At 35.3% G+C, this 273874-nt stretch overlaps 37 protein-coding genes, 2 long non-coding RNA genes and 1 pseudogene across 41 annotated transcripts; 27 read left to right on the forward strand and 13 right to left on the reverse strand.

Annotated features, from left to right (window-relative positions):
- Window positions 1-2927: 2927 nt before the first annotated feature.
- LOC149386634 (pleiotropic drug resistance protein 1-like) lies at window positions 2928-11129 on the reverse strand. The gene is made up of 23 exons (XM_089627345.1): window positions 10783-11129; window positions 10152-10272; window positions 9942-10030; window positions 8770-8854; window positions 8507-8666; window positions 8366-8442; window positions 8221-8274; window positions 8019-8109; window positions 7350-7933; window positions 6915-7231; window positions 6625-6785; window positions 6431-6534; window positions 6180-6336; window positions 6014-6091; window positions 5804-5934; window positions 5388-5720; window positions 5019-5309; window positions 4716-4799; window positions 4498-4631; window positions 4164-4391; window positions 3912-4083; window positions 3320-3574; window positions 2928-3229 (listed from the first exon to the last, which is right to left on the reverse strand). Exons 1-23 carry the CDS (start codon window positions 11127-11129, stop codon window positions 2972-2974), a joined length of 4311 nt encoding a protein of 1436 aa, XP_089483471.1. The 3' UTR covers window positions 2928-2971.
- Window positions 11130-14441: 3312 nt separating this feature from the next.
- On the reverse strand, window positions 14442-21445 carry LOC149386635 (pleiotropic drug resistance protein 1-like). Its single transcript, XM_089625874.1, has 22 exons — window positions 21130-21445; window positions 20901-21021; window positions 20729-20817; window positions 20562-20646; window positions 20266-20425; window positions 20101-20177; window positions 19964-20017; window positions 19787-19877; window positions 19115-19698; window positions 18705-19021; window positions 18455-18615; window positions 18238-18341; window positions 17984-18140; window positions 17706-17881; window positions 17286-17618; window positions 16923-17213; window positions 16753-16836; window positions 15999-16132; window positions 15690-15917; window positions 15432-15603; window positions 14882-15136; window positions 14442-14748 (listed from the first exon to the last, which is right to left on the reverse strand). The coding sequence occupies exons 1-22, from the start codon at window positions 21411-21413 to the stop codon at window positions 14485-14487; spliced, it is 4221 nt and encodes a 1406-aa protein (XP_089482000.1). The 5' UTR covers window positions 21414-21445; the 3' UTR covers window positions 14442-14484.
- A 4868-nt stretch (window positions 21446-26313) lies between these two features.
- On the reverse strand, window positions 26314-30023 carry LOC149386636 (PII, uridylyltransferase (DUF2921)). The gene has a single exon (XM_089625875.1). It carries the CDS (start codon window positions 29700-29702, stop codon window positions 26505-26507), a length of 3198 nt encoding a protein of 1065 aa, XP_089482001.1. The 5' UTR covers window positions 29703-30023; the 3' UTR covers window positions 26314-26504.
- A 3080-nt stretch (window positions 30024-33103) lies between these two features.
- LOC149386637 (trichohyalin) lies at window positions 33104-36214 on the forward strand. Its single transcript, XM_089626822.1, has 7 exons — window positions 33104-33370; window positions 33456-33571; window positions 33677-33795; window positions 33893-34055; window positions 34142-34371; window positions 34499-34796; window positions 34903-36214. The coding sequence occupies exons 1-7, from the start codon at window positions 33212-33214 to the stop codon at window positions 36014-36016; spliced, it is 2199 nt and encodes a 732-aa protein (XP_089482948.1). The 5' UTR covers window positions 33104-33211; the 3' UTR covers window positions 36017-36214.
- Window positions 36215-36407: 193 nt separating this feature from the next.
- LOC149386638 (Phototropic-responsive NPH3 family protein) lies at window positions 36408-41281 on the reverse strand. Its single transcript, XM_089626728.1, has 4 exons — window positions 40998-41281; window positions 39005-39495; window positions 37905-38159; window positions 36408-36954 (listed from the first exon to the last, which is right to left on the reverse strand). Exons 1-4 carry the CDS (start codon window positions 41221-41223, stop codon window positions 36622-36624), a joined length of 1305 nt encoding a protein of 434 aa, XP_089482854.1. The 5' UTR covers window positions 41224-41281; the 3' UTR covers window positions 36408-36621.
- Window positions 41282-43539: 2258 nt separating this feature from the next.
- On the reverse strand, window positions 43540-46351 carry LOC149386639 (plastidic ATP/ADP-transporter-like). The gene is made up of 5 exons (XM_089625829.1): window positions 45444-46351; window positions 45091-45345; window positions 44842-44985; window positions 44399-44746; window positions 43540-44136 (listed from the first exon to the last, which is right to left on the reverse strand). Exons 1-5 carry the CDS (start codon window positions 46206-46208, stop codon window positions 43786-43788), a joined length of 1863 nt encoding a protein of 620 aa, XP_089481955.1. The 5' UTR covers window positions 46209-46351; the 3' UTR covers window positions 43540-43785.
- A 13231-nt stretch (window positions 46352-59582) lies between these two features.
- Window positions 59583-60835, reverse strand: LYSOPL2 (lysophospholipase 2). The gene has a single exon (XM_089627022.1). It carries the CDS (start codon window positions 60693-60695, stop codon window positions 59739-59741), a length of 957 nt encoding a protein of 318 aa, XP_089483148.1. The 5' UTR covers window positions 60696-60835; the 3' UTR covers window positions 59583-59738.
- A 20348-nt stretch (window positions 60836-81183) lies between these two features.
- Window positions 81184-85238, forward strand: LOC149386641 (uncharacterized). The gene is made up of 7 exons (XM_089626021.1): window positions 81184-81960; window positions 82575-82882; window positions 83029-83769; window positions 84002-84130; window positions 84206-84409; window positions 84499-84699; window positions 84771-85238. The coding sequence occupies exons 1-7, from the start codon at window positions 81696-81698 to the stop codon at window positions 84891-84893; spliced, it is 1971 nt and encodes a 656-aa protein (XP_089482147.1). The 5' UTR covers window positions 81184-81695; the 3' UTR covers window positions 84894-85238.
- Window positions 84991-87280, forward strand: LOC149386642 (uncharacterized; annotated as a pseudogene).
- A 2225-nt stretch (window positions 87281-89505) lies between these two features.
- On the forward strand, window positions 89506-92826 carry LOC149386643 (nucleic acid binding protein). The gene is made up of 11 exons (XM_089627133.1): window positions 89506-89848; window positions 90316-90484; window positions 90584-90748; window positions 90837-91180; window positions 91346-91372; window positions 91496-91588; window positions 91664-91742; window positions 91837-91927; window positions 92002-92113; window positions 92200-92316; window positions 92537-92826. Exons 1-11 carry the CDS (start codon window positions 89516-89518, stop codon window positions 92594-92596), a joined length of 1590 nt encoding a protein of 529 aa, XP_089483259.1. The 5' UTR covers window positions 89506-89515; the 3' UTR covers window positions 92597-92826.
- Window positions 92827-97123: 4297 nt separating this feature from the next.
- Window positions 97124-100918, forward strand: BOR4 (HCO3- transporter family). Its single transcript, XM_089626006.1, has 13 exons — window positions 97124-97355; window positions 97438-97520; window positions 97603-97795; window positions 97911-98049; window positions 98146-98311; window positions 98412-98578; window positions 98670-98843; window positions 98918-99013; window positions 99101-99226; window positions 99323-99729; window positions 100275-100542; window positions 100621-100749; window positions 100831-100918. The coding sequence occupies exons 1-13, from the start codon at window positions 97252-97254 to the stop codon at window positions 100873-100875; spliced, it is 2097 nt and encodes a 698-aa protein (XP_089482132.1). The 5' UTR covers window positions 97124-97251; the 3' UTR covers window positions 100876-100918.
- Window positions 100919-102989: 2071 nt separating this feature from the next.
- Window positions 102990-103648, forward strand: LOC149386645 (uncharacterized). The gene has a single exon (XM_089625095.1). The coding sequence runs from the start codon at window positions 103061-103063 to the stop codon at window positions 103409-103411; it is 351 nt and encodes a 116-aa protein (XP_089481221.1). The 5' UTR covers window positions 102990-103060; the 3' UTR covers window positions 103412-103648.
- A 3680-nt stretch (window positions 103649-107328) lies between these two features.
- Window positions 107329-111902, forward strand: LOC149386646 (BIIDXI-like protein At5g11420). Its single transcript, XM_089625822.1, has 3 exons — window positions 107329-107550; window positions 108856-109368; window positions 111151-111902. The coding sequence occupies exons 1-3, from the start codon at window positions 107478-107480 to the stop codon at window positions 111672-111674; spliced, it is 1110 nt and encodes a 369-aa protein (XP_089481948.1). The 5' UTR covers window positions 107329-107477; the 3' UTR covers window positions 111675-111902.
- A 558-nt stretch (window positions 111903-112460) lies between these two features.
- LOC149386647 (uncharacterized) lies at window positions 112461-113278 on the forward strand. The gene is made up of 2 exons (XR_016301293.1): window positions 112461-112766; window positions 112923-113278. It is a non-coding gene; the product is annotated as an uncharacterized LOC149386647 (long non-coding RNA).
- Window positions 113279-114962: 1684 nt separating this feature from the next.
- On the forward strand, window positions 114963-115966 carry LOC149386648 (protein BIIDXI-like). The gene has a single exon (XM_089625823.1). The coding sequence runs from the start codon at window positions 115172-115174 to the stop codon at window positions 115709-115711; it is 540 nt and encodes a 179-aa protein (XP_089481949.1). The 5' UTR covers window positions 114963-115171; the 3' UTR covers window positions 115712-115966.
- A 534-nt stretch (window positions 115967-116500) lies between these two features.
- LOC149386649 (uncharacterized) lies at window positions 116501-117320 on the forward strand. Its single transcript, XR_016301375.1, has 2 exons — window positions 116501-116806; window positions 116965-117320. It is a non-coding gene; the product is annotated as an uncharacterized LOC149386649 (long non-coding RNA).
- Window positions 117321-120270: 2950 nt separating this feature from the next.
- On the forward strand, window positions 120271-123683 carry UVR3 (DNA photolyase family protein). Its single transcript, XM_089624935.1, has 14 exons — window positions 120271-120715; window positions 120812-120883; window positions 120984-121064; window positions 121321-121491; window positions 121576-121647; window positions 121733-121819; window positions 121916-122014; window positions 122121-122204; window positions 122464-122550; window positions 122625-122696; window positions 122771-122884; window positions 122988-123075; window positions 123163-123258; window positions 123351-123683. Exons 1-14 carry the CDS (start codon window positions 120422-120424, stop codon window positions 123548-123550), a joined length of 1617 nt encoding a protein of 538 aa, XP_089481061.1. The 5' UTR covers window positions 120271-120421; the 3' UTR covers window positions 123551-123683.
- Window positions 123684-125160: 1477 nt separating this feature from the next.
- Window positions 125161-127922, forward strand: LOC149386651 (Rubredoxin-like superfamily protein). Its single transcript, XM_089626869.1, has 6 exons — window positions 125161-125523; window positions 125600-125685; window positions 125946-125996; window positions 126969-127035; window positions 127127-127206; window positions 127549-127922. Exons 1-6 carry the CDS (start codon window positions 125358-125360, stop codon window positions 127618-127620), a joined length of 522 nt encoding a protein of 173 aa, XP_089482995.1. The 5' UTR covers window positions 125161-125357; the 3' UTR covers window positions 127621-127922.
- Window positions 127923-132957: 5035 nt separating this feature from the next.
- LOC149386652 (alpha/beta-Hydrolases superfamily protein) lies at window positions 132958-136713 on the forward strand. Of its 2 annotated transcripts, none has more exons than XM_089626634.1 (10): window positions 132958-133581; window positions 133774-133881; window positions 134146-134260; window positions 134871-134907; window positions 135001-135070; window positions 135170-135274; window positions 135692-135842; window positions 135954-136036; window positions 136134-136227; window positions 136325-136713. In XM_089626634.1, exons 2-10 carry the CDS (start codon window positions 133851-133853, stop codon window positions 136407-136409), a joined length of 771 nt encoding a protein of 256 aa, XP_089482760.1. In that variant the 5' UTR covers window positions 132958-133581; window positions 133774-133850; the 3' UTR covers window positions 136410-136713. The 2 variants fall into 2 exon arrangements, with proteins under 2 accessions (XP_089482760.1, XP_089482759.1); XM_089626633.1 differs by having other exon boundaries at window positions 132958-133155.
- Window positions 136714-138010: 1297 nt separating this feature from the next.
- PWP2 (periodic tryptophan protein 2) lies at window positions 138011-142047 on the forward strand. The gene is made up of 7 exons (XM_089626719.1): window positions 138011-139342; window positions 139611-139862; window positions 139961-140053; window positions 140135-140506; window positions 140886-141230; window positions 141317-141544; window positions 141644-142047. The coding sequence occupies exons 1-7, from the start codon at window positions 138098-138100 to the stop codon at window positions 141812-141814; spliced, it is 2706 nt and encodes a 901-aa protein (XP_089482845.1). The 5' UTR covers window positions 138011-138097; the 3' UTR covers window positions 141815-142047.
- Window positions 142048-144225: 2178 nt separating this feature from the next.
- On the forward strand, window positions 144226-147827 carry LOC149386654 (WD repeat protein). Its single transcript, XM_089627369.1, has 13 exons — window positions 144226-144335; window positions 144503-144618; window positions 144702-144806; window positions 144914-145029; window positions 145139-145293; window positions 145383-145471; window positions 145557-146037; window positions 146273-146389; window positions 146524-146756; window positions 146847-146929; window positions 147107-147218; window positions 147320-147394; window positions 147493-147827. Exons 2-13 carry the CDS (start codon window positions 144544-144546, stop codon window positions 147679-147681), a joined length of 1830 nt encoding a protein of 609 aa, XP_089483495.1. The 5' UTR covers window positions 144226-144335; window positions 144503-144543; the 3' UTR covers window positions 147682-147827.
- Window positions 147828-149138: 1311 nt separating this feature from the next.
- LOC149386655 (uncharacterized) lies at window positions 149139-150358 on the reverse strand. Its single transcript, XM_089624868.1, has 2 exons — window positions 150208-150358; window positions 149139-149675 (listed from the first exon to the last, which is right to left on the reverse strand). The coding sequence occupies exons 1-2, from the start codon at window positions 150265-150267 to the stop codon at window positions 149355-149357; spliced, it is 381 nt and encodes a 126-aa protein (XP_089480994.1). The 5' UTR covers window positions 150268-150358; the 3' UTR covers window positions 149139-149354.
- A 1727-nt stretch (window positions 150359-152085) lies between these two features.
- On the forward strand, window positions 152086-152764 carry LOC149386656 (late embryogenesis abundant-like protein). Its single transcript, XM_089625208.1, has 3 exons — window positions 152086-152214; window positions 152290-152424; window positions 152525-152764. Exons 1-3 carry the CDS (start codon window positions 152158-152160, stop codon window positions 152594-152596), a joined length of 264 nt encoding a protein of 87 aa, XP_089481334.1. The 5' UTR covers window positions 152086-152157; the 3' UTR covers window positions 152597-152764.
- A 1628-nt stretch (window positions 152765-154392) lies between these two features.
- Window positions 154393-157820, forward strand: LOC149386657 (uncharacterized). Its single transcript, XM_089627001.1, has 10 exons — window positions 154393-154659; window positions 155151-155273; window positions 155531-155618; window positions 155805-155890; window positions 155967-156176; window positions 156287-156468; window positions 156683-156841; window positions 156934-157014; window positions 157118-157172; window positions 157337-157820. Exons 1-10 carry the CDS (start codon window positions 154549-154551, stop codon window positions 157547-157549), a joined length of 1308 nt encoding a protein of 435 aa, XP_089483127.1. The 5' UTR covers window positions 154393-154548; the 3' UTR covers window positions 157550-157820.
- Window positions 157821-160746: 2926 nt separating this feature from the next.
- LOC149386658 (Ran BP2/NZF zinc finger-like superfamily protein) lies at window positions 160747-162922 on the forward strand. Its single transcript, XM_089627498.1, has 4 exons — window positions 160747-160926; window positions 161267-161721; window positions 162338-162455; window positions 162565-162922. Exons 2-3 carry the CDS (start codon window positions 161321-161323, stop codon window positions 162411-162413), a joined length of 477 nt encoding a protein of 158 aa, XP_089483624.1. The 5' UTR covers window positions 160747-160926; window positions 161267-161320; the 3' UTR covers window positions 162414-162455; window positions 162565-162922.
- Window positions 162923-168121: 5199 nt separating this feature from the next.
- LOC149386659 (Single hybrid motif superfamily protein) lies at window positions 168122-170253 on the forward strand. The gene is made up of 9 exons (XM_089624979.1): window positions 168122-168296; window positions 168660-168854; window positions 168945-169009; window positions 169084-169143; window positions 169249-169479; window positions 169576-169638; window positions 169757-169825; window positions 169904-169949; window positions 170051-170253. The coding sequence occupies exons 1-9, from the start codon at window positions 168284-168286 to the stop codon at window positions 170119-170121; spliced, it is 813 nt and encodes a 270-aa protein (XP_089481105.1). The 5' UTR covers window positions 168122-168283; the 3' UTR covers window positions 170122-170253.
- A 1466-nt stretch (window positions 170254-171719) lies between these two features.
- LOC149386660 (uncharacterized) lies at window positions 171720-173119 on the reverse strand. The gene is made up of 3 exons (XM_089627214.1): window positions 172925-173119; window positions 172494-172734; window positions 171720-172306 (listed from the first exon to the last, which is right to left on the reverse strand). The coding sequence occupies exons 1-3, from the start codon at window positions 173014-173016 to the stop codon at window positions 172013-172015; spliced, it is 627 nt and encodes a 208-aa protein (XP_089483340.1). The 5' UTR covers window positions 173017-173119; the 3' UTR covers window positions 171720-172012.
- A 1488-nt stretch (window positions 173120-174607) lies between these two features.
- LOC149386661 (protein UNUSUAL FLORAL ORGANS-like) lies at window positions 174608-176222 on the forward strand. Its single transcript, XM_089624896.1, has one exon. The coding sequence runs from the start codon at window positions 174815-174817 to the stop codon at window positions 175874-175876; it is 1062 nt and encodes a 353-aa protein (XP_089481022.1). The 5' UTR covers window positions 174608-174814; the 3' UTR covers window positions 175877-176222.
- A 1110-nt stretch (window positions 176223-177332) lies between these two features.
- LOC149386662 (uncharacterized) lies at window positions 177333-181434 on the forward strand. Its single transcript, XM_089625884.1, has 3 exons — window positions 177333-177697; window positions 177796-178994; window positions 179238-181434. Exons 2-3 carry the CDS (start codon window positions 177945-177947, stop codon window positions 181317-181319), a joined length of 3132 nt encoding a protein of 1043 aa, XP_089482010.1. The 5' UTR covers window positions 177333-177697; window positions 177796-177944; the 3' UTR covers window positions 181320-181434.
- A 17-nt stretch (window positions 181435-181451) lies between these two features.
- LOC149386663 (uncharacterized) lies at window positions 181452-183441 on the reverse strand. Its single transcript, XM_089625885.1, has 6 exons — window positions 183117-183441; window positions 182813-182880; window positions 182489-182602; window positions 182211-182373; window positions 181935-182087; window positions 181452-181838 (listed from the first exon to the last, which is right to left on the reverse strand). Exons 1-6 carry the CDS (start codon window positions 183189-183191, stop codon window positions 181812-181814), a joined length of 600 nt encoding a protein of 199 aa, XP_089482011.1. The 5' UTR covers window positions 183192-183441; the 3' UTR covers window positions 181452-181811.
- A 2051-nt stretch (window positions 183442-185492) lies between these two features.
- On the forward strand, window positions 185493-187721 carry LOC149386664 (premnaspirodiene oxygenase-like). Its single transcript, XM_089627071.1, has 2 exons — window positions 185493-186398; window positions 186743-187721. The coding sequence occupies exons 1-2, from the start codon at window positions 185493-185495 to the stop codon at window positions 187376-187378; spliced, it is 1542 nt and encodes a 513-aa protein (XP_089483197.1). The 3' UTR covers window positions 187379-187721.
- A 647-nt stretch (window positions 187722-188368) lies between these two features.
- Window positions 188369-191566, reverse strand: CARA (carbamoyl phosphate synthetase A). Its single transcript, XM_089627005.1, has 10 exons — window positions 191325-191566; window positions 191048-191180; window positions 190844-190932; window positions 190697-190757; window positions 190557-190624; window positions 190324-190452; window positions 190112-190215; window positions 189490-189837; window positions 188757-188922; window positions 188369-188659 (listed from the first exon to the last, which is right to left on the reverse strand). The coding sequence occupies exons 1-10, from the start codon at window positions 191458-191460 to the stop codon at window positions 188610-188612; spliced, it is 1284 nt and encodes a 427-aa protein (XP_089483131.1). The 5' UTR covers window positions 191461-191566; the 3' UTR covers window positions 188369-188609.
- Window positions 191567-192397: 831 nt separating this feature from the next.
- Window positions 192398-194276, reverse strand: LOC149386666 (Plastid-lipid associated protein PAP / fibrillin family protein). Its single transcript, XM_089625964.1, has 7 exons — window positions 193791-194276; window positions 193598-193713; window positions 193387-193509; window positions 193195-193293; window positions 193004-193048; window positions 192850-192923; window positions 192398-192721 (listed from the first exon to the last, which is right to left on the reverse strand). Exons 1-7 carry the CDS (start codon window positions 194059-194061, stop codon window positions 192628-192630), a joined length of 822 nt encoding a protein of 273 aa, XP_089482090.1. The 5' UTR covers window positions 194062-194276; the 3' UTR covers window positions 192398-192627.
- Window positions 194277-194484: 208 nt separating this feature from the next.
- Window positions 194485-196528, reverse strand: LOC149386667 (BolA-like family protein). Its single transcript, XM_089625965.1, has 3 exons — window positions 196377-196528; window positions 194902-194924; window positions 194485-194804 (listed from the first exon to the last, which is right to left on the reverse strand). Exons 1-3 carry the CDS (start codon window positions 196437-196439, stop codon window positions 194612-194614), a joined length of 279 nt encoding a protein of 92 aa, XP_089482091.1. The 5' UTR covers window positions 196440-196528; the 3' UTR covers window positions 194485-194611.
- A 7701-nt stretch (window positions 196529-204229) lies between these two features.
- Window positions 204230-205183, forward strand: LOC149386668 (uncharacterized protein At1g15400-like). Its single transcript, XM_089624871.1, has one exon. It carries the CDS (start codon window positions 204393-204395, stop codon window positions 204798-204800), a length of 408 nt encoding a protein of 135 aa, XP_089480997.1. The 5' UTR covers window positions 204230-204392; the 3' UTR covers window positions 204801-205183.
- Window positions 205184-207497: 2314 nt separating this feature from the next.
- Window positions 207498-208642, forward strand: LOC149386669 (uncharacterized). Its single transcript, XM_089626782.1, has 2 exons — window positions 207498-208230; window positions 208347-208642. Exons 1-2 carry the CDS (start codon window positions 207780-207782, stop codon window positions 208400-208402), a joined length of 507 nt encoding a protein of 168 aa, XP_089482908.1. The 5' UTR covers window positions 207498-207779; the 3' UTR covers window positions 208403-208642.
- A 7842-nt stretch (window positions 208643-216484) lies between these two features.
- Window positions 216485-217176, forward strand: LOC149386670 (uncharacterized). Its single transcript, XM_089626540.1, has 2 exons — window positions 216485-216908; window positions 217046-217176. Exons 1-2 carry the CDS (start codon window positions 216485-216487, stop codon window positions 217099-217101), a joined length of 480 nt encoding a protein of 159 aa, XP_089482666.1. The 3' UTR covers window positions 217102-217176.
- A 48616-nt stretch (window positions 217177-265792) lies between these two features.
- Window positions 265793-268338, forward strand: LOC149386671 (Pectin lyase-like superfamily protein). Of its 2 annotated transcripts, none has more exons than XM_089624915.1 (9): window positions 265793-266112; window positions 266181-266312; window positions 266393-266563; window positions 266630-266668; window positions 266755-266962; window positions 267052-267133; window positions 267465-267573; window positions 267636-267752; window positions 267831-268338. In XM_089624915.1, exons 1-9 carry the CDS (start codon window positions 265900-265902, stop codon window positions 268116-268118), a joined length of 1359 nt encoding a protein of 452 aa, XP_089481041.1. In that variant the 5' UTR covers window positions 265793-265899; the 3' UTR covers window positions 268119-268338. The 2 variants fall into 2 exon arrangements, with proteins under 2 accessions (XP_089481041.1, XP_089481042.1); XM_089624916.1 differs by having other exon boundaries at window positions 266648-266668.
- A 562-nt stretch (window positions 268339-268900) lies between these two features.
- PDF1A (peptide deformylase 1A) lies at window positions 268901-270396 on the reverse strand. The gene is made up of 4 exons (XM_089626113.1): window positions 269932-270396; window positions 269590-269679; window positions 269425-269492; window positions 268901-269315 (listed from the first exon to the last, which is right to left on the reverse strand). The coding sequence occupies exons 1-4, from the start codon at window positions 270358-270360 to the stop codon at window positions 269075-269077; spliced, it is 828 nt and encodes a 275-aa protein (XP_089482239.1). The 5' UTR covers window positions 270361-270396; the 3' UTR covers window positions 268901-269074.
- A 2355-nt stretch (window positions 270397-272751) lies between these two features.
- Window positions 272752-273309, forward strand: LOC149386673 (cotton fiber protein). The gene has a single exon (XM_089627129.1). It carries the CDS (start codon window positions 272871-272873, stop codon window positions 273108-273110), a length of 240 nt encoding a protein of 79 aa, XP_089483255.1. The 5' UTR covers window positions 272752-272870; the 3' UTR covers window positions 273111-273309.
- The last annotated feature ends 565 nt before the right edge of the window (window positions 273310-273874 follow it).

Raw genomic sequence — 273874 nt, forward strand, 5'->3', positions numbered from 1 at the left:
CCTATTCGTGCATGTAATTAAGGCTTTTGGATTCTATCACAAAAACAATTGAAACTTGATTAAGTACCATAATAGACTATAAAACATAATGTCATTCACTGAAAACTTCATTTAGGGGGCATATTAAAAAAAACATTGTAAATCTGGACTAAACATATAAAAATAACATAATATACATACATATATAGAATTTCATTAAAAAAAATAACTTCTGAATTGAAAATTTCAGGGGATATATGCTCCCCCTCTGCCAGTGCCTGCCTTGTTTTCATCCTATCAACAAATGTAATTAAGGCTTTTAGATATGAGAAATAAAAGTGGGAAAATGTTATAAAATTAGTGACAAATGAGATAATTTCTCTTTAGATTTTCTAGATGAGAGAGAGAGAGACAGAGGGGATTTTTATAATTATCTTTTATGCATCACAATATTATGTATTAAAAACTATACGCATGTGTTAACAAAAAAAAAAGGAAAAAAAATACCCCATTCTCATCTTTTTTCCATGTCTCCTTATTTCCCTTATAAGAAAGTGAAATTTGTTGTAACTAGCACATCTTAGCTCAAGTTTCATTTAATTAAAGAAATAGCTCATTTTATCTTAGCAAACAATTATACCATTTGCGAATCAATTAATTAATTAACAGACTGAATTGAGTTATGTTAATTAATTAACTGAACGTTTGGATTCGAAATTCACAAAAAATTCACAAAAATCAGAACTTAAGTAAATTCTTATTCAAAGCATTCAATTAATTAACCTAATTCATAATTCAATCAGTTAGTAAATTAACTTTACTCACAAAAAAATCAGAACCTAAGTTAATTCTTAATTCAACCAGTCACTCAATTAATTAACCCAATAGAATTTAATCAGTTAACTAATTAACTGATTTGCGAATTAGCACTGAATCAACAAACAATGGAAAAATCAGACGAATTAGCACCGAATCAAACGAGAAGAAATCGTAGAACGAATCAAAAACACGAACGAGCAGAGGTCGGAGGCGGAGTCGGTGTTCAATATGTGCAAGCAGTTGATCTCGACTCGATGTCGCTGAAGCTAGCTCAGCTGCTGCAATCCTTGCCGCACCCGGAGCTGCGTGCCATGTCCGACATCCTCCTCTGCAAGTAGCTCACTCGCGATGACACGTACCTCTGGCCGCGACTCAGCCCCGCCACTCACGCCTCCCTCAAGTTCGTCGTCCTCGCCTGCATCCACCACGAAGACTCCAAATGCATCTCCAAGAAGCTCTGCGACACCGTCTCCGAGCTCGTCGGTCTTTGAATTCGGAGGCGAAGAGTGGCGTGGCGTCGGTGACGACGAACGCCACGGTGGAGTCAACGCCGGAGAAGAGAACTTTGGCGGAGAGAGCGATAGAGGCACTAGGGTTTGGTGGATTTTCATGTGAGGCAGATCCGAGTGTTTTGGGATTTTAAATATAAGGGTAATTTTGGAACTGAAATATTATTTTGGTTATTTTCTTAATTAATTCAAACTTGAACTATTCTCTTAACAAAGATGAGTTGATTGGGCTAGTAAGCTAACTCTCCCTATAAGAAATATATAACTAAAATTTTCCAAAAAAAAAAAAATCTATAATTAAAAGGATTACGGGTGATGTGGCTATCTATATATCCAAATCAAAGTTGGAGTTTAACAATTTAGCACAACTTGTTAAAGTTGAGACAGATTATCTAATTTTTTTTCGATATTACAAAAATGCTCTTTTAATACCTACCGACTTCACAATGTTAACCTTAAAACACAATAAATTATTCTGAGAACAAAAAAAAATATTAAAAAGCTCTCAATCTCCATCGTTCGAACTTGCCAACACCGTCACCATCGAGATCGTCGCCATCGCCTTCGCCAGCCATCTTCGTCGTCATCTCTGTCGGTCGTCAACACCATTGACATCGCCGTCGATCTCTATCTCCGTCGTCGTTGATCTCCAGTGTTATCGGCGTCCATCTCGTGCAATTTAACTACTTCTTCTTCTTCCTTTGTTTGAAAGTTTTTAGACGGAATTAATATTTTCCAATTATTTATTCTAATTTTATAACGGTTTTCTGTGTATTTTTAATACTAGATTAACAATTTTGTAGGCATGATTAAATTTTATAAGATTCTTATTTGTTTGTTATAGAAAGTGGATTAAATATTTAAAATCAATTTAAATATTTGACACTTCATTATCTTCTCGTAGCATTTCTTTTGCATGGAAGATTCATAACTTGATTTGAAGCTAAGTTTTTTTAATAAAAGTAGAATACATTTTTGAAGACACAATTAAATATTTTGAAAATAATGTACCTTGTCCGGCAAAGGAGTTTTTGTAAATAATATTTTTTTTTATGTTTGTGTTTTTTGAAACTGGATTAACAAAATTGAAAAGCATGATTAACAAAACAAGCTCTAACCAGAGGAAAAAAATAAATAAATAAAGGCACGCCAAAACTTCTCCGCCGTCGTTCAGAGTCGCTGGGTCTTCGTGTGCCAAGTCGCCTTCTTTCCGGCCAATGGTAAGTTTAATTCCTGGTTTCATTCAAAATTCTGATTCGGAATATTTTCCATTATTTGCTCCTGCTATCGAAAACTTAGGGTAAGTTTCTAATTTTTTTTTTTTTGTTTATCTAAATTTCGATACTTTTTATGCCGTTCCGATGTATATTCAGTATCGAAATTTTCTAAGACCACAGCTTCGTTCACGTATTATGTTTATCAAAAGTTTTAGTGTCCTTAAGTTCAAAGTCAGCAGTTTCTTACTAGTCAATTCATCACACATATTACATATGTAATCGGTTGTTTAGTGGCTTCATCCGAGAGGGATGATATTAATCTTTGTCCTGAAATTAAAAAAAAAAAAAGTCTATATTTTAGAAGTTTCAGAATCTCTCTCTCTCTCTCACACACACACACATAAAACTTGTCGTCAAAATGAAAGAAATGTATACATCAACTAATAGCTAACGCTTCTGGAAATTGAATGCTCGAATCGAAAATGCAAAGACAAAGGCAAACAGAACACTGAAAGCGACGTTGACGAGGGCAACGACTCCGAGAAAATCATGTTCGAACCCGAAATATCGTTTCACGAAATCTTTGACAGTCTCGCCGGATTCCATTACCTCCGTCACATCTCCGTACTGAGATGCAACCAGTCCGTACAGAGTCCATGACACCGGACACACATACACGTACCATCTCCACCATATCGGAATCCTCTGCAAATAAAAACCACAAATAAATACACCTACATATTTCACCATTTTATAAAAAAGTAAAAAAAAACAGATAAAAAGTTATAGGCGTACCGTTTGGGGGATGATGAAGCCGGAGAAGAGACTCCAGATTCCATAGAAAGCGGAGGAAATGACAGATGCGATATGGACGTTTGGAGATACAGCCACGGCCATCATGCCGTACAACGTGAAATACGCCAATGAGAAGAATGTGAAAAAGACATACCACGCGAATTTGCCGGCGGTCAATTCAAAGCCGATCATCGTGTAAACCAATAGACAATACACCATTGATTGAGCCAATAAGTAAGGAAGCTCTACTGCTACCTGTAAAGTATTCATACCCAAGCTCTTTTAGTCTTTTTTTTTCCCGCTCAAGTTTGTTAGTGTTGAGTTGTGGAGACTAATTTCTTGTTAGCATTAGTTTTTTATATTCTTTTGAGGCTCGAGTCTTCTTTGTACGGGTGTTTTAGAGGATTCTTCTCAAACTTGATATTCGCGATTTTTTTATCACTATAAATTTGTGTATTGTATTTATTTCTTGCTTCAACAATCGTTTTTTGTTAGATTAGACAAGGGACTCTAATCCTAACCGTTAAAATGAAAAATAGTTTATCGTATATGGTAAGAAGATTTTTGTCTCCCGACGAGTTTCTTAAATTACCTGTGCGAATGAGTAAGGAAAAGCCGAGTACATCCCAGCAGCCTTTTCTCTGTAATAGACTGTTCTTTCAATGTCGACCACTGGTTGCACCGAAGACGCGTTTTGGGCTCCGATAAAGGGAATTCCAACGTACATCGATCCCATTGCATTGAAAACATTTTGTTGCCTTCCCCTGCGAGTTCATGCGTAGTGAGCCAAAAAGTTGAACAAAGAAGCGAGAAAGATCAATTATTGATTGACACGTGGATTTGCCTTTTTGATCCGAGGCCCCAGAACATGGTCCCGAATATGAGGCCAATGACTGAGGTGAAGAAGAATCTGATGGCCGTGTATGAGGGGTTACGCCAATAAGACAAGCGTTGTTTCCACAGACAAGCCTTGCATTGTATGAGAAATGGCTGAGAGTACTTTGTTGGGAAATGAAGGTCCTCTGAACCCTCACCGGGTCTGCTCAGCTGGTTTATGAGCTCTTTGTTTCTCCTGAAACCCATAACATTCGCAATGACCGATCGATCAACCTTCTTTTCTTCTTCTCACTTCATTCAAATAATGGAATCTGATTATAAATTGCTAGACTGAGACTGACCTGTATAGCTCTGAACTCTTGTACAGCTCAGCGAAATCAACACCTAAACCAACTTCTTGTGCTGGGCTTGTAACTTCTAACATCCAAGTTGCCGGATTATATCCTTCTTTTATTTTTCTAACTCCTTCGATTCCCTTCATATATAATATAGCAAAAAAAATGTTTTTTTTTTTATGTTGAATATGTGTAATTGAAATTAAATTATTGATATGTCTTACCTCAAAGTAATTGATTAGATGACAAGATTGTCGGCCTAATGGCCCGACGTATATTTCCTCCCCTCCTCGCTTCAGAAGTAAAAGCTGAAACCATAAAATCGTAAATCATATATATGACGATAAACTCGAAGATCGAGTGTTTTGAACATAAGAATAGAATCTTTGTGTTAGAGTACTCATAAAATCGTCGGGAGGGTAAATTAGTCATTTTTTTTTATTTAACTGCATTGTGATATGAACAGGTCATCCGAGAGGTTTCATGAAAAAAAAAATGTATCTGATGGATCAAATTGTGTTTTCTACCTCGTCGAATGCTTCAAAAATGTCGATGCTTGGTTGATGGATCGTGCAAACGACTGTTCTTCCAGTGTCAACTGTGTTCCTAACCGTTCTCATCACAATCGCGGCGGCTCTAGCGTCAAGCCCCGAAGTTGGCTCGTCCATGAACACAATGGAAGGGTTTGCCACAAGCTCCACTGCAATGGTTAGCCTTTTCCTCTGCTCAGTCGACAGACCATTCACGCCCGGCAAACCCACAATCGCTTCCCTCAAAGGATTAAGCTCCACAAGCTCCATCACCTCCTCAATGAACATCTATAAATATATGTATATATAGTGAAAATTCAAGACTAGGCTCTAAAACATATTTTTCCTTTGACTTGGAAACGGTACCTTTCTGGTTTCAGAATCGACAGACGATGGTAAGCGAAGCCAAGCTGAGTAGACAAGGGACTCGTAGACAGTCACATGCGGAGAGTGGATGTCATTTTGCTCGCAGTAACCAGAAATTCGGGCAAATGTTTCTTGTTTCTTAGGGTAACCGGAGATTCTTATAGATCCATCAATATAGCCACCGGTTTTCCGACCAGCGAGCACGTCCATCAAAGTGGTTTTTCCGGCGCCACTAACTCCCATCAGTGCTGTCAAAACGCCCGGCCTAAAGCTCCCACTCACATCTTTTAGAAGGACCAGCTTGTCTTCAACAACACCTTGGCTCTTCATTTCCTGCCAAAAAAAAAAAAAAAAAGGTCAATGTTTCTCTTTTTATCAACAATTTCATATGTGAAAAATAATTATCCGAGAATCACCGGAGGCATGTCAACAGAGTAACAGATATCATCGAAGGAAATGGAATGTGGTTCGAATGGAAGTATCATCCCCTTTTTGTTGCCCTGTCTGATCTCTTCTGCGGCTCTGCTCTTAATTTCAGCGTTTCTCTCTGGCATATATTTGATAGATTAGTAACAAATATACGACAAAACGTAACGTGGAAAAAAAAGTTATGTGAATGAGATTACTGGTGTGTGATTTGCTAGAGCTTGATTTATCGCATCCGTGATCATCTCCTGGTTTAACTGCTCTTCGTTTCTCCCACGCTGCAACGCCATGTAAGTTAGGGTATAAATACATTCATGCATTGTTTCTTTCGATTGTGACGTTCATGTTAGATAGAGAAAGACTCACGGTTTAGATAGGTGAGGCATAGAACTAAAAGAATGTTAAAAATAAGAACAAATCCGAGCAACACTATAACGCCAAGCCAAAACCAATATGCCTCGGTGAAGAAGCCTCTAGATTTCAAAACCATTACACCCAGAGAAGTTGTTGAGTTTGGTGGAACCTAATCAATTTATAAGAAAAATCTGAGCCTTTCGATAAGCAGAGAAGATACTTTACATGTGAAGGAAAAGAAAAAAGAGTTTGGAAGAGATTACATGTGCCCAACTTCTCCCAAGAAACTCGTTAGTGACCAACGCTGTTTGACAATACATCATTGGCGAAGTCCAGTATCCCCAAATCCACCATTTCTTAATTTCATCTGAGACAAGAGAAGATATGATCTTCGACCAAGTATTGAAAAAAAAAAAAAAAAACAACAACAACAACTAATGTGCTTGGATTATTTTACCTCTAGACAACACAAAACCACTTAAAGCGAAAAGGATGAGGAAAGCGAATCCATTTGCGGTGCCTCCGACGATCATGTTTCTTGAGGCAGCAGCGATGAATCGGCACAAACTCGAAACCATCTGACACACAAGTACTAGCAATAGATATTGTCTGAAAAACCTACAAAATTTAATACGAAGGGTAAGAAGTATTAAGATCATCGGTTACTCGTGCTGCTATTGCCAATTAGTTTTGAGACAAAACTCTATAATTCCTAGTAATTTAGGAAATATCTCTTACTATCTATACCTTGTGATATCTGGATCGAATCCAATGGCGTAGTAGTTAATTACTATCCAAACCGCTGCTTCTACGAATGTAATCGGGATTTTAATGATGGATATGGGAAGCGCGTACGCCCATGCCGGGAAGAACAGAAGACTCCTCTGCTTGAAGAACACGGGAAGCTTCACTATGGTCATCGGAAGTTCTGTCATTCCGTTGAACATCGTCGCAGACATGGCATAGAACAGAGCGCCGATGTAAATACCGCCATCTTCTATTGTATTACGATGCATCTCGGTACGAAGGAAAATAGTGATTGATATCAACGACAGTATCGTTAGCTACAAAAGGAGGAAGATAAAAAAAAAAAAAAAAAAAAAATAAAAAAAAGGTGTTAGCTAGGCATATAACTTCATGATTCATAAGTACAGTCTTGGAAAAGAAAAATAAAGTCCTCACTTGTACTAGCTTGAAGGTGTAGACAAAAGAGTTTCTCTTCATGAGCAAATACTCCCTTGAGAAGCAAGCTTTCATTAGCTCCTTCTTTTCCGTCCCAAATTTCCTCGTCGTCAGAGCGGCTCGATGGTTGTTTCTCTTGTCGAAGCGGGTTCCGAGCTCGTCCCTGAGCCTCTTTCCAATGTGAAAATTTTGAAATGCGTCGGAAAATTCGTCGACAGTGACGAAGAAGTAAGGCTGGTCTTTCCGAGCCCAGTACTGCTCTTGATCTTTTCTCGAGGTGACCTCTTGTAAGAAATCGGCAACGCCTTTTCTCTCGGGGCATTGGAATCCCACCTCGCTGAAGAATTCGAGGACGTATTCTCGTGGACCTTGGTAGATGATTTGGCCGTCAGATAAGAGAATGACATCATCGAAAAGATCGTACGTCTCTGGTGCCGGCTGGAGCAGAGAGATGACCGTAGTGTTGTGGAATATCTGAGCACTTTGCTTTAACGAATTCACGATTTGGTACGTCGTTGAGCTGTCGAGGCCAGTCGATATCTCATCCATAAAGAACACATTTGCTGGCCCAACAAGCATCTCACCTGTTAAATATAAAAATTATGTAGCAAAAAAAATATAAAAAAATTTCTCTGAGTAAGCTTTTACTTATTAATTTATTTTTGTTACCGGTTGTGACGCGCTTTCTTTGTCCTCCTGAAATACCCCTCAACATCTCATCGCCTACTAGAGTATCCGCACATCCTTCCAAACCCAGAATCTGTAATTGGACACGGATCGATCCATGTAAAAACAAACCTTGTTGGTATATATTTTTATTCGAAGGTAACGTTTAAGTTTAATTACAGATAAATATATAGTGGGTACTAACCCTTAGTATGTAGTCTGTCACAACACTTGTCTCTTGGCCTTGTGTTGCTGCGGCCTAAGAAATTTTTAGCTTACTGTATCATTGAATGTTCAGATTTTATAATAATAAACTTGAAATAAATAATAATAATAATAATTTCCCTCACCTTCATGTACACATCGATGTCTAGATCAGGCTTGATGTTAGCCAATTGCTCTCTTCTGGACAACTCCGCTAGCAAATCTATAGACTGTTTCCAAATTAATAATTATGAATTATAAAAAAAAATCACTCATGATGGACTAACCGTAACGCGATCCAACTCCTTGGAATCTTGCGGAGAAAGAAAGGGTTTCCCTGACAGTCATTTCTCCGATATGGGTGTCGTATTGACTTATGTACGCCGCGGTTCTTTCAGGTACAAATTCGTTCATTCCGTGCCCGTTATACGTCACATTACCCGAAAACTGAACCGCGCATCATGATTTGATTGATTTTAGCGCACACAGAGATTTGGAAATGCTATAAGTTGATCACATATTATTCAACTATGTATGCAGCTTGTTTCACCTTCAGTTCTTTGTCAAGTTTTCCCGCCAAAGCCAACAAGAATGTGGTTTTTCCGGAGCTCGGGGGACCCAACAGTAATGTCATTCTGAATTAGAGGACTTATTTGTAAAAAAAATATAACCAATATGTTTGAAATATAAAATAAAAATATCACAGCCATCAATGACGTAATATGACACTTTTTTTACGACGTATTATAAAAAAAAAACTTTAAGTTTCTAACTTCATTATAACTTAATTCTCTCTTGTGTTTTGTAGTCTAGCACAAAATAAATTAATAAATAAACCCCTCCTTATTTATATTTGCGAGTTAAAAAACTATATTCGCATTAAAAAATAAATATTTAATGGAAAATGTCTTAAAATATTCACATTAAACATTATATTTTAATAACAATCTCTAATCATAATTTTTTCAAAAATATAAAAAATAATAATAATTAGCATTATAAACCTTATAGATTAGAGAACATCGGTTTTGTTCTCATATGAATAATCACAACAACAACAACAACAACAACAACAAAAAAAGACAAACACCTTACATGATTTTTTTTTGTCCATTTAAAAATATTTCTAAATAAGATAAACAAAAAGTTATAGTTATGAGGTTACTTTAAAAAAGTGAATATAAGGTATTTTTAAATCACAAACATCAAATTGAAATTTATTGTGATAAAGTGTATAATACATGAAAGAATTGGTTTATTAAGTTTAAATTATTTTTAAAACGCAGTATTTTACAATTTTTTTCCAACAAAAAATAATGTTTATTATGAGACAAAATGTAGTATGGTGTGAGATTTCTAGGAATTATAAGCTATACGGATTAAAGATAAATCAATTTCTTTTAACATAACAGCTAGTGTATATATGTAAGGATGACAAATTCGCGCTAAAATGTTAAAAATGGACTTAATGATAGAAATTCTAATAAATCTGAAAACATATAGATCTTTTTTTAGTGATAGATAATAATATCTAATTTGATATTTTGTAAAATATAGATGGAATGTTTGTAAAATAGATTGAATGATAGATAATAATATCTAATTTAATGTAAGTATATGTAATCTTGGCCGATAGTACCACATACGCTTTACACTGCTAATATATCATGTAAGATGGAATGTTTGTTATTGGCGATTTTGTTACCTTTATTAATTACTCACCTTCCGGGCTTTATGATTCCGCTAACATCGTCAAGCACAATTAACTTTTGCTTTTTACTTGAGAGAATACGCAGATTAATCAAAAGACGCTGCACAATTAATGTTACATTAAATTAGGAGACAGGAATACACTTTCATCTATATATGAATTATAAACAGAAAATAAATATTTACTCTAGATGTGATATTGAGAGTGTAATTTGTTGCTACCTCTATTACACCAATGAAGAAGTTGCTGAAAGTAGTCAAAGCCTTGCTTCCCACGTAAGCCTCTGCCTCCACTTTCAGATGCTCAAATCTCACTTCTATAGTCGGAATCTTTATTCCAACTCTGTATGTTTTAAACAAATAGTTTTATAGTTAAATAAACATTTCATTAGCTCTAGCTTTGAAGTTTTATATAATTTTGTTATTGTGTGAGATTAAAAAAATACGGCAATTAGTTCAGTAGTTTAATAGCTCACTCTCTTTTAAAAAATAGTTAAAATTTCATTTTATTAAAAAAATAGCTAAAATTAGTTAAATTAATTGAACAATTAATTTAATTAATTTCGACTATTTTCTTAATAAAGTAAAATTTTGACTAAAATCTTAAAAAAAAACTAAAAATCGACTAATTATAACAAATTTTGGTAAAATATATGTGTTGTATAGTACAAAAATATACTTAAAAGCCAATTTCCACCCAAAAAAAAAACATAATAATAATAAATTAATAAAAAAAAATTGCAAACCTTCCTTCAATGTTATTTTTGTCCGAAACTGAATTTATTGTTTTATCACACATATTTTACCAAATTTCTCTTTTGCAATTTTGTCGGCGCAAAACTTTGTTATGTACCTGTCGATTCGGTTCTTGAGCTTGAGCAAGAAGTTTTCATTTCCCTCATCGGCGATATCAACCAACCTTGCGATGAGATCTGTCCTCTCCTTGAGTCCGAGGTTATTCACGTCGATCTCAACGGTCTCTCCGCGAGAAGACGAGAGCAACCCTTTTCTCAGGCGAGAATACGTCGGAAGCTTCTCGAGCGCGGCCCAATTGAGAGCCTCTTCGTCGAACTCTCTATTGCGCGAAGACGACCGTGAAAATGTCTCCATGCCATTTCCGTTGTTGCTATTCCATAGAGATTGACTCCCACGCTTAGAACCACTCTTTGCCAAGTAAACATCAGTACTGTTTATCTCCATTTCTATACCCAAAAAAAAAAATTAAAGGCTCAACACTGACAAAGCTATTAATATCATGTGTTTATATAGAAACGAATGATATATGAACATTGGAGCTTCTTGGCTGAGTAGCTGGGTTGACATTTGGCATGCACATCAATGCATGTAATTAAGGCTTTTGGATTCTCAAGATTACAGAAAAAGTTTATTTTCCCGGTACGACATTATTATTCGTAGATTAGTCCAAAAAAGAGATGAACTTTATGAGCCTGAATTCCATCGTGGCAATGTTATGTATTTAAAGTAGGCCTTCCACAATGGCTTTTTTCTAGGTTGTCGAAAAAGTAAAGAAAAAGATAAATATAAGTTACGTTATGTTTCTTCAGTTTTATTTCTTCGAATACAACGAGAGAAGGGAAAACTGAATTGATAAGTATAAACTTCAAGCTCTATGAGGATTGACCACGTTGGATAACTTTTCATTCAGTAACACATTTCGAATTCTCGTCTTATTATATGATCACTTTTTTTCTTCTTCTTACAAGTCATACATTGATCCATGCAATTTTATTAACCTGTCATCTAAAGAAATAAATCACGCATATTTCAACGTTCATAGACGTTTTCTGTTATAAAATCTCAAATAATTAAAAATCTACTTTTATTACTATTAGTTCTGCAGAGTGACTAGTGTCACAATTCTAGCAGAGAAAACAATTAAATCACATTTACATACAAAAAGCAATGTCTCTTTCCTTAAAACGATATACAGATGTGGTGCCCAGTAGAATCGTTATCTTCTTTAAATAAATGGAAAGAAAGAAATAAAAACACGACACATTTGTCACTTGGAAATTCTAAATTAATAGAAGGTGTTCTAAATACTTTCAAGCAGGTCCGGCTTCTTCAATGGCATCATAAAAAAAAGGCTCACAAAATCACGAGATGTTTTCCAGTCAATTTGAACAAAAAACCGTCTGATGAATCGTAGTTGTATTCGCTATTTTAAAAGCCCACGTAAAAGCCATTGAACAATACTATAATAAACCCACTGAATAATAGCTCATCTTCCACGATAAGCCCAACTGTTATTCTTCCGATATTTAAAAAAAAAAAAAAAAAAAAAAAAAAAAGGCCGATTATATATATAAATATGAGATTATTCATAAATTACGACATCTTTAATACTTTTTACCAAAGTTTAATATGTCAAAATTAATCAAAAAATATGACTTCCTTATATTTGTTGGTACAAAACTACTATCAATGAAATATCCTTTTATTTTTCTATTGTATTTCGCCTGTCTAATTTATTTACATGGTCGTCAATAATCTATTTAATTTATATTGTAGACATTACGATTTTTTTTAACTTGGAAAATGTGGATGTGGATTCAAAATTCCAAGTAAACCAAACGAAAATCAATAACTATACGTTCTAAATCAATCTCATTTCGAGCCTATCTTCATATACCGGTAAGGATTTAGGTTTATTGATCATGAATCATGACTTTAACTTTAGGGTTTGGGTTTGAGTTTTAATGTTTTTTTTTTTTGTCATTTTTGGTGGAGAAGAAGAAGAAGAAGAAGAAGAAGAAGAAGAAGAAGAAGAAGAAGAAGAAGAAGAATCAGCGTGGAGGCGAAGAGAAAGAGAGAAAGCGATTTATGTCCATATCAACGTGCTTCAAGATTCCGCTCCTTCCAAAACCTCGTATATACCTAATATTTTGGGAAATTTGGAAAAAAAAAATTGAAAATTCTGAAAATTCGTTTGAAGATTTATTGACATGGATATCAATAAATCTTCAAAAGATTCTGGAAAATTCTTTGAAATATTTATTGACAACGATGTCAATAAATCTTCAAAGAATTTCTCAGAATCGTTTGAAGATTTTCTTGACATTCATATCAAGAAAAAGACAAAATGTCAATAAATCTTCAAATGAATTTTCAAATTCTTCAAACCAATTTTTTTTTTTCAGCTTTCCCAAATTTTCCATTTTTTTATAACTTCATAGACCAAACGAAAAATTATCTCTAACTTTGCTTTTGTGACTAATTATTAAGTAAATAACAAAAGAAAATAAAAAAAGATATTTCATTAAGGGTATTTTTGTACCAACACATATAAGAAAATCATATTTTTGGATTAATTTTGACTTATTGGATTTTTGTCCTAAAATATTGAGGATGTCATAATTTATGAATAATCTCATAAAATCTACTCCAGTCTCCAACTACTAGCTGCAATATTTTACGGTAAAAAAATACGCCAAAAAGAATAAAATACATCAAGTTATTTTCTTCAAAAGGTCTATTTTGAAAGTTCGCTTTAGGCCTCTCAATTTTTAAGTTGGCTCTGCTTTCAAGTCTTGTATTTTTTAAACGGTCATTTTTCTAAATGAAACTCTAAATAGTAAACAAAATTAAATAAAGTCCACAACTGTAAAAAAAAATTAATAATAAAAATAAATTTTGCGAACATAAAAAGAAAAATGAGTGTTTGTAATTTGAAAATATTATTTTCGAGATAATATGCTAGGGATACATTTATGTTATTTTTGGTAATAAAAACGCAACAATTTTTTTGGGGTCATTTGTCAATAATAAATATGCCTGGAAAGCGTGTCTGAATGGTCAAGCATAAGGCTTAGATCCATTTCTAGATTTAGAAGTAGAATAAAATTGGTTAAAAAAAATAAAAATAAAAATTCGTAACGCTCTATTATGAATCTGGAAACGACGTCAAATTTATTAAACGACCATATGACCTGTAACAATTTTTTTTTTATCCATTTTGTGCTTTTTTATAGATCTCATAACTTTTGTTTCAAACCAAATAAAAAGCATCTATAAAATCATGTAAATTATAAAAAATAGTAAGAAGACGTGTATACATAAAAAAAATATTATTATATTAGTTTTTTTAGATATATGACATATGGGTCAAGCGGCTATATAGCCAAATAGAACTTAAGCTTTTGCAAAATAGCCATAGTTTGTCAATTATAAGCAAACTAGCCAAAGTAAGATTAATCTAGGTTGGATTAAATTTAATCCTAACGAACTATAAAGATAGAATGTAAGCTTTATGAAGGCTGGATTAAAATTAATCGAGACAGGATTAAAAGTCGTACTCTTAATTGGCTATTTTGCTATACCTAATGAAACTATGACTATTTTGCAAAAGTCATAGTTTGAATTGGCTATTTCATATCATTTTTCCATGATATATTAACTATAATATATACAATACAATGAGTTCAAACACATTAATTATTTTATCGCAATGCACTATTCATCCACTCACATGCACACATTAAACAAAACGGTATTAAATACTAAAACGAGCGGCGAGAATTGAATTTGAAAGTCTCTATCGCCTTTGAAAATTGAAGGCTTTGATGGAGAAGGCAAAGATGAAGCCAAAGACCACAACGAAGCAGACATGAACAACAGCGACAACCGGGAGAAAATCGTGCTTGAATCCCAGAAAGCGTTTCAAGAATTGTCGGACGGTCTCTTGAGTCTCATCGTTGATGACGTCATCCAATTCTCCGTACTGAGACGCAATTAGCCCATACAACGTCCACGCAACTGGACACCCCCAATAATACCATCTCCACCACACAGGAATCCTCTATTTTATATTAAATCAATTAAAAAAAAATAGTTTAAATGTCAGATATAGACATGAGTTTGGTTATTTTCTTAATATTTGAATAGTTAAAGCTATAGTTTTAATTGAGTACGGTCATTATGCTATAACTTACAGTTCGAGGGACAATGAATCCAGAGAAGAGATTCCATAAACCGTAGAAGGCGTACGATATTATGGAAGCGATCTGATGATTTGGGGACACGGCCACGGTCATCATGCCGTAGAATGTGAAGTACAACATTGCGAAGAACGTGAAGAACATGTACCAGAAGAACTTCGCTGCAGTCCAGTCGAAGCCGATCATCGAGTACACTATTAGACAATAAACTACGGATTGAGCGAAAATGTACGGGATCTCAACTACGACCTGAACGTAAAAATATACGAGTTAGATATCTGATACAACGTGGTTTTGTTATACAATTTTGTATCTATTAGGAAAATAGCCAATTTAAACGTTTGTTAGATCTTACGTAAATAGTCACTTTCAGACGTAAATCTTATGTAAATAGTCAGTTTCATATATCAAACGTTGACTATTTAACTAATGTTTACGTCTGAAAGTGACTAATTACCTAAAATTGACCAAATGTTGGTTATATAGTAATGTCAAACGTTTAAGTTGACTATTTTCCTAATTTTCTGTATAATTTTTGTGTTACCTGTCCAAATGTGTAGGGAAAAGCAGAGTACATCCCAGCAGCTCTTTCTCTGTAAAACACGGTTCTTTCTATAGAGACGACTGGTATCACCGAAGAAGCATTTTGGACTCCGATGAAGAACACCGCGGCGTACATCGACCCCATCGCGTTCAGCAGATCTTGCTGCCTTTTCCTGAAATTTCAAATCCACTTCCTTAGTTCACAAGTCACTACTAACCGAAGAGATATCGATGGTTTATGAATTATCGAAGCTGTTACGTTTTGGAGCCGAGGTCCCAGAACATGGTCCCGAAAGTGAGAGCTATGAAGGTGGTGAACATGAGCCTCACGGCGGTGTAGGCCGGGTTTCGCCAGTAAGACCAGCGCTGCTTCCACAGGCAAGCCATGCATTGCGTCCAAAACGAGCGCGAGAACTGAGTCGCGAAATGCACGTCCTTTGAGCCCGGCGTTGGACTGCTTAGCTCCTTAATCACGCTCTTGTTCCTCCTGAAACCATTAAGAGAATATAATCACAACTGATTAATTCTGGTACCTAGTATAGTAACAGAATATTAAGGTTAAGCAAACCTGTATAGCTCTGAGTTCCTGTAAATATCAGTGAAATCTATGCCCATTGCTAGTTCTTGTGCTGAGCTTGAAACTTCCAACATCCAAGTTGCAGGATTGTACCCATCTTTCACTTTGCTAACACCTTCAATTGCCTTTGCCACCAAAAAAAAAAATTGTAAGTTCAGTATCTCAATTTTCTTCGTCTTTCACTACAGCTCTCACTCTCTATCTCATGGTTTCCTCGCTATTCTCAATTTTTTTTTCCTTCCTTTTTTGTTATAAGCTTCATATCTACTTCGTCCGAGATAGAAATTGAGTGATTCTCACTCCCACGGAATCACAACGACGAGGGCTTCAAGATCATACCTTTGGGAGATGTAAGTTTGGGGATTAAAATACTAAACAAATGTGGTTGTCGTTTTTGTTTTTCGTTTGACATTTTGTTTAGAATGTTGAAACTTGAAACGAGAAGGGCAGAATACTAAGCGAATTCTCTCCACCGTTGGGCTGGTTTTCGTTGATCTGAGCGCGATTGTGTATTTCGTTCTTCCATATTAGCTTCATATCATCCAATCAAATTGAGTTTTCATAAAGTTTAAATTGATGAGTAATATATAGATGATTAGGTGAATGAATAGTTGTAGTTAATTCATACGAGTTTTTGTTGATTTTCAAAATATATCTGTCTTGATGTGGTACTTATATTTTCATCTTCGAGTCTTGGTAGTTTTATTTTTCTCTTGAGCCATATTTTGGGGTGTTATAAATGTACCTCAAAATAATCAATCAGATGGCAAGAATGGCTACCCAATGGACCAACGTATATCTCTTGGCCTCCACGCTTCATTAGGAATAACTGCACATCAATTTGTTCTTGTCAAACCAATCTCAAGGCATAAAAAAAAAAAAAAAAAAAAAAAAACCGACGAAAAATGAGCTTACCTCGTCAAATGCTTCAAAGATATCGATACTCGGCTGATGAATTGTGCAAACCACTGTTCTTCCCGTATCGACTGTGTTTCGAACAGTTCTCATGACTATCGCAGCGGCTCTTGCGTCCAATCCCGAAGTTGGCTCGTCCATGAATATTATCGACGGGTTTGCCACAAGCTCAACTGCAATAGTCAACCTTTTTCGCTGTTCGGTTGAAAGACCATTGACACCTGGCAATCCAACCAAAGCTTGCCTCAATGGAGTCAGCTCGACAAGCTCCATTACCTCCTCAATGAACATCTATAAAAAAGATATAATACGTATTCAATAATTATAATAACAGAGGTGGAGTGTGATTCAAGGCAACCCAACCTTTCTGGTTTCGGCATCCACTTCAGCCGGCAATCGAAGCCAAGCCGAGTATAGCAACGACTCGTAAATGGTGACGTGAGGCGAGTGAATGTCGTTTTGCTCACAATACCCCGAAATTCGAGCAAAAGTTTCTTGCTTCTTAGGGTAGCCGGAGATTCTAATGTTCCCTTCAATGTACCCACTGGTTTTTCGACCGGCGAGAACGTCCATCAGAGTGGTTTTTCCGGCTCCACTGACTCCCATGAGCGCTGTCAAAACGCCCGGCCTAAAACTCCCACTCACCCCTTTTAGAAGGACCAACTTATCTTCGACCACGCCTTGGCTCTTCATCTCCTGCAAAGAGGTCAAGAACAAGCATTTAAGCAATTGTCGTAAACATAATAGCAAACCTAGTATTGTTATGTTGTTTTTATGGCCAACCTGAGGCATGTCAACTGAGTAAACAACGTCATCAAAAGTGATGGAATGTGGTTCGAAAGGAAGAATCATTCCTCGTCTGTTAGTTTTCCTCTCAGTATTGGCGTTATCGCTTGAGCTTCCATTGTCCTTATTGCTCTGAGGATCTTCGGATTTAACCGCTTGAGCCTTCTCAAACGCTGCAAGTTTTATGCATAGAACCATTAATCACCACTAAACCAACTCTTTCTTTTCTCTTATTTCAATTTGAATTGAGATTTATGAGCTTAGAGATTTCTCACCGTTAAGGTACCCGAGAGCTAGACAGAAGAAAACGTTAAAAATCAGGACAAATCCAATCAAAGCTCCGATGCCAAGCCAATACCAACGCGCTTCGGTAAAGAAACCTCGACCCTCCAAGACCTGAATCCCTAGGGGTTTTGTTGAGTTTATTGGAATCTGTTGTGGATGAACCAAAGGTTAGGTAGTTAGATGGGCTTTTTCATAGATATAGCAAAGAAAACTCTATATCCAAAAATAAGTTCTTATAGCTTACATGTTTCCATTTGTCGCCAAGGAACTCGTTGACAAGAATCGCAGTTTGACCGTACATCAGAGGCGAAGTCCAGTAACCCCAAATCCACCAGTCTTTGATATCATCTGCTTTCATAGTAAGAAAATTGGAAAGAAAGAAAAAAAAAAAAAAAAAAAAACGTCAACCGAAATTCATTTTCGCTCTGTCTTGATTTGGTTGATAACTTAGCCAATGATACCTTTAGATAGCACAAAACCACCTAATGAAAAAAGCAAGAGCAACACAAATGATCCGAATGTGTTGGCTATTATCATATTCCTACCAGCTGCTGCGATTGCCCGAAACAACGCGCAGGCCATTTGGTTAACCATTGCAAGTAATAAATATTGCCTGAAAAACCTGAAGAAGAAAAAAAACACAAACAAAAAGTGTCACCTTGGAAAATCGAATATGTAATTTTCACACTTTCACGTGATTAGTGTGCTCACCTTTCAACATTTGGATCATATCCAGTTGAATAATAAGTGATGCAAATCCAAACAGCAATTTCGAGAAACGTGATTGGGATCTTGAGAATCCAAGATGGAAGAGCGTAAGCCCAAGCTGGATAGAAATGGAGATCTCTTTGCTTGTAGAACACGGGAAGCTTGACAACGGTCATGCCAATCTCTGACATGCCATTGAACATTATCGTAACGACTGTGTAAAAGAGAGCACCAATGTATATACTACCATCATCAAAGGTGTCACGACTCATCTTGCTTCTTATAAAAACCGTGCTAGTCATCAATGCCAAGATGGAAAGCTACAAATTTGACCCCAAACAAAATTCATCAGCTTATGCTAAACATACTTTTAACAGAAAAAGACTTAAAAAAAATTGAAACAAAAAACCAACTTGGGTGATCTTGAAGATGTAGATAAAGGAATTCCTATACATAAGCAAATACTCTCTCGAACAGCAAGCTTTGAGGAGCTCCATCTTTTTCACACCATATTCTTTGGTTGTCAAAGCAGCAGGATGGTTCGTGCTTTTGTCAAAAGCAACTGAGAGCTCATGTCTCAACTTTTGTCCCACATTGAAAGATTGGAATGACTCGGCGAATTCTCTCACGGTGATATACTTATAACGCTTCTCTGTTCTTGACCAATATTGTTCTTGATCTTTTCTTGACGTTACCTCTTGAAGAAAGTCAGCCACACCTTTCCTCTTTGGACACTTGAAACCCATAGATTCAAAAAAGTCGAGAACTTGTTCTCGTGGACCTTGATAAACAATCTGGCCATCAGATAGTAAAATGATGTCGTCAAAGAGGTCGTATGTTTCTGGTGCAGGCTGAAGTAAAGAGATGATAGTGGTTTCATTAAAGATGTGGACATATTGCTTGAGCGAATTCACGATTTGGTACGTCGTTGAGCTGTCCAACCCGGTTGAAATTTCGTCCATTAAAAGGACACCCGCTGGGCCAACAAGCATCTCACCTACATTTGAATAGATTATACCAACTTTGTGTGCAGACAAAAAAAAATTAAAAGTAATTTTGACTTATGATTGAATGATAATCTCTACCGGTGGTGACTCTCTTCTTTTGTCCTCCAGAGATACCTCTCAGCATTTCATCCCCAACCATGGTGTCGGCACATACTTCCAACCCTAGAATCTGTAAAAATTATTGTTAAATAGTATTCTTATATAAATAAAATAAATAAGTTCTTAGATAATTTAATCTCATGAATCTTGATATACCTTCAAAACATAATCCGTCACCACATTCGTCTCTTCCCCTTCCATTGCACTTGCCTGCGATCAAAGATTGACGAAGTCAAGAAAAAAGTATATACTCTTTCCCATTCCTTATAAACTATATTTGTTTGTTTACTTGCCTTCATGTATACATCAACATCTGGATCAGGTTTGATATTTGCTTCTTTCTCTCTTCTACACAATTCTGCAAGCAAGTCTGTACCACCAAAATGGATTAAATTCAAGTATAGTCATACTTTTTATAACTAATTAATTTGAGGGGAAAATACAGAAAATGAACGGACCATAACGCGTTCCAACTCCTTGGCATCGTGCGGAGAAAGCCAGAGTTTCTCTAACAGTCATTTCTCCGATATGGACATCGTTTTGGCTGATATACGCAGCGCTTCTTCGCGATACAAACTCGTTCAGTCCATGCCCATTATAGCTCACCCTCCCTGAATACTGTTTGACCGTATATATATATATATATATATATATATATATATATATATATATTATTTATTAATATAATTTGCTTTGAAGTCCTCTCAATGAAATTTCAGCTGAACTTTTGAGTAATGCGGTAATGTTCTCTTACCTTTAACTCTGAGGATAATTTTCCAGCCAAAGCCAATAACAGTGTGGTCTTGCCAGAACTTGGAGGACCCAAAAGTAGTGTCATTCTGATAAGAAATGAAAAAAATTCAAAATTATAGACTCCAAATGTCAGGCGACCCAAATGTAGAAACTGTTTTTTTTTCCAACCTTCCTGGCCTTATGATTCCACTGACATCCTGGAGAATTGATACTTTCTGCTTTTTGCTTCTTAAAACAGGAATATACCCCAAAAGACCCTATAAATCATATAATAATAAATAAAAAATTGTCAATATCATCACTACAAGATTATATAGTGGTATGTTATACAATTAACTACCTCGAGTATGTTAATGATGAAATTGATGAAAGAAGGCAAAGCCCTGCTTCCAACAAGAGTTTCTGCCTCAATATTGAGATTCTCATATCTGACCTCAATTGTTGGAAGATCAATTCCAACCCTGTCATCATCATAATATATATATATATATATATATATATATATATAGCATCAACCAACGCTATATGTAATTATAATATTCATATATAGATTATAGACAAATATATACCTATCAATTCGGTCCCTGAGCTTGAGCAAGAAGTTTTCGTTGTCGTCCTCGGCAACCTTGACGAGCCTGTTGAGCAATTCTCTCCGGTCTTCGGGGCCCAAATTGTGGATGTCGACCTCGCTCGGCTGATCTCCCGAGGCAGTGATGAGAATGCCTTTTCTGAGCCTTGCGTACGTCGGAAGCTTCTCGAGCGCCGCCCATTTCAGAGCCTCCTCGTCGTCGTCCCTCCATTGCCAAGAGCTAGAGCTTCCAAAGCTAGCACTTCCACCACTGCCTATCTCCATTATTATGATAATAGTACTTACCACTAGAGAGAGAGAGAGAGAGAGAGAGAGAGGGTGATGCCTAAACAAGGCTTGTATATCTACATATATATAGTGCATGCATGTGTGCGTAGTTGAGAAGTGAAAATTTAGGGTTATAATCTTTCTACCACAGTACTATCAATTTGGTAAAATACAACGTTTGACATACATGAGTGAATAGGGGAGTTTTTTTTTTTTTTTCCTTGGGACAAAATATAAAAAATGTGTATGTTTTCATGATTTTGTAATCGTTTTTATTTTTATGTATATACACAAAAGATTTTTTTTTTTTTTTTGTATAGGATGCATGTGTATAACATTTTATGCCACTGCATTAAGAAAAAGGCTGAAGAAATCAGATCAAATGTACTTTTTGAAAGTTTTATATATTTTTTGTCCTCTTTGTCTTTAAAATACTTTAGTCGAGTTCACTTCAGAGAGAGTCATACTGAATGGAACGAAATATTAGTGTACGAGATCACAATCGCTTACTTGATTTCACAAAGGTGCATGCACGTAGCCATAGGTTGGTGTGACCAGTGAAGTTGTCCACGCAAAGTGTTTATAAAATCAGTTATTTTTTTCCCTTATAATCTCAGTTTTGACTTTGGACCATTAATTGAAAATAGTACACTATTCGGAATTTCTTTGAATATATATACATATAGTCACATAAAAAGACCTAAAATGCCTTTAAATTTATCAAATCACCAAAAATCTATAAAATTAATAAAATCATCGAAATTTTCCATAGAAACAAAACTGAAAAATTTAAAACTTAGAAAAACCATCGAAAATTGCTAATCAATAGTTAAAAAAACTTATGAAACTATGGTTCATGTGCAAAACTTAACCATTTATTTGAACACAAATCAAAGAATAAGAATATAAATCAAAATTAGAAAATTGAATTTCTTGGAGAAGGATAGAGAAGAGATATGAGAAGGAGGAGAACTCAACTTAAGAGTATTTTATTCTTTTGATGTGTTTTTTTTAATTTATTGATGTGTACTCATATTAAAAGAGAGTCAAACTAGAGTACTATTTTCAATTGAGCCTTTTATGGTGTTTAAAAATTCATATATTATCATTTTACACCTAATTTTTAATTATTTTACTAATTTAAAATTTCCAACTTAATCGTGCCCCAACCCAATCGGAATCCATGTGATGCATTGGTAATATTTCAAATAATACTATTCAATAGTTATTCTTGTGTTTCATAACCCTCAAATATAACCGATGTATCAATTGGCACTATTATAAATTGTGAATTCTACAACAGAAATTTTATAACGGTGACACTTAAACCGAGATATTAACTACGATGCTGCGAGAACTTACAAGATCTCAGGGCTAGACTCGCTGCAGCGTACATTGTCATTGTGGAAAGATTAGCAACATTCTACAATGGTAGCACTTAAACCATTGACGAATCTTGTCACGGCACAATATAATGTTTGTTGTGGCGAGTATACTTATATTCAGAGACGAAGCCATGAATCTAGATTGGGGGGCTAATTTGCAAAAAACAAATTCAGGGAGGCTGATTTGTAAATTTTGAGGGTAAAAAAATGTAAAAATAAAATGAAAAATGGGCAAAAAGTGCAAAAAAAAAAATTTGAGGGGAGTTATAGCCTTCCTTGGACTTGGATTAGTACTGGCTTCGTGCCTGCTTATATTTTCATTATAGAATTCTCCTACAACCAATTTTTTTATTGTAAAATCTAATTTTTGTAGTGAAGTAGAACGTATTTTTTTTATAGAAGTTAAATATATATATATATATATATATATATATACAAATATTAATAAATAAAATTGAACGTATTACAAATTTAAGATTTAAGTGTTCGTGGTTACACCTATATAGTAAGTTAAATAATTGTGTGTGACTAGCAAATAATAGTGATGCCTAAAATTAGGTAAATATCTCTAAAGAAGTGACAATTTATTAACCTCCCTAGTCTAGTTTTTTTTTTTTTTTTTTTTTTTTTGCTAGAGGCAATAATCTGAGTATGTAAGTCAAATATCTAGATACGTGGCCAAATTTTGAACAAGTGAATGGCAACTATTTCTATTTTATTTGTACGATGATGTAATGGATCAAATAATCATGCATAATTTTTGGTTCTATGAATACCAAATACGTCTTAGCCATGGTCCTCAGAGTTACGTAATGACTACTATAAGCGTGATTTTGCATGGTATGTGCTACACTGGACATTCATCTTTTAAACGCGTAATTGTCGTTTTTTTCACTTTCCTATATGTAGAATTTCTTAAAACAATTTTGACACGTCTATTCTCAAACCGGCGAGTGATCGATTCCAAAACCTGTGACAAAGCCGTAAAATAACTTTACTGAAATCTTCAAACGAATTTCAACGCTTCTCTTTTCGTTTCTCTTATTTTGCTGTTGTGGTTAAGGTTTAGTTTATGCTGTGATCAATCTATAGTTTCTATATTTTTGAGAAATTCTTTGTCTATAATTTGTATATTTTAGTTTTCATCAATATTAGTTTAATTATTCGTAAATTCTGTAAATCCATACGCATATTATTGTAAGTGCTAATGCTAGCAGCCTCAACTGAGCAAGCACGGCTAAAGCTTAATTAGTTTACAAATAACTCGCTATCATAAATTTATGCTAGTTAAATACTTCAAATTTTCTAATCCTTCTTTTTCTTTCGAGATTTATAACATATTTCATTTATTGAAATTGATATGTATATATATATACATATACATCTATATATACATATATATATATATATATATATATATATATATATATAGTGCCACCATTTTCTTACTGGCAACGTCGTATTCATCATCAGATATATAGAAACAAATGTTGCTGATCCTAAGAAATAACTTGATACATGAGGCTGAAATAATATAATGTGCTCAATAAATTATTAATAGAGTGTTATATATGATTAATAAATTATATATAAGAGGATAATATATGCATGTAGCATAGAATGGTATAAATTTCTACGGTATTTGACAGATTTATTAACAACTATTTATAACTTTGATCTTTTTTTTACTAAAAAAAAAAAAAATTGTTTTTTGACAAATCTGTTATGAAATTTGTCACTAAATACTGAGTTTCATGATATATTTGTCATTAAAAACGAGATTTAGCGACAAGTTTATGAGAGTTAGTGAGAAGTTTGTTAAAAAAAAAATTAAAAAATAAAAAAAATAGTTGATTTTTGGTGAAGAAAAAGAAAAAACCAAAGTAACAAATATTCGTGTCTGAATTTCGTATTTCAATAGTCAAATTTTAAGAGTATATAATTTTGTGGAAAAAAAAAATCAAAACACTAAGATTAGAAATTTGCACAGGTAAAAAGTTAGATATAATTTTGCAGAAAAATATAAATATATTAACAAAAATTTATTATATGTGTATATATATATATATATATATATTAGTTTATTACATGGTGCTCGTTTATTTAAGGAGGTGCAACGCGAGAAACTATTAAGACATTGTGTGGTGTATCATCCTCTCTAGTGTCCTACGCGACGATTCATTTTCCTTTTCCTTATTAATCCCTTGTTATTAATGACTTGAGCCTCTTTATTTTTTGAAGATAAGTCAAAGTGCTTCTCTCTCCTCTATAACCTTTCTCTATCGATAGAATTGACTTTAAGATATATAAAAAAATAAAACGAAACCCCTCCTATTCTTTACTTGGTGTTGATGTCGGCAGTGGCTTTTGTCACTTGTCGTTCTAGGGGAGGATAAATAAATGTGTTTAGAAAGTATGACAAATTTTGTGCTATCAAAGGAGGAGGTGGTATCGTAGTCACGTATTGTCGACAATAAAAGTACGACGGATAGTGGCAGCGAGTGCCACCATCGATAGTGGTCGTCAATTGGTGTTGGTGTGCCGGTGGGTCGCTATTAGTGTGGGGCCCTTCTAGCGGACATGTCAAAGTCGGCAGTTCAGTGCGTCGTAGAACCGTTTGAAAAAAAAATTCATTTGAAAAATCTGTAAATTCGTTTAAAAATTTATTGACATAGATGTCAATAAATCTTCAAATATAATGAGAATTTTTTTGAAGATTTATTGACATCTTTGTCAATAAATCTTCAACAGACTCGGAATCTTCAAACGAATTCCCAGTATCTTTGAAGATAAATTGACATCCAAGCCAATAAATTGACAAAATGTCAATAAATCTTCAAACAAATTCACGGATTTTTCAAATGAAAAAAACAAAACAAAAAAATCTATAAACGGTTCTATATATGAGAGCGAGAGTAAACCCCGTGAGGATTCAGCAACTCATAAATAAAAAATCAGACGCGAGAGAGAGAGAGAGAGAGAGAGAGAGAGAGAGAGAGAGAAGAAAACGGTTAAAAAGATAAATACACGTAATGGGTAGTCATATTTTTGGATTAAAATAGACCTATAAGATTTTGGTCCAAAATTATAGCGAGTGTCGGTATAATCACATATATTTGTAAACGTTTTGCAGATAGTTGATAGAATGCTCCGGTCAGTTTTTGAACAAAAATTACTAGGGCCTCTTCAGTCCAACCGTCCGATCCCAATTCTAAGCAATGGGTCGGCCGTTTCAAATGTAGAAATGAAACGTGTCAACTAGGTCCATGCCAATTGCCAAATAATAAGTAAAGTGTTTGTACAAGAGTTTTAAAGCCGGTTGAAAATTTGAACCCTTTGATGGAATCAACAAGCTATGTTACATCATCATCAATGACAATTCACCCCACCTCTATAATTTGTATGGTCCAATACACTAAGAATTCAAATCAGTAGAGTAAATAATGCAATCCAAAATTATTTGTGTGAAAATGATCAGAACAACTTTAACTTCTTAGAAGAGCTAAAAAAGCTTTTCTGAGTTCAAGATTTGAGATTAAACATAAGAATATCAAAATTGAAAGCTAAAATAGGCAGATACGTGAATAATAACAAAACTTGTTGAAAAGTACACAATATCAAAACTAACAAGAGTCATACTTTAGTTTTTATTTTTTTTATTTTTTTTTTCTTTTACAGCTCTGTAGACCTGAAAAATTAAAATTTAATCACGCGAGGTGTTACCGTTGAGAGTGGGAGTGAGCTCAGCCTCGAACGCCGTTGGAAGCCTCTCGTAGGCTCTGTGAGGTTTCGGCAAAAGCCTGACACGTCCCAAAGTGAGGCTCTGACTCAGCTTCTCGTAGCTCCACTTTTGCTGGACATAGACCAGAGCCGCGAGAAGTATGGCCGTCAAGGGGATCGCCACGTCACCGAACTTTGAGTAGAAATCCATGGTCGGATCCACAAACTCGTAATCCCCAAAATACGGGTTGACCGACACGGGTCTGACCCAATCGTAGAGATGGGGCAACAGTCTCACCGCCGTGATCCCGAAGTAGTAGAGCTTCCTGAGCGGTTTCGAATCGATCTGCCATATCAAGTTTCCGATGACTTGCGGAACAAGGAAGAAGTCCTGGACGAGACCGATGTACTCCTCGAGCTCGGACTCCCATTCGCTCACGGAACGAGAACCCGTGCTCGAATACTCGTACTTGACGGGTTTTTGACCGATCCCCATGCCGTGAAGCGTCAGAACGAGCACGTACCCGATCGCGTGTATCCCCAAGGTTGTGAGGAAAACCCTTTTGTCGCTCGGGACGCGAGGAGACGATCGAGAAATCAGCCTCGCGCGGGACTTCCAGACCTTCTGGCAGAGCCTGAGGGTGAGAAGAAGCGCGGCCATCACGAGAAGCTTCACCGAGTAGTCGATGATGCGAAACCCACGGCTCTTCTCGAGATCGTACGAGGACAGTCCGTAGCTCTCGGAGGAGGAGTCCTTCTTGAATAGAGCCTCGGCGTCGGTGACGAGCGGAAGGGCGTACCCGAGAGCCTGGACGGCGAGCATCACGAGAGACGTGTACGGAACGGAGTCGGCGTCGCGGTTCACGTGCAATAGTTGGCTCAGAATGAAGCCGATCGCCATCGAGAGAGTCACGATCCGAAGGAACCCTTCGAGAACTCTGCGCGAGAGAAACTCTTCCCTCTGCTTCCGGTACGTGATCGGGTAAGTCTGGAAGCTCACGGGACTGAAAACGAGCGGGTCGTCGGTGTTCCTTTTGCTGGCTATGGAGAGCTTGGCTCGGGGATCGGACAGCCAAGCGCTGGTTGCCGGGTAAGCCACGGTCACTTCGATCTGGCAATCGAGGCCGTCTTCGAGATCCCCGCTGCCGTGAAGAATCTCCCACGAGGCTCGCACGTCCCTGCAAGCCAGCAAGTACATCTTCCCGATCCGCTGGTCGTAAAGACCCTCCACGAAAAGTGAGGACACGTTGATGTACTCCTTCGAGTTTCCGGTGATCGAGAGGTGCGCCGACACATTCAGAAGCAACTGTTTCTCGGTGTATTGCGCCTTTGTGCGGTAAGGACTATCCGCGGATTCAACTCGGTCGGTGAGATTCGAGTAATATGGGCCGAACAGCGGACCGATCGAGAGGATTTCGATATGGATCTCCGGGGCCGGAATCGGGCGACTGAAAGCCTTCGCGTTGGTCGCTATGCCGGTACTGAGCGAGAGGTCTTCGAAGAGGAGGGAGAGGCTCGACTGGAAGGACTCCGCGTTCTCCAATTTGGGAAACTTCAAAAACGGCCTCTTGATCATCGTTCTGAGGCTGAACTCTTCCCTTCTCTCTTCGAACGCCCCGGCTGAACCGGTCATCGTGTACGTGTAAGTTGGTTTCGAAGATTGAAAGTAGTTATAAAAATCCATGCGCTGCAACATTAGCTTTTCGACCGAGAGAGGGAAGAACAGCTCGGGATCGGTACTGATACTAGAAATGGTTCCGTATAGTATGCTTCTCTGCCTTATGGAGAACGAGGTCGGTACGTACAAGCAGATCCGAGAATCGCATCCTGTTCCTTCGGAGTCGAAAAATCCGAGGCAACCGACCATGCAAAGCTGTCCGCTCGTCGAGTTCCAAAATCCCTCAGCGGAAAGAGTCATGTTGTCGACCCCTGATCTCCTCATCGAAGAGTATCGATTTTCCGACGGAAGGATTGCCCTGATCGAAGCCGAGACCTTCACAGAGTTTCCGTTCGATAGACTCGAGCCCGTTGGCTTGCACTTGATGACTTGCATGTAGAGACTGACTCCTTTGAAACCGCCCTCCGTGGCGTTGATCTCTTTGTTCGCCCCGAACGGGCCCAACTTGTCGCAGAACGACCCGTTGGCGTCGCATTTCCAGTTCGGCAAGACTGTGAAGAACTGATTCCGAGAGAGATCTTTGATGATCGGACAAAACCCGTTCCCCTTGTAGACGCTGATCCCCGGGAACAGCAAACTATCGTTCTTGTAAGGATAAGGATTGCAGGCCTTGGACACGAGATTCTCCGAGGAGAATTCGTACTCCGCCGAGCTTCCGAGCTGCGATGTTATCCCAACATCGTCGAAGTACTTCGGGTTGGACTTTGGGTTCAGACTCTTCATTTCCCCTCGGATAACACGGCTGGTCAAAGTGAATCTCTTCGGGAACCGGAGAACCAGCAAGATCCGATCGTCCTCCAACAACGGAGGCTGGTGATTCTCGAACGGCATTGTATCGTTAACCCATTTCCACGGATCGGAAGAGTCTCCGGATTCCCGTTCCGGCAACATTGCTCTCCCCAACATGCACACGACTCGTTCCCCACCGTTACTCTCCGTGAAAACTCCTTCGAAGTGAATCGAGAGGTGCGATTGGCCGGTCCATATCCGGAACTGTGGGTCTCTGTCGTACCCGTAATCCGCGAAACCTCCGTTTCCGACCATGGCCAGGTTCAGAATTCCGCTGAGGGCGATCGAGTTCTTCGTTCGGTGGTCGCGGCTCACGTCCTTGACCCAAAAGGAAGCCAAGCTCAGCGGTTCGGTCATATCTTGAACGGCCATCGTGTAGTTGTTGAATGATCTGTAATTATTTTCCCGATACCTAACGTCGAATGGCATGATCGGGAATTTTCCTTCGACCTGACTCCAATCTCCGTTTTCGAAGCTGAGAGCGGTTTCGATTCTTCGTCGGACTCCGCGGCTCAGTTCGGAAGCAGAGGAAAGAAAAGATCCACACTCTTTCCTGACTTCATCGAGTCGATCGTAGTTATAGACGACCTCGGATTGACCGATCCCATCGGCTTCAATGACTCCTTGGTCAACCAAAAAGTCCGGATTTGAAATCGCCAAACTCAACAGGCCAAACACAGTCCAAACCACAACACCGAATGACCAAACACCCATGGTGGTTCCAAAATATCAAAAGTTCAAAACCCTAACTTCACCCAATACTTCAAAAATCCAATTCCACTAACCTCGCAAGACTATATAAACGCTTCTGGGAACAAATTAGATAAATAAGCTAGGTCACATTGATCCTCGTGATCGAAAGAGAACTAACCTCGATCTCAGACATTACTGAACAGATTTCCTTGAAGCGAAAGAAGAATCCAGTTTGAGGAAATCTGAATCACGAAACGAAGCCTATGATGTAAAGAAAGAGAATGTTCCAGATTTTAAGACTAGTTTTGGCTTTTGAGTGGTTCGTTGTGTACAGGGATTTAAGTGTATGAGTATGACAATACAACGACTTTATTTTTTTCCCTTGGAATTTGGGGTGTTTTTGTAATTAAAAGGAAAATAGACCAAACAATTGACTTGTGAAGTCGTTGAACTTGGTTTCTCACGCGCGCGCGTTTGACAGGAGTTAATCCCCACCGTCGAAATGAATACGCTGGTCATTTAATTTCCTTATCTGTGGGTCTGACAATCTGAGCTGTCCAAAGATATTTTGGAGTTGACGTTGACTCAAATTCATACTGGGTACAAAGTTCCTTGATGAAGATCAAGTGATCAACTACAATTTTTTTTTTATTAATTTAATGCTCTACAGTTGGTACTTAACTTTCTTCGGTGGCAAACACAAAGACATTATTTTTCTTTTTGACATTATTAGTAGTGACTTGCAGAGAAAGAGTAAAATAATTGAAACATTAGAAGTATCAAAAAAATGTTATATTAGTGTATTTTGAGCAACTCGTTAAAACTTATAAATTAAAACTGAAAAGGCAATTTAGATTCCTTATTAAATTATTTCAATGTGATTGCTCGTCCCACATATTTAATTATAGGGTTAATGGTGGCATAAATATCTAATGTTTGAACGAAACGATATTTATGTACCTAATCATTTTTTTCGACGGCAATAATACCGAACATTATGTTTTTGTGTTTCCGTCACTACTTCCACTGTTAACTTATAACGGATGTCCACGTGGCATCATCATATTTAATCTGCATATTCTGCTATATCCCAAGCTCGCCTTCTCTCAAGATCGTCTGCGACAAAGAACACCGAGTCATCACGGAGCTGAGCATCGTCGGAAACAGAACATCTCCGATGTCAAAATCCTTCTCAACAGACTCGCTCTTCACGGTCGTCACAAAGCTCTCAGCTTTAAAGGTCTTGTCTTTGGCATCTCTAGGGATTTGAGGTCCTTTTCCGGCGAAGATCAGCCGGCTGAAATCGCTCGAGACGCTCAACGTGAGCTCGAACTTCCTCGCCGGAGAGATTCCGAGCTCGGTGTCCTCGATGAAGTCGCTGAGAAGCCTTGTCTTGGCCGAGAACTCGTTCAACAGGACCGTGCCTGGTCTCGAGAGCTTGACTCTCCTCGAAGAGCTCGATCTGAGGAACAACTCGCTCAGGTCGCAGATTCCGTCGGAGCTGATCAGATTGGAGAGGCTCGACATCTCCGGGAACGATTTCGTGGGGCCCGTCCTGGCCTCGCACTTCTCGATGCCTTCGATCCGGTCCCTCAGATTGGCCGAGAACCAGCTCAGCGAAGGGATCTCGGCGAAAGCGACTTGCAATCCCGAGCTCGAGTTCGTCGACCTTTCGAGCAACTTTCTCACCGAGAAATTTCCGGATTGTACCGCCTTCGAGAATAGGACGGTTTTGGATTCGTGGAATTGTCTCTCGAGCAACTTTTTGCGTGATAAAGGAAGAAATAAGCTTTGACAAGAGACAATCTTTAATGCAAAATATGCAGATTAAATATGATGATGCCACGTGGACATCCGTTATAAGTTAACGATAAAGGTAGTGACGGAAACACAAAAACGTAACGTTCGGTATTATTGCCGTCGAAAAAAAAGATTAAGTACATAAGTATAGTTTCGTTCAAACATTAGGTATTTATGCCACCATTAACCCTTAATTATATAACATGTGCTCTTTGTGTGGTAACTTGTAATAACTAATAAGAGCATTTTCCATAAATAAATAAATAAAACAAGAGCATTTGTGTAATAACTAGAAAATCAATTGAAAGGGGCATACTTAATTTTGCTAACAAGGACATGATTTTTTTTATCTAGAATATTAGCTTTGCTAATACTAGTCTCTTTTGGTCCAAAGTTTGACCAGTTTGCTTGTTTATCTTCTTTAAAAAAAACAAAAAAACAAAAAAAAAATTACCAAGCCAAGCCCAACCCAAAGAAAAACTGTAATAACAAGGAAAAAAACTTTTAAAATGAGGTATTGTCAAAATAATGAGATATTCTTGAAAGAAAAAAGAATGAAAAATGGGATATTCTTGGAAAAAAGTGTTTAAATGACATAACGATGGTAATTTTCACTCCCTTTTCACTTTCCACTCGCTTTGTTGAGCCCAACCCATGGGAACTATGGGCTGTATTTGGACCTATTTGGGGTCAAACTATGCGTTTGTTTCAGCGATAGTATTTTGTTGTACTTTTGAATACGATAAAATATGAATCTCAAGTATTGAATGTCCAATTCAGAACTATGCTTACGTAGTATTGCTAAGAAAAATTTAAACTCTTTTTAAGTTTGCAAACTACTATACTTCTGGTAGAATTAAGTGCTGTTTTAATGGTCATATAATACCGTTAAAAGCTTTATGGTTATTTTCTTAAGAGTAAATGATAGGTCGTCTTATTTTACACTTATTTTAAAGTGATCCAGCCAATATTCTGGGTATACACACCTTGATTTCCTAATTTATAGTGGTTGAATTTAAAGAGAAATGGTTGCTAGATAAATTATTGCTTATTTCGTAGGAACTATATTGCACTTAGCGCTGAAAAGGGTGATCCCTTTGTGATGGTTTTTTGAAGCTTTGCATTTATCTTTTATCATTCAAACACTAGTGCTTTGTTATTTAAAAAAAAAAAAAAATAGCTTGACGTAATCATGTTCAAAACATGGTAGAGGAGATAGGAGAAAGAACCTTGGTCCTCAAGCTTTGCATTTATCTTTTATCATTCAAACAATAGTGCTTTGTTATTAAAAAAAAAAAAAAAAATTGGTGGCCTCAAGCTTTAATTGCACTTAAAATGGTGGCCTTACTTTTGAAAGGATTAAAATGTCAAACAGCTTCAACGATGATAATCCATTACCGTTGCAAGGTAATGGGAGGGTATTTTTGGCATATAAAAAGTGACTCGATGTATTGTTTTCTCTATACTTATTGCCTGTGGACCAACCCATTATGTAGCCGTTAAACCGCCCCTATGCCGCTTCTCCACGTGGCAGCCATAAATTTCAAAACCCAGAGTCGTTTGGAATTTAATTAAAAAAACTACTTTAAATATTCCAAATGTGACCGTTATCTTCTACTTTACCTTCTTCACGAGAACTAAAAACCTAGGCAGTCCTGTTTCAGCTCCACAACTCAATTGAACTCAACCCAAGACTTCTCTCCGAAGGAAACGAGAACAGAAACGACAAAATGGCTTCCGATTTCGCTTTCAGCGAGGACGAAATGGTCGTCGACGAGAACGTCGGATTTCCGATGGCCTACGCGAGGCTCTGCCGGGACCGCGGCTCCGGACCGTACGGTCACGGTCCTCCTTTGACTTTCGTGCCTTATTCTCTTCAGGACCACGAGGTATTCAGATTCATCCGAACACTAGGGTTTTAAATTCTGAAGCCTTTATGATCTCTGTTACTAACTCGTTTACTTCGCTTTTCAGGCTATGAGAGCAAGAGATTTGGATCAATTTTTCCCAATCATTGATCCGAAAGCGAAACGAACTGCGAATCCGAGAATTTTCGTTAGCCTCTTGTGGAAACAACTAAGCCACCTTGGGTAATAAAATTAAAAAAAAAAAAAAAAAAAACTGAATTCTTCAATTATTGCTTCTTCCTTGTGAAAACACTATCTCTGACCTTTTTGTTCTTTTCTTTGATTCAGGAATGCCGGTTTTGATCCCGCTGTGATTCGGGTTGATCCGTACGGAAATGTGCTGTACTATCACGCCGATTCCTCTTCGCCTCTCGCTTGGGAGATCGATCATTGGTTTCCTTGCTCAAGTAAGTGTACACAACTGATAACTCAGATAAAAATTAAATTGCTGTTTTTTTCCAATCGAAATGTAATCATTTGATGGTGGGTTCCCGAAATTCTCAGGAGGAGGATTGACCGTGCCGAGTAATTTGAGGATATTGCAATGGCAGGCCAGCAAGAAGAAGCACAACAAGCTCGAGATTCTGATTCCGTGGTGGGATTTTCAGCTGGGAATCTCCGTGAACCAATTCATGTCGATCTTCGCTTCTTCCAACTCTGATTTCAGGTCGGAGAGCTTACTTTTCTCGTAGCGCTTCATAAGCTGTGGGAAATTTCAAGGATCTGATATAAGCAAGCTCTACTTTTTCACAGGCACAGGGCGTTCTCGTTTCTGTTCGCCGACGGAGAAAACGAGGAGCTAAATTCCGGGCAGACCGTCGACTCTCACTCTTTTCCTCAGCACTTCGTCGAGTCTAAAGAGAAGCAAGGGCTCGCTCCGGCAGCCATTGTCGCATCTCGGAGAGACTTCCACGGCTCGTCGTCGTCGTCGATTTTGCAGTCTGTGGACCACAATAGACTCCGATCTCGCTCTCCTGCGATAGGTTAGTGCATCGACTTCGGTTTTCTTTCGAAGTAAAGTTGTTTCTGCTAGAGTTTTAGTGACCCGAATTCTGATGCGTATCCTCATTTATTTATTTTTTTCTTCGTAATTACTGCTTGTCGATATAGGTGTTGGAAGACTCAGTAGCAGCAAAGAGAACGAGAACCCGTATCAAGCGATTGTGATGGCCCGAGACTCGTTCAGACAGAGAGACGAGGCCGTGAAGTTGAAAACCGAAGCGACGAGACTCGACGAGGAAGTGAGTGAGATGAGACGAAGGAACGAAGAGGAAAAGCTGAGCATTCAAGACTTGGAAATGGCGCTCATAAAGCGTAGGAAACGAGCCGAAAAGTGCAGGCGCTTAGCCGAGGCACAGTCTTCATATAAGACCATGCTCGAGAAGATGATCCGAGATGCTATGCACCAGTATGATTCTTTCACCGATATGAATTATACATATAGATATATATATATATTGAAGAAGAAGAAGAAGAAGAAAAAGAAGACTGATCTTAGTTTGTTTCTTATGTAGGAGTGTCGTTTACAAAGAGCAGGTGAGGCTGAACCAAGCTGCGAGCAGCGCTCTCGTGGCGAGGCTCGAGGCTCAGAAGGCGATCTGCGATTCGTCTGAGAAAGATCTCTACAAGAAGTACATGAAACGAGACGAGCTCGAGAAGCAGATAAGGCCCGAGTTGGATCAAGGAAGGAAGAGATCGAGAATGGAGGACGACGATGGTCCCTCCTCCGCTTTGGTCGATTGTCAAGACGAAGAGCGAGAACAGAAAACCATTCTCTACTTGCCTTCGACGAGCAGACCGAGAACCCCTCTGCACAAGGAGCTCCGAGTCTTCCTCGAGGAGGAACAGAAAGGCTCGGACGCCGGTGAAGATGAGAAGCGACGGTCTCTGATCAAGAAATCCGAGAACAAATTTTCAATTGACAAAAGACGCGAAGATCGAGGTAAAGGTAAAGCCATTGTTGTCTCCGAGGATGAGAAAGTCATCAAACAGACCAATGAGTTGTTGGCTGAGCCTACCGAGAAGAAGGAGACACTTGCCGAGGAAGAGAAGGAACAGAAAATCCGATTTCCAATGCGTAGAGGAGTGTCGGAGAAGGAAGAAGAAGAAGAGGACGAAGAAACAAGGACAGAGCGCGGAAAAGGTAATGTTGAGAAGTGGCTCCAAATGCTGTTAGAGAAAGCTGGTCAAGAGGAGTACTTTTACGATTCCCAGCTCGAAAACAAAGCTGATATCACTACTGTTACGAATAAGAGTGATGACATAATCAAGAAACTGAATCTCAAGTATCCGCAGAAAGAAGAGGCCAAGAATAATTCATCAGAGCCTCCGAGAGAGGAAGTAAATGGAAATGGCAATAATAATAAGATTAAGGTTGCTGAGGAAAGAAGACACCAAAGTGTTGGGAAAGAGAGGAAAGTGGCGAGGTGTGAGAGCTCGAGAGTGTTGCGGAGAATCCCATCTTCGCCGATGATCATTCTGGGAATGAAAAAAGGAGCTGATTGCATTGGAAAGAAGCCAATGGTGAATAGTGATGGTGATGATGATTATGAATCAGCTCATTTCACACCAAATAATGGCTTTCTCAGGTCATCCCTAAGGACCATCAAGAAAGCAGTGAAGATGTGAAACACCCCATTGTTACAAACTTATTACTTGATTCATTCGTTTTGTCTCTGTGATTTGTACTTCATATTATTACTCGTAATAATTATGTGTGAAGATCTCTTTAGTTTAACCTTGTTATTTGATTTGTCTATACGATTTGTTTGTCAGAGTCTGTAATAACAGCTTGTTGTCTTTTATACACTGTTCCCATTAAAATTTTCTACTGTTTGTTTACTTGTTACTATATTAACACTGTACAAATATTTTTCCATGTTGCATTAACCGATTTCATAGAGTAATTTAATAAATGTTAATTTTTTGTAACAAAAATGTATTCCCACGAATTCCATTGACTTCGGTTTCGATAAGGTTGAATGTATTCATCAATTAAATACAAATATATTTAATCAGCAATAAATAAAAACAGAAGTTAAAATAAATCCCCATATTTTTTCTTCCACAAGACACCTATGAAAACAACGACGAAGCAGTATAACAACTTATATGAGCACTCTAACCATTATCCATTTGGAGATTCCAAAACTAACTATATATATATTCAAAACTTGTATTAGAAGTTCAATAAAGAGATGATACATAAAATACGAAACAGAGACGAATAAGATTCAAGATATAGATCTCCTCCATTTGGGTGGACCTCTAACGAGCCTTGTCTTCATATTGACATTCAAAGGAGTCTCAAAAACATTGTCGTGAACGACCTTGTTCATAGTTGTGCCAGTGGCAACAGTGCTAGTGCTCTTCACCGAGCTACGCACAAACCCAAACTTCTTCCACCGGAAAAACCTGAACGCCGATGGCACCGACGACGGAGCTCCGCCGTGCGGCGATTGGCACTTCGACATCGCCGTCGTCTTATTCTTCTTGCTCTTCCTCGTGATGTTGTTGTTGTGGTGGAGGAGGATTTCCATGTGGGCCTTCATGGCCTCGAACTGGGCCTGAAAGTAAAGCACTACAAATTAAACCAAGAAATTACGTAATCTACCTATTGTTTAAAACTTATTCTAGACTATGACCAAAACAATTTAATCGCATGAATACTAATTGTTTCTATGTTTGCTAGACACTTGTTCTGCTTAATGTTTAAACAGTTTGATTTTTTCTTTTCTTTCATTTAGCTAAGTGGGTAAATGTCTGATTTGAGAGTTATTCTTAAAGAAAATAGACACAAACTTTAAAAATTGCACAAATGTGTAGTATCTTTTTTCTTTTAAAATTCGTTGTTAATTTTGAAATAGATCTTCACCGGTGATAAAATAATCGTTTCGTCAAAATATTTATATTGATAATTAAAAAAAAAAAGCATACATCACGAGTTAGACATTTGTTTATTTATAAAAATTGTGGTTATTAACTTGAATACGAGAATCGGACTTGTATTCAATTTTTTCTTGTTAGAATAAAGGTCGTGAGAGTTTAAATTTAAAAACCGGCAACTGCGCAAGATTTTTAAAAATATGTTTTCTTATAATGAACATTTTGAAAAAATCGATGTTTTCACAATTTTCACTAAAAAAAAAAAGACGCTATAACTATTTAGCCAATTTAAAACTTTATTTTAAAGAACTAATCAACGTTTCATTTATTTTAATAAATTAGCCATTTATCCAGATTAACGTATATTTATCAAAATTAACATATGAAAATAATAAGGACAATCATGAAAGTGATATCTGATTAATGATGTCACGTCATAAAATGTTGCCAGATTTTAAATATGTTTAAAACGTTGGCTAGATTGTAAATACAATATTTCAAGTACGCTACTTTGTGAGATTTTAAATATATATATATATATATATATAGCTCTCTTACGACATTTAACGGTTTAACAAGTAATTGTGGTGAGTGGTAGTTAATAAAACTAACCCGAGAAAATCATCTTTACCTGAAGGCGGAGGAGTTCGTCACGGAGGCGGCGGACTTCAGTGTCGTGGCGGCGCGTGGCGGTGAAGGAGCCGCTCCAATCGGCAGAGAGGGAGGGCGTGGTGGTGTTTTTGTTGGAGAAGAGGACTTGAATCACTGCCCGAACCGGAAGCCGCTCATTGTGGGCCGCATGGAGGGCCGCTTCCGGGGAAAGCTTCCGGCAATCTATTAGCCGGCATAGGCTCTTCCTTTCCTGTTTCGCTAGTTTCGGATGTGCCTGCCACGTGTCAATGGATTAAGGAATCGCAATATTTGTGTAAAATTTTCCGTATTTTTCAAGATATTATAGTAGTATTATGATATTTCAATGTTTTGTTGATAACCGAAATTTTATTTAAAAAAATCTCAAAATTTTAAGTCTATATATATATACCGAGATATTGAAATATTAAGGTTTCGTCGCAATACATGCATATAAAAACCATGAATAATATATATTAACTTCAGCCAACTGTTTTTTTTCTTCTTAACGCATATTAGCATCGAAAATATTTATTTAAAAATACGATAACATGGCTTAAAATAAACAGCTATCAATTCAACTTCATACACGAGCTCAAAGAGCCACACGATCCACACCACATACCATATATTAATAATACCCAAAATAATTATTTAAACTCGTTGATTAACAAAATAATCAATAATTTAATTTTGAATAAAATAGTCAAAATTATAAATTATTATGTCGTCCAAATTTCTTCAGATAGTGTCAATACAAAAATACTGATCTCTGTACATAAGCAATATATAATTATCAAAAAAATTCTTAAGAGTCATTAAAATTATGAACAACTTATACTCACAATTTTCAAAAATTTTAATTGTTTCACTACTTATTTTTACAAAACTTAATTATTGTGCAAATATTACAATATTCCTACCAATAAACACGGAGCTGCATTGGGTCCAGGAGGGTCCAATGCCCCCCTCAGCTTTTATAAATTGTAATTTTTACCCTAAATTTTTTATAATTTTAGCTCAAATTTGTATAATTTTTCTAAATTTACCCCGTGAATTTTTTGAAATTCCTATCCGCATTGCGTACCAATAATTACTTACTTTGAGATAAGTGTCAATGGCTCGGTACAACCCGTCGTCAAGAGCACGCGAATGATACGGCAGAGCCGAAGCGAGAGCGATGAAGTCGGTCACGGTGAGGTTGGCATCGACGGCGGCCTCCGCGAGATACGAGTCCACAAGCTTAGCCACCTTGACGGTGGCACCGTCGTCCCCTGAGAAGTGCGCGAGGAGGCGGAGGACGAGGGAGACGTCGAGGAGCACGGCCGAGGTGTGCTCGAATGAGGGGATCATGAGGTCCCCGAGCGAGGCCTCGTCCAGCTGGCGAGCCGCCCTGCGCTCGAGCTCGGATCGGACCCCCGCCTCGGCTCCCACCATGCTCGCCATCCGGAGGAGCCTCAGGAGGAACCCGCACGGCACCGTCTCCCTCTCCGGTGGAAGCACTCCGATCAGGGTCTCCACCACGAATCGCTTCTTCATCCACGACACTGTCGCGCTCTGCGAAGGCGCCTGATTCGCGCTCAGCGACGCAGCTAGAAATTATGAAAAAAAATCAAATAATTTAAGATAGAGGAGCAAAAACATTGAAGTTCAATAACAAAGATATCTAGAGGCAGGCAAAAATATTGAAGTTTTTGCCTTCATTTTTATATCTTCGAAGGTTTTACCTTCCTATATTTTAGTAATTTCGAAGTTTTTGTCCTCATATTTCTAATCGTTTCGAAATGTTCTAACAAGGGTATTTTAAACGTTTTACCTACCCAAATACTTGATTTTCCCGAAGTATTAAACATAGAGCTTAGTTTTAAAATGTTGGCTAACATTAATCTTGATTCCTCAAGTTTTCCTTTGGAATTGAGCAAATTTGACAAATAAAATTATTTAAGGCGGCATATATGAAGAAAAAAAAAACTATATAAATAGGGTTATAAATGTAGAATGGGAAAATAGCACATTTATACCCTGTGTTTTAGTGAAATGTCGAGTTTAACCCTCAGTTTTCAAAAATGTCGAGTTCATACCCTCTGTTTAACTAAAATGACGAAATTATACCCTCTGTTTAACTAAAATGATGAAATTATACCCTGAAATGAATAACAACGTCACAAATCTCCCTTTCATTGATATTAACTCTTATATAAGAAAAACCAAATCAAATCTAAATCACTGCCCTAACTTCCAAATTCTCAATTTTGAAATAAAAATAGCCTTAAATTGAAATTAAATAATAAAACTCATACCTCCTAAGAAATGACTTCATTCCGTGTTCGAATTATAACTCTAAATCCTGGATTCTCTGTTCGAATATGCGATTTTGATGACTATCAACTATCGATTTTTACCCTTTTGCCTCTTTCTGTGTTCTTCACGATTAAGAGACTGTTGTTTATTTTTTAGTTTTTAAATAAATTACATATATGGCGCGAATGAATAAAGATAATTGGTGTTTATATATAAATATGATAGTCAACGTCAATGAAAAGTCAATAAAAAGAATATTCGTGACACTGTTGTCTATTTCAGGGTATAATTTCATCATTTTAGTTAAATAGAGGGTATAATTTCCTCATTTTAGTTAAACAGAGTGTATGAACTCGACATTAGTTCATAAGACCCTTTACCAAGCATTATGATTCTTTAATGCTATCCTTCCTACGGTATTTTTTGAAAACCGATGGTTAAACTCGACATTTCACTAAAACACAGGGTATAAATGTGTTATTTTCCCATGTAGAATTGATAAAAATGTAGGATGAAATTATTTTATATATTATTATTTAATTAGTATATTTTTTATTTTACCAAAGAAAAAAATCACATTTGCCCAACTGAGATTTCATTTCTCTTCATATTATCCCTCCCTAAATAAGCTCTCTAACTCCATCCTGTGTCTAAAATGAATCAATTATATATGTAATTTTGTTATGGATGAACAAAAAGAATATAACAATTACTCTTATAATTAATAAATAAAATAAATTATTAAAAGCGTTTCAATGAAAAAAAATTAAAAATAAAATAAAATTAGGGGGACCTGTGGAGGCGGCCGCGGAGGAGGAGGAGAGTTCGGGGAGCCATTTGAAGGCGTAGTGAGTGATGATGGAGCCGAGGAGGTCGGGTCGGACTCCTTTGGACTTGATGCCCGAGATTGTCTTCACAAAGTAGTCCATATCTAGAATACAACCATCGTCGAACCACCGCTCCGACGAGTTCAATTGCCCCTGTTTTTCCGGCGGAGGCTCTTCTGATCTCTTGCTCATTACTTTCTCTGTGTGATTGTAGTACTTGTGTTGCTAGTTCTTCTATATTGGAGATATGTGTTATTGTGGACTAGTAGAGTATACTATTAACAGGCTTTATATATTGGTTTTTTTGAGGTTGTGAGGCTGAGAAGAATATGGATGAGAACGAGCATGAGGACAAGAGCTATAAATGAAAATATTCCCTTTAGTATGAGTATGACACACAAAAATGTCAGATTCTGTGCATGAAGAACAAATTTAATAACAACACCATGCCCAAGAGCGACAACGACTTGAAACGAACTCTATGCGTCATATATATTTATGTGTACGTGTGTTTATGGCGTTTTATAAGATATAGATCATAATATCTATTATGTCAAAATATCTCATATCATAATGTTATGCTAATAAATATTTATTTTTTGGGTTTATTAGATATATAATCATATATTTACGTTTTACCATTTAGCCAATCTTTAATAAGTTTTTGATAAATAGTCATGACCCATTATTTAGACACGTAAATTGATTGAAATACCCTAAAACTTACCGCCCAGCGTCATTATACATTATTAATTATTAAAGTGGCTATTAATTCGAGCAATTATAAATGATTATTTACAATTATTGATTTTTCTAACTTAAATAGTAAAAAAAAAATCAATGTTTATTTGATAACCGTCATACTACAACTTAAAAAGTTTTCAAGCTATATTTTATTTAAATGAAGGAAATCAAAAAAATATTTTTTAGGTGTTTCCTAATTTTTTCACCAATTTCTTAACCTTTTTTTTTCCTTTTCATTTAGTTTACTCTCTCATCTTAAGTTCTTAACATCTTTTTCTCTCCTATCAACATCAATCCATCTTTCTCACTTTCAACTATCGAATTTGTTTTCGTTTCCCGGAAAATTCAAGCTTTACAACTCTGGCAAGAAAACTCAAGCGTAAATTGAGTCGTGATCCATTCGTTGAGTAATCAATTTCTACTATTAATAATAACAGTTAAGTTTCAAAATCTGACAATTGTCGTCCCGACTCCAACGACAAACGTGGTGTTTTTCGGTAACTATGTGACCAACTATCAATACGATAGGTACGATAACGATATTCGCGGTAAAAGTTTTCAGTTAGCATATATCTCGATGCCTAATTCTCTTATGAATTATTACACAACTACAAAAAAAAAAAAAAAAAAAAAAAAAAAAAAAAAAAAAAAACCTATTAAACTATGATTATAAAAACTGAAAACAAAAAATAAAAAACAATTTGAGTGAAGTAACAAACAAACAAACCATTATAGTCATTTTCGAAGAACATTCACATTCCCGTTCCCATTCCCAGGCCAACTATATTCCGCTCTGCATTTGCCAACTTTTATTTTTTGTTTTGTTAACACACATTATGTATGTTCAGACACGTGAGTTCCCATTTTTGGTTGTTTCTGCAGCCGAGCCGATGAATGAACGATTTAAAAATATATTTCGGCCCATTTCTAAAAGCCCATCATCACACAAAGTCCGAGAAACATGGGCTCTACTGCAAATCCATGGACATATATGTCTTTTCACAGAAGAGCCGCCACACAATCTTCCTTTGGATCTCTACTTTGGCGTTTACATAGACATACTTACACTTCCATTCAATCATCACCCACTATAGACTTTTTTATTATAAATTCTCATTTTATACAAAATCTAGGGGTGAAATCGGTTCGGTTCGGTTCGGTTTTGGACCAATTTGAAAACCGAAACCGAATTTTCGGTTTTGAAAATTTTGGACCAATGACCGAACCGAATTGGTCCAAAACCGAAAATCGGTTAACCGAATTTTCGGTTAACCGGTTTTGTAAAACCGATAACCGGTTTTATAACCGTTTTAAAACTGGTTAACCAGTTTTGAAACCGGTTAACCGAAAAAATCGGTTAACCGATTTCAAAACTGGTTAACCAGTTTTAAAGATGTTACAATTATCCAAATCGGTTATCCGGTTCAAATCGGTTAACCGATTAAAATCGGTTAACCGATTAAAATCGGTTAACCGATTAAAATCGGTTATCCGGTTTTAAAACTGGTTATCCGGTTTCAAAACCGGATAAAAAAAAATTCGGTTAAATAACCGATAACCGAATTTTTGGATTTTCAAAACCGATAACCGAACCGATTCTTAAATTCGGTTTCGGTTAACCGAACCGAATTTTCGGTTTGATGACGTGGCACCGAATTTCGGTTTCGGATCGGTTCGGTTATCGGTTTAACCAATTTTCGGTCAATTTTTGTACACCCCTAACAAAATCTGTGACTCAAAAGCCGGAAATTTTGTATCACGATCAAAAGCTTATAAGAGCACACTACCAGTTGCCGAAAAAGAAAACTCAAATGCCAAGAAAAAAAAAATTAACAATAAAGTAAATATGCCATACTTCTACAAAATATGCTAATAATAAAATTTAAAAAAATATAAATAAAAAATTAAAAAAAAACCTCAAAAAGAAACTAAACTTATTATATTTTTCTCCTTTGGGAAAAGAAAACATTTAAAAGCGAAAAAAAAAATAATAATAATAAAAAAAAGAGCTCAAGCATTGCGCGGCGACGGGGTCTCGGAGTCTCCGGAGGCGGCGGGGTTGAGAGCGGAGGAGGAGGCGTTCGGGAGCGTTCCGTTCTCGTTGGAGACGACGGGGATCTTGACGGCGGCGCGTTCCATCTCCTTCTCGAGCTCCTCTTCGGTCCTGAGGGCCGTGAACTGCGTGTCGAGCGACTTCGCTGCCCCGAGCCACGCCAGCACGATCACCAGCAGCACTCCCCCGAGGTACGGCGTCGAGCTCGCCAGCGACCCGAACGTCAGAATCATAAACTGTTGGATCAGCGCTCCCCCGGACTTCCCCAGCGGATTGCACACCACATCGATCGCCGCTTTCCCTTTCACCTAAAAACAACGCAGACATTACAATCATTACGGTCTTTTCTATGCCATGATAACGATGTTCGACATGTTATCAGAGCCCATCGGTCCACAGAGATAATGGGACCCGGCGCGAGATTTTTAGTATAATATCGACAAAGGAGCGTTTTGTCAAATTTAGTGGTAACGAAATTACTTATTTTATTGCAGCCAAGTTTCGATCTTTATGAAACCCTGTGATATAAACATGGTATTGGTGTGTGAAAGAGAGTTGATTAGATTTTACCTTGGTGTCCTCGTCCAAGGGAATGTAGGCCATTTCCTTGCAGGGGTCGAAGAGGCTGTACTTGGCGCTCTTGCTGAAGATGTTCTGGAGAGCTCCGACGTAGACGGCGGCGAGGAGCGGAGTCATTCCGAACTGGGCGAGCATCGGGGCGAGAGGGGCTCCGAAGAGGAGGAGAGAGAAGAACCCGACCCCGGACAAGAGCAGAACCGTCGGGGTTATGGTCGCAGCCACTCCCCAACCGTACTTGTTGAATATGAACTGGCTCAGAAGCATCATCGTGAACGTCGCTATCCCCGTGGCAGTAGAAAAGTCGCCCATGAACGCCGAGTACTCGTTCGGGCTCGGGAACTACAAACAAAGGTTTTCAATCACCCCATTAATCACTGTCTCAATATTTAGCAGATCGAGTTTCTTTCTTTCGTTTCCTTTTTTTTTTTTTTTACCTGAGCCTTGAGCTTCGATTTCCACGTGACCTCGACGAGGTTGATGCTGATACCGTACGCCACGACCAAGGTGGCGAGGTCTCTGATGTACTTCGACGACACCAAGAACTTCAAGCTCTCCATTGTTCCCATGTTCGGCTTCTCCTGAAACAGAACAAAAAACCGAAAAAAGATAGAAACTTTAATCATCAGTAACCAGAGACAGATATGTTTTCGGCCATATTTAACATGGGTCAGTGTCATCATTACCTTCTTCTTGATGCTTCGGGTCGGGAGAGGAACGTACTGGTTGACCCACCAATAGCATCCACAGATGAGGAGACCCATCACAACCACAATGCTCATCATGGCTTTCAAAGACATAGCCCAACCATCCACGCCCGGTCCCAAAGCCTTCCTCATGTTCGAGAAGTACTTCACCGTCCGACCCGAGAAGATCAGAGCCACGTTCGCGCCCAGACCGAACAGAGGATAGAATTTCTTCGCTTCATCAATTGTTGTTATCTGCAAAAAAAATAAAAATTAATGTCAAAACTCAAATTCAACAAGAAAAATCAGTCAAGACTAGAGGTCTAACAAAAAAAAAAGATTGAATCTTTTACCTGATTAGCGAAACCCCAGAAGAGGACAGAGACAACCACACTGCCCCAAAGCTCAGCCATGACATAGAACAAGCAGAAACTCCAGATTCTGAGGATAGCGAGGGGACCGAGAAACCTGGGACCGAGCGTGGCGAGAAGCTTGTCGGCCAAGGCTTCGGGGTGGATATAGTTGCTGAGAGGGTAGAGAATGAACCCGAAGGCCCCGAAGAAGGCGATGAACGGAAGAATCACGGTGTAGAACAGAGCCTTCTTGGAGAGCACGTTGGCGAGCTTGGTGTAGAGAAGCATGAACCCAATCGCCATTGGCAAGTTGACCCACGTCTTGAGGAACGGAATGATCTCGGCGCTGCTTCCTTTGGCCGTCACCACGAGAACGTCCTTGGTGTCCCTCAGAATCGTGTAGTTGAAGAGGATACAGAAGAACATCAGACCCAGAGGGATAATCTTCTTCAGCGTCGTCACTTCGACTCCCATGAACTTCGCCGACTCTCCCGCCGGCTCCGGCACCGACGAAGCCGCCGCCGCGGCTTCGGCTCGGCAGATGAACGGGGTCTTCTCGCTCGCGCCGAGGCCGTTGACCCTCGTCGCGGTCAAAGGCTGGATCTTTGGGGAGAATCCCGGCGAGGATAGGCATATCGGAGCGAGGGTTTTGGGTTTGGTGGACAAGAGTCGGAGCTTCAAGCCCTGCGACGGCGCTGAGAGCCTCGCTCTGGCTGGGCTCTGGGGGAGAGAGAGAAGCCCTCTGGATTGAAGAACAGCTTCCATGGCGTTGCTCTTCTTCTTCTTCTCCTTCTCTCGCTAGGTCTTGGAAGTAGGAGAGACCCGGGGAAGAGTAGAAGAAGGTAATATAGAGAGAGAGGTGAGAGAGATAAGATTGGTTTTTATATTGGTTTTTGCTTCTACCCCTATTTCTACTTTGAAAAACGTGTGTGCATATATCTTCTCTATATATATTATTAGGTTTTATTTTATACGGAAAAATAAAATTTTCCTTTGAATTTAAAAAAAACTGAAAAATAAAATAAAATAAAATATCGTTTATACGTATTATTCAAAAAAATTGGTGAAGAGATAAGGGGTTTTTTCAACTTGTTTTTAAATCGTCGGTTAAATTGTGTAGAAGAAGACAAGGTTAAGCAGACATTACCACTCAGTGGAGTTTTTTTTTTTTAAATATATATCAAGTTTTTTTATCAATTTATTTGTGTTTTTTTGCGAGTGTTTGGGGTAGGCAAAAAAAGATGTATTGGAAAAGGTTTACGTGGAAGAGTATTAATAAAGGATCTTGCTCTCTTCTCATCTCAAGATTCTAAATAATTTGGCGAGCAAAATACCTAAGATGCCATTGGTTTTGTTAAATGACGAAAAAAACCTTCTCTAGATATTTTCTTGATTTTGCACTTTTTAATCTACTTTGAAGGGAACGCCACGGGACAGAGAGAGCGACTCGTGAGATACAAAAGCAATGAACGTGAACCCATTGATTTCCAGGGGCTCTCGTATGGTTGGTGGTGTTTTTGACGAGAAAAATGTGGTGATTTTTGCCTTTATTTTTCAAGCGATATATATTCAACATCGAGATATTCACGGTTACCATGCTGGCAATATCGTTAATCAGATTCTTTACATGTTTAACATTTAAAAAAGCTCTTTTATATAATATCGGCGATAGTTATTCAAAAAACAAAATATTATCTCGGCTATAAAATAACATAAATTTTCAAATCTCAATAAATATAATATATAATTCATACCATATCAGATATATTAATTTATATATTTGATTTTAAGATATATTTTAATAACAACAAAATAATAATTTCGCAAGTGTTCAATATTAATTCATTTTTATTATTATTAAGTCCACTAAAAAAAAATCTAGACATACACATACATACATAATATATACTAGGCTTACTGGATTCTCTCTCAAATATTTTTTGCTTCTTGAAACTATGAATATGATTTCTAGGAATAAAAGACTGTGTACTTTAACTATTATTATAGATTTCTAAATGCGAAGAAAACTCGTAAGAACGTACGAGATATCGAAGATGATCCTAGAAGCATTTTAATTAATACTCGATCGAGGTAAGGCACCGATCAATTTGAATGACTAGATGAGATAATAGCATACATAAAAGAAATAATACAACGTTTAAAGGAGCAAAGACACAAACTCTCTTCCATTAGAAATCTTTTGGTATGCAATATATGTGACCAGACTTTTACTTCTTCAACCTACTTGACTCATCCGAGCTCAATAGAAATCTTAGACGAATTATTATTTTGGGGTCATTCGATAATAGTATAAATTTAAATATAAAAAAATATAATTAGGTATATATGTAGTATATATATCTTGCTGGATTGATTTCTTTTAAAATTAAATTACAACAATTAAGTTATATCTCTTTTTACAGTTTGGATGGACCATCATCAATTAAAGGAGTGACTGAATTACGAGATGGAGAAACGATTAATGTGAATATATTTTCAAGTTTTGGTTGACAACTCAATAACAACGAACACGCAATATCCAAAGTCAAATTATCGTGCTTGGGAGTTGGCTTATGATATTTTAGTCAATATTTTTAATCACTCATTAAGTTCATTTAGGACGTACGAGTAGGCTAAAAAATTAGTGATGTAAGCCTCACAAATGTTTTTCAAACTGCTCTTAATATCCTCTTTATTCGTTTATTTAATCTTTTTAACAGACAATTTTCCTCCACTATACCCAACAAATTAACATTTAACAGTAAAAAAAAAATATTGGTTATCTGAGGTTAAAACCCAAAATAAGACAAGTAGCATTTTTTTTTATTAGTAATTTGGAGATACAATTTGGAAAATGAAATTAGAGCGCAAAATAAATCTTAACGGAATTAAGGGAAAAATTATTAAGAAAAAGGCATCGTATGTTAGAAAGTCATGTTTTCATCCCAATATATTGCTCGAATCGACGAGCAAATGTTTTTCAAGATACAACGCGCACGACGAATTGCATTTACAGTTTGCGATTTTGGATTTTCAGTCTCCCATAATTCAATCATTCATGAGTTTGAGAATCAATTTTTATTTTTTTCTTTTCATCTCTTTTCAAATTAATAACGGATTTTATACTTCTCGCAAAGAGAAATAAAACTCTCATTTTATCTACCCGTTTAGACAATCAGATCCTACTCAACATTGTGCGTCAAAATGGGTACACTATTAACCCTAATCAAGTTTGAAATGAATTAAATATAGTTATTTAACCATTAAACTCAGTTCTGAAATGTTGTAAAAACCAAAGCTTTCTCCCATTAATATTCTCCCCCAAATATCCAAAATCTAACTCTGACCAGTAGCATGACCACCAAAAGTCAAAACAAGTGACCCAAGAGAAAAAAAAAACAAAAAACAAAAAAAAAACAGTTGTAGAAGTTTAGAAGAAGTATATATGGTTTAAAAGTTTACGTATATATGACATTAGTTATAACGGTTTTAACTCTGTGACTGATCCGGCACAAAATAACTTATTACCTGTTTTGTATGGTCTTCCAACTTTCTAGGATATTAGACAATGCGTGTTATAGTGTATACTTACACGGAATTATGGATAGGAATTAAAAGAGATCAACTTTCACATGCATGTCCAAAATTACATGTTTTTGAAAAGTACACGCAATTATAATTCATAACCATCCAAATCTGAATATTCCGCACCCGAACACATACCAAGTTTGACGTCTAAAATATTGACTACTTAAATATCAACTATTCAATATTAATTTATGTAGATTGTGGAGGATTTAGAAAAATCCGTGTGTTCTTACAAACTTTTTCACTTGAGGTTTTTCAAGCTATTAATATATTCGGCTGTAATGAATATATTCGGCTATCAACTATTCAATATTAATATATTTAACGGATATGTATTTCCATGGAAGTGCTCGCACAACGAAAAGAAAAAGAAAAATTAATGAACACCTTTTTTTTTCTCAGTGAACATTTGATCAGATACATACAAGTACAAGCTCTATAGTACTTTGCAACAAGAATAAAATCTTATCCAATATAAATCATTGTTTTACGTTATATCAAGAGATTCAAAATTATATATTTGCCGGCATTTTACTTGTCTTCTAATAAAATGCTCTGAGTTTTTTCTTTTTTTTTTTAGAAAAAAAAGTCGGATGACAAACATTACTTCTGCATGAATGTATATAACTTTTAAGTTTTATTTTTTAGGCACATTGATATTTCTTGGAAAAAGGACACAAAGTTTGACTTTTGCTGGACTTGATTTTGCGAGAGTACTCTTGCTGGACACAAAGTAGCGTCGAAGCATGTGATCGAAATGTGGACCCCGTAATGGACGACCCAGTTTTATCCACGCTGGCAAATGGAGACACATCACGATTTCCATTATTGAATTCAAGAATTCCCATGCTTTTTATAATTAAAAATAAAAAAAAATCTTATACATTTACGTAAGATAGGAATGAAAGAGAAATGAAATTCGTTTGAGTCTCCAGTGTTGTTTGAAACTATGGAGAAATTAGGAAGAAAAACAAAATTAGACCTAATGAGTGGATGATATATAATGAATGAATTTTATTTTTCATAACTAAATGTAAAATATCATTTATCCAACATTATACATGTGGAGATTGTTGATAAGTACGTTTTGTATGTACTAATCTCTCTATTTCGAGCGTTGTTGACAGACAAAATTAGTATAATAAATGTCTCATGAATAGCACTTGGTTCCGAAACGCAATCCCGATAACTCCGAGTATCTATGCAAGATTGTCTATAAATACAGATGAATTTAGTAAAAGATATAAAATAACGAGAGTGTTGAACGATAGATGAAGTTTGAGGCAAGTGCTTGTGTGTTTGTGAAATGTGTCTTCCTTTGTTCAGCAAGCTCCTTCTCCATTTACAGGGGTTTTGGGTCGAGTACGTGGGGTGATCAATCCCACGTTTGTTACGGTTTATCACGAAACTGTTCCCATGACGTGCGTAATGGGTGGTTATTCCTCTTTGCTCGACATGTAACCTTTGAGGTGTGCGTTTTGCTTTGGTTTTGATTCATTTGCACTTGTTTGTTTTGCTTTGACTAGTCTTTGACTTACCAGCTTCTCTTTTCTTCAAAGTCATGCCACGGCGTGCCGCCCCAACTCCTCAGCACGCCGCGGTTATCTCTTGCAGGGCGCGCTGACTCACAATCCGTATTATATAATTACCCGATTTTAAGCGTTTTTGAGCTTTTGGATCCAATTCAAAAGCATGTATTGCTCAGAAAGTCATCCCTAAGCCTATTTAAATAGACATTGTAACCTAAAAACACATATTTTTCTTTATTTTAATTTTTGGTATTGTGTTGGACTACTTTGGAGAGCTTTTAAAGAGATAAAAAGTGTTCTTTGTTGGAATCGACACCTCGTACGAGTTTCTTGAACTCAAATTCAATCGTTTCTTCTTTTTTCTCTTCACTTTTTTATTTTTATTGCTATAGATTATTGTTGAACCTTGCTTTTGATTTAATATAATTTGTTTTTAGTTTTAATGTTTATTTTATTGACGTTGATAATTATTTTGTGTTTAGTTTTGATTAGTTGTTTATTTCAAGAATAGGTTGGATCCGACCAACTGCACTTTATTTTTTGGTATAACTAGGAAAGGTGCATGATTTCGCGAATTACTTCTGAATAAATTAAGAAATCATATTTTAGAACCATAACATTTCGTGAGTCATTGGTAAATTGTGTATTCGTTTAGTGACTAGATTTTTATGGGACTGCGATGTAGCCCAAACCGATACTCAGTGCGTTGATGATGCTCTAATTTTGTCTATTACTCGTTCCAATATTGCTTGCTTGATTATTAGACATGTTTGTTGATAGTTCATTGATTAGCTATTTTTGAATTATTATATAGAATTTGTTTGCTATTAGAGAGAGAGTAAATTTATCATATTTTTTTTCTATAATCTTCATGATCGACCTTGGTTAGTGGAAAACTCTAGGCGAGAGTGCAATCGTTTGAATTCTTGATCTTAATGCGTATAATTGTTTTAATATGATTAGAGGACGATAGGATAACAACCCGTCAATTGCATAGGTTTACTATAACATTCGAGAGAGCATAGTGAATATGTTAGAAATAGTGAGATTGATAACATAGGAACGAGAAAGTAATGGACAATATAAGGATAGTCAACGTAATCGGTTTATGGTTAAGTCATAGTCCCGTTTTTCTCTTTTATTTAAACTTGTGTTTATTATTTTTTTATTTTAATCAGTTTCGTTAGTCGCTCAAAACCATCTTCTTAGTTACTTTGGAATTAATTCGCATCAAGCTAAACAAATTATTATAAGAAAAATTAGTCGATCTAAGCCACATCAAACGTTGCAATTGTAATCTAGCCAACGTTTCGTTTAATTTTCGTATCTAGCCAAATTTGATGACGTGTCATATTTATGTAAGATCGTATTTACTATATTAGCCTTGGTTTGGTTTCAAAAATACTAGCCCACGTTTTGAAACTTGGTTTTGTAGCCGAATTTGTTATATTCGGTTTATATTTTGAATTTTAAAAAAAATTCTATACTTGGCAAAGTTGGTTATTGAACGTTTTTTTCTTTAATGAACATTATAGCCGTGTATGCAAATACAGTGTAAATGTTCGTAAATTTTTGTTAATCTCCGTTGCTTTGTTAATTTCTGTTAATTATGGTAAATCTACATATGTGCAGGTAGAACCGATTTATTTCCTTTCCTTTAATACGCTATTTTTGTTTTCCAAATTTATTTTCTAATTTTGAACGGGATTTTATCATAATTACGTGTATTCATTATATTGTTTGACTTATTCAATCAAATAAATATTTCCTTTCCCTTTTAATTACATCACCGAATCTCATATTATGAAATAAAAAAGCTGAAATTAAATTGCTGAAATTATAGTCGTGTAAGCAAATACAGTGTAAATGTTTGTAAATTTTTGTTAATCTCCGCTGATTTGTTAATTTCTGTTAATTATGGTAAATTTTTTGTGCATTTATTGCATTAAATTTTCTCTTTTAATTACATCACCGATCCTATTAAATTAGCTAAATATCCAATTAAATTGCGAAAAAATCTGAAATTAATTGGGTGTATACAATTCAAGCCGGTCAAACGTGGGCTAGTGTTTTGATCAAGTAAGTATAAGAAAAATGGTAAATTAGGTATTTTATATCCGTAAATTTCAGTAAATGGCTAGATTGCAAAATTTACCAAACGTTGGCTAGATTCCAAAAATCATGTTTCAAAATGGCTACGTTGCTAGTTTACCCTTATTATAATTACTATTATTTGTGGAATCGATACTCGTACTTTATGTACACTAAATTATTTTGGCGACACGTGCGCTTACGTGTGTGATTCTTTCGCAACACTTGTCTCTATATCCGTTTTTTCATTTTTATATTTTTTTCATGACTTTCAAACAAAGTATATTATTTTAGCTATCCCTTATATTTTTCCTTAAAATTTCATTTTCTTTCGCATTTTTTCTGTTTTAAACGGAACTTAGGATCCACGAAGTTGGCCATATAATCCTCGGGACCCATTTTATATGTAAGTTAATTTTAAGTAAGATATTAAAATGTAATATAGATACCGCAGTCGTAAAAAAACATAGGACTTAGAATTTATTGTCAAGTGGAAAACAAACACATGAATTCTTATTACATCTTTTATGTATGTTTCGAGAATTTCATTTTCCGTAGAATATGAATAAAATGAGTAAAATTTGAGACAAGATTTTTCGAAGTTCCATATACAAACACATGAATTCTTAATACCTCGTTAGACAATTTTCTTGAATTTTTTTGTATCGCTCTCACAGGTGCTAGGTGCTAGTACAACATACTAATCTGGAAAATAAAACGACATGTAATAAGTACTAATAACCACCAATGACTACAAATGAAAAACAAGAACTCGATTTACGGAAAAGAATATTTATTTGAAGTTGAACTTCATTGTGTTTCGAACGATTGATATCCACAGCCTTTTAATACTGTTGTTGTTGCAAGCGTAGAAAAATGTTTGACCGCCAAAAGTCAAAATAAGGACCCCAAAAAAAAACCAGTTGTAGAAGTTTAGAAGAAGTATATATGTGGTTTAAAAGTTTACGTATGACATTAGTTATAACGGTTTTAACTTTATGGGCTGGTCCGAGACAACATAACTGATTAAGTGTTTTGTATGGTCTTCCAACTTTTTAGGATAATAGACAATGCGTGTTATAGTGTATACAAATATGGATAGGAATTAGGAAAAGAGCTACTTTCACATGTCCAAAATTACATGTTTTTTAAAAGTATACGTAATTATAATTGATAACCATCCAAGTCGGAAATTTCCGTACTCGAACCACATACCAAGTTTGACGTCTAAAGATTTGACTACCTATATATCAACTATGCAACATTAATTTCTATAAATTGCGGAGGATAAAGAAAAATCCGTGTATTCTTTCAATCTCTTCACTCGAGGTTTTACAAGCTATTTATATATTCGACTGTGATCGATTTTAGACGTTCAAATAAAAATAATTGAGCATGCAAACGTCAAATTACGAAGAGATATTTAACAGATATGTATTCCCATGGAATTGCCCACACAACCAAAAGAAAAGAAGTTAATTTTTATTTTTTAATGAACACTTATGGTTTTTGCTCAATAAACAAATTTGATTTGATGGTAGTAGCTATCTGCTCCGTAGGTTCCCAAAAACAAAAGAGAAAAGCGAAATACCCATGATGGATCAAATATGTGAGCGATTTGATATCTAAGAATATGTGAGCGATTTTTTTTGTTAGGTACATTGATTTTTCTGTGAAAAAGGACACAAAATTTGACTTTTGCTAGACTTGCTTGTGCGACGACAAGCGTCGAGGCTTGCGATTGCAATGTGGACCCCGCAATTGACGACCCAGCTTTATCCACGCTGGCAAATGGAGACACATCACGAATTCCATGATTAAATGCAAGAATCTCCATGTTTTTTTATAATTACAAATGATCAAAAATATACCCTTTATGTTGTTTGGATATCTCCATGATTGGAAGGAAAGAAAAATGAAATTCCTTCGATTCTCTATATGTGTTTGGATATGTAGGAAAACAAATTTATGAAAAAATAAGAATAAATAAATGAAATATATATTTATCTTTATTATAAAATATAACTAAGTGGAAAATATAATTTATCTAAATTTATACATGTGAAATTTGTATTTGTATCTATTTTCTCATTTTTGCATATTTTTTTCTTCTCATTTTTTATGACTTTCAAACACGATTAATAATTTTGACCGTCCCTCATATTTTTTCTCGTATTTTTGGGCTTGAAACGAATCTCAAGGTCCACCGAAGTTAACCACATAATCCCCCGAGGCATGCGACCCGTGTTATTTGTAGTACTAGCATGAGACAAAGTTAATAGTATCGTTTTAGTGCTTTTATATTTTAATTTTTATAATATGTAAGTTATTTTAAAGTCAAAGTTATTATAAGAAATTGAAATCCCGAAGTCGTAAAAAATGGGAGCCATAATTTATTGTCAAGTGGAAAACAAACACATGAAATCGTATTACATCTCTTTATAATTTCGAGAATTTTATTTCCCGTAAAATATGGCTAAAATGTGAGACAAGATTATGGGATCTCATTTCGAAATTTCATAGATTAGTTTTAACCGTTCCAATTTAAAAAAAAAAAAAACAAAAAAAAAAAACTATAAGACTATATAAAATTAGAACAGTGATTTTCTAGAATAAAGTTGGAAAACCATACCATCAAATTCTTTTTAAAACTAAGTAGTATATTATATTTAATTTATGTGTATATTAATTTAAAAAAAACAATTAGAAGTGTTAAGATCTAGTTTGGTCTCAAGTCGATTTCTAAATTAGGCCAGGACATTATAAATGGTTTGAATTATTATTTTTTTAAATAATTAAATATGAACATAAATATTCTATCAATTAATATGTTAAAATAAACTTCTAAATTTAAATCTTTAAACTATATGGGCTTGCGTGAATCTTAGAAGTTTTACAAAATTGAGTGTCTTTGGGAAGCCAAAAGTACACATGTATTTTATATACGAGACTTTTATAGGAAAAATATCAAGAGTATCTTTCGTGTTTTATCGAAATGCGAGATTTATCCCTTCGATTTTTAGAAATATCAGACATATCCATTCAGTTTAATAATAAATGACATATACCTCATCTAAAAAAATGTCATATTACAAATATCACCATTTTCGTTTATTTTAAAAAAATTGAACTCCCCAAAATACCCTTAATGAAATAATTTTTTTATTTTCTATTCTATATACAAAAAAATTAAATTAAAAAATCTCATTACAAAAAGTTAAGAATTTTTTAATAAAGAGAGATTTTGATTTTTTTTAATAAAATAGTAAATAAATATTTATTCTATTAAGGATATTTTGGGGAGTTCAAATTTTTTTTTTGTAAAAAATAAACGAAAATAGTGATATTTGTAATATAACATTTTTTTAGATGAGTTATATGTCATTTATGTTAAATTGAAGGAATATGTCTGGTATTTTTATAAATTGAAGGGATAAATATCGCATTTCGATTAAACACAAGGGATACTCTTGATATTTTCTCACTTTTATAATTACACACCCCCAATTATAATATATTTATAATTTTCTTCGCATTATTTTGGTGTTTTCAACACACTTTGGGTTGGAGAACCCGCATCTTGTATTGCTGATTCCGTCTTGATAAGGTCATTGCCTATTCTGCGTAGTAATAAAACCTCCTGGTTTTCCTTTTAAAAAAATAAAAGTGTTTTTTTTTTCGAAAAACGAAGCTGTGTAGTAATATCCAAATGTAATTGATGTATTAACAAGTTTAAAATTCATGGGCCTTATCACAAAGCCCAAATAACATGGGCTGCTTACAAGTACAACTACATGCCTCCGTCTTAGTTGACTTTGGACTTATTCCAAAGCAAATGTTTCAGAGTTCAGATGGAAGAACAGTGAGATTAAAATAAAATTTAAAAGAAAAACAATACATAGTCGAGCGAGGAAAATCCGAGGCTTGAGAAAAAGATAATCAGCTAAAGACTAACATGACACAATTACGATACAAAGATGAAATTGCCATCTCTCATAAAATTGAATAGAGAACGTACGATATACAATGCAAACACACGGTTAAATTATGGAGTCTAGACATCCAATAACGTAATTATTTTTAGTCAATATTTATAATTCTTTATTGTTTTGCATGACCTATCTTTTTTTAGTAGTCAATTTACAATTTTTAGGCTATTAAACCCACCACGATCTTTAATAACCACAACGACTTTATTTCTTTCGGTACTTGATGACGGCATCCTTTTATTTGATTGGTCTTGTTTTTGTCATCTAGGCCGCTTATTTGTTATCGTTAATAATATTGTACAATTGAAATCACAGATTTTATCGAGGAAGAAAAGTTATCTAACCAAATGAGTTCATTGTCAATAGAAAGAGCAAAAGTTGCCGATTCATGAGTAGTTATGTTGACCTCTCGATTTATTTGAAATATCTATGCTCTCGAAAATATTAATAATAAACTAGATACATGAGACAAAACAAATTCAAAATCGTTAATAAAATGGGAGTGATTTTCCAAAGTTTGAACTACCGTATTTGCATATCACTTAACGAAGTGGATTAGTTGTCTCACATCCAAAGCCCACAATAAGCTATAAGACAAGAGCAATAGCCGCTCATCTTTAATTTGTAAAACTCGGCGTTTCTTATAAATTTTAGCCGTATCTTTTTTTTATATTTTTTTTATTATCTTACCGATCAAATACATTTATCTCTACAACAAAGGTTTATGTTTAGTGCCCACTATAGATGCTAATGTCGAAAATTGGATCAACTCTTAAAATCGATCGCAGTTCGATCTATAGCCTGGCCCGATAACCTCGCGATGGTCAAACTATGATGAAATACTTGTCGCAGTTGTCTCACCGGAACTAGATTGTTTGCTACTCGTCACCTGAAAAAAGGAGGGATAAGTGAGCTAAAAAAAGGGCGCAAATGATTTTCTCGCAGCGTGCTCTCTGACGCTCAACAATAGTTAGAATGCTATGTGAGATGAGGGCCTTTATTCGCCGTTGAGGATTCTAGAGAGAGAAGAGGTGAGCGAGATGCATAGTTTTGTTAACTTGAGAGAAATTTATCTCAAATGGTGAAATGATATGTATTTATAGTAAAGTGGGGAGGATCAGGGTAGTTCCGTCATGTAATCGTTGTTAGGAGTCAAGGAACTAAATGTCGCCGAAAATCGGCGAAAGTCGCCTGAAAATTCCATGTCGGTGACTAAACGGCCAGCGACAACAATGTATGTCGTTTCCTCGTTTGTTGTCGTTTGAAAATCGAGGAAACGACATGTCGTTTCGGTCATCAAAAGCCGACTGTTGTCGTTCGAACGTGTATACAAAAGCTGATGATTTTCCTGGACATTCGGCGAAAGTCGAAGGAAACGAAAAAAAGGACTTTCGGCGGAGTGAAGAGGAGAAGAAGACGACTCATTCGCCGAGGAATTTCCAGGTGAGTCGGCGAATTTCGTTTCGTTTCGTCACAGGGAAGGTAAAAATCATCATTTGGTCGGCGAAATTCCTTGGGTTTGAAGGGAAATTCGTTTTTTTTTAAACCTAGATTCTGAAATGTTTGCTGTGGTTTTTGAGATCTTCTTACGCTGGTTCTTTTATTTCTATCTGGTTATTGCTTAATTGGAGAAGGAGATTATTTTAAACCCTAGTGGGCCAACAAATGCCCAAGTGGGCTTAAAGAAACCAAATTGGGTATAGGCCCATATATCTATAACGTTTTTTTTTTTAAAAAAACAATAGTTTTTTATAAAAAAAAAAAAACAATATAAACGTATGTAGATATTTTGGTTAAATATCTATGAGTATTAAACAATTCATTAAAACTTTAACAACATAGATATTAACTTTTAACCAATATAGATATTTAACCAAGTCAATATAGAACTATAAATTAAATATATATATATATACATATTTATATAATATGTGTATTGAGTAGACATATTATTTTGAGATATATATCTAAATTTACACATTGTAAAATATATGTATGTATTTATTTTTAATATAAGCATATATTTATATTATATGTATATATTTTAAATATAATTTACAACATTTTTTCCGTTCGGTTTTCCATCGGCACGTCGGTTTTCCATAGAAAACGACATTTGAAAACGGCATTTCATTTGCCCTTTTCCACATTTTTTCCGTTCGATTTTTCATCGACATGACGAATTTCCGTAAATCAGGAGGCTCGAAACGGCAACGAAAACGGCATTTTTTTCCTTGGTCAGGACCTCCTTTTTGTACGGTCTTGTGATTCTTATCGGGTTGATGATCATGTCATTGCCTTTGGGTGGTCTTGTCACTTATCGTCCTTATTGAGACGGTCTTGTAACTCGTCGTCATTAGGATGGTCTTGTCATTCGCTGTCTTTGCGGCATTCATGTCACTCCTTATTTTTTATACGGTTCTGTCACTTACTGTCCTCAGATACGGTTCTGTCACTCGTCTCTTTTGGATTTGTTTTTTGGACATGTCTTTTCGAGATGTATTAATTCCTCTTGGTCTGAGTTGCCGAGTCTCTTTTCCCGTCTTTTTTTTATTAGGCCAAATTTGATGGGCCTCTTTTACCTATTTTTAATTTGTGACGTCACTTTTTAAGACAAAGGAAACGACCTTATAAATCCCTCCCTTCAATGTCTCTCTTTTCTTTCTCTAACCTACCTAACAATCCATCTTGTTGAACTGAATAATAGCGATCGATTTACGTTTTCCATTCGTCTCACTCTATACGCAATAATGAAAGATGGTGATTATATTACTAATTCATAAAAATAACATAGATCCATTATTTTATTTTTTTACTCAATAGGTCCCCGCACCACCAAACCACTATCTTGATATTTTCAAATAAAACAAAATAAAATAACGACCTCTGGCCACTGTAACGTGGAACAAAATATGACACGAATCTGATAAAATATTATCCTCTTTTGCATGAACTAATTCTCTTTTTCTTAGAATCTGCGAGTTTAATGATTATGGAGCCACAATATTATTAGTATTACCTCGAATAAACTTAAAATAGAAAAATAAAATTAATTCTTCGCTCAAATAACACCGTGAGGCCAACGGTTACAGAGTCGGTCAAGAAGAAGCGTTGAGAGCCCTCTGATCGATCCATTCCCTGATGTCCGACAAGACTCGATCGGCGTTCTCGTCAGGCTCGCCCTGAATCAGAGAATGATACATTCCGTCGTAGATCTTCAACGTCTTGTCCGAACTCGACGCCTTCTCATACAGAAGCTTCGAAGAAGACGGACAAGTAACGCCGTCGTCGGTGCCGTGAAGCGTCAGAAACGGCGTCGTAACGCGCTGGAAATTCTCCTGAATGTAATAGCAAACCCTAGAAAGCTCTCGCATCGTCCCAACCCTGGGCTTCCCGGTGTACCGCCGAGGGTTTCCGGCGATGATCTTCAATTTCTCCGGATCCTTGATCGCTTTCCCCACCATCTTGTTGTCCGGCATCGCCGCCCAGGTATCGGCGGCGCCGAAGAGGAGTCCGTACACGAATAGGTGGATCCGGCTGGGCTTCATGTCTTCCGGCATGACGAAGAGCGGCGCCGAGAAGATCAGTCCGGTCCAGATCTCCGGCGGAGACTGGAAGTACATGATCATGGTGGCGAGGCCTCCCATGGACTCGCCGAAGAGGAAGGCCGGTAGAGAGGCGTAATCGGCGCTCCGGCGAGTTTCGAGGAAGAAGGAGAGCGACGCGGCGGCGACGGCGTCCATGTCGCCGAGGTAGCCGCGGATTCCGTCGGAGCGGCCGTGGCCGAGGAGATCTGCGGCGAATACGGCGTAGCCCCAGCGGGCGATGGAGATGCAGATCTTCTGGAAGAGCCAGGCTGTGTCGGAGCCGTAGCCGTGGGTCGTGTACACCGTGCCTTTGACTCGTGGGCAATCCAACGGCTCGAATTTCTGGGTGAAGATCTTGTGGCCGCTGGGCGTTGTGTAGTGTGATTGGGTGTTTCGCACCCCTTGAGACTTGTAGTACTCCTCCGCTGGCATGTGGCCCCAAAAGTTCGGCGGCGGAGATTCCGACATTTTCGACGATTTGAGAGAGAGAGAGAGTTTTGTAGCTTCCAAGTTCTAAACGGCTCTAAAAAGTAAAAACTAAGAGAATGTTATGGCCAAGTTATAAATAATATATCATGATAAGATAATGGGTTGTGGGATCCACAGTATTTGTTTCTTGTTTTAAAGAAAAAGCAATATCATGGTTATAAGTTATAACTTATATATATGAATTATTATATTCATTTTTGCTCGGGTTTGGAATTATAATTTACGTCGTACAGTACAGAATAATACAGATCAACGTTGGATAAAATTCACTTCTCTGTAAGAAAAAATAACAATGACAATATTCAGGCAAAGTGCAACTGATTATTTCAATTCATGTTAGTTATAAGTTATAACTAATGGGTAGAAGATGATAAATCTCTACATACAGCGTAAAGATAAAGATATAATCACATTTTGTTTGTTTGTGAGGTTAGGTAAGGTGAGGTGAGTATGTGAGAGACGGGCCGAGAGTTGGTAGAAGAGGTGGGCGATATAATTTATGGCCCCACCACGATACGACGAGCTACAAGAAAAGGGGTTGGTTGGGTTTTTTTTCTTTTCCCTATTTGGTCTTCTTTTTTTTTTTTTTTTTTTTTAGTGAGGACTTTATAAGTGACCAATGATACAAGATCGGATATTTACAAATATGATGGGTTGGACAAATATAAATATCTATTTCTAGAACCACATAAACACACCCCAGAATTAATTAAATGTGGGCATTGCGCCCGCCGGGATTCGATCCCGCGTCCTTCCCTTGGGAGGAGAGTGGTGTTACCACTTGGCCCAAACAGGGTCCTATTTGGTCTTATCTTAAACATTGCGTATTTATCTTAACAAGCGAAGAATAACAATTTTTTTTTTTTAGCTGATAAGAATAACATTATGATTAATTACACAAAATCTCCTGCTTTTGTACCATTAACAACTTGCCCCCAAATTTTATTTTGTGACAACATTTACCATCAACTTATCATTTATTTTAAAGCTCATCCCTCTGGTAATTTGTTAACATTTTTGAACACGTGTCGCTTAATAAATACAATTCCAAATTCATTTACTAAAGTACCCTCATAAAGTTGTTTTAACATTTATTTTAATTAATCCTTTTATAAAAAAAAAATACCAAAAATAGAAAGAAAAAAAAATTAAAGAGCTTTTATTTCTTCAATATAGTTAAATTTTAACTCACCTCTTGTTTTCATTTTTTTTCTTTAATATTATAAACTGTGATCATCCTTAGATAGTCGATCGGAAAGAGCTTCGACATTCTGGACCACGCGATGACAAAACAATCAAATGGAGCTTTTTCGGTGACGAAAATTGCCACGTTGTATCAAATTGATCTCACCGGACTCTCCGTGATGGGGCAAAATCTAACATTCGCATTGAAGATTATGTTCGAGAGAGATTTCGTCACAAATCTCTCGTTCGTTCATTTAACTACGTTGTCCTTCGAATCCCCCCAAGCTTTCGCTGCTATCAGGACTTGATCCATCAACGTGAAAGCTATGAACTATCTCGGTTAAAATAATGGTTCAGGAATCGATACAAGTAATGTTTTGGGGTTTTTGGATTCGATTCCATTTGATTGGATTGGATTTGTAAATTGTTTTCATTTTTAAATTTCGTGTTTATTTTTTAAGATTTCTTGAGGGTTTAATTCCAGAACTCGATGTACACGGAAGTCGACCACACATACGATGCGATGTTCGTCGTAGCTAGCGGGCGTGGTTGGCGAGTTGCCATAGGACTCGAGCTCGACATCAACACTACTTTCATAACCAAGCTTCTCGTTTATGTCGCAGTAGTTGTGTCAGTATGACAATATATATATATATATATATATATATATATATATATATAAAATTGGCCATATAAGCCACATTAACGTTGGTAATTGTGTTTTAGCCAACATTTGGTTAATTTTTTGTTAATAGCCAATACGCCTACGTGGCATAATATTAACCGAAATTCTTTACTGAATTGCCCTTATTAATTGCGCTTTCATTTTGAGGCAGTTTTAATTTGAAATTTGAAATGTACCGAAATGGAAAGTAGTGTTATGGACGTGTTGGCTCTTTAATATATGTTTTAATATTTTTACTCATTTATTTTTATTTTCGGAATAAACTGTTTTGGAAAGCAGTTATTGCATTCCAGTTATGTTGGACGTGTATATCTATTCGATTACTCTTAGCGGTTTTTTTTAGAGAAGTTGTTTCTATTTCGGTGGCAGATTAGAATATACACTTTATTTCAAAATATTTAGCAGTTATTATCTTTATTTTTTAACATTAATTGCGAAATATACTGTTATTTGACCGCCTAATATACTGTTATTTACCAGATTACAATTTTTCCAGTTTTATTTACATATTTACAGAATTTTTTCCAGTTTTATTTACAAGACTGTAAATGTGATTTACATTTACAATGAATATACTGTAAATATGCTTTGTATTTACACGAAGATTCTGTAAATCTGTTTTGTAATACACGAATATATTGTAAATATGCTTTGTTTTTCACGCATATACTGTAAAACTTTTTTTTTTTTTACACGAAGATACTGAAAATCGTCTTTGTTTTACAATGCTTTAAGATGAGTATACTGTAAATAACTGTTAATTAACATCACGCTGAATATACTGTAAATAATTGTTAATCAACACATACTGTAAATAGCTGTTAATGAACATCGTATTAACAATTATTTTTGAAAAAAATAACCAGAGCCAAAATCTCAAGAAATTCACAATAACTCTGCAAATCTCATACACCCAAAACCACCATCATTTTCGATGAAGAAGAAGAAGAAGAAGAGAAAAAAAAAAAGATCATGATAATCCAAGAATTCCTCTAATCCCAATTCTTCATCTCTCTCGTCGAGCATGACCATGGCGGAGAACAACATGGCCGACATCATCAGAGTGGACAAATGAATATTTTCCTCATTTACACGAATTGTTTCTTCTTCTGTCATCTTCTTTCTTCTCGTTGCCTCCCCGGAGAAGAAAGAAGATGGCAGAAGAAGAAATGATTCGTGGTGGGTTTGTCGGCTAGGGTTCATCTCTGAGATTCTGTGCTGCGTTGTTTTGAAGGATTTTGTGGTGTTGGTCTTTTAATTTCGATTGTTAATTGACGGTCCCTTGATTTGTGCTAGTAATTACTGACCGTATATTTGGCTATATTTATTAGGCCGATGGGCGGGAACGGTTATGGGGACATTTTGGTATATTTGTACGTGTTAATAAATTGGGCTGGCCATTTACCCGAAATTAACAGAATGTTGGCCATATCCAAAACTGTATATTTATAGGAGGCTATTTAGCTATATTACCATATATATATATATTAAGAACAAAATAGCTTTTGTGAGTGTTTGGTTATGGAAGTAAAAAAATTGTCGCGTGGATGAGGGAGGATTTTCCGCTGTAGTTGCACATGAACTTCAAGCGGGTGTTCTGGTTTTCCAGCTGCGGAGACATTGAAACGGTGTAGAACTTGATCTCTCTCGACGCCGGCGATGAATCGTACGATTCATGGTTTTTTTTTTTTTGAGAAAGTCGGTTGTTATTTGGGTTGAGACTACGAGTGTGTGTACATATTTATATTTTTATTTGTTGATGGTAAAAAAGAAAGATTATAAAGAAATACGAGTTTTGACTGATTTATTCTCATTTTCCTTCTAATATCGTTAAATATTAAATAAAAGGAGGATTTTTGTTATATTTTAAAAGTTTAAAGTAAACGTCTGGCACAAATTAAAATTGCAGGGTCAAATGGTTAATGATGCAAAAGTAATCCATAACATTATTCAAGCGTACAAATTTTACTTCAAATATGTATAGATTGGTGTGTGTCAGGTGTCGAGTTGAGTCGTATATGTCTTGCTCTGGCTTGAATGGAGACACACAAATGAGTCAGCGACAGGGAGGGCATATTTCGGAATTTGAAAATATTTTGAGGTTTGCCGTATATACCCTTCACCTACCTCCATTCTTGACTCAGTGACATTTCTATAATAAATCTATAAAAGTCATACCCGTCTTTGTACGTTGGACTATTCAAACAAAAGATATTATTATTTAAATTCACAAACAATTGTGTTCGGTAGGTGGATGAACTAATCATTTTATTTAGACATTATCCTGTTTTGAAATAAACATTTGAACTTCCTCTTTAGACATTTGAACAGAAAAGATAAGCTTGAATTGAGATTCCAAAATCGGGCGTTATAAAATGGAGTCCGCCCATGAAGCAAGTCTGTCCATTTTTGCATGGAGCGGATTTAAGGATTATATCATAGGTATTATATTTCTAATAATTTTATACCAAAATCTAATAAGTCTATTTTAATTTAAAAATATGAACATATATTTTGTATATTTACATTTTTAACTTTTTTTTTCTCTCTCTCTCTCGCGAGTTATCGGATCCTCACAACGTTCACTTTCATTGTCATAGAACCGTTTGATTTTTTTTTTCATTTAAATAATATGAAAATTTGTTTGAAGATTTATTGACATTTTGTTAATTTATTGACATGGATGTCAATAAATCTTCAGAGATTCTAAAAATGTCAATAAATTTGTATAAATGTCAATAAATCTATGACAAATCAAAAATCTTCAAACGAATTTCCTTAATCTTTGAAGAAATCTCCAGAATCTCTGAAGATTTATTGACATTCATGTCAATAAATTGACAAAATGTCAATAAATCTTCAAACAAATTTCTAAATTCTTCAAATGAACAAAAAAAAAAAATCTTCAAACGGTTCTATGATAACGAAAATGAACGTCATGAGGATACAACAACTAAAAAACAAAAAAAAAACAGCACGCATGAGAGAGAGAGGAAAAAGAAAAAGAATAAAAATAATTAAAAGATAAATATACAAAATGAGTAGTCATACTTTTGAATTAAAATATAGTTATTGATTTTTGTCTAAAATTATTGAAAAGTTATACTTGTGAAATAATCTCACGAATTTAGTCCACAAATATTATTCATCATCAATAAGGCCTAGGAGCGCCATGGCCATCCTTCAAATTTGTTCTTAAATGTCTATTGTAATATCATTTATATGCTGTACAAATATATGTGATGGTGAATGGAAAAAAAAAAAAAAAAAATTCCTTCCCTTCATTCTAGTTTTTATGTAGGAACGATACAATTGCTAAAGTAAGAAATAAGAATGTACTCTGACCTAAAATCTAACAATTTCCATAATAAAAGGAAAATGTGAAATTATGCGTGTTTTTGTAATTAAATTGACTAAAGTTGTAAAGTCTACTCAAGTCCCAACGTTCTCTTTGGGCCTAAACAATTGATGAGGCCAATAGTTTGGTCTCTTTTTCTCCATTATGGCTCAACTAGAAAAATAAGTGGACTTTAGCCCAAAGTTTTATCTCCAACGACCTAACCCAAGCGACGAGATTAACGATGGCCGAAATATCAGGAAGTTCAAGAAAGCATTTGCATAATCTTAAAATTCATGCATTTTTTTCCTTGCAAAAAATAAAAAAGATGAGAGGAAACTATATAACCTAGCCAAAATAGTTGTCCTCTATTAAAATTATTGCCAAATTATTTAAATAATTAAATAAATAGTCTTAAATTCAAATATGTCTATATCTCAATGCATGCGTCATGTTTTAGTTTTGACTACGTTCTTAATTTTTAAATAGTTTGACTATAATTTTTACGTATGGAGTTTTAATGAGTTATATGCCTAACTTTCTCAAAATAAAAATACATTTTGAGTTTTTGTTAGTTTTATAAATTCAGATATATGTTAAATTTTAAATTTCCCATGTTTTTAGCTATTTTTAATTAATCATAGGTGAAAATTATTAAAACGAAACTCAATATAAAATATACTAGTATTTCAGAATTATGAATAAAACAATAAGAGTGTTAAGGCACTTTCCTCATCTAAACAAAAAGATGAGTTTTGAGTATCGACGAACAAAAATTTATATAAAAATTGAATGTGAATAATACAAGCATAACATAATCGGTTACTTGAATGCCTTCACGGAACGGAAGTGAAAGGATTAACACATGGAACTCATTTCTTTTTGCAGATGTTCAAATTACTAACATCTAAATATAAATTTATCTCACACAATTAAAAAAAAAATAGTAATACACCTTTTCCAAATTAATTGAGTAGTTGATAGTGATATGTAAAATTTATATGACTACTAGTCTGCTAAAATACGCAAGTGGCGTCAGTTTTGGGAGCGGAACTATGACTGTTTCGAGTGTAAATTCAGCTTCGTCGAGCGCCAAGGAAACAAAGTTGTCCATATTCTTGCTCATTGTAATCTTTCATTCATTTCATCTTCTACTTGACTCTCTGAACCTCCTCATAGTATTTTTAATGGTTGAGTTAGCCTCCAACCCCGAAGGACATTAATAAAATCAACCGGTTTTCTTAAAAAAAAAAGAAAAAAAAAAGCAATAAATATATATAAAAAAAAAGTCAAATATAATTGTAAACAACAAAGAAAATACTTAGAAAAAATCACTTTCTGAAATATAAAATAAACAAACGAGGTAATTAAGTGATTAAAATTAATAAAACGAGTCACTAAGGTATCACTATATATATATACAAAGTCTAGGGGACTGATTGTGAACATAATCCTATTTTCAAACTTACGCTCATTCATTCATTCATTCATATATATCATATGGCTGAAATCCCATCCCACTAACCAAACAAAATAAACTTCCCAGACAATCCACAAGCTTCCTTGTCCTATAGTACCTATACAGTATACACTAAATCCTTCAATGGGATATTTTAATTGTGGATTTGAGTATTTGATAAATATCCCATTTTAATTGTGGATTTGAGTATTTGATAAATTCTACAACTACTTCTTATATCTATTTGAATAAAATGATAGATGTATGAGCTTTCTTTTATGAAAGCAAAAGAAAATTATTACGCTGATTAAGCTATGCATTGATAAAGTAAGACAATGACTTTGATTCACTTATATAAATATCTCTCTCCATTTTTTTTTATATATATATATTTAGTAGCGTTAATATTTGAGTTGTTAATTATGTACTACGTTGCAGTGGGTCCTATGCAGATTCTTTTCACCCTCTTAATCTCATTAAAGCAGTGAATATTAAGACGTAATCCACTTTATTTCCCTTCAAATTGATCGAATTTGTCGGGCAAAGCATTAGGCTATTCATGGGCATAACGCGTACGAGTCCAAAACAGATAGCAATTCTTTTTAATTTTATTTTAAATATAGTTTTGTCCATTTTCAGTTTCACATTTTGTAAGCTTTTCATTTGATAACGTCGTTTGTACTTTGTAGTATTTATTTGAAGAAGACTCTCAGTTATAGCAATGGTCTACCAGTCTACCTCAATTTAATGCAATATTCCAATTTACCATTTTCAAAAAAAAAAAAAAAAAAAAAAAAGTAAATGCCCAATACTAATGAAACTGTAGGTGGTAACTGTAAGTTTCAAGCCTTTAATGTTTATTGATATTGAATGAAGTTAATTTTGTTCATTTACTTTTATTCTAGAGGATTTTTCATTTACTTTGAAAAACTTTTATGTTGACTAGGCCATTGGAGAGTATGAACTATCAAATTTTGCGAGACACCAGTTTGATCATACGAGCAGCCGCCAAAAAATTTGAGATTGGGCTTTAGAGATGAAATTTTTAAGTAGGGTGTACACGGTCTGGTCTTGTCCGATCTAAAATGAGTCAAAAAATAAAATTGGACAGATCTAAACGATTTTAAACAAATTAAATCACAACAGACCAAATAAGAGAAAAAATCGGACCGGACCGGACCAAACCAGTTAAAATGGTCTGATCCGGTTTAGACTGTTTTGGACTGGACCGTTTTTAAATCGTTTTAAATCGGATCGTTTTATTTGACCCATTTTTATTTATATTTTTCTTAAATAATAACAAGCACGGTCCACTTTTAGACCGTTTTAGATCGAATTGTTTTAGACATTATTTTTAAAAAAATATTAATCGGTCCGGTCCGGTCTTGTCTGCGATTTAAAAATTTAGATCGGATCAGACCGTTTAAAAGTATAAACAATTTTAAAACAAGACCGTTGGTGTAAAAATCAGTGATCCAATCCAGTTTACATTTTCACCGATTTTTTCTGTGCCGCCCTATTTTAAGTGTATAAATTGATCCCATACATATAAAGAAAAAATAAATAAAAAAAATAAGCACGACGCAGAGAGAAAGAAGAAAAAAACGACCATAAGAAAGGGAAAGAATGAGAGTGAGATTAGAAAAAAAGTAAAACAAATATGGATAAAAAAAATAGTGATATTTTTTTATTTTATTTCATTGCAAAATAGTAATTATTTTGCTTTCTCGAGTTCTTCATAAGATGTATTAATTGGCGTCTTTTTTATTTTATTTCATTAAATGGAGATTAAGACGTATACTTTAACATTGGAAATAAATATTCACAATATTTGCTCTGATTTGATGCTTAACAATGATAATTGTACAGTTGTACTCCATGGTTATTAGAGTGAGACTTCGAGACTCAATTCCTCTGGAATCCACTAATTTCCTAAATTTAATAGTTTAATTCTCATTTCAGACTGTCTTTATTTCAGAAGTTTAGAGATGGATTTTTTCATGACGTGTACATACCCTTTGTTGTTATTTGATTTCATGATTTTAACATTATTTGTCACTAATTATTAATTTTTTTTCTCATATCATCTAGAAATTAAAATTATGTCTTTTCTGACTGAAAATCCTGACTATACATGCGTAGAGTTTTATATTGTTTAAGGATAAGCATAGACATAAAGATTAGCAGGGACCGTTGTCTTTATTTTATACAGCCGTTTGGTTAAAAAAAAATACATAATTTATTTTTCTATTGTGATATTGTAAAGGTGGGTTGGAAAAAGGTTGAAAATATTGAAACATGCTCAATCCTAAGCTGGAAACGTTGGACTTTGTCGATTTGTTGTGGGGCTTTATTTGTTGTGTAATTAAAGATATTTATTTTCGTAATTAAATTTCTAGATATGTTCGAAGACTATACATTCAAATTATTATTATATATAAACAAATATATATAGACCCAACAGGAAGAACATGTTAAGGTCTACCTTCTATCTCTACATGTAGAATTTGAGCTTTTGTGATTATTTAATTGAGTAGTGATATTTCTTGCTGAAGTGTATTTTTTTAGTTTGTGTTTGAATTCTCATTGCAATTTATTTGTACGTAAAATATTCAATAAAATAATCAGTTGCTAAAAAAAAAAGAAATGTAATGATTACAGATAATCAGGCTTATGTGTGATTCAACTTTTGAACTAGCTTTAGACTAAACGGCGTGTTAATTTCGAATCGATTAAAGATGTTGCTCTCAAAATCATTCCAATTGCATGTAGAAAAGACACACACATTTGTATCCAGAAATTGCCAAGAATGCCCGTTGACGGTTCTCTGAAAATATAATAATCAATAAAGTAGTGATTCTGCTATTTGAGATAATTTCTTCGACAAAATAACAGTTAGCATGAAAACACAATATATACTTAAATTGTTATAAATCCACGTAGCGAAGTTTTGTAATACAAAATCAAGAACACACGTATTTACGATCGTTTAAAAGTAGGGATTTTTTTTTTTTTATTGTTATTATTTTTTTGTCTAGCTCTTTACAATCGTTTCTGTTTTATTTTCTCTCTTTTTGTTAGCTCTATCTATGATTCTTCAAAGTCACTAGTGTTGTAAATTACACTATACTTTTGGTGTAGAAAAAAATTGTATACCAAGTACAAAATAGTGAATATACATCACAACTAAACATATATATATATATATATATATATATATATATATATATATATATATATATATATAATTCAAGTTTTAAAAATTTCAGAGGGCATTGACACACTCCACGTCACCAAAATGCTTAGATGAAATCCACAATAAAACTCGTTAGTATGTTAAAAAATAATGAAATTATCGTCTTGGTTTGTAATAAACCCCCTTTTTTTAATAATAATTAGGGTAATTAAGTTAAATGACTTGCCGAAAATAAGTAATTTTTTTAGCTCACCTTTCGTTAATATGCTGTAAATAGCCAGTGTCATTTATTAACAGTCAAATTTGGACGGGATTGCCTTTTGTTATTCCCGCCCATTATTTTCAGCGTAATAATTCAAATGGAAAGAAAAAATTCGACCATAACTACCTTGCATAAATCAAGGGAGCATTTAAAACTCCATAAATGCATTAACAAACGAATTTAAACATCACGCACCACAAAATCGTCTCCTTCATCTCCTTCTCCTATCTTCTTTTTCATTCCTTGCGCGCCATCAATGGCCGAGACCGAGCACCACCCGCGCGTGTTCCAGCCGAGAAAACGAGGACAGCCACGAGCCGTCGAGGATGCCAGACCGAGAGGAGACACCGGGAAATGACGCAGAGAGCACCGGAGAGTTGATTTCACAGCCATAAATGGTTCTGGCCGTGCGTGCGTGTGAAATGGTTCTCTGTTGCGATTTTTACGCGCGCAAGTGCACGTATCGCTCAAGTAATATAGTGAATTAAGTACGAGTGTCGATCCCACGAGGAACAAGCTTAATTAACAAACAAATCAACTAGCACGAATTGAACTAAAAGGAAAGATGGAAAGATGTCACAAATTATTGACAAGTTTCAAAAAAAATTAAATAACAAAATAATCAAATAAAAGTTGTAAGCAGAAAGGGAGGCTAAGGACCAAGGCTTCGCGGGTTTATTCAACGGTTTGGATACACGAATTTGACGCACAATCAATGATCAACTCACTACACTTTGTTAATCATACTCACATAACAATATTGCTAAATCTCTCTCGAGCATCTAACAACCTATGTCAAAATTAGGAAAATCTTCTCTCGATCTCAATCACTAACAAAAACATGCATTAATATCAAGAGTATTCACGTGATTCTATGGCAACCTAACTATCTCTAACCTAGGCATGCAACATAGTAATTCAAACCAAAACGCTAACAACCTAATCTTTCTCAAGCATCAAGTTGAAGTATAAAATCATGAACAAGGTAGCTAATCTCGATCAAGCAATAAAACGGATTTGAATTAAACAAAGCAGTAGAGAATAAAAATTGAACTTCAATATATTAAATCATATCCATAACCGAATCCTAAACCCGCTACGCCATAGTCCTTAATGGAATTAGTTCATGGCGTAGCTTGAAAACAAAAATAAAATAAAAGAATAAGAAGAAGAAGAAGAAACCATAATTAAAAAATCAATTGTAAATTAAAATACGGGAGTTCAAGAGTAAATGAGAAGAATAAAACTGTATTTGGCGCGAATTGATGAAGAACGACTCTCCTCTTTTTCTCTATCTCTCCCAAACACTAAGTGAAAACAATAAAAAAAAAAGTGTTAAGATTCCCTAAACAAGAGATTGAGAGGTGTATTTATAGGCCTAGGTCAAAATTCTTGGGTTTCTCTTAATTTTCGGAGCAGATTGGGTAATTAAAAGTGATCCAACGGCTCAGATTGACTCCAAATCCGCGTTTCCTCTTTTTTTGTCTCGGCGGACCTCGCGGCGCGCGGTTCAAGGGTTGCGCCGCGAGGTTGACATCCCGGCGGACCTCGCGTTCTGCGCTTCATGCTCGGAGATCGATTTCGGCGATTTTCGGAACCTCGCGCTTTTTCTTCCTGCGCGCACCGGTTTTGTAACGGCCATAACTCCTAGCCCCGATGTCCGATTCTTGCAAATAAATATGCGTTGGAAAGCTAAGAGAGAGATCTATCCAATCATGGAATTGGATCATCCAAAATATTTACTTCAAACTCTCAGAATTGTTCACAAAAGGACGCTTTATTTATTCTTTGCTCTAACTTGGCGAAAAGTCTTCGAATCTTCTCAAAATAGCTCCGTTACTTCACGTGATGCTCTACTAACCTCCTTAATACCTCATTGGCCTCTAAAACCTACAAGTCTCTCAAAAACACACAAAAAAACATCACAAATACTCGAGAACAGGCTCGGATTTAGTCGGGAAAATAGGAGTTTTCCGCGTGATTAACGCACCTATCATTCTCCCCGCCTCCAAGCTCCGCGAGAGGCAGCACCTCCTTCAGGCCGCCGCCACCACTAATAATCATGACCACCACCACGTCACCACCGCCGTCAAAGCGTCACTTCGTCATCCTCTCCGCGATCTGCGTCCAAGGTCCCGATCTGCGACACCGCGAAGAACAGTTTTTTTTTGTTGTTGCTCATAGAAAACATATTTACAGTATATTCGTGTAAATAAGAAGCATATTTACACTATATTCATTGTAAATACAAAACATATTTACAGTATATTCGTGTAAATAAGAAGCATATTTACAGTAAATTCATTGTAAATACAAAACATATTTATAGTATATTCATTGTAAATACAAAACATATTTACAGTATATTCGTGTAAATAAACTGGAAAAAATTCTGGAAATTTTTGGACGTTCTAAAATTATGAATATATGGAAAACAAAATAATATCAATAAATGAAGAATATTTTCCAAATCCACACGTCCAAAATTCAAAAAACTAGGTTAACTACTTTCCTAATCGGTTTGATTTAAAAAAAAAAAAAAAAAAAAAAAAAACTGCCTAAATGAAACAAATTAGTTAAGTCAACGCTGAAATTTCTCCATATCCACAAGTCCAAAAATTCAAATACTTGCCGAATTCATTTTCAAAATTTAAACAAAAAAACTGCATAAAATAATAAGTTACTAATCCGAGTATACAAGGGCAAATCTGTAAAAAAATCATTCATAAATGTGCAGCCACGTAAGCAACTAGGCTATTTACGGATTATTAACAAAACGTTAGCAAAAAATAAATTGTTACACATTCTGTGGCTTAAACAGCCAATTATTTGTAAAAATTATGAAACCACTATTTTAGCATGGGCTGCGTGGCATAGCTTTCTGGTAGGTTTGTTTTTGGGTCCACCATTTAAATCCATTCACCAGCTCATTCCAACAACAAAAGCTATCTATCGTCAAAATTATTTCCCTCATTTTCGCTAATACAAATTGTTTAGTCGAATTAAAAAAAAAGAAGATAAAATAAAAGGACAATCTAGATAAACAAATAAAGAGACGAGAGAGCATAATCCGGTTCAACTATTGGAGTCTTATTGTTTTTTTTTTAAATCCAAAAAATTGATTAGGTAACATGGAGGCTAATCAAAAGAAAAAAGAAGAAGATTTGGTTGAAGTGACTAAAAAAAAACATTGCTTTTCGCTGTGTCCCAATATTTATTTGTCGAGCTCTCGTGAAATAAAGGCGCAACTTTAGCTTCAGGACATCTCTAATGAGACTCTCATTTTCAGGGTCATAAAATCTCAAAATTAAGGTTGAGGATCCTCAAGCCTATAAAATTTATATAATAATCAATAGCATCGAACATCATTATACCTCTATAAATAATAATAACACATACACAATATAAAGTTACATTTTTTAAAAACATAGATGAAAACATAAAATTGAACACAAACATAGAGTTACATTTAAACAAAATATAGATGAAATTATAAAATTACACACAAGTAAAATTTTATTTTCTATATTTGAGTATGAATGTAGTTTTAACTTTAATGTTAAAAGCATGTGTTCTCTTTTTTATTAGAGCCCCTAAACCCTCATTTTGAGGTTTAAGGTGTTCGAATGGGGACTCTATACTTTCATTTTGAAGTTTTGAATAGTGAACACTCATATATATATAAGATAATATAGTTAAACACAGGGCCGGCCCAATGATTGTTGAGGCCTTAAGCGAAACATTAAAATGAGGCCTTACAAAAATAAATAAATATAAAATTCAAAAGTAATAGTATGACTTTTTTAACAGCAATTTTTAACATTGTCTTCTTAAATTAAAAGGAAAAAAAAAAGAGAAAATGTCTTTGGGTTCGTGATTTTCGGTACCCGTCTTTCCGGAACGGCAATACCGATTTAGTCGCCTCTGATCTCCCACCCATGGGCTGTTGAGTCCGTTACGGCTCTATCTACCATCGATCGATCGGTTTGTTGAATTGTTGAGCTATTTTGTTGAATCAGTGTTAATTCGCGAATCAGTTAATTAATTAACTAACTGAATTGAGTTAGAATAATTAATTAACTTATTGGTTGAATTAAGAATTAGCTTAGGTTCTGATTTTTTTTTTGTGAGTAAAATTAATTTACTAACCGACTGAATTAGGAATTAGGTTAATTAATTGAATGCTTTGAATAGAAATTTGAATGCTTTGAATATGAATTAACTTAAGTTCTGATTTTTGTAAATTTTTTGTGAATTTCCAATCCAAACATTTAGTTAATTAATTAGCGTAACTCAATTCAGTCTGTTAATTAATTAACTGATTCGCGAAGGGTATAATTGTCTGCTAAGAAAAAATGGACTATTTCCTTAATTAAATGAAACTTAGGTTATTCCCCTAACAAGAAGTGTAAAATAGGCTAATGACAACAAATTTCACATAGTTTATTTTGTAAAAAATTCGAGGCCTTTTTTTAAAACTTTTTTTCACAAAAAATTTGGGGCCTTAAGCCTTTGCTTAAGTGGCCTATCATTAGGGCCGGCCCTGGTTAAACATGCATCTTTTTCTGTTTTTTATTTTTTATTTTTTATAAAAGTTTAATAAAATTAAGTCCAACTTTCAAGACCGAATTCATGTCCCCATATGTCTACAGACACAACATTTATTAATCAAGTGGTGGGAAAATCATTCGAAAATTTTACTTTCTCCAAGTACAAAAAGCTCAACCTTGAAATAAAAAATACGGGTAGGGTTTTTGTTTTTTAATAACAAAGAAGTATACAACTATATATATATATATATATATATATATATATATATATATATATATTACTTATTTACGATGTATTGGCGGCATGGCTGATAAATGCCAATGATAATTAAAAAATAAGAACAAATCCAACAGATGTTCATGTTCGTAGCAAACATGAAAGAATCGAAAAGACATTCCACCAACTACCATCATTAATTATTGTCCAATTTTTTTAACTGAATTTATAAATACTGAGGATATATTATACACTCTGTCCCCATGTTTGGCAAGATTCGTTCAAGATTATTTTCATGCACGTTACTAGAGCTGGAGCATGAGTTTTTAGTTAAAGAATGAGAATAAAAACTACAGGATTTGCTTGTCGTTAGCGATACAAGAATTTAGACTATCACTAGCCTAGTAGTAGAGAGCCTTTATATTCTCTATAATTTGCTCTTAGTTTTTGCACCCAATTTTTTGTTCGGTCCGTTTTGTTTAGAGAAATTAAAGAAGCTTTAACCATCAACAAATGGAGGGGTTTTTTTTTTTTTTTTTTTTTTTTTTTTTTTTTTTTTGTGTACATTTGTGTGACGGTGTGAGTAAACGTTGGCCATGCGATAATCGAATTCTATTCACCACAACTGATTTTCATACTTATTATAAACTACATTTTGAAACCATGCAACTACAAATAGTTTGCAGTTCATCTCGTGACATAAAATGATATGAAGTAGCTAATTCAAATTGTGACTTTTGCAAAATAGTCATAGTTTCATTAGGTATAACAAACTAGCCAATTAAGAGTACTACGACTTTTAATCCTGTCTCGATTAATTTTAATCCAGCCTTCATAAAGCTTACATTCTGTCTTTATAGTTCGTTGGGATTAAATTTAATCCAGCCTAGATTAATCTTACTTAGGCTAGTTTGCTTATAGTTGACAAACTATGACTATTTTGCAAAAGCTTAAGTTCTATTTGATTATATAGCCACTTGATGACTTTAAAATTGTTTAAAATCATTTTGAAGAGGAAACATCTTAGGTCCATGAGGGGCAAATGCCCTCCCTGTACTTTTAAAAATTGAAACTTTATCCTAAAAATTTTCGTATATTTTATGTGTTTGGCCCAAATTTATATGAGTTTTAAATTTATCCTCCTTTTAATTTATTTTTTCAAATTAGCTCTCTCTGACTTGAATTTCTGAATCCACAGCTGTATGTAGTGGTGCAAGCTAATCGAATTGTATAAATGAAAAACAAGGGAAGATTTTACATTTACGGGTATTAAAAGGAAAGAAAAATAGTAATGAACTAAAATCTCTAAAGTTTCGGTTGCTTGGAATAAGAATCCCGCTTTCAACCCGACGTTGGCTGAGACTTTTGTCATCCTATGTCGCGTATGTCAATCTTGTGTCATGAGTTACGATAATATCCTTGTTGAATCGTAAAATAAAAATAAAAATAAAAATAAAGAAATGAGTGCGGGACTAAGTTATAAATTTATTTTTAATTTATGTTATAATTTTACGAGATCAAATTCACATATTGAGGCAGAAATTATTATTTAATTACATTCGTAGATACTCTTTTATCTCTTAAGATTTCTCTACTCGTTTTGCTATCGAGATATTTTAACGAGATATTAACAAAAGTATTCCTTAGCCTAATGATAGTAATACATAATAATCTAAGTCGTTGGAGGTAACATTAATGGAATTCAGTTCACATATCATATGAAATATGATTTTTCTTTAAGATAGTCTAACCTTAACTTAATCAATGTTAGTATTTACTTCAATAAAAAAAAACCTTAATGTAAATTAGTTTAAGCTAATCAAATTGTATTATTAAAAACGTGAGGTTAATTATTATTTTGTATTATATGAAATACTTTGTACTGTCTCATTCATCACGGAATGGCCGAATGAATATCCCCAACAAACTTACGTACGACCCTAAAATACTTCTTATGATTCTTTGACTTGTCTATATTTAAGCCTGCCATGTTTGGGAAATGTTATCTTCTTTTTGTACAAAAAAGAAAGATAAACATGAAACAAAACTAGAAGATTGCTAGTGCCTAACTGCCTATTAGTAGAGAGACTTAATTCAGACACCACGTGAGAATAAACTAACAAAAGTATTCTCACTCCTTATCGAGCTCCATAAAAAAGGGCAGGAAAAACAGTTGACTACTAGTATGTTGATAAGAATCAAGCGTGATCAAATTAGTCGCATTATATATTAACATAGGCTCGAGATTAATAATGATAATAAATAATATAAAGGGATATTCACTTTACTAAAAAGAATAAAAGAAATACATATAAGAATCTAAGAGACTCAGAACGCGCCAAAAGAACTGAAAAAAGGTTCAATCCGCGGCTGTTACGCGTGCTGATTGCAAGGAAAAAGGGTATAAAAAAAAAAAAAAGCTAAAAGATTTACTAAAAAAAAGAAAAAGAAAGGCTTAAAGGAGATGGTGAAATTTTTTGACAGCTTCTCGGCGACTCTTTATACATATTATTTGGTGGTGGTGTATACGATAGACCTAGATTATATTAGATTAGATTCACTATATTCTTTCAGGTAAAGCGGGTTATATGAAAATGATAAATAAGATCTCTGGTCTCATCTCTAAATTTTGGAAGATGACACTTCTGAAATCGCCAAAAATTGTATGCAGAATATCAAGAACCATTTTTATGGGATTAAAAATTCTCGGTCCCATTATTTCAAAATTTTGTTTGAATTTTAATAGTTATATTACATATAACTATTTAGACATTGTATATTAATATTCTATTATAATTATCTAATCATTAAGAAAATAGACCCATCTATCATAATAGGAGAGAGTTTAGACCTATATATGAATATTTTGAACTATTATTTTAAAAAATTTGTAACTAACTAAGTTATTATAAACTTAAACGTTTGGGATATAGCCAACTAATATAATAGGGTTAATCCATATGAATTTTATTACCGTGCCCTATTGAATGGTGTGAAGTCCATTTGCATGCGTTTAGAGCATCTCTTTAATGATAAGCTAATATCATACATTGACTCCATTTTTTTACCTTGCCCTAATGAATAAAGTGAAGTCCATTTGCAGGTGTTTAGAGCATTTTTAATGATAAACTAATATCACATTGACTCCATTTGTTACATAAATTTTTTAAGCTACAACTTTTTTAAGCAGCATTGTGCTTTAGTGGTAAGTCAATATCCATCTCTTTGCTTGAATATTAATCATATTTTTTTGTTTTACATTTTATTCCATTTCCACTGGTTGAAAAAAAAGTGGGGCCAATTGGTTTTGTTTAGAACTAATTTATTTTATGAAGCAAATAGCCAAATGTTGAAACAATGATGGAACTAAATAGCTTTAACTAATCTACTAGCATATTAGAGCATCTTTAATGGTAAGCTACTACCATATTAGCTTCAATTATCACATAAGCAATTTAAGCTACAACAATATTCTTCTCCATTGCTAAGCCAATTACTCTCCTAGCTTTAGGCATCCGGATGGGTAGGTTTTTTTTTTTTTTTTTTTTTTTTTTTTTTTTAAACAAACAAAACAAATGCTAAAGATATTACATCATGGTTGTTGTTCAAACTCACTTCCAAAACTAGAGAGTGAAAGACACTCACATGAAGAAAGTGGAGTGTGAGACACACTTGCTACATTTCACATTTGTTTAAAAAAGAGTGGGGTCCATGTGTTTTGCTAGAGCTATTGGCTCAATAAAGCTACTTTGCTTACTATGCAAATAAAAAAAGTGCAATAATGATTAAGCAACTAGTTTTAATTTTTCTAAAATTACTAACAAGTCCTTTAATTGCATCATTGGAGTTGCTCTTAGAGACTCAAACGAGTAATCCGCTTTTCATTGGCCGCAATATAGAACCGAGCTGCACATCACAACTATTAACAAATAAGCCTTTGATCGTCTTGAGCGATGGACATAATAATTTTCATAGGTTGTGAGTACGTTGCTTTTAAATTTTTAATTTATTTTTATAATATTTTTTCCATTTTCTTTTCAAATTTGACACAAAAATTTCATGTGTCTCACTATTTTTTTTTCTTTCGAATTAGCTCTTCACTATTGGGTTTAATTTTATAAATAATTAACTTGAATATTTAACAAAAAATAATCTTTAAACTTCATCCCCTGAAATATTATTTTTTAATTAATCCAAATTAAACCATCGTCACGGCAAAATATAAAAAGAAAAAAAAAACAGCACATCTCAATCTAAAAGTAATGACATACTCAATCTACAGCAATTGAAGGTAGCCATAACCGAATTTTGTTCACATATGATTTTTCTAAAATATCAAAATAAGCGAATTGAATTGTATTAATGATAAACGGAGCTTGATTTAAATCATTTAAAAGAATATAAAAAATAAAAATCGTGTGAAAGACTTGAAAGTGATTTCATATAGAAGGTGCGTGTTTCTTCTTGAGAAAATCAGAGTGAAAACAGAGGTGGCAACGTGGGGAGGAACAAAGTGGGACCCACAAAATAACTTATATGTGAGAGAGAGAGAGAGACGTTGGGGAATCGTATTTTAGGTTGTGTTTGGTAGTTAACTCAAAAAATTTTTGTTTTCTGTTTTCTAATTTTTTTAGTTGTACTGAAAAACTGTTTTGTAGTTGTTTTCAAAAAGCTGTTTGGTACAGTTTTCATTTTTGTTTTTGAGAAAGTGAAAAAACTGAAAAAAGTGTTTGGTATAGTTTTTATTTTTGTTTTTGAAATAATGAAAAGAGAAGATGAGGAGAAAGAGGAGAGAAGAGAATAAATTTTTTTTCAAAAACACATTTTATTTGTTTTCAGTTTTCTTTACTTTTTTCCAAAACAACTTCAAAAATTTTTGAAAATTTTTCCCAAAAACTTAAACCAAACATATTTTCAATTTTTGTTTTCAATTTTTTCAACTCAAAAACTAAAAAATTGTTTTTGAGAGGAATACCAAACATGGCCTTAGATTTCTGGTCCCAGCCTGCCCAGACCAGACCACCATGTCTCTCTAATCTTTATTGTGGTAGGAAAAATAAATAACAATATTTTAAAATTAGTATTACAGAGTGCCATGTAATAAGCTAAGAAAAAACATTTTTTTTTAATAAGATTAGAACTGAATTAAGATGAATAAGAAAGTAATATAGGATCTAAACAGACCGTTGTTTATTAATCAATTTTAATTTTCTTTTTTCTTGCTTGAATTTTATTTTTTAAGAAAACATATGTTATTTATCGCCGGCGGAATTATTGCAGAGTCGTTTCTAGTCGCCCACTTTACTTTTTAAAGATGGTAACAGCTACAATTCGCTTCAACTTTATTGACAAATAACCGTTATACATCTTGACTTGAGAAAGAAAAAACGACACAATTTTTCCAAAAGGAAACGACAGTCGTATAAACAAAAATAAAATAAAGAGTTTGAATTCTTCGTAAGGGTAGTTTCGTAATAACAAACCGAAATTATTCGTTAAAAAGAGGGGTAGTCCCGTCCTATAACGGAAAAGAAAAGGGAAATGCGCTGCCAAGGTGCCAGGTTTGCAACAGACTCAAAATCAAGTGGCGTCAGATAAAAATTATTAAAATACTATTCCGAAACTTTATTTTTCTAGTTACAGACAGTTTGATTATATTGATTTTTAAAATAATATAAAATAAAATTAAAATAACTATATATGAACAAACCGAAAGAAAGAAAGAGGTAGAGAGAGAAACAAGAAAGACGAAGACGACGACGACAACGAAGAAGAAGAAAGAAAGCAGAGAGAATTCGTATCGGAAACAAAACAGAAAAAGGTTAAACGTCTCAGAATCTCCGAAAGCCCTAGGGTTCATAAATGGCGTTTTCGTTCTTGCCTGTCAAGCAATCTCTCTGATCGATCTCGTTGTTGACTTTGCCGGGGAATGGCAAATAATCCGCCGCCAAACCCGGCACGTTTATCGTCGTCATCGCTTTCGTCCAGGATTTCTCGTTTCTCTCTCGAATCTTCTCGCCGGAGTCCGACCTGAGGAGGCATTACCAACCGAGATATAGCCAGCGAGGTTTGCCGGATCGGCGCCGCGATGGTTAAGGGATGTCTGTTCTTCGAGAAGCTTCGGAGATGTGTACGGACGGTGTTTTTCATGGTTGCGATGTTGATTTCGCTGCTGGCTTCGTCGTTACCGGTGCTGGTGGCGATATGCGACGTCCTTGTGCCTTGCGTTCTAATCTCTAGTTTCTCTTGCGTTAGCTGTTACGCTTTCAGAGAGCATCTGAATCGATACGCCTTTAAGAGCTCTCTAACAGATATTCCTCTTGTTTCGGTTATCAGATCTCTCATCATTGTTTGTACGAATCTATCTCTTCTTCCTTTTTTAAATCTTTCCTTTTTTGTGGATTTAGTTTATTATTGTTCGAGAGTCCTTTTTTTAACAGATATAAGATAATTCTTAGTAATAAGCATCGCTTTTTTTTTTTTTTTTTTTGCTTTTCTTTTCCTTTCGGAAATCTTAATGACTGTCTGAATTTAAATATCTCACAGATATCTGTTTGGTGATTGTATTTCGGCATAGGAAGCAACGGAGGTTTGCTTTTGTTGTTGAAAAAAATTGCGTTTGAAGTAATCAAACCTATCACCTTTTAAAGAATGCATAAATGAAAGCTGTAATTGGTTGTCACAGATTGAGTTTCTTTGCATTTTAGGAACTGTTTTAGTTATCGGTGTTTCTTGTTTCTTACTAAACCAATACCAATGCTTTTGAAATTCAATAATGATGGATCGTTAACCTGAAAAATGAAGGGAAATGTCCTTGTGTATGTATGAGCTGGACTCAAAATGATGTTTCTGACTTCAACCAAATAATTTGAAGCTGGAAACAAATTATTTAGATGCTTTTAGCTTTTGCTTTTTCGCATTACAAAAAAATAATTCTGAGGAACTGTAATCATGTTCACTGAAACAGGTGTCTATTCAATGTGTGATGGCCCCGCTCTCTCTCACGGCCCGTACCTTGGAACTGTGACACTGTCCTCCGTCGCGTCAATTCTTCTTCTTTCGGTCAAGGCTTGTGTTTTCACTGTGAATTCTCAGATCGAAGCCGAAGCTTCATTTTCTCCATCAAGACGGAAGCTCCACCTAAAGAAGTCTTGGGGTATGCCGGTCTTGTTTCTTTCTTCAGTGGTCTTTGCTCTCGGACACACTGTGGTAGCTTATAGAACTAGCTGCAGAGCGAGGAGAAAGCTCTTGTTTCACCGAGTTGACCCCGAAGCAGTAAGTTTTTATCAGCCGGTCTGTCGGTCTTTATGTTTTCTTGAGTGCCATATATGGGTATTAGTGGGTCTTTCTATCGTGCTTGAGAGTTCATCTCAATGGGTGATATTCTAGTGGTGTATTTGATTACATTTTCAAATTTGCAGGTACTTTTGTGCAAAAATGTGTTCTCTGTGTACCAGAAGGTTCCAAGGTCTCCTACTCCTTCTGGGGGTAAAACCCCGAAAAGTGACGGTGAAATGAAGCGAAAGCATTTCGGGATCGCTCGCGATGAAGGGGAGCTTCCGGTCAGAATCCTAGCCGACGCCGACAGCTTATTCATCCACTGCCAAGGGATTACACTCCATTACAAGCTCTGTTTTCCCGGTTCTCCGCCTCGTTCCTTGTCGTCCTCTACGTTTCTCGAGTCTGATCCGAGTAAGATCTCGTCACAAGTCACTATGGGAGGAACGCCTAAACCCGATAAGCATCCATACACTCTACTATCAAAAAGCCAGTACAGTCTTCATAGGAGCTACAGCAATCAATTTCACAGCTCGTCTTTGTACGCTCCGCTATTGGACATCACAAACTCTCCCGTTATCTCTGAAGAAATTCCGCATCTGTGTCTGGACATTGATAAAGAGGAGGAAGCCCGTAGTATGAACTTGCCAAATTTGGAAAGACATTTGGAAGGAGAAGGAGAAAGAGGACAGTTTGGTATCGTTTTAGTTCATGGCTTCGGTGGTGGGGTTTTCTCGTGGAGGCATGTGATGGGAGTTCTGGCTCGGCAGGTTGGTTGTGCTGTTGCTGCTTTTGACAGACCCGGTTGGGGATTGACTGCCAGGCCGAGAAGGGAACATTGGGAGGAAAAAGAAATGCCTAATCCCTATACCCTCGAAGCTCAGGTGTGATTATCATTCTTATTTATCTTCTAGACAAGAATTTGTTGAGGCTCTGTATCCTCTGTAGTCCATTTAGATGTCAATCACTAACCCTTGTTTAGATGTAAATTAGCACAGATTAGTACCACTACCAGCTATTAGGGTGATGCATACTTGAGACGATACTTGAGCTTTGATCTATTAGGTTGTATATCGGATTCAGTTAATAAAGCGTTGGAAATCTCTCTGACTTCAGGTTGACCTGCTCATTTCTTTCTGCTCCGAGATGGGGTTTTCTTCTGTGGTTCTCGTTGGTCACGACGATGGAGGACTCTTGGCTCTGATGGCCGCACAAAAGCTTCAAGCATCTTTGAGCTCGTTCAATGTGAGTACATTACAGTAGACATACACGATAGCTAATTTAATCCGCTAACTCTTCAATTAATTGTGTCTCATTCAGATTACAGTCAAGGGAGTGGTGTTGTTAAGCGTGGGGTTGTCGAGAGAGGTGGTTCCAGGATTCGCGAGAATTCTGATGCGCACTTCTCTGGGGAAGAGACACCTCGTTCGTCCTCTCCTACGAACGGAAATCACTCAAGTGGTGAATCGCCGCGCGTGGTACGACGCCACAAAGTTGACGACAGAGGTCTTGGGTCTGTACAAGGTATGCCATTATAACACTCTCCGAGCGAGAGTGTCAATTATGTAAATTAGTTAGTGGGCTTCTCGTATTGATTCCGTGGCACGTATTAGGCTCCACTTTGTGTGGAAGGCTGGGACGAGGCTCTCCACGAGATAGGAAGACTTTCGCACCAGACGGTCCTTCCTCTAGAAAAGGCGACGTCTTTGTTAAAAGACGTTGAAGACTTGCCGGTTATGGTAATCGCTGGAGCCGAAGATTCCCTAGTCCGTCTCAAATCGTCCCAAGTCATGGCTGCTAAACTTGTAAATTCTGTAAGTATTAGTATTGGTGTTCTTATTATTCCTATCGAAGTACTAAATGCTGATTCGTTGAATAAACACAGAAATTGGTTGCGATATCGGGTTGTGGACATCTACCACATGAAGAGTGTCCCAAGGCATTGCTTGCTGCCATAACACCCTTCATAAGCATACTTCTGCACAAGCAGTGCTCACAAACCCAGTAGTAGTCTTTTGACGATTAAAGTAGGGATTTTAATCTTGTGTTTTAGTAGGGCTTTTTTTTTTGGTTGAATTTTTTTTTTCTTTCTTTATTGAAATCCAATGGAGAAGAGAATAACGCGGTCTCTTCTTTTGGGTATTTTTGATGTGTTAGTTTCGGGGGCCTTAACCCTAAAGGGAGGGGTGTTTAGAGCTCTTTCATTTGTATTTGTATTTTTCCCTTTTCAGAAAATGTTCATTCATTCATTCTCACCAGTTTCTGGGTCCCACTGAAGTGGTGGTGGTGGAAGATAAACGTATATTTGTACATTTCTTGTCTTTTGAATGAATGCATTGATTTATTGGTCTTTGATTCGTTTTTCTGTCTCCTCGATTTGTGCCATAGTCAACTAAAACCCCAATTTCCAATTTAACTATATATGGCTTGTTGTGACTTGGTGTTTGCTTGAACTGTTAATAATAAGACATGGAATCGAAAAGGCTTTATTTGTTTATTCTCATAAAACCCCATTTCGCTTTTTACTCTTCCATGACAATTTTATGTTAAAAAAAACGCGAATTCCATGTGAAGAATTGTCTAGTCTTAGGCAACCACGGTCCATGTTCAACGCTCTCACAGATATATGTCACCCATTAGCAATTGCTAATGGAGAATATGAAGCGTATGCTTATGAATTGATAATCTGGTTATCAATTAAAAACTAAAAATTTAAAGTGATAATACAATTAAAGTGAAAATGTGAAAGCAAATTGGAATTCATAATTAAACTACAAAACATTTCAAAGGATAAGATATGAAGGTATCAGGATTTGACTTGAGAAAATTAAATGGATTCGATTTATTTTTCGTGTATCCGTACCCACATCTGTTTAAATGATCACGGATTATTTTTTTTTTTTTAATATATATATATATTTTTTTATATGAATATCACGGATGTTATTAGTCTCTATGTTAATTGATTTCGAACAGTGTGTTTGAGATTGCTTTAGAGGGTGCTTTTAGCTTTTTTAAATAATGTTAATTACTTTTTAGTGTTTGTTATATAAATAATTTTTTTTATAAAAGTTCAAAAGCTATAACCAAGAAATTTGTAGCTTTTGAGAGTAAGTAATTTTTTTTAGAATTAATGACATTTTTAGTCCCTAAACTGTGTCGTGTGTAACAAGTTGGTCCTTCGGCGAAAAAAACTGCAGGATCGATACCTGATGAATGTGAGAAAATCACGTTTGATCCTTCTGTCTAATTAATCGTCTATTTAGACGGAAATTTGCTGACGTCACTTGATCGATTAGGATAGTTAAGTAATTTCATATTTCAACTGATTAAATGTAACCAACAATGTCGTCCTTTCATTTTCTACCTACTTTGACCAAGTCTTTTTCTTCTACATTTGAAAACCCACACCATACTTCTTCTCATTCGCTGATTTTTCTGAACCAAGGGGCAAAATCGGCACCTCAAGGCCGATCTCACCCAGTTCTTCTTCCTCGCCCAGCCGCTTCGTGGCCGTGCGTTGGAGTTCGGCGCTCGGGTCCGGCATCCTCGCGCTCGGGGACCCACGACGAAGGACGGCACTCCTTGAGCCCGGTGGTCTCTTCTCCTGACGACGCACAACGGCCCAGCCCGACGTCGTCCACTTCTCCACCGCGCGCTGGAGACGACCCTTAGCGTCCAGATCCGGACCGCGCACGTCACAATCTCCTCGCCTTCGAGCTCGGAGGTCGCGCTCGGCCACTCTTCCCCATCTTCCTCGACCCAGGAGCGGCACGGCCAGATCTCGTGCGTCGAGCGCTCGTTGCTTTTGGGCTCGGGGGTCGCGCTCGATCGGGATCCCTCATCGCCGGGCTTTTAGGTTCTGAGGGCGATATCGGGGAGCCGGAGAGAGGCGACGGCGATGGAGGAGGAGAACAGAGCGGCGGCGGAGACCAGAGTCCAGCCGCTGAGCCTGAGATTCGACGAGAAGATGGGCGTGGAATCGAAGCTGAACGGATTCAGCGGATTCAGAGGAGTTCTGTACGCCATGAGGAACGTGAGCTCTCTGATGATCACGATCCTCCTCCACGGCATGGTGTGCTCGTGGTGGCCAGAGGCGGACGGGAGGTCGGGGTTAATGGCGGCGACGGCGAGGCTTCAGCAGAGAGTGGCGGCGGAGGAGGCGTCGGAGGAGGGAGGCCGGGGATGGTGATGTACGAGTTCCGGCGAGTGAAGGCGGTGATGGAGGAGTTGGAGAGGGTTTGCTCCGCGGCGGCGGAGGAAGAGGAGGTTAATTTGTAATAGCGACAGACTTTCCATATAGGGGCGAAACAATTAAAACAGGGGCAAAACCGTAACTATCCTAATCGATCAAGCCACGTCAGCAAATTTCCGTCTAAATAGACGATTAATTAGACAGAAGGATCAAACGTGATTTTCTCACATTCATCAGGTATCGATCCTGCAGATTTTTTCGCCGAAGGACCAACTTGTTACACACGACACAGTTTAGGGACTAAAAATGTCATTAATTCTTTTTTTTTTTTAAATTTATTTATTATATTTTTGACATATTCTCTTTCCTCATTTTTTTTCTTTTTTAATTTTAATCAAAATTATCTTTAAATTACTTACATAAGGGTTTATTTTTTTTAGGGTTTATTTTTTTTTAAACCCATAATAATATATATTTTTTTACTTACATAAAAATATATGTCATTTAGTATAAATTAAAATATATCTATTTTTTTTCATTTATACTAGTTTTACGGAACACCATATTTGATTATACTTAAAGCAACAATTATTTTATAAATATTTCTGAAACACATGTAATTTTTTATGACAATTTTTTTTACAACGGTATGTAAAAAGCAATTTTTTAAAAGCACATCAATATCAAATTAGCCCATAAGTAGATGCGTTTAGACAGCACATTTGACTGGTAAATAATACCTTGTAAAAATGAAATTCCTAATTTTAGCACCTTATTCCATATTGTGCCATAGCCAATTTAAAGTTGGGTTTAAAGTTTTAAACCCTTTTGTCCAATTAAGCCATATTTGTGCCATCGGATCAACGAGGCTTATTTATTTCTTCTCATAAATTGGTTTCACGTTTCGCCTTTTTCTCTTCCGTGATATCAACTTCCATAACAATTGACAATTTTACGTGAAGTCCAAACACGAAATCCCTGTAATTAAAAAAGTGTCTTTATTCATGTAAAGCGAATGTTCTCCGAAGCAACCTTGGTCAACGCGCTTATGAATTAATTCCCATTTATAATGGAAAACGTACGTAATTTTACAACTCTAGAATAAAACACCCAGTTACTTAAAAAAAAAGAAAAAGAAAGAATAAAACACCCAGTAACACAGTCCATATGAAAAAGAAATTAATGATGGACTTAACAAATCTCAACTGAACAGTATTAATCTGTAAACCGTAAAACTTTAAGAAAGAGAGAAACAGAAAGCAAAAACGAGGGAAGGTTTGTCGTTTTCTCGGCGAGTGAAGTCCACGAAAAATATTGCGCGAGTGGGCGAGTAGCGAGATCGTTTTTTCATGCACGTCTTATAGAGTACAGAAGCAAAACCGTCTCGTCAAACTCTGAACCACGTTCTCTCCGACGTTCACCACTTCTTTTAGCCTCTGATTCTGTGCTTCTCACTGATGTACCGTAACAATACGCTACTAAATAAATAGTACTTTATACTCTATATATACACTGTACTCTAGCCTGCAAAAAAAAAAGGAAAAATGTATTTGTTATATATTTTTGGTGTGATTAATTCCGGCATCAATTAACACTCTCTGAAAGACTGATACAATACATTTCCCTCTTCATTTCATTATCCGAGCCCTGAACCCATTTCGATCTCTCTCTAAAATATGAGATTTCTTGGATATTTATTTATGCTAATAATATAGTACTTGACGATTCGAGTCTTTTGCTTGTTACTAAAGGTATTTCATTTTCCCCTTAGTCTAAACCTCACTTCCGCTTCGTTACCGTGCGTTTAGTTTCGATATTCTTGCCCTAACATTTGGGGATTTCCGTATGTGACGCGAATAAACTTCCGTTTCCACTCGCGTTGATGTTTATGGCGTAGAGTATTGACTCGGACTTGTTTGTTTGGTCTCGATTACACTCGTTTTCTTCGATTGTTCAACTTCTAGCGCAAGGGTTTTATTACGGTATCGTTCAACCGAGTTACATGAATATTTCGTGTGTGTCTCTGTTTGCGTTTGCGATTTTATTCGTTTTCCTTCTGGCGTAGTCGCTTTTGCTGTTCATGGGTTTCTGGATTGTTCCACATTGTTTATTTCGTTTTTATTTTACTTTTCTCCTACGAGTACTTTGCTCGTTGTCCTTTCTCTGTAACAGGTCTCTAGTCTCGTTTCAGCGCTGGCTTAAAAGAGATCTTGTACTTTACTTTCTTGCATAGCCATGGCTCAACACAGAATGCTTTTTTTTTCCCCTTTAATATGGTTTGAACTTTGGATTATAATAATATTTTTAACGCTTTATTACAAAGAAGAAGAAAAAAGGTAATATTATGTCTATTCTCAGGGTCAGTTGATGAGATGAGCTTCAGAGTTCATGATCAATAACGTTTGCCATTTTTCATGGCCAACGAGGCGGCGATAATGGAAGAGAACGAGGGTGGTTTCAAGTGGGGCCCAAAGGAAGTCGCCGGGGAGAAAAATAGTGACGTCCAGTATTACAATTCGTTCACTTACAAGGGAGAATCGTATTCTCTTTACGACTGCGTGTACATCCACAGAGACGGCGCCGTTGAAACTTCTATCGGTAAGCTCGTGAAGATTTACGAGACGCCAAACCGCGAAAGGATGGTCAAGATCCTATGGTTTCTTCGCCCCGTCGAAATGCGACCACATTTGGGCGATATCGAGGTGATGTGGAACGAGCTTTTTCTGGCATCTGGTAATGGCCCGGGCTTGGTCAACGACAATGATGTGGTAAGCATAATAATAGTCCTCTACGAGCCTTGTCGGATTCCCATTTGATTCCCGGCATATTCGTATTTGTGTGCGTTTTGAAGTGTTATGAGTTTGGATCATTTCGAGGATAAGAATTCTTCGCCGAAATCTCACCTATTTAAAGAGTGATACAACTTCTGATAATACTATATAAGACCTTAATTATCTAATACTATCCTATTTAGGATAGGATACATTCAAACCAATCATAACATGCCATAAATAACCGATTATATGTCAGTTAGGACACATATATCTGTAGGGTCGAGGTGCGATGTAAAAAAACAATACCCACTTGCATAGCTTTTTAAATACTAGATAGTTAGGGGTAAAAATATGTTGCTATGTTTTATTTCACAGAGTAAGAAAACTTGATCTTGATGGATTAGTAGCTGTATATACGCTTGAGTAATGTCCGAAATGATGGTTTTATCTTGTTGTTTCAGGGTGTCATTATTGCAAAGTGCTATGTTGCTTGCATCTCAAAGGACAAGAGAAATACTCGAGCACGTGAAGCGAAGTCGAGCGACGCAGAGTACATATTTTACCGCACTTTTGATGTTGGCAAACAAGTCGTATCGAAGATCTTCCCAGACGAGATCGCTGGAATCAAAGGTCGGTCCTTTCATCATTAGCAGACAATTCTAAGTCGCTATAGAAGAAGCGTTGTTTAATCAATGTCTTAAAAAATAAAACTTTCCAAACACATTGCAGTTGAGTTTTTGTTAAACGGCAATAAAAGTCGAACTGTAACTCATTCGCCGATGCGGAAGCAGGACGAGGAAATCAAGAAGCCTATTGTGACGAAACTCAACATAGGCACAGCAAGTCCAGCTAAGAACACTATGCCTACCACCAAAACAATCGTTGCTTTAAAAGGTGATTCCTAAACACCCAAATCCTTTTTTTTTTCCTTTCCCAACCTTGAGAAATTGACCGATTTGATGGGAGTTACCCGTCACTGTAGGTCTAGAATTGGAGCACAGAAATTCAAGTGACGATCCCAAATTAAAACTCTTTCCTGTTCCAAATGGGAATCAGGCTGGCAGGGAAACTAAAGACATATCTAAAGTCAGATCGTTCGAAGATTACCTCCCTGAGAACACAACGGATAATAGCTTGCCTTTGAAGAAACGGTCAAAGCCTCTGGATGGTAATGGTTTCGGCTTCCAGAAAGAGGGACCATCCAGTGGGAATCATGTCGAAGAAAGGGCAATTAAAACTGCTGAAAGAAGAGAAACTCAACTTGTATCCGATAGGAGTCCCAAAACCCGCAACAAGTTTAATGAAGTCACTAAAAGGCCCGACGCTGTAAGCCTTGTGTTATACTCATTGTCATGATTGGACCTCTTAAGTTTTTTACAAAATATAAGTCCATTTTTTCGATTGCCTAGCAGAAGCGTCTATGCATGCTTTATTTATTATCATCTCTAATGTCTCAATTTTTTTTACCCGTTTTTCTCGTTTTTTTGGCAGGATAGAAGAAATTGGTTCAAAAAACTTGTAAGTTTCTATACTGAAATAATCAAGACAGATATGATATTAAACGAATCTCGACCATAGATTTAACATCTGATACAAGCTCTTGACAAGAAGCCTTTTCTTCCTTCCTTTTCGATTCTTCAGCCGTGGGACGAGAGTCTTCTGAAAGCTCGAGATGCTGGTACCTTGGTCTCACTTGAAAACTTGGATCCAACATACACTTCACTTGAAGTTGAGGTACTTTTGTTTTCTTCTTCTCCAACATTTGATGTTAAAAATTCATTTAACGCCTCATTTTTTTCTTCTTCTCAGGATCTAGTATGGCATGCACTTAAAGAAAAGGTCCGTGCGAGGATGATAGAGTCCGGTGCATATTCTAATCCATTATACGGTACACACAGCTGTTCCGTGTTGTTTAATGATCTTCATTTGTTTATTTGCACTATTTACGAGTCTCTGTCTCACTTGTTCTGAATCTGATACAGGCAAGGCTTTGGTTATCTTCAAGTCCAAAGTCGCAGCGGACACTGCATTATGTGAGTTAAGCAGGAGATGCTTGGTTCTTGGCGATGGAAGGTATTTTTTTTTCTTTGTTTTTTCATCGCCTCTAAAGACACACTTGGCTGTAACAGAAGGCAATGAATTTGCAGATCTGTGTTTGCTCGGAGAAGAAACCTGGTAGCGCAGAGCAAAGACGCCAGATTATACCACGGCCATCTAGAAATCGAGGAACGGAAGCTTCAAAGGCAAAGCCTTGACATGGTAGAATCCACGTCCGATCATATTTTTCTTGTTTTCCGGGTATATATTTTCTCGTTAGGACTAACTCGTTAATTATTTGCGTGTAGAGAAACGCAGTATCGACGGCACACTGTTCCCAGCCTAATACGATCGAATACGAGTTTGCTCTACAATGGCTTGAGCTATATGAAATATCTGAATTACAGAAGGAGACTTTGTATCAGGTGCTTGAATTAAGCTAGTATCCATATTATTTCTGGCAATATTTCTTTCTCAAATAATACTGGTTGGACGTGGAAAAATAGTTATCTATTTCTTTTTTTCTTGCGCCTAAAATTCTATATGCAATTGTGTTATATCCTCGGATAAATGACATAAAATAAGTTTATTTCAAGAAATTCCTTGCATAACTAGTTTTTTTTAAACTATCATCCATCTCTGCAGGAGCAATTGAAGGAGATCAATGAAGTCAAGAGTAAGCTCAATCTCAAAGGGAACAGTTGACTTTGACGGATGTGACTTCAATTTTGGTAAAGCTTTATTCAATAATCTGGTATTATTCTGAATTTGTTTTTGGATAGTCCCTTTTTTTTTTCTTTTTTTCTTTTTTTTTTTTTTGTGAATACGGAATTATTACTTACTTCACGTAGCAGCAGAAAACAGTATAAAGATGATGATGCCGAGCCATTTACAGAAGTATTAACCCAATTTTTTTTTTGGTATGATCCAACTTTCTGTACGTAAATATTCTTGATATTTAGTACATTTTTGTGGGCGTGGATGGCAATAGTTGTATGGAATTGAATGGCATGTTTCGTATGAAGTCGTTATCGATTTCTGTTGTATCAATATCAAATACCATGTTTGCACATGCCCCCCAAAAAAAAAACATGTTTTGCTCTCCATTAATAAATTGAAAAATTGTACAAAATAGCATTTTGAAACTTATTGATTAGTAAAATAGTCAAAGTTTTAACTTTTCAGCAAAGTAGTCAAATTTACGTTTTCAAAATTTTTTTGATAGTCAAGATTATAATTTTTGACGAATATTATATGCAATTTATCACTTCAAAAAAATTAATATTGAGGTCAAATTTTTTTTTTTTGAAATTAGATTGTTGTACAATTTGGTTATTTCAATAAATTAAGATAAAATTTGATTATTTTATGAATTCATAATTTTAAATTAACTATTTAACTAGCTCACCCTTAATAAATAACTTACTTAGTTGGAAAAAAAAAACTAATAATAAATCAACAATGACAATCAACTCATCTTTAACGAATGTCGTTTTCTATATATAACTTGAATTGAGCAGTGAATAGTCAATCACATACACTTACTATTGTTTTAAATGATATTATATAGGGAAACATCCGATACAGAGCATCATTTCACGACTCCTCAAATTTTATGAAGTATTAATTTGACTTATATTTACTTACCGAATTTTATGTTTCTGCTTTTGAAATATATATATATATATATATATATATATATATATATATATTATTGAAAAATATAAGTAAATTAAAATATATATATATATATATATTATTGAAATATATATATATATATATATATATATATATATATATTAACTCTCAATCCAATTTATAGAAAAATATAAGTAAACTGTTATTATTGAAAATGACAATTAGGTCAGTAACTAAATTTTCATTTTATTATAATTTTTTTTTTAATTGGTTAGTTAAATTTACTTCGACTTAGTGAGTTACTTTTATAATAAAATGAAATTTTAACTAAAATCTTCAAAGAAGCTATGGTTTGTTGCAACAAATTCGTGGTTCTTTTAGATGAAACGCCAATCCTTCACTCTCAAATACATGTTTTATTTTAAGGTGAGATTTTGTAATACATTCCATATCCAAAGAGGAAGAAGAAGAAGAAGAAGAAGAAGATGGAAACGAATGAATAGAATCTTCAATTGATTAATAAAAAAAAATACATAGAAAATATATACATCGTATAAGACTGAGGCTTGAAACGGGTATAAAAGCAAAAGGTAAAGTAATGCTGACTCAACAATTACGCGTGCAAGTAAATAAAAACGACTACAAAGGTAAACAACACATAATGACTAAGCTATATAAAACACAAGTCGTATTACTCCTCCTCAAGATGGAGAGTAAACGTCTTTCAACGACATCTTGGACATAAGCGGAGCAGCTGAGGTGATGGCAACAGCTTAGTGAAAAGAGCAAGCTGGTGATCCGTCCGGACTGGTAACAATTTCACGGCGCTTGATTTGAAATGCTCATGCAAAAAGTGGAAAACGATTTTAATGTGCTTAGTGTGCTCGTAAAATGCCGGATTGGACGCAATGTGCACAACAACTTGATTATCACAGGACAGCACAGCTAGAGCTTCTCCGGCCACGGCCAAATCACGAAGAAGTTGATGAGGCCAAAGCAGTTCGAATGTGGCTGAGACGAGTGCTCGATATTATGCTTCCGCCGACAATCTTGTGAATTTCCCATAAAACACAGAATTCAGTCACTGAACGTCATTTGTTTGAGCAAGTTGCCCAATCAGCATCGGAGAAATCTATAAGTTGAATGTTAGAGCTAGCATAATAGAACAAGCCAAGCCCCGGCTTGCCCTTGGTGTAACGCATGAGATGATGAGCCGTTAGTAAACAAGTATGATATAAATATATGGTAAATACTAAATCTATAATTAAATACGTGTTAACGTCTTATATAGGAGGACCAATGTATAATATGAAAGTGAATTATAGCCTTGCAATCAACTCACGATAAATAATCTCGTAGGAATATTAGGACAGCCGTTCATATAATAGCAGCGTGTTGTTGTCGGTTCACAATTTGCAAATTATGTCTAAATAACCACATAGACTTGGTGTTAATTTGCATCTCAGTTGCATATCGCGAACCAATTCTTAATTTTTTTTTTCCCCTCTTTTTGCTGATATTATATGAGCGGTTGTCCTTTTTAATATTTATGGATAACTGTTTATCATGATATTTTATCTATGGACGGTATTGATAAATTATATATGAGATAATTTATGGCTTTGCATACACTAAACTTCAACCAAAAATTGATTTTATGATGATTTTACACGTGAATTGACATTTTATATGAGAGTTAATATGCTAAAACACCTGAAATTAAGGAGCCATTGTGCATATAAGCCTACAATTTAGTCAGCCCAAATATGGTATCCTTGCTCTCCTTACTAAGATGTCTCCAAGTTTTTTAATAGGCCTTGAAAATTATGACTATCTTAGATTATATATATATATATATATATATATATATATATATATATATATATTGCATAACTATAATAAGCCAAATGTACCTATCAATTTTTCTCATGTTGAGAACTATAATTACAATTTCATTTCATGATGTGATTTTGCTTGGCTCTCTTTTTTTTCAAATAGTTTTCCACGTGTCAAGAAATTAGTGGTGGTAAGATAACTACAAGGATAAACCAATCAAAAGAAACCTTAGATTTGATGCTTTTTGTGTCACATTTGACCGGATGCTATGCTAACAAGTCAGCCTATTACGTTGTTCGTTGTTCGACAACGATATTAAAATAAGCTGAACAGTCAAAAAACAAGCATCTTAACAAAAACAACACAACATCTACTCATATACGTAGCCAAACACGACAACGCTACAAAGAAAGAAAACAAAGTTTGCTTGTGTGATTGGTATCAAGAGAGAAGATACTCGAATAGCTCGAGGTCCCACAACAAGGCTCGTTGGGCACAAATACATATTACAAGTTGCATTATTTTGCAAATCTAGTATGTTTTTAATACTTCTACGAATTTTGGATTCCCTAAAGTTCGCTAGTAAAGATGAAGGAATGAATAGAGAATGCATATAAAATATAAAATATCGGTATTGTAGAATTAAAAAGATTTGAGCAAAAAAATGCAGAATTTGAACCTAATTATCACTAAAATTAATGAAAAATCAACTTGAAAATATAATTATATTAGGATAAATGTATTACTTAGTTCCATAGATGTATGTCGACGAATCTATAATTTTTTGACATAAATGTCATTAAACCATGAATTTGTTGACTCATGTTTATGGGAGCCTACAAGGGCAAATACATATGTCGTGATTATGCTTTTGTTTGATTTATTGAAAAATCTTCGATTTTATTAATACTAGTCAAATCCCAAAAAAATGAGTAGATTCAAGTTGAAAATGCCGTAAGTGTGATAAGTTCTTCTTTATACCACATAATAGTCCTCCATATCCATCAAAGGACTAGATTGCAAATATTAAAAAAAAAAAAAAAAAAAGGGAAACGAAGGATTACCCTAGTATTCTCTCTCTCTCTCTCTCTCTCTCTCTCTCTCCCTCCGCGCGCTTCTTTTAAACTCTATTAAAAACTCTCACTCTGTCTCTTATCTTTCTCTTCTCTTCTCTTCTCTCACAAGTCTCGCCTGAGAATATTCTTCTCCGTCCAGGCGAAATACCAACCGCCGGTATTCTTTTGGCCTCTGACTAACAGTCTTCTTCTTATAACACTTGCTTCTAATTCTCTTATATGGGAATGAGTTCACGGATGACATTTAAGTTGGTTATTTAGCGATGTCAAACATTTAAGCCGACTATTTTTGTAATTTTCTGTTTATTAATCAATGGGGTTTTGTCAGTAAATTCTTGTTTATTAAAGACTTTGAATCTGATGAATTAAATACATATTTTTGCACATCTACACATTTCAAAAGCCGCGAGTAAGCTGTCTTTTTCCTATCACGACGTTCGGCTGCCTGAGGGAAACATTTGTTTTTTTCTTTTTGTTGTCAAACACGGTTGTATTTTTTATTTAAGAAAATAAGGATAAAAAAAAGTTTGTTTGGACTCTGTTTAGTGTGTCTAGCTATTGTAGTGATTCATTTGAATACAAAAACATTGACAACAAAATATTTGATACAGAAAAAAAGAACATTGACTGAGCGTGGAGTAGCTATATTGCACATGTACGTTACGTCCGATTTTCTTCCTTATTTTCCAATACACTTAGTGATTTTTATTGCACTATTCAGTTTCGTCAATTCTATTTAAGTTCCGTTTTTCTTTTCTTCCAAACTTTATCTTTGTCTCGGATTGATTTAAAATTTTAAATAAGGTAGTGATGGAAAATTTCAAGTCCCCTTTTCGTGGCATAGCGAACGATCTTCGGGGAAGAGCTTCATGTTACAAGCAAGACTGGATAAACGGTATTCGCACCGGATTCGGGTAATATCTACACATTTTTATTTTCTCTTCCAAATATCACTGTTTTTCACTTGTTCTTGAATAAACTTTTTGGTCTGTGAAGGATTTTGGCTCCAACCACATACATATTCTTTGCCTCTGCACTTCCCGTAATTGCTTTTGGGGAGCAACTAAGCAGAGACACAGGTTTGGTCTCGTAATCCTCGAATGACTATATGGCGATGGAAGTACGTAAATGACACGTTTACCCTTCTCGAACTATGCTTAGACGGAAGCTTGAGCACGGTGGAGACAATGGCTTCCACGGCGATCTGCGGAGTAATACACTCGATATTGGGAGGACAGCCTCTTATGATCCTCGGAGTCGCAGAGCCGACTGTGATCATGTACACTTACTTGTACAACTTTGCCAAAGGAAGACAAGATTTGGGCAAAGGCTTGTTTCTAGCTTGGGCTGGATGGTAAATTAAATTAACAAAACCGCAATCTTCTTTGAATCTCTTAAGTACCATTTGATTGAGAAGGTAATTTCATTTGGTTTGGATGTTTTTCGCAATTTTTTTTTTTAATCTGCAGGGTCTGCGTTTGGACGGCGCTTTTGCTCTTCCTTCTCGCGATATTCAACACTTGTAATATCATCAGCAGGTTCACGAGGATCGCCGGAGAGCTTTTCGGTATGTTGATCACCGTGTTGTTCCTTCAAGAAGCTATCAAGGTGAGGTTTTTTTTTTATATTTTTATTTTATTTTAAATGCAGAAAGGAAATGTTTTTAATCTTTTTATTTTTATTTTTTAAAATGGGAATGTAAAGGGAGTGGTGAGTGAGTTTAAGATTCCGAAAGCCGAAGAAGCGGATTCAGAAAAGTACGAATTCCAATGGCTATACACGAATGGATTGCTTGGGATCGTCTTCAGTTTCGGCCTTCTCTACACCGCTTTGAAGAGCAGAAGAGCGAGGTCATGGTGGTACGGCACAGGTTCAAACTCAAACCACTCTACATAGATGCACTGTCTTTTTGTTTTGTTTTTTTTTTCAATCGGGTTTTCGACATCATAACCTTTTTTTTTTTTTCACAGGTTGGTTAAGAGGCTTCATCGCAGACTACGGGGTTCCTCTGATGGTTCTTCTGTGGACAGCTATGTCGTTCAGCGTTCCGGCCAAAGTCCCCTCTGGAGTTCCAAGGCGACTATTTAGCCCTCTTCCGTGGGAAACCGCCTCTTTGTACCACTGGACAGTCATCAAAGTAACATAAACACTTCGTAGTAGTTTCGGCTCAACTTATGGGCTTGGGAAAAAGAAAAGAAAAAAAACACTAATTTTATTTTTTGTTGCAGGATATGGGAAAGGTCTCGCCGGGATACATATTTGCCGCTTTCGTTCCGGCCATAATGATCGCAGGGCTTTATTTCTTCGACCACAGCGTCGCTTCTCAGTTGGCTCAGCAAAAGGAGTTCAATCTCAAGAACCCCTCGGCTTATCACTATGACATCCTCTTGCTTGGATTCATGGTTAGCATATATCCTCACTCTTAGAATTATTATTATTATTTTTTTTTTGTAATTCTTTTTTTTTTTTTTTGTAGACTCTACTTTGTGGGTTGATCGGATTACCTCCCTCGAACGGTGTCCTCCCACAGTCGCCGATGCACACAAAGAGCCTCGCCGTTTTCAAGAGACAGGTAAGCTTGTTATTCCATGGACATTTAGATTCTCTCAAAACCTTGTGTTGTTCTTCTTCCGTTTTTTTATATCTCGGGTTTTCGCAGTTGATCCGGCAGAAAATGGTTAAGAGCGCTAAGGAGAGCATAAAGCGGAAAGCAAGCAAGTCCGAAATCTACAATGAAATGCAATCTCTGTTCATAGAAATGGACAGCAGTCCCGCCATAAGTCCTATATCACAGGCAAGTAAAAAAAAAAATTGCGGAGCCTAGTTCGTTTAAATTATAGTGAAATCTGCAGCAACAAAGTAGACGGAATGAATGAACTACCATGAACCTAATCCGTGTGTTATTTTGTTCGTTCTGTTATGTCATAGTAAATTTTTTTTTTTTTTTTGTGTGCAGACTAACGTGGTCGTGAAGGAGCTAGAGGACTTGAAGGAGGCGATAATGAAAGCCGAGGGAAACAGCAGCGAATCGGCGAAAGGAGACGAGGCGTTCGACCCGGAAGAGCATATCGAGGCTCATCTTCCGGTGAGAGTGAACGAGCAGAGAGTGAGCAATCTTCTTCAGTCCGTCCTCGTGGCGGCCGCGGTGTGTGCGATGCCTCTGATCAAGAAGATTCCGACCTCGGTCCTGTGGGGCTACTTTGCTTTCATGGCCATCGACAGTCTCCCCGGAAACCAGTTCTGGGAGAGAACTCTTCTTCTCTTTATCACTCCTCGCCGGCGCTACAAGTAAGTCTTGTATTCACTAAGGCTGTGTTTAGAACCTGGAAAACTAGGAGGGGAAAAAAAATTCCTCTTGTGTTGTTTGGATTGAAAGAAAGGAAATGTGAGAAAATAGAATCTGATCTTTCCACCAAATTTCTGTACATGTAGAGCCAAAGTTTGTGTCTTTTTTCTCAGAATCTCCTTCTATATCTCATATTTTCAAAGAAAACACGACATTTTCTCTTATATTTTCACTTTCTCTCCTATTGTTTGGGTTCGAACATACATTTCATAATCAAAGATCAAAATTATAGGAAAAAAAATTTAGGGATTTTTTTTTTTTTGGTGAAATGAGAAACTACACCTGTATGTTTGCTTGAATTTTCATTTTTCACTGTAATCAAACATAAAAAGATTCATTCTTTCGAATTTTTAATCAAAAGAAACAACACAAATGAAAATATAATACTCACTTTTTTTTTTTTTTTTTCTCATTTGTGGGGAGATACTAGGGTTTATTGATTTGATTTGATCTGAAATTAACGGAGTTTTTAAAATAATGGCGACAGGGTTTTGGAAGGAATTCACGCATCGTTCGTGGAATCGGTGCCGTTCAAGATAACGGCGATATTCACGGCGTTTCAGTTGGTGTACCTGCTGGTGTGTTTCGGGGTGACGTGGATTCCGGTGGCCGGAATACTGTTTCCGTTGCCGTTCTTCGTCCTCATCAGCGTGAGGCAATACCTGCTTCCGAAGCTCTTCCAGCCTCGCCATCTCCGGGAACTCGACGCCGCCGAGTACGAGGAAATCACCACCAGACCCGGCCACTCTTTCCACGTAAGAAACGACATCAAATCGAAAAACAAAAAAAAAAAGACAAAAAATTACATATTTCGTTTTTGTTGTCGTTTTCAGGGAATAGATGGCGGAGAAGAAAGCAGGGCAGTTGAGATCTGTGACGCTGAGATTCTTGACGAGTTAACGACAAGCAGAGGAGAGTTTAAAATTAGAACCGTTAGTTTCACTGAAGACAGAGCTCATCAGGTATACACAAACATTATTTTACTTATTAAAAAAATTATTTTCTTTTATTTTCGCTGTGTTATTAACTGTTTATCATTGCAGATTCACCCGGGTCATGTTGAGGAAGGAGAGTCAAGCTGTACATGATAACGCGTGCGTATCTCATTCCCATATACCATGATTGCGTGATGAGAAGTCAACTAGATATAAACATAAACATTTTCAGAGAGAGAGATTTCAATGTATTGTAATAACTTTAGAGGTTCTAACTCACTAAACTTGCAATGTAAGAAAAGATTTTCCAACCTATATGAACAAGAAAGAACAACAATACACAAGACACACACGTTTTACCCTGGTTCGATCATAAAGATCTACATCCAGCACTTCTGATTTTTTTCTTTTATTCAAGATACAAAATTATGAACAAGGTTTGTCTCAGCCCTTTCCTCAAACACCTCACAAACACTCACCCAATAATATTTCCCTTACAATGATTCTTCTCTCAAGTGTTTCCCAAGATGTTTTCTGACTTACTAACTTTGTAAAACCTAATCTAATGCGTTTATATACAGGCTTACAAACATGACACTACTAGCTAATACAAACCAGCCTAAAATAACTAAGTTGCCACCAATACGTGTACACCAAGTTATCTCAGCTCTAGTCATCTAACGGCTATCTGTCAACTGATATTAGATCACTCTCCTACATGTATAACTTGCAAGTTTTTTTTTTTTTTTTTTTATAAATAATGTATAACATGTAAGTAAGAGTGCGAAGCACACTCCACATTGTTTTTTTCCGGCTATATTCCTGATTAATGAAAAAAAGGGATTAAATGATTAGTGCTCGTTTCCCATGATTAGTGCTAAAAAGATAATAAGAAAATTAAGCCACGCATTCGCATAGTAAAATTAAGCCCTCCTACGTATGAACAAAAAGTCAACTCATATCAGATAAGAATCTCACGTCAAGCCACCACGTCAGCTCGCTGAATCCATTTCTCTTCATCTTTTCCGACATGTATAAGGCCATAGTCTCTAATATATACTTTTTTTTCAAATTTCATTAAGACTCGGAATCAGTCTAGAGATTACTCCGAACAAGGATTGAAGCTTCATGTTCACAACAAAATCCATTGTGCTCTGAGCTCATCGCCCATTGGCCAATACTATGAACCGTTCCGTTCACATCTCTTGGAACCCATACAAACTTAATAATGAAAACAAAAGTTACGCTCAAAAGTTTTGATTTAGACGTAAGAGGTCATACTGGACAATCTCTTTGTAGCCTTAATTAAGACTATCCAAGAGTACCTTATTATCACCCTCAATAATGACGTTTTGAATGTTTATGAACCTTGCTAACAAAATACCCAATAGCACCTTCACCTGAGAAAGCCGCGACCACATTGACTTTAACGTACCCTGCCTCCGGTCTGTTCAACATCTCTCGTTTGACAGGAGCTACGAGTTCAATACGACATCTTATCTTGAAAATGAGATTCATATATATATGTAATTTTTTTTTATTTGTAATGTCATCCATAAGTCTATACTAAATTTACCAATGAATTACGTCTTTTGTTCAGTTGGGCAATTTATGTGTCGTTTTAGCGAGGGGGTGTCGTTTTTTCTTGAACGAAAAATATCGGCGTAACAGTAACTAATAATTTCCACTTGGTTTTATCGTTGTGGGATGCCAAAAAAAAAATATTATTTTTAAAATGGTAAACAATCATTTTTTTTATGTTTAGCTTAATTTATATTCAAAATGTTGCATTTCAGATTCCAATAATTTGTTTCTTTATTTTTACGAGAATATTGAGATAGGGTGGGGCTAGAAGTTTACCTGGGCTTTCGTCTTGCCTTGTAGCCCGAATTAATTTGGGCCCAAGTAGCCTGTATTGAAAAATAATGAATGAAAAAGACCAAAAAAATTCGAAAAGCACCTTGGAAAATAAAGAAAAAGACCAAAACACCCCCCTAAAAAAGCACGCTATTTCATGACCACTGCGTCTACATCCTTATCCACTTCTCTCTTTTAGATTCTTTTATTTGGCACACAGAAACGTTCTAAACAGTCAACACGCTTTCACCGACTAATTTTAACCTACACTACGTTCTACTTGGAATCGCCTCAGACAACAACTTTATTTTACTAAAACACCCCTTCAAGCATAATAGCATGTGCTCTCACCCGCACCTGAACATATCTCCTTACTTAACAATACAAAACCATTGAAACTATTCGTTCCTTGTTCAGAACTTCAGACCATCTCTTTCAATCAAACTCTCAAACTATCTTCACATTTCTCTCTCTCTCTCAAATGGCGACCAGCTCTTTCACCTCCTTCAAGCCCGCTCCGATCTGCGCCTCCATGGCCGGTCCGGACCCGAACCGGAAACCGAAGCCGTCCTCGGCAAGCTGGTGGACTCCGCTCTTCGGCTGGCAGTCTGAGCCGGACTACATGTCTCCGGCGAAGAATCCGAACTCCGATCTGGAGGCGGAACCTGATCGCCGCAGATCCAGGTTCTTCCCGGGATGCTTCACCGAAGAGAAGGCCAAGGAGCTTCGGAGGAAGACTCTCGAGTGCTCCACATTCCATGACGCTATGTACCATTCAGCGATCGCGTCTCGGCTCGCCGCCGATTTGTCGGCTCAGAAAGACGACGAGTGATCGGAGCCGCGCCGAGTCCGACTCCGAATCCTCCGTCGCCGGTCCTTTTTTATTCTCCGGCGAGGAGCTAGGGTTTTAAAATAAAATGTAATTTGTTGAAGTGACTCACCTCTTTTAAGCCTTTGTAAGCGTTGGTTGTTTTAGTTTGTTTGGTATGAAGAACAATGCATACTTTTTTTTTCTTTGGTAATGGCGTTTGGTCTTATTTTGAATACAGCACTGTTTGTCCTGAATCAATATCTTTGCAGCTTGTTAACTTTTTTCTTTATTTTTAAAATTGAAAAATAGAAAAGAAATTATATGTTTATTACTGTTCACTGTCCGAGTATTGACGGTCACGATTTGTTTCCGGATGTTGAGATTGCTTAATTTGTTATGATCTGACGGTCACGCGTGGTACAATAGACACGGCCTGATCTTGTATCTTTGAGTGGAGACAGTTTGGATAAGTTTGGTTTGAGATCTCTTTGGTTTCGGTGTAGTAACGTCTGATCTGATGATATTTCGTGATTTGTCACGTGGCGTGGATATTTAGATGATAATAGAAGGGAAATACCCTGATCCATTACATTGTTGAATTAGCCTACCGAGGTGGCCCGTTAGGAGCAATAATTCATTGGGCCTTAACTTTTATGGCCCATGTGGTATTAAGTTTCTTAAAATGTTGTGTTACACAATAGTGGTGCAAAAATTTCTCATTTTGGAAAATGGAATCAACTAGTAGCAATTTTGATAATTTCGATCAAAATAATAGCAATTATGTATTTGGACACTTTTATCAGTAACTATAGACATGAAAGTATACAGATGTCATAAAATGTAGATATATAAGTTTACAGTTAATAGTAAAAATGTCCAAAAATATAGTTGTTACTATAGTTGCCATAATTATCAAAATTGATATTAGTTGAGGTCATTTTCCCATTTTAAATATAATTTCTTTTGTCGGATCATTTTAAATAAGAAATCGATTTTTGCTAGCGGGCGATGATGTGCAGATGCGAGAAAAGTATCGGCGCTCACATGTCAAGTGGGTTCCACTTGTAGTAAATCATCGGTCATCGGCCGTTAATCATACACCAATATTCTTTTAAATAAAATCACTAAACCATTATTACCCATTTCATAGGATAATTTCTAGTTTATTCTTAATTCTTATAATTATTTTCTTTTCACCGTCGTTGCTACACCTACGCGGTCCTCGTTTTTCTTATATAATCATCTGTCACGGCCACTAAACACCACATTTGTTGCATCCTACCTCCTCCTTTCGACGGTAGATCTTCCCTTTCTCCACCTATTCTTTCTTGTTGGCAATGGGTTTTTTTTTCGAAGATGCTTTTTGGCGAGAGTATTTTTTTCATTATGAAAACTTTGTTCTAAAAAACTCTATACAAAAATTAGGTGTATGTATCCATTGAATCATTAAAAAATCAATCATGCTACAAATTAAGATACCATATTGCAATCAAGTTTCAGAGAAGAAAAGAAGAAAGATGATGAAAAAGAAAGAAAAGCTCTCATACCGAATGCATGAGCTAAATCAATTAATTAAAAAAAAAATAATAATTTAAACAATGCAACATATATATGGCTCAGCTCTAACGGTAACACATGTACCGCGTAACTATAAAGAGTCGATCAGAGAAAGCTAAATAAAAGTGCAGGTGACTCAGCAATAAAAGCTGAGAACTAAAACAACGACAATCGCCTAAATACAATACTAAACGACTAGTCGCATTAAAGCAATAAGCTATAAACTATAGGGATAGACACAATTGGAAACTCAAGATATAAAGTTGTTACATTTGTCATTGACTAAGATTTAAGGGATATATATCATAGATTCCCAATAAACTCTTCATAATTTCCTTACAATCTTAAAATTATACCAAAACGTTTATAAAAATATTGAAGTCCTTGTAAACTTTATTTTGGACCATCTTAAATCTTATTTTATATATATATATATATATATGTGTGTGTGTGTGTGTGTGTGTGTATTTGTCATTCTTCATTTTGATTTTTCTATAATTAACCCCTTAGTTGAACCTCAATTACAGGTACTATCTTGACCGGTGTTTTTTTTTTTTTTATGTCTCTTTTTTTTGTATAGGAATTTTTATGATTAAAAGATAACCAAATTGCGTAGCGAACTAATTAACTATCACAACTGAGAAATAATGTCAGTGGTTACTTAAGAAGAGGATCAAGGTTTCATAATGCTCTCTCTCTCTCTCTCTCTCTCTCTCTCTCAACAGCCGATTGAATTCTATATACCTTGCAACACATGCGTGCATGTTGGTTGTACCCAGAAACTAATACATAATATAATATCTCATATATATAAAATACTTCAATTATTGCCGACCAAAGACCAGCATATAATCATAGCAAAATAAGCAGATGTATATGATTAAGTGTTAATTCGGTTGGTAATTATTGGTATTAAGAAACACATTCAAATTCTAGAGCTGATCGATAATCACCGCACATGGGTTTGCCAGGCAAAATTGTACATCGCCATAATTTATTTATTATAAAGGAAAGTGATTTGAGAATGTGCATTTTCGGTTGATCTGATGTTCCACTGTTGTCCCCACGAGCAAAGGAGTCAAATAAAAGCAAGATTTAGTATACTAATTTCACTTCGGTTATTTTTTATTTTTTCTATACATATATATAGAATTAAACAATCTGTTGTGTTGTGTATATATATATATATTTTATTGTTTTCGTCGTGGTTGAAGATGAGATTCATATAATTGAACGACATGTATCTCATTTGATACTTTTTTTGTATATATATAATCAATATATAGACTGATCTTGCTTGATGTCCCATTCAGTCCACTTTCCTAGATCTATCTCACAAATATATCTTTATCTTTTTATCATCAAAGCCATGTGCTTTTTTTGACACCTTAGACCAAGGTCATTTTAGTCATTTAGTACGTATTTTTCTTCAAGAAGTGACTCAAGATGTACAATAGTTGTCTTGACGTTATCTTAAAGGACGAGACTAACCTCTCAAACCGACATTTTCATTCGTTGCAGATGATTAAATTGATTCATGTGCGTTTGAAATTCATGTCCCAGAAAACCTTCCCCGGAAAAAAATTCTCAATTCTGCAAACCCGTGAAACTATAAAGTATGAGCTAGATTTAAACGTGGCAACTTCGTTTGCTAAATCCCAAATATTCCGTCGTTTTTCCTTTCATTATTTTATGATTTCATCATGTAATTTTTATTTTCGGTTGACGGTATTATATTATTGAAGATGCCAAGTTTGCGTGATCGATCTGGCCGTTAGAAGCAAAAACTGACCATCAAACTGCACGGTCTTGGTCAAGCAAGTAGATAACGTTATTATTATTATTATTATTATTATTAATTACTTCTTAAGATAAATAGATAACGTTGTTAAAAAACGAAGATCCACGAACATTACAATGGTAATAGTTTGACTATAAAATGAAAATCGAAATCGAAACAATAAAATGATCTCATACACACAAAAACACACCACTTATTATCCACGTATCATTAACAGTACTAACACTCTTTTATATCCATTTAAGAGTAGATATGTTTACTTTGTTATGCTTTGGCACTTTTTAAACTTCATAAAATAAAATAACCACGGAAATAATATATATAGAGTAGTTAATAATGTTTTTAATTATTATTACTAACAAACGTAGAGTTTATATATAACCCTAGACCACAGTCTATTGAATTAACTTATAAAGCTATAGCTAGGATATTATTTTTTTATAAAAAGTATTACATAATTACTAAAAAGTGCTTATTAGAATAGGAAGACAGTTATTTCGACAATAAGATATTCGTAGCTAGGCAACGTTACGTCGCATTATACATCTTCATTCAAGGAACGTGCAACTTCTGATGAATTGTAATAGTGGCAGTATTGTGAATACCTTAAAGTTGAATGGTAGTGTCATAAAACGTAATAAATAAAAACCCAGCATGATCTGATCATTGGTACTAAGTTACTAACACAGGTTCTTCTTCCACATTACTCTCTCTCTCTCTAAAAAAAAGATGGACAAAGTGACGGTGGTTCTGGTGCTACTGTGTGCCGTTTCTCACACAGCCTTGGCTGCTATTAAAGATGGTGAGTTCATATACTAGATATATAAATCTTGTATACAAGAGCAATAATATATATAAGTGTAATCTGCTTGGTTTGTTGTTCTTCTACTATTTGATACAAATATTCATTGACACAGCACTGCATATATATAATTATTTTGTCCTACTGTGTTTGTTACTGAATAGTTGATTTGATCACAACTTCTGGCCTTTTTTTCACTTCGATTGAAATGTGTATAGTCGTTACGTGATTCTTAGTTACAATAATATTCAAAAAAAAAAAAAAAAAAAAACTTCTTTATTAATGCAAAAGCTGAGGGACTACTGGTTGGTGGTGGTACACACATGGTATTTAAAGTTACTGTGTCTCGTCTCTCGTGTAATTAATTTATTCCACCAACCCACATATATGCACAGAGATATACTATTTAGTAAGAAAAAGTTATACTAATTAGTAAATAAAAGAAATAAACTAAGATGTAAATGAAAAAGTTACTGCATTCTGCTGTATTTATTGATCGAAACGGCCATAAAGGTTGTTAGAGTTGTTGCGTGGTTAAGGCCATTAATTAAGTCTCTGTAGCCAATTAAACTCAGATCAACTTCAGCTCATTAAATCGAAAAATATCATGAATTTTGGACAGTCTCACTAAGCTTGTTGAATCATTGAAGGAAGTAATCTGTAGATAATTGTTCAATTTATACCAACCATTTATTAAGGAGATATATTAATACTAATTAATTAGATCGAAAATATGCACGATAAAGTTACTCAGCATGTTACGTACGTCATGCAGATCTTTGCTCACGTGAACTTAACAGCTTATTAGCTGTACATATAGTTAACAACCAAGTTTGCTAGCTTTCCTAAAAAAAACAAGAAACAAAATTCATATATATATATATATACGTACATATTATATACATATATATTTAAAGTTTTTATTTGACAATAGCTATATTTACTTTTCAATGAGCTTTCTTTTGGTTAATAAAAATAACAATAAAAATTATAATCAAATTACTGAGAGCCATATAAATATATTATCTTGTACTTGTAGTAATTAACTTGAATCATTGTATAAATATGTTCGCATCTAGTATGCCGAAATCCAAATATTTATGAATGTTTGCTTTCACGAACTTTATCATGTTCTCTTGTTATATTTGAGTCTTCTTATATACGTATATATATAATAACACACTATAAGAAAATGCTAATAAACTCGGTAGCATTATTTACACTCATGTGCTAGGTCCTAAGTAGAACTTCAACAATTTAACTTATAAATTATTCACCAAATTTTTCATGATTTGATTTCAACAGGGCTATTGCCGAACGGGAACTTCGAGCACGGCCCCAAGAAATCGGCCATGAAAGGGACGCGAGTGATGCGCAAAAACGGGATCCCGAAATGGGAAACCTCGGGATTCGTGGAGTACATAAAGTCGGGGCAAAAGCAAGGTGACATGTTGTTGGTGGTCCCCGAGGGAGCGTACGCCGTGAGGCTCGGCAACGACGCGTCCATCAAGCAGAAAATGAGGGTCAACGTGGGTCAACTCTACTCAGTGACGTTCAGTGCCGCCCGAACTTGCGCTCAAGAGGAGCGACTGAACGTGTCAGTGTCCCCGAGCTCGGATCCAGACGAGTGGGGAATTTTGCCAATGCAGACTATGTATAGTAGCAATGGATGGGACTCGTACTCGTGCGCTTTCAAGGCCGAGTCCCGCGTCTTAGACCTCAGAATTCACAACCCCAATTCTGAAGATGATCCCGCTTGTGGGCCCCTCATCGACTCCGTTGCCATCAAGCTTATGCGTCCTCCGAAACGTACATCGGGTAATTTGATTCAATATTTTTTAGATGAGGCCACACAAATTAAGAATCATAATGGTAATGAAAAATAATTACAAGTAACTAACTATTTTTTTTATATATTTTATAATGGAATGATGGTTGGCCAATTTATCCTTAAAAAAGGACTTAAAAAATAAGTTTTTGTTAAATTTTTAGTATAAGAATGTAAAAAATCAAATTATAAACAAAGATCAAACTTATCCAAGCTCTGAGGGTGTTTTGAATTTTGGCTAGCTACGAAAAAAAAATTAAAGGGTTAGCCTAAAATAAAACAACTCAATTAATAGGGTATGTGCGTTGTATACCAATTATCACATGCTGTCTCGTAATTTTAGATGCCTTTCTCAGTCAAACTTTCGTGGCCAACCATCATTCCACAGAGATTTAAATATAGTCCGATGATATATCTACCTTATATCGAATCTTTTCCAAGTAAATACAAAACATATCATCTTTATTGTACCGCCAGAGGAAATGAAGTATAAATAATGTTTTTGAAAACTAAATATATATATATATATTTACGACAGACAACGTTAGATTAAACACAATTTAATGTTTTTTCTTTAAAAGTAATTAAGTATTAATTATATTATTCTTGTTACAAAATAATTAATTAAAGATAAAATTTACTATTAATAAAATCAAACAATAATGATATTATTAAAACGTTTTTAATATTAAAAAATAATTAAGCATTTTTCTATCAAAAAAGAATATTATTAAAAAGAATATGAAATCATTTTAAAAATATTATTACTCTCTAATTATTATATAAAAGCCGTTTATAATTAAATTTTATTATTAAAATGATATTAATAAGTTTTAGTTAATTTTATGAAAAAATGTTAAATAGTGTTTAATCTAAGGCTGTCACTTGAATTTTCATCAAATTTAACCGACTTTGTTTGACGGTGTAACTGAAACTTAACATTAGGTATTTTTACAGCAAAAAAAAAGTATTTAACTGTACGTTTCTGAAAACATTTAAGTATTTATGCCACCATTTCCTGATTGTACAAATTACTTTCGAATTTTATACGGCTTCCTTCCTTCAACTTGACCCCAAATGTAAAAAAAAGTACACAATATTAATTTGAAATGATAAAATTAGCAAATTAGTCAAAATTTCAAATTTTTAACAAAATAACAAAAATTAAGTTTTTATTTTATTTTTTATTACATTGTCATCAAATTTTTTTGACGCTTTCTATAAAAATTAATTACATACTCTAACAAATTATTGAAATTAGATACTTGCACAATTTAGCCATTTCGCTAATTTATAATTATTTTGTAATAAATTCAATTGAATATTTAGCTAATACACTTAAAAAAAATTATTCCTTCAAAACCTAATAATCAGGGAAAGAATAAAAAAAAACATGTCAAAAAAGAAAGGGTCCATTAGATATATAACTTTATTTAAAATTTTGAATTGTCATTTAGCTAATTTTTAGTAAATTTTTTATAAATAGTTATGATAAAAAAAAAATTATACGGGTAAATTGACTAAAATACTTTATCAAAATGTTGACTATTTACCTAAAACTAACAAAACATTGGTTGTTTAATTAAAATTTAGAAATCGTTGGTTAATTAAAAATTCCTCTAATTTTAGTTGGCTACTTTGCTAATTATTTGAAAAAGAAAAAGACAAATTGTACAAAATGCTCTACTGCTCGTTTATAGATAATCTCTCTGCTGAACAAATATCTGAACTAAAGGTTTTTACCACCCATAATTCATTGTTTTTGTTGGTAGATAATTTGTTGAAGAACGGTAACTTTGAGGAAGGGCCGTACGTTTTACCAAAAACATCATGGGGAGTGATAATCCCACCCCACATCGAAGACGCTCACAGCCCTCTGCCAGGCTGGATCGTCGAGTCCCTGAAGGCCGTCAAGTACATCGACTCCGACCACTTTTCCGTTCCCCAGGGCCGCCGCGCCGTCGAGCTCGTCGGCGGCAAAGAGAGCGCACTCACACAGGTCGTCCGTACCATCCCGGGAAAGAGGTACGTCCTCACCTTCTCCGTCGGAGACTCCAGCAACGCCTGCCGGGGCAGCCTCGCCGTCGAGGCCTTCGCCGGAAAAGCCGCCGCGCGCGTGGCCTACGACTCCGCCGGAAAAGGAGGCTTCAAGCGCGGCAAGCTCGCCTTCGTCGCCGCCGGTCCGCGCACGCGCGTGGTGTTCACCTCCACGTTTTACACCATGACCGGCGACCACTCCGGGACTCTCTGTGGGCCCACCTTGGATGACGTCAGGCTCGTCAGCGTCCGCGCCTAGTAGTAGTGCTTATAGTCGTTAAGAATTTTGATTTTCATAGGGAGAGCAAAAAAAAATTAAAAAAATGATGAGACATTATATTCATGAAATGTTGTGTACGTACCGAGTTTTTTTTTTGTTTTTGTTTTTTTGTTATGTCTCTCATTCATTCATTTACGTTATTTCGGTGTTCTATTAATTAAGTGGAATCAAGATCTCATTGGTTATTCATCATTCCTCGACCTCCGAAATGTTTTCCAAGTGCTCCGAGATATTTTTAAGTAACTTCGTAACTTCCCGATAGAACAAGAACATCGAAACTCTTAACGACTTACTACGATTCGAGCTCAAATATATTTAATTAGTGTGTATGAAACATACTTATGAGAAGGAGAGTGATGTTTAAATGGGTATATTTGCCTTATAACAGAGTGATTATGAATATAGCAATCATCTTGGTCCTGAATTTTGTATTGCTCCGTAATCATTATTATTATTATTTTTTTTTTTTGGAGCAAGACCTCAATCGAAGAGGTGCTCTATAATTCATTTCTGAAGCGGGTGCCGGGTTGTATCAGATTAATAAGTGATGAGAAAACAAAAACCATTAATTAATATGCAAAATTATCAAGTTAAGACATAAATAAAAATTATAGTCCCTAAAACATTCTTTTTTTTTCTAATCAAGTAGGGTCTCTCAACGACGTCAACGTTGTCGGTAAGTCTTTCTAAAAACACAAAAACGTGCAGATAATAGACAATAGCCATAAAATCGAACGGTTTTAGCATAAGCATTCTACAACAAGATAAGATATATGCGATTTATTTAGATAAGATTGAATTTTGTGGCCATGCTTAAACGAAGCTTTACTCAGACCTTCTTCAGTTTCCAAATCTATAAAATGAGGCACTTATTTAGTAGACATTCAATCATATATGCACTAAAAAATCACTAAAAAAAAATCATATTAGAGTTTCTTTTATATACAGAAAAAAAAAAGATGGCCGGGTCTAAGGTACTCCTTTCTGTGGCTCTTTTACTCGCCATTGTTCTTCTAATCTCTTCTGACGTGGCAGCCAGAGACTTAGCTGAAGATTCCGCTGAAGCCAAAAGTAAGTTTGGTTTTTCTAAAATCCTTTTTTTTTTATATATATATATACTTAATAGGAGGTTTAAGAATCTTAAAATTAAAAAATAAAATATTTACATGTGAAATTTAATACATTATTGAAGGAAAACCTGATTTAATTTGTCATAATTGATCTCAGGCGTATCAATTGATGCCATTCGAAACAGAAAAGGCGGTCGATGCTACCACGGGTGTTGCAGTAAGGGCCACCACGGATGTTCGAGGTGTTGCCGCTACGCCGGTGAGGCTGTTGATACTCACACCCAAGCCATGCCACACAACTAAATAATCAGCTATATGTATTAAATTCCGGTGTGTATATGTAAAATAAGCATGATATAACGATATGATTTGATCATCATGTATTATGATCTTACGTGTGAATATCATGCATGTTCTCTTATTTGTGTTCGTATGTATGTTGTTTGATCAATAAGTCATGAGTGTTGTACTACTTCTCCTTTCATGTATTAATATATGATGTGTTTTGAATAAGAGACTTTTCGTTACGTAAGTGTGATTAGTTAATTAGGCCCCTTCTTGTGTTGTGTATTTATCATCTAACACATTTTAGTACAATTAGGGTAATTTATGTCTAACATTCGGCAAGAGTAAATTTGAGCGTTTGATCAGAACGGAATTTGTTGTTCTGATTGAATTGAAATTCTGGCCCTTAATAGGATTGAATGTTCCGGTCAGAATAGTACTGGAATTTCGGCATTATTCACGTAATTAAAAAAAATTGAAATTTAAAATGTAGTCTAATATTGGAAAAATTTTATTTTATTTTTATGAATAGTACTTGAACATTTGAACTTTTGTTCCGTGGCTAACCTGAAATAAAGTTTTGGTTTTGTTCCGTTCAAATGCCAAAATAAGTGGTCTCATAATCACCGGTGTAAATATATACTAGCTCTTTGTCTTAGTAAAAAAATGATAATTTTGAATCGTAACAAAAAAAAAATTATAATTTTGAAAAGAAGTCAACTGTCTTGATTCGCAATCAGCCTTAGGCCCCATGCACGAAGCCACCAAAAGGGGGCTAAAGTTTTTTTTTTTAATAAATGAGGCCGCACCAAAACCTATCCGCCCCCTAAGAAGGTGCGACAGATAGGAAAGCGTTACCCCTTTTCCTCATTAACCAAAGGGGGGCTAAAGTTGCTCATAAATGAGATGAGAACCAAGTGGGTGTAATAATTCGTCAAGTTGATCATCAAAACCCCTCACATCTTTTTTTCTTCTTCTATATATATACATGATATTTAAACCTAAATTGATTAAACCATATTTTTAACCGGTGGTCCCTCGTCCTTCTGATCTGACGTGGGTGGTCCCACTCGACGACGTCTGGTCCTATCCAGACTCTGTGGTGTCTTCTCTACGTGAGTCTTCCCCGGTAAGCATCGAGTGAGGACGAAGGCCGGCTTGCGTCATTGCCTCCATTCGCGACTTGTCCAGATCCGACTTCTCAGTCGGTGAAAGAGGAAGATCCTTTGCAAGGTTGGCCCGTGGGGCCGGGGCTTAAACAAGGAGGCTGGAGATCACCTCCATCAAGGTCTCGGTATGCGCAAAGACCGCCAATCAACAAATCGTAGATGCGACATTTGAGGTTGGTTGGCGAGGATCCAATGGCGAGATCGAGGATCGTGGAGATTGAACAATCCAGGCCGAGGATCGGTGGAGAGGTTCCGGATCTCATCCATCAAGGCATCGGCTTTAGCGGGTCGGTCCTCCATGACCATCATAGAATTCTACAATCGGATCGATATATTTTACAAATTATTGAAATTAGATACTTGCACAATTTAGCCATTAATTCACTAAATTATAATTATTTTGTAATAAATTCAATTGAATATTTAGCTAATACACTTAAAAAATTATTCCTTCAAAACCTAATAATCAAGGAAAGAAAAACTTATTCCTTCAAAACCTAATAATCAGGGAATGAATAAAAAAGAACATGTAAAAAAGAAAAGGTCCATTAGATATATAATCTTATTTAAAATTTTGAATTGTCATTTAGCTAATTTTTGGTAAATCTTTTATAAAATGGTATGGTAAAATATTATACGGGTAAATTGACTAAAATACTTTATCAAACCGTTGACTATTTACCTAAAACAAACAAAACGTTGGTTGTTTAATTAAAATTTACAAATAGTTGGTTAATTAAAAATTCCTCTAATTTTAGTTGGCTAGTTTGCTAATTATTTGAAAAAGAAAAAAGACAAATTCTAGTAAAATGTTATAATGCTCGTTTATAGATAATCTCTGTGCTGAACAAATATCTCGTTTAAAAAAAAAAAACAAATATCTGAACAAATATCTCGTTTCAAAAAAAAAAAAAAAAAAAATCTGAACTAAAGGTTTTTACCAAATAATTCAATGTTTTCGTTGGTAGATAATCTGTTGAAGAACGGTAACTTTGAGGAAGGACCGTACGTTTTACCAAAAACATCATGGGGAGTGATAATCCCACCCCACATCGAAGACGCTCACAGCCCTCTGCCAGGCTGGATCGTCGAGTCCCTGAAGGCCGTCAAGTACATCGACTCCGACCACTTTTCCGTTCCCCAGGGCCGCCGCGCCGTCGAGCTCGTCGGCGGCAAAGAGAGCGCACTCACACAGGTCGTCCGTACCATCCCGGGAAAGAGGTACGTCCTCACCTTCTCCGTCGGAGACTCCAGCAACGCCTGCCGGGGCAGCCTCGCCGTCGAGGCCTTCGCCGGAAAATCCGCCGCGCGCGTGGCCTACGACTCCGCCGGAAAAGGAGGCTTCAAGCGCGGCAAGCTCGCCTTCATCGCCGCCGGTACGCGCACGCGCGTGATGTTCACCTCCACGTTTTACACCATGACCGGCGACCACTCCGGGACTCTCTGTGGGCCCACCTTGGATGACGTCAGGCTCGTCAGCGTCCGCGCCTAGTAGTAGTGCTTATAGTCATTAAGAATTTTTTTTTTCGTAGGGAAAGCAAAAAAAAAAAAATTAAAAAAATGATGAGTTGTATTCATGAAATGTTGTGTACGTACCGAGTTTTTTTTTTGTTTTTGTTTTTTTGTTATGTCTCTCATTCATTCATTTACGTTATTTCGGTGTTCTATTAATTAAGTGGAATCAAGATCTCATTGGTTATTCATCATTCCTCGACCTCCGAAATGTTTTCCAAGTGCTCCGAGATATTTTTAAGTAACTTCGTAACTTCCCGATAGAACAAGAACATCGAAACTCTTAACGACTTACTACGATTCGAGCTCAAATATATTTAATTAGTGTGTATGAAACATACTTATGAGAAGGAGAGTGATGTTTAAATGGGTATATTTGCCTTATAACAGAGTGATTATGAATATAGCAATCATCTTGGTCCTGAATTTTGTATTGCTCCGTAATCATTATTATTATTATTATTTTTTTTTGGAGCAAGACCTCAATCGAAGAGGTGCTCTATAATTCATTTCTGAAGCGGGTGCCGGGTTGTATCAGATTAATAAGTGATAAGAAAACAAAAACCATTAATTAATATGCAAAATTATCAAAAGTTAAGACATAAATAAAAATTATAGTCCCTAAAACATTCTTTTTTTTTCTAATCAAGTAGGGTCTCTCAACGACGTCAACGTTGTCGGTAAGTCTTTCTAAAAACACAAAAACGTGCAGATAATAGACAATAGCCATAAAATCGAACGGTTTTAGCATAAGCATTCTACAACAAGATAAGATATATGCGATTTATTTAGATAAGATTGAATTTTGTGGCCATGCTTAAACGAAGCTTTACTCAGACCTTCTTCAGTTTCCAAATCTATAAAATGAGGCACTTATTTAGTAGACATTCAATCATATATGCACTAAAAAATCACTAAAAAAAAATCATATTAGAGTTTCTTTTATATACAGAAAAAAAAAAGATGGCCGGGTCTAAGGTACTCCTTTCTGTGGCTCTTTTACTCGCCATTGTTCTTCTAATCTCTTCTGACGTGGCAGCCAGAGACTTAGCTGAAGATTCCGCTGAAGCCAAAAGTAAGTTTGGTTTTTCTAAAATCCTTTTTTTTTTTTATATATATATATACTTAATAGGAGGTTTAAGAATCTTAAAATTAAAAAATAAAATATTTACATGTGAAATTTAATACATTATTGAAGGAAAACCTGATTTAATTTGTCATAATTGATCTCAGGCGTATCAACTGATGTCATTCGAAACAGAAAAGGCGGTCGATGCTACCACGGGTGTTGCAGTAAGGGCCACCACGGATGTTCGAGGTGTTGCCGCTACGCCGGTGAGGCTGTTGATACTCACACCCAAGCCATGCCACACAACTAAATAATCAGCTATATGTATTAAATTCCGGTGTGTATATGTAAAATAAGCATGATATAACGATATGATTTGATCATCATGTATTATGATCTTACGTGTGAATATCATGCATGTTCTCTTATTTGTGTTCGTATGTATGTTGTTTGATCAATAAGTCATGAGTGTTGTACTACTTCTCCTTTCATGTATTAATATATGATGTGTTTTGAATAAGAGACTTTTCGTTACGTAAGTGTGATTAGTTAATTAGGCCCCTTCTTGTGTTGTGTATTTATCATCTAACACATTTTAGTACAATTAGGGTAATTTATGTCTAACATTCGGCAAGAGTAAATTTGAGCGTTTGATCAGAACGGAATTTGTTGTTCTGATTGAATTGAAATTCTGGCCCTTAATAGGATTGAATGTTCCGGTCAGAATAGTACTGGAATTTCGGCATTATTCACGTAATTAAAAAAAATTGAAATTTAAAATGTAGTCTAATATTGGAAAAATTTTATTTTATTTTTATGAATAGTACTTGAACATTTGAACTTTTGTTCCGTGAGCTAACCTGAAATAAAGTTTTGGTTTTGTTCCGTTCAAATGCCAAAATAAATGGTCTCGTAATCACTGGTGTAAATATATACTAGCTCTTTGTCTTAGTAAAAAAAATTGATAATTTTGAATCATAACAAAAAAAAATTATAATTTTGAAAAGAAGTCAACTGTCTTGATTCGCAATCAGCCTTAGGCCCCATATGCACGAAGCCACCAAAGGGGGGCTAAAGTTGCTCATAAATGAGATGAGAACCAAGTGGGTGTAATAATTCGTCAAGTTGATCATCAAAACCCTTCACATCTTTTTTTCTTCTTCTGTATATACTAGTTGAGAAAACGCGCTACGCGCGAGTCAGCAATATTTTAAAAAAAAAAAAAATTAAAAAGAAAAATAAGTAAAATAAAGTAAGTTTAGACTTTTAATTGTATTAAATATAATATACATAAAAAAAAATTATACAAAATATATTGATAACAGAGGGAGGAAAAAAATTAATATACATACAAAAATTATACAAAATATATTTATGAAAGAAGGAAAAAAAAATTCAAAATCGGAAGTAAAAAAAGAATCAAAACCGGAAGGGAAAAAAAATGGTTCCACGTGTCGCTGCCTAGCGGCACCAGAATTCAAGTTGAAATAAAAATATATACAAAATATATTGATGAGAGAGGGGAAAAAAATTAAAGGTCGGGAAAAAAAATAAACGATAATATATGTTATTGATATAGTATAATATAGTATTAGTATTATGATTATAATATACATAAAAAAAAACATACAAAATATATTGATGTTTGGAAGGGAAAAAAAATCAAAATTGGAAAGCAAAAAAAAAAAAAAATCAAAATCGGAAGTAAAAAAAAAATCAAAATTGGAAGGAAAAAAAATGGCTTCAACGTGTCGCTGCCTGGCGGACCAAGATTCAAGTTCGAAAAAAATATATATACAAAATATATTGATGAGAGAGGGAAAAAAATTACAAGGTCGGAAAAAAATAAATGATAATATATGTTATTGATATAGTATAATATATTATTAATAATTATGATTATAATATACATAAAAAATATAAAAAAAAAATAAAATTGGAAAGAAAAAAATCAAAATCAGAAGTAAAAAAAAATCAAAATCGGAAGGGAAAAAAAATGGATTCCACGTGTCGTTGCCTGGCGACACCAGGATTCAAGTTGAAATAAAAATATATACAAAATATATTGATGAGAGAGGGGAAAAAAAATTAAAGATCGGGAAAAAAAATGATAATATATTTTATTGATATAGTATTGGTAATTATGATTATAATATACATAAAAAAATTATACAAAATATATTGATATTTGGAAGGGAAAAAAAAATTCAAAATTGGAAAAAAAAAAAAAAAACAAACAAACAAACAAACCGGGAGGCTCCCTAAAAAAAAATAAATAAAAAAATAAAAAAAAAACAACCGGAAGGCTCCCTAAAAAAAAAAAAAAGAGCCACGTGTCGGCCCCTGGTGCCGCCACGTGTCGCCGCCTGGAGGCGCCACGTGGCGGCACCAGGATAAAAGTTAGAGATGCATTGTCTCTTATTAACTATGCTATGGATGCATGATATTTAAACCTAAATTGATTAAACCATATTTTGAACCGGTGGTCCCTCGTCCTTCTGATCTGACATGGGTGGTCCCACTCGACGACGTCCGGTCCTATCCAGACTCTGTGGTGTCTTCTCTACGTGAGTCTTCCCCGGTAAGCATCGAGCGAGGACGAAGGCCGGCTTGCGTCATTGCCTCCATTCGCGACTTGTCCAGATCCGACTTCTCAGTCGGTGAAAGAGGAAGATCCTTTGCAAGGTTGGCCCGTGGGGCCGGGGCTTAAACAAGGAGGCTGGAGATCACCTCCATCAAGGTCTCGGTTGGCGCAAAGACCGCCAATCAACGAACCGTAGACGCGACATTTGAGGTTGGTTGGCGAGGATCCAATGGCGAGATTGCGGACCATGGAGATTGAACAATCCAGGCCGAGGATCGGTGGAGGAGGTTCCGGATCTCATCCATCAAGGCATCGACTTTAGCGGGTCGGTCCTCCATGACCATCATAGAATTCTACAATCGGATCGATATATTTTTGTTTTTTTTTTTTTTTGTAAATCGGGTTTATTTGTCTTAATATATATGTAGTTTTAGTTTATTTTTGCTTATTTCGGTTTATTCGTATTAATTTTGGTTTATTTGTGGGAGAATTGACGGTTATGTGTCTCCGGTCGGAGAATTGACAGCTCGAGACGGATGACAAGTTAACTCGACAATCGGCGGTGAAGCTCGACGGTGAAAATCTCGTAATATTTTTAGACGAGTTATTTATCGTAATATTTATTTATTTATTTTTGTCGATTAATTTAGATTCGGTAACTTTTGATTTTAATGAAGGACATTTTTGTAAACCAAATATTAACCGTTTTGATAGATTGATGTTTCGAAATGGTTACTCTACTCAACTTAGAAAAAAAAAAAACAAAAAACAAAACAAAACAAATATAGCACAAGACCATTTCGTCAATATAAAAAACAACTTAGCTCCATCTGAGCAACAAACAAAGCCTTTGCTTTCTTCCGCACGAAGTACGTGGCAGGTTAGAGACCGTTTAAAAACACTTCAACATTCGTCCGTCGGGGCATTTAAGGCGCGAAAAGCCAAAACGGACGGTTAAACTTTCAAGTTTCAACCCTCTCGCTCTCTCTTTCTTTCTTGCTTCATTCTCACAATAACCGAACCAGAGGCGTGATAGAATGTCAAGCACAGTGATGTGGTTCCGAAAGGGGCTTCGGATCCACGACAACCCGGCTCTCGACTACGCCGCCAGATCCTCCTCCGCCGTCTACCCAGTCTTCGTCATCGACCCGCACTACATGAAGCCCGACCCGAACGCTTTCTCTCCCGGCTCTTCCCGGGCCGGCTTGAACCGGATCCGGTTCTTGCTCGAGAGCCTCCTCGACTTGGACTCCAGCCTCAAGAAGCTCGGCTCTCGCTTGCTGGTTCTCAAGGGCGAGCCAGTCGAAACTCTAGTTCGTTGCCTCAACCAGGTTTTATTTCCGATTTTTTATTTTCTTGATTTTTTTTGTTTTTTTATTTGTGTTTTTTTTTGTGTTCAAAGAAGATGTTTTTTTTTTTTTTTTTAGTGGGATGTGAAAAGGGTTTGTTTTGAGTATGATACGGAACCGTATTACCAGGCTATGGATGCTAGATTGAAGGTAATTAGAATTGACACTCTCAATACATTGTTATTGTGGGATTTTATTGATTAAGGTGAGTTTTTGATGAAAATGATTGATTTGGATTGGGTGATAATAGGAATACGCTTCTGGGTCTGGGATTGAGGTTTACTCTCCCGTGAGCCACACTCTCTTTAACCCGGCAGATATCATACACAAGGTACTTTGAACTTGAAAGATAGTTTTTCATTTTTTTTTTGTCTCTGGTTCGGTTGAATGCGACACGGCTGCCATCAAATTTCCCTTGATTTGAATTACCTGAAAGCCATTTGATTAGAGCTCTTTTCTTCATTTATATTTGGGAAAGGGAAAGCCTTATATTTTATGAGGAATAGAGTGAATTTCTTCTTTCCTTGTAACTTGTTTGTTTGTCTCTGGTTTCCTTATTGGCTTTGTTTGAGTTGTTTTGATGAAAGAACGGAGGAAAGTCACCGGTGAGTTACCAATCCTTTCTGAAACTCGCCGGAGAACCGTTGCCGCCGCTCACGGAAACGCTCTCGTCTCTTCCTCCTCCGCGAGATCTCGGAAACCTCGAGATCTGCGATGTTCCGACCCTGAAACAACTTGGCTATGAAGACATTGGACAGGTTCTCGAACTAGTGACAAACTCAGCTTTTTCTTCCTTCATGTTTCCTGATATTTCGATGACAATAGAAGAAACTTGTATTCAGGATGAACTAACTCCCTTCAGAGGCGGTGAATCTGAAGCCTTGAAGCGGCTCAGAGACTCGATCAATAACAAGGTTGCGACAATTGGAATAACTTGTTTCTTGGGAAATTGATGGTTTAATCTTTAAAGATGTAATCTTTTTTGTGTGCCTGGTGTAGGAGTGGGTAGCGAAATTCGAGAAGCCAAAGGGAGACCCGTCTGCATTTTTGAAGCCGGCAACGACTGTATTATCGCCTTACTTGAAAGTGAGTATATCGATAAGAAATAGCCGATCGTTTTTAAATTCTTCTGCGTTGTCATTTTTCATTCTTCAAGTTATGTTGTCACTTTCTTCTGGGCAGTTTGGGTGTCTTTCTTCAAGGTACTTCTATCACTGCCTTCGAGATGTGTACAAAAGCGTCAAAACTCACACATCGCCGCCAGTTTCGCTCGTTGGACAGGTTAGGCTACGTATTTCTTCCTTGCCAAGCCATTCCCAACCGACGTTTCATCTTTTGCTACTAAAAAAAAAAAAAAACTGTTTCTGTTTCTTTCTGAATTGTGTAGTTGCTCTGGCGAGACTTTTTCTACACTGCTGCTTTTGGCACCCCTAACTTCGACCGGATGAAGAACAACAGAATTTGCAAGCAGGTAAAAAAATGTGATTCCGATATGAACTGATATTGTCTGAATGCACTGAAATATAAACGAAACGAGATACATTTTCATCTCATTTTCATGCCGTTTCTCTATTAATCCTTGTTATCTATAGGCTAACTTAACTCCTAGATATTATTCTATATTTAACTCCAAAGTAAACAATTATTATTATAGTATCTTCAATATCTAGATTCCTAGCAGGTTCTTAACAAATCATGAAAATCCGGTGAGACTCTGATTGTCAATGCAGATTCCTTGGAACGATAACGATGAACTATTTGCAGCTTGGAGAGAGGCTAGGACTGGTTTCCCTTGGATCGATGCTATAATGACCCAGGTATGTCATCTATATTCTATATATAATACATTACACTTATATATATAATACATATATGTATATATGTTTTGCAGCTTCACAAATGGGGTTGGATGCACCATCTAGCGCGGCACAGTGTTGCGTGTTTCCTAACTCGTGGCGATTTGGTATGATCGTAAATAAATAAAAAATGACGAGCCTTCTTGTTTGTTCATCTTCGTGATAGCTTTCTCTTGATCAGTTTGTTCACTGGGAAAAGGGCCGAGATGTTTTCGAGAGGCTTCTGATTGATTCGGATTGGTCCATCAACAACGGAAATTGGCTATGGCTTTCGTGTTCTTCGTTTTTCTACCAGGTATGCCTCGTGGTTTTTTTTTTTTTCTTTTCTTCTTTATTCTTGTCATATACAGCTGAAAAATGAAGTGATCGTGTATTTTGGGGTTTGTTTTGTTGGACAGTACAACCGTATATACTCACCGATCTCGTTCGGGAAGAAGTACGATCCGAATGGGAACTACATCAGACACTTTCTTCCAATACTCAAAGGTTTATAACTAAAATCTTTTGTTCTTTTTTTTTTTCTTCGTAAACTCTATGCGAATAAAATATTTTATTGTTTCGAATTGAGTGTAGACATGCCAAAAGAGTACATCTACGAGCCGTGGACGGCTCCAATGAGTGTCCAAAAGAAAGCAAATTGCATCATCGGAAAAGATTATCCGAAGCCAGGTTGGTTTACTTAAAAAAAAAAATTATGATTCTTTTTATATATCTTTTTTTGTTGAATTAATAAGGTTTGACAAATGAATTTGTTGTTTCAGTGGTATCCCATGATTCTGCTAGCAAAGAGTGCAAGAAGAGAATGGGAGAAGCGTATGAGTTGAACCGAAAATCGGATGGATCGGTGAGCGAAGAAGCTTTGAATGTGTTGAGGACGAGATTCGAGGAAGATCAAAAGCAGGAATTTAAAGGGAAGAAAAGACAGAAGACAATTGCTGATTGGATTAGTCCAAAACAGTGATCATATATGTGTTGAGATTTTTTTCATTCTGCAGAATTAGTGTAGAGATGCTTTACTATGCACTCCTTAAAGGATTGATTGGAAACAAATATTTACCTTGGTGTCAGATTAGTGAAGATTTTTCTGTTGATTATTAGCATGGGAAAGCGAAAGAGGGAAACTTTTTAAATTTGCCAAAAGAAAAATGAGAGGAGTGTATTAAAAACGGAAATTTCTAAATATGACCGGGTTACCAATTATTTTTAAATATCCGTTTTAAAATAATTTTTATTTATCTTGGTCTGATTTTTTAGACCGGTCTAAAATGGTTTATTCCGAGTTTTAAAATTGAAATCTCAGTTTAGAAACAGCCATAATTTATTCTTTTTTTTTTTTTTTAAATAATTCTAAGACAAATAAACCTACTAATTTCAGTTGAACATTATAATATATAAAATATTAGTATTGAAACAAAATATTTTTTCAGCTATTCTCTTATTAAATTTGTAAAAAAATGTAAAAACAATTTAAAGTTTTTAACCGAACTAAACTAGATCAATGCAATCCTTATTTTACAACACTTTTAAATCGTTCCGATTCAATTTAGAGACCGATTTTAGACGGGATGACAAACCGCCACTAAAAAAAAAAGAAAAAAAATTATCGAACTTAAACAAATAAAAAGAGAAAAATACCATTAAGTGCCCCTAAAGGCTTCTTGGAACCAACGTTTTAAATGTCGACGATTTTCGCCGATTTCCGGCGAAAAAGTCGTTACCAGAAGGTGTCCGGCCGATGAAGGCTGTTTTTTTTCGTTTCGTCGTCGTTTTTCGTCGTTTGTCGTTTTTGCTATCGTTTTTTCTGTCTTTTTTTTTTCTTTTTTTTTTTGCTGTAGTTTTTTTTCTGTCTTTTTAATATTATTGAAAATATATATACCAAAGTATTTGGATAAATTTTGTGTATTTTTTGTGTAGTTTTTTTTTTATGTTGTTTTAAATTTTTTTCTGTCGTTTTCTTTTTTTGCTTTCGTTTTTTTAAAAAACAAATTATAAAAAATATTATATACATTAATAGCACACATTTATAAAATATTATATATACAATTTTCTATTAAAACAAATTATATACATAATGTATTTTCTTTATATATGTTTAAAAATTGAAAAATATATGTATGTACTATGTAATATATATGTATTACATACCATGTATATATATTACATGTATATATTTTAAATATATTTTGTCACATTTTTTCCGTTCGATTTTTCGTCGGCACGTCGATTTTTCATTAAAAAGGCATTTGAAAACGGCATTTCGCTTGCCCTTTTTCATAATTTTTCCGTTCGGTTTTCCATCGGCATGACAATTTTATGTAAATCAGGAGACTCGAAACGGCAACGAAAACGGCATTTCAAACCTTGCTTGAAATCAACAAGCCTAATGCCTAAAACTAAAAGTAAACCAAACAATTAGGGGCGAAAAGACAATTTTTCAGAAAAAAAAGGCAAAACGACAATTAGAACCAAAAACGACAGCTAATATACGAAGTTTCTCTCACGTGCGAAGTCAATCATGGCCAAAGAAAAAGGGAAAAAACAATTCCCATAATCGTTATGTGCGTGTGAGACTCCGTCTACTCGCTCTTCCTCGAACCCCAAAATAAACCTAAAATACTTCTCTTAAAAAAAAAAAAAAAAAACTGTTAAAAAGCTTGGCCTGACTCCTGAGAGATCTCTCTCTCTCTGGTAAACGCACAAGGTGTGACCTGAGATCACTATATTCCCTAAATTAATCTAGTTTTGGTTGTTCGTATTCCTTCATAGCCATGTGGCGGCGAATTCTCTCTCCCAAAACCCTAACCCTAGCCGCCGCCGCAACCGGCAAGGCTTCCGGTCCCTGCCGATCCGCCGTGGCCTCTCGGTTGCGCCACCATGTGCCGGTTTCTGCCCCTGCGACGTTTCACATCTCCCGTAATTTCAGCGCTGAATCAGGTTCAAAACGATTTTTCATTGTCGTTATCAGATCTTGTTGAGCATATGTGTGAGTATGTTTTTTTTTTTTTTGTAGGAGAGTCTTCGGTCACGAAAAAGGTAGAGGATATAATGCCGATTGCGACCGGGCACGAGCGAGAGGAGCTTCAAGCGGAGCTCGAGGTCAGACTCCATTCGCTCTGTCAATGGATAAACTTAAATGAATGATATTGAATATTAATCGTATTGCTCTTAAATCAACTCATGATTTCGAATTGATTAAAATTCATCTATCAAGGAATTATGAATAATTTTCTTACAAGTCAAGAGCTGGTTATGTTGTTGTTTTGCTCCCTTGTTTTGGCGTAAAATGCGTATAGTTGCGAATAAAGGTTTCTTATTTATTTATTTTTTTCTTCTTTTTGTTTTGAATTTATTTTCAGGGAATCGACTTGACGGCCATTGATCACCCTGAGGGTCCTTTTGGCACAAAGGTCAGTCAGTGATATGTATGTATGGTATTAATGCACCTTTTTTAATGTGTGGTTGTCACCATTGTTGATTGATTTTTATAATATTTTCATTAGCTAAAGCCTGAATTTATGTGCTTTGTTGATGCAACTGATTTTATTTATTGGTTTTACTAATCCTAGGTTATCTCTGGAAATGGTGACTATAGTTTGCATTTCTTTTGGTATTTTGATTTACCCTGTTGTGGCTTCTACCTAACTTAAGGCTTGATATTATTATGAACTTTCCAAGCATTCGAGATAACTTTGTTCATGAGTTAATGATATCTAAGTAATCTGGTTGAAGCTTAATCCTGACCTGTCCTGCTGCCCATATCGGGTAAAATTCAAGTTAGTTTTGTTAAAATATATTTGGAGGACCTGATGCTTTCTATGAGTTTAATATTTTAAAATGTCAAACATCAAGTAAAATAAATGTTTGTTTGTCAAAAAAAGTATTATAAAATTTCATTTTAGCGCGAGCTGACATTTTCTTTCGCCTATCTCTGTTGCTGCCTTTGCCTGCTGTATACTGGGTTGTTACAATAGTTTGTTGTTCCGGGTTAGGTTTATTTAGTTTGATTATTTAGGTGATTTCTTATCTCTTTGTTAGGAAGGAAGATAGTGGCAATAAATATTATTGTTTATGCATCTGTTAGTAATTGTTTCTTCTCGGGGTTTTCTACATATCGTTGACTATCTTTTTGGAAGTTTTGAGAATTAGTAAGTTAATCCGTTTAATGGTTTTGGCCATAGAGTAGTGTAGAGGGAGAGATTGGTGTACCTCTTGAATCGTGGGCTAACTTGGTGTTATCACAATTTCATTTACCCGTAAAAATCAATTTGCGATCTTAACTACCCCGTGTCCTATAATAACGATTACCATTATTTTTTTATTATTATTATCTTTTATTGGGTTTTATCCTAAATGAACCCTTTTCACCTATTGGCCTGTAGGAAGCTCCTGCTGTTGTCCAGTCCTTATATAACAAGAGAATAGTTGGATGCCCCGGAGGTGAAGGAGGTAAGTGCCAACTCTTATCACATTGTCTTATGTCTCTTTTTAACTTTGACAGCTTAGTAATTCGCCAAGTGTTTATACCTAAAATTTGCAGAGGATGAGCACGATGTTATCTGGTTTTGGCTGGAGAAAGACAAGCCATTTGAATGCCCAGTCTGCTCGCAGTACTTCGAGGTAATTGAATCAGACCCGTCTCCTTTTGGTTCCATTCTGGGGTATTATTGTATGTATTGAATTACTCCTAGGACACGGAAGTAAGTCTTGCTTTGTTGGGCAGGTTTCTCGGTTTAAATTGATTTTTTATCCGAGCGTGTTAGATTTTAATGATTCTTTATTTCTTTTATAAAGTCCTAATGGGTTCTTTAATGCTAAAAAATACTTTTACAAATGTAATTCTTATCTGCCTGTTTTTTGGGATTCTAGGATTATCCATGGGAATACATACTTTATTATGTTTTTAAGTTTTACGATAAGCATCGTCTGAATCCACATGTATTTTTGGGTAATGTTTCACAGCTGAAAGTGGTTGGAGCTGGTGGACCACCACCCGGGCATGAAGATGAAGATGAAGAGGGCCATCATCACTGATTAATACTTGAAGTCTTTCTTCTGGAATAAAGTCTAGGGAAGTGAAGAGACAATTATCAGTAAACGATGCAGATTTTCAAAATTCAAAACACTTGTATTTTTTTGATCGGGTTCTAGTTTTTTTTGGCGTTTGTCGCTTTTGCGACATTTGAGACTGGAATTTTCCCTGTGGTTAAAAGTAAAGACACACACAGTCAGGTCATGTGATGGAACACAAGATCTGTTCAATGCATTTGTCAAATAAACTCTAGCTACTACTTGATTCTTTATGTGGAGTTGGAATGGTTAAAGACCTTTGTCCATTTCACTTGGCAAGCAAGCAAGCAAGCCCTACTTTATTTTAATTTTATTTTTCCTTCAATAAACATGTAAATTTGATCTGTGTGAACCCTCTTTTGAGCCGACGGCAAATTAAGCTGCCTGGTAAAAAGGACACGTTATTTTGACGCCTCTTCTGCGTCATGGTCATTAAAGATACATTTTTTGCACTAAGTGTTTTATGTTCAAACTTTAATCAACCACACTAAATGATACGGCAATGTTTCTGATAAATGCATTCAGAAGGTGAAATCTTAATGTATCGGAAGAATTTAGTAGTTGAATACAGCTGAATGGAATTCTAGCTGCTTTCTCCTTTGCAATGGCTTGAAAGAAAAAAAAAATGTGTAAAGTAGACTTGCAAAATGAAAAGTAGTACATTGAAGTGATGGTCTGATCTTTAGTCATTTCATTTAGATTGCTACCCAAAAATGTAAAAAGCAACGCGACTAAATTTTTAAGTACTTAACGGTACAAATATGTGATGGGCATTCCCATTAGGAATCAAATTCGAATTGATTCAAAGTTTTTTTGTTTTGTTTTGTTTTTTTTTAATTTGTGTTTTTTATTTTGCATCACAATCTTACCAATAACGCGCACGAATAAACATCAGCTTTTGCTCTATCGAAACAAGAAGAGACAAATGCCTAGATAATAACTTGGACGTCTAGCAAAAATCCACCGATTTTTTTCTTCTGCTAAAAAAAACATATATATCATATTTGTGTATAACTTATTATATATTCTTTTCTTTATAACAAGCCCGTGAAAGCTACAAAAATGAAACCCCACCCCTCCACACAAGTTTATTTTTTTATTTTATTTTATTATGCATTACTAAGTATCTTAAGAGTTTTTGGCACACACTTACTTTTAGTGTCTTGATTCCGCAAAGGAATTCAATGATGTGAAATAAAGATGAAATTATTAATAACAAGTTTTAGAAACTTGAAAGGGAAAGCTCGAAGTAATGTTGGATAGCTTTTCATATTGATGGCCTATTGTCTATAGATGAGAGTATAATGTTGTTGTTTTTTTTAATTTCTTCGGCTCATATAGTTCGAGTTGTAATATTTTGAATCACACTATCGTCGTAAAGAAATCAATGATTCTACATAAGTATATGAATTAAATAATAATATAAGAAAAAACCATGTTAGTTAGCTAATCTTCTATTTCGTTCAAATACATTGTAACGAATACGAGTAAAAAATAGTCTTTTTTAGTACTTTTATTTGTTTATATTAATAGTATGAAGTATGAACGCTAGAGCACCTTCATTCTTTTACTGTGGGGAAAAACTATACAAAACTATTGAAAATTTGAACCTTATCTCTCAAGTTATCCTGTTTTTTTGGCCCCTACTCTAAAACATATTTATGTCACTATCTTAATCCGAAAAATCCTATTCACCTTTTACATTCTAATGACTCATTCAATGAACGAGAATTCACTAATTAGTAGTTTAATCCCTCGGAAATAACCCCCCAAATTTAAACACATTTTATGGTTCACAAATGTCTAATCTATAGATAGAAATAGAACTAGCTTGCATCTAGCTATAATATAATTTTTTTTTCTAGTTTGCTAACCAGCTTGCACATGAACACATTATAACAATCCAAATATTATATATATATATATATATATATACATATATATATATATATATATATATATATATCAACATAGCTTTATAAGGGAAATAAAAAGAAGATGGATTGCAAGTTATAGAAAAAATGGAAACCAAAATGTTTTATTCTCTAATTATAAAAACTGCCGGCCGCCTAAACTATAAACAGGAGGCTTGGGTATCCTAATATCTAATTATGAATGAGTGCCAACAGCATATTTTTGCTCCCTATTAAAGTAAAATAATAAACAACAAAAAAACAATGTGTACCCTATTAATAATTATTCTAATCAAAATGGATTCTTTACTTTGCCGAGTGTGGTAGGGTTAAGAAATGAGTTGACAAACAAAAAGGCGACCTAATATTTTCCACAAATAAAGGAAATTTAATTTTCATAATGTTGACCTAGTTAGAAAACAGATACTGCCAATTTATATGTTGTCCAATCCTAACGTGACACGTCAGCACTATAGAGTCAACTTGTTTTTAAACACTTGTTATTTGCCTAAACTGTTTGAGATTTTTCTAGCTTTAGCAAAGATTAATGCAATCCAGCACCGAAAGCATTCTAGAATAACCCTTAAAAATATTGCCCTCCAAAGTTTCTGTTTTGAGATAATATCATAAAGAAAGATGATCAACATTAATCATAATGGTACACGAGTCTTGAAGATAATTATACCCTCTATACGCTCTATTTTCTTTTTCTCTCTGGGACATTCTTATTAATTTTAAGAGCCATGGGAGGTTGGCTCAACTTAAGAAATAATACCTTTAACCAAAGCATCTTATATCTTTATAATAATTAAATAACCCCCAATTTAATATAACGTTTGAAAAAGTAATATCTCTTATACACAAAGTCACAAACTAAGGCACATATATTTAGTGAATATGGTGTATATCTCAAAAATTAAAGTCTTGCCTGCCGTATTGTATTATTGTAGATAAGTATATTGGAACTTCAAATATACTTTAGATGAAATAAATATAATCTTAAGAGACAATAAAAAAAAATATAGAAGTATATAGGTTCGGAAAGTTAGTCTAGTGGTAAGCAAGGATTAACTTACTGCTTATTGTTACCGTATAACGGCTTCAGTTTTACTGATTTATCTTTTACGTTCTGTGGTATACTGTGATAAGTGTCGAAGTTTACAGATTATCATTATCGGTAGGTAAACCGCAAAATTTTTTTTTTTTTCTACGGAGTATTTAATAAATAATTTTGAAAACAAATATATTTTTTTAAACACACATAGTCACATATTATAAAATGTTCAATCCATATCTAATGACAATATAAAGGTCACAACTTCAAATACGCATACATAATATAGTTCACATCACAAACAAACAAAATAGAGTTAATAACAAGCCATACTAAATATAGTTCACATTTCACGTCATATCCAAACACAATATTTACATTCAAATCATTACTCAAAATGTATGAAGTGGGTTGTTTTGTAGTAGGCAATACTCATACTAAGTCATCATCCGAGCATATGTTGTAATGAATGTCTCCACATGAAGGTCATAGTTATACTACTATATTGATGACATATGAACTTAAATTCTTCAAAAAATAAATAAATAAATAAGAAACCTCCTAACTTTGGCCAAGAACTAAACCATTTAACCATAGCTAGGAGCCAAATTTGCGTTATTTATGATATATTTGTGAAATTTGCGGTAAATTTCCAATTTAACTTAAATTTTGGATGGCAAATTTTCCGTATTTGCTAGTGGTATTTATGGGTAAATAATTTGCGAAAATATACTTAAATCGTTACCATGGTTAGGTCCGGAATTGTAGTCGCTATGATGAAGCTGCTTTGAGCGCGCTTTGGCCGCAACCAGCTCTTTCTAGCGCTGGGAAAAAGGTACATGTCTGTGGTGTGGGCGTTGCGCAGGATCGGGGTTATGAGGCCGCCCTCCACCGCCACAGCCATTGCGATGTTGATCTGTGAGTTGTACGACAAGCCTTGATTGTTGTACGAGGCGTTCGCCACCAGATGCTGGTCCAGGGCCATGGCCGCAGCCTTTGCCAGCAGCGCCGTCATCGTCATCCCCTTGCCCTTCACTTGCACCATCGTCGTCATCCCCCGTCATCACCAGATTAACATTTAAGGTTAGCGTTGCTTATCTTGGCGTAGAGGGCATTTAGTGCGTCCATCGTCACGGGGTACCCACGCGGAAAGTTGGCACCGATCAACAGACTCTCCATCATGTTCCTTGACACCGCCGCATGCATAGTCGTGAATGGTTGTAGGAGCGATTCGGTGTCAGATATCTGCGGAATACGGAATACAAGCCCTCAAAACTTCCTCTTTTCTCTCAAAGTTTTTCTAGGTTGTTTTCCCCAAATTCTTGCTCTCACCCAAACCTCTTTTTTTTTTCCTCTTTTGTTCTCTCGGTATGGTTCTCTCAACAACACACACTTGCTTTGTATAAAGGAAAAAAAAAAAATAAAAGGGTGGGGCCCGAAATACATTAATACCACGTTCGCACTACGCTCGTCCCGGTGGTCGGAGGCGCAATCACACTCGGACTCTGACTCTTTATGCGGAATTTCGCGTAATATCTGTGTGGTATTTAAAATCTTGGTGGTAAGAGAAATTTATTATTCCTAGATACAATGATTATAATCATTGAGATAATCTTTCGGTCGATAATATCAAAGGTTCATGGACTGTCGAGTCTAACTCAAACCCACGAATAAAAAAAATTGCATTTTCGGACGAGGACTAAACTACTTGTCATATAAAAAAGAGTTAGGTAAATAGTTAATTTAAACTTTTTATATTAAAATTATAGAGAATGGACATCTCTAAAATCAACATTTAATGAGTTTTTGTTATTTTAAGTATGTATGATATAAATAAAGTGATAGATTCAAGTCAAATGTATAAATAATAATGAAAAACTTCCGACGGTATAAATTTGAGACGTTGCACTATTCATAGTAGAAGTTTAAGGTCATTCATTATCCATAATGCCAAACAATTACTTTATAATAATAATCAATTAAACCACCATTTTAATAAATTATTTGCAAAAGTTGCTAGGATATTTTTTAATTAAACCACCATTGTATACAAATGCCAAACAATTACTTTATAATAATAATCAATTAAACCACCATTTTAATAAATTATTTGCAAAAGTTGCTAGGATATTTTTTAATTTTTGAAAAGTTTACTAGCATTGTTTGCAAAAAAAAAAAAAAAAAAAATATAATGGCAAGCACGAAAGCAATAATAATAAATAAAAAATGGAAGCATAGAAAAAAGTTCACTCGCTTTTCTTCTTGTCTCTTCCACATAGTAAATCCAGGTTGGTGATCTTTACTCAAATCTAATTTATCAATAAATAAGTAATAAAAAACAGTGGAATAAGATTTTTAATGCGAGTTTAAGGTTTAGCTCTCAGAGAGAGATAGAGAGAGAGAGAGAGAGAGCACAGAAAACCCCAGGCTCCATTATCATCCATCAATAGCTGGTTTATTCCAATTTGTACTACAAAAATACAGACTAGATAGAGATTTCAGGCTGTGACTAGAAACTATAGCTTCAATGGGGTAATGGGTGTCAATCAATCATCTCAAATTATTCATTCATAAACTAATGATTGATAAGAAAAAAAGAAAAATAAGGGAGAGGGACAGGCCGGGATTTTTCTTTTGCTAACAAAGATTTACCCTTTTGCTTGTTTTGTTGATTTTGAAGCAATATTCTTGGGGAGCTTTATTTTTTTATTTTAAAAAAAATTGCCTTTATTTTGTAGCCACTGCCCAGAGCATAAATTCGCTTCTTTGCAAATCCACAGAGAGTTCTGAGAGAGAGAGAGAGAGAGAGTGTGTGAATATGACCTGCTCTGCTTGGAATCTCTCTGCTCATAAAAGATCTTTTGCTTTTGCCCTTGTCATTGAGTCTCCTTTTCATTGATGCCCTCTCTTCACTTTCTCTGCTTTTCTATTTTATGTGTTTTTTTTAGGCCGTTTTAGGTGAAGTACGTAGCTGGTGTACACAATACTCCAATTTTTTTCCCCTTATTTTCTTTTCAAGTTATGATTTCTGAAAAATTCATTATATATTCTCACGTTTTATTCCCTCTTTTTCCTTTCTTTGTTTTGTACCCACAGTCCTTGGCTATATATATGGGCTGTCATTGAGTGTTTTCTCTTCATCGCTTGCAGAGTTGTTTTTCAGACCTTTCTCACCCATTATTGCAACAATAGGCTGTCCTTTTAGCTCAATTTGCTCAAAGAAGAAGATGAGCTACGCACATTCTAACATGAGTTCTGGTTTGTTTCTCTCAAAGATCTTTTCTTTTTGTTTCCTTTGTCTCATTTCACTCTGATTGACTTTTCAACAATGGTGTGTGTCTGTCTGTTTATGTTCATTTGAAGTTTTTTATTCTCATTAAATTTCCAACAATGTAGTGGTCTTTTATTTTATGTTTTGAAAGTCAACATACTAAAAAAAGTCCCCCCTTTTTTTTTAGTTTCTTTTGGTCTTTATTGCTTTTAGGTCAAGTTACATAATTTGGTGTATATTTGGAAATTCAGGGAGTAGAACAGCTAGGAGGACAATTGAGTTTGGAAGGACTCATGTTGTGAAGCCAAAAGGAAAGCATCAAGCAACTATAATCTGGCTTCATGGTCTAAGTGATAATGGCCTAAGGTATCTTTGTTTCCATTACATATTTATATTTAAGCAAAAAAAAAATTAACAAAAATGTTTTGGATTCATTCTAGCATGAGCACAGTCTTGGCTAACATTGCTTGAGCATAAAAAGTAATCAAGTGTAATATATCCACCATAAGTGAATCAAACAATTTACTTTTTTTTTTCTCTCTATTTAAATTTCCTCTTTGGGCAACTTTTGTTTGTAAAGGGTTGGTGAGAACTGAATAGATAAATAAGGATTATCGTAGCGGTGGATGTTATATATTCCCCAACTCGTCATCACTACCGCTGGTGCAATTACAATAATGTTTTGAAATACATGTCATATATCGTAAGGACGGAATAAGAATATGAAATTACTTACGAATGTCGACATCGACGTATGCTCTATAGTGGCGGGTCCATAATTATAATAATCTTTTCCATGTCGAGTTATTTTCTTTTTAGATTCTCATACCCAAAAAGAAATTGTTACTCTTATTCAAGTATTTTATCATTTTCATTGCTTTTAACTTTGATGCTACATACTTAATTTGGTAACCACATTTTTTCCCTTGTTTGCTTCACTGATTTTTTTTTTTTTTTTTTTTATCTCTCTTTGCAGCTCATCGCAGCTCTTGGAATCTCTTCCCCTCCCAAATGTAAGAATATAAAAATCTTAGTTTACGAAGAAAAAAAGAAAGAAAAGAGATTACTTTGTGGTATTAACGAGGGAATTTCGATTTCGATGCCAGATCAAATGGATATGTCCGACTGCTCCGACCCGTCCCGTTGCCATTCTCGGTGGTTTTCCATGCACTGCTTGTAAGCTCGCTTGCCCTTTTCTTTCTCCCCGCCACATCTGCTATAGATCATGATATTGATAGTACAAGAATATTTGCATGATATTATGTTTCTTGTCAGGGTTTGATGTGGGTGAGCTTTCGGAGGATGGACCGGACGATTGGGAGGGTTTGGATTCCTCGGCCGCTCACATTGCTAACTTGCTCTCGACCGAGCCGCCCGATGGTACGAACTTACTCTCATTCTATACTAATGTGTTCAACCCGTTCTACTAGCTCTGATATACTTTTCTCTTCCCCGGTATTAAGGCATTGTTTGGAATAAGGAAAGTAGAATGGAAAGTAAAATTTAGAATCCAAACTCATTTTCCTTGTATTGATTGGATTTTTGATGAAAATTTGGCGGAAAAAAATAAATGGGAGGGAAAATAAGGTGGAAAAATGTACAGCTTAAGGTGGAAAATCTGGTGGAAAAGGAAAATAGGATTAAAACATAACCTAAGCAAACCGATAACCTTTGTCCCCTTAATTGACGATCTGGCATATGATTTAGTTTGAGAGATGTAGGATCGGACTCATAAAAGGGGACAAAGGATCCGGATTCGGTATTGGCAGTGATTGACTTTAAGTCTTTGTTTTACAGTCAAAGTTGGTATCGGAGGCTTCAGCATGGGAGCTGCGATGGCTCTACACTCCGCAACTTGTTTCGCAATGGGAAGATATGGAAATGGAAATGTCTATAATCTCAATCTAAGGGCCGTGATCGGCCTCAGTGGTTGGCTTCCAGGCTCAAGGTACGACTCTTCTAGTGCGATAAATTCTCTAAACCAAGAATTCAAATTTTTTTTTTTTTGGTATGTATTTTAACATTAAAAAAAAACCCCCTCCGATCTGCGGTCATGCAGGATTCTGAGGAACAAAATAGAAGGGTCTCACGAGGCTGTGAGACGTGCTGCGTCGTTACCCATTTTACTCTGCCACGGAAGCTGTACGTATATATGAAATCAATCTCTTTACAAAATGGTTGATTTAAGGTTAGTTAGTTTTCGGTGACCCTTATTCCTCGACTATTTTTCTCACTGTAGGCGACGATGTAGTTCCCTACAAGTATGGAGAGAAGTCAGCGCACGCTTTGACCGCATCGGGGTTTCGATATCTCACGCTGAAGTCCTTTGATGGGTAACCTTTTTTTTATTATTATTATTTTTTTTTTGTAACTTTTTATTTTTTTTCATGATACAATCAGTTCCTAAGAGACTTATTTGAAACTATACAGGCTCGGTCATTACACGATCCCTCGAGAAATGGACGAAGTCTGCAATTGGCTTATTGCCAGGCTGGGGCTCGAGGGGTCGCGCTAAGCCAACAATTTTGCCGAAATTGTAAAACTAGAAGAAGAAGAAGAAAAAAAAGAAGATGCTTATAGAATGGGAATTGGGGTATTGGACTATAGGACTTATCTGTGTCCTAGAAAAAAAAGAAGAATAAAGTTTTGGATGTATTTCATGCTTTGGTTTAATTTGTAGAAAGTAGATGGGGGTTTGTTGTTGCTGTTGTTGTTATTGTTCTTTAGATGTTATTTACTATTTCTTTAATTGGGTTATGTGGGAAATAATTTGGTCTTTTGTTGGTTCTATCTTTTTTCAAATAAAGCCTAGTTGTTAATATCCCTTTGTCCATTTTCAGTTTACAGAGTAGCTATCTTGGACTTTTTCAAAACATCAGAATGAGCCTTTGCAAAATGAGATTTGTGCTAGCAGAAATCATGTGCAGAAATCATGTAAAACACATGAACAATCACTTAACATAAAACTTCTACAAAACAAACTAAAGCAATGTGATCAGAAGCCTGTAAAATTGTTCTTCCTACAATCACTGCAGATGAAACTCACTGACAAACTTTTAAAAACAAAATAAATAAATAAAAGTAACCCTTCTACCACTTTGGAGAGCAGGGTAAGTATGAATTTTTGTTTTTCTCTTTTCAGAAGTGTAGTTTCTGATGTGTTTTCGATAGAGATGATTTGTAAGATTAACCAGTCTGAAACTACACTGGCGGGTTTTCTTCCACTGAATTGCTTGCTGCACAAGCTATTTTCCCCGGCGCTAGTGGTAAATAACTATCCTCTCACCCGCGAAGTCAGATCAGTATTATCCGTATTCAGATTCGCGCGTGGGCTTCTGCGAAATGGACCGAAGGCCTGTTCCGCGAATCTGCTCGGTGCCGAGGCGAGGCGTGCTGCGCGGTCTCGGTGCGAGCCAAAGCGGGGATTAGGAGGCCAAATTTTATTGATTAATAGATAATATGGGGATTTTTCTGGAGGCTTAGAGACAAAGGCATAGAATAACAAATAATATGTGGAAAACAAAAGAGAAAAATATAACCATCCATTAGCTTGATGCAATTCTTTGTTGAATTTTCAGGTTTTATCTTTCTTGTTCAATTATTTAAAGCTATGTTTTTTTTAGGTTTTTATAATTTTTGTTTTTGTGTGTGTGTTGATTTGCTTTTTAGAACGTAAAAAAATTATATCTTGTCGGGAATATGTTTTGGGTTATGAAAAAAAAAACGAGTGAAGAAGAATTGGTTAACTCTAAAAAAAGAGCTCTTGAAAAATTTATAATAATTTTTTTTAGTAACCATGGTTAAAGAAATGAATACACAAGTAGACAAAGTATGAAAATGTTAAAACAATGGTAGAAAATATTTAGAGATACTACGAATGGTAAAGAAACTATCAGAAATAGAAGAAGAATTCAACAATAGTAATATATAAAATGTTAAAAATTTTCACCTAATTGCTATCAAATCATCATTAAAAAAAAAAAAAAACCAATACAATTGTTTAGGTTAAAAATCAATATAAAGTTAATGCTCAGGGTCTATTTGTAAATCTTCTAAATTAAAAGTAAAAATGTATAATATATAAAACTCATAACCATGACTAAACCCTTTGCTAAACCCTAGCTTCTTCTTTGCTCACTTGCTGTTGCTTGGTCGCCGAGGAAATATTTTCTCCGGCGGATTCCATTTCGATTTGTACTAAAGATGAACTTCCGTTTCAAGAACCTCATCGGAGCTCCGTACAGAGGAGGCAACGTCGTCATCGTCAACAACACCGAGGTCGTCTCTCCCGTCGGAAACCGTATCTCCGTCACCGACCCTCTCAAACCGGAAACCCTAACCCTAGCCGACCAGGCTTCGTCTAACATCTCTCGAATCGCCGCCTCGCCGGACGGAGTTTTCCTTCTAGCGGTAGACGAGAATCGCCGTTGCCTTTTCATAAATCTCCGCCGCCGAGTGGTTCTCCACAGAATCACCTTCAAGTACGCCGTCAACGCCGTCAAGTTCAGCCCTAACGGCGCTTACATCGCCGTCGCGGCCGGTAAGTTGCTCCAAATCTGGCGCTCTCCGGGTTTCAGGAAAGAATTTTTCCCCTTTGAATTGGTTAGAAATTTCGCCGATTTCGACGACAAGATCACGGCTTTGGATTGGAGCCCGGACTCGAATTATGTGCTGGCAGGTTCGAAGGACTTGACGGCGAGGCTGTTTTGCTTGGAGGAGGTAAAGTCGAAATCTAACTCGAAACCTGGCCAGGCTAGAGTTAAGCCATTTATGTTCCTAGGTCACAGAGATTCGGTTGTCGGTAGTTTCTTCGGAGTCGATAAGAACACCAACAAAGTGAACAGAGTCTATACAGTAGCCCGAGATGGCTATATATTCAGTTGGGGTTTCACTCCCGATGAGAGTCAAACCGATGATATGGAAGTTGATGACTCGGAACCTCCTTCGCCGGATACACCTGATAGGGATAGTGAAGGAAATCTAGAAGAGAACGACGCTGAGAATCCAAAGAAGAGAAAGGCTTTAAGCGCTAATGACGGGAATTTGGAAGTTGGAGGTGGGTATTTGCGGAAAGGGAAATGGGAGCTGCTTAAGAAGGACAGCTCCGGCCAAACGCCGGCGAAACTGACGACCTGCGATTATCACCGAGGGCTTGATATGATGGTCGCCGGGTTCTCGAACGGCGTGTTTGCGCTCTATCAGATGCCCGATTTCGTGTGCATTCACTTGCTGTCGATATCGAGAGAGAAGATCACGACGGCGGTGTTCAACGAGCTCGGGAGTTGGTTGGCGCTCGGATGCGCCAAACTCGGGCAATTGCTTGTGTGGAATTGGAGATCGACCACGTACGAAATGAAGCAACAAGGTCACTACTTTGACGTGAATTGCTTGGCGTATACTCCGGATTCACAACAGTTAGCCACCGGAGCAGATGATTACAAAGTCAAGGTACACAGCCCAATCAACAATTTGTTAGGCCCCGAAGGCCAAATTAGTAATTTACTTATTCAATTATTATTATGTCAGTTTCTCTAGTGGTACAGTAACGTGATTGGTTCATCAATAAATTACTGTTTGTGTATCATTTTCTTTCTACCTCGGATCGTATCACATCTGTTATGAATAGTAGATACATGTTTGTTTTTTCCCAAGTAAATCTTGTTGCGGACTCCGTTGATCGTACTCATGAACATATCACTTCCTTGCGTTAATGCAGATTTGGAATGCTTCATCGGGATTCTGCAGCGCAACGTTTACGGCTCACACAGATGCCGTTACTGCCCTTCAGTTTGTCGGGAACAACAATTCTCTTGTGAGTGCATCTCTGGATGGAACCGTTCGTGCATGGGATACGCTTCGCTATCGAAATTTCCGGACTTTCACGACCCCATCTTCCAGGCAGTTCGTGTCTCTGGCGGTTGATTTGAGCGGCGATGTTATATGTGCGGGGACTCTAGATTTTTTTGAGGTTCTGATTCTCGTTGTTCAACAGTTTTGCAAGTCCTCTGAGTCGTTCGTGTTTTCTGTTTGTGTTGACTTTTTTTGTTTTTGTGGTATCGATGGCAGATTTTTGTATGGTCAATGAAGACAGGCCGTTTGTTGGACGTTCTTAGTGGCCATACAGGTCCAGTTCACGGGTTGATGTTTTCTCCCTCGAATGTGAGTTTTATTTTTCCCTCTGCGTCGAATCTCGAGTTTATGCTCTTTTAATAATGTGATGTTCAATTCCCATTGTTGTAGGCTGTGTTGGCTTCGTCCTCGTGGGACAAAACAGTTCGTTTGTGGAATGTTTTTGAAGGAAAAGATGCTGTGGAAACATTTCTTCACACACACGATGTACTCACAGTGGTTTATCGTCCGGATAGCAAACAGCTGGCTTGCAGTACATTGGACGGCAATATTCATTTCTGGGACCCAATTAACGGTTCACTAATGTACACAATTGAGGGCCGCAGAGACATTGCTGGAGGTCGTTTGATGACAGATCGCAGATCAGCGGCTAATTCAAGTTCAGGAAAATGTTTCACAACATTGTGCTACTCTGCTGATGGGAGCTATATATTAGCCGCAGGAAGTAGCAAATACATATGCATGTACGATGTCGCTGATCAGGTTAGTATGTTTTGCTTTCCTTATTTCTCTTTCAATTTTATAAATAATAATTTTTTATACTAAATCAGATCGGTCAAAACCGGATTTTTCTATAGTCTGGTCTTGTTTCTTTAACTGGTCTCAAGCGGTCTAGTCATGTATCAAATATTCAAACTGAGGTTTAGATTGGACTAGTTCCAAAGTTAGGATAATTTAATTTTTTTTAGTTATTTTTCTAATTAAATTTGGAAATTTATAAATTTATGTAAAAAAACAGTCTAAAGTGGTTTTGTTCGGTTTGGTTTATTTTCTAATTTTGTCTGCCTTGGGTCACAATTTTTCCAAACCACCATACACATCCATGTGTTAACTATATGTTGAACCTCTATTATTTGCTTAGGTATTGCTCCGACGGTTTCAAATATCTCACAACCTTTCCTTGGATGGAGTACTCGATTTCTTGAACTCAAAAAACATGACCGAGGCTGGTCCACTAGATTTAATCGACGACGATAACAGCGATGTGGAAGAAGGTGTCGGAAAACAAACCCGTGGTAAGCTAGGACACGATTTACCAGGATCCATGGCCAACCGTGGAAGGGCAATCGTTCGAACAAAGTGCCTGAGACTCGCACCCACCGGCCGAAGCTTCGCAGCATCGACCACCGAGGGAGTTCTCGTTTACTCAATCGACGATTCATTCATGTTTGACCCAGTGGATCTCGACATAGATGTTACGCCCGAGGTATTTAAAATCTAGATCATAACCTTGAATTTAAGAAGTTAATAAATAAATAGAAGCATTCTTATCCATTATATAATGTGGAACAGGCAGTGGAAGAGGCACTGAACGAAGGACAACCGAGCAGAGCTTTACTTCTAAGCCTTCGCTTAAACGAGGACAGTCTAATTAAGAAGAGCATATTTTCAGTGAGCCCACTGGACATCCCTGCTGTTATCTCCTCGACCCCTCAGAGATATTTGCAGAGGTTAATCCAAGTGCTCGCTGATCTTCTTGAGAGCTGTGCACATCTCGAATTCATTCTCCGATGGTCTCAGGTATGTAAATATATTTTCCCCTTCTATCAGCCACCGATATAAATAGCAGTCGAATGGATTGACTTATGACATTTATCGCGGTTGATTGTGTGGTTGTAGGAGCTTTTCAAAATTCAAGGAAAATCTATCCAACAGAACAACCAAAAGCTGCTTCCGAGCTTAAAGTCGTTACAGAAGGCAATCACAAGAACACATCAAGACTTAGCGGATACTTGTTCGTCCAACGAATATATGCTTCAATATCTATGTTCGATGAGCGCCACAAAGTAATTCACATGCGTCCCGTTTTTTTTTCCTTTTCTTTCTTCTCGATTTTTTGTATGTGTAAGCTAAGATAGGCTTTATTGGCGATTCGATCGAGTCAATACACGATGTGGGATGAATGGGTTTTTTCTGTGTCAATTTTGGTAGTCATGATTGTAAGAACAAAGAAAATGTCGGATAAATGAAATTACTGGAACTCGTAGTTGAGATTTTCTATCGAAAAATTAGTTTTTTACAAACTGAAGAAACAAAAACACAGCAAAAAAAGTATATATTGCTGTGGAATTGGCAGGCATATCCATGGAACTGTATTACCGCATGATTCCTGGTTTATTGTTTGATCTTTTGCGCTCTCTCGCTTATGAATTGGTTGATCTTCAACTGCAACAAAACTTCCAAAAGTAATGATTAGAAAGCGGGGGGAAAAAAACTTAATTTGGTTCAGAATTCTGGGTTAATTAACAATTCTAACCTTCTGGATTTACATTACGAGTTCTCAGCATGTGCAAATCTGGTCCCATCGTAGAAAGGAAGAAATAAAGCTGGGATGTTTTTAGACTCGCAACGACGAAGGCGAAACAAAAAGAGAGACTAGCTTCTTGATAGAACCGATATTTCTGCTTGTCTCTGAGCTTATCTGAAGGAAAAGTGACTAGGAGAATCGAACTAAAGGTTAACGAAATTATAACCGAGAAACTCCATTGTTAGGGCTCAGAGAGTGAGAAACGGAATAATCGGCTCGATTTTGAAGGTGATCAAATTGAGCAGCAACCGAGCTAGCACTCGAGTCATGTAGTTGGTTTAGGTCAAAGTCAAACTCTAGCCTCTTCGGATTTCTTGTCGATGCGATTCTTCCGATGTTATCGACACCAAAAATTTGGTCAACCTTGGAATTTACAGAAAGTCCTGTTCGATTATGCCACGACTTACGTGAATTGGGAACGAGTCAAAAAACGTCCTGGTAATGGTCCGATCCGAAGCACGAATTCAGATCTGTGTTTGTTGATATACTTCTCTCGCCGGCGTTGTGATTCCCTACAATTAACTGAATTAGAAAGAAAAAAAAAAGTTTCAAGGTTCTTAGTTCATACATCACACACATTACATTGATTGAATGAACAGACATACTATACGAAATGTTAGCATACCTGGTGAGTCAATCCTGACAATTCTTGGAGCACACGCTTTTCATTCGAATCCATATTTCCACCAAGTCGAGATGAAATAAATATAAAATTAAAATGAATCAGTACAACGACGTGTGTTTGAAAGCTCGTGAAGTGGACTGATTATCAATAAACGATGATCAAAGAAGAAATGGATATTGATTTCTTGTTTTGCAAGAAACTGGAAACAAAAACGAATCTTCTAGGTCTTTGATATTCTGACAGTTGGATCATTATCGCGATTCGAGAGAAAAAGGAAAACCAGGGAAATACTCGATTTTAAAAAAACTACAGCATAGAAATTGGAATTTACCTCACTTAACATACATCATAATTCATAATATGTACATACTGCTAAGCTTACTTCTCTTGCTCCGTCACGGTTCAGTAGAGCATGATCTCTACTCCCACAAAAAAGCACGTTAATAATGGAGATTAGATGTGGAAAACAAGTGAGTAAAAAAGAAAGAGCTCAACTAAGACGGTGATCGTTGAGAGATTAGAGATACGCTGGAGTTTAATCTCGGATTAGGCTTCCCTACGTTGAGTTCTTTCTATATCTCGGCTTTGATGACAATTACGCCCACTAATACGCAGCAATTTCCACTTTTTATTTATTTTTTTAAAGAAATTTATAACTTATTAAGCCACTTGAAACGTGATAATATTATTATAGCCAACGTTTTAAATTTTTTTAGCAAAATAACCAAATTGCTTATCTGGCATATTTGTATGCGTGTACTAATCTTATTTTTGCCCTTCCGGATTGTGGAATGGGTTTAAACTGATATTCAGATTAGTATTCTATTTTTGCTAATTAATATTAATTGTTTTGTTACTATTTTTTAGGAAGTAATAGAATTCTCTCTCTCTCTCTCTCAATTAAAGCTGAACTATTCAAATATCAATATTAAAAAAATAACTCCATGTAAAAAGTTTAACTCTCCCTTTTTTTCATTTATAGAATTTATAAGTTTTGTAATTACCATGGAAATTTTGCCCCCGAAAAAAAATTAAAAAAGTAGAATAGTGAGGAACAAATTAATTATATATATATATATATATATATTTTTTTTTTTTTTTTTAATTATGAAAAATATAAAACAAGCATTCAAAAAAGGAATCGTGTTTTCTAGGGTTTAAGTTTGAGAAAAATGACAACAAACGACGTGTAGTCTTTATATCCCCATAAACGACAACAGATATGTGGCGTTATTATTATGAGTTGAGACTCCAAAAACAAAAGAAGAAAAAAACCCCTCTCTCTACAGCTGAGTTTGTGCTTCTTCTCTTTTTCTTCCTCTCCCGCCGCCGAGAACCACCGTCACCGACTTCGAGTTTTCTTCAGAGTGCTCGTCAAGGTAACACACCTTATATCTTCCTTATCTTGTCTTCGTTGATAATCATGGTCGGAGAGTAGAGGCGTGCCTAAGTTGTTTCGGCGTCGGAGGATTCGATTACTGAAGTTTGTCTCATTTCTTGTTATTTAATCCACGTTTGAGATAATAAGAATACAAATTTTGTGCAGTGAGAAAATTTTTAGGTTTTCTCGAAATAGTTGAAGAGAGAATGAAGGACACACTCACAGCTTTCACTGCGGATGGCGATTTTCTCGCCGTTTTGACCACCGTTAAAACCGTCATGGTAAGCCTCTTCTTTGGCTCTTACTATTGTGTTTTCTTTTCAGTGCAATCCTAGTTGTTGAAGAAATTCTGTTGATGTTTCAGATTTGGAACACGAATAGTGGAAGTTTATTGGCGGAGTGGAAGCCTGAAGAAAGAGAATTCGGTAGCAATTTCTCTTGTTTGGCCTGCAGTTTTGTAGGGAAGAAGGTGGTTCTGCTTCTGGACTTTGTAGCTCAAGTTGGACAGTAATTGAGTTTTAAGGATTCATTACCTTTTTTTTTTCTTTCTAATTGTTTGAATTTTGGAACTTATAGCGTAAGAAAGAACGCGGTACTTGCTTAGTTGCTCTCGCCACTGATGATGGTCACGTCTTTATCGTCGACGTTTCCGCTGGAGATACCAAGTGGAAAAATACAGATTCTTTCTCCGTGTATGATATTGTTTAAATCCAGTTCAAGCAATATATTTCAGTCTTTAACATAATTAGTTTGCATTGCCTAATGCAAATCTGATTCATTTAATTTATTTGTTTTGTGCAGCGGAGTTTTAGGGGTCTATTTCACAAATAAAGGGCGTAATCTACACGTGGTTGGAGCAGATAGAAAGGTTCATAACATGGACTCGGAGACCGGAGAGCTCGTAGGAGAGTTCAAAGCTTCAAAAAAGTCGATAACGGCTTTAGCCATTTCATGTGGTTAGTGATAAAGACAACTGAAAGTTACGTTACCGTTTGATGACTTGACTTCTTCCAAGAATTCATTAATGTGATTTTTGGTGTGTCAGATGAGAAGTTCCTAGCCGTGGCTGATGGTAAACTACGGGTTTTAAGCTTGGAATGTGGCAAAGAGGTGTTAAATATCTCTAGAGATTTGGTGAGTGCCGAAAATATTGAAATTCACGGATAGTTTTCTCAACGTCTCGCGGCAGTAATGGGAGTGTCGTTTGTTGTTCTAACAGGGCCAAGTTGAGCGTGCTTCTATATCGGACGATGCCAAAACAGTGGTTACGATAGGTCCCGGGGATAAACATCTTCAAGTGTGGAATTTGGATATTGATGCCAACACTTCAAGCCGCGGTTCTTCTCTCGCCATGAAACACGCTCCACTAAGTTTCGATTGCAAGAACGGAAGCAGTGGCGAGTCGGGGACGGCCGTGCTGGCCGTCTCGAAATCGGGAGCTTATGTTTGGCATCTGAGAGCCCAGTCAGAAGAAGAAGAAGAAGAGAAAGAAGAGGAGGTTAGTCCGACTAGGATCACGTGCAAGGCAGTCAATGAAGATGCCAAGAAGAGTCGCGTCTCTATCGTTGCTGCACGGTTGCAAGATTTGGACTCGAGCAATCGGATTAGAGCTCTCATAGCCTATGGCTCGATCGATCAACCACGGTTTAGCCTTGTGGATGTTAGTAATCCAGGGGAGGATGTTGAAGTTACTGAAAAAGGTTTCTTAACTGTCTCATAATTTTTTTTTTTTTTTTTTTTTTTCTGTACTGTTTAAAGTTCCCGATTACTTGTTTTATTGCCTGGATTCATTTGGTCTCTTTGGTTAAGATTATTAGTCTCCCACAAAATCAAAGTGTTGTCTTTCTCATGCAAATAGTCCACGGCTTATTTTCTAAAAACATTTGTTAGGGCTGGATCGTTCTCCGAGATTATTAATTACTTTCTTTCTCACAGATGTGAATGGTTTGGAATTAGAAGCAACAGCTTTGTCAAAGAAAAGTAAAAAAGAAAACAAGAAACGCGCAGCTTCCGATCTAGATCAGCCAACACTGGAAGATCTGGTTGATACTGGTAAAGATTTACTTCTCTGTCCTTGCCCTATATCTTTTATACTTCACATAATCCTCGAACATGTATGCAAATTTAATTTAATCATGATTGAAGAATAACACTGAGAGAGATCAACTTGGGGGTTCCTGATTCAGGTAACGAAGAGGCTGACGGTGGAGTTCTTGTTGATGACAGTTTAGACGAGCCAACAATGGGGGACAGACTTGCCGATTTGAACTTAGTAGACAGCGATGCAGTGATGAATAACGAGTCTAATCTCGATGCTAAGCCTCCAAGTGCAGACTCTGTCCACATTCTGCTCAAGCAAGCGCTAAATGCTGATGACCGCGTGCTTCTCTTAGATTGCTTGTACACCCAAGATGAAAAAGTCAGTCTTTCGTTTTTTTTTTTTTTTGGGGGTATCTTGTCTTAATTATAGTGTCATTATGAATAATAATAATATAATGTATGGCTTCAGGTTATCGCAAAATCTATCTCACAGTTGAGTCCATCACATGTTCTGAAGCTCTTGCAGTCTCTTATGTCAATCACCCAGTCGAGGTAAAAGAAAACATAGTAGTGGTGAAATTAAATCGTTTACGTTATAGCCTATACAAATCCCAAGCAATTGGTACTGAACCCCAATTTGGGCTTTTTTTTACTCTCATATGAAGCACAAGTGTAGATGAGATAAATGTGACTCACCAGTAAATTTTGGCTTATGTTTTAACTGTTCAGGGGTGCAATATTGGCATGTGCACTGCCATGGCTGAAAAGTTTACTTCTTCAGCATTCAAGTGGAATAATGTCTCAGCAATCGTCTATGGCTGCTTTAAACTCTTTGTATCAGGTACACCGACCATGTCAGACGACTCATAGTGTGTAACATCTCTTTTCTTTTTCCATATGTGTCTGAAACTGAATGAGGATTTTGTTGTTGAAACTATGCAGTTGATAGAGTCAAGAGTGTCCACATTCCAATCAGCTCTTCAGCTATCAAGTGTGTTGGACGTGCTTTACACCGGGGTAAGCTTTGAAACACATGAATTAACACCTAAGAGAACACAAAGTGTTTTTGTTTTTATTATTTTTATTTTTTTTACTAAATGATGTTTTGGGTACAGATTGTGGACGAAGAAGATGAAAGTGGCACGGTCGCTCCGGTCATCTTTGAGGACAAGGACTCGAGCGAGGAAGAGGAATCCGAAGACGATGATGAGGTCATGGAAACCGATGATGAAAATGATGAAGCGGATTTAGGTGGTCTCAGCGATCTCGAAGGCCTCGAAGGCAGTGATGGAATGAGTGAGTGAGTTGGGTAGTGTTTTTTTCAAGGTTCATATAAAAGTTTTGGGGTTTTAGAATAGTAGTGTTACATTATTCTCTTGAGAACGTTCAGAGTGAACGAAACAATTTTGAGCAAAAGTTAATTAAATTTACATGCATTTTTAGTATGAAATGTGCTTAAAGCGCCTATACATGACAGGACTGCAAACTAGCATGCATATGCATACTATCAACTAGGTTATTACTTTTGGCATGTTTTAAGGTTTAATTCTAAACCATGCACCAAATTTAGGGTTGAAATCACGCAATTTGTGCGTTTTTAGCACCAATTTTATTTTTATTAAATTTCACATTAAAAACACATTTTTTTATTATTATATTATTAAAACTAAAGATAATTCCTATATTTTTAATTAACTGATTAAAATTATTTTGTACATATATATATATATATATATATATATATATATATCGTATTATATAGCATATATGTGAAAAGGAAATTCCTATTTTGAAGATGTCTATTTTCATAGAAGGTGTTGTCATATATATATATAGGCAGTGAAAAGTACGAAACTTATGAGATAAATGATAATATCAACAAATAAATTCTCTATCAAGAGAATATCACAGAAATAAATGACAACAATTAATAATAAATAAACTTCTATTTATTATATGGTTTAATAAATAAATATATATATATATATATATATAAATATATCCACATATAAATAGTCTTTAAGTGTTATTTTTTACAAAAAAACAAATTTGCTGTGTACACACAGTATCACGCCTAGCGTAATACCGTACAAACGAATATGGTGTGTGGACTGTGGTTTGTTAATAGTATGGTTGGAGAAGTTTTTGCACACGGTATTTGACGTTTTACAGTTGCATTGGAGATGACCAAAAGTCGGGAGTTTTGCTATACATAAGTATTTGCCTTTTTAAGTAGGTATTTTGTATATTTATTTTCGTCTTGTAGTGTTGTGTTGTATGTTTTTATCGGATTCCACATACTATACCATTGACGTATGTACATAATATATTGTTAGGAATGAAGAATCAATGCAGGTTACAATTAAGCCTATATTGTCAATTTTCTCCTTTTTTTTAACGGTCAATATTCTCTAAAAGCCGAATGCTATATTATAACAAATGTCGTAAGATTTACAAGGAGCTAAACCTTTTTTTTCCTGCCTCTCTCTCTCTCTTCTCTCTCTCTCTTCTACGCGGAGATGGAAGTTCTAAAATTTCCATATATTTCAGATTTCATTTTTGTCATGAAATAGCATCATGCGATGAGCTTGAAGATGAGTAGCTTCACATGACATTAAAATAAATCGACATATATAACGGTCATTATCTTCAATTTAAAGTGGGAAACTAAATTTTCGATAAGCGACTTTGATGCTCTTATCAAAATATATCAAAACACAACGAACACAAAAACCAAATCTAAAGAACCTCAAGAGACAAGTTTAGACAAATAGCTAAAGACTATATTTAAGATTTCAAATAGATATTATACAGCCCTAGCTTGCCCTGTGACACAGAAAAAGCACAAACATTCTTTCACATTTGCCACTGTTTATAAAAACGAAGCAAAGACCAGAAAGAAAACCGAAACAAAAACACAAAGACATTATTTCATATTTTATTGGGATTAAAAAAAGCAAAAGTTGGGGAAAATCCCTTAAATATCCCTGGACTTCCGAGTTTGGGGATTGTCAACCTCCTCTTGGTTGGCCATTCCGAAAGTGCTCTTCACGGCCTCGGCGGTTTTCTGGGCCATGGTTTTCACTTGCTCGCCGGTCTGCTGGAGAATTCCGCCGGTTTTCTCTTTCCCAGATTGGGCCGATTCTCCGGCCCGATGGGCCGCGTCACAGGCCTTTTCCCTCGTTTGTTGGGCCGCGCTCTGAGTCTTCTCTTTGGCTGCTTGGGCCGTGTCCCCAGTCTTCTCTTTCGCTGCTTGAGCCTTGTCCCCCATTGACCCCATCATCTGGTTCGTTTTCTCCTGTGAATTAAACTAGCTATTAGATATAAGGGAATTCCTAAATATATATATACGCATGCATGGGATAATATATAAATTATGATCATTTAAATTTTTTTTTTTACCTACTATTAACTACTTATTGATGACTTTTGTCAATAAATAAACTTGTTTATTTACAAAATGTGTTGAATAAATAACTATATTTATCAACAAATTTGATTATAATTCAAGTTTCAAATGGTGATTTTAGAGTTATCCCTAGATATATATAGTCTCAGCATATGTACTATCTACAAAATGCATAGAATTGAACATATATATCTTGTATATATAAAAAAAAAATAAAAAAACAAGATACAAATTTTAGATATATGCAAAGGCACAATATTTGAGAATATTGTGCAATGGTTGTTGGTATTATAATTACTAAAATTTAGGCGATGATGATAAGTAAATAATTTACTAAAATTTAGTTACAACGTGCTAAATGGTAAATAAATAGCTAGAAAATTTATTTCTAGCTTTTTTCCTGTGTTTTTATTTTAAATACCTCAGCTTGTCCCTTGGCTTCGCCAGCTTTGTAACTCGGCTTCTGGTTGTGGGATGCCATTTTTTTTCCCCTTCTGATCTCTGACTTTTGAATCAAAACAGATTGCTCAGCTCAATTTAATTTGTTGGTTTCTTTAGAACTTGAAAAGCTTAGTGGTACTCTGGTATCGTATATGTGTACGTTTTTATAGTGGTGGAGATAAGCTGAGAGTGCAACACGTATGGTTCTCGTTGACACGTGTTTTTGGGACGTGCCTTTGCTTACATCGTTTCCGGTAGATAGATTCGATGACTCAGCCTATGTGGTTATGCCACGCAGCAACTCCGACAAAGAGAGACACGTGTCAGTTTTATAACACTTACACGCTTTGAAGAGTGCAACCAAATTCCTGTCTGAACCACCGGCCAAAATAAACAATTGGTGTTCACTGGCGGTACAAACGGAACACCGCTTGAATCAATCCGCTGAGAGAAGCAGATTTCGAACATGGTAAGGGTGTATCTTCGGCACATTATTGAACGGTACTTAAAACATTGGTTATTCACCTAAAGTTTACTTAAAACTTACAAAATGTTGACCATAATTAGCTAAATTTACAAAACAGTTGGATAATTAGAAATTTTTCTAGTTTTAGTCGGTTAATTTGCTAGTTATTTATCTATTTAAGTAGTTGTTTTCCTTCTCATTATACTTTAGTTTTAGGACCGGAAAAAATGGAGATTACCTACATGTAAAAATATAAACCAACATGAAAGTGGAGATCACCTGCCAATTGGTTTCTCTCAGATTTTTGTAATTACGATCTGATCTACCGGATTAAAACTTCAACCATATAGATTGTTCAAGCTAGCCTGACAGTGATTATATATTCAGTTTAGATGACAATTTTTTTTAATTTTTAATTTCTTTATTTTTTTTGGAAATAGTCAGATGACAATTTCACTAAGTTGTTTGCGATCACCAATATAAATGTCCCACTTCTCTTTATTTCACTGATTTATATCAGCTTGAGCCTTGATGGCTATCACTTCTCTTTCAATAATCGATTTGGGTCCATTTAATCGGATAACTGAATTTTCATACAATCAGCTTAATTATGCGTCCGTACGTTTAAAAATAAAATATCAATTGCAATTATTAAAAATGGGATAATCAAACTGCTTTATCCTTTAGCTCACAGCCGACTCATCATTACGAGTCCGTACATTTACGATGTTATTGTCTTCATAAAGGAATAAGATGACAATCGTAATTGTAATTACAAAAATTTAACTGCACATTATCTTTATCTATTTTTATCCATTATTATTATTTTTATATAACACTTTCCTATGTTTTCAGAGCCTGGACGAAATCTATTAGGGGTGAATAGATCAGATCGAAAATCAAAGAGCGGTTTACTTGTCGTATATATGTATTGTAAATCAAGTGGACCGACTAACTGTTATTATCTCGAGATATATGTTCAAGACACGTGTTATAAAACTGAATATAAAAAAAAGTGAATATAAATATATACACGCACACATGTAGTACACGTAGATTTCCGTTTGAGACATTGAAATAAAACCCTTCAAATTAAACAGAAGCCATTTGTAATTTTAAGAACCACATTAATTAAGTTCCATCTCCGAACTATATGCTATAGCTTATGACTAATTCCCAACATTTAAAAATAATCCGTTTTGATTCATTCTACCGGATCACTCCACATATTAATACGTACGTGGAAGTTAGTGCATGCATGTATAGCGCAAAACAATGCGGTACGTACGTAAACGTAGTAATCATACAATTCAAACTTCCAAACACAAGGGAGAAAAAAAAACTCTATATATACGTCTCATTTACCCAAGAGCTTTCATAAAACACAGTTCATTTTGTAAACGATTACAACAAAGACAAAAAAAAAAAAAGAAAGGAAAAGACAATCTCTCTCATAACACCAAAATGGCAAGCAAAGAGGATATTTCAAACAAGGCTGGTGAAATGGCCGACCAAGCTCAGGTACTACTACTATTATTACATAATCAATAGTAATTACGTAAATGAACTATTTGTATGTATATATTATATGTATAGGTGAAGAAAGATGAGCTTATGAATGAGGCATCAAACAAATCAGAGGCTGCGTCAGAGAAGAGCTCAAGTATGGTTCAATCTGTCAAAGACACTGCCTCTGAAACTACCACCCAATCCAGCAACATTCTCCAACAGGCAATCTCTATACATGCATACATAAATTTTCTTCGTTATTTACTTATAAATATGAGATCAATGTCTCATATATTTATTTTATGAATGTAATTGTTATTAGACCGGAGAGCAAGTGAAGTCGGCGGCTCAGGGAGCGGCTGATGCAGTGAAGAGCACATTGGGAATGAAGTGATCGGATCTCAGGTCTCCGGCAGCCACCGACCACCTCTAAATTTAATAAATTCCATTTTTTTTTCTTGCTATGCTATTTGTTTAGGAAATAAATGTATTTGCATCCATATTCTTTGTGATGTAACACCGGCATGATTCATTCATTGCCATTATGTGTTTTTATTTTTTCGTTCAGTTCTAATAATAATAATTGTCGCCGGCTCGGTTTTTGTGTCCTTATTTACGTTAGTGTGGGCTAGTATTTGTTACAATTTGTTTGGTGGAATATTAACATAATACCTCAAATCTTCTATATATATTAATTTAACACCTTAATACAAACACAACATTCCCTCATTAGTTTAAATATAACTAAATAAATACAAACATCCCCTCAACTATTTAGCGATGAGAGATAATATTAAAAACTAAAAATAAAAAATGTCCAACCAAGACAACAAATTTCTTAGAATTCCGCACACACTAATTTATCATAAATCTCTTTCCTAGATAAATTAAAATAAAGTTTAATCAAAATCAACAGTTCAATAATATGAAATAACATTAGCATTATTGAATTAGGCAATCGACGGGTGCGAATTTGAACCCTGAGCTCTCATTAAACAAGCATACACAGTAATTCAAATGCCATAACTTCGAGTGAGACTTTTTTTTTCTTAACTTTGTTAAATTTAATTTACTATGCTAGCAGTCAATTTAATCTACTTAGATAACATGTCAATTTAATTTAATTAAATTTATCATGGTAGTTAATTTATGTCAAAATAATGAATGAATAAAAGTTCTAGAATTAGATAAAAGTATGGCTATATTTTTACTTTTTGTATAATTAATCTATAATGTTAAGTGTAGAATAGCTAATTAGCTAGCCAAATCAAAATTGTTGAATTGCAATATATTGCAAGATAGTTATAGACCATTACAAACGAGTCTTAAAAGACCAAAATACCGTTACATAAATCATTACCAAAATATAAGCATATAAAAAAATAAGAAATAAATCACAAAATACTTACAGCAGCACAACGCCCATCGCTATAAATTCTCTAATTCATAAGTGCCAAAAATTTGAAAAAAAAAAAAACTTGGAACAATCCGATATTTCACTCGTCGCCCTTTCTTGTTTATAATTGTTAAGAATCTAACACATCTATATCAACTGTTTATTGTAACGATTAATATCATATATAAAAATTGATACGAATTGGTGAACAAAAGAAAATAGAGTACGATTTAGGAGAGCGTGTAATATAATTTAGAGAAATTGTCTCATTTGTCACCAATTTTATAACATTTTCTCACTTTCCAGCAAAAGACTAATTTTTCTCAAAATGACACCGAGATGTCAACATTGTTGACATCTATATCAACAATGTTGACATCTCATAGTGAAGGGAAAAAATAGATGTCAACATTGTTGACATAGATGGTGGTATTTTAGGAAAAATTAGTCTTTTGCTGAAAAGTGGGAAAATGTTATGAAATTGGTGACAAATGGGACAATTTCTCTATAATTTATTTCTAATAGTGTAACATGTATGAACTATAACTAAGAAAATTAAAGGGATTCAAATACCACAATATAATTTTTTTTTTAAAATATCACAATATAAATTATGAAGTCTAAATAGTATAGTTATTTTTCTCAATTAAAATTATAGTTCAATAATTCAAATATTAACATAAACAATTAATCCATGGAATCATCTTAAATCTTAATAACACGACCAGTCGTTTTAAGATCGCCAAATCGAATGGAGTGACAGAGCAGTGTACGGTAAAAGGCTGTAACCGACTGTAGACAATTAATCACAAACGAGTCTCTCTCTCTCTCTCTCTCATTCTTCTTCTTCTTCTTCTTCTTCTTCTTCTTCACAATCTCCACAACACAGCTCTTTTCGTTTTAATTCTTCTTCGCACGGATCACATGCTTTGAGTCACCACAAGGCCAAAATGTCTCTGACGAGCGTGAAAATGTCCGAGGATGTTTGGCTGACATGTCTCACTCACGCATTGTCCACCGAGACCGAAGAGATCATGGGACTTCTTCTCGGCGATATCGAGGTTTTTTTTAGTAAAATATCTTATACTGTTCTTAGGTTTTGATTGTTTAGATTGTTTTGTGGCTTAAGAAATGAAAAATTTCAGAACCTGGCACTTCTGTGATATCGATGCTTTGACGGATTGGGATTTTGAGTCTTAATTCTGTAACAAATCGCACTGAATTTTCGTTTGGGTGATTTTGTTGACTTGTGAAATAGTGTCTCACCGATCTCAAATTGAACTTTATTTTACTGATGCAATTGGAGTTGATTCTCATCTGTTATGTCCGATCATTTAAATGAGTATTTCTAGACGCACATTTGTCATGCAATTTTCATTTTCATCTCGTTTTTGCTCTAAGCTTTTACAAAATGAAGATACTACCTAATGAAGCCTAGCAATGAAACGAATCATTCGAATATTGGATATCAGTGGAATCTATCGATGCTCAATCAGGCTACAAATTCTAGAGTTCACTTATTGAATCTTCGTTACAACCTCGGTGATCTCAGATCAAGAATGGAAACACGACTGCACTGATTTGGGGAGCATCGCCGCAAACACGATCAGACCGAAGAAAAGATCGCGTCGAGACCAATCCTGAACAGTTAGCTGCCGCTTCAGCCCAGGCTGAGATATCCTTGATCTTAATTTAAACAATTTTGTTTGCAAAACTAATTAACTATATCATATGACATTTCTTGTTATGATCTCGGAGAACGGACTTCAATTTTGAGCGATATATGCTCTTGGAAGAATCTTATCTTCAATTGCGCATGGTTTTCATTAAAATATTAAGGTTAAGTAATTTATTCTGTGAAAATATAGAGCCCTTTATAGGACATCGTTTATATGAAAGAAATCAGATTGTTTGATATTAACTTCATAGCACGGAATGACAGCATCGACCGGAAGAATGACTAGAGTGATTGGTTGGTATCACTCGCATCCTCACATTACAGTTCTTCCGTCTCATGTGGGTGAGTATATCTTCATCTCATTCTCATACGTTACTATTTTCCGGCCCCACTAATAATTGTTGCTCCATCTAGAGCCTGAGAATCAACCATTTTAATCTAAATTAAGCTAAAAAAATAACGCAGAACGGTAATTGAGAGGACGTGTGCTTTAATCTTGACACTTACGACTGACATGTGAATCCACAGATGTGCGGACTCAGGGCATGTACCAACTTCTGGATTCTGGCTTTATTGGACTTATATTTTCCTGTTTCAGCGAAGACGTGAACAAGGTTAGTTAAGCTGCGCATAGGTGATTAAATCTAGTATATTACAAGTGTTTGCAAGCTACGTTCTGTTGCATATCAGGTGGGAAGAATCCAAGTCATTGCTTTTCAGTCCTCTGATGGGAAGCAGAGTCAGGTGTTGAAGCCTATTCCGCTAGTAGCTCCCGCGCATAGAAGTTCAGTTATAGATCTCGAATCATCGTTAAGCTCCTCAGAGAATGCAATAGTGAGATCTAGCTCTGGAAAGGGAGAGACTCTTGAACAGGACACTGGTGATTCGAGGAGCTCCAAGGTTAATATTCTGATCTAAATAGGGATCAAGAACTGTTCATAATTTGATTATTGTGTGTCATACATTGCTCAAGGGCTTCCTCGTTTGTGTTATCGTGTTATGTGGTATAGGGCGTGGCAAGATCTTCTGATTTGGGGGGTCTTTTTGCTAATGCTGACACAATCTATCCAACACAAGGAAGACCAGGAGGGATCAACAATAACAGCCATTCAAATGACAAGCTTGATATAGACCCCATGGACATGTCGGACAGTATGCAAGAAGCAATGCTTCGTTCAAACTTGGACATGAGGTATTTTTTAGTATATATATACTTGCCCACTTGCAATCTTTTGATTATCTTCATGCCGGGGTTATTATTATTAATACTGTCTTTAAACTCGATGCAGGAGTTCATTCAATTAATAGGTTACAAGAATTATTTATCGTTATTTTGAATAATTAACCAGCAATACCTATCCCTTTTCTTTATTCCTTGTATTTGAATTTGCTCCTTTTGGTGGCAGTGGTGCAGAGTATGTGAGGAAAGAAGTTCCTCTATACGTACTGCCAACTTCATCTCTTATTAAACTCGATTCACCTTTGGCTTCGTTTACGGATTTGCAACGTGTACTGTACGAGGAGGAACAAGCAGCTTATAACCAGGCCATCTTTCAAAATGCCAGGTTCCTAAAATGATTTTGTTTTGCTAGAACCAAGCAAACCATCTTTCTTTCTCTCTTTGCTCTGACATTTGTATGTATGTATTTCTACCCAGGGATTGGAAAGTTCATCCGCTTACTTTTATACACCACTCATCAACATATCAGGCGTCCATGTGCAAGTTAATTGAACATTGGTTAGAATCACGCTCTTGTTAAGAATATATTTTATGTGCCAAATTTCTTCTATTTTTTTTTCTCGGATTTTTGTTTGATTCTTATTTTCCTTGAATCTTACAGCTTGAGTCCAGCCATCAACGCCCTCCAAGATCGCTTAAGAGAGAACGAAACTCGGGTACAGTACCGTAGTTATAACACCCTTTCGCAATATCATAGGACGAAACTTAGCCTATAGATTAAGTAATCAATTCTGGTCTAGAATTCGTTTCGGTATTTATAGTCTTATAACTTACTTGAGTGAAGTTAAACTTGTTAACTGAACTGTTTTGGGTGGGTCAGTTAGCGATGTTGAAGGACGAAGCGAGGAGTTTAGAGTCTGAGGTGGCGAAAGGAACCGAGTCAAACGCAGTATCATCGCCTCGTCAAGTTCCTTCTCGTGGGTCCCGCGGAAGCCCTTCACCAGGCCACAGAGAGATGTTTGCTTCTGCAGAATCTTCTGGTCCGAGGTCTGTTTCTGGTTCTGGTAGTCGAAGCCGCAAAGGGTCACAGTGAAACTTCCAAAGCGAAAATGAATCTTCTGGCTATTTTTCCGTGTGGTAATATTAGGTTAGAATGGGCATTTTTGTTGGCCAATGCTTTTGTTCGAAAAGCTGTTGGTGAAAATGAAATCTGGTAGATTTTGGGTGTTGGACCATACTAAGATGAGAAGTGGGAAATAAGGAAAAGAAGTTCATAGTGTTGTAAGATATGTAAGGTCAGTTCTGTAACAAAGCAGTTGTAGAATTGAAATTCAACTGCAATCATATGTACATGAATTCGTCAATTTACTGGAACATTTGCTCTCTACTCGAACATGTGTTCCTATTTACCCAAAACCCTAAAGCTTTTAATTAGCATGACATATATTGTGCTTGCTTAGCATACCGTAGGACCAGCTATAATATTAAGTATATGAAAAAGAGAGAATTTTTTCTTCTTATACTATATGGTACAAGTTTTCGGCTCTAGTTATTGTATTTAGGGGAAAGTGAAATGTCAAAAAAAGAGCCGGTCCAACCATGTATAATATTTTCTTTTTCAAAAGGCAAAGATTTGCATGCTGAGAAACAAAAACGAAACGTAAAACTAAAGAAATTATGTTTATACTTGATTGCCTGTGTTCAATTTGAACACGAACCAAAAAAAAAAAAAAAAAAAAAACGAACCATGATGTTCACTGTTTAAAGTTAGTCGCGAAGCCACGTATACTGTTGAACATGTGGGATTTGGAAAAGAAAAAGGAAAAATAAAGCCAGTGTAGATATACTGGTAACATACATGAGTATTAGTATGACATACATTTCTTTTTCTATATTATATAGTGGAAGCACGTAAAGAGGAAGATTTGGGCAGGGAGGGAAAAAGGGAGTACTATAATAAGAATAATAATAATAATAATAATTAAGCTTGGTCGTAGAAGTGAAGTGAGTCGTGCATGGAAGCGATTCCCGAGGAGAATCGAATCAGCATTTTGAGTACCTCCACTTCCCTTTGCTCTTCTTTACAGTTTGCCCTCAATTCCCTTTCCTTTACCCTTCCCCAAGAGAATGGATTCCAGATTTCTCTCTCTCAAATTACCTATTCATGTAATATATGTGTTTATAATGTTTTTCTTTCTTTTCTTTTCTTTAGGGACACATTAGCTTAGATAAAGTGTGCATGTTATGTTATGCTGTGGGTTAGAGAGAGAGAGAGGGAGAGACAGAGAACCAAAATTAAAGAAAAGAGACTAATTTTTAGCAGCAGCCGCAGAAAAGAAAAGAAAAGATAAAGCTATAACCGAAACCCTCCTCTCTCTCTCTCTCTCCAAAAAATAAAAAGATGGTCAAAATGAATAAAAACACACCTCGAAGACTACTTGTTATTCTCCATCATCAGCTCCAACCTTTGCTTTATTGAAACTCACCATATTTTTTGCTCTTTCACTCCCTCCCTAAAACTCTTCTTTTTCTGTTTCCCATTTATTTCCCATTTCTCTTTTTCATCAACCTCTCTCTCTCTCACACTCACACACTTTTGAATATTGTAATTAATTAATTACTATATATTCCAAACGCCATATGTATATATGAGTTTATTATGATGAATAGTAGTATTGTCACACACACAGACACTTAATTAGTTGCTTGCACAATTTGGTGGCTAAAATATACAGCCAGGTCTAGTACCGTAGACATATATAGTTCTTCAAATTCTCATTACTCGTCTTGTCTGGACTCGTTGGAACCCAAGTACGAATATAAGAATATTCAAATCTTGTTAAAAGCAACGACCATTTTTTCCCTCACAAAAAACGACAGTCAAAATGTGATGAATATCTCAAAGTGAAATATTGAAAGAGACCTGACCCATGGCCGGGTATACAACCAAGATATGTTGTATATATCTATAAGAAAAATAAAGTGAGGCTCTTTAGAATATGCATTGTCTCTTGCCATCTCATTTACAATTACATATGCTCATATTCCACATTGTCCAATATCAATCTTCCACGTGGCTTCTCCACATATTCATTGTTAATTTGAGTGCCAAAATGTATGGTGTTGATTAGTGGAATAGAGGGGTCCCAAATGGGCATGGTCAAATGACCTTTCTAGGTTCATATTTTCACTTGATTGAGTTGAGTAGATTTGTTGTGATATTAGCCTACAGAATCTCAGTTTTTCTTTTTGTGGGTCTGAAACTGTTGCCTAGCCATAACCTCCAATAATATATATATATATATATATATATATATATATATATATATATTTATATGCTCACAACACAACCATAAGCCTATCAACAAATTCTTTTATTTAAAGGAGTGGTCAACCTTATACACTGGTGCTCAGTTTTGTCAATAAATAGTAATCATAGACTAGCTAGGCTCTTGTAAGGATATATAATTGATACATCCATTTGGCCATTTGTTTGCTAGACCATGATTTAATTAGTATTACGATATTGGCTTACTTATTATTATTATAATGATAAGCTCAAGCTTGTGGATAGACATCTATTCTAAAGAGAGAAAACAAAAGCATAGCTAAGTTGCAAGTCAAGTATTTAAAACTTAACCCATAAGCAATTGCAATTCAACTTTGAGAAAGAGTAATATTATCTGATTTAAATATAGCACACTGATTTGGAATTTTAACAAGAATATTATTGGATTATATATATATATATATATATATATATATATATATATATATTATATGTATATTACTTTTTGAAAGACATATGGCAGGCAAGGAAGGATAATCAATTGCTCAGATATATCTCTTGGTTTCCAATTATAAGAAGTCGTGCTCCTTTAATTTTAATCAGTATATTATATAATAACAAGTACGTTCTATAAGATTAAAGATACGTGTCCTGATTAATTAATTATATTGATTATTACTACTGATTGGAACTCCAATAATATTATTATTGACAGGCTGTACAACAACATAGGATATATGAATGTGAAGTAGTGATCAAATGCAATGAAAGAAGGAAAACAGTGATAGTGAGGCAAAGTATTTATTCAAAAATTCAAAATATATCTCCTCTCTCTCTCTCTTTGCTCGAGCCGGGTTTCCTTTTTCTCTTTTTCGAATGTCCTTTATTATTTTTGTTTTTTGTATTTTAATTTTATTAGCAATTACGTTTATCAAGGTTTGCGAAATTGAAGAACACGAAAAAGCATAGGTTACACGACCCTCCATTTATTCCCTTTTCTTTTCATTTTTGTTTCACTCATTGGATATGGCCTTAATCGTGTATATAAGCACACCCAGTATCACTCACATTCCTCACCACCAAAATATCCTTCTCTATGTTTCTCACTTACTAACTACACACTTCTTACAAAAAAGTTCCACATATATATATTACTACGTTAAACATCTATACTCTCAAAGGTAGACTATCTAGCTATTTTATCCCATTTTTATTTATTTAGTTATTCATCTACATAAATTTTTATACACCTTATCAATTTGTTTCAAGTTCACTTGTTGTCTCTCAAGAGTTTATATATTTAATTTAAACTCTAAAAAAAAAAAAAAAAAAAAAAAATCTAGCTCCAACGTTGTACTATTACGTAAACAATCTATTTCCCAATTATATATTGCATGGGCCTCTCGTTTTGTCATCTTGCGTTTTCTGTATAATTGTTATTTACACATATAAATTAATGAAATGAAGATTAATGTCTAACCTCTTTTTTTTTATATATCTATATTCCGTATATATTTGCAGAGAATAAGAGAGTAGTATTATTATTAGTATAATAATACTATAAGGAAATTAAGAATGAGTAGACCAGGAGATTGGAACTGCAGGTCGTGCATGCACCACAACTTCCAGAGGAGAGAGTCGTGCCAGCGCTGCGGCGACCTCAAGTCCGGCGGCGGCGGCGGCGGCGCCGCCGGGAGAATGGGGTCGAACTCGTCGTCGTTCGGGTTCACCACCGGCTCCGACGTCCGTCCCGGAGACTGGTACTGCGCCGCCGCCGCCTGCGGGGCCCACAACTTCGCCAGCCGCTCCAGCTGCTTCAAGTGCGGCGCCTTCAAAGACGAGCTCGCCGGCGCCGCCGCCGGATTCGACTGCGCCGATCTCTCTCGCTCCGCCGCCCGTGGCTTCGCCGTCGCTGTCGCGGGCGGCGCCGGCGGCGTCCGTCCCGGATGGAAATCTGGAGACTGGATTTGCACCCGGTAATAACATATCCCATTATTATTATTATTATTATTATTTTTTCATTTTTAATTTCGTCGTGACTCCAATTCATTTTTTTTTTTTGCTTATTTCTTGATGAAATCTCTTTACTTTCACTAGGGCAAAATATTATTATTATTATTATTTTATTCCTTTTTTATTATTATTTTTAGTTTACGTATAGAATTTTCAAATAAGTCCCTCCTAACTACTTGTTTAAGCTCCTTTGTTGAAAGTAGGGAATAACTAACTCAGGTGTTGCTACATTAATTAACAGTCATCATATCACTTCATAAAAGATGTATCATCTCTTTAATAATAATGGTTATACTTATCCCAGACTTTTATATTTATTATTAAAGTGTTTGGTTAAGTTTAAAGTGAATATTTTAGATAATAAAAGGCGTATATAATATAATTCATAAACCTTTTATGTTCTATCGTTTTCCTCTTCCTTTGACTGTTTTTTTTTATTAACTTTATCACTTTGTTAGATTCTATTACTCAATGTAGACTATCATATTGCATGTTGCTATTGACAAATTTATTTCCTATATATACTAATCATCACACATATATATATATATTTAATTAATTGAATGCGTTTGATTACAGGACTGGTTGCAATGAGCACAACTTTGCGAGCAGAATTGAATGCTTTAGATGCAACGCACCACGAGACTCATACTAGACATATATATTTATGTCTCCTATTACTACAATATAGTTTTGGGTAATTTGATTTATACTTACATATATATATATATATAAATATATATCACTTCCTTATTTATTTTATTTCACACTGATCTAATTCATATTTCACATGTATTGATATGCAGGCTTAGAGCCAAGAGACAGAAAATGAGAGAGAAAGAGAGAGATGATGAGATTTTATTAGAATATGTTGTTGCTAATGTTTCACTCCAAATATTATTATTTCTTTTTTAGGAAGCTGATTTAGGTTCTTAAAGGCCGTCAAAATCAACCGGCAATGCGATCGATATACATGGCTCAACAAGATCCACAATCAAGTTTCCCATAATTATTAAAGCCGTGTAGTTTTCGTTGCTTTTTTAATTTTTATTTTTAATTATTATTTCCATTCCATGCATTATTACTACTACGAGTTTGTCTTCTTTATCTTTTTTGTACTCTGCATTGTTTTTTTAAATGGAATTGATTCCCTTGCTCTTTTCAGTATATTTCAGTACTTGCAATGCTTCGTTTATTATTTCCCAACTGGAAATGTTTGATTAATTATATATATATATATATATATATATATATTATTAATACAAACATATATTGACGGGGAACTAATAAGCGTAGAATATTAAGAATATTGAAGTACAAATTAGATTCTTTTCAAGTATAGCCCACGAAAATGATAAAGTGTGCTTTATATATGTTCTGTTTATTGGATTTGGAAAGGGACCACAATCTATGCTTTATGAAACACATGCAAAAGAATGATTAGTCAATATTCAAAGAATATCTATCATTGCTGGTTCTTCACTTTTAAGAAAAAGCCGAGCAGCAATATTGAGGCCTACGTACCTAAGGAACAGCTTATCAAATCAATAGAAAATATTCATTTTTAAATAACTAAATACATATATGTATACGTTTGCACGTTATTGCGTGTACTACTTGTACGTACGTTATCTACTACTATATATGCAGACAAAATCGAATCGTATTTTTCTCAATTTATTTATTTAATTTTTTTACTTTCAACATTTCTCTAGTAATCATTAATTACTACAACAGATTCTAAGTTTTATATTTTATTGCTCAACGCGATACAATTTGTTTTACGGTTGCGGGAGTTAAGACCCGTCCGGGATATTTTTGGATAGAAGCCCGGTCTTCCTTACAAAACTTTAAGAATTTAAATGTAAATACGTATGGTTAATTCTTGTACATATGTTAGAGCCTTTCCTTCAGCTATATTTTTATTTTTTGGTGGAGAAAGTGGTTTCCAAAGTTGATCACTAAATGACAAAAATAGAACGTGTATATATATATATATATATATATATATATATATATATATATATATATATATATATATATTTTATATATGGGTGGGAAAGAGTTTCATATAAAGGAAAAACTAAGGAGAGCTATTCATTTTTTTGAAGAAAAAAATAACACGGGGCTTGCATTAAATATAGGATAAGATTACAAGATAATAACATCTCGCAAGGCACACCATAGATCTAAGTCGAAGAAATCTAACACTAGGTATAGATAATCGCTCATATTGTACATGTTTTGACATAAAAAAAGACAAATAGTACTCAAAAGGCTCTTTCAAAATGCTCATAAATGTTTAATAATCAACGTTGGTAGCTATATGGAGCAAAGAGAGGGTTGCGCATTTATGGCGACTATGTCACAAGGTTTGTGGACTCGCAACAATTCGAGCTCATACAATACTCACAAGCAGTTTTTCGTTTTGTGTGATTTTTTAATATATTGTTGTTTGATCATATGAATAACTCGTTTGGCTGACGGTCATGTCGTTTGAGACTAAAACTAATGTTATCCTAAAATTAAGTTGCGACTATTCGTACCAAATTCTGAATAAATCGAGTTAGATCTATAGAGATCATTTGGTACTTTACATTTGAATAGCTCTCTCTCAAACATTTCTCAAGATTACTGTTCTTGCCCATGGTTTATCTTGGTGCAATCCAAATCTTAAGTTTGTCGTAACTTGTAGTACATTTATACGTACAAAACCTCTCCAAGACTATGTAAGTGATACTATAACACATTCCATGCGTGATATAAGCCCCATATGTTTCATCTCAAAGACATTTTCAACCGAGACCTTTCTTTGTTATATTATATAACTTCAGAACGAAAATAATAAATAAGAGTTAGACCCACTATAATAATTATGTAAAAAATTCGAAAATATTGAACTTGTCATAGTTAGATTAATAATTAAGAGAAAAACTTATGATTTTTAAAACCAAATACGGATATTCTTATTGAAAAAAAAAATCCATGCATTATATAATTATTCATGTTCTTATCATTCATATCTTGGTTTGGAAAATATGTTGCACTTAATTAGATGAGACATTTGCATGTAAGTTAATAGGGTCTTAAGTAGTCGAGAATTGTTGAAATGGCTATAGAACATACGTAATCAAGCATTGGATTCTCTTCATTGACCTAATGTCTTACCTTTGAAAAGTACTTATATCGTGGATTTAGAAAGGAAAAGAAAGGTATGCATTTCATTTTTCATATATGTTTCCCATGCACACCATTACTCTCTCTGCGTATGCTTTTAGCAAGATTCTTGTCTTTTTGGTTATGCTTTATTAACGTTGGTTTCGATGAGAAAAGAAAAGATATACATATATATGGCATTGTTTGAAGTGTCTTTTTTTTTATGTAAAAAAACACTATTGATTCTTACGCTTACATTATATATATATATATATATATATATATATATATATATACACATTCTCACCCAAAACACTCTTTCTCGTAATTATGTCTTCTGATTTTGACGTACAAGTTAGTTTTATAGGGCTTAATCACCTTATCGTCTATGATATATATTGTATATGTGGGCACTAGTTAATTATTATTATTATTTTTTTTTTGTTCTTGGGCACTAGTGTAATTATGAATATTGATTATCTCACTTCTCTAACTTTATTAGCTAATTATATATTCAAATGGTCGGTCCCGACCACTTCCTCCCGCACTAGTTGCGTGAGCAAACTAAATTATGTTTCTTTATATCTTGTCACGTTTATGATAAATAAAGATAAGGTCTGAAAAAAAAAAAACTAAAATAGTCTTTAAAGTCATTATATATATATATATATATATATATATATATATATATATATATATATATATATATATAACAAGTCATATTATAATAATTGCTGCTTGATTATTATCTCATCTCAATACTATAATGGAAATCATAGATATGGGGTTCTATACTTGCAATAAAAATAAACTATTAATAAGTTCACAAGGCATTCTAATTTCTGAAATCGTACGTGTTGCTATAAGACGACTATTTCAGTGATAAGAGGAGATGTAGTGTTCGAGTTACGTCCAACACATAAATTATATATATAGTATATACGATAAAATTATTTCATATATCATCATAGTAATCAATTTCATATTTTTATGCAAATAGTCCTCAAACTTTAATCGTTAATGCATTTTGGTCTCTGACCTTTTTTTAGAACAATTTAGTCTATATACTTTTAAAAAAATGCCATTATTTTATTGTAGTACTTGTGATAGACGTGAAATTAAAAAGAAAAAAAAAACTATTCTAGCGACCGTGGGGAATAATTAATTATTGAATTAATTACATTTTCGCCCCCGTACTTCATCACTTGTAATAAGCGTCCACTATAAGTTTTTTTTCTTCTGGTTTTTGGCTCTTTAGGCCTTGTTTGGTAGGAAAGAATAAGAGGGAAATGATTGATTCTTTTACAAATGAAAAGAATGGGAAATAATAATAAAAAAAAAGTAAATAATATCTTAGGTTTGTTTGGTAGAAAGGAAGAACAAAAAAAAATTGGATGAATTGATAGTTTAGAGGGTATATTTGAAAAAAAAAAAAAAAAAAAAAAAAAAAACCAACAACAACAACAACAACATTTTTCTTTTCCACTTCTCTTTCCTTTCCAAATTGGAGGTTTTATAAATGGTGAGCCGGATTGTGAATCCCTCAAAATCTTTCATATTCTCTTTCTCTCCTCTCTACCAAACAACACATGTCACATCAACAAAAAAATCAATCCCCCCTTCCTACTCCCTCCCTCCCTTTCCCTTCTGCCAAACGAGGCCTAGTTTTTGTTATTTGTCATATTTGCTCCTTCCGTCCAATGTGTCGTAAAAAATTTGGTTAATTGATAATTCACGTGATGGGCCAAAAAGAATGAAAATACTGAGTTGCCCTCACGTCCAAGTGGACACCGTTTTTAAATGTTTTTTAAATAGTAATTTGGCTTTTATTAATGTAAATATCATAATAGAATTATAATATTAAAGAAATAAATTGAAAACCCCAAATGCTCTCGACCTAGGTTTCTTCTTCACAGATTTCTACTCCCATAATGTTTTCTGCCTGGTGACTTCCTTCCCAACAGTGATTTCGTATTCGAAGACGATTCATCTTCCCGTCAAGGCTTGAGGGGTCACCATGTTTTTCTCTCCGCGAGCAGGGTTCGAATGACATGATTTCGGCGGCGTCTTCTTCATCGGAGATTTCGCCTTCGATTCCACCATTTTCAAACACTAGGGTTCAAATCTTCGGCATTCTCAATTTAGGAATTTTTATTTTTTTTCGATTTTGATTTTATTTTCTTTTTGGCTTAAATACTTTTATTTTCAGTTTAAGAATTCATTCATTTAATAATTAATCTTATTTGTTTTGTTTTCATTCTAAACACTCCGGTTTGGACAAGATTACGAAAGTGTCCTTTATGTGCTCCATCACTTCGTTACACGTGGTCACTTAACCAAGTTTTAGACGACACATTGGATGAATGGAGCAAATATGCCAAATAACAAAGACTCAAAAAACCTAAAAAAAAAAAAAAAAAAACCTGTGGTGGACACATGTTACAAGTGACGAAGTACAGGAGGCAAAAATGTAATATATTCGAAAAGTATAATGAAATTAGAAGATTAACATTAAAAATAATAGTCAGACTATCGATTTGGCTATGGATTATCTAAACAATCTTTAGTTTTTCCCTTTGTTTATTTATGGCAAATTTTGGAGAGAACATAAAGACTGGAGAAACTGGGCTCTAGTTGAGAGCCCAAATTTAATAAATTGGGCCCTGTAAGAGAGCCCAGAGTTCATCTACTTGACCCAAACCCAGTTTCATTCCTGCTATGTTCTTTACACGTCGTTCATGAAAGAAGCTAAAACTAAGTTAGCTAACAGATAGACTAGTTGGTCCACTTGGCTAGTCAGGTATACAACCCCAACAGCCAGAAATCAAACATGCTGTAATTGGAATGTGTCTCTTGAAAAAAAAATATATATATATAGGGTTTGTGTTATGATCAATTTGAATATCTAGAGCAATTTTTTGTATTTTTTTTTTTTTTGTTAACAAGAATGTGTTAAGACAAGAAAACTATTTAAGTCTCAAGCAATCTAATATGATTTATTATTCGTTGGTGATTATACATCATATTAAAGTATTAAACGCCACATGAAAAAAATGAAAGAAAAGTATTAAAAAAAAACTAAATAATGAAATGAGAAAGAAAACAAATGTGGGGTCAAAGGCTAATCCAGTAACATTGCCACCTGTACCACTTTCATTTTCACATTCTCTCTTTTTATTTATTTATTATTTATATATACACGTATTATTTTGTCCGCTTTGTGAACTGACTGAACAAATTACATTCCAACGCAAACGCAGGTTATTGTGTACTGAATAAATAAACACTGCAGAGAAGCTGATTTTGTGGGGGGTTTTGAATCTTCATTCTTGCTTTTCTTGTCTACACGAGAAGCTTCCAGGAATTTCCATGGCGGCCTCATGTGAGTCCTTCGATTCTTATTCAAATTTTGATGATTCGTAGCTTGGATTTTTCTAGGTATCAAGTATCAACAAATTCGAGAGCTTTTAAAGTTTTTCATGCAAAAGTTTTATGTTCGCCTTTCTTTTCCAAGAGAACGGGAGATTAGCAATATAAAAGTAATTCTCTGCAATGAACTGGAATAAGTCTCGTGATTGAATTCACTGAATACAATTTGATTTCGGTGGAACCAATAGAATCTTAGTTGAAGCAAAATCGTCTTTCTTGTGCGTTCTTGATTGGAAAAAAAGAAAAGGAAAGGAAAGAAGAAGCAAATAAAAGAGATATAAATACATTTCTTTAATTTCATTTTGTTTTTTCGCAGGTATTGTAGGAACAATTAATTTCAAAATATCACGATTGAACTATGGCACAAGAAGAGAAACTATGATCTCTTCTCTGAAAAACTCGAGGCCTTTGACTGAAAAGAAGGCAATAGATCACCCAGGGTTGAGAACAGCTCATAGAAATCCATGGAAAGTGTTGAGCACTAGCGCTACAACATCATTGGAAGCACTGGGTAAGTTTTGTGTATCTCTGCTTGGTTCTTGATTAGCTCGTAAAATTTTTGGACTGAATTACATTGCCGATTCGTTGTTCTGGTGTTTAGAACTTGATAGTGAAGTGCTCAATGATTCTAGTTCAACAAGCGAGCTCATCCCAAATTTTAATGAGGTATTTAGTTTGTGCTTTATTTTTCCCCCTAATAGAGTAAAACCGATATATAATTAAAAAAAATTAGTCTGCAGGTTGAATCTCTGCTCACAACAATATGTGACACAACCTCGATTGTGGAGGTTGATCTCAAGGTGATTATCTATAGTATAAACCACCACGATTTTTTTTTTCTTTTCTTTTTCTGTGTATTGAATTGGATCAAAGTTGGTGATTCTCTCACTCGGATTCAAAAACAGGTCAGCGGATTCGAGCTACGTGTGAAGAGGAGTTCTGAGGCAAAGCTCAGCGATCCGCCACAACCGATTGAAGTTCCGGTTAGTTTGCATTCTCAAACAGTTTCCGAAAACCCCGCTTCGAATGGTTCGGTTTCTGCGCCAGTAATGGCTTTAGAGATTTCTTCAAGGAGCGTTCGGTCATTGATGGACAGCGCCGCCGATGAAGGCCTCGTGTTTGTTCGTTCCCCGAAGGTCACTAATGACCCTTTTAAGTCAATATTTTCTTTTCTTTTTCTTTTCGTGAATGAATCGTGGGTCGGTCCTAAAAAAGAACTTGTTTTGTTGCAGGTCGGGTTCTTCAGGAAATCTCGAACCATAAAGGGAAAACGTGCCCCGCCTCCTTGTAAAGAGGTATTATACTTACTCGTCAATTAATCACAATGTTCGTTACAAATTTAATTTCTATACATGGGAAAATGGCTTATCATGATGGTCGACTTTGTTTTAAAAATTTATTTCGTGTTAACAGAAGCAAACAGTGAAAGAAGGTCAAGTCGTTTGCTACATAGAGCAGCTCGGCGGAGAGCTTCCAATTGAGGTTTGATTCACATTTTTACTTACAAACTAGTTCTTCTATAAATCCATCGGGTACAATAAATCTATGTTTTTTTTCCAGTCCGATGTATCCGGCGAAGTGATCAAGATAATGAGAGAAGATGGTGGTAAGTTAGCTCATTTTATTTTTTTAATTTATTTTTTGTTAATCTTTGCCTTTTTCTTTCTCCACTGAAGACAGTCTTCGCTCTTTTTTATTTATCAACAGAGCCTATTGGGTACAACGACCATCTCATCGCGATTCTCCCCTCGTTTCCAGGGATCAAGAAGCTTCAATAGATTCCTTTACTATTCATAAAACCTCATTACAAAAGAATAGTTGTATATTTTCATTTTTACAGAAGAACTCTTGTTTTCGGTATTTGATGATATAATGAGTAAAATGACACAGTGAACAAGATTGGATTCAGATACCGCTGAAACTTTTTTCAGTCAAAATTTTATTTAGCGTAGCTCCTAGTCGACACATTTCTTTAGGTTAGGATTGTGCGGTGGCAAACGGTCCCACAGATCGTCCGACACGAGAACCACCGAGCTCAGCAGAAGAACTTGCAGCGCTATTCCCAAAAGATTCCTCGCTCCTTCCATGTTGTTCCTGCCAATCGCATCAATGGGCGGGAATCACCGCGTGTTCCACGGTTACTCACCTCAAATCCCTGTTTCCAAAAACTAACGACACACAGAGACTCGGTTTTAAGGGATTTTATGGCATTGGATACAACACTGAGCCCGCGCTTAATAAAATACATCATTGATTCGTAGTGTTAATATAGAGCTATCATTAACCCCGAGGAGTGGTCACAATGAGGTCTACGGGCCGAGCAGGTTCAATCCCCAATAAATTTTAAAAATTTATTCCACTAAGAGCTCTCCCGGTAAAACTAACAGGGCCTCGTAAGATTAGTCCGGCGAAGCTTGAATATAGGTATATATCACTAATAGAAATTGAATTAGCAATGCGTGCATTCTTGACATATGTGTCAATTGAATTTAAGATGAAATCCTATAAAATTCTAATGGTAGTGAGATGAGTGATCCTAAAGAGTAGGGATGTCAATTTTACTTGTCGGCAGACCTTAAAGATCTCTCCTCGGAAAATGAAGTTATTATTATTCTTCGTCTACCTCGTTCTTTAGGATTTCCTGCCAAACTTTGGCTCCGTTCGTGTAAATAACTCCGACCCAAAGCGGTTTCAAGTTGGCTTTCCTTGAGCTGCCGGGCAACATTGCCACGTCATTTCCCTTGCAGACTTGTTTGGGCCTCAAATGCGACATGTGGCACGGCATTGAGCACCGATCTCTCGAGAAAGGCCTTTTTGCTTCTCAGGATATCGACTATCTGAATCGGGTCAGGCACAAAGACAGAGGGAAAGCAACTTCTCTCGGGATGTTGAGTTTGCGGCGTTTTGAAGCCCGTTGGACTAGTGTTCTCAAGAAATTAACCAGTTTTCTGTTAGTGTTATTTACACAGCCTAGTCTCGTTTATAGTTCGGAGTGTGGAAAGCCACAGTCAGAGTCAAAAACCATAAGAAAAACAGCTCTTGAGAGACTGGTGACAAAAAGAAAACCCACCTCTAAAAGCAGAACACAAAGGCAGGTCTATAAAAAGAACAAACTTGTCCCAAGAGCTGAAGTACTCTGACTACGATTCTTCCAAAAATGACAACTTTCACAAGACCAAATGGTCATATGTGGGAGAGGAAGAAAAAGTGAAACACAGAACAGATTACAAGTGGGATTGAAGTAGTGTCAATCGTTGTAGAAGATGGACCTGTATTTATTATGGCCCAGAAAATGAAAAGTTATCGCAAAAAAAAAAAAAAAATCATCGGCAAAGAAGAAAAATGAAAGCAAGGACAGATAAATAAATGAATAAAAAAAAAAAGGAAGTTGCAAGTGGGATTGAATTTGAGGCCTTTACACGGTGTGTTGTAGAACTGAAAGCGGGTTCAACTTCCAAAACATGTTCTCAGCTACAGAACAAAACGAATCTTTAATTGCAAATGAAACACAAGTTAGTAATATACTTAATAATAATAACAAAAAGAACTTGATGCTCAGCGTCTGCACTTGATCGTAAATAATAAACCATCAAACTAAAGAGAGACAAACAAAATCTAAACTGATATCCGTTAGCAAAAATCTTTGGCGGTTAAAAAAAGTGAATATGGTCAAACAAGCTTGGGCTTGAGAATTATCGGTGGAGCTGTGAAGCTACGATGAATCTTCCTTATATCCTTTCGAACAGACAAAAAGGCAGAGATGAGAGCGATGGACATGGCTGGGTAGATATATACACCCTCATCCTCAGGAAGATATATATTATAATCTGACCTTCTATATGAGATAGTGAGTTCTCTAAAAAGACCCCACATTGCCAAAAGTGTTCCAACGAGGCTCAATCTTCCTGGTTTTATGAGCCCAACCACTGATCCACCAACGGACATATAGCTTCCCACAATAACCTGTTCATACCATTTATACATGTATTAAAAAATATGCTTTTAGAAATTTTTAACCATACAAAATTTAGGAGTAATGATTTTTATTTTTATTTTGTCGGAAAAATTAGTAATTAGTGATATATAAACGTCTAAAACAAAACAATTAACAATATTTGTGTCCAATATATATACACATAAAAATGTGTACCTCTAGTCTTTGTAGATCGTGGGAGATGAAATGGGCAAAGTTGTTATTGGGTAAAGATGATTGATGCGAGTGAAGAAAGTTATGGAAGTTTATTATGGATTTGTTGGTGAAGAGAGAATTGGCAATTGCACCAGGGTATAGAATACTCTTCACTACTCCTTCGGGGATCAGCTTCGAGCCAATCATGTGTGAACACGTCAGCTCTAATGGCGATTTGCACATCCCTGCTCTACAAGGAACCCTAATCGTTTTGTTGCCAAACCACAAGGAAAAATCATTGACGTTTAATGCATTTGATCATATTTCAAGGATCGTAACGACATGTACACGTAGTGAATGGGTGCAATTAATGACATGCATTTGAGTATCTTGTTTTACCATTTAAAAAAAAAAAAAAAAAAAGGATATGATGAAGCGAGAGGAGGGTTTACCTGAAAAGGGGAATTCGAAGGATAATGAGAATAAAATATGTGAAAGAAGCGATTGAAGATATGATGCTTGCACATCTCCTTGAAGAACCCATGATTGGATTTTGAAATTGCCCTATTCTCGTGCACTTGTTTGTAACCGCTAATGTAATATTGTTATTTATATTTTAAAACATGGTTAATTGCCGATTACACATATCACCGGCTGATTTTGTGACCGTTGGACTTGGATCTAACGCCCGCAGAAATACAACTATTTACCTAGGATTTAAAAAAAAAAAAAAAAAAAAAATTTAAGGATTTACCAGGACTTTTTTTTTTTAAATGAAAACATAAAACAAAAAAAAAAAAAAACTTCTGTGTATTCTCTTTTCTTTTTTATTTTCTGTGTATTGAATTGGATCAAAGTTGGTAATTCTCTTACTTGGATTAAAAAACACGTGTGACGAGGAGTTCCGAGGCAAAGCTCAGTGATCCGCCACAACCGATTGAAGTTTCGGTTAGTTCGCATTCTCAAACCGTTTCCGAAATCCCCGCTTCGAATGGTTCGGTCCTAAAATAGCACTAATTTAACTATTTGTTCCCCGAAGGTTACTAATGACCCTTTTAATTTGATTTTTTTGCTTTTTCTTTTTCGTGAATGAATCGTGGGCCGGTCCTAAAAAAGCACTAGTTTTGTTGCAGGTCGGGTTCTTAAGAAGATCTCGAACCATAAAAGGTAAAGAGGTATTATACTTACTCGTCGATTAATCAACGAGTTCGTCGCAAATTTAATTTCTTTTGATTGGAAAATGGCATATCATGATATTGAACATGCTAGCATCTTTAATGGTGCAAAAAGAGGGACTTGCTAGCAATTTTGAAAAGTTTAAGCTATTAGCTTAACCATTGTTGCACATTTTAGCTAAATGCTTGGTAGAGCAAATTAGCTCTATTAAGCAAATTGGCTCTAAACTAAGCTAATGGGTCCCACTTATTTTTCAACCAATGAGAATACAATAAAATGTAAAAAAAAATATGGTTAATGTTTAAGCAATAAGATGGAGATTGGCTTACCACTAAAGAGCAATTTTGCTTAAAAAAATTATACCTTAAAAAATTGATTTGACAAATTAAGCTAATGTACCATTAAAGATGCTCTGGGCCTCCTTTCGGACAAAGATTTGTTGGTACTGTTGAGGAAGTCGATGTAAATAATCGTGCAAATTTCAGAGATAAATTTTCAGGAGTGAATTGGAGGCAGTCAAAGTAAACACATCATTGTTTTTGAACTTAAATGTATTGTACATCATGTCAATTGCACTTCAAATGAATAAGGGTCCATATTGTCGGAATTGAGAGACAGACTCTTGTAAACGCTACTTAAAAAAACACAAAAGATCTATGTATGAAATTGGCAAACTTTCACGACTTTTGCTTTCATGCTTTGATAATAGAAGAGAGACTGAAAGAGTGGCTGCAAAAAGTCTTCTATTTTCTTTACAATTTCTTTAATGACACTAATAAGCTCGTAATCAAAATCGCATTCACTTATTAGACATGTGTCATTGTCACTCTACTTGGGGAAACCCCCATCTTACCTACGGCATTGAAATTTGAAACTTCTGAAGTTTGAAGAAAGTTTGAAGAGAAAGGAGAGCCAAGCAAAGCCTATTTAATTAGCCAATGGCTGGTCACCACATGTGACATGATATTTTTACCCATCTCTTGTTCTTCTTGGTAAACCAAGCTCTGCATGATGAGCATCTAATTCTAAGTGGGACCACACACAACAATACTAAAAAACGACAAGAAGAAGAGCGACTTTGTCCATTTTCATTCACATCTTATCCTATCTCATTTCTATAACAAAAGAACGCCCCTTTGAAATCTCCATTTACAAAGCAACCAAGCATGTGGAGTGAGCTTCCTTTGGACGTGCTATGGAAGATCTTGTCGTTGCTCGAACCAGACTCGCTGGCCTGCGCTGCTGCCACGTGTCGATACTGGCGCAAATCCGCAAAGACGACTCCTTTGACTTTGGCACCATCATCGAATTCGAAGAAGTGGTTCATGGCTTTGCCGACGAGAAGCAACGCCAACAATTGCTACGCTCTCAACCCCGTCACTGACACCTGGCACGCCATCTCAACCAGCTTCTCACCCGCCGAACTCAAGCCCGTGGCCTCCACGCGGACCTCGGTCCTCTTCCTCGACCCCACGACCCTCCGTTTCCTCACCGGAAACCCCTTCACCGGAGAGCTCACCAAGCTTCCGCCGATGAACTCGCCGCGATCCAACCCCGCCGTCTGCGTCGAGTCGTTCTCGTCCTCCGGGGGCGGCTTCCGAGTCCACGTGGCGGGAGGGACACGCGCCGGCTCAGAGTACGACTGCTCGCTCGAGGTCTACGACTCGCGTCTCGGCGCGTGGAGCGTGACGGCCGAGTCGGTGCCGCCGGAGATCGCCGTGAGGCTGACGGTGTGGACGGCCGGGGAGGGGGTGTGGTGCGGCGGGGAGATTTACTGGATCACGGCGGCGCGTGCGTTCAGCGTGATGGTGTACGGCGGCGCGTGGAGGACGGTGAGGTTGCCGATGGCGGAGAGGCTGGAGTTCGCGGCGGTGGTGGAGAGGAGGGGGAGAGTGGCGGTGGTGGGTGGCGCGTGGAGCGGGGAGGCGCGCGTGTGGGAGCTGGGCGGGGAAGGGTCGGAGTGGGAATTGGTTGGGGAGATTCCGGCGGAGTTGGGAGAGAGGTTTGTCGGAGAGAAGGGGAGTTGGGCGGGTGCGAAGTGCGCGAGCTGCGACGGAGCGGTGGTCGTGTACGGCGGGCTGAGGCGGGGAATGATCGTGTGGAAGGAGGTCCACGGGAAGTGGCTGTGGTATTGGGTCGATGGCTGTCGGATCTCCAACGGTAGAGACAGAGTGCCTGATTTGCAATTCAAAGGGCTCTTTCTTCATCCAACACTCTCATCTTGCTGATGTCATCACTCATCGTCATCAAAGCGATGAGATCAAATATAGAACACTGCTTATTTGCTGGTAGCACTGGGACCCAACATCATTTTCCCAAACACTGAAGCTTGGATATTTTTGGCGTGATTTTTTTTTTATTATTTATTTTAGTTTTGATCCAATTAAAATATTCTAAAAATGTTTTTTTAGTTTAATTATATATTTAATTATCTATGTAAAAACGCCTTTGTAATTTATTTACTACTTATGTCAGTTATGTGTAATATTTCCTTTAATGGCATTAGATTGTATTTATGTATTAATTATGTGTAATATTTCTAAATATGAAGATACATGGAATGGGGAATCTCAATTGATAGTTTATATTTTACGTACTTGATTATACTATTTTTTTTAATATAAACAGAAGCAACAAATAAACATATTGTTGAGAATTGCCACTGTTTGAGAATTGCCACTAACAGCAATTCAGCTCTTGCTTAGGTAGTTTAGATGAAAAGCAAATTAAATTACACATACATCATGGACAACTTAAAATACTATAATAATTATATGACAATGGTGTTCATATATGACATCAATGTTCACCATTATTTTTATACATAATTAATATAAAGCTGATATAAATAAATACAAAATATAATATGTATTAAAATAATATTGTAGTTGACAACTTTATAGATGTTCACATTGGAGAATTTTATCTAAAAATTACTCATTAATAATATAAAAAATAGTATTTAATAATATATGTATATGATTTATGATTATGTGTCATGAGTGAGCATCACTTAACTTTGGCGTTGCTCTAATAGATATCACACTAATCAAAATGTAGAGAACCAAGATAAGAGGATAAGATGTGATGTGTAAGAATAGAGACAATAGAGAGTGATGTAAGAGAGATATATGTAAAAAAAATATGTACGTACATGGGAGTAATTTACATGAAAAATCCCTGTAAGATTCAAAATGCCTGTATAGTATTCAGTTCGAAGCCTCGAGAAAAGATTTTCTATCAAATTAAAAAAAAAGTTTTTGTATAGCTTAAAGCAATTTGAACGCATGTTTGAGTTGAGATTGTACCACATGTCATTTACTCTCTAACATGTCTTTTACATGATTAGGTGTCATTTTCTTTTACCATTTGTCAATTATAACCATGCCAATTGATGGCTATAAAATGATTCTTTCTCACGAAATGAAAATACACTTTGGAAGGAAGTTTTGTTACATATATCTCCCTTACATCTCTCTCTCTACTATTCTCTTTACTTTCTCTATTCTTAGACTCCAACCATCACATCTTAGATAAGGTTCTCAGCATTTTGATTTGTGTGATACCTATTAGTGGCAATTCTCAACAAATATATCATAAACCTGATCATAAATGATAAATGTTGTGATAATGTTCACACGTGGGACTAAAAATCATCCTCAATTATTCCAATAAATCGGCACCCTAAAAAATAATCCATCTTCAATTCGAGCATAGTTCGGGTTTGGGCTAAAAGTGATTGATTCTTACTTTATACTCTTGGCACGTGCTGAGATATAAGCTTCATTGCCTAATCAATCAACTGCCTCAGTTGACTTTTCTCGTTCAACGTTGAACACCATACATATATTATTATATTTCTTCGTATTTTTGACTGGATGGCCTCTCTTTTTTCGTCGCCGCTGGATCTTTGCAAAATTCAACTGTTGTATTCAGAGAGTTTGACTATATTTCGAGTCTTTTAAGCCACTCGTGCGGTGGATTCAGTTTCCTTTCCTATTCTACAGCCAATCTCAAAGATTTCAGTCTGAAGCTCAAACCTTGAAGAGGTATGTAACACCACCATCTTCTTCCCTGTATATTCTTCTCTCTGATCTTTGGTGGAAAATGAACATCAATGGTTCGAAATCTGGAAATGGTTTTGCAGATGCTTGGATGAGTCTGAGATCAATAGACTTGTTGGTTATGGGGTCATTATGAAACAGTTGTGAAGTGAAACAATTTTGTTTGTTTCAATCCCAAGAGGTATATACATAGGTTTTTTTTTCATTTTTTTTTTCTGGGGAAAAAAGGAGAATGGATGCCATCCAGGCCGTCGCTGCTGCCACGCAGATAGTTTCGGGTATGATCAGCGCCGTCGGAGCATTTGAAAAAGCGTCGAGGGACCTCGATGAGGCACCGAACCGAATCCATAGGTTGGAGGAGTTTGTGCATGAGCTCGAACGCTTGACTCAACGAGTCAAGCAAAAGCATGTCCACAAACTCCATAACTCTAAGCTGGACCGCCAAATCATAAGCTTGAATGCTCTCATACATCGACTGCACCCGAAACTCAGCAAAGCTAGGAGTGTTTTACCGAAGAACAAGGTCAAGAGCTTTGCGAAAGCGATGTGGAATTCGATGGCTGGCGATCCACTTGGGAAGATCGTGACTTCGATGAAGGATGACTTGAATTTGTGGCTCGAATCTCAGAGACTCGTCCAAGACGTTGAGGGAGCCATAGAGACCACCGCGAATTCTGTTGCGCCTCAGCTGAAGATTAAGATAGAACAAGGCTATCCGGTATCGAGCAAATGTGGTTACGTGAGGGATTTGCTCGAACGAAACGACACGCATCGCGTCATTCTTGTTGTGGGTCTATCGGGAATCGGGAAATCGTGCTTGGTTCGTCAAGTTGCCTCTAATCCTCCGGGGAGATTTGGGGACGGGGCCGTCGAGCTTGGTTTCGGTCAGTGGTGTAGTAGAGCTGCTTGCAATGGCAACAGGGACGAGTACCAGAAGCGCTTGGCTAGGAAATTTGGCAAGCTTCTCGTGCTGATTGGGTTTCGGAAGATGATCAAGGATGACCGTAATAGTGGAGATCTTGAGCAAATTTGCCTCTTGCTTCAAGAAGCTTTGCTTGGGAAGAGACTTCTCGTCGTCCTCGATGATGTGTGGGAACAGGACATAGTCGAGCGCTTCGCCAAACTATACGACAATGATTGCAAGTATGTCGTAACGACACGAAACGAAGCTGTGTATGAGATAACAGAAGCTGAGAAGGTGGAGTTAAACAAGGATGACATAAGGGAGATTAGCAAGGCAGTTCTCCTCTACCATTGTCTCCTCAGCGAAGAAGAGCTACCGGTATGACCTGAATCAATCCCTGCTCTTATTTGCTGATAATATTAAATATTTTTTTGTCTACTAGTGCATACACAAAAAACAAAAACTATGTTCAACCACCCCTCGTTAGTAAGTTTACAAGATTATAGATACTTACACTATAACTGTATACTTATAAACTATATGTATAGCTTTTAATCTATAATCTTTTGCTATATCATTTTTTTTTAATTCTCATGACATTTGTTATAATTTAAATGATAGGATGTAGCAGAGAGCTTACTTGAACGTTGTGGTCACCACCCTCTGACAGTGGCTGTTATGGGAAAGGCTCTCAGGAAAGAGACGAGAGCCGAGAAATGGGAAAAAGCAATCACCAACCTGTCAACATTCGCGAATTGTGCTCCGGGTCCTCTGTCATATGTCAATGAAAAGGAAGCCGAGAACACGTTGACCATTTTCGGGTCATTCGAGTTCAGTCTAGATGCAATGCCTCAGGACTCTAGAAAGCTCTTCATAGCTTTGGCTGCTCTTTCATGGGGAGAACCGGTGCCAGAAGCTTGTGTTGAGGCTGTTTGGTCAGTGATCGGTCATGAGAGCTTGTTCTCTCTTATAGTACGCAAGCTTTTCGAAGGTTCTTTGCTTACTAAAACCGAAACAGACCCTCTTTACTCGGTCCACGACATGGTTGCTCTTTACCTCGATAGCAAGATAAATGAATCAGTGGAGATGCTACTTGAAAAATCCAGACTTGAAGACACTGCGAATCTCTGCCCGTGGCTTCTTATATTCGGTAAAGAGAATGTGAAACGCATCTGTGAGCAGAGACTAGTAAACTTCCTGAGTGGTGAAGAAAAACATACAATTATTTCCTTGAAAGCTGTTATGCAGGCTTTAATGGCTAGCAAATCCATTTCTGAACTTGAGGCCAGCAGAGCAAGCTTTAGCAGAATTTTGGGACCTAAGATTGCAAATGTCATAACGAGTGGTTCAGAGATTCTGATTGCAGTCTTGGCAGAAGCTATCACTAACGTATTCAGCAAGAGTGACTATTGCAATTTCTTTCCATGTCTCGTAGCTACTAGTGTAGTTGACAGGTTGGCAAGCACGTTAGAAGCCTTTGACGACCCCACAATCCAAACTAATATTTCAATTGTTCTCGCACAGCTTGCAGAATTCGGAAATTCAGATATGGTTGACAAAGTGCTTCAGAGTATCCCCTTTGATCAGCTGGCTGATTTGCTTTCTCCAGATGCCGAGGAATGGCACGAACCCGTGTTTACGATACTGATGTCGCTGACCAAGGCTGGGAAATCAAGGGCTGTTGAACGAATGTTAGCTTTCGAGATCGACAAGTATCTTTTAAAGCTTCTCGAGGAAGGATCTGAAGCGGCTCAACACGAAGCCGTTGTCATGTTGAAGTCGTTTCATGAGTTTGGAGGCGGTTCTCTTCGACCCACGAATCTGAATCTCTTGCCTTGGCACGTTAGACTTCGTCTGGAGACTTTTGTGTCCTCGGATAGAAATGTCCCCTTCTCACCAAAGCACAAATCTTTTGAAGAACTCATCGGCAAGATGGTCGACGGTAATAACAAGCAAGTGTTGCAGGCAATGCAAGATCTCATACCGATAGTGGAAAAGGCCGGAGAACCAAGTATAAGGGACATGATCCTAAAAAGTCTCTTAATCGAGCAAATAGCTACGCTACTGAAACCGGGGCGCTTGGACGGAAACTCGACGAGATCTCTCTCCGCATTTTTGTTGATGAAGCTGGCTTGCTCGGGCGGAGAACCCTGCACTAAGAAGTTCATAGAGCACGATATCATACCAGAGCTAGTGAAGATGATGCAGAGCGGCACTGTAGAGTTAATGGACGCGGCCTACACAGCTCTACACCAGATTCTGTTTTGCAGCGGCGGAGCTATCATTCTGAAGCAAATCCTTCAGATGGGTCTTGTGGAGAGAATGGTTCAATCTCTGGACAGCAAATCAGCAAAGACGAGGGAAGTAAACGGGCACTGTCTTTTGGACATTGTTGAGCTGGGAAACAAGGCCTGTTTGGAACAAATGCTCGCTTTGAAAGTGGTTGAGAAACTTGTGAAGTTAGAAAAATCCGGCGGAGGAACCGGAAAATTTCTTGTTGGGCTCCTCAAAGGAATGGACAGATGTAAGCACCTCTCAGTGGCGGAGCGCCGGGTGATGAAGCTACAAGTTGTGAGACAGGTAAGGCCTGCTGTGAAAGGCCACAAATTCGAGCGTCAGATTTTAGAAGCTGTGGATGCTTGTGTAGCAGAGGGGTCTAAAACTGGTAGCAGTAGTGGTAGTAGCGGTAAACACAGAAGATAGCTTATAATTTTTTAATCTTCAATTTCTACATCTGATTCTAAACAGCAATGTATTATTTATACCTCTTCTTTCTTGTAAAGTTCGTTAACCATCATTATTATTGTTTCTTTTCTTATACACCCAATCTCCTTTGCGCGCCAAAGCCTTCATGGCACTTGTGTAATAAACTGCACAACCATATGAATCATGCACATGTTACGAATTTTTTACATAATAAACGAAACCAGCTAAATCTTGTAAATTCCAACAATTAGCAATTGTATAAAGTTTGGATGGACTATCAAAAAAGATTGTATACATTACAAATAAATAATGTTAATCAACAACACAATACACCCAAAGCTATATGCACTCTTGAAACAAATTATATGTCGAGTGTAACATATATATCTTATATTGTTGAATGCTAGAAGAGATTGGAGAGTGGTCATCAATCACCGGAATTGCATGCATGTCTGAGCGGAAGCATAGAGTGCACCGGTAAAACTTCCATCAGCCAGTGAGCTCCTCCATCAATCCCTGTTGATTAATGGCATTGCAAAATGGATTAGGAATACTGTAAATTAGAGAATGACATGCTTAAAATATCACCAAGAATTTGGACTTTGAACACACCCTTGAGATGAACTGCTCTGCGTCAGTTCGTTTGAGAAAATGCATCGAGTGACGAGTGAAATTGGCTGTCTTGTCGTCACTTAGCACTATTCCTTCCCCAATATCATCAAGTACCCTGACCTGAATATATGGGTCTTTCGGAGGAACCATATCCTGTTTAAACAAGAAAACAATCTTTGAACATTGCAGAGCATCTATTATTAAGAAGGGAAAAAAAAAGACATTGCTGCTTCAACTTCGTGGGAAACAGAAACGCGCACACCGTCTAGAACTTACCACAGCCAGGTCAAGATCAATTTTTGACATATATGATTTCAAAGAAGCCGAGTGTTTCTTGAAATACTCTTCTTCCAAGTGACTGAGCTTCTCTTGAATTTCTTGAGGAAGCGCCAACCCAACATTCCATATCAGATTGCGTAGAGTCTCAACTCGGTTGTACCTACATATACAACCATTACAAACATTTAATCTATCGCATCTGGGTTTCAGACTGAATCACGCAAGATCAGTTAGAAGATCGATCTATGATTAACACGAGAAGAAAATGTACTCACAAATACGACATAAGACAACGTTTGTTCCGAACTAAAGAAAGGTGGTGGATGAGAGCCCCAAAGTGGTCTTCGTTTTTGTTCGTTTCGACATCCAATCCATTCTCCTGCATGTTTCTGTTTCGAAAAAAAAAAAAAAAGGAGACTAAATGAATAGTTCCCGATGTATGATATAAATAAAGTAAATGCACAAAATACATCGTTGAAGCCAATTCAAACATTGTTCAGTCTCGTAAATTCCAAAGATAGCTTCAAACGAAAATTTGCAGCACGTCACAACACCATGAAAACCAGCAGATCATAGATTCTCTTGATCAATAGTATTACCTTATAAGAGATTGAATCTCAACATAATGCTGACTGCATTCTGCAACTACTTGATCAAATAGGTCACTCTGCAATATCGAATTAAATTGATCAACGCAAGGAAAACGAGTGCTCTTTGAATCGGATCATAGTTCTCAAATGAAATAGTGTCAAGTGTCAAAACATAGATATTCTCGGCATAATTAGTGGACTGCGTCGCAGACGGACGAAATAATATGAAACGATTATTTGGTTAACTACAAATCAAATTTACATGAAATAATGGCTTCTTGTTCAGATTAAGATCAAACAGAACAGAAATTACATTATACGGCGTGAGGTGGCCTTTCTCTCCGCCGCTAAGCTCTTTCACCAGTTGGCATGCCTTTCGTCCGTACATCTCCCGAATTCAAAACGCAGATTTCCTCCGAACAATCTCCCTCGGAAGAAGCAGAAAAGAGAGAAGAGAGAGAGAATGAAAAATAAAGTGTTTCTGTGTGTAAATGAATCGATTAAAGAACACGACCTTTAAGCACGAAGAACCCGAACACAGATCCGAATCGCAGAAGTCTCGAAGAGCTTTCGGAGAGCTTAGAATCGATAATTTTCCCCTGATACCTTTCACTTTCAGAGAAATAGATGATTAAGGGATTTGGCGGGATAGGATTTATAATTTATAAATCAAGCGCCAAAAACAGGGCAAATCGATCTCTAATTGAGTTGTAAGAGATCCAACGGTGATTCCGATACGACTCCACGGGGAGTACTGTGAGTAAGCCTTAACAAAATGCGATTCAGTAACGTGTCGTTTATGCCTTTTAAGTGTCATTCATGAATAGGAAACGACACATACTGTATGTGTTTTCGCTTGTAGACATATACGCACATTCCACTTTTCTTTCCAAATCAATAACAATTTTTAGTGTAAATTTTTATGCAAATAGAAGGCAATTTTAAGAGAAAAATATAGAAGGGGCATAAAAACTCTCCATTCTCTTAGTAGGGGCATATAATGACATTTTAGTGTCCCTTCTTTTATTATTATTTAGATAAGTCAATCGAGACATGATCTTGATTTCATGAAAGCCGTCTGAGGGCAAGTCAATCGAGGAGTGTTTGGACTTTGGAGTAAGCACTACCTATCGTCGGATCGTCGGAGTTGATGGCGTCCACTGGATGGTTTTCGCCATTCCTTTCTGAGTCATCGCATGCTCCAAGAAATCCTACTCCAACGATCGAGCTCGTCTTCGAGGGTCTTGGCATCCGACCAAAGAGGACTTGGCTAGCCCCTCGGCCTTGCCCGAGTCCCGGGTCCAATCGTTGACTTGACTATCGCCTTAGCCAGGCTTGAGACGCACATTATCTCGGTTGCCAACCTGATGAACCTCTCGGCTAGGCTTCAAACGCAACTCTAGGCTAGACCAACCTACTGACCCTCCACTAAGCCCGAGATTCGAGTCTTAGTCGCTGACTCAGTCGGTCCATCCTCTGAACCAGGAAACCCAAAATGATCATGAGTCTCAGCATAGGCATCTCTCACACTTCCAGTCGCCTGAAGGCTTATAAATACAACTCTAATCCCAATGATAGAAGTAATGAATAATAGGCTTCGAAACGCTTGCCAAAATAATTACTCGATTCGAGCACACATTCATATCTTACCTCAAGCATGAAAAAAGACTAATGTTAAGCATCAGAGAGTGGAATAGGTTAAAACTCGTTGCGCCCTAACACTTTACATTTTCGTTCTTCTTGCGGGTTCTCATTGGAAATCAGGTGACTTTCCATTACCCGGATTGAGGAGCCTAGGAATTGATCACACCTTAACTCAAGTGCGTGACAAATGTGGTCACGAGATCTTGATCTTGATTGAACCATTTAGATTTTTTAAGTATTATCCGAAAACATGCATTAATATGAATGATTATCAGAGAAAGTGTATTTGAGAGGGAGGGAGAGGTACGAAATTTGAGTGATGTTTTTTAGAAATCCTGCTCGGTATACATTAGAAATCATCGTATTCGTAAATGGTAGAGACGAGCAGTCGTATTTGTATGTTTGAATACCAATTATTGTCGCAAACGACACGATCATTGACCACACACTCGTTTGTTTGAAACAACGCAACTGATCGTTCATACAATAACTAAAAATAACCTACACATTAGAGGACGCGACTGTTGGAGAGGCAACTGCCATAGTGACTCACACCGAGTGAGCCCGCGAACCATACCCTTTGCCATACTCGCCATGATGTCGACATGGCATCATTAGGTCTTTATGCCCGAGCTAAAGTCCGACTCCGACGCTGCACTCACTTGCGCGAATATAGCATCAGGTAGTGTCAAGTGACACTCTTTTAATACAATAGTATTTAATTCTGATGATCTCGTTAAAGATATATTAAGAGCTCATCTATTCTTTAATATTTAATAATTCATGTGAGATCTTTTTCATATTTTATCTCTTGGTGAACCGAAAATTAAGCTGTGACTCCTTGCATACACTAGCCATGTGACTCCTTGCATTTATAAATTAAAGCAAAGCTGTCATCAATTATTTAATTTGCTTAGCTCTTGCCTTTGGATCCCGGACCTCTCTATTTTTTGCTGATTCTTTACGCGCGTTTTCATGCAATATATGTAATAATACAGTCGCGATTCAATTTTCAACTACAATAATGAAATGGCTCGTAATAATCATGGAGATCCTTTATTCACAGTCGATGACCATCTTTGCCGTAATAATCATTTCCATATTGTTCTCACTCCTCATCATCAGGTCCAGAACAAAATGTCACAAAAAGGTACCACCAGGTCCGACGAAGCTACCCATAATCGGAAACCTGCTCAACATGATCGGACCATTGCCACACCATACTCTCCGACGACTCTCCCGGAAATACGGCCCTCTAATGCACCTCCAACTCGGCGAGTCGTCCACGCTCATCGTCTCGTCGGCCGAGATGGCCAGAGCGTTCATGAAAACAAACGACTTGTCGTTTCCTCAGAGGCCTAAGATTCTCGCGATCGAAGTTTCGTACGGCAGCTCCGACAGCTCTATCTCCTTCACACCTTACGGCAAGTACTGGCGACAGATGAGAAAAGTCTGCATGAGCGAGTTTTTGAGCGTCAAGAGAGTCCAATCCTTTTCTTCGATCCGACAAGAGGAGGTTCAAAGCCTCGTCCAGTCGATTCGCTCTTCGTCAGATCACCCGATCAATCTCGCTGATCGGCTTCTTGGGTTGACGAGCATGATATTATCCAGAACGGTGTTTGGGAAATCATGTGACAGAGCGTACATGGAGGCATTGGGGTCCAAGTACAAAGAAGGGTTTCGCTTGGCCGGAAGTTTTGGGCTCGCTGATCTGTACCCATCGGTGAAGATATTGCAGCTGCTAACTCCTTCGTTGGCCAAGATTAAAAAGCTGTCCAAAGATATCGATGCAGACCTTCAATACATCATTGACAATCGTGTTTCGGAAACTCGAAGCAATGCCGGCGAGATACCCGAAATCGAACATCTCATCGATGTTCTTCTCAGACTGCAAAAGAGCGGTGACCTAGAGGTTCCGCTCTCAACCAACTCCATAAAAGCTCTCATCTCCGTAAGTTTCTATGCCATATTCTTTTAATTTAATCAGATAATTGTTATTGCTTTTCTTTTTTACGTTAAGTAGATGGTATATAATAGTTATTCTTTCTATTAATGGATTGAAATTATCCAGGAAGGAAAGTAAAATAAAAATTTATGTTTTATGTATAAAATTATGTCAACTTATCAGCCTGTTAACAAGTAATTACACAATTACCACGTCAGATATGACTAAGATTAGTACATATAAAAACAATTTCTTTTACATCTGGATACATATATATATACCTTAATTTCTTGAATGTATACTAAACTAGAAAACATAGAAAGATGAACAAAACTATGTGTATTTGTCAGGACATGTTTGGCGGAGGAACTGAGACCACAAGAACAACTGTGGAATGGGCAATGGCAGAAATGATGAAGCATCCAAATGTGATGGCCAAAGCACAAGCTGAGATTAGACAAGCTCTCAAGGGAAAGAAAATTATCAAAGAAGCCGATATTCAAGATATATGTTATTTGAAGATGGTTGTCAAAGAAACCCTAAGGCTACATCCTCCTGGTCCCTTGTTGCTACCAAGACAATGCCGAGAGGCGTGTGAAATCGAAGGTTACGAAATCCCGATAGAGACTAATGTCTTATTCAATGCTTGGGCTATTGGAAGAGATCCTAAATATTGGGACGACGCCGAGGCTTTCTATCCCGGGAGGTTTTTTAATAGCTCTATAGATTTCAAGGGAACAAACTTTGAGCTTATTCCGTTCGGGGGCGGGAGAAGATTATGTCCCGGCATGAATTTTGCTTTGGCTATTATCGAGCTCGTTCTTAGTCAACTTCTGTATCATTTCGACTGGAATCTTCCGGACGATGTCGAGCCAGAGAATCTGGACATGAGTGAGGAATTCGGTACAAGCGTCCGTAGAAAGTTTGACTTGTTATTGATAGCTCGTCCTTTCGTGCCCGTTGAAGAGTCGGCGGGGAACGGCTAAAAAGTAAGCTACTCCTTGGATTGAATGTATGTGGTTAATGGTCTACAAGGGCAAAAGAAAATTGAAGGGAAAATAATATGAAAAATCAAAAGTTTATGTTGCATTTCGAAAATAAGAGGGAAAGGAATGAAAAAAAAAAAAATAGAGACAAACGCTCTTCCTACAGGTATAAGTTTGGATAGACTCCATTTTCTACTCAATTAGCTATACATTTTACCTCCTAGTTTTCCCTCCCATTTTCATTTCTTTTCTATTTTTTTCTCCATTCAAACAACACAAAAAAAGTAAAAAGGATGTATTAGGAGAAGTGTATGTGGTTTAATTTGATGATCTTTTGAATAATGATTGCTTATGTGTTTCTTAATTTTTTTTTAAAATACAAAAGCATGTATTTGGAGATTTAAACTGTGAGGAATAATATGTTGAAAAAGCTATAAATAATATTGGAAAATTACAACTAATAATAATCTAAATAGTTGTAAACAACGAATTAAAGAAATGATAGATACCTAAGAAGAAGAAGAAGAAGAAGTGTAATTAATACTTCGAAATTTCTTAATCATAAGCTCGTAACTATTTATGAATGATAGAATGAGTTTTTTAACCAAGTCTTCAAATGTTGCCAAAAAAAGGTTCTCGAAAATGCGAGAATGGAGCTTAAATTTAAAGCGAGGAAAGTTATAGAATAACTCCAAGTAATGTTTAAGAAGTTTTGAACTTGTCTAAGTTGAGTTAAATTTCCAAACAAAGATTTTCGGTGAATTCTCGTTAAATAATGTAGGTCTCTTGAGGTGAATCGAGTTAGAATTTTTTTTGTTAGAGCTTTTTAAATTTATTTCCATATGTTTGGAAGGAGCATGTAATGTTTTAATTTAACAAGACTAGTTGTGCAACATTTTAGAGACTTAGGGGTAGGAGATGAGAGGGAGAAAAGAAGAAGGGACTTATTAGCAATTAGTGAAACTCTCCATGCCTTGCAAGGGGGAAAAAAAAAACCAAAAACGTCAAATGGCAAGTAAAATGGTTCGCACAATGTACACGACGTTAGAAGATAGTAGTTCGCAATTAACTTGGACATAGATGGCACTTTGCAGAAGAGTATGCATTGTCGAATTTGCAACAAAACGAATGACAAAACCGGAACGTTGTTCCAAATTAATCTTTGAAACTCTAGTCTCTACTATTGCTATCCAAAATACAAAATAAAATTGAACCGAATCCAAAGCTTTGTTTACGCCGTTTGCTTTGCCTTCTTCATCAACTCCACAAATTCCCTAAAAGCTGCAAAGTAGAAAACAACACCGTAGAAGTATTAAACACAAGACAAAAATTCCGGGTAAAGTTTTTTAGAATAGATAAAATGTAAATTTGTATTTACCGTAGTCCGAGTCGTGCGGGCCGGGCGATGCTTCGGGGTGGTATTGAAGGGACATGATGTGTTTAGCCGGGAAAGCAAGGCCGGCACAGCTTCCGTCGTTTAGGTTCACATGGGTCACTTCTACACCCTCGGGCAGCGATGCGGGGTCCACCGCGTAGTTGTGATTCTGCGACCGAAACCATGTCAACAAAAGTACGGTAACTAGAGTTAAATCGTTTAGAGAGAAGTAAGAGAATATGGAGGCAAATATTGAGTGGAAAAATGGGAAGAGAACAAGCCTCTCTCGAAACCTTGTAACTATCATAGTAATTTCTATTTTCAACTAAAGAAATACAAAGGTAAGGTTCTTATCAGAATATCATGGTGACCTTAATAACAACATTTAAAATATATATATATATATATATATATATATATAAAGAATTAGGTAATTAGCCAGCTAAAACATTTGGGATTGCTAAAAATGACATTAGGTAAATAGCCATAGAGATGACGCAGCATTCATGGTTTGCCCTTTCACTGAAATAGAAAGGTGGGGTATTTACGTCAATTTAAGCATGTAAATACATGGACGTGACTATTTTACCTAAGATTTATGAAACGTTGGCTATATAGCAATGTGAAACTGTAAATATGACTATATAACTAATGGACGCAAAATAATAATAATTTAAATTTGACACAAAAAATATTTCAATCCGACAGAGATGGATAGATATAAGTTTTGGCGTACCTGAGCACTAATCTCGACGCAACCGGTTTTAAGGTTACGAACGGGGTGATTTCCTCCGTGGTGACCGAACTTCATTTTGAAGGTCTTACCACCGAGTGCCTGGCCAAGCAACTGGTGGCCCATGCAAATCCCGAAGACGGGAAGTTTTCCGAGCAATTCCTTGACCGTTTCGACGGCATACGGGACCGCCGACGGGTCTCCGGGCCCGTTGCTGAACAAAACCCCGTCCGGGTTCATTTTCACCGTCTCCGAGGCCGGCCATGTTGACGGAACCACCGTTATCTGGCACCCGTACGACGCCAGTCGCCGAAGTATGTTGTGTTTAATTCCAAAATCGTACGCCACAATCTGAGTAATGTTTAAAACTATTACTTGAATGGATTGACGAAATTTTGAGAGAGACCAGATACAGAATTTGAGGGAGAATGTGGGGCTAAAACATGGATATCATTTTTTCTGACAAAAAATAAGGGTGTGGAAAATCGGCATCAATGAAAATTTGGATGTGCAAGATTTTATTTTTCGTATTTGGCACTCTTTCTAAACATACTAAAGAGCTTTGTTCTTTAAAGAAAAAGATCATTTTCTTCTTCGGTAAAATCTAAGCTTGAGATTTACTCACGCGGAAAGTTTCTCTGTCACTTGAGTTAAAAGCCCACTCGGAATCCGTTTTGTCAACCCATTCATATGGAGCCTTGCACGAAACGCCGCTGATCAAATCGATGCCTGCAGAAATAGATCCAAGAGAAACCACAATAATTCAATTTCAGCTTTTTTTTTATTTTCTCGAGATCTAGAAAAACGTTCGAAAGTAATTCCACTGAAATTCCTTACCAACAATGTCCCACGATCGCGACATTTGCAAAAGCTCATCGTCTGTCTTTGATTCTTCGGTGCTCAACACACCAATCAGACTTCCATCTTCCCTCAATCTGCGGGTGATTGCCCGTGTGTCCACATCATCTGTTATCATACATAAACCAACACAAGCAAAACTTAGAATTTGCAGAGGAAAAGCTAAACAGGGAAAAAAAAAATGTCAATAGTTTCCATTGCAAGTAACTTACAAATTCCCATGATGTTTCTTTTTACTAGATAATCGCCTAATGTCTCCTTGCATCTCCAATTTGAAGTGCTGGAACAAATTTCGAAATATTACATATAATAAACTAAGTACATATAACCAAATCAATAAGAAGAAGAATACCTGAAGCTTAGGCTTCTGATGACAAGCCCACCGAGAAAGCATTTTGCTGATTCTTCATCGTCTGACAAGAATAAAACTCCGATAAGAACTGTTGATTTTAAAACAGAGAAGATTCAACGACGAATGTTAAACAATTATTTCACCTACCAAAATTTACGCCAGTATTCCCAATGTGCGGATTTGTCATCAAGACGAACTGCCCAGCGTAGCTAGGATCAGTAAGTATCTCTTGATACCTAAAAAATGTTATTTAATCAACAAGCTGATAAAGTCTATGAACAAACAAAAGAACTAGGTTCGAAAAAAATACTGATTCCATTTCAGAGACAACAAAGAAGTGAATAATCATACCCAGTTAATGATGTGTTGAACACAACTTCACCGACTTGAGTTCCTGAAGCCCCAAAGGACTTGGCTTTCCAGATTGAACCATCCTCGAGCACTAGTCTCGCATCTGACACCTTCCATGGCCTCTCGGCCAACCCTAATTACACAGGCAAGCCAAAAAAATTTAAAAAAAAAAAAACATAATGGAAAATGGTTCTCCAATGACACTCTAAATACCACCAAAAAAAAAAAAATTAGCAAAAAGAGGAAACAAAAGTCGAAGCGGATTGTTCGTATTTACCAGAGGCAGAGCCAGCGATTTGAGAGGAGCACCGGACAGTGAAAACCCTGACCTTCGGAGAGTTCAGAGCAGAATTCTTCGCGACGAAGAACGTTGATGGCTTTACAGCCGTGAAGCTCATCGCAGCGACATCCATTGATAGCCAAGAGACGGCCGAGAGGTTTTAATATTTACTTCAACTGATAGCCGAGAAACGGTGAGCGAGGAGAGGGTTTTCTAATCGTCAGGTATCACTAGAGTTACTTATTAGGTTTGTATATTCCCCCCTAAAATTTTATCAAATATTAAAAAAAAAGCCTTGCTATTCATCACGATTTGTTAAGTGTGTGAAAAACTGACGATCCATTCATCAATTGACATTTAGATATAAAACAAAACAATAAATTATTAAATAATTTACCATTAAAGTCGTTAAAAGTCGTGAGTCTGGACAAAAAGCATTTCTGTAAAAAAAAAACATAACATAGGAAGCCGAAGTAAATAAAATCAACAACTAATTTAATTTACTTAAACCAAACTGAAAAAATAAAGTAATTAAAATAATTTATTTAATTTACTTCGACTTCATGAAATATTTTCTAAATAAAGTAAGACTTTAAAAAAAAAGATAGCTTATTAAACTACTATTTTAATTATCTAAAAAAAAAATTGTTTTTATATTTAATTATATTTTTTTGAGAAGTGAAATATCGATTTTAAAATTTGTTTTAATAATGTCGAGTTTGTATTTTCTGTTTTATTAAAATGATAAAATTATATCATATAAAATAGATAATTATACTTGACTTTTCATATATGTCTGATATTTATATGTAAATTGTATTTTATTTTTATGCATTCGAATATTATTGCTCTATATGTAATTTATTTTAATAAATGTGTCCTTTGTCTTCTTTTTTATATTTAATTATATTTAGAGTCGGTAGATATAGACATCTTATAAAGTGTTTTATCTTTATAATTTATCCAAGTTTTTATTATCAATTCCCATTAATTTCTACTTTAGATTTTTTTTTTCTTTTGTCTAAATAGTCTTTTTCGTAGATTTATAATAATGATAAACTACATGATAGTGATTTAATAATAACATATTCATTGAAAGTGAAATAAAAGTAAGGTGAGGTGAGCTATACAAACGTCATTATAGTTTATAACAGTGCTATCAATTTTTAACCAAGATTTCATTCATGCCTTTGCTTATTTGCAATCGTTTCATCTTTTCAGCACATAGAAGAGAAGATGAAGAAGAATATCTAAAGAAGAAACGAATCAAAGAAATGAATCAAGGCAAAAATGAAACGTGTCACTTCATAGTTGAATCATCTTCTTCTGGTCTCTCTAAAATGAAAATGTTGCCTTTGTCGTCTCTTCCTATCCTCATTGTGTCGTCGACATATCTAAATCGTACGGGTCAAGAAACAAGCACAAACCAACTCAACGATTCAAAAAAATCAAAGCCGTACTATCTCAATTCAACAAGGTCAGATACAGAAGCTATGATATAGCACAGTCTGGTTTAGGATACGTGATTTCAAGCCAGCCCTCCGGGTTAAAGATGCCGAGAAGAAGATCGTAGTTTTTCCGAAACACATTCATCAACTAGTTTGTCGAAGCGAAGAACTCAAGTTAGTCGAATTGATAGGAGTGAAATTAAGAAGAAAAGAAATAGTACTAGTTACCTGATCGGGCGTGACTGATGAACTTTCGTAATCAATGGCGACTCTCTGTAGAACTCGAAGCAAAAACAAGTTACTGAGGATGATATCTCACTATCCACAAAAGGGTTTGGTTTTAATAAGATATGAGAACAACATGAAAAAAAAAAGAAAAAAGGAAATGTAAAGAAAAAAAAGGGTCAAGAGTGTTTAACTGATTCTGATGAAACCTTGAATGAGGCCTCAATGGTTAATTGGCCATCAAGCATTTTGAACCCTCTCACATTGAACTTGATCACATTCACTGCTTTGCTCTCCAGTTTTGGAAATGATCACAAAACATTGGTGTCACAATGAAAATGAAGACAAAATATTAATAGTAATAATAATCAGACATCAGTATATACCTGAGAAACATCAATAGTCTGGAAAAAATCTCCCAAGGATATTAAATCTCTCAGTCCAAGCTTTGTTCTCTTTGACCCCAATATTGTGATTGTACTATACACAAGCTTCCATCTTCCAACAACCTTTAAAATAAAAATAGTGCCTTAAACTTCAAACATATAAATAAATAAGATAAAACATATTTTATAGACCACTCATTTGTACAAACACCTTATCCAGGTTCAGAGTGGGATTAGGAGTTGGGTTCTGAGACTCTAATTTCCTCACAAGACCTTCAATCTCTGCTTTCTTGGCAGAAGGAACTCCAAATATCCCTCTATTTATTTCTTTTAAGATAGAGAAAAAAAAATCCAGTTTAAATATTACAAAATTCCCCAAGACGAGTCACAATAATTGTACATACCTTTGACTGATTGATAAAGCTGCATTTTGATTTGGGCAAGTGTTTCTTCTTCTTCTTCTTCTTCTTCTTCTTCTAGCAGACCTGAAATCGGCTCCGAAGCCCTGGCTGTGAAACTGGGCAGTGGTGTGAAAGGAATATAGTAACCAAGTCCTCCTATAACGGCCTTTGGATTAGTGGCTTGGATTAACCTGCTGGTTCTGGTTCTCATCTGCTTTGGGGTTTCGTTTAATGGGTGAAAAGGAAAGATTGGTTGGCAAATCGAGATAGCCATGGATTGGATGGTCTTACTACTTCACGTTTTGTTTTCCTTTGACCATGGCCGATAGAAAAGAAGAAGAAAAAAAAAACAACAAAAAAACACAGCAACCAAACTAGCTTTTCAGTTCGAGTTTCTTTCTTCTCTGGAAGTATTGTTCGCTTTTGGATTTTTTTATTTATTTATTATTATTTGTTATTTGTCTTCTTTTACGTACTTCAGTTTAAGTAAAAGAAAAATCTGGGCAGTTACGGTATAAATTATTTCCGAGCTAGTTCCAAATTTCCTATGTCTTAGTTTAGAGGATAGGCCGAAAAAAATACATGTGGTTGAGACTTGAGACTCTAGACCATTTGACCATTGAGCTTTCCCAAAAAAAAAAACACCCACAAGAATACAAGACCTCATCGATGTACGAGAAGGGAAGGAAAAAAAAAATCAATAAATAAAGCTCTCTCATTGTAAATACGGTAATACTTGAGGGCATTACATAAATGTCTTTTCCACATCACATAAGAAGCAGTATAGTTTTCATATTAGCAACTAAATAAACACAGTGGGTGATCTAGGAAGCAGATTTGGGATTCTCAGAGTCTTGTTGTTTCCACTGATCTGGGGTCAGAGCTTTCTTGATTGAGAGGGCGTGGATTTGCTTCATCTCTTCTTCAAGAGCACTATTCACAAGCCTGTGTCTCTCCAGAAGCCTTTTCCCTTCAAACTGCGCAGACACGATTTCGACCACAAAGCTCGCTCCGCATCTATAATAATATCACCAGAGTGTAAAAATTCAATCACTAAACATGAAATCAATCTGGTGAGATTGGAAGTGAAGTGTACGAGGGATCGGACACGTACCCGCCAGATGTATCAATCACTTCCTGAAATTCGAAACAAACAGACAGACAAAAAAAAATGAATAATGAGCAAAAGTGCCGTGTGAAATAATTTGCATGAAAAAAAAGTTTTGGAAAATTCTATGGCAATACAAGCCAAAGAGGAACATCCATTGCTACTATAGCAGTCTAATATCAGCATTGAACAATGATACGAACTGGTATTTTTTTTTTTTAACTCACTGAGATTGAAACAGAAGAATATTCAATGGGTGATATTGGATTTTTGAGATTTATGTGCTCTCTTAAATGGGAATTTTCTTCATTACTCTAGTTTCTCATATAATTCCCATGCCCTCTATAATCTACTAACCTCTCTGATTTACAGGATAATACAATTTTCAAGTATTCTAGATTAACCGCTAACTTATCCGCCAATTATTATAATTCTCTAGGAATCTTTTTTCCTAGCAAGCAACAATTAGTACCTCTCCTTCTCTCTCAATAGCTCTGAATTTAAATTTTGATAATAATACAAATATGAAAGTAGTGCAGGTTTATTAAGACTATGACTATGAGCATGTAACAGAGACACCATCACGAAAGAGAATGGTGTTTGGAATGGAAAAGGGGTTCGAAAAGTGACACTCTTAAAAGGATTCCAAATTGAATTCATGCGTATGCACAAGCAAAACCATGTAATAATATTAGCAAAGTCCTATCTATTCCAGCAAAGCAATGGCTCGCGACAGTAATTCGACTAAGCTACAACCAGGCCATGATCGTGATCCAATTAAGCAATCTCTCCTCTTAGTCTCTTTTTAAATTTTTCCCAACTTTCTCTCCTCTAATTCCATCTACTTCATATCTAAAATTTGATTCTAGCGGCAAGGATGCCCTAATCTCCATCTAAATCTAATCACACATTTTGGCTATCCACCGATGTAAAGTTAGGCGCTAAATTGGAAAACACTTGGTCACTAATTCAACACAATGAAACTTGCTATTGTCATACAGTCAGATCGATGAAAACCAGATGTCCCATAGCTGTGTGGCATCAACTGAAATGAACATACCAAATATCCCTAATATGAAAAGCTTACATTTTTATCGATTTATACGAAGCCCTGAAAAATGAATTTCATTTGGCGTTCTAATTTAATCCGGATTATAGCAACCCAGACAACTATCTTGACTTACATCTCAACAGTCGTTATTGAAACGATTAGTGTGTTAAATTAACATACTGAACTATTAAAAGCCCTAATTTCCTTCATAGAGTCAGACCAGCGAACTCGTGTATTGGACATCGGGGAAAAGATTCATGAATTATAGAACGAGAGTCGCAAATTTGGAAGTAAAACCACTTTGCCTTCGGAGAATTGCAGTTAAATATGAGCTAACTATTAACAGATTATCGGCAATAATATAAAACAACCGAATAACCAGGGTTTGAGTGAGAATCTGAGTCGTTGGAGGTTCAGAAGAAAAACTTACGACATGAGTAGGGTTCAATTTTGAGGTCAACGAAGATTTCACTTGCTCTTTTGTCACTCCCATTTTATTTTCCTTCTCCTCTGCTGTGTTTCTGTGGAGATTTTTCTATTCTTTTTGCTTGGAGATTTTGAGGGGAGATAATTAAGTGAACCCAAAATTTAGAATGGGACTTGGGCCGCAAAAGACAAATGTAAGTTAGGTTGAAACGTTAGATTAATCTGGTTTAAAATCTAGCTATATATTTTGGTGACATTGCTCCATTAATTAAATAATATTTTAGATTATTGTTTTTAATATATTCATACGTTAATTTTATAAATATACTTTAATTTTGATAAAGTATTAATTTACTCAAATAAATAAAACAAATAATTGGCTGCTTAAGCCACGGAAAGTGTAGCAATTTAAAATTGGCCAACTTTTCGTTAATATGTTGTAAATAGCCATATTGCTTACGTGGCAGCTTATTAATTAAATTAGGTTTACACTTTTGCCCTTATTTAATTCGCAGAAACCGAATAGGGAAGTTTTCAAATTTGAAATTTGAAATTTCCTGCAGATTTTGAAAATTAATAGCCCATTTATTGTTATGTTTTTGGAAGTTTTTAGCGTTGACTTTAGGTAATTAGTATCTATTTTCGTGGTTAAACTCTGTAAATATATTCTTCATTTATTGATATTATTTTGTCTTCCATATATTCATAATTTCCAGAATTTTCGTGCTCAAAATATTTCCAGAATTTTTTTTCAGTTCAAATATACTGTAAATATGCTTCTTATTTACAATGAATATACTGTTAATATGTTGTGTATTTACAATGAATATACTGTAAATATGCTTCTTATTTACACGGATATACTGTAAATATGTTTTCTATGAACAACAACCAGGAAAAAAAAAATAGTTCTTCGCAGTGTCGCAAATCGGGACCTTGGACGCAGATCGCGGAGAGGAGGACGATTTATGGCTGTGTCATCAACTCTCCGGTGCTCTACGCATCATTTCCCGGTGTCTCCTCTCGGTCCGGCATCCTCGGCGGCTCGTGGCTGTCCTCTTTTTCTCGGCTGGAACACGCGCGAGTGGTGCTCGGTCTCGGCCATTGATGGCGCGCAAGGAATGAAAAAGAAGATAGGAGAAGGAGATGAAGGAGACGATGACGATGAGAGAGAGAGGAGGGGGGTGCTCGGGCTCGGCATTGATGGTGGCCAAATCTCTCTCTTCTTTTTTTTTTCCTGAAGAGCAGTAAAACAAGACCGATACAAATCGTATTTTTTATTTATTTACTAACCCGTGTTCGTTCTTCTTCGTCGTCGCTGTATTTCTTCTATGGGTTTCGATTTCGATTGTAAATAAAGGTGTTGAATCTTTTTTCCGGTTCAAATTTGAGCAGTTTCTTCTCTGCGATTTTTGGGCATCTTTTTTTTTTTAAACAATTTTTTTGAGCGGTTGCGTGTTAATGTGAACGCAGCTGATGGTTTTAATTACTCCTCGATTTTCGCGTGCATTAATATCCAAATATTACAGCTGATCACGTATTAATGACCCGAAAGATAGTGGGCGGGAAAATGGAAGAGTAGTCTCGGCCAATTTTTGTTGTAAATAAATCCTCCTGACTATTTACCACTTATTTACAGAACGTTGGCTAAAAATAAATTGGCTATTTTCAGGAGGCTACTTAGCTTAATTACCCTAAATAAAATGTTGGTTAGTTCTTTATAATCAAGCTTGAAATTGATTAAATAACGCCCATTTTTTAAGAGCGAAAATATATTTTTAGAAGAGAAAAAATAGAGCTTTTATTCATGTATTTTAGGCAAATGTATATTTTTTTCTTTTATAATAAAAAAAAGTCACATTTTCGCACACGCATACTCATACTCGTATTATAGGCCATTTCAGCCAAAATCACTTCTAATAAGTCAAGAGGAACAAAAGATTTCCACACTATATCAACATGTGGCATTTCGATCACTGGGCAGATCCTAACGCTTCTATTTCGAATAAATATTTTCCTATGCTGAATCTATCGTATTCGTCCAACCCGTTTATGTCTTTCCAACCACCGCCGAAGATGTACAGACGGGCAAATGTGGTATGATTACCCCAATCTTGACGGTACTGCACAATCTCAACGATTTGATGAGTATTCCGTAACGAATTAAACATAAATCTATATGATGGAAAAGTCCAAAAATCTCTGATTCGGACCTCAAGCCCAGTCTTAGTTGGTATGGTCTGCTGTTTTGAATCTATTGGATTCCAAACCGCCAAAAGTTTAAACAACGATAAACTGGGCTGTTGAGATATTATCAGAGACACGTTGTGTCTCACGATGCACACAAGCCCTTTGTTATGCCCCACAACAACACACTGTGACGGAACATGGCTCAAAGATGGCACTATAGTAACGATATCAGGTCCCAATTCACCGTCGTTAAAAATCTCCTTGTAAAAGAATTACCAAGCCGGCCCGATGGTTATTATGTCCTTTGGCAAATATTAAAAATGAGGCCTTGGTTATATATATATATATATATATATAAGACATGAAAAAAAATGTAATCATTTCATATAAAATTAAAATAACACATTACTCTTACTCTTGATATAATTAACGTGTTTCAATCAAATTACTTTTGAAAACAAATCTAACTGATCAATGGACTTCAATCCATTTTTTTTTAAATCTCATTCATCAAACACTTTAACTTTTTTAAATTGAATAAAAATCTAAAATATTTTCATATGCTTGAAATTGCTCGAATCTAGTCGTAAGTGGAAATATAACTTGATCAAATAATGTGGATGTGGAGGAAGAAATAAAACAAAACAAAAATACACTTTTCACATATATACTAAAATGTAATAATTATTTTTTATTATAAGTTAATACATATAACTAGTATTTAGATCCTAAAATATAATTAATAATAGAATTCATATGATAATTTTAATTTTAATATAGATTTTAGTATAATAGATTATAATATAGATTAAAATGATATCATATGAAATCTATTATACTAAAATGTAATAATTATTTTTTATTATAAATTAATACATATAACTAGTATTTAGATCCTAAAATATTAATATAGATTTTAATTAATAATGCATTTCATATGATATCATTTTAATAATATAATTAATAATAGATTTCATATGCTACTTTAATATATATATATAGTAATTACAATTTTAATATTAATAGATTACATATGTTTGAGTGACAAATTTAAGAGTTTGTAATATGTTATTTATATTTCTTATACTAAAGAAAAAAGAAATAAAATAAAAAAATCAAACAAATTAATGAATAAAAATCCATATGATGGAAGGGTCCAAAAAGCTCCGATTCGGACCTCAAGCACAGTCTTAGTTGTTATGGTTTGCTATTTGGAGTCTATTGGGTTCCAAACCGCCAAAAGTTTAAACAACGATAAACTGGTCTGTTGATATTATCGGAGACACGTTGTGTTTCAAGATGCACACAAGCCCTTTGTTGTGCCCCACAACAACACACTCTGATGGAACATGGCTCAAACATTGCACTATAGTAACGATATCAGGTCCCAATTCACCGTCGTTAAAAATCTCATTGTAAAAGAATTACCAGGCCGGCCCGATGGTTATTGTTTCCTTTGGCAAATATTAAAAAAAATCTCATTGTAAAAGAATTACCAGGCCGGCCCGATGGTTATTGTTTCCTTTGGCAAATATTAAAAATGAGGCCTTGTTTATATATATATATATATAAATTGCAAGACACGAACAAAAAATATAATCATTAACTATCATTTCACATAAAATTAAAATAACACATTACTCTTACTCTTGATATAATTAACGTGTTTCAATCGAAAACAAATCTAACTGATCAATGGACTTCAGATTCAATTTTTTTAAATCTCATTCATCTAACACTTTGACTTTTTTAAATTGAATAAAAATCTAAAATATTTTCATATGCTTGAAATTGCTCGAATATAGTCGTAAGTGGAAATATAACTTGATCAAATAATGTGGATGTGGAGGAAGAAATAAAACAAAAAAATACACTTTTAACATATATACAAAAATGTAATAATTATTTTTTATTATAAGTTAATACATATAACTAGTATTTAGATCCTAAAATATAATTAATAATAAAATTCATATGATAATTTTAATTTTAATATAGATTTTAGTATAATAGATTATAATATAGATTAAAATGATATCATATGAAATATATTATACTAAAATGTAATAATTTTTTTTATTATAAATTAATATATATATATAACTAGTATTTAGATCCTAAAATATTAATATAGATTTTAATTAATAATGCATTTCATATGATATCATTTTAATAATATAATTAATAATAGATTTCATATGATAATTAAATATATATAACTAGTAATTACAATTTTAATATTAATAGGTTACATATGTTTGAGTGACAAATTTAAGAGTTTGTAATATGTTATTTATATTTTGTTGGTGTTGAATATTATACTAAAGAAAACGAAATAAAATAAAAAATCAAACAAATTAACGAATAAAAATCCATATGATGGAAGAGTCCAAAAACTCCGATTCGGACCTCAAGCCCAGTCTCAGTTGGTATGGTTTGCTGTTTGGAGTCTACTGAGTTCCAACCGCCAAAAGTTTAAACAACGATAAACTGGCCTGTTGAGATATTATCGGGGACACGTTGTGTCTCACGATGCACACAAGGCCTTTGTTTTGCCCCACAACAACACACTGTAACGAAACATGGCTCAAAGATGGCACTATAAGAACGATATCAGGTCCCAATTCACCGTCGTTAAAAATCTCATTATAAAAGAATTACCAGGTCGGCCCGATGGTTATTGTGTCCTTTGGCAAATATTAAAAATGAGGCCTTGTTTATTTATATATATATATATATATATAAATTGCAAGACACGAACAAAAAATATAATTATTAACTATCATTTCACATAAAATTAAAATAACACATTACTCTTACTCTTGATATAATTAACGTGTTTCAATCGAACTACGTTTGAAAACAAATCTAACTGATTAATGGACTTCATATTCAATTTTTTTTTAAATCTCATTCATCTAACATTTTAACTTTTTTAAATTGAATAAAAATCTAAAATATTTTCATATGCTTGAAATTGCTCGAATCTAGTCGTAAGTGGAAATATAACTTGATCAAATAATGTGGATGTGGAGGAAGAAATAAAACAAAAAAATGCACTTTTCACATATATACTAAAATGTAATAATTATTTTTATTATAAATTAATACATATAACTAGTATTTAGATCCTAAAATATAATTAATAATAGATTTCATATGATAATTTTAATTTTAATATAATAGATTATAATATAGATTAAAATGATATCATATGAAATCTATTATACTAAAATGTAATAATTATTTTTTATTATAAATTATATATATATATATATATATAACTAGTATTTAGATCCTAAAATATTAATATAGATTTTAATTAATAATAGAAAGTCTCTAACTTTGAAGGAAAAAAATACAACAAATAAAGCATATATGACGTACCTCATTCCAACTTAGAAATATTAGTCTTTTAAAATGATATCTTTTCTAAAAATTTCAAATTATATGTGTGTATTTTAGATCAAATGAGCAATTGCCACATATTAAAGTGGGGAAGTGAGGTTGTAGTGGGTTGTTAAAGCCCAAACAATGAATGGAAACATGGAATAATAATTTGATGAATTATGGCACGACATATGTTGGATATGCCTCGGTTATTTATTCAATTTTTTATTATTAATTATTCAGTTATTTTATTTTTTTGTCAAAGCGACATGATAGTGGCGTCGATGCGATCATAATGAAAATGACCCTTCGCATATTAGTTCATCATACATTGTGTTTGTTTGGACTTTAATTTTGCACAACTTCTTCGTGTTCATGATCATGTTGGTTTGCCCAATATTTAATACCATCAACTCTTCTTCATCTTCATCTCTTTTATACAATCTAGTAAAGCCAACGAATAAGGGGTATCAATTAACAATTACAAATTCAGCTGCCATGTTATTATTTATTTATTAAAATTAGCTGGCATGTTTGAATATTGAAAGCAAGGCCTGTATGGGAAAAGTTTATTAAGCCTTCAATTTCTAGCACATCTTTTTGTCTCAAATTAGTTGTTAAAAATCCACTTTTCTGACGTCTTAACGTAAACATATTAACGATTTACATAAACATATTTATTTGTTTTCTCTTCAAAGAAAAAAAAAATTGGCATTTTAAACTCAGGATACTAATTCCAAACCGCCTAAATTCATATAAGATCACGCTTTGAAATTCGGATTGGTAATAACTATACCAGATTGGTTAAAAACTTGGTGATCACTAAAAAAATCCGATCCAATCCAATTTAATGAAAAATATTGATAAATAAAAAAAGCAGGGGCGGTGTGAAAAATATAGGTGTGACGAGGAAAACAGCAACAATAATAAAATTGAAAAATAGATAATGCAAGTAAGAATGCCTTCCAACTCAAGTTCCGGTTTATTCGATTTCCTTTTTCAAACAGATAAGCTATGTTTCATCATCTCACATCATCAAAGCTTTTTAAAAATGGCATGTGTAAATCTAAAAACTAATCAACAAGTGCCACAAGTAATGATAGCAAAACGTAATTGCAAAGCCACCGCTAATTTAATTAATCGCTAATACGCCTCTTAAGCTTGATGTCCTTTCCTGGTATACGTTGTTAATTTCCAGCCAAAAAAAAAAAAAAAATTAGGTCATACACACGAAGCTGAAAATTGAAGAAATTAAACCACTCTAATTTGATTCAACGGTTAAGCACACTAGTTTGCTAAAAGCAAAAAATAAGTTTTAATGCTTCATATGATGACCAAACCAAAGCCAGGTCAGCTTTGGTGGACAAACACGAGAGAAACACCCACTTAAACTTAATCACGCGTACGGACGGTGCAAAACCCACCAAATAAAATGATCATGATTACTATTACGAAAAGTTATTTGATTATCGTCTTCATGATCTCCGCAATTTGATAAATTTTATATACTATAGTTAAAAATTGTAACAAGCACATGTAAGGTCGAATATATCTATTCTGTTAACTTTATTCTTTTTCGTTTTCATCCGTTATCGTTTACGTAATTATTAAAACGGGTCAATTTAATTAAAGATATATATGTGAGATACCTGTTTAGTCACTATTATAAATAAAAAAAATACAATGTTAAAGACATGTCATGTACTTTTCTATTCGTATTTCGAGTAACTTATTTGTTTGATTTTGGTGATTATATTCACAATTTTTCTTAAAAAAAGCTAAAAGATCGAGTATTAAGTTATCGAGTACAAATTGAAAATTCAATGAATGCGAAGTTGGGAACTCGTTAAATTATAAATATATTATTTATTTACTCGATAAAAATATCTATTATTTAATTTTTTTAAAAAAATTGAGTCGACAATAAATAAATAAATAAGTAAAATTTGTCATCCTTAACTAACTAAGTATAGAGACGGGAGAGTAAAATAAATATTTAACCTATCATGAAATATGATTTTTTTATATAGAAAAATGAGATATGATTCATAATGAGTCACATTAAATTAAAATATGATACCTTGGGAATTCAATATAATAAGTTTAATGATACATTACTTTACCAATGTGTCATGTTACGGTCAGCACATTAATAATAATAATAAAACCTAAAAATATTATACATAAATAAAAATTGTTGACTGAGCATCCATGTTCTGACCTTTTCTCTTCCCTTATCCCCTGTCCCTATGCTTATTTATACTGAAAATAATTAAGTCGTCTAAAATAACAAATTAATCAACTAAAACCATTATAACTAACTAATATAGTTCACATTGTGAGACTCAATTTAGAAAGATCGAGAGAGAATTTAGAGAGAGAACGAAGTTAGAGAGAGAGAGGTGAGAGAAAGAGAGAGAGAGAGATTCGGAGAACAACAATGGCTGGTTTGCAAAGATCTACGACATCGTTCAGGAGACAAGGCTCGTCGGGGATGGTGTGGGACGACAGGTTTTTGACGGAAGAGATAAACAAGGCAGCGCAGAGGGAATTGGAGAGGCAGAGTGAGCAAAATCGCGAAGATCAAGGCTCGTCGGAGTCAGATCAGAAGCCGCCGGAGATTTCGACGAAGCCTCCAATTCCAATCAACACCGTCGAGCGGAGCCGATCTAACGGCGGACGGGGATACCGGACCGGACGAGTCTCGCCGGCGATCGAACCTCCGTCGCCGAGAGTCTCGGCCTGTGGACTATGCGGCGCGTTCAGGAAGCCGGCGGGGAAGAATCGGCGGCCGAAGACGGCAGTCTCCGTTGCCGTCGCCGGGAAACGCAGATCTCGACCGATTTAAGGCACGCAATGAAGACGGTGATGGTTTGGATCTTTATTGGTAATAATTTTGTGCAAGTCTTTTGTCATATATAGAGAGAGTTAGGGTTTGGAGTTAAAAGAGGAGAACAGAAACCATTAATATGATCATAAGTGCTTTTTAATTTTTTTTTTTTTTCTCACTTCATGTATTTTATTTTTCGAATTGTTATGGCGCTGAAATGTTCATCGTGTTTTTGCTACCCTTAGATCTCTTTGTTTTAGAGACTAGATGTCCCGTTTCGAGGTTAATTGGAATTTGATGTAATTATGTATGTGAATAAGTGTTTTTTTTTTCTTCCATCCCTTTCTTTTACAAAGGGAAATAAAAAATCTCAACGCTAAAAACCACTTGCTTTTCTTCTATTGAAATTAACATATTTTTTTAATATTGATTGAGCAACTTGCCAACTTGTTGATGCCGTGTTCATGTATTTATAATTAATTGTTAAATAAATCTGTTAAATAATTGTTTCGGCTCTCTAATTACAAAATACAAGTTGGGATTCTGCTTTGATAATTTTATGTGATATCTATAATTCATCTAAACTTGGGAAGTAAAAAGAAATGTGTTGGAATATTCCTGATAGGAAGTGAGAGATTATTATGACTATCTGGTATTTTTATGCCTCTTCTCTGGTTAGAAAGCTCTGCTCTGAGGAGAGAATCTTGTTGATCCTGTAACTTTCTCTGGCAATGGATTGAAAAAAGGGCTGTTTTGGGATCATCAAAGAAATTAGGTGGACCAAGCTCTACTACATTTTGTTAATTTTTTTTTATGATGTACATATAGGGACTTGTCAAAACTTTCATTCACTAAGTAATTTTTTTGGAAATTGCTTTAAAATTTTTCGCCTTGAGTTATCAATTATCATTATAAGTTTTCAATAATAAATTACGACAAGTCAAAGCGCGAGCTAAATAATAGAAGGAAAATTCGTTTTTACGTACGTTATTCTAAAATGTTTAGCGAAATTTGAATTTTACTATTATACCGAACTATCAGTTTACATAAGACTGATAAGATTAGTAAAAAAAAAATAAAAAAAATCACTTAAGTTGAATTTATAACTAATGGACAAGTGGCATATCAACAATTAGAAAAGTCCCACTTTGACGTCCCGTTTATGTACCAAAACACTTTCATCTCTTCTAATTGTTATCCTTATTCCCACATTGATTTTTTTTTTTTTTAATAAATGAAAGTTGTGGTTAGTTTTAGGCCTCAAGGCCCATCTTATCTTTTTGAAATTGTACGCTTAAATGTCTCTCTGTCTGGAATAAATACGAGTAAGACAAGTTTGTATACGAATTCCACGAATTCAATGGAGTCCGACTTTGTGAGCCACACATCAGATATAGACAAGAGTTGCTTCTTTCATACATTAATTCCATATTGTCTTATTTTTCAAATGCTATGTGTGAATGCTATTTATTATTTCCTGTCCGATACGTCAATCCATTGCCCAATTTTTATTTCTCATGTCTATCATTACCCACACAAAAATATATATATATATATATATATATATATATATATATATATGTATATATAGTGCCATGATAGTGCCATTGATATCTGTTAATTTTTAAAAACGAAGTTGGTCACGCTATTGCAAGAAGTGTTACTAAATTAAAAATAATTAAAAGTGTTTTGTCTTACAAAACTAGTTTAATATCCAAATTCCAAAATATATGACATGAATAACTGTTTTAGTTATGGACTAATAGTAATAAGTGTACTACGTACTATTTGTCATGCTAAACTGCTTTAATTCAGCAAGCCCAAAACAAGGATGGGTCTAGAGACTCTAGACTCTAAGTAATGACATAATTATTTTAAATGAAAGTCAGTTCATTGACAAAGACGTTTCACCGGCATTTACTCAGCGGCCAAATCAGACCTGCTATTGATTATTCTTCTGTCCCTTCTCTACAAGACTACAACCTACAATTTCAAAGCTTGACTTTACTTTTATGTATTTAATTTTATTACTATTATTAAACGCAAATATTTCGTGTGTTTGGCCAAATAATCCTAAACATATACTGCTCTTGTGAAACGTCTAGACTCAGGCACGGCGTCACAACCTCTTTCTTAATACCAAAAATAACTACAAAGTTTAATTATATAAAAAAAATATAAGTGTTTTGGTGAAAAAAATTTGATTTATACCTATTAAACTTTTTATAATTAACTACATAGCTAAATACAATTAATTCGCATATGTCTACTCACACACTTTTTTTTTTCTTTCAAAGACATAATTATATGTAAAAAATGTAATTTTTATTTCTTAGATATTTTGACATAAATATGACTAATCTCATGTCGTTTTTCTCAAAATTAACTAAAATTTAAAATTTGAAAGATATATTACTAAATAAACGTTCAAAATTATAGTATCATTCATAATTTTGTGATATAAATTCAATATTTCGTGAATGATTTTAAAATTTTTTGGCTGAAATAAAAAAACAGCCGTGAAAGAGTATTTTTGTATAAAAATTAATTATCTCTTCTAATTTTTAATAAAATAGCTATCAAATTTTTAAACCACCACCGCCAATTTCCTATTCCTTACTACTTAGTAGAGTGACTATTTGATATAAATTAGAAGCAAAATATGAATAAGGATAATTAGGAGCAATTTGTAAGCTTTAAAAGCCAAGGCAGTTTGTGCAACAAATATGGTCATCTTTACTCTATAGAGAAAGAAAAAAAAAAAAAAAACCAGCCCTTAATTCAAATCCATTTATTTGTGCTAAAAAATCTCTCAAAATCTTCGTACAAGTGTTTGAGGCAAGCCATTTACTATCAAACACACAAAGATCCGCAATCCCATAAAAAACACACCCTTGATTTATTATAAATAGGTTCAACCTTTTTGAGTCAAAAACATATATACAGTATTACAAACACAAATACCACTACTGATATACTACAAGAATTAAATTCATAATGGCGACATCTTTTAATAGCGTTGTACTTCTGGTAGCTCTTCTTGCTCTCACGATGATGAGCACTCCAACATTCTCATCGGTCGAAACCACCACCGCCACAGACGGCGGTTCCGGCGAGTCTAGTCGGAAAACGACGCCGGAGAACAAGATGAAGCTGAGATTCAAATGTCCGAACATGTTGAAGCAGAAGATGGCGGAGAAAGTGATCGAGCACGTCAACGCCACCGAGAAAGTCAAGACCGTGCTAAGAGACAGCGCGGTTTTCGTGGACTGCGTCGCAGGGAAGTTCTGCAAGTGCTTCATGCTACGTGTCGAGCCCTTAGTGGTCAGCTGTTTCGGCGTCGTCGGAGGGTATTGCATGGTACGCGCCCTTAAGGGACGCGTGTCGGACTGCGCTCTCGCTTGTGTCAATCACATGGTCAACGTCAACGCCAACAATCAACGTCTTGGTATATGATTGATTATTTAAAAAAAGAAAAAAAAAACATTTCAATTAAGGATTTAATTGAGTAAGTGATGATTATTTTAGCTTTAATTTAATTGCTGTTGTGTTGTGATGTGACAGACGGCAAGGCGATATCCGATCTCTGCTACGGAAAATGCGCGAAGGAACTTGCATGAAGAAAATAAATAAAAATATGTATGGTGGCAAGTGATGTCAAATGTATTATCACTATCAACACATATCTATTTAAACAATATAATTTATTTTTAAGACGTATATTTAAATTATGTAATAAATCTCGATGGATATTTATTCATGGTCCAAATCAAAAGAATGTTTCTCAAATGCATAATACTTATCCGGAAAATATTTATTTTATTTTATGGTTGAATGATTAAAAATATAAGAGTAACAAACGATGGTTGTTTTAAGTTTCAACACTCCGTCATGTTAGCTTGTCTCCTATATTATCTTCTCGTCGTTTATAGCGTCATTTACTTCTCAGTTTGTCTTCATATATTCTTTTCTGTAGTATTGGGTTCTTTGAAGCCCAATTTCAATCTTATAAGCCCAGACAAAAGCCTGTCCGTATTTGGACGTGGATGCCCAACTTTTTTTCAGTTGACTTACTACAATCAATGTCCTTATACAATAATATTTTATCTCCCTATTTTTTTTTTTTTTTAATTATAAATCATTGTTTATAAAACATACAAAGCCAGTCTATCACATAATTCACCGTCGATAATAATAATAATAATAATAATGATCTCGGTTGCTAAAAGTCCGCATTAGTGTTAAAATGTTCTTCTCATCCTGAATTTATGAACCCTATTCTAAAATAATGAAAGCCAAAATTTGTAGTAGTTAAATACCAAGTTTTTCCCTATCATATATCTATCAATTCAATGAGATTTTTTCCCTGGAAAAGACAAGCATTATCCATTTGAATCATTAATAATCAATTCTATAAATTATTTTCAGTAAGATACAAGCATTATCCATTTGAAAATTTATTCCAGCAATTCAATGATATTTTCCCTGATTAGAAGCACTATTCATTTGAAGTAGTAATCGGGTAGAGTGTTTACCATTTGTGTGACTGTGTCACAATATATATATATATATATATATATATATATATATATATATATATATATATATATATTGGATGCGCGCGTTAGACCTTGTTCTAGCCTTCCTCCAAATTTTGGAATCTTGAAGAGTGATTTCTCTTCCCAAAACACGATCCAAAGATTCATCTAAAGCTCTCAGATGCTTTGGACCTTGTCCTAAACTTTCTTGAATCATTTGAAATCTCGAATAGTGATTTTGAGCCAATTCAAGAATAGACTATTCAAAGCAGACCACGTGTCGACAAATATTAAATAAATAAAAACGGCTTAACAATATACAATACTTATTTTTTGTTTTTGTTTTTGTTTTTGTTTTTTTTGTTTTTTTTGTTTGTTTTTTTTTTTGTTTTTTTTGTTTTTTTTTATCAAAATGTACTCCATGAAACATCAATTTACAATATAATCTCCGTCATCTTGAGAAGCTTCACAACGATCAGCGATTGATGCATGATCCACTTAGTCAGTGCTACCTTCATGACTCGAAAAATCTTGGTACGATTTTCGTATCGTAATTGTTGAATGATGATAACTACGTACGTATCTTAGAGTCGATTGATGATTATTTCAGTATGTTAAAGAGCTTTGATTTTTTTCTTAGCGAGTTGAGATTAGTTAGATTTTTTATTTTTTATTTTGGGTGTGTTAATTTGCTTTATGAGAAGTAAGAACATAAAATAATCATGTCTCGTTGAAAATATACTTCGGGATATGAAAAAAAAGACTAGACGAATTGGCTAACTCTAAATAGGAGCTCTTGATAAATTTTTCATAACAAAAGATGTAGTAACCATAGGTGAAGAAATAGATGACTAAGAGTATATGAACGTAGTGTTATGGAATTGAAAGCCTGCTTTCAAAGTGAATATGTCATGAATTATCTTGATGGGGCTGATTTAGAGCTTCGTACAATGCAATAATTAAGTCGAGTATTGCTCATGGATCCTATCCCATCAATTAACAATGTCTTTGTCTTTGTAACACAGGAAGATAGACCTCCATGATCATCAATGACGGCTGTATAATCCAGCTGCCTCACCGGACAAAGTGAATATCAATTCTACAAAATTTCAAGAGTGTTTTCTATTCTACTTAGACTTGCATACCTCAGATCAAATTATCATCATTTCTTCACTGAAGATCTCCAAGGTTCTACGAACAGTATGTTTCGGGTTTTATCATTCATTACATTTTAAAGTGGACTCATATGATAAAAAAAAGAGTTTAGGTAATTATCTAACTAAAATGTTTGAAATTTCTATATTAGTCAATGTTTCGTAAATTTTAAATAAATTGCTACAAACATGACGTGATATGCCTAATTTGTAATAGTTGGGTATGTACGTAAATTTACGCATGTAAATAAATAGACGCGATTATTTACTTGAAATTTACGAAAAATTAGCTATATAATAATATGAAAATCATATAGACCCTAAAAGAAATAGTCTATACAAATGATGGGCGTTGATAGGATATTTTCATATATTATATATATGTTGTATTAATTATATATTTAGAGTTTAACAAATATTAGGCTTCCTTTCCAAAGAATTAAGAATTCAATTACTATTAGATCATATGTATATCACAATATCACTCAGACTACTGATTCAGAGAACTTATAGAGACAGATAATATATGACCAATTGGACGATGAAATCCGAAATCACATCCCTTTATCTATAATTAACTTCTCTCAATAATCAAGTTTGCAAATTAGTTTGTATTAATGACATTAAAATTTGGTTGGAGTGGATGTATAAATAAACAAACAGAAAATGCATGCATGGCTAGCTTGTACCTAAAAGGCGTATAATTGAAACATGATTTGAGTGGATAACTAATAATATGTGGTTTTGCAGGTCCGATCAAGGCTACGAATTAGTCTGGACGTGGAGACAGAAAATTTGATAATTAGCATTCTTAACCTCTCGAAATTTTGGACGGATATCACTATCATTGAGAACGATTCAAAAGTCCTTATTGATTCTCTTACTGGTAAATTAAATCTCCTTGATATATTGGGTGTCAATGGAACATGATCTCGAAAGCCGTAACGAACGTTTGCATCAAGCATATGTATCGAAATGAGAACATGATCGTTGACTCGCTTAGTAAACTTGGTTTTTGTTTAGATTGTTTCACTATTTTTAATTCTAATAGTTTATCGACTCATATTCAATCTTTGATTGTAAAAGATGACACGAGATATAGATATCATAAAAAACTTGTGTAATCTATATTTTTTTACTTTTTTTCTGTTTATTTGATAAGTAATATTTTTGTAACCACATTTTTTCCCGCCACAAGTGAGCTCTTATTTATAATATTTCGTGGTACCGTCCACGTTTTAAAAAAAAAAAGATAAGCATTGGCGGATTACGTATAAGTATAACACATGGGATTATTTGTCTTATTTGTTTACGGAGACGTCAGAGATGTCTAATTAATCTTTCTTCGCGCATTTGCTGAAGCAGATATCTGATATTGCCTTGTTGTTACCTGTCGCAAAAAACCATCCAAAACAAAGAAACATTATTGAATCCATAGGCATGGCACGTATATAATATATCGTATATATGTATATGTATATACCAAGAAGTGGGTGATTGTTGGCAGTGATGCGATTGACACAGTCGAGAGTGCAATCTGTGTCGAGGCCTTTGAGAGAGGTGACCATACAGAAGCCTCCGACGGCGGCGAAACAGCCGAAGATCAGCGGTTCGAACCTCAGCTTCATGCAAACGCAGAACTTTGCAGCCACGCAATTGATGAACTTGACGTTCCACCTCAGAACATCTTTGATGCCTTTGCTGACGTGGATGTGATTCAAAACTCTCTCCGCCATCTGCTCCTTCATTATGTTCGGGCATTTTTTTGATCCGAACAACCAGTCCGGTGATACCGGAGACTGATCGAAACCATCACCGTTTGTAGGGTTAGGGTTTTTGAGTGATGATGAGAATGTGGGACTTATGAGAGCAAGCAAAGCTAAGAATAGCATCGCCGTTTTCACGCTCACTGATGATGATGTAGCCATTGTATTTATATTTCACTGCTAGGGATGTGTATATGGATCTTGTATATACTTGCAAGTTGCAATGGCACTTTTCTACGTCTCTTTCCTCAACTATTGCTCTTGAGGCTCTTATTTATAATCAACGAAGCCAAGCGGATAATAATAAACTCCTTGGCTATTATTCGCAATTAATATAGAGGATATGTGCACACAGAATATTCTATCCTTATCTTTAAATTTAGTAAAGGAATATTCATACAGTTAAGGTCGCATATATTTGTGATAAATTTATGCAAATCTGTGCGTATCAATATTAATATATGATTATATTCCATTTACGTATATATTATTATCCCTTAAATTTTCAGGCTAATCGGGATATCTGAAAGAAAATAAATTAAACTACATCTTATCCGCTAGTTCTTGCAACTAGGTTTATCAACAGATCACTCTAATGCGCCATCGATAGGATGGGTAAACACTCGATACTTTAAATTATATTGTATGGTGTAAATAATATATAGTATGAGTGGAATTAGTGTTTAATATTTATTTTTATATGTTTTTATTATTAGATTACTATATCTTGGTCTATTTCATAGCATTTATATTACCTAGTTTATATGAACTTTTAAGTACACCAAGATAATCACATTACTGATAATTTATTTATTTACATATATTTATATATATATATATATATATATATATATCTGTTTACGACATAATATTATTATTTAGATCCCTGGAAAAATCAATTATTACCCGCGCGTATCGATATATTCACGTTTCAACAAACATATGGGAATGTCCTCCTCTTTCGGATGTAGATATGTTAGCATCACTATAATTATTGTGTTCTTTGCATGTAAATTTAAAATAGACTTTAGCGAAGGACATGGTCATATCATTGGCTTTTTGAATTAAAGAAGATGGGAAGTCAGCATTTTTTTCACCTTCTTAGCTTAACATTTATCAGTTTTTTGACAAAGTTCACCATTTAATTAATTAACCAACTACCCTAATTATATTAAATAGATTTATAATTAATATGAGAAAAGCTGATATATATTTTAAGCCGACGAAACATATATTTAACTATATGAATATGACATATATAAAACATACAAACATGCATTATTCACACAAGCAATTAATTGATGCGGTTTGAATTTCTGTTATTTCTTTTATCGCGCAATTTAAAAAAAAAAAAAAGAGAAAGAGAAATCAATCTAATTGACCTTGAAGAGTGGTTGGGCCTAACTCAATTGATTGGCATTGGCACTCTAAATAAGTTATAAAAAAACACACAAACACATGTTTAATTTTTAAATACGATAAAAAAAAACATGTTTAATTTTTTAAAACTTATTTAACTCATTTCTCGGCCAGTTGGCTATTCACTTTGGTCAGAATATTTACCCCGCAATAATCATACATTAGGCTGTTGTTGGTCCGCAATATCCCCAAAAAAAAAAGATCGGCCAACGACTTCGTACAACCTTTTGTTTCAAACCTAAATTGTAATTCCAAGTATTTTAAACAAAATATGCCCCAATTCTTATTCAAGCGTACACTAGATATTCATCATTTTATTTGTCACAATTTATTTTTAATATAACATAAACAATATAGTAAGTTTGGTATTTATCATTTGTCTTTAAAGTCATGTTTACATTTGTCATTAATAAGTATTTATAATGGCACTATAAATAACGTCTATCTGAAAGTATTATCTATCAATTCAATGAGTGTTTTTCCCTCATAGAAAGAAACCTTATCCATTTGAAGTATATTGTTAATCAATTCAAATTGGCATTATCCATTTCATATATATATTTCTATTGTTAAAAACACTTTCAGATAATTAGATATATATATATATATATATATATATATATATATATATATATATATATATATATATATATTTGGTGAGACTTTGTGTTCAAATATAATATCATCGACAAAGATTAAATATTTGACTATATGTAGTTGTAGCCATGATTGGTTGTAGCTGCTCATGTTTGACAATTGGCCGGTACGGTCGATGGCAAATTTGTTGGGAAAAGAAAAGAGGAATCATATATGATTTGATCATTAAATTCCATTCGGATACATTGAGGCATTAAATAAGCTAGGCGATGCATGGAAATACAATATCTTCTTAAAAATATACAAAAGAATAGACGACGTTATTTATTTGTTTCCGACGTCCAATCAAGTCTTCATCACTTCATGGATATGGTGGCGACGAATGAGCGAATCAATGACCATTTTTCTTCACGCATTTGGAGAAGCAGATATTGGTTATGGACATGTCATCTGCGAAAAATAAAAAAAGTGATGATCGTTAGAATCGGAAAAAGAAAATAAATTGAGAAGAAGTTAATTAATTAGGATGTGCATAGATATGTATATATATATATACTATACCAAGTAGTAGTTGATTATTGTTGGCGGTGATTTGATTAGCACAGTGAAGAGCACAAGCGATGTCATGTCCTCTGAGGACTTTGGCCATGCAATACCCTCCGATGGAGGCGAAACAGCCGTAGATCAACGGTGGGAATCGCAGTTTGAAGCAAACGCAGAACTTTCCGGCGACACAGTCAATGAATTTGGCACTCCCTCTCAGCAGCTTTTTGATGTGAGGGCTTGCGTGGATGTGCTTTATCACTCTCTCCGTCATGTTTTCCTTAAACAGATTTGGGCACTCCAACAACGAGTTCACCGGCACCACCGCTGACTCATCACCGTCTCCGACAACTTTTCCTTGGGTCCGAGATGAAAATGTTGGACTTATGAGAGCAATGAGAGTTACCACTAAAACCACCATCTTCATGCTCACAATCGATGACGCCATGATGATATGTGTGTAATTATATGTTTATATTTGGCTACTACGTGTATATACTAGTGATATATCTATATCTCTAGTGCCACTCGTGCTTTACTTGTGTCTCCCAATCAGTGTTTGTGAGGCTCTATTTATAATCAATCAAGGGCACAACTTTTTACCATGGCTTCACATCGTTAATTCATTTACAGGGAAGATAAATTATCACTCAGAATATTTTCGGATATTTGCATTTTCACTCATATTTCCTACCATTTTTAATTTATTCTATACTCTAAAAATAGCTATATAAATATAGATGCATGTTATCCATAAGTAATACAGCGGCCAAATGCTATTTGAAATGTCCAACTCCTTTTGAATATAGATCTGCAAGTATCACATTAACTATTATTAGTGTGGTATTTACATGTATTTTTGGATTCATGAATCATGTAAGATGAGTATGGCAAAAGGAATATTGTTGGCTTCATGTTAATTTTGGGATATTCTTCGGATATGAAATTTTAATAATTGCTCTTCCAATGTCCTAGTAAATAAGCCGTAAATGTTTGGATGGTTATCTTAAATCATTATTAGTGTGGATTTATGAATAATGTATGATGAATATGGCAAAAAGAATATTGTTGGGTTCATGTTAATTTTGGGATATTGTTCGGATATGAAATTTTAATAATTGCTCTTCCAATGTCCTACAAAAAAAGCCGTAAATCTTAATCATGTGGACATCATGTGTATATCTTTAGAAGATGAGAGACACAATGATCACTAGGTAAAATTTCATATCTGAAGAATATCCCCAAACATGAAGCCAAATATTCCTTTTGCCATATTCATCTTCCATGATTCATGAATCCAAAAATACGGCAATGTCCAATGCCATCCCTTGATTTGGACATTCCAACTAGTATTTGGCCGCTGTATTCAGTTATATATGGCAAACATGTATGTGTATTTATATAGCTATTTTTAGTGTATAGAATAAATTAAAAATGGTAGGAAATATGAGTGAAAATGCAAATATCTCAAATATTCTGAGCAGTAACAATGTACACATATCATGTAAATGAAGTTACTATGTGAAGCCATATGGCAAAAAGTAGTGCCCTTGATTGATTATAAATAGAGCCTCTAAGACAATGATTGGGAGACACAAGTAAAGCACGAGTGGCACTAGAGATATAGATATATCACTAGCATATATACACGTAGTAGCCAAAGATAAACATATAATATTATCATCATGGCCGCGACATCGATTGTGAGCACGAAGATGGTGGTTTTAGTGGTAACTCTCATCTTTGCTCTTATAACTCCAACATTTTCGTCTCGGAAGGTCGTCGGAGACGGTGATGAGTCAGCAGAGCCGGTGAACTCCTTTTTGGGGTGCCCAAATCTGATGAAGCAAAACATGACGATGAGAGTGATAGAGCATATCCACGCAAGCCCGCCCATCAAGAGGCTTCTGAGAGGGAGTGCCAAGTTCGTTGACTGTGTCGCCGGAAAGTTCTGCGTTTGCTTTAATCTGCGATTCCCACCGTTGATCTACGGCTGTTTCGCCGCCATCGGAGGGTATTGCATGGCCAAAACTCTCAGAGGCCAAAACCTCCCTTGCGTTCTCCACTGTGCAAATCAGATCACAGCCAACAATAATCAATTTCTACTGGGTATATATAAATATATATATATATATATATATATATATATATATATATATATATATATATGCACATCCTAATAATTAACTTTTTCTCACTGTTTTCTACTACCGATTCTAATGACTATCATCACTGTTTTTTCACAGATGACACGTCCATAACCAATATCTGCTTCGCTAAATGCGCGAAGAACCGTCATTGATTCGCTCTTTCTTCGCCATGAAGCCTTGGCCGTACGTACGTCGGAAACGAATAAATAACGTCGATCGTCTATTCTTTTGTATATTTTTAGAAAAAATTGTATTTCCATGAATCGCCTTATCCATTATTTAGTTAATGCTCGTTCTGTCCTAATCGAATTTTTATGATAAAATCATATATGATTTCCTCTTTCCGTTTCCCTGTTAAACTTCCCATATTGACGAGCTTTACAATATATTCGAATCCAATATATCAATCGTCAAAGTTATGATATTAAGAATTTGCCCTATAGGTTCAGCGTTTGTCGATGATATGAGCATTTAAGAGCATAATTTCTATAAATTCTGGACTCTTACGCTTTACTTAAAATAAAATGGATAAGGCACTGCATATAACATTAAACACTCATATTATTTAAAACCAAACATTTATTTATTTAGTTATACTGTTATAGACAAAATAAATAAACTATAAATCCATAATACCTAGAGGATTAAAATTAAAGTCTGGCCATTTATAAATACATTGTATACATAATTGATTAACAATACTTACTATACTACCATTACAAACACTCTTTGACAAATTAAGCATCAATCTGTGCTAAACATTAAACTGAATATAGTAAAAAACTGAAATGTTAAGATAAAGTTGTGAATCATACACAATCTTGAAATTGTAATAAAAAAGATATCTGTGAAAAATCAAAACAACAAATATATTGTACTTATCCGTAAATTAAATCAAGGTGTCTGTCACGCCAGAAATGGGTCAAGAAGAGGAGAAAAAGAAAACCAAAATAAATAAAGACTCAAAGCGTAAAATCAAAGAATACGGCAAAATAAATACCACCATGTCAAAAATAAGTTGAAAGTCAACAAAAACGATTGACTTTTAATAGGGAAGGAGGGCATAAGCCCGCTTAAGTACCTTCTTAGCTTAACATTTACCAGTTTTTTTTTACAAAGTCCACCATTTAATCAATTAACTATCCTAATCATATTAAATAGATTTATAATTAATATGAGAAAAGCTTATATATATTTTTAGCCCACGAAACATATATTTAACAATATGAATATGACATATATAAAACATACAAACATGCATTATTCACACAATCAATTAATTGATGCGGTTTGTATTTCTGTTATTTTTTTTAATGGGTTATATATGTATATAACCACACTGTTATAAGGATTTTAGTTTTAGCCAACATTTTGTTAATTTCATGTTAATAGCCACAGCAATCTATTTACAACATGTTGAAAGACGTGAATGACCTCAAATAACTCTAGCCAAATTCCCGCTCGTTATTTTCAGCCCATTAATTCAAATAGAAAACAAAATATTCAGCCATAAATACTCGCACAAATTGAGAGAGCTTTTAAAACTCCATTAATGCAGATATCTATACTAAAAACAAAATCAACGCTCTGCAACATCGACCGACACTCCACCCTCTGCAACATCGGCTCCGACACTCGTCCACCCTCTGCAACATCGGCCGACGCTCGTCGATGATGACGGAAAACGGGTTGTGCCTATCGGATTGGATTGGTGGAGGGATTACAAGATTTCTTGTATTATGATGATCTTTCATTCTTCTTCTTCTGCTTCTTCTTCTTCTTCTTCACCGGAATTGTTGGTGGTTTTGAGTGTATGAGATTTGTTTCAGTGATTGTGAATTTGCTGAGATTTTGGTTCTGGTGAATTCTTATCCAGTATTGTAAATACGACGTTGATTTACAGTTAATACCAATTGTTTCATCGTAATGCATTGTAAATACAAAGATGATTAACAGTATATTCGTGTAAATAAACTGAAAAAAAATTCTGAAAATATTTTGGACGTTCTAAAATTATGAAAACAAATGATATCAATAAATGAAGAATATATTAACAGATTTTATCCATAATGAATTGCCACGAAAATAGAAACTAATTAGCTAAAGTCAACGCTGAAAATTTCCACTCCAAATACACATTAACAATCTTTCCAAATGAGTTAGATTCAAAATTAAAAAAACTACATATATTCAATTAGCGGGAATAATAAATAAGGGCAAAGGTGTAAAACTAATTCAATTAATAAGATGTCACGTAAGCAAGATAGTTATTTATGGGAAATTAACGAAAAGTTGGCTAAAACCAAATTGTTAGTGTTTAAGATGGCTACGTAGCCAATTATTTGTTTTTTTTTTTTTTTTATTTTTTATTTTAATCGCATTTTAAAGAAAGAGAAAGAGAAATCAATCTAATTGACCTTGAAGAGTAGTTGGGCCTAAATCATTTAATTGGCATTGGCACTCTATATAAGTTAAATAAAAAAACACACAAACACGTGTTTAATTTTTAAATCCGACAAAAAAACATGTTTAATTTTTAAAACTTATTTAACTCATTTCTCGGCCAGTTGGCTATTCACTTTGGTCATAATATATTCCCCGCAATAATCATCCATTAGGCTGTTGTTGGTCCGCAATATGCCCAGAAAAAAGATCAGCCAATGTCTTTCGTACAAGCTTTTGTTTCAGAAAAAGAGAAGCTTTCAGCGGTGTCGTCGAAAATGTCTCAGGCGTTTTGTTGGACCCCGATCAAAACCTCGGCGAAATCCCGCCATGTTCGCGCTCTCCGGCGGTGAAGGTTTTCTCTGCGGCATTTCGTCGAACACCTTTCAAGCGTTCTGCTGGACCCCGTACCGAAGCCTCCGACGATCTCCTCGTCCTTCAGGAGTTCAGAGCCACTGCCTACTCCGCCATCGCTGTCGGGAAGTTCCACTTGTGCGCGATCAAAGGGCCGTACTAGTCCAAGAACAATTACGGTACCATTGACTGTTGGAAAATAGTCAAAACCCTGAACCAAATCACTGTCGAAACCCTGACACTGAACCAAACCACGACCTTCAAGAACATCGTCGCAGGATACGGATCACCTGGGGCGATACAAGAGACGACGGTCTACTCTTCTTCGGACTGAACTCTAGCGATTTGAAAATCTCGACCGAAATCTCATCACTCTTCGTTTGCCACTTCCAAATCCTCTCTTTGCGCCATTTCGGAGCTCACCGGATAGATGACTTGCTTCGGCAAAATAGTCAATGGAAACAACAACCCGCCGATCAAAACCCGATTCGCTTCCCTCTCCGCTGCTCTGCACCGCTTGCTCTCTCTGCCAAAACAACTCTTGCCGGAAGTATTTGGCTCTCTCGAAGACTCTAGTTGCAGACGGGTTCCAAGAAGAAGATTGAAGGAGAAGATGAACTAAGGTTTTTTTTTAAACTTCTCTTTAACGATAGGGGTATTTTGATATTTCCCTTTGTCACGTGCTAAAAACGTGACTACACACCCAACGTCCGTCAAAAATATGTGACGGAAGGACTTTGTTTGTTACGATGCAAGATTTTAAAGTTGGCTGTATATGATTTTCAAATTGAGAGTACATAGTGTTACACGTGCAGGAGTTGAAGGGGCATTGTTGTAAATAATCCTATTAACAATCAATTCAATGAGTGTTTTTCCCAGAAAGAAACCTTATCATTTGACGTATATTGTTAATCAATTCAAATTGACATTATCCATTTCATATATATATATATATTTCTATTGTTAAAAACACTTTCAGATATATATATATATATATATATATATATATATATATATATATATATATATATATATATATATGCTCATCTTAATCATGTGGACATCATGTGTATATCTTTAGAAGATGAGAGACACAATCATCGCTAGATAAAATTTCATATCTGAAGAATATCCCCAAACATGAAGCCAAATATTCCTTTTGCCATATTCATCTTCCATGATTCATGAATCCAAAAATACGGCAATGTCCAATGCCATTCCTTGATTTGGACATTCCAACTAGTATTTGGCCACTGTATTCAGTTATATATGGCAAACATGTATGTGTATTTATATAGCTATTTTTAGTGTATAGAATAAATTAAAAATGGTAGGAAATATGAGTGAAAATGCAAATATCTCAAATATTCTGAGCAGTAACAATGTACACATATCATGTAAATGAAGTTACTATGTGAAGACATATGGCAAAAAGTAGTGCCCTTGATTGATTATAAATAGAGCCTCTAAGACAATGATTGGGAGACACAAGTAAAGCACGAGTGGCACTAGAGATATAGATATATCACTAGTATATACGCGTAGTAGCCAAATATAAACATATAATATTATCATCATGGCCGCGACATCGATTGTGAGCACGAAGATGGTGGTTTTAGTGGTAACTCTCATCTTTGCTCTTATAACTCCAACATTTTCGTCTCGGAAGGTCGTCGGAGACGGTGATGAGTCAGCAGAGCCGGTGAACTCCTTTTTGGGGTGCCCAAATCTGATGAAGCAAAACATGACGATGAGAGTGATAGAGCATATCCACGCAAGCCCGCCCATCAAGAGGCTTCTGAGAGGGAGTGCCAAGTTCGTTGACTGTGTCGCCGGAAAGTTCTGCGTTTGCTTTAATCTGCGATTCCCACCGTTGATCTACGGCTGTTTCGCCGCCATCGGAGGGTATTGCATGGCCAAAACTCTCAGAGGCCAAAACCTCCCTTGCGCTCTCCACTGTGCAAATCAGATCACAGCCAACAATAATCAATTTCTACTGGGTATATATAAATATATATATATGCACATCCTAATAATTAACTTTTTCTCACTGTTTTCTACTACCGATTCTAATGACTATCATCACTGTTTTTTCACAGATGACACGTCCATAACCAATATCTGCTTCGCTAAATGCGCGAAGAACCGTCATTGATTCGCTCTTTCTTCGCCATGAAGCCTTGGTCGTACGTACGTCGGAAACGAATAAATAACGTCGATCGTCTATTCTTTTGTATATTTTTAGAAAAATTGTATTTCCATGAATCGCCTTATCCATTATTTAATTAGTGCTCGTTCTGTCCTAGTCGAATTTTTATGATCAAATCATATATGATTTCCTCTTTCTCGTTTCCCTGTAAAACTTCCCATATTGACGAGCTTTACAATATATTCGAATCCAATATATCAATCGTCAAAGTTTATGATATTAAGAATTTTCCCTATAGGTTCAGCGTTTGTCGATGATATGAGCATTTAAGAGCATAATTTCTATAAATTCTGGACTCTTACGCTTTACTTAAAATAAAATGGATAAGGCACTGCATATAACATTAAATACTCATATTATTTAAAACCAAACATTTATTTATTTAGTTATACTGTTATAGACCAAATAAATAAACTATAAATCTATAATACCGATCATAGAGGATTAAAATTAAAGTCTGGCCATTTATAAATACATTGTAAACATAATTGATCAACAATACTTACTATACTACCATTACAAACACTCTTTGACAAATTAAGCATCAATGTGTGCTAAACATTAAACTGAATATAGTAAAAATGAATTGTTAAGATAAAGTTGCGAATCATACACAATCTTGAAATTGTAATAAAAAAGATATCTGTGAAAAATCAAAACAACAAATATATTGTACTCATCCGTAAATTAAATCAAGGTGTCTGTCACGCCAGAAATGGGTCAAGAAGAGGAGAAAAATAAAACCAAAATAAATAAAGACTCAAAGCGTAAAATCGAAGAATACGGCAAAATAAATACCACCATGTCAATAATAAGTTGAAAGTCAACAAAAATGATTGACTTTTAATAGGGAAGGAGGGCATAAGCCCCCTTAAGTACCTTCTTAGCTTAACATTTACCAGTTTTTTTTTTTACAAAGTCCACCATTTAATTAAGAAAAATTAGTCGAACTAAGCCACCTGAAACGTTGAAATTGTAATATAACCAACGTTTCGTCCAAATTTTCACTCTAGCAAAAAATGATGACGTGTCTTAATTATGTAAGATGTTAATTACTATAATATCATATACTAGAATTTGCTTACAAAACTTGTAGCCACGTTTGATCAACCAAAATTTTCGAAGTTAATACACGTGCATATATTTAGAATTTTAAAAAAAATTCTATATTTGGCAAAGTTTGTTATTGAGTGTTTTCATATTTCTTTCTAATTTTTTGTTAATCTCCGCTGCTTTGTTAATTTCTGTTAATTATGATAAATTTACATATGTGCAGGTAGAGGTCGATGGTGTTATCAATTGATATTTTTTTCGTTTCCTTTAATACGCATTTAATACGGTGTTATTCACAAGCCGATCAGATTTCAATACGAATTTTCGAAGTTAATACACGTGTATATATTTAGAATTTTAAAAAAATTCTATATTTGGCAAAGTTGGTTATTGAACGTTTATTTCTTTCTAATTTTTTGGTTAATCTCCGCTGCTTTGTTAATTTCAGTTAATTTCCGTTTATTTTACGCACGATAAACTTTGGTTGGCTGAAACGTTGGCTAGTATTTGGTTTCTATGATTTATGTTACATAAAGGTATTTTCGATATTTTCTAATCGTTTATTTCTGTAAATGGCTAGATTACAAAATTTACCAAACGTTGACTACATCTTTAAAATCATGTTTGAAATTGGCTACGTTGCTAGATTACCCTTTAATTAAGTAACTATCCTAATCATATTAAATATATTTATAATTAATATGAGAAAAGCTGATATATATTTTAAGCCCACGAAACATATATTTAAGTATATGAATATGACATATATAAAACATACAAACATGCATTATTCACACAATCAATTAATTGATGCGGTTTGAATTTATGTTATTTTTTTTATGGGTTATATAGGTATATAGTGACACTGTTATAAGGGTTTTAGTTTTAGCCAACCTTCTGTTAATTTCATGTCAATAGCCACAACAATCTATTTACAGTATGTTAAAAGACGTGAATGACCTCAAATAACTCTAGCAAAATTCTCGCTCATTATTTTCAGCCCATTAATTCAAATAGAAAACAAAATATTCGGCCATAACTACTCGCAAAAATTGAGGGAGCATTTAAAACTCCATTAATGCAGATATCTATACTCTCTCTTTATCTCTACACAACAGATAAAAACAAAATCAACGTTCTGCAACATCGGCCGACGCTCCACCCTCTGCAACATCGGCTTTTACACTCGCCAACCCTCTGCAACATCGGCCGACGCTCATCGATGGTGACGGAAAACGGGTTGTGCCTATCGGATTGGATTGGTGGAGGGATTACAGGATTTCTTGTATTATGATGATCCTTCATTTTTTTTTCTCTCTTCTTCTTCTTCTTCTTCTTCATCGGAATTGCTGGTGGTTTTAAATGTATGAGATTTGTTTCAGTGATTGTGAATTTGCTGAGATTTCGGTTCTGGTGAATTATTCTTATCCAGTATTGTAAATATGGCGTTGATTTACAGTTAATACCAACTGTTTCATCGTAATGCATTGTAAATACAAAGATGATTTACAGTATATTCGTGTAAATAAACTGAAAAAATTATGGAAATATTTTGGACGTTCTAAAATTATGAAAACAAATAATATCAATAAATGAAGAATATATTAACAGATTTTATCCATAATGAATTGCCACAAAATTAGAAACTAATTAGCTAAAGTCAACACTGAAAATTTCCAAATACACATTTACAAACTTTCCAAATCGGTTAGATTCAAAATAAAAAAAAAACCTATCTAATTCAATTAGCGGTCGTAATAAATAAGGGCAAAAAGTGTAAAACTAATTCAATTAATAAGATGCCACGTAAGCAAGAGGGATATTTACGAAAAATTAACGAAAAATTGGCTAAAACCAAATTGCTATTGTTTAAGATGGCTACGTAGCCAATTATTTGTTTTTTTTTAATCGCATTTTAAAGAAAGAGAAAGAGAAATCAAGCTAATTGACCTTGAAGAGTGGTTGGGCCTAACTCAATTAATTGGCATTGGCACTCTAAATAAGTTAAATAAAAAAAAACACACAAACACATGTCTAATTTTTAAATCCGATAAAAAAACGTGTTTAATTTTTAAAACTTATTTAACTCATTTCTCGGCCAGTTGGCTATTCACTTTGGTCATAATATATTCCCCGCAATAATCATCCATTAGGCTGTTGTTGGTCCTCAATCAGAAAAAAGATCGGCCAATGACTTCGTACAAGCTTTTGTTTCAGAAAAAGAAAAGCTTGCAGCGGTGTCGTCGAAAATGTCTCAGGCGTTTTGCTGGACCCCGATCAAAACCTCGGCGAAATCCCCACCATGTTCGCGCTCTCCGGCGGTGAAGGTTTTCTCTGCGGCATTTCGTCGAACACCTCTCAAGCGTTCTACTGGACCCCGTACCGAAGCCTCCGACGATCTCCTCGTCCCTCAGGAGTTCAGAGCCACTGCGTACTCCACCATCGCTGCCGGGAAGTCCCACTTGTGCGCGATCAAAGGGCCGTACTAGTCCGAGAACAATTACTGCACCATTGACTGTTGGAAAATAGTCAAAACCCTGAACCAAATCACCGCTGAAACCCTGACACTGAACCAAACCACGATCTTCAAGAACATCGTCGCCGGATACGGATCACCTGCGACGATACAAGAGACGACGGTCTACTCTTCTTTAAACCGAACTCCGGCGTTCTGAAAATCCCGACCGATATCTCATCACTCTTTGCTCGCCGCTTCCAAATCCTCTCTTTGCGCCATTTCGGAGCTCACCGGAGAATTGACTTGCTTTGGCAAAATAATCAACGGAAACAACAACCCGCCGATCAAAACCCGATATAGGGTTGGATGGGTACGATTTTCAAATTGAAGGGACATAGTGTTACATGTGCAAGAGCTCAAAGGGCATTGCTGTAAATAATCCTATTAACAATCAATTCAATGAGTGTTTTTCCCTCATAGACAGAAACCTTATCCATTTGAAGTATATTGTTAATCAATTCGAATTGACATAATCCATTTCATATATATTTCTATTGTTAAAAACACTTTCAGATAATTATATATATATATATATATATATATATATATATATATATATATTTTAATCATGTGGACATCATGTGTATATCTTTAGAAGATGAGAGACACAATATCATCGCTAGATAAAATTTCATATCTGAAGAATATCCCCAAACATGAAGCCAAATATTCCTTTTGCCATATTCATCTTCCATGATTCATGAATCCAAAAATACGGCAATGTCCAATGCCATTCCTTGATTTGGACATTCCAACTAGTATTTGGCCGCTGTATTCAGTTATATATGGCAAACATGTATGTGTATTTATATAGTTATTTTTAGTGTATAGAATAAATTAAAAATGGTAGGAAATATGAGTGAAAATGCAAATATCTCAAATATTCTGAGCAGTAACAATGTACACATATCATGTAAATGAAGTTACTATGTGAAGCCATATGGCAAAAAGTAGTGCCCTTGATTGATTATAAATAGAGCCTCTAAGACAATGATTGGGAGACACAAGTAAAGCACGAGTGGCACTAGAGATATAGATATATCACTAGCATATATACACGTAGTAGCCAAAGATAAACATATAAAATTATCATCATGGCCGCGACATCGATTGTGAGCACGAAGATGGTGGTTTTAGTGGTAACTCTCATCTTTGCTCTTATAACTCCAACATTTTCGTCTCGGAAGGTCGTCGGAGACGGTGATGAGTCAGCAGAGCCGGTGAACTCCTTTTTGGGGTGCCCAAATCTGATGAAGCAAAACATGACGATGAGAGTGATAGAGCATATCCACGCAAGCCCGCCCATCAAGAGGCTTCTGAGAGGGAGTGCCAAGTTCGTTGACTGTGTCGCCGGAAAGTTCTGCGTTTGCTTTAATCTGCGATTCCCACCGTTGATATATATATATATGCACATCCTAATAATTAACTTTTTCTCACTGTTTTCTACTACCGATTCTAATGACTATCATCACTGTTTTTTCACAGATGACACGTCCATAACCAATATCTGCTTCGCTAAATGCGCGAAGAACCGTCATTGATTCGCTCTTTCTTCGCCATGAAGCCTTGGCCGTACGTACGTCGGAAACGAATAAATAACGTCGATCGTCTATTCTTTTGTATATTTTTAGAAAAAATTGTATTTCCATGAATCGCCTTATCCATTATTTAGTTAATGCTCGTTCTGTCCTAATCGAATTTTTATGATAAAATCATATATGATTTCCTCTTTCCGTTTCCCTGTTATAAACTTCCCATATTGACGAGCTTTACAATATATTCGAATCCAATATATCAATCGTCAAAGTTTATGATATTAAGAATTTGCCCTATAGGTTCAGCGTTTGTCGATGATATGAGAATTTAAGAGCATAATTTCTATAAATTCTGGACTCTTACGCTTTACTTAAAATAAAATGGATAAGGCACTGCATATAACATTAAGTACTCATATTATTTAAAACCAAACATTTATTTATTTAGTTATACTGTTATAGACCAAATAAATAAACTATAAATCTATAATACCGATCGTAGAGGATTAAAATTAAAGTCTGGCTATTTATAAATACATTGTAAACATAATTGATTAACAATATTTACTATACTACCATTACAAACACTCTTTGACAAATTAAGCATCAATGTGTGCTAAACATTAAACTGAATATAGTATAAATGAAATGTTAAGATAAAGTTGCGAATCATACACAATCTTGAAATTGTAATAAAAAAGATATCTGTGAAAAATCAAAACAACAAATATATTGTACTCATCCGTAAATTAAATCAAGGTGTCTGTCACGCCAGAAATGGGGTCAAGAAGAGGAGAAAAAGAAAACCAAAATAAATAAAGACTCAAAGCGTAAAATCGAAGAATACGGCAAAATAAATACCACCATGTCAATAATAAGTTGAAAGTCAACAAAAATGATTGACTTTTAATAGGGAATGAGTGCATAAGCCCGCTTAAGTACCTTATTAGCTTAACATTTACCAGTTTTTATTTTTTTTTATTTTTTTTTTACAAAGTCCACCATTTAATTAAGAAAAAATAGTCAACTAAGCTACTTGAAACGTTGAAATTGTAATCTAGCTAACGTTTCGTCCAAATTTTCACTCCAGCAAAAAATGATGACGTGATTTAATTATGTAAGATGTTAATTACTATAATATCATCTACTAGAATTTTCTTACAAAACTTGTAGCCCACGTCTAATCAACCAAAATTTTCGAAGTTAATACACGTGCATATATTTAGAATTTTTAAAAATATTATATATTTGGCAAAGTTTGTTATTGAGCGTTTTCTTATTTATTTCTAATTTTTTGTTAATCTCTGCTACTTTGTTAATTATGATAAATTTACACATGTGCAGGTAGAGGTCGATGGTGTTATCGATTGATATTTCTTTTGTTTCATTTAATACGCATTTAATACGGTTTTATTCACAAGACGATCAAATTTTCAATACGAATTTTCGAAGTTAATACACGTGTATATATTTAGGATTTTAAAAAAATTCTATATTTGGCAAATTTGGTTATTGAGCATTTATTTCTTTCTAATTTTTTTGTTAATCTCCGCTGCTTTGTTAATTTCAGTTAATTTCCGTTTATTTTACGCACGATAAATTTCGGCTGACTGAAACGTTGGCTAGTATTTGGCTAGTATTTGGTTTCTATGATTTATGTTACATAATGGTATTTTTGATATTTTCTAACCGTTTATTTATGTAAGTGACTAGATTACAAAATTTACCAAACGTTGACTACATCCTAAAAACCATGCTTGAAATTGGCTACGTTGCTAGATAAGGGTTTGAATTAATTGGTGCGCTTTGAATTTATGTTAAAACCATGCATTATTAACACAATCAATTAATTGATGCGGTTTGAATTTATGTTATTTTTTTATGGGTTATATAGGTATATAGTCTCACTGTTATAAGGGTTTTAGTTTTAGCCAACCTTCTGTTAATTTCATGTTAATAGCCACATCAATCTATTTACAATATGTTAAAAGACGTGAATGACCTCAAATAACTCTAGCCAAATTTCCGCTCATTATTTTAAGCCCATTAATTCAAATAGAAAACAAAATATTCAGCCATAACTACTCGCACAAATTTAGGGAGCATTTAAAACTCGGGTAATTAAGCTAAGTAGCCTCCTGAAAATAGCCAATTTATTTTTAGCCAACGTTCTGTAAATAAGCTGTAAATAGCCAGTGTCATTTATTAACAGTCAAATTTGGACGGGATTGCCCTTTCTTATTCCCGCCCATTATTTTCAGCGAAATAATTAAAATGGAAAGAAAAAATTCGACCATAACTACCTTGCAAAAATCAAGGGAGCATTTAAAACTCCATAAATGCATTAACAAACGAATTTAAACATCCAAACCACATATTTGGACGTTATTTTTACTGCTCTTCAGAAAAAAAAAAAAAAAAAAAAGAGAGAGAGATTTGTTGCAGCGATTTCTGCAGACCTCGAAGACGAGTCCATCGTAGATGGAGGCTGGTGCTCGAGTCGCGCCTGAGAAGGAGATCCTCAACCGGGTCAAGATGCAGTGGCTGGCGACGCACGCGAGGGAAGCCGCGACCGACGACGGCGGAGATCGAGTCGCGTCGGACCGTCGGAGAGCGCGCGCGAAGGAGATCGCGACCGGCGATGGCTGGGGATCGCAGATCCGAGCGTCCAGGAGCGTTGTTGAGCAACCACGAGACGATCCAAGATCCAAGCCGCGAGCGACGCGCGAAGGAGATCGCGACCGGCGACGGCTGTGAAGCGCATATCCGAGCGTCCACGAGCGTTGTTGAGCGACCACGAGCCGATCCAAGATCCAAGCCGCGAACGAGTCACCATCGCCGGTCCATTTTGATGGCGGTCACGTCACCATCACTGCCGGTGACCTCCGAGGTCCGCGTAGGAAGAGACAGACATGATTAAATAAGAAGAGCAGTTTTTTTTTTTTTTTTTTTTTGGTTGCTGTTCATAGAAAACATATTTACAGTATATTCGTGTAAATAAGAAGTATATTTACAGTATATTCATTGTAAAAACAAAGCATATTTACAGTATATTCATTGTAAATAAGAAGCTTATTTACAGTATATTTGATCTGAAATAAAAATTCTGGAAATATATTGAGCACGAAAATTCTGGAAAATATGAATATTGAACTGCATCCACTTCTTCAATAATTTCGCCATTTTTGAATATTGAATAATTAAAACTTGCCGAAATTTTTTTCAAAATTCAAACAAAAAAACTTCCTAAAAACTTGCCGAAATTTTGAAATATTGAATAATTAAACCTTGCTGAAATTAAAACTTGCCATTTTGAATATTGAATAATTAAAACTTGCCAAATTATTTTCAAAATTCAAACAAAAAAACTGCCTACAAAAAAAACTTCCAAAATCGGTCAAACAAGGGCAAATAAGTAAAAAAACCTTATTAAATGAGCTGTCACGTCATCATCTAGGCTATTTACGGATTATTAACAAAACGTTGGCCAATTTTAAATTGCTAGACATTGAGTGGCTTACGCAGCCAATTATTTGTTAAAACTCCATTAATGCAGATATCTATACTCTCTCTTTATTTCTACACAACAAATAAAAACAAAATCAACGTTCTGCAACATTGGCCGACGCTCCACCCTCTGCAACATCGGCTCCGACACTCGCCAACCCTCTGCAACATCGGCCGACGCTCGTCGATGGTGACGGAAAACGGGTTGTGCCTATCGGATTTGATTGGTGGAGGGATTACATGATTTCTTGTATTATGATGATCCTTCATTTTTTTTTCCTCTCTTCTTCTTCTTCTTCTTCTTCTTCTTCTTTTTTATCGGAATTGCTGGTGGTTTTGAGTGTATGAGATTTGTTTCAGTGATTGTGAATTTGCTGAGATTTTGGTTCTGGTGAATTCTTATCCAGTATTGTAAATACGATATTGATTTACAATTAATACCAATTGTTTCATCGTAATGCATTGTAAATACAAAGATGATTTACAGTATATTCGTATAAATAAACTGAAAAAATTCTGTAAATATTTTGGCCGTTCTAAAATTATGAAAACAAATAATATCAATAAATGAAGAATATATTAACAGATTTTATCCATAATGAATTGCCACAAAAATAGAAACTAATTAGCTAAAGTCAACGCTGAAAATTTCCAAATACACATTTACAATCTTTCCAAATCGGTTAGATTCAAAATAATAGAAAAAAAACTGTCTAATTCAATTAGCGGTCGTAATAAATAAGGGCAAAGGTGTAAAACTAATTCAATTAATAAGATGCCACGTAAGCAAGAGGGATATTTACGGAAAATTAACGAAAAATTGGCTAAAACCAAATTGCTAATGTTTAAGATGGCTACGTAGCCAATTATTTTATTTTATTTTTTAATCGAATTTTAAAGAAAGAGAAAGAGAAATCAATCTAATTGACCTTGGAGAGTGGTTGGGCCTAACTCAATTAATTGGCATTCGCACTCTAAATAAGTTAAATAAAAAAAACACACAAACACATGTTTAATTTTTAAATCCGATAAAAAAACATGTTTAATTTTTAAAAATTATTTAACTCATTTCTCGGCCAGTTGGCTATTCACTTTGGTCATAATATATTCCCCGCAATAATCATCTATTAGGCTGTTGTTGGTCCGCAATATGTCCAGAAAAAAGATCGGCCAATGACTTCGTACAAGCTTTTGTTTCAGAAAAAAGAGAAGCTTTCAGCGATGTCGTCGAAAATGTCTCAGGCGTTTTGCTGGACCCCGATCAAAACCTCGGCGAAATCCCCGCCATGTTCGCGCTCTCCGGCGGTAAATGTTTTCTCTGCGGCATTTCGTCGAACACCTCAAGCGTTCTGCTGGACCCCGTACCGAAGCCTCCGACGATCTCCTCATCCCTCAGGAGTTCAGAGCCACTGGCGTACTCCACCATCGCTGTTGGGAAGTCCCACTTGTGCGCGATCAAAGGGCCGTACTAATCTGAGAACAATTACGGCACCATTGATTGTTGGAAAATAGTCAAAACTCTGAACCAAATCACCGCCGAAACCCTGACACTGAACCAAACCAAGACCTTCAAGAACATCATCGCCGGATACGGATCACCTGCGGCGATACAAGAGACGACGGTCTACTCTTCTTTGGACCGAACTCTGACGATCTGAAAATCTCGACCGAAATCTCATCACTCTTCGTTCGCCGCTTCCAAATCCTCTCTTTGCGCCATTTTGGAGCTCACCAGATAGTTGACTTGCTTCGGCAAACTAGTCAACGGAAACAACAACCCGCAGATCAAAACCCGATTCGTTTCCCTCTCCGCCGATTCTCGACACTTCTATAAGATCAAAGAAGACGATCACAACGTCGAGAGCTGGGGACTTTGCACCGCTTGCTCTCTCTGCCAAAACAACTCTTGCCGGAAGTATTTGGCTCTCTCGAAGACTCTAGTTGCAGACGAGTTCCAAGAAGAAGATTGAAGACGAAGATGAACTAAGGTTTTTTTTTAAATTCTCTTTAACGATAGGGGCATTTTGATACTTTCCTTTGTCACATGCTAAAAACGTGATCAGACACCCAACGTCCGTCAAGAATATGTGACGAAAGGACTATGTTTGTTATGACGCAAGATTTTAGGGTTCGCTGAGTACGATTTTCAAATAGAGGGAGCATAATATTACACGTGCAGGAGTTCAAGGGGCATTGCTGTAAATAATCCTATTACCAATCAATTCAACGAGTGTTTTTCTCTCATAGTAGAAACCTTATCCATTTGAAGTATATTGTTAATCAATTCAAATTGACATTATCCATTTCATATATATTTCTATTGTTAAAAACACTTTCAGATAATTAGATATATATATATATATATATATATATATATATATATATATATATATATATATATATATATGCTCATCTTAATCATGTGGACATCATGTGTATATCTTTAGAAGATGAGAGACACAATGATCACTAGATAAAATTTCATATCTGAAGAATATCCCCAAACATGAAGCCAAATATTCCTTTTGCCATATTCATCTTCCGTGATTCATGAATCCAAAAATACGGCAATGTCCAATGCCATTCCTTGATTTGGACATTCCAACTAGTATTTGGCCGCTGTATTCAGTTATATATGGCAAACATGTATGTGTATTTATGTAGCTATTTTTAGTGTATAGAATAAATTAAAAATGGTAGGAAATATGAGAGAAAATGCAAATATCTCAAATATTCAGAGCAGTAACAATGTACACATATCATGTAAATGAAGTTACTATGTGAAGCCATATGGCAAAAAGTAGTGCCCTTGATTGATTATAAATAGAGCCTCTAAGACAATGATTGGGAGACACAAGTAAAGCACGAGTGGCACTAGAGATATAGATATATCACTAGTATATACACGTAGTAGCCAAAAGATAAACATATAATTATCATCATGGCCGCGACATCGATTGTGAGCACGAAGATGGTGGTTTTAGTGGTAACTCTCATCTTTGCTCTTATAACTCCAACATTTTCGTCTCGGAAGGTCGTCGGAGACGGTGATGAGTCAGCAGAGCCGGTGAACTCCTTTTTGGGGTGCCCGAATCTGATGAAGCAAAACATGACGATGAGAGTGATAGAGCATATCCACGCAAGCCCGCCCATCAAGAGGCTTCTGAGAGGGAGTGCCAAGTTCGTTGACTGTGTCGCCGGAAAGTTCTGCGTTTGCTTTAATCTGCGATTCCCACCGTTGATCTACGGCTGTTTCGCCGCCATCGGAGGGTATTGCATGGCCAAAACTCTCAGAGGCCAAAACCTCCCTTGCGCTCTCCACTGTGCAAATCAAATCACTGCCAACAATAATCAATTTCTACTGGGTATATATAAATATATTTATATGCACATCCTAATGATTAACTTCTTCTCAGTTACTGTTTTCTTCTACCGATTCTAATGACTATCATCACTGTTTTTTCACAGATGACACGTCCATAACCAATATCTGCTTCGCTAAATGCGCGAAGAACCGTCATTGATTCGCTCTTTCTTCGCCATGAAGCCTTGGTCGTACGTACATCGGAAACGAATAAATAACGTCGATCGTCTATTCTTTTGTATATTTTTAGAAAAAATTGTATTTCCATGAATCGCCTTATCCATTATTTAATTAGTGCTCGTTCTGTCCTAATCGAATTTTTATGATCAAATCATATATGATTTCCTCTTTCTCGTTTCCCTGTAAAACTTCCCATATTGACGAGCTTTACAATATATTCGAATCCAATATATCAATCGTCAAAGTTTATGATATTAAGAATTTTCCCTATAGGTTCAGCGTTTGTCGATGATATGAGCATTTAAGAGCATAATTTCTATAAATTCTGGACTCTTACGCTTTACTTAAAATAAAATGGATAAGGCACTGCATATAACATTAAACACTCATATTATTTAAAACCAAACATTTATTTATTTAGTTATACTGTTATAGACCAAATAAATAAACTATAAATCTATAATACCGATCATAGAGGATTAAAATTAAAGTCTGGCCATTTATAAATACATTGTATGCATAATTGATTAACAATACTTATTATACTACCATTACAAATACTCTTTGACAAAAATTAAGCATCAATGTGTGCTAAACATTAAACTGAATATAGTAAAAAATGAAATGTTAAGATAAAGTTGTGAATCATACACAATCTTGAAATTGTAATAAAAAAGATATCTGTGAAAAATCAAAACAACAAATATATTGTACTTATCCGTAAATTAAATCAAGGTGTCTGTCACGCCAGAAATGGGTCAAGAAGAGGAGAAAAAGAAAACCAAAATAAATAAAGACTCAAAGCGTAAAATCAAAGAATACGGCAAAATAAATACCACCATGTCAAAAATAAGTTGAAAGTCAACAAAAACGATTGACTTTTAATAGGGAAGGAGGGCATAAGCCCGCTTAAGTACCTTCTTAGCTTAACATTTACCAGTTTTTTTTTACAAAGTCCACCATTTAATCAATTAACTATCCTAATCATATTAAATAGATTTATAATTAATATGAGAAAAGCTTATATATATTTTAAGCCCACGAAACATATATTTAACAATATGAATATGACATATATAAAACATACAAACATGCATTATTCACACAATCAATTAATTGATGCGGTTTGTATTTCTGTTATTTTTTTTAATGGGTTATATAGGTATATAACCACACTGTTATAAGGGTTTTAGTTTTAGTCAACCTTTTGTTAATTTCTTGTTAATAGCCACAGCAATCTATTTACAATATGTTGAAAGACGTGAATGACATCAAATAACTCTAGCCAAATTCCCGCACATTATTTTCAGCCTATTAATTCAAATAGAAAACAAAATATTCAGCCATAAATACTCGCACAAATTGAGAGAGCTTTTAAAACTCCATTAATGCAGATATCTATACTAAAAACAAAATCAACGTTCTGCAACATCGGCCGACACTCCACCCTCTGCAACATCGGCTCCGACACTCGTCCACCCTCTGCAACATCGGCCGACGCTCGTCGATGGTGACGGAAAACGGGTTGTGCCTATCGGATTGGATTGGTGGAGGGATTACAAGATTTCTTGTATTATGATGATCTTTCATTCTTCTTCTTCTTCATCGGAATTGTTGATGGTTTTGAGTGTATGAGATTTGTTTCAGTGATTGTGAATTTGCTGAGATTTTGGTTCTGGTGAATTTTTATCCAGTATTGTAAATACGACGTTGATTTACAGTTAATACCAATTGTTTCATCGTAATGCATTGTAAATACAAAGATGATTTACAGTATATTCGTGTAAATAAACTGAAAAAAATTCTGAAAATATTTTGGACGTTCTAAAATTATGAAAACAAATAATATCAATAAATGAAGAATATATTAACAGATTTTATCCATAATGAATTGCCACGAAAATAGAAACTAATTAGCTAAAGTCAACGCTTAAAATTTCCACTCCAAATACACATTAACAATCATTAATGAGTTAGATTCAAAATTAAAAAAACTGCATAATTCAATTAGCGGGAATAATAAATAAGGGCAAATGTGTAAAACTAATTCAATTAATAAGATGTCACGTAAGCAAGATAGTTATTTATGGGAAATTAACGAAAAGTTGGCTAAAATCAAATTGTTAGTGTTTAAGATGGCTACGTAGCCAATTATTTGTTTTTTTTTATCGCATTTTAAAGAAAGAGAAAGAGAAATCAATCTAATTGACCTTGAAGATTGGGCCTAAATCATTTAATTGACATTGGCACTCTATATAAGTTAAATAAAAAAACACACAAACACGCGTTTAATTTTTAAATCCGACAAAAAAACATGTTTAATTTTTAAAACTTATTTAACTCATTTCTCGGCCAGTTGGCTATTCACTTTGGTCATAATATATTCCCCGCAATAATCATCCATTAGGCTGTTGTTGGTCCGCAATATGCCCAGAAAAAAGATCAGCCAATGGCTTTCGTACAAGCTTTTATTTCAGAAAAAGAGACGCTTTCAGCGGTGTCGTCGAAAATGTCTCAGGCGTTTTGCTGGACCCCGATCAAAACCTCGGCGAAATCCCCGCCATGTTCGCGCTCTCCGGCGGTGAAGGTTTTCTCTGCGGCATTTCGTCGAACACCTCTCAAGCGTTCTGCTGGACCCCGTACCGAAGCCTCCGATGATCTCCTCGTCCTTCAGGAGTTCAGAGCCACTGCCTACTCCGCCATCGCTGTCGGAAAGTCCCACTTGTGCGCGATCAAAGGGCCGTACTAGTCCAAGAACAATTACGGTACCATTGACTGTTGGAAAATAGTCAAAACCCTGAACCAAATCACCGCCGAAACCCTGACGCTGAACCAAACCACGACCTTCAAGAACATCCTCGCAGGATACGGATCACCTGCGGCGATACAAGAGACGACGGTCTACTCTTCTTCGGACTGAACTCTGGCGATTTGAAAATCCCGACCGAAATCTCATCACTCTTCGTTTGCCACTTCCAAATCCTCTCTTTGCGCCATTTCGGAGCTCACCGGATAGATGACTTGCTTCGGTAAAATAGTCAACGGAAACAACAACCCGCCGATCAAAACCCGATTTGCTTCCCTCTCCGCTGCTCTGCACCGCTTGCTCTCTCTGCCAAAACAACTTTTGCCGGAAGTATTTGGCTCTCTCGAAGACTCTAGTTGCAGACGAGTTCCAAGAAGAAGATTGAAGGAGAAGATGAACTAAGGTTTTTTTTTTAACTTCTCTTTAACGATATGGGTATTTTGATATTTCCCTTTGTCACGTGCTAAAAACGTGACCACACACCCAACGTCCGTCAAGAATATGTGACGAAAGGACTTTGTTTGTTACGATGCAAGATTTTAAAGCTGGTTGTATACGATTTTCAAATTGAGGGTACATAGTGTTACACGTGCAGGAGTTGAAGGGGCATTGTTGTAAATAATCCTATTAACAATCAATTCAATGAGTGTTTTTCCCTCATAGAAAGAAACCTTATCATTTGACGTATATTGTTAATCAATTCAAATTGACATTATACATTTCATATATATATATTTCTATTGTTAAAAACACTTTCAGATAATTAGATATATATATATATATATATATATATATATATATATATATATATATATATATATATATATATATGCTCATCTTAATCATGTGGACATCATGTGTATATCTTTAGAAGATGAGAGACACAATCATCGCTAGATAAAATTTCATATCTGAAGAATATCCCCAAACATGAAGCCAAATATTCCTTTTGCCATATTCATCTTCCATGATTCATGAATCCAAAAATACGGCAATGTCCAATGCCATTCCTTGATTTGGACATTCCAACTAGTATTTGGCCACTGTATTCAGTTATATATGGCAAACATGTATGTGTATTTATATAGCTATTTTTAGTGTATAGAATAAATTTAAAATGGTAGGAAATATGAGTGAAAATGCAAATATCTCAAATATTCTGAGCAGTAACAATGTACACATATCATGAAAATGAAGTTACTATGTGAAGCCATATGGCAAAAAGTAGTGCCCTTGATTGATTATAAATAGAGCCTCTAAGACAATGATTGGGAGACACAAGTAAAGCACGAGTGGCACTAGAGATATAGATATATCACTAGTATAAACACGTAGTAGCCAAAAGATAAACATATAATTATCATCATGGCCGCGACATCGATTGTGAGCACGAAGATGGTGGTTTTAGTGGTAACTCTCATCTTTGCTCTTATAACTCCAACATTTTCGTCTCGGAAGGTCGTCGGAGACGGTGATGAGTCAGCAGAGCCGGTGAACTCCTTTTTGGGGTGCCCGAATCTGATGAAGCAAAACATGACGATGAGAGTGATAGAGCATATCCACGCAAGCCCGCCCATCAAGAGGCTTCTGAGAGGGAGTGCCAAGTTCGTTGACTGTGTCGCCGGAAAGTTCTGCGTTTGCTTTAATCTGCGATTCCCACCGTTGATCTACGGCTGTTTCGCCGCCATCGGAGGGTATTGCATGGCCAAGACTCTCAGAGGCCAAAACCTCCCTTGCGTTCTCCACTGTGCAAATCAGATCACAGCCAACAATAATCAATTTCTACTGGGTATATATAAATATATATATATATATATGCACATCCTAATAATTAACTTTTTCTCACTGTTTTCTACTACCGATTCTAATGACTATCATCACTGTTTTTTCACAGATGACACGTCCATAACCAATATCTGCTTCGCTAAATGCGCGAAGAACCGTCATTGATTCGCTCTTTCTTCGCCATGAAGCCTTGGTCGGAAACGAATAAATAACGTCGATCGTCTATTCTTTTGTATATTTTTAGAAAAAATTGTATTTCCATGAATCGCCTTATCCATTATTTAGTTAATGCTCGTTCTGTCCTAATCGAATTTTTATGATCAAATCATATATGATTTCCTCTTTCCGTTTCCCTGTTAAACTTCCCATATTGACGAGCTTTACAATATATTCGAATCCAATATATCAATCGTCAAAGTTTATGATATTAAGAATTTGCCCTATAGGTTCAGCGTTTGTCGATGATATGAGAATTTAAGAGCATAATTTCTATCAATTCTGGAATCTTACGCTTTACTTAAAATAAAATGGATAAGGCACTGCATATAACATTAAACACTCATATTATTTAAAACCAAACATTTATTTATTTAGTTATACTGTTATAGACCAAATAAATAACAATAAATTAGGAAAATGGCCAACTTAAACGCTTGATATTGCTAAATAATCAATGTTTGTTAAATATTATGTAAATAACCATAAATGATGACGTGACTTAATATGACAGTGACTATTTACTTAATATTTACGTTTGAAAATATATAAAATTGGCTATTTAGATAATATTTATCAAAGCTTGGCTATTTAGCGATTCCTAACGTTTAAGTTGGTTATTTTGCTAAATTACCCAATAAATAAACTATAAATCCATAATACCTAGAGGATTAAAATTAAAGTCTGGCCATTTATAAATACATTGTATACATAATTGATTAACAATACTTACTATACTACCATTACAAACACTCTTTGACAAATTAAGCATCAATCTGTGCTAAAGATTAAACTGAATATAGTAAAAAATGAAATGTTAAGATAAAGTTGTGAATCATACACATTCTTGAAATTGTAATAAAAAAGATATCTGTGAAAAATCAAAACAACAAATATATTGTACTTATCCGTAAATTAAATCAAGGTGTCTGTCACGCCAGAAATGGGTCAAGAAGAGGAGAAAAAGAAAACCAAAATAAATAAAGACTCAAAGCATAAAATCTAAGAATACGGCAAAATAAATACCATCATGTCAATAATAAGTTGAAAGTCAACAAAAACGATTTAACTTTTAACAGGGAAGGGAGGGCATAAGCCTGCTTAAGTACCTTCTTAGCTTAACATTTACCGGTTATTTTTTTTTACAAAGTCCACCATTTAATTAAGAAAAATTAGTCGAACTAAGCCACCTGAAACGTTGAAATTGTAATCTAGCCAACGTTTCGTCCAAATTTTCACTCTAGCAAAAAATGATGACGTGTCTTAATTATGTAAGATGTTAATTACTATAGATATTTCTTTTATTTCCTTTAATACGCATTTAATACGGTGTTATTCACAAGCCGATCAAATTTTCAATACGAATTTTCGAAGTTAATGCACGTGTATATATTTAGAATTTTTTAAAAAAAATCTATATTTTGCAAAGTTGGTCATTGAGCGCTTATTTATTTCTAATTTTTTGTTAATCTCCGCTGTTTTGTTAATTTCAGTTAATTTCCGTTTATTTTACGCACGATAAACTTCGGCTGGCTGAAACGTTGGTTAGTATTTGGTTTCTATGATTTATGTTATATAAGAGTATTTTCGATATTTTCTAACCGTTTATTTCTGTAAATGGCTAGATTACAAAATTTACCAAACGTTGGCTACATCTTTAAAACCATGTTTGAAATTGACTATGTTGCTAGATTACCCTTTAATTAATTAACTATCTTAATCATATTAAATAGATTTATAATTAATATGAGAAAAGCTGATATATATTTTAAGCCCACGAATCATATATTTAAGTATATGAATATGACATATATAAAACATACAAACATGCATTATTCACACAATCAATTGATGCGGTTTGAATTTATGTTATTTTTTTATGGGTTATATAGGTATATAGTCACATTGTTATAAGGGTTTTAATTTTAGCCAACCTTCTGTTAATTTCATGTTAATAGCCACATCAATCTATTTACAGTATGTTAAAAGACGTGAATGACCTCAAATAACTCTAGTCAAATTCCCGCTCATTATTTTCAGCCCATTAATTCAAATAGAAAAGAAAATATTCGGCCATAACTACTCGCACAAATTGAGAGAGCATTTAAAACTCCATTAATGCAGATATCTATACTATCTTTTTATCTCTACACAACAGATAAAAACAAAATCAACGTTCTGCAACATCGGCCGACGCTCTACCCTCTGCAACATCGGCTCCGACATTCGCCAACCCTCTGCAACATCAGCCGACGCTCGTCGATGGTGACGGAAAACGGGCTTTGCCTATCGGATTGGATTGGTGGAGGGATTACAGGATTTCTTGTATTATGATGATCCTTCATTTTTTTTCTCTCTTCTTCTTCTTCTTCTTCTTCTTCTTCATTGGAATTGCTGGTGGTTTTGAGTGTATGAGATTTGTTTCAGTGATTGTGAATTTGCTGAGATTTTGATTCTGGTGAATTCTTATCCAGTATTGTAAATATGACGTTGATTTACAGTTAATACCAATTGTTTCATCGTAATGCATTGTAAATACAAAGATGATTTACAGTATATTCGTGTAAATAAACTAAAAAAATTCTGGAAATATTTTGAACGTTCTAAAATTATGAAAACAAATAATATCAATAAATGAAGAATATATTAATAGATTTTATCCATAATGAATTGCCACGAAAATAGAAACTAATTAGCTAAAGTCAACGCTGAAAATTTCCAAATACACATTTACAATCTTTCCAAATCGGTTAGATTCAAAATTAAAAAAAAAAACTGTCTAATTCAATTAGCGGTCGTAATAAATAAGGGCAAAGGTGTAAAACTAATTCAATTAATAAGATGCCACGAAAGCAAGAGGGATATTTACGGAAAATTAACGAAAAATTGGCTAAAACCAAATTGCTAGTGTTTAAGATGGCTACGTAGCCAATTATTTGTTTTTCTTTATCAAATTTTAAAGAAAGAGAAAGAGAAATCAATCTAATTGACCTTAAAGAGTGGTTGGGCGGCCTAACTCAATTAATTGGCATTGGCACTCTAAATAAGTTAAATAAAAAAAAACACACAAACACATGTCTAATTTTTAAATCCGATAAAAAAACATGTTTAATTTTTAAAACTTATTTAACTCATTTCTCGGTCAGTTGGCTATTCACTTTGGTCATAATATATTCCCCGCAATAATCATCCATTAGGCTGTTGTTGGTCCTCAATATGCCTAGAAAAAAGATCGGCCAATGACTTCGTACAAGCTTTTGTTTCAGAAAAAGAAAAGCTTGCAGCGGTGTCGTCGAAAATGTCTCAGGCGTTTTGCTGGACCCCGATCAAATCCTCGGCGAAATCCCCACCATGTTCGCGCTCTCCGGCGGTGAAGGTTTTCTCTGCGGCATTTCGTCGAACACCTCTCAAGCATTCTACTGGACCCCGTACCGAAGCCTCCGACGATCTCCTCGTCCCTCAGGAGTTCAGAGTCACTGCGTACTCCACCATCGCTGCCGGGAAGTCCCACTTGTGCGCGATCAAAGAGCCATACTAGTCCGATAACAATTACGGCACCATTGACTATTGGAAAATAGTCAAAACCCTGAACCAAATCACCGCCGAAACCCTGACACTGAACCAAACCACGATCTTCAAGAACATCATCGCCGGATACGGATCACCTGCGGCGATACAAGAGACGACGGTCTACTCTTCTTTAGACCGAACTCCGGCGTTCTGAAAATCCCAACCGATATCTCATCACTCTTCGCTTGCCGCTTCCAAATCCTCTCTTCGCGCCATTTTGGAGCTCACCGGAGAGTTGACTTGCTTTGGCAAAATAGTCAACGGAAACAACAACTCGCCGATCAAAACCCGATTCGTTTCCCTCTCCGCCGATTCTCGACACTTCTCTAAGATAAGAGAAGACGATCACAGCGTCGAGTGCTAGGGACTCTGCACCGCTTGCTCTCTCTGCCAAAACAACTCTTGCCGGAAGTATTTGGCTCTCTCGAAGACTCTAGTTGCAGACGAGTTCCAAGAAGAAGACTAAGGTTTTTTTAAACTTCTCTTTAATGATAGGGGCATTTTGATACTTTCCTTTGTCACGTGCTAAAAACATGACCACACACCCAACATCCGTCAAGAATATGTGACGAAAGGACTATGTTTGTTACGATGCAAGATTTTAGGGTTGGATGGGTACGGTTTTCAAATTGAAGGGACATAGTGTTACACGTGCAGGAGTTCAAGGGGCATTGCTGTAAATAATCCTATTAACAATCAATTCAATGAGTGTTTTTCCCTCATAGAAAGAAACCTTATCCATCTGAAGTATACTGTTAATCAATTCAAATTGACATTATCCATTTCATATATATTTCTATTGTTAAAAACACTTTCAGATAATTATTTATATATATATATATATATATATATATATATATATATATATATATATATAAATCTTAATCATGTGGACATCATGTGTATATCTTTAGAAGATGAGAGACACAATGATCACTAGATAAAATTTCATATCTGAAGAATATCCCCAAACATGAAGCCAAATATTCCTTTTGCCATATTCATCTTCCATGATTCATGAATCCAAAAATACGGCAATGTCCAATGCCATTCCTTGATTTGGACATTCCAACTAGTATTTGGCCGCTGTATTCAGTTATATATGGCAAACATGTATGTGTATTTATATAGCTATTTTTAGTGTATAGAATAAATTAAAAATGGTAGGAAATATGAGTGAAAATGCAAATATCTCAAATATTCTGAGCAGTAACAATGTACACATATCATGTAAATGAAGTTACTATGCGAAGCCATATGGCAAAAAGTAGTGCCCTTGATTGATTATAAATAGAGCCTCTAAGACAATGATTGGGAGACACAAGTAAAGCACGAGTGGCACTAGAGATATAGATATATCACTAGTATAAACACGTAGTAGCCAAAAGATAAACATATAATTATCATCATGGCCGCGACATCGATTGTGAGCACGAAGATGGTGGTTTTAGTGGTAACTCTCATCTTTGCTCTTATAACTCCAACATTTTCGTCTCGGAAGGTCGTCGGAGACGGTGATGAGTCAGCAGAGCCGGTGAACTCCTTTTTGGGGTGCCCAAATCTGATGAAGCAAAACATGACGATGAGAGTGATAGAGCATATCCACGCAAGCCCGCCCATCAAGAGGCTTCTGAGAGGGAGTGCCAAGTTCGTTGACTGTGTCGCCGGAAAGTTCTGCGTTTGCTTTAATCTGCGATTCCCACCGTTGATCTACGGCTGTTTCGCCGCCATCGGAGGGTATTGCATGGCCAAGACTCTCAGAGGCCAAAACCTCCCTTGCGTTCTCCACTGTGCAAATCAGATCACAGCCAACAATAATCAATTTCTACTGGGTATATATAAATATATATATATATATATGCACATCCTAATAATTAACTTTTTCTCACTGTTTTCTACTACCGATTCTAATGACTATCATCACTGTTTTTTCACAGATGACACGTCCATAACCAATATCTGCTTCGCTAAATGCGCGAAGAACCGTCATTGATTCGCTCTTTCTTCGCCATGAAGCCTTGGTCGTACGTACATCGGAAACGAATAAATAACGTCGATCGTCTATTCTTTTGTATATTTTTAGAAAAAATTGTATTTCCATGAATCGCCTTATCCATTATTTAATTAGTGCTCGTTCTGTCCTAATCGAATTTTTATGATAAAATCATATATGATTTCCTCTTTCTCGTTTCCCTGTAAAAGTTCCCATATTGACGAGCTTTACAATATATTCGAATCCAATATATCAATCGTCAAAGTTTATGATATTAAGAATTTTCCCTATAGGTTCAGCGTTTGTCGATGATATGAGCATTTAAGAGCATAATTTCTATAAATTCTGGACTCTTACGCTTTACTTAAAATAAAATGGATAAGGCACTGCATATAACATTAAACACTCATATTATTTAAAACCAAACATTTATTTATTTAGTTATACTGTTATAGACCAAATAAATAAACTATAAATCTATAATACCGATCATAGAGGATTAAAATTAAAGTCTGGCCATTTATAAATACATTGTATACATAATTGATTAACAATACTTATTATACTACCATTACAAATACTCTTTGACAAAAATTAAGCATCAATGTGTGCTAAACATTAAACTGAATATAGTAAAAAATGAAATGTTAAGATAAAGTTGTGAATCATACACAATCTTGAAATTGTAATAAAAAAGATATCTGTGAAAAATCAAAACAACAAATATATTGTACTTATCCGTAAATTAAATCAAGGTGTCTGTCACGCCAGAAATGGGTCAAGAAGAGGAGAAAAAGAAAACCAAAATAAATAAAGACTCAAAGCGTAAAATCAAAGAATACGGCACAATAAATACCACCATGTCAAAAATAAGTTGAAAGTCAACAAAAACGATTGACTTTTAATAGGGAAGGAGGGCATAAGCCCGCTTAAGTACCTTCTTAGCTTAACATTTACCAGTTTTTTTTTTTTTACAAAGTCCACCATTTAATCAATTAACTATCCTAATCATATTAAATAGATTTATAATTAATATGAGAAAAGCTTATATATATTTTAAGCCCACGAAACATATATTTAACAATATGAATATGACATATATAAAACATACAAACATGCATTATTCACACAATCAATTAATTGATGCGGTTTGTATTTCTGTTATTTTTTTTAATGTGTTATATAGGTACTTAACCACACTGTTATAAGGGTTTTAGTTTTAGCCAACCTTTTGTTAATTTCATGTTAATAGCCACAACAATCTATTTACAACATGTTGAAAGACGTGAATGACCTCAAATAACTCTAGCCAAATTCTCGCTCATTATTTTCAGCCCATTAATTCAAATAGAAAAAAAAAATATTCAGCCATAAATACTCGCACAAATTGAGAGAGCTTTTAAAACTCCATTAATGCAGATATCTATACTAAAAACAAAATCAACGCTCTGCAACATCGGCCGACACTCCACCCTCAGCAACATCGGCTCCGACACTCGTCCACCCTCTGCAACATCGGCCGACGCTCGTCGATGGTGACGTAAAACGGGTTGTGCCTATCGGATTGGATTGGTGGAAGGATTACAAGATTTCTTGTATTATGATGATCTTTCATTCTTCTTCTTCTTCATCGGAATTGTTGGTAGTTTTGAGTGTATGAGATTTGTTTCAGTGATTGTGAATTTGCTGAGATTTTGGTTCTGGTGAATTCTTATTTAGTATTGTAAATACGACGTTGATTTACAGTTAATACCAATTGTTTCATCGTAATGCATTGTAAATACAAAGATGATTTACAGTATATTCGTGTAAATAAACTGAAATAATTCTGGAAATATTTTGGACGTTCTAAAATTATGAAAACAAATAATATCAATAAATGAAGAATATATTAACAGATTTTATCCATAATGAATTGCCACGAAAATAGAAACTAATTAGCTAAAGTCAACGCTGAAAATTTCCAAATACACATTTACAATCTTTCCAAATCGGTTAGATTCAAAATTTAAAAAAAAACTGTCTAATTCAATTAGCGGTCGTAATAAATAAGGGCAAAGGTGTAAAACTAATTCAATTAATAAGATGCCACGTAAGCAAGAGGGATATTTACGGAAAATTAACGAAAAATTGGCTAAAACCAAATTGCTAGTGTTTAAGATGACTACGTAGCCAATTATTTGTTTTTTTCTTTATCGAATTTTAAAGAAAGAGAAAGAGAAATTAATCTAATTGACCTTGAAGAGTGGTTGGGCCTAACTCAATTAATTGGCATTGGCACTCTAAATAAGTTAAATAAAAAAAAACACACAAACACATGTCTAATTTTTAAATCCGATAAAAAAAACATGTTTAATTTTTAAAACTTATTTAACTCATTTCTCGGCCAGTTGGCTATTCACTTTGGTCATAATATATTCCCCGCAATAATCATCCATTAGGCTGTTGTTGGTCCTCAATTTGCCCAGAAAAAAGATCGGCCAATGACTTCGTACAAGCTTTTGTTTCAGAAAATGAAAAGCTTGCAGCGGTGTCGTCGAAAATGTCTCAGGCGTTTTGCTGGACCCCGATCAAATCCTCGGCGAAATCCCCACCATGTTCGCGCTCTCCGGCGGTGAAGGTTTTCTCTGCGGCATTTCGTCGAACACCTATCAAGCGTTCTACTGGACCCCGTACCGAAGCATCCGACGATCTCCTCGTCCCTCAGGAGTTCATAGTCACTGCGTACTCCACCATCGCTGTCGGGAAGTCCCACTTGTGCGCGATCAAAGGGCCGTACTAGTCCGATAACAATTACGGCACCATTGACTGTTGGAAAATAGTCAAAACCCTGAACCAAATCACCGCAGAAACCCTAACACTGAACCAAACCAAGATCTTCAAGAACGTCATCGCCGGATACGGATCACCTGCGGCGATACAAGAGACGACGGTCTACTCTTCTTTAGACCGAACTCCGGCGTTCTGAAAATCCCGCCCGATATCTCATCACTCTTCGCTCGCCGCTTCCAAATCCTCTCTTTGCGCCATTTCGGAGCTCACCGGAGAGTTGACTTGCTTTGGCAAAATAGTCAACGGAAACAACAACCCGCCGATCAAAACCCGATTTGATTCCCTCTCCGCCGATTCTCGACACTTCTCTAAGATCAGAGAAGACGATCACAGCGTCGAGTGCTAGGGACTCTGCACCGCTTGCTCTCTCTGCCAAAACAACTCTTGCCGGAAGTATTTGGCTCTCTCGAAGACTCTAGTTGCAGACGAGTTCCAAGAAAAAGACTAAGGTTTTTTTTAACTTCTCTTTAACGACAGGGGCATTTTGATACTTTCCTTTGTCACGTGCTAAAAACATGACCACACACCCAACGTCCGTCAAGAATACGTGACAAAAGGATTATGTTTATTACGATGCAAGATTTTAGGGTTGGATGGGTATGATTTTCAAATTGAGGGGACATAGTGTTACACGTGCAGGAGTTCATGGGGCATTACTGTAAATAATCCTATTAACAATCAATTCAATGAGTGTTTTTCCCTCATAGAAAGAAACCTTATCCATTCGAAGTATATTGTTAATCAATTCAAATTGACATTATCCATTTCATATATATATTTCTATTGTTAAAAACTCTTTCAGATAATTCGATATATATATATATATATATATATATATATATATATATATATATATATATATATATATATGCTCATCTTAATCATGTGGACATCATGAATATATCTTTAGAAGATTAGAGACACAATATCATCGCTAGATAAAATTTCATATCTGAAGAATCCCCAAACATGAAGCCAAATATTCCTTTTGCCATATTCATCTTCCATGATTCATGAATCCAAAAATACGGCAATGTCCAATGCCATTCCTTGATTTGGACATTCCAACTAGTATTTGGCCGCTGTATTCAGTTATATATGGCAAACATGTATGTGTATTTATATAGCTATTTTTAGTGTATTGAATAAATTAAAAATGGTAGGAAATATGAGTGAAAATGCAAATATCTCAAATATTCTGAGCAGTAACAATGTACACATATCATGTAAATGAAGTTACTATGTGAAGCCATATGGCAAAAAGTAGTGCCCTTGATTGATTATAAATAGAGCCTCTAAGACAATGATTGGGAGACACAAGTAAAGCACGAGTGGCACTAGAGATATAGATATATCACTAGTATATACACGTAGTAGCCAAAGATAAACATATAATATTATCATCATGGCCGCGACATCGATTGTGAGCACGAAGATGGTGGTTTTAGTGGTAACTCTCATCTTTGCTCTTATAACTCCAACATTTTCGTCTCGGAAGGTCGTCGGAGACGGTGATGAGTCAGCAGAGCCGGTGAACTCCTTTTTCGGGTGCCCAAATCTGATGAAGCAAAACATGACGATGAGAGTGATAGAGCATATCCACGCAAGCCCGCCCATCAAGAGGCTTCTGAGAGGGAGTGCCAAGTTCGTTGACTGTGTCGCCGGAAAGTTCTGCGTTTGCTTTAATCTGCGATTCCCACCGTTGATCTACGGCTGTTTCGCCGCCATCGGAGGGTATTGCATGGCCAAGACTCTCAGAGGCCAAAACCTCCCTTGCGTTCTCCACTGTGCAAATCAGATCACAGCCAACAATAATCAATTTCTACTGGGTATATATATATATATATATATATATATATATATATATATATATATATATATATATATATACAGTGGCGGAGCCAGGATTTCAATTAAGGGGGGGCAAATTTGATAAATATTTTTGAGGAGGGGCATTATTGAAAAAAAACTTACAAATTTGGGTCAAAAACATAATTATTAGTAAAATTTAGGGGTAAAATTATAAAAAATATAAAATGTTGGGTCTAAAAAATAATTTTCAAAAATTGAGGGGGGGCATTGGCCCACCCTGACCCCCACCTGGCTCCGCCTTTGTATATATATATATATATATATATATATATATATATATATGCACATCCTAATAATTAACTTTTTCTCACTGTTTTCTACTACCGATTCTAATGACTATCATCACTGTTTTTTCACAGATGACACGTCCATAACCAATATCTGCTTCGCTAAATGCGCGAAGAACCGTCATTGATTCGCTCTTTCTTCGCCATGAAGCCTTGGTCGGAAACGAATAAATAACGTCGATCGTCTATTCTTTTGTATATTTTTAGAAAAAATTGTATTTCCATGAATCGCCTTATCCATTATTTAGTTAATGCTCGTTCTGTCCTAATCGAATTTTTATGATCAAATCATATATGATTTCCTCTTTCCGTTTCCCTGTTAAACTTCCCATATTGACGAGCTTTACAATATATTCGAATCCAATATATCAATCGTCAAAGTTTATGATACTAAGAATTTGCCCTATAGGTTCAGCGTTTGTCGATGATATGAGCATTTAAGAGCATAATTTCTATAAATTCTGGACTCTTACGCTTTACTTAAAATAAAATGGATAAGGCACTGCATATAACATTAAACACTCATATTATTTAAAACCAAACATTTATTTATTTAGTTATACTGTTATAGACCAAATAAATAAACTATAAATCTATAATACCGATCATAGAAGATTAAAATATTAAAGTATGGCCATTTATAAATACATTTATACATAATTGATTAACAATACTTATTATACTACCATTACAAACACTCTTTGACAAATTAAGCATCAATGTGTGCTAAACATTAAACTGAATATAGTAAAAAATGAAATGTTAAGATAAAGTTGCGAATCATACACAATCTTGAATTGTAATAAAAAAAGATATCTGTGAAAAATCAAAACAACAAATATATTGTACTTATCCGTAAATTAAATCAAGGTGTCTGTCACGCCAGAAATGGGTCAAGAGGAGGAGAAAAAGAAAACCAAAATAAATAAAAAGACTCAAAGCGTAAAATCAAAGAAGACGGCAAAATAAATACCACCATTTCATAAATAAGTTGAAAGTCAACAAAAAATCCCCATCCATGATCTTTCCATAAGTCAATAAAAATCAGCAACCAATTAAAATAATTACCACAATTTAATTAAAAAAAATGATAAACATCAGTGCGCTATGATGCTATTGGTGCACTCATACTTGATTGGTAGACCCCAGTCCCACATTTGTGAATATGCATAGCGTTACTCTAAATTTAGCACCATTCACTGATAAACAACAACGACAATATGTTAGGATTCGATCCCCAAATCTAACCTAAATTCAGAAAACAAATAACGCAAATATGAAAAACAAAGACACACACATATTTATAGTGGTTAACTCTCAAATACGTTTACAGTTCACTCATGAAAGGTGGCATCAGTAATATAGTTGATCGCTCATTTTTTGCAATATTTTTTCGATACGAGGATGGAACAAAAACTTGGTAAAATTTGAATCTTTATCTGACTCCTCTAAAATACCCACAATAGTTGATCAAAGGATAAAAAAAAATGCGGTGCGTCGACATGGGAGAAGATGATTTTCAACCTTGTGTTAAAAAATCTAATAGTACGGATAGTGAAAGGCGGCCGGTGGTGTAGGATTTCTTCCCTTGAATAAAATAGAACATTGGGCCTCTAAAAAGAAGCCGAGCGCAGTTTGCTCAGAGAATGCCTCATTGGCAAAGGATTTCAACGAGATGCTAGCCCAAGTGGGCTCGGCCTGTCTGGGATAGAGAGAGGATAAGTGCACGAATTGGTCTGACGTGAGACCGTGTCTAGATGTCAAAGCAAATTCAAATATCGCTGACATACTGGATCAGGTCCTTGAGGTCGTTAATTACTCGTTTGACAATAAATATCCCTTTCTAACGCTAAGTTTAGTATCGATTCTTTTTCATCGCGCATATACAATTCTTTTTCTCGAATCAATTAAACCATAGAGCATGATGTCGATGGATCAAGCATAGAGAGCTCGATGGGTTGATGCCATTTCCAAAACATTTTTCTAAGTTACTTTAAATTAATATTCAAAGTGTTATTTTTATATATGATCAATTCATAGTGATTGATAACTAGATACTTAATTTTGTAGGAACGAATCTCCTTCCATTAATATTTAATTTGATAAACTTTTAAGTATAATCAATCATAACTTATAACGACATAGTCAAATGATATAGAGTGTATATTAACAAAATTGCTATCCTTTCGGTTCTTTTGATTTGATTGTCGTAAAGGTTATATTTCATCATGTGCACATTATGTGTACTTTTTTAGAAGAGTCATGCCCAATATCTTTCCTTTTGTTATTACTTTTTTTAGTATAAGGCAAGTTAAACTCTATTTATATAATTCACATGCAAAGAACACATAATAATAGGTGGTGATCACATATCAAAAGAGTTGATTTCCAAAAAGTTTATTTGGCCGCTGCTTAATTATGGAAAAACATGTATATATCTATATATAGCTATCTTCAGCATATAGTATAACTTAAAAATTGTAGGAAATGAGTGAATACCAAAATACACCGAATATTCTAAGCAGTAACAATGTACATATCCTGCAAATATTGATATTGATTATAAATAGATCGCCTCAATAAAAATAATGATTGAGAGACATAAACCACGTTTGGCAGTACTATAAATAAACATAAGCACTAGCAGTGAAATATCTATATATCATGAAAATGGGGATACAAGTCGTAACTCTTCTTGCTCTCACAAGTCCCACATTCTCATCATAACCCTAACCCTACAAACGGTGATGGTTTCGATCACCCTAACAAAAAAAAAAAAAAAAAACTGCGGTCCCTAATCGTTCTTCTCTGTATGAAAGAGGAAAAATAAGATATAGTTGGTTGATATGCTAAAGAATGAAAGAAGAGGAGTATAATTGTAGTAATTAATCAATTAAATAAAACTTGAATTAATATTTTAGAAGAGTGTAAGAAATTAGCTATATATATTTAGTTAGTGGCGTCAATTAATGACAAAAATTTGCCTGTATTTACTATATATATTATCAGCAACGCACGCTTAATTAATTTGGTTAAAAAAATCATTTCATTTATGAAAGCAAATCAAACAGAAACAGATATTCAGAATGTATCCTCTACAACTAATGATGAATAACAGCCAAGCCATTTATTGTCCCTTAATCTAATCCAATCAAGCCCCTAAAATTGTCCGTCTGATATTGAGTATAAATAGAACCACAACAGCAACAGATGAGAGTCATAATTCCCACATTCTCATATATCTCTCCAAAACCCTAGCAGTAAAATATATTATATATATAATATAATATCATGGCCGCTACATCATTCGTGGCGATACTACTCGTAGCTGTTCTTGCTCTCATAAACCCTGCATTCTCAAACCTCCAAAACCCTAACCCTACAAACGATCTTGACGAAGCGGTGTCGCCGGACTCGTTCCTCCTTGGCCTCAAGAAATGCCCAAATATGCTGTTGAAGGAGCACATGGCGGAGAGAGTGATCGGTCACATCCACGTCAGACGCGACATCAAAGATATTCTGAAATGGAGTGCCAAATTCGTAGATTGCGTCGCCGCGAAATACTGTGTTTGCATGGATCTGGATTTTCATCCGTTGATCTACGGCTGCTTCGCCGCCGTGGGAGGGAACTGCATGGTCAAAGCTTTCAAAGGGGTCAACGTCCACTGCGCTCTCGAATGTTTCAAACACATCAATCACCCACAACTTGGTATATACATATATATATATATATATATACATATATATATATATATATATATATAGCGTAGAATTTTCTTATTATTACTCTGTATTTTCTTATTTATATTTTTGGATGACACGTTTTTTTTGTGACAGGACACAAGGGGATGTCAGATATCTGCTTCAGCAAGTGTCTCAAGAAAACATAGCTGTTCGGTCGTAACGGTCCGTACGTGAATAAGCGAATATAAGATAAAAAAAAATGTATTCTTGTTTTAGCAGCTTAAGACACGTAGGTTGTATTATGTAATCAGCCTATGTTGATGTTATTTTGGTTACGCGATCAGATTATCGTGTTTTCTTTATTTTTTTGTACACGCTTGCAATGAATTTTGACGTTTTTATTTATTTATTTATTATTATATATATATCCAATCCAGACAGCTTTCAGAACAATTTCTCATTTTAAACCCTCCTGGAAGTAATAATTAATTAAATTTATATCTAGATAATATCTTCATATTTTATAAGAAATATACTTTTAAGGATAAATATGATTCCAAGATAAAACTTATGTATTAAATTCCGATAAAAAAAGTTATGTATTAAATTGACAATTTATACCATAAAAAAGCATGTGACATTTTATTATACCAATTAGTCTAAACATATAAGAAACAATTAATACAGTTTATATTAATACTGAAAAATAGCACTAAAACTAGCAAAATATTAAGCGAGTCATTACGAAATCCATAGTATTAATAGTCAAATATTACGACAATATGAGTTTGCAACCTAAAAATTGTAGTTTTTAATAGTATATTATATTATCATAATATTTTGATTTGGAAATGATGGACCTAATTCAGAAAATATACATATTGGCCTTGTGTGCGGTTTTCTAGTTTGCTTTGATGGTACAACACTACTTTTTTAAAAAATTGTGAATTCAAACGTACAGCCGAACATATCCAAGTTGCAATAAGACCTTTCTGCACTCTTCGGGGGCTTTCGGGACCATAAAGCTCGATAAACATAAGTTTTTCCTGAACAAAAAGATGCCTTCGTTGTGAGATTAAGATGGACTAGTTTACGTTCATTAAGCACACACTGACATAAAGCACTTTTGGATGCGACTTTTGTCGCATTCAAAAGTCATAAAGTCGCATCCAATAGTCAAAATAGATACGACAAGTCGCATCCAATATTCCGCTATTCCGCATCTGTTGACCTTGCATCAGTACAACTGTACAATTGCTGAAATCCACCCGAGATGAACCTATTACTTAAAATACTAAGCTCAGTTATTCAAGTGATTGTATCATACTTATTTAAGCTATTTATAGCTGTTCTATTATTAAACAGTATACTTTGTTTTCCATGTGGGACTTTTTTTGCACCAGTTTAAAACATACACGAGTGTCACGCAATTCCTTACACATACACGTTGCTATTTTTTTATCCTCTTTTTCTAATACACTTTTAACACTTAAGATTGCTAGTCCATCAATATATATATATATATATATATATATATATATATATATATGTATGTATATATATATATATATTACCAAGGAAATTTTTTTTTAACACAATTTCTAATTTTTAATGTTAAAGATAACTGACATGTAAAGTTACTTTTTTCCCAATTAATATCTTCATTTTGATATCATAACAATCATACTCAAAACTAGCTGTCAATTGGATTGGGTCGACCGTGGAATCTTTCAACTCTCTTTCTAGAGGTTCTTCCTCCAGACCCTTATTAGAAATTAAGGGACCGGGTTGAACAACTCTGTTGAAGATTTGTGTTGAGCCTGATGTATCGGCCCTCAATTGGGTTGGGCCACCTAAGAACTAACCGGTCCGATTCTCTTTTTAGAGGTTTTGGACTGGTCCGATCCTTTTCAGAAAAAGACCCGGCCAAACCGGTCCGTTAAAAGGCCTAGGCTTGACCTGAGGCATAGGTACTCAAGCTCGGCCCAACTCGAGACCTAAAAAAACTTAACTCGGGCCTGGTCCGTTGTATGATTCAACTCTTAAAATATTTATTTTTTACTTAAAATTTATATATTTATGTGTTATATCAAAGGTAAGTCGATTAGACCAAGTTATTGAGGTTGTCGATATGAGATTCTTAGTAAAAAAAAAAAAATCAGGTGAAGATAGGGATGATAATTTTACCCGTTACTTGAATCATACAGGTTGGGTAATACCCAAGTTTTTTATTGGGTCAACGAGGAAGATTGATCAAATTTTTGCGGATACTAGTAGTGGAATAGGTGGACCCGTACTTTACATCAACCGATATCCAACCCCTTATTTGGAATGATTCACGGGACCAATAAGTTCTTTTAACCAGTCTGACCTTTTTTAAAAGGTTTTGGGTTGACTCGACCCTTTTCGAAAAAGGACCGGTTCGAACTGGCATTTTCACTCTTTTTTTAAATGAAACTGAAAACTAGAAAGAAAAAGTGATAAACAAAAAACACTGAAAAATAGAATTTATGGAATGAAAAAGTAAACATGGTATTTGAGGATTACCTTTGAATTTTTTTTTTGTACAGATGGCATTTCTTCTAAGTGGATACTGATTATTTTTTCATGCTAGTATCCGGAGATTGGGAAAGTCGAACGCAATGCCACGGGTTCGTGATGTGATAGTGAGCGAGGCAACATTGTCCAATACTGATAGCAGGTAAGTTCTGCAGCGAAGCTAATCGTGTTTAATTAAAGTCTTAACCTTTTTGTGTTTATCAGGGAGGTAGCGGCTTCATCTCCAAGATCATCTTCAAAAACATGTTGATGGAAAACGTGTCGAACACGATAATTATAGACCAGTATTACTGCGACTCACCTCAACCAAATTATCTGTCATCAACATTAAAGGTAGTTCGGCTACCGAAGAAGCGATAAAATTTGCGTGCAGCGATAGAAACGGCAAATCGGCTTCCATGGTTTCGATTGAGTTGCGGTGGGTCTTCCAGGACGAGGACAAGTCGGAGATCAACGGCGGCAAAGACGATGATGGGCAGTTTGTGTTCTTTTACGGCGAAGACAATAGAATTATTACAATGTTTTATAACACTCAAACGTGATAATCAAATTTTTAAGTTGTGAGTTGTACCAGATAATCTAAAGGTCTTTTGTCTTGTGCCTTGGTCACTCCTTTATGTCTGCCAAAACTATTATCTGAAACCAAAATAACCATGAGTGAAAAGTGCTTATCAAATTCCAATCTAACGTGAGTACAAATATCATTCTCTTTCTAAAATTTTAAACCTTAAACCCAAAGCACTGGAGTGAAAAATTTCAATCTAATGTTACTAGAAATTCCACTCTCTATTTCAGTATATTGCCTAAAGATTATATTTTTTTTATTAAGGAGTTTTGACACAAGAAATTAAACTTAAAAAAAAATAGAGAGATTGCATCAACTACTATCATTTGATAAGTTTTTTCTAATTTCTCACCAAAATGTTAATTTGGCCAAAAATACTATTAAATCACTTGTACTAATACAATTTTACCATCAACAATTGATGTCAATAATTTACGTCAATTGTTGACGTAGATGTCAACAATAGATGTCGATTGTTGACATCTATATCAAGATGTCAACAAACAGAGAACCCAAAACTCACATATGTCAACAATAGATGACAATTGTTGATATCATGTTAAGAGTAAAATTGTATTTGTACAAGTAGTTTACTAGTATTTTTTATCAAATTAAACTTTTGGTGGGAGATTGGAAAAAACTTATCAAATGGTGGTAATTGAGGCAATTTATATATATATATATATATATCAAATAAAATAATTAAAAACTTACCCTTAATGAGATTTCGAGCTGTGGAACAGCGAGGCCAACCTCGAAATCTTCTCTCATAGATGATACCATTACTAGGACAAATTCTGCCACTAGCTTTGGACAAGCATTGGATGCGACTAGTCGCATCCGAATGAGTCACTAGCAGCCACTAAAACTATGGTAATTGAAGTTAGTTTTTTTAGCATTGGTTGCGACTAATAGACCTTCAGTTTTGGATGCGAATAAGTCGCATCCAAAACTCAAAATTCAAAGCGGGATATAATTCTCCCCTATTATTGTAGTCCAATTAATGATGTGACATTTTTTCCCCAATTAATTTAATTATTTTTTGATGCGACAAGTCATATCCATGTAACCTTTGGGTGAGACTAGTCGCATTCAAAAGTATCATTAGATGCGACAAAGTCGCATCCAATTTCTAGGTCAATTCTATACAAAATAGTCTTATACTTCTTCTTCTTCTTCTTCTTCGTCTTCTTCTTCTTCTTCCTCCTAGTGTCTTCTTCATTCCAATCCAAACAAAAGCTCTCCCACCAAAATCTCTCTCCCCGAAATATCTCTCACACTCTCACTCTCTTGAAATCTCCGACGAAGTTCAGCAGTTTTTTCGACCCTCATCCCCGCCCCCAAAGCCGCGTCTTCAGTCGCTCGTCACCGTCTTCTTCGTCCTCGCCGATTAATTCCAGAGGCTCTGGCGGGTACGTCGACTTCGGCGCACAATCTCAGGTATTCTCTTTCTCGATCTGTCTCTTAATCCCTCCACCACTTTCTCTCTCTCTCTTTCTCTCTCTCTCTCTCTCTCTCTCTCTCTCTCTTTCTCTCTCTCTCTCTTTCTCTCTCTCTCTCTCTCGATCTCTAACCCTCTCCCTCTTAATTTTTTTTATGTTATTTTGGTAATTATAATTGCTAATTGTGTTAGTTTAATAGAATATGTTGACAATTGTGTTAGTTTAGTATAATATGTTGTCATTTGTATAAATTAATTGATTATGTAAATTATTTAGGTGATTATAATGTTTTGTTTAGGTTGTTTAATAAGTTATTGTTATTATAAATTTTAATAGACTAATTAGTTTTTGCAGGAGCGGAATTGGATGCGACTAGTCTAAAATCTCACCAAAGTAGATATGGTGGAATAGATTTTGGATGCAACTTGTCGCATCCGAAAAGTCGCATTAAAAACATGCACTTTCGGATGCGACTAGTCGCATCCAATGTCGCATCTATTTTAACCATTGGATGTGAATTTTCGACAAAAGTCGCATCCAAAAGTACTATTTGTCCTAATACATGTCATCAATAATATTCTGGATTTTTTTCGACCTGATGTCATTGATAGAAACTTTTAGGGCCGTTTCGTAAAGAACCGGGTCACGGCTTTCACGATTTTGGCGACTTGGACTACTCCATGTAAAGCCATCATGCGAAGTGACTATCTAATTTATCATTGAGATAGACTAATTCAAAGTAGGATTTGCCGAGGCTGTCAAAGTCTTCATTGTTGATCTTTTTCATCATCGTCTTAAATATATTGATCTCATCTCTTAATTTCTGGTCGGACTCAACCCGTTTTTGCCAAAGTGGTTCATCAAAAACAGTTTTTCTACAATCAGATGGTATCTCATGGGATGCGATCTCTGATGGTAATGCCCAAACCACTCACAATTTGGAGTGCAAAGATTTGCACTATCGTAAGACATGTTCGCTTATCTCACATGATATGTCATGAAGATCGAGAAATCGTAACTCTCAGCATCTACTACCAAAAATATTGGAATTATAATTGTTAATTGTGTTAGTTTAATAGAATATGTTGAGAATTGTGTTATTTTAGTATAATATGTTGTCATTTGTATAAATTAATTGATTAGGAAAATTGTTTAGGTGATTATTATGTTTTGTTTAGGTTGTTTAATAATTTATTATTATTATAAATTTTAATACGACTAATTAGTTTTTGCCGGAGAAGAATTGGATGCGACTAGTCTAAAATCTCGCCAAAGTAGATATGGTGAATTAGAGTCGCATTAAAAACATGGACTTTCGGATGCGACTAGTCGCATCCAAGGTCAACAGATGCAGACTATTGGATGCGATAAATGTCACATCCATTTTAACCATTGGATGTCGATTTTTGGATGTGACAAAAGTCGCATCTAAAATTACTATTTGTCCTAGTGCATGTCATCAATAAATTCTGGATCTTTTTTTACCTGATATCATTGAGAAACTTCTAGGGCCGTTTTGTAAAGAACTAGATCTCCGGCTTTCACGAATTTTGACGACTTGGACTACTCCATGTAAAGCCATTCTTCGAAGTGACTATCTAATTTATCCTTGAGATACACTGATTCAAAGTAGGATTTGCCGAGGCTATTAAAGTCTTCGATATTTATCTTTTCCATCATCGTCTTAACTATATTGTTCTCATCTCTTAATTTCTGGTCGGACTCAACCCGTTTTTGCCAAAGTGATTCATCAAAAACAGTTGCATCACGATCAATAAACTTCTTTCTACAATCAGATGGTATCTCATGGGATGCGATCTCTGATGGTAAAGCCCAAGCCACTCATAATCTGGAGTGCAAAGATTTGCACTGTCGTAAGACATGTTTGTTGATCCCACAAGATACGTCATGAAGATCGAGAAACCGTAACTCTCGGCATTTACTACCACAAAGATTGGAATTATAATCGTTAATTGTGTTAGTTTAGTAGAATATGTTTACAATTGTGTTATTTTAGTATAATATGTTGTCATTGGTATAAATTAATTGATTAGGTAAATTGTTTAGGTGATTCATATGTTCTGTTTAGGTTGTTTAATAAGTTATTGTTAATATAAATTTTAATGCAACTAATTAGTTTTTGCAGGAACAGAATTGGATGCAACTAGTCTAAAATCTCTCCAAAGTAGATATGGTGGAATAGATTTTTGATGCGACTTGTCGCATCCAAAAATTCGCATTAAAAAATATGGACTTTCGGATGCGACAAAGTCGCATCCAATGTCGCATCTATTTTAACCATTGGATGTGAATTTTCGACTTTTGGATGCGACAAAAGTCGCATCCAAAAGTACTATTTGTCCTAGTGCATGTCATCATTAATATTCTGGATCTTTTTCGACCTAATGTCATTGATAGAAATTTCTAGGGCCGTTTTATTAAGAACCGGGTCTCCGGCTTTCACGAATTTTGGCGACTTGGACTACTCCATGTAATGCCATACTGCGAAGTGACTATCTAATTTATCCTTGACATAGAATGATTCAAAGTAGGATTTGCCGAGGCTATTAAAGTCTTCGATATTGATCTTTTCCATCATCGTCTTAAATATATTGATCTCATCTCTTAATACTTGGTCGGACTCAGCCCGTTTTTGCCAAAGTGGTTCATAAAAAACCGTTGCATCACGATCGGTAAATTTCTTTCTACAACAGATGGTATCTCATGGGATGCGATCTCTGATGGTAAAGCTCAAACCACTCACAATCCGGAGTGCAAAGGTTTGCACTGTCGTAAGACATGTATGTTGATCCCACAAGATACGTCATGAAGATCGAGAAACCGTAACTCTCGGCATTTACTACCACAAAGATTGGAATTATAATCGTTAATTGTATTAGTTTAGTAGAATATGTTGACAATTGTGTTATTTTAGTATAATATGTTGTCATTGGTATAAATTAACTGATTAGGTAAATTGTTTAGGTGATACATATGTTTTGTTTAGGTTGTTTAATAAGTTATTGTTAGTATAAATTTTAATGCGACTAATTAGTTTTCGAGGGAGCAGAATTAGATGCAACTAGTCTAAAATCTCGCCAAAATAGATATGGTGTAATAGATTTTTTATGCGACTTATCGCATCCAAAAATTCGCATTAAAAAATATGGACTTTCGGATGCGACAAAGTCGCATCCAATGTCGCATCTATTTTAACCATTGGATGTGAATTTTCGACTTTTGGATGCGACAAAAGTCGCATCCAAAAGTACTATTTGTCCTAGTGCGTGTCATCATTAATATTCTGGATCTTTTTCGACCTAATGTCATTGCCGTTTTGTTAAGAACCGGGTCTCCGGCTTTCACGAATTTTGACGACTTGGACTACTCCATGTAAAGCCATACTGCGAAGTGACTATCTAATTTATCCTTGAGATAGAATGATTCAAAGTAGGATTTGCCGAGGCTGTTAAAGTCTTCGATGTTGATCTTTTCCATCATCGTCTTAAATATATTGATCTCATCTCTTAATACTTGGTCGGACTCAGCCCGTTTTTGCCAAAGTGGTTCATAAAAAACCGTTGCATCACGATCGGTAAATTTCTTTCTACAACTGATGGTATCTAATGGGATGCGATCTCTGATGGTAAAGCCCAAGCCACTCACAATCTGGAGTGCAAAGGTTTGCACTATCGTAAGACATGTATGTTGATCCCACAAGATACGTCATGAAGATCGAGAAACTGTAACTCTCGACATTTACTACCACAAAGATTGGAATTATAATCGTTAATCGTGTTAGTTTAGTAGAATATGTTGACAATTGTGTTATTTTAGTATAATATGTTGTCATTGGTATAAATTAATTGATTAAGTAAATTGTTTAGGTAATTCGTATGTTTTGTTTAGGTTGTTTAATAAGTTATTGTTAGTATAAATTTTAATGCGACTAATTAGTTTTTGAGGTAGCAGAATTGGATGTAACTAGTCTAAAATCTCGCCAAAGTAGATATGGTGGAATAGATTTTGGATGCGACTTGTTGCATCCAAAAAGTCGCATAAAAAAACATCTACTTTCGGATGCGACTAGTCGCATCCAATGTCGCATCTATTTTAACCATTGGATGTGATTTTTCGACTTTTGGATGCGACAAAAGTCACATCCAAAAGTACTATTTGTCCTAGTGCATGTCATCATTAATATTCTGGATCTTTTTCAACCTAATGTCATTGATAGAAACTTCTAGGGCTGTTTTGTTAAGAACCGGGTCTCCGGCTTTCACGAATTTTGGCGACTTGGACTACTCCATGTAATGCCATACTGCGAAGTGACTACCTAATTTATCATTGAGATAGAATGATTCAAAGTAGGATTTGCCGAGGCTATTAAAGTCTTCGATGTTGATCTTTTCCATCATCATCTTAAATATATTGATCTCATCTCTTAATACTTGGTCGGACTCAGCCCGTTTTTGTCAAAGTGGTTCATAAAAAACCGTTGCATCACGATCGGTAAATTTCTTTCTACAACAGATGATATCTCATGGGATGCGATCTCTGATGGTAAAGCTCAAACCACTCACAATCCGGAGTGCAAAGGTTTGCACTGTCGTAAGACATGTATGTTGATCCCACAAGATACGTCATGAAGATCGAGAAACCGTAACTCTCGGCATTTACTACCACAAAGATTGGAATTATAATCGTTAATTGTGTTAGTTTAGTAGAATATGTTGACAATTGTGTTATTTTAGTATAATATGTTGTCATTGGTATAAATTAACTGATTAAGTAAATTGTTTAGGTGATACATATGTTTTGTTTAGGTTGTTTAATAAGTTATTGTTAGTATAAATTTTAATGCGACTAATTAGTTTTTGAGGGAGCAGAATTGGATGCAACTAGTCTAAAATCTCGCCAAAGTAGATGTGGTGTAATAGATTTTTGATGCGACTTATCGCATCCAAAAATTCGCATTAAAAAATATGGACTTTCGGATGTCGCATCCAATGTCGCATCTATTTTAACCATTGGATGTGAATTTTCGACTTTTGGATGCGACAAAAGTCGCATCCAAAAGTACTATTTGTCCTAGTGCATGTCATCATTAATATTCTGGATCTTTTTCGACCTAATGTCATTGCCGTTTTGTTAAGAACCGGGTCTCCGGCTTTCACGAATTTCGACGACTTGGACTACTCCATGTAAAGCCATACCGCGAAGTGACTATCTAATTTATCCTTGAGATAGAATGATTCAAAGTAGGATTTGCCGAGGCTGTTAAAGTCTTTGATGTTGATCTTTTCCATCATCGTCTTAAATATATTGATCTCATCTCTTAATACTTGGTCGGACTCAGCCCGTTTTTGCCAAAGTGGTTCATAAAAAACCGTTGCATCACGATCGGTAAATTTCTTTCTACAACAGATGGTATCTAATGGGATGCGATCTCTGATGGTAAAGCCCAAGCCACTCACAATCCGGAGTGCAAAGGTTTGCACTATCGTAAGACATGTATGTTGATCCCACAAGATACGTCATGAAGATCGAGAAACTGTAACTCTCGACATTTACTACCACAAAGATTGGAATTATAATCGTTAATCGTGTTAGTTTAGTAGAATATGTTGACAATTGTGTTATTTTAGTATAATATGTTGTCATTGGTATAAATTAATTGATTAGGTAAATTGTTTAGGTGATTCGTATGTTTTGTTTAGGTTGTTTAATAAGTTATTGTTAGTATAAATTTTAATGCGACTAATTAGTTTTTGAGGGAGCAGAATTGGAAGCAACTAGTATAAAATCTCGCCAAAGTAGATATGGTGGAATAGATTTTGGATGCGACTTGTCGCATCCAAAAAGTCGCATAAAAAAACATCGACTTTCGGATGCGACTAGTCGCATCCAATGTCGCATCTATTTTAACCATTGGATGTGATTTTTCGACTTTTGGATGCGACAAAAGTCACATCCAAAAGTACTATTTGTCCTAGTGCATGTCATCAGTTTTGGACAACTGTTGAAATCTTGTATATAGAACTTATATACCCACCCGAGATGACCCTATTACTTAAAATACTAAGCTCAATTCTTAAAGTGATTGTATCATACTTATTTAAGCTATTTATAGTTGTTCTATTATTAAATAGTACATTTTGTTTTTCATGCGGGAATTTTTTTTTTTTTACCAATTTAAGTCACACACGAGTGCCACGCAATTCCTTACATATACGCGTTGCTATTTTTTTATCTTTTTTTTCTAATGCACGTTTAACACTGATTGCTAGTCCATCAATAAATATAGAGAAAATATCTGTAGTATCCCTCGTGTTTAATCAAAATGCGAGATTTATCCCCTTTATTTCTATAAATATCAGATATATCCTTTCAGTTTAATATAAATGACATATATCTCCCCTAAAAAAATGTTATATTACAAATATCACCCTTTTCGTTTGAACTCCCAAAAATACCCTTAATAGAATAAATATTTATTTACTGTTTTATTAAAAAAAAATCAAAATCTCTCTTTATAAAAAAAATCATTAACTTTTTATAAAGAAATTTTTTAATTTAATTTTTTTGTATATAGAATAGAAAATAAAAAAATTATTTCATTAAGGGTATTTTGGGGAGTTTAAATTATTTTTTTGTAAAAAAATAAACGAAAAAGGATGATATTTGTAATTTAACATTTTTTAGGGGATGTATATGTCATTTATATTAAACGGAAGGGATATGTCTGATATTTCTAGAAATAGATGGGATAAATCTCGCATTTCGATTAAACACGAGGGGTACTCATGATATTTTCCCATAAATATATATTACCAAGGAAAAAACATTTAACACAATTTCTAATTTCTAATGTTAAAGATGACTAACATGTTACTTTTTTCTCAATTAATATCTTCATTTTGATATCACGACACTCATACTCAAAAGTAGAGCTGTCAATTGGATTGTGTTACCCGTGAACTCTTTCTACTCTCTTTTTAGAGGTTTTGGGTCATCCCGACCTTTTTTAGAAAGGGACTGGGTTGAACAAGTTTGTTGAAGGTTTGGGTTGAGCCTGAGGCATAGACCCTCAATTGGGTTGGGCCACTAATATATAAATTTTAAGTCAAAATAAATATTTTAAGGGTAGGCCCAAACCTAACTTAATTAGGGCCCGTACTAAACCCGAGTTAAGTTTTTTTAGGGCTCGGGTCGTGCCGAGCTTGAGGGCCTATGCCTCAAGCCTAGCCTAGGCCCTTTAACGGGCCGGTTTGGCCCGGTCTTTTCTAAAAAGGATCGGGCCGGCCCAAAAATTCTAAAAAGATAGTCGGACCGGTTAGTCTTGTATGTGTTATATCAAAGGTAAGTCAATTAGACCAAGTTATTGAGGTTCGGTAATATCCAAGTTTTTTATTGGGTCAACGAGGAGGATTGATAAGATTTTAGCGAACCCGGGTAACGGAATAGGTGGACCTGTACCTTTCATCAACCGATACCATTCGGAATCGATCACGGGACCAATAAGTTCTTTTAACCGGTCGGACCTTTTTTTAAAGGTTTTGGGTTGATCCAACCCTTTTGGAAAAAAGATTGGGTCGAACTAGGCCTTTGAAGAAGTTGACCTCAAGTCCGGACTTACCGGGCCCTAAAAAATCCTAAAATTTTATAATTAGAAAAAACAATCAAACAAAAAAACAACTGGTAAACGGGTTACAGATATATCATTTTTCTACTCTTTACTTGATCGGTCGGTGTACTCGTCACCTAGTCTGCTTTAAAAATTGGACAAATATGTTCGGATAACAAGTCCAATTTTTAATCGGATTTAGATAACACAATAAGTAGATTCGACTGGACTTGTAGCCGTTGTCAGTCTTGAAGAGTTTGGTTGACCTCCATATATGAGATTTATATTCGAACAAATATTTATAATGATAATACCAAAAAGAACACCGTCGTCGTTTATAACAAGCGCATTAGTCGTTTATGACTATCTTGTCGTTTCCAGTAAAGTTACATTGTCAAAGAAAGCACTAAAAGCAAAACCCGTGGTAAAGCTTCGACAGAAGAGCTCTCACAATTAAAAGGAATCTTCTTCGTCCTCAAAAAAAGATCAATTCAAGCTTTTCGCCGATTCAACACTCCACGAATCTGAGGCTCTGGAATGGTGTGCGATCATGAGGCGCTTCAGAATCAGACCACATTGGAGCTGTGTCGTCGCTCTGGTCTATGCGACGACGTCGTTTCTTGGGAGCTCAGAACCAGTCGCTCCTTCGTCTCTTCTTGACCTCCAAACGAACGAGTCGATCGCAACTCGACCCACATTCAAACGTCTTCTTTCAGTCTCTGAATTCGGCGCCATCGGAAACGGCATTACCGACGACACTCAGGTCGAGTATTCTTACTAATTAATTGCATTGCTTGACATGTCATTTATATACATTCCCAATTCGTTCAGGCATTCGAGAATGCTTGGAACACGGCTTGTTCATCAACTCTAGAAACAAAAATCGTAGTCCCTTCGAAAAGGACTTACTTGGTTCACCCCATTTTTCTCGGCGGGCCTTGCCTTTCAAATATCACACTAAAGGTAAGCACTTTTATATACTTTGATGTTTCTCTGCACCGGACTTGACTTGACTTGACTGTCTGTTTTGTGCGTGGTGTTAGATATCTGGAACCGTTATCGCACCAGAAGATCCCGAGGCCTGGCTCGGATTCAGCCGAAGAAAATGGCTTTACGTCCACGAGGTGAACCATCTCACTGTCGAGGGTCGAGGGACGATCAACGGTATGGGACAGAAATGGTGGTCTCGCTCCTGCAAAATCAAGTCCTCCAATGTATCAAATACTTCTCTTGCTTTTCGATTCGTATTTTCAACTGCGATTCGCTAAAATAAAAAAAAGGCTCTTACTTTATTGCAGCCATGCCGACACGCTCCAACAGTAAGTCTCTGCTCGAGATTTCGGACATTTGTATGTATCGCTTTCGATTTCGCTTTTACTCGGATATAAACCGTGGTTCGGTTCAGGCGATCACTTTCCACAAGTGCGAGAATTTAAAGGTCAGAAATTTGGTGCTCGTGAACAGCCAACAAATGCACATGGCGTTCACCAACTGTGACTCGGTCCGAGTCTCCCGTTTGAGGCTCGTCGCTCCCGCTTCGAGCCCTAACACCGACGGAGTTCACATCAGCTCTTCGACCGATGTCGAGGTTAAGGACAGTGTGTTTCAGACAGGTCAGAGTCAGACGGATAATTTCTTGAAGTTTTCTTGTACTGTAAATCGATAGACTCGTTACAGATTTCTCTTAGGTTTTTTTTTTCAGGTGATGACTGCATTTCGATAGTCGGAAATTCCTCGCGAATTCGTATTAGACGGATCGAGTGTGGTCCGGGACATGGTATCAGGTAAATGAGTTTTCCTTTTAAGTTCCAAAGTACCAGAAACACACCCACAAGTGAATAGGGAGAGTTACAAAAATATCTACTTTGTATATGTTCATTCCTTGAATAAATATGTCAAAGTTTCAAACCTTCTACAAAGACTTCTGTAGTTTTAATTTTCAGACGATTTTGCTCTTATTTTAAGTAAAACTGAAAACAGGAAAGAAAAATTGATATGAAACTGTAAACATTAAAATAAGAAAATAAGCCAGGTAAGCATGGTATTTGAGGATTACTTTGAAAATAAGGTACCAATGCTATTTCTTCTAAGTGTATACTGATTTTTCATGCTTAGTATCGGAAGCTTGGGAAAGTCGAACGCTATGTCGCACGTACGTGATGTGATAGTGAACGAGGCAACTTTATCCCATACCGATAATGGGGCCAGGATTAAAACATGGCAGGTAAGTTCTGTAGCGAAGCTAATCGTGTTTAATTAAAGTCTTAACCTTTTTGTGTTTATCAGGGAGGTAGTGGCTTCATCTCCAAGATCACCTTCAAAAACATGTTGATGGAAAACGTGTCGAACCCGATAATTATTGACCAGTATTACTGTGACTCACCTCAACCTTGTCAAAATCAGGTTAAAAAAAAAAAAACAATCGTTAGCAACATCATTTAAATTCCAAGGAAAATAATTACGATATTGTTTTATATGTAGAGTTCGGCGGTGAAAGTGAAGGACGTATCGTTCATCAACGTTAAAGGCAGTTCGGCTACCGAAGAAGCGATTAAATTTGCTTGCAGTGACAGCGTTCCATGCGAAAAGCTATACTTGGAAGACGTAGAGCTTGTTTCGTGCGTTGAAGGGACTACGAAATCGTCTTGTTGGTCGGCTTATGGCTCGAGTTCTGGTCTGGTTTATCCTTCTGCGTGCTCTTTCCCTGCTCAAGCCTTCATTCAAAAGCCAGGCTGGTCTGTCAACTCTCTGAGCCTAAGCAGTGAATGACACACTTGGTCTGTTTCTCCTCTCGAATAGGCGAGCATTGTGTATATTTTTTTTATAGAAGGCATACGTGTATATCTGCGAGTTTTATTCATAATTATATCATACACGGTTCGGAGAATGCAGTGAAGATGTAGATTTCCCAATAATTTTTGAAAGTGTGTGATGTTGATGATGAATACAATAAAATAAAAAGGAAGAAATTACCTGACGAATATCGGCAGAAAAAAAAAAGATCAATTCCATAAAATACTTTCTGTCTCCTTCCAGTTATTTTTTTCCAAGACATTTTTTTAGTGTTGATCATAAATATAAATTTTTAGGGAATGTGACATTAGATCTACAATTTTTTAATAAGAAATTTTCCATAAAGTTTTATTTAGCTTTTTTTTAGTGTTTACCTTTTCAATTTTCAAAAATAAGAGTTGTTGGAAGTTTTTTCCCATCAAAATAAATAAAAATTCAGTGCGATAGTCTCAAAGTAATGAAATTCTGGAAGAAAAAAAAAACAAAAAATTGGCTACGTAAGTCACCTAAACTATATAAATTGTAAATTAGCTAACTTTTGGTAAATAATTTGTAAATAGCCAACTTGCATACGTGGCAGTCTATTAACTACCTAAAATATATGTTTGGTTGTGTTAAATAAGGCTTTTATTAATCTGTTAATAAGTTTACTTGGCTATTTACAAGAAATTAACAAAAAATGAGCTATATCTCAATCCACTATATCTGTGTGGCTATATAACTTAATAACCAAAAAAAAAATGCTTCATTCAAATTTCTGCCATGAATTGTGACACAAGCAAGCTGTAACTTTTTGCAGCTTCACACGGATATAAAAAAAAAAAAAAAAAAAAAAAGCCAGTAAAATCAACCGAATAAATCAGACGCCGAAAGCTCATGCGAGAAGCCATTTCTCGACAATGTCAAAATGTTGACGAAACGTAAAAAAGCAGCTATCGAGGGCCGAGAGTGGGACACCCATCAGAAAGAGGCAATTCGAAGTTTTCAACGGTTCGAAATGTCTTCGGAACCATCTTATCCACATAAATGGTTCCTTCCAAATGGTCGCACTCGTGCTGCAAAACACGAGCTTGCCAGCCCGAAGCCTTCACTTTGATGGGCTTCCCAAATCGGTCCAATCCAACGACCTCGACGTCGAGATATCTCTCCACCACACCTCTATACCCGTCGACACTGAAATAAAAAAATAAAATAAAAAAAATAAATAAAAAAAGAGGTTTCACTTTGCTCGCCTGATCTTGAAAACTGCCTTATGAGACTAAATGATACTACTATATAGTACCTTAAGCAGCCTTCGAAAAAGAATGCTGTGTTATTGCTTGTCTTCTTGAGCTTCGGGTTGATTATAACCTGCTCAAACCAACTAAAACTAGTACAATGTTTTGGAACACTCGAATGTGACAATAATTTTTATTTTTTAAATTTATATAAAAGTTGACACTCATACCAGAAGATCAAAAGGCCTTCTGTCTTGTGCTTTGGTCACTTCTTTGGGCTCATAACTGATGTACTCTTCGGTGTCTTCGAGAACTATTATCTGAAATCCAAATTAACACGAGTGAAACGTGCTTATCAACTCCATTTCTTTTCTGTCTTTGCATTCACAATAAAAAAAAATTGTTGAATGCACTAATCTACGATTACTTCAAATTCCATTCTCTATGTCAAACCCTAAACCGGTCACCGGTGGAGGGAAAAAAAAAGTATTTTGCGTAAAGATAATATTTTTAATAAGAGCATTTTTTACCCAAGAAATTAGATATATAAAAAAAAAAAAAAAAACACCGACCCTTAATGGGATTCCGAGTTGTGGAGCTGCGAGACCAACCCCGGGAGCTTTTCTCATAGAGAACACCATGTCGTCAATAGTCTTCTGGATCTTATCCGACCCGATTTCGTCGGCGGAAACTTCCCGGGCCGGTTCGTGAAGAACCGGATCGCCGGCTTTCACGATTTCCGGCGACTTGGGTTTCTCCTTGGACTTGCCGAGACCCAGAAGCCAGCTGGCTCTGGCAAGGGTCGGGGAGTCAGAACCGTACATTCTTCGGGTCCTGAGGATTGTTCCGTTTGGGTACGGGTTGATGGGATTTCGGGGTTTTCTGAAAATCGGGTTGAGAAGGCCGGGTTTGAAAGACTTTTCGGTTCGGAGAATCGGAACGAAACGGAGCGACACTCGATGGACTGTTTCCATTGGCGATAACAAAAAAGAGACTCGCATCTGAATGTTCGATTCAGAGTTACCTCGCTAAAAACTAAATTTGCAATTTACTTTTTTTTTCCCATTTGTTTTAAATTATAATTTGACCAACATATCTCATGCATTTTTTATTTTTAGGAAACAAGTGACGACTTAGATGTGCAACAATTATCTGAATATATGGAATTGTAATTTATAACAAAATACTCATCAAAATGTATATTTTTAATTTTATAAGAGTTAAGCAAAATACCCAAATCATAAATCAAATCTTGCAAAAAACTATGAAGTCAGAAAATGTATAAATTTTACTCCATGGATATCGGCTTTTCATCATCGTCGGAGGAGCGATGATCAATCAGTGCTCATATAGAGTATAATTCACAGTCATATACTTTCATGTCAAATGGAAGCGAAGTAAAATAATATTAACAGACATCAAATTTCAACTTATTATATTTTTCTCATACTGTATCATCGAGATTATAATTATTTACATATTTGACTTGAACAAGAAGTTTTGGGTTTAGGAAAATTTCAAGGCATACCAACTTCTTCAAATGTATTCTACAAATCCAGACCAAACTTTTCCTTAATATATACTGTTTATAGTTTCATTAAGCGTTTTTTCACTGATTACCGTTTTAGTTAGAATATGATTATTTATAGTTCCAATTTTAAGAACCGGTACTCATGAAATTTATTGAAAGTCCGTATCGGTATATGCAATTGGTAGCCCAATAAGATATCTAGTCGAGGCTCTCTCTAGCCAGGCCCAACTAATCAACTTTCTACGCCTCTAAAGAACTGCGGTGTGAACATAATCAGAGCCTTTGACTTTGTCGCTAAAAAAAAAAAAAAAAAAAAAAAAAAAAAAAAAAAAAAAACTGAAATAATATATAAAAAGAAGTATCCATTAGTTAAATAGACATATTTATAATTCAAAAAATTAGAAAAATAGCCAATTTAAACTTTTGATATTGCTAAATAGCCAAGGTTTGGTAAATATTAGGTAAATAACCATAAATGATGACGTGGCTTAATATGACAGTGACTATTTACTTTATATTTACGTTTGTAAATATAGAAAATTGGCTATTTACCTAATATTTACAAAATATTTGCTATTTAGCAATTTTCAACGTTTAAGTTGGCTATTTTGCTAAATTACCCATTTATAATTTGACATAATATTATATAAATAATCACTTTCATATATTTACATACATACGTAAATCTTAAATAAATACTCACTTCTATTAATCAGGTCACGTCATCTTTACGATTCTTTACTTAATATTTACAAAACGTTGATTATATAACAATTTTAAACGTTTTAATCGGCTATCTACCCAATATTTTATAAAAAAGAAACATGGACCTAATTTTGTGCCATCCTCGTAATTTGGGTAACCCATATGGGCAACAATTCCACCCATACGCTGCCAATTAAAAGCAAACATGCATGTGTAGATCTGGTGCTTCAATCTTATTTTATATTCATTTTACTTCCAATCTTATTTCCTACGTGTATTTATAGATATAGATATATAAGAACCCTATGCATTGTACCTAAACAGTTAGGAAGCTTAGGCATAGATACCATTTCCACTATCCTTTTGTATGTTTCATGTATATCCTTTAATATATTTCAACATATGATAATACTAAACATATACAATATGATTTGAACTTGCATGTGTACTATGATTCTCAACAATTTATTAATATTCCTTGACTCGCCTAATTAGGCGCCAAACAAGGCACCTTTTCGGTCCTCCTAATTAATTCCACAGCGTAAGCCGTAAGAAAATTTTCTATGTAATGTTATAATATGTATATATCACTTAGGAGTGACTTTGCAATTTGCCCAAGTTATGTATGCCATTGTTGCACATGCGTATGAAATAGAACTATATACATTGGAACGTTACGTATATCTTATTCTTTGCATGTAAAAGTTCTACCAGGGTCTTCTTATCCTTATATTTGTGGCGTATATTAGTTGTAATAAAATAATACCATGGTTAAAAGTTCATGGTTTTGACCTTCCTAGCTTTACTTTGCGTGCGTTGAATAATCATATACGCGCATCTAAAAATTTTCAGGCAGAACAAAAATCAAAAAGCTTAGAAGTTTCTACACAAATGGAATCTGATCATAGATTGTAAATGACGCGGAAATTACCAAAACTTTACCCTCTTGGGCATGTCCTAGAAGATTGTTAGAGAATATATATATTGAAATTAAGCTATCTTAACTATTGCTACATTTTTACTTAAAGCAAATGAGCTTTATTTTTCAATTCAATATAGGAGGCCCCCAGCTTGAAGCTTCCGACAGTATAACTCTAATAAAATAATGTGCACAATAATTGAGAGAGAAAATAAATAATCATTTTTTCGGTCCTTATAAATAGGAAATCATAGCTAAGAGTTTATCATCACAAAAACACATCCAAAATATAGAAGAGAAAAAAAAAACCTCTTGTAGAGAAAGAGACAGATACTACACATATACACAGATTAGCTATGAGTAAGAACTACATCAACGACTTTAGTGACATCAATGGAGGTACAACAAGAAGGTCTGGCGATTCGATTGTCGCGGAGAAGAACAAGACTAATACGAACAAGAAGCTCGAGACAAAGGCGTCAATGGATATCAACGAAAGCGCAGACCTGTTTATCAAGAAGTTTAGGCAACAGCTCTTAATCCAGAGGCTTGACTCCATTGAGAATTACAAGCAAATGCTTGCTAGAGGGCTTTGAGTGATTAATTTTTATATTATATATATATATATGGTGTTTTAAAATGTGTCATGCTGTAATAAAATTAGCTTAATAATTGTGTGTTAGACTGTCTTAAAATGTATTTGCTGTATTGTTTTAACTATATAATTATTTTTTTTATGGGAACATTATAAGCATATTAACAAGCAATAAAACTATGTATATTTTCTCCTTTTTATTTTTGGGTGTTAGATCTATCTAACTATTCAAGGAACCAAGAGTACAAGCATCTAGATTTTTTTTTTAACCTCGGAACTTTAATATGCCTGCATCGAATATTAAGTTTTGTTCTGCAAACAGAAGATAATACTTTATAAATAGATGGGATTTTTTTTTTCGTTAACAAGAAAGGTTCATAGAAGTGATTTTCTATCTCTAATAATAATTATATTTTTAAGCATGGAATGTGAATATTTAGTCGAATAATAATATTAATAATAATAAACTGATTAGGAAGTTTAAAAAACGACAGCACCTCCTCAAACGACAACTCATGTACAAACGACAAGAATGTTAAAAAAGTAATACCAGGTTGAGATAAAATAACAAAATTCCTCATGAAAAATTTATTTGCTAGGAAGACCTTATCTTTTTAAGTATACTGAAGAAAGGAAAGAAGATAAAAGAAAAAATGGAATTTTTTTTTTTTAACTTATTTCCACATGTCGTTTGTGTGTTTATTGGCAGATTGATCAAATTAACTTTTTAATTGATAATATGAATTTCGTGGCCTTTCTAAATAA

Source organism: Urtica dioica, chromosome 9, assembly GCF_054948205.1.
Source record: "Urtica dioica subsp. dioica isolate 48M chromosome 9, U.dioica_male_clone48M_v1_H2, whole genome shotgun sequence".
NCBI classification, from domain to species: domain Eukaryota; kingdom Viridiplantae; phylum Streptophyta; class Magnoliopsida; order Rosales; family Urticaceae; genus Urtica; species Urtica dioica.

What these genes read in the sequence shown, in the direction of transcription:
- LOC149386634 (XM_089627345.1), bottom strand. Translation starts at nt 11,129, where the DNA reads ATGGAGATAAACAGTACTGATGTTTACTTGGCAAAGAGTGGTTCTAAG. An exon ending in TCTTCATTGGTGTAATAGAG is followed by an intron (nt 10,031 to 10,151) that starts GTAGCAACAAAT and finishes TTAATTGTGCAG; the next exon opens with CGTCTTTTGATTAATCTGCG. An exon ending in TGACAGACTACATACTAAGG is followed by an intron (nt 8,110 to 8,220) that starts GTTAGTACCCAC and finishes GTCCAATTACAG; the next exon opens with ATTCTGGGTTTGGAAGGATG.
- LOC149386635 (XM_089625874.1), bottom strand. Translation starts at nt 21,413, where the DNA reads ATGGAGATAGGCAGTGGTGGAAGTGCTAGCTTTGGAAGCTCTAGCTCT. An exon ending in AATTATCCTCAGAGTTAAAG is followed by an intron (nt 20,426 to 20,561) that starts GTAAGAGAACAT and finishes ACGGTCAAACAG; the next exon opens with TATTCAGGGAGGGTGAGCTA. An exon ending in AGGAGTTGGAACGCGTTATG is followed by an intron (nt 20,178 to 20,265) that starts GTCCGTTCATTT and finishes TTGGTGGTACAG; the next exon opens with ACTTGCTTGCAGAATTGTGT.
- LOC149386636 (XM_089625875.1), bottom strand. Translation starts at nt 29,702, where the DNA reads ATGGGTGTTTGGTCATTCGGTGTTGTGGTTTGGACTGTGTTTGGCCTG.
- LOC149386637 (XM_089626822.1), top strand. Translation starts at nt 33,212, where the DNA reads ATGGCTTCCGATTTCGCTTTCAGCGAGGACGAAATGGTCGTCGACGAG. An exon ending in ATTCTCTTCAGGACCACGAG is followed by an intron (nt 33,371 to 33,455) that starts GTATTCAGATTC and finishes TTCGCTTTTCAG; the next exon opens with GCTATGAGAGCAAGAGATTT. An exon ending in ATCTCGCTCTCCTGCGATAG is followed by an intron (nt 34,372 to 34,498) that starts GTTAGTGCATCG and finishes TTGTCGATATAG; the next exon opens with GTGTTGGAAGACTCAGTAGC.
- LOC149386638 (XM_089626728.1), bottom strand. Translation starts at nt 41,223, where the DNA reads ATGAGCAAGAGATCAGAAGAGCCTCCGCCGGAAAAACAGGGGCAATTG. An exon ending in CCATTGACACTTATCTCAAA is followed by an intron (nt 38,160 to 39,004) that starts GTAAGTAATTAT and finishes GACACGTGGCAG; the next exon opens with GCACATCCGAAACTAGCGAA. An exon ending in ACGAACTCCTCCGCCTTCAG is followed by an intron (nt 36,955 to 37,904) that starts GTAAAGATGATT and finishes CTTTACTTTCAG; the next exon opens with GCCCAGTTCGAGGCCATGAA.
- LOC149386639 (XM_089625829.1), bottom strand. Translation starts at nt 46,208, where the DNA reads ATGGAAGCTGTTCTTCAATCCAGAGGGCTTCTCTCTCTCCCCCAGAGC. An exon ending in TCTGGGGTTTCGCTAATCAG is followed by an intron (nt 45,346 to 45,443) that starts GTAAAAGATTCA and finishes TTTTTTTTGCAG; the next exon opens with ATAACAACAATTGATGAAGC. An exon ending in CCTTGGACGAGGACACCAAG is followed by an intron (nt 44,137 to 44,398) that starts GTAAAATCTAAT and finishes CGTTGTTTTTAG; the next exon opens with GTGAAAGGGAAAGCGGCGAT.
- LYSOPL2 (XM_089627022.1), bottom strand. Translation starts at nt 60,695, where the DNA reads ATGTCGGAATCTCCGCCGCCGAACTTTTGGGGCCACATGCCAGCGGAG.
- LOC149386641 (XM_089626021.1), top strand. Translation starts at nt 81,696, where the DNA reads ATGGTTAAGGGATGTCTGTTCTTCGAGAAGCTTCGGAGATGTGTACGG. An exon ending in ACCGAGTTGACCCCGAAGCA is followed by an intron (nt 82,883 to 83,028) that starts GTAAGTTTTTAT and finishes TCAAATTTGCAG; the next exon opens with GTACTTTTGTGCAAAAATGT. An exon ending in CATCTTTGAGCTCGTTCAAT is followed by an intron (nt 84,131 to 84,205) that starts GTGAGTACATTA and finishes TGTCTCATTCAG; the next exon opens with ATTACAGTCAAGGGAGTGGT.
- LOC149386643 (XM_089627133.1), top strand. Translation starts at nt 89,516, where the DNA reads ATGGAAGAGAACGAGGGTGGTTTCAAGTGGGGCCCAAAGGAAGTCGCC. An exon ending in TGGTCAACGACAATGATGTG is followed by an intron (nt 89,849 to 90,315) that starts GTAAGCATAATA and finishes TTGTTGTTTCAG; the next exon opens with GGTGTCATTATTGCAAAGTG. An exon ending in TTGGTTCTTGGCGATGGAAG is followed by an intron (nt 91,928 to 92,001) that starts GTATTTTTTTTT and finishes ATGAATTTGCAG; the next exon opens with ATCTGTGTTTGCTCGGAGAA.
- BOR4 (XM_089626006.1), top strand. Translation starts at nt 97,252, where the DNA reads ATGGAAAATTTCAAGTCCCCTTTTCGTGGCATAGCGAACGATCTTCGG. An exon ending in GGTATTCGCACCGGATTCGG is followed by an intron (nt 97,356 to 97,437) that starts GTAATATCTACA and finishes TGGTCTGTGAAG; the next exon opens with GATTTTGGCTCCAACCACAT. An exon ending in CTGAAGACAGAGCTCATCAG is followed by an intron (nt 100,750 to 100,830) that starts GTATACACAAAC and finishes TTATCATTGCAG; the next exon opens with ATTCACCCGGGTCATGTTGA.
- LOC149386645 (XM_089625095.1), top strand. Translation starts at nt 103,061, where the DNA reads ATGGCGACCAGCTCTTTCACCTCCTTCAAGCCCGCTCCGATCTGCGCC.
- LOC149386646 (XM_089625822.1), top strand. Translation starts at nt 107,478, where the DNA reads ATGGACAAAGTGACGGTGGTTCTGGTGCTACTGTGTGCCGTTTCTCAC. An exon ending in CTTGGCTGCTATTAAAGATG is followed by an intron (nt 107,551 to 108,855) that starts GTGAGTTCATAT and finishes TGATTTCAACAG; the next exon opens with GGCTATTGCCGAACGGGAAC. An exon ending in TCCTCCGAAACGTACATCGG is followed by an intron (nt 109,369 to 111,150) that starts GTAATTTGATTC and finishes TTTTGTTGGTAG; the next exon opens with ATAATTTGTTGAAGAACGGT.
- LOC149386648 (XM_089625823.1), top strand. Translation starts at nt 115,172, where the DNA reads ATGTTTTCGTTGGTAGATAATCTGTTGAAGAACGGTAACTTTGAGGAA.
- UVR3 (XM_089624935.1), top strand. Translation starts at nt 120,422, where the DNA reads ATGTCAAGCACAGTGATGTGGTTCCGAAAGGGGCTTCGGATCCACGAC. An exon ending in GTTCTTCGTTTTTCTACCAG is followed by an intron (nt 122,885 to 122,987) that starts GTATGCCTCGTG and finishes TTTGTTGGACAG; the next exon opens with TACAACCGTATATACTCACC. An exon ending in AAAAGATTATCCGAAGCCAG is followed by an intron (nt 123,259 to 123,350) that starts GTTGGTTTACTT and finishes TTGTTGTTTCAG; the next exon opens with TGGTATCCCATGATTCTGCT.
- LOC149386651 (XM_089626869.1), top strand. Translation starts at nt 125,358, where the DNA reads ATGTGGCGGCGAATTCTCTCTCCCAAAACCCTAACCCTAGCCGCCGCC. An exon ending in TAATTTCAGCGCTGAATCAG is followed by an intron (nt 125,524 to 125,599) that starts GTTCAAAACGAT and finishes TTTTTTTTGTAG; the next exon opens with GAGAGTCTTCGGTCACGAAA. An exon ending in TCTGCTCGCAGTACTTCGAG is followed by an intron (nt 127,207 to 127,548) that starts GTAATTGAATCA and finishes AATGTTTCACAG; the next exon opens with CTGAAAGTGGTTGGAGCTGG.
- LOC149386652 (XM_089626634.1), top strand. Translation starts at nt 133,851, where the DNA reads ATGAGCTACGCACATTCTAACATGAGTTCTG. An exon ending in CTAAGTGATAATGGCCTAAG is followed by an intron (nt 134,261 to 134,870) that starts GTATCTTTGTTT and finishes CTCTCTTTGCAG; the next exon opens with CTCATCGCAGCTCTTGGAAT. An exon ending in GGTTGGCTTCCAGGCTCAAG is followed by an intron (nt 135,843 to 135,953) that starts GTACGACTCTTC and finishes GCGGTCATGCAG; the next exon opens with GATTCTGAGGAACAAAATAG.
- PWP2 (XM_089626719.1), top strand. Translation starts at nt 138,098, where the DNA reads ATGAACTTCCGTTTCAAGAACCTCATCGGAGCTCCGTACAGAGGAGGC. An exon ending in GGACTCTAGATTTTTTTGAG is followed by an intron (nt 139,863 to 139,960) that starts GTTCTGATTCTC and finishes TATCGATGGCAG; the next exon opens with ATTTTTGTATGGTCAATGAA. An exon ending in TGATGTTTTCTCCCTCGAAT is followed by an intron (nt 140,054 to 140,134) that starts GTGAGTTTTATT and finishes CCATTGTTGTAG; the next exon opens with GCTGTGTTGGCTTCGTCCTC.
- LOC149386654 (XM_089627369.1), top strand. Translation starts at nt 144,544, where the DNA reads ATGAAGGACACACTCACAGCTTTCACTGCGGATGGCGATTTTCTCGCC. An exon ending in GCAGTTTTGTAGGGAAGAAG is followed by an intron (nt 144,807 to 144,913) that starts GTGGTTCTGCTT and finishes TGGAACTTATAG; the next exon opens with CGTAAGAAAGAACGCGGTAC. An exon ending in TAAATATCTCTAGAGATTTG is followed by an intron (nt 145,472 to 145,556) that starts GTGAGTGCCGAA and finishes TTGTTCTAACAG; the next exon opens with GGCCAAGTTGAGCGTGCTTC.
- LOC149386655 (XM_089624868.1), bottom strand. Translation starts at nt 150,267, where the DNA reads ATGGCATCCCACAACCAGAAGCCGAGTTACAAAGCTGGCGAAGCCAAG. An exon ending in AAGCCAAGGGACAAGCTGAG is followed by an intron (nt 149,676 to 150,207) that starts GTATTTAAAATA and finishes TTTAATTCACAG; the next exon opens with GAGAAAACGAACCAGATGAT.
- LOC149386656 (XM_089625208.1), top strand. Translation starts at nt 152,158, where the DNA reads ATGGCAAGCAAAGAGGATATTTCAAACAAGGCTGGTGAAATGGCCGAC. An exon ending in AAATGGCCGACCAAGCTCAG is followed by an intron (nt 152,215 to 152,289) that starts GTACTACTACTA and finishes TTATATGTATAG; the next exon opens with GTGAAGAAAGATGAGCTTAT. An exon ending in CCAGCAACATTCTCCAACAG is followed by an intron (nt 152,425 to 152,524) that starts GCAATCTCTATA and finishes AATTGTTATTAG; the next exon opens with ACCGGAGAGCAAGTGAAGTC.
- LOC149386657 (XM_089627001.1), top strand. Translation starts at nt 154,549, where the DNA reads ATGTCTCTGACGAGCGTGAAAATGTCCGAGGATGTTTGGCTGACATGT. An exon ending in TTCTTCTCGGCGATATCGAG is followed by an intron (nt 154,660 to 155,150) that starts GTTTTTTTTAGT and finishes CGGTGATCTCAG; the next exon opens with ATCAAGAATGGAAACACGAC. An exon ending in GTGATTCGAGGAGCTCCAAG is followed by an intron (nt 156,177 to 156,286) that starts GTTAATATTCTG and finishes TATGTGGTATAG; the next exon opens with GGCGTGGCAAGATCTTCTGA.
- LOC149386658 (XM_089627498.1), top strand. Translation starts at nt 161,321, where the DNA reads ATGAGTAGACCAGGAGATTGGAACTGCAGGTCGTGCATGCACCACAAC. An exon ending in GGAGACTGGATTTGCACCCG is followed by an intron (nt 161,722 to 162,337) that starts GTAATAACATAT and finishes GTTTGATTACAG; the next exon opens with GACTGGTTGCAATGAGCACA.
- LOC149386659 (XM_089624979.1), top strand. An exon ending in GCGGAGAGCTTCCAATTGAG is followed by an intron (nt 169,826 to 169,903) that starts GTTTGATTCACA and finishes TTTTTTTTCCAG; the next exon opens with TCCGATGTATCCGGCGAAGT. An exon ending in GATAATGAGAGAAGATGGTG is followed by an intron (nt 169,950 to 170,050) that starts GTAAGTTAGCTC and finishes ATTTATCAACAG; the next exon opens with AGCCTATTGGGTACAACGAC.
- LOC149386660 (XM_089627214.1), bottom strand. Translation starts at nt 173,016, where the DNA reads ATGGGTTCTTCAAGGAGATGTGCAAGCATCATATCTTCAATCGCTTCT. An exon ending in CTTCGAATTCCCCTTTTCAG is followed by an intron (nt 172,735 to 172,924) that starts GTAAACCCTCCT and finishes CAAAACGATTAG; the next exon opens with GGTTCCTTGTAGAGCAGGGA. An exon ending in ACGATCTACAAAGACTAGAG is followed by an intron (nt 172,307 to 172,493) that starts GTACACATTTTT and finishes TGGTATGAACAG; the next exon opens with GTTATTGTGGGAAGCTATAT.
- LOC149386661 (XM_089624896.1), top strand. Translation starts at nt 174,815, where the DNA reads ATGTGGAGTGAGCTTCCTTTGGACGTGCTATGGAAGATCTTGTCGTTG.
- LOC149386662 (XM_089625884.1), top strand. Translation starts at nt 177,945, where the DNA reads ATGGATGCCATCCAGGCCGTCGCTGCTGCCACGCAGATAGTTTCGGGT. An exon ending in TCAGCGAAGAAGAGCTACCG is followed by an intron (nt 178,995 to 179,237) that starts GTATGACCTGAA and finishes TTTAAATGATAG; the next exon opens with GATGTAGCAGAGAGCTTACT.
- LOC149386663 (XM_089625885.1), bottom strand. Translation starts at nt 183,191, where the DNA reads ATGTACGGACGAAAGGCATGCCAACTGGTGAAAGAGCTTAGCGGCGGA. An exon ending in GCCACCTCACGCCGTATAAT is followed by an intron (nt 182,881 to 183,116) that starts GTAATTTCTGTT and finishes TCGATATTGCAG; the next exon opens with AGTGACCTATTTGATCAAGT. An exon ending in CAGAGCAGTTCATCTCAAGG is followed by an intron (nt 181,839 to 181,934) that starts GTGTGTTCAAAG and finishes ATTAATCAACAG; the next exon opens with GGATTGATGGAGGAGCTCAC.
- LOC149386664 (XM_089627071.1), top strand. Translation starts at nt 185,493, where the DNA reads ATGGAGATCCTTTATTCACAGTCGATGACCATCTTTGCCGTAATAATC. An exon ending in CCATAAAAGCTCTCATCTCC is followed by an intron (nt 186,399 to 186,742) that starts GTAAGTTTCTAT and finishes TGTATTTGTCAG; the next exon opens with GACATGTTTGGCGGAGGAAC.
- CARA (XM_089627005.1), bottom strand. Translation starts at nt 191,460, where the DNA reads ATGGATGTCGCTGCGATGAGCTTCACGGCTGTAAAGCCATCAACGTTC. An exon ending in AAGAAACATCATGGGAATTT is followed by an intron (nt 190,453 to 190,556) that starts GTAAGTTACTTG and finishes GTATGATAACAG; the next exon opens with ATGATGTGGACACACGGGCA. An exon ending in CCCGCACGACTCGGACTACG is followed by an intron (nt 188,660 to 188,756) that starts GTAAATACAAAT and finishes TCTACTTTGCAG; the next exon opens with CTTTTAGGGAATTTGTGGAG.
- LOC149386666 (XM_089625964.1), bottom strand. Translation starts at nt 194,061, where the DNA reads ATGGCTATCTCGATTTGCCAACCAATCTTTCCTTTTCACCCATTAAAC. An exon ending in AGACTATTGATGTTTCTCAG is followed by an intron (nt 193,294 to 193,386) that starts GTATATACTGAT and finishes CCAAAACTGGAG; the next exon opens with AGCAAAGCAGTGAATGTGAT. An exon ending in GAGGGCTGGCTTGAAATCAC is followed by an intron (nt 192,722 to 192,849) that starts GTATCCTAAACC and finishes CGTACGATTTAG; the next exon opens with ATATGTCGACGACACAATGA.
- LOC149386667 (XM_089625965.1), bottom strand. Translation starts at nt 196,439, where the DNA reads ATGGGAGTGACAAAAGAGCAAGTGAAATCTTCGTTGACCTCAAAATTG. An exon ending in AATTGAACCCTACTCATGTC is followed by an intron (nt 194,925 to 196,376) that starts GTAAGTTTTTCT and finishes TTCGAATTTCAG; the next exon opens with GAAGTGATTGATACATCTGG. An exon ending in GTGATTGATACATCTGGCGG is followed by an intron (nt 194,805 to 194,901) that starts GTACGTGTCCGA and finishes ATATTATTATAG; the next exon opens with ATGCGGAGCGAGCTTTGTGG.
- LOC149386668 (XM_089624871.1), top strand. Translation starts at nt 204,393, where the DNA reads ATGGCTGGTTTGCAAAGATCTACGACATCGTTCAGGAGACAAGGCTCG.
- LOC149386669 (XM_089626782.1), top strand. Translation starts at nt 207,780, where the DNA reads ATGGCGACATCTTTTAATAGCGTTGTACTTCTGGTAGCTCTTCTTGCT. An exon ending in CGCCAACAATCAACGTCTTG is followed by an intron (nt 208,231 to 208,346) that starts GTATATGATTGA and finishes GTGATGTGACAG; the next exon opens with ACGGCAAGGCGATATCCGAT.
- LOC149386670 (XM_089626540.1), top strand. Translation starts at nt 216,485, where the DNA reads ATGGCCGCGACATCGATTGTGAGCACGAAGATGGTGGTTTTAGTGGTA. An exon ending in CAATAATCAATTTCTACTGG is followed by an intron (nt 216,909 to 217,045) that starts GTATATATAAAT and finishes GTTTTTTCACAG; the next exon opens with ATGACACGTCCATAACCAAT.
- LOC149386671 (XM_089624915.1), top strand. Translation starts at nt 265,900, where the DNA reads ATGAGGCGCTTCAGAATCAGACCACATTGGAGCTGTGTCGTCGCTCTG. An exon ending in GCATTACCGACGACACTCAG is followed by an intron (nt 266,113 to 266,180) that starts GTCGAGTATTCT and finishes CAATTCGTTCAG; the next exon opens with GCATTCGAGAATGCTTGGAA. An exon ending in CATGCCGACACGCTCCAACA is followed by an intron (nt 266,669 to 266,754) that starts GTAAGTCTCTGC and finishes GGTTCGGTTCAG; the next exon opens with GCGATCACTTTCCACAAGTG.
- PDF1A (XM_089626113.1), bottom strand. Translation starts at nt 270,360, where the DNA reads ATGCGAGTCTCTTTTTTGTTATCGCCAATGGAAACAGTCCATCGAGTG. An exon ending in AACTCGGAATCCCATTAAGG is followed by an intron (nt 269,680 to 269,931) that starts GTCGGTGTTTTT and finishes TTTGGATTTCAG; the next exon opens with ATAATAGTTCTCGAAGACAC. An exon ending in TTTTTCGAAGGCTGCTTAAG is followed by an intron (nt 269,316 to 269,424) that starts GTACTATATAGT and finishes TTTTTATTTCAG; the next exon opens with TGTCGACGGGTATAGAGGTG.
- LOC149386673 (XM_089627129.1), top strand. Translation starts at nt 272,871, where the DNA reads ATGAGTAAGAACTACATCAACGACTTTAGTGACATCAATGGAGGTACA.